Source organism: Hemicordylus capensis, chromosome 5 (genome assembly GCF_027244095.1).
Source record: "Hemicordylus capensis ecotype Gifberg chromosome 5, rHemCap1.1.pri, whole genome shotgun sequence".
Classification (NCBI taxonomy): Eukaryota; Metazoa; Chordata; class Lepidosauria; order Squamata; family Cordylidae; genus Hemicordylus; species Hemicordylus capensis.
The window spans coordinates 134584841-134836245 of NC_069661.1; the positions used below are offsets into that span (position 1 = coordinate 134584841).

At 42.6% G+C, this 251405-nt stretch overlaps 4 protein-coding genes and 1 long non-coding RNA gene across 22 annotated transcripts; 1 reads left to right on the forward strand and 4 right to left on the reverse strand.

Moving 5' to 3' along the window:
* Nucleotides 1–588: 588 nt before the first annotated feature.
* PARVG (parvin gamma) lies at nt 589–43291 on the reverse strand. Of its 8 annotated transcripts, none has more exons than XM_053256815.1 (15): nt 43207–43291; nt 42772–42811; nt 40462–40570; nt 30178–30271; nt 29673–29737; nt 25511–25613; nt 21601–21741; nt 19441–19556; nt 17878–17933; nt 15131–15153; nt 9926–9987; nt 9768–9836; nt 8745–8846; nt 8203–8275; nt 589–4819 (listed from the first exon to the last, which is right to left on the reverse strand). In XM_053256815.1, the coding sequence occupies exons 4-15, from the start codon at nt 30251–30253 to the stop codon at nt 4740–4742; spliced, it is 966 nt and encodes a 321-aa protein (XP_053112790.1). In that variant the 5' UTR covers nt 30254–30271; nt 40462–40570; nt 42772–42811; nt 43207–43291; the 3' UTR covers nt 589–4739. The 8 variants fall into 8 exon arrangements, with proteins under 8 accessions (XP_053112790.1, XP_053112786.1, XP_053112787.1 ...); XM_053256811.1 differs by having other exon boundaries at nt 42772–42814; nt 43207–43246; XM_053256812.1 differs by having other exon boundaries at nt 42772–42832; nt 43207–43240.
* A 4707-nt stretch (nt 43292–47998) lies between these two features.
* PARVB (parvin beta) lies at nt 47999–138264 on the reverse strand. 4 transcript variants are annotated; one of them, XM_053257704.1, is made up of 13 exons: nt 137955–138263; nt 118110–118199; nt 105877–105947; nt 98039–98141; nt 97572–97712; nt 91387–91502; nt 87084–87142; nt 84131–84150; nt 83297–83358; nt 71555–71623; nt 70753–70854; nt 66523–66595; nt 47999–49175 (listed from the first exon to the last, which is right to left on the reverse strand). In XM_053257704.1, exons 1-13 carry the CDS (start codon nt 138067–138069, stop codon nt 49099–49101), a joined length of 1098 nt encoding a protein of 365 aa, XP_053113679.1. In that variant the 5' UTR covers nt 138070–138263; the 3' UTR covers nt 47999–49098. The 4 variants fall into 4 exon arrangements, with proteins under 4 accessions (XP_053113679.1, XP_053113682.1, XP_053113681.1 ...); XM_053257707.1 differs by lacking the exon at nt 137955–138263 and adding an exon at nt 137385–137531; XM_053257706.1 differs by lacking the exon at nt 137955–138263 and adding an exon at nt 124983–125108.
* A 14256-nt stretch (nt 138265–152520) lies between these two features.
* Nucleotides 152521–187241, reverse strand: SAMM50 (SAMM50 sorting and assembly machinery component). Of its 6 annotated transcripts, none has more exons than XM_053252891.1 (15): nt 187106–187241; nt 185309–185419; nt 184455–184556; nt 183354–183441; nt 182096–182202; nt 176427–176557; nt 174955–175042; nt 174072–174200; nt 170123–170194; nt 169730–169816; nt 167208–167278; nt 166644–166711; nt 154928–155074; nt 154576–154717; nt 152521–152684 (listed from the first exon to the last, which is right to left on the reverse strand). In XM_053252891.1, exons 2-15 carry the CDS (start codon nt 185399–185401, stop codon nt 152639–152641), a joined length of 1371 nt encoding a protein of 456 aa, XP_053108866.1. In that variant the 5' UTR covers nt 185402–185419; nt 187106–187241; the 3' UTR covers nt 152521–152638. The 6 variants fall into 6 exon arrangements, with proteins under 6 accessions (XP_053108866.1, XP_053108867.1, XP_053108865.1 ...); XM_053252892.1 differs by lacking the exon at nt 187106–187241 and adding an exon at nt 186974–187070; XM_053252890.1 differs by lacking the exon at nt 187106–187241 and adding an exon at nt 186822–186955.
* A 4-nt stretch (nt 187242–187245) lies between these two features.
* On the forward strand, nt 187246–199372 carry LOC128326294 (uncharacterized). The gene is made up of 4 exons (XR_008307937.1): nt 187246–187552; nt 189409–189477; nt 191866–191973; nt 199120–199372. It is a non-coding gene; the product is annotated as an uncharacterized LOC128326294 (long non-coding RNA).
* Nucleotides 195495–237843, reverse strand: LOC128326292 (1-acylglycerol-3-phosphate O-acyltransferase Pnpla3-like). 3 transcript variants are annotated; one of them, XM_053252887.1, is made up of 9 exons: nt 237430–237843; nt 215848–216080; nt 212726–212791; nt 207720–207929; nt 205083–205143; nt 203377–203592; nt 200405–200537; nt 199145–199261; nt 195495–197522 (listed from the first exon to the last, which is right to left on the reverse strand). In XM_053252887.1, the coding sequence occupies exons 1-9, from the start codon at nt 237614–237616 to the stop codon at nt 197234–197236; spliced, it is 1512 nt and encodes a 503-aa protein (XP_053108862.1). In that variant the 5' UTR covers nt 237617–237843; the 3' UTR covers nt 195495–197233. The 3 variants fall into 3 exon arrangements, with proteins under 3 accessions (XP_053108862.1, XP_053108863.1, XP_053108864.1); XM_053252888.1 differs by lacking the exon at nt 212726–212791; XM_053252889.1 differs by lacking the exons at nt 207720–207929; nt 212726–212791.
* Nucleotides 237844–251405: the final 13562 nt, after the last annotated feature.

Genomic DNA, 251405 nt, shown 5'->3' on the forward strand with positions numbered 1-251405 from the left:
TTTCAAAATCTCTTTCCCCACTAAAAATCAACTGTCATACAGAAAAACAAGTTTGAACCTTTGACCCTGCCAGCCTTCTCCATGCACAGGGATTTGCAATCACAGAAAGAATGCTATTTACAATAATGAAGTTTTGGGAATATAATAATAATTCATTCAAAATACAAGGGCTATTTACAAAAAGATGTTTGGGGAAATTAACAGCAATACAGGGTCTTAGAGGTCTAGGCCTCATTTCTCCACAGATGCCAACCTAGCTGAATATAGAGACGACAGAAAGTCAGAGAATCACAATGTATGCTTCTATGGAAGAGGAGCACTCTCATGGTTAAGCAAGAAACTATCGATTGTAGTTTCATCTTCAGCCGAAGCTGAGTATATATCTGTGGCATTAGCTTTTCAAGAGGTTATTCGGTTTCATAAACTTCTAGAAGATTTTGGAGTATTTGCATTGAAGTGGACTATAATGTATTTATAGTTGTATTATTCTGTCACAAAGTGAGAAGGTTTCACAGAAAAGTAAACATATTGATGTGAAATGCCATTTTGTAACAGAATTACAAGAGAAAATATTATTGATATAAAATATTCATCATCATCCACTTTATTACAGCCAACAGCCAAATAGAATAAAACTACTACAGAATAATACAATCAGGTTACAGAATAAAAGCAGATAATAATACGATACAACAAAAAGGAAGCAAATACTAATGCAGTAAACCTTCACCAAATTTCTGCTACTCAAACCCTGCATCACTCCTTTCGACCCTCCTCTGCCGTAGTTTGCCTGCTATAAAGCAGAACTTTGCAACTCTCAAGGAAATAGAATCGTTCAAATCTGCCAATAAAAAAATCTACTTTCACTTGCTCTGAAGCTGACCCAAACTGACGTAATACAGGGGTAATTAACTCTTCTCTGAGATCCCTATAGAAACTACATTACAACAATATATGCTCGGTAGATTCCACTTCTCCTGCCAAACATGGACATAATCTCTGGTTATAGGGAACCTTATGAAATCGCCCTTCCATCACTGCCGACTGCAACACATTCAGCCTAGCCGCTGTTAAGGCCCTACGATGCTCCACATAATTTATCTTTCGTAAGTATCGTGCCAAACATTGTCTATTTATTTGGGTTCCCATCCGTACGCCATACCCCACTTTACTAATATCGCTCTGTCTGGCTATGTCACTTATACGCTGGTTTATAGTGTCTCTGGCCTTGGCAAACCCTAACTCCCTTATTGCCGGAAGTGAAAACCCCAACCAGCTTAATTTCCTGTCAATTGCACTTTCCCATCTGGTCTTATAATCATCCAGCAGAACCAGTGGGGCGAGACGAGCTGGAAAAAAAACCAATTTAAGCCAATAGCCAAAAATGGCTTTCCAGATTCTGGCTTCGACAGGAAGTCATCCCACTTCTAATCTAAGACAAGCATTGGGAGCCAAACGAGCTACCCGCAACATAACCCTAAGGAATTTAGATTGAACCGCTTCTACCTTCCGTATATCCGCATAAGGGCCCAACTGTGCCCCAACCAGCAACAGGGCAAGGGCCTTAGCTCTGAACAATTCAAAAACCACCTGTACTGATTGTGCTCGTTTCCTAAGATGTAAGGAATAGAGTGCCAAAGCTACTTTTTGGGCGTTTTGCGTTATATAATCCCTATGGGCATTATTGGTCTTATTTGCCTGAAGGACTGTACTTAAATTGCATAACCTGTTCTAATTTGTGGCCAGATATAAAATATTGTGCTTCAAAAGAAATGTTTGCATACATATTGACAAAACCATTAACCAGAGAACAATTTCAAAATCTGCAGATGGCAATTGGGCTCATAAATAAAAGGAACAACGAGAAGGGGAATGTTGGGATTTCTGTGACATTGTCCTTGCCTCTGATGTATGTATATCTCTGAGGTTGAGTATGTATATCTGTGGGGCTTGGGGTAGAGTTTAGAATGTTTGTGAATCATCAGTTCTGTAGACTGATTGGTCAGTTTGTATTTCTTACTGGACGCTTGAGACTATTATTTTTCTGTTGGGATGATCTTTCACTCTGAGTAGAACTGCTGTTTATAATTTGGTAATAGTTAAGTAATAAACCTTAGTAACATTGTTCAATAGCCTTCATAAGTTTCAGTTTCAGCTTTGTTACACTCCACTACAGAGGGGGAGGGGAAGGTGATGGCCACCTGATGGCCATGACATTTCAGAGCAAATTGGGCCAGTTTGAGGGCCTGTGAGCAACGCCACCTCCTCTCTCCTCCTGAATGGGAGCTTGCCAGTGCCCTCTGAAGTCATCAGATAGCCCCATCTAAATGACAACTAATGTGATATCAACTCACTATGTGCTGGGATTGTGCTAGTGAGTTAGGGTCATTGATGGACCTATTACAGAAAAGAAAAAGAAACCACAATGGCATAACATCCAAAACACACTAAGTGTTCTAAAGAGAGAAAAAATTGCCTCACAGCAATAGCTGTTTTCAACCAAAAAATCATAACGGTTCAATAATAAATATAATTATGTTCAATCTGAGCAATATATTTTTTGTAATAGCTTTACATAATTACCATCCTGGAAGACAAAACCATAATCAATGCTGCCATCTAAAGCAGCTCTTTTTAACTGTCTGATTAAACTCCCAAAATACAACAAATCCTCAGCTCAGTATGCCAGCAATCAAAGAGGCTTGGAATGCCTGGATTTCCCATTCAAATTCTGATTAAAGGTCAAATGCATCATGAAGCAAAGGAAATCAGTTTGGTTTAAATCAAGACACTTTAAAAGAGCACTTTAAAAATATATTTATCACAAATCATTTTAGCAAATACAATAAAATTCATACTTCAAATCAAATCCTTTCTTATGGCCACAGGCCAATATAATTATACCAAGAAATATTCTACAGTGTACACTCACAAATTACAAGCACACACAGTTAGCTGGTGGTGAACTTTACACACGGCAACATAAAAATTTGCAACATTGTGAGTGACACCGTGGTAGCTGTCTGAAAAGAGCCAGGAAATATAGAATTGATCAGAGTGACTTGGGAAACTACACCAAAGTGGATTGTGGTAAAACAAGCAGATTGTGATAAAACAAGCAATAAAGCTAAGATTGTGATAAATCTAAGATTGTGGTAAAACAAGTAATGCAGAAGGCCCTCTTTATTTGTGTGGGTTCCGTTCCCACCTATATGTGCAGATAACGAAATCATAAATAAAGAGACCTTAACTCTATGGGGATTGGTGCGGGGGGGGTGGGGGTGGGTAGTTTCCTAAGCACACTGAAGTGTGCTGAAAATCACAATAAAAAACGGGGGGAGGGGTGTAGAAATAAGCATAGTACCTTGTTCTCTAGTTCTTCAGCTCTCCAACAATGCCCCCAAAACTTCCAAATACTCCAGTTTTTATTCTTTTTTTAGGGTGTTTCCCCTTCCCCCCAGAAAAGAGCAATAAAATGGCTCAGCACTACAAAATGGTGGCAGGAAATTATGTCAGAAGTCATTTCCGGCCACTCAAGAACCACGAATAGGCAAAAATTGTTGAGATGTATGTGTATATACATTGTATTTGTTCTTCCCTCTGATGCATTGTATGTATATCTGAGTATAGGCTTGGGGTAGTTAGCAATGTTCGTGTCAATCATCAGTTCTGTAGACTGATTCGTCAGTTTGTATTTCTTACTGGACGCTTGAGGCTGTTATTTTCCTGTTAAGAATATCATTCACTCAGAGTAAGACTGTTTTTTATGATTTGGTAAGTTATAAACCTTAGTAACTTTGTTCAATAAACAACAAGCCTAAGTTTCCACTCCACTACAAAAATAGTCCTATTTTCACCCCACGAATAATGAAACTGGGTCCCTATGACCCAACCGCAGATATGCGAAACTGCAGGTGCCGGGACCATAGGTGATGAGGGCCACCTGTATAATAAAACATGTTCAAGGATTTCAACTACCCCTGTGCCATACAGGCAGGGAATCTCACAATCCCCAGAATGAAAAAAGCTGTGTCCTTTGATTCTTTGTATTGTTGAAAGCCATCAGTTAATGAGTAAACATTTCTGTATCATGTATGACTAATTTTATATCAATGAATATCAAAGGGCTGGAAAAAATTCTGATTAAAAAACCTGTATTGATAGGAAAGCTTATGGCTATGTGATTGGACATCAACTGGGAATCCTCTAGGTATGCAGCAGTCCTGCACTCTATAGAAAGGACAGTCAAAATGTTACATTACAAAACTGGCATTCAATCAAATCATATGTTGCATAGTCAGGAATGTGACATTTACTGGCTAATTTAAAGAGATCCAAAGAGAAATAGCAGGATACTCTTTTATTAAAGGTAAAGTGTGCCATTGAGTCAGTGTGGACTCCTGGTGACCACATTATTACTTGCCACTAAATGTCAAGCCCTAAGAGCCTTCAGTAAATGTGCAAATGTCAGCTTTATTTCCATCATCTAATGGTTAAAGAGATTTACCATCCCACAGCGTAATGCTAAAAACAAATCTCATGATACAAATATCTCCGAGATTTCCCATCAAGCCTTAACATCTTAAAATATACTCGTAAACATCAATGTTGACCAAGTTTCAGTTTCTGACATTTACTGTAAGATAGCCACATACAGTGCAAATGTATATGAAAAGAAGCATACAAAGTTTGACACTGAGAATTAGTCTATTCACTAGCAAGCAATTGATTTCTATTCTTCATGTGTCTTTGGTTTTGTACCTACAATAGAGGCAGTACAAGATGAGTAATGTGGCCTTCATATCTTGGTTCACAATATCTGCAAAGACACAAACAAAATGGGTGTCATACAGTCTTCCATTTCTTGAGGAATCGCTAGCTTAACAAATGTAAATGGGAAATTTAAGTGAGAGCAGTAACACTCAAGAGTGCCAGTAAGGTGCTACAGGGCACATGAAGGCAAAACACATCAAGAAGCCCTGTAGTTAAGCACAGAGGCACTGTACATAAGGAAGGGAAATGCCTGTCAAACTGAAAGTGATGGCTGGAAATGCAATCAGGAGGGCTCGGGCAATCGGGCCATGCCCACTTTGCATGTGATGTCATGCGGCTACCAGCAGGAGGGACATGGGCCGCTCTTCCACTGGCTACGTCACTGGGTACACTTCAGGCAGACTGAGGAGGAGATATCTGCCTAACAAACTTCATTGGAGGGGTTTAATCTGGGTACATGGAGGAAAATCAAGGATACAATATACAAACATATTTTATTAATATAGATATTATAATCCATAAAGCCAAACTACCAATATAAATTCCAATAATATAATTCATGAATGCAATAATTGACTTTAATAAAATCTCTTCATAATTTCAACATGTGGCCACATTTTCTAGTTAACTTGTAGATCCTTTATTTTAAAAAACTTGCAGGATATCAGGAAAGTTATTTTCATCAAATGCTGTTTGACTCAAAGGTCTTCATCACAGGCTTTCTTTTGCCAGCTTTTCCTTAATACAAAAGATTGAAAGAAGAATCAGTTTTTCCCCTCCTGAGAACCAATAGAAATTCTCTTCTTATCTGGGAGCTTTTTGCTGCCACTCCTCAAGTGGAAGCTACAACTGCTGAGAGATAAATGGGCTACCAGTCCTTGTGTCAAAACACATTTGGCAAAAATCAATGTTTTGGCATATCCTGCAAGTTTTTTTAAAACAAAGGATTCACAAGTTAAGTGTGGACACATGTGAAGAGTGTGGAAACTATGAAGAGATTTTTAATAAAGTCAGTTATTATATATAATGAATTGTATTAATGGAATTTGTATTGATGGTTAGTTTGGATAATTATTGAATATATATTTGTTGATTTTTATAGATTTATGGATCAGCTATACTAATTAATATATTACATATTTTCATGTTGTATCCTTGATCTTCCTTAGTGTATACAGTTTTTGTCTATATAATGTCTATACATCATGGGAGTTTAATCTGAATCCAATTGGGAAGGGAGACAAAGAGCTGCGATCTGAAAAATGGGAAAATAGAAACCATTATGGGTCTACAGAGAACAGCTTAGAAGCAAAAAGGACTTGTATAGGAAACTGATGGAGGGGCATATAATCAAGGAAGAGCAGAACTGCTTAATGCCTATTGTGCTTCTCCCAAAAGGTGAATGCGGCCGAGCGAGGCAAAAGATCTATAAACCCCAACAGCCAGAGAAGCCAAGAAGTACCAGGGCTCTGTCCCTGCACATCCCCCCTCCACTTTACCCCTGGCTGTAGATGGAGCGTAGCTTGATTAAGCAAAGCATTTGGCAATATATCAACTGTGTTGTTAATGTGAGCTAGAGGATGCTATGGTTATTCACAGCTGGTTGAACAACTGGCCTAAATGAACACTCATTAATACCTCCACATCATTTTGGAGGGAGGGAGCTATTGAGTGGAGGGAGATATTGAGTGGCCATAGGGCCCTATGCTGTCCAATATTTTCATAAATGACTTGGAGGTGGCAATAAAGGGGATGTTTATCAGATCTGGAGACGATATGAAACCAGTGAAGTTAGCTAACTTCTTAGAAGACAGAATCAAGATTCTATCCAATCTGGACAGACTTGAACCAATAAGATGAAGATCAAAAGAGACAGTCGAGAAACCAACAGGTAAGATGGAAAAAGTGGCCCTCAACACTGCTGCTCTTAGCTAGTAAGTATATGTGAAAATAATCCAGGTGCCTTATTGAACAAATTGAACATGAACCAACAGCATGATGCAGATGCTAAAAAAGCTAATGCAATCTTAGGCTGCATCAACAAAAGCACAATCGAAGGAGGCCCTTGAATATTATGGGGGTTATGTTACACAATACCACTGCAAATGCAAAAAAATACGATAATTGAAACTTTGTGCCTATGAGGATGATGTGGTTATTTTCCTTGGTCAGATAAAATACCAAAAAATTAAATAAATCCGGAAATAAGAGAAGAGTACAGTACTGTACCTTGGCCACTCCAGCTCCTCCTGTAATGCTCCCACAAAATGCCTCAAAAAGACATTCTAACATGCCTCCACACTGCCTCCAGAACTCTCTCCAAGCCAGAAATGCAACTGGAAGTGTGAAATGTGCACAGGAACTTCAAATGGCTGAAACTCAGCCCCATGATAATTGAAACTGCAAATAGCTGAAACTGAAAATGTGGAGCCTGTAAAATTTGAGGGCCCCTGTACTGTGTCCAGTTCTGGTCCCCACATTTTAAGGTGGGCAGCAGGGGTCTGGAAACCAAATCCTATGAGAAACAGGTGAAGAACTTGAGTGTGTTTAACCTGGAGAAGAGAAGACTAATGGGAGAGATGATAGCTGTTGATGGGCTGTCCCATAAAGCTGCCATATAGGAGGAATGGACTTGTTCTTTGTTGCTCTTGAGGTTCTAGTTGACTAGAGCCAATGGGTTAAAATTCCAAGGAAGCAGATTTTATTTATTTATTTATTAAATTTATACCCCGTCCAAACTTGCGTCTCTGGGCTGGACATTCTTAACTGTAAGAGCTGTTCAACAGTGGAACAGTCTGCCTCATGCACTGGTGGGCTCTCCATTGCTGGAGGTTTTCAAACAGAGGCCGAACAGGCATCTGTCAGGAATGCTGTAGAAGTTTCTTGCCCTGAATGGTGAGTTGGGTTAGAAGTCCTCCAAAGCATATTCCAGCTCTAAAGTTTTAGGATTCTAAAGCCCTGTATATTGATAGTTCTTGCAAAACTGTGGTGAAATTGTCTGGATATACAATTGTCTGGAGACCCGCCCCCAGGGTCGTTCCAAATCCCCAACTGTGAATTATTTCACTTTATTTTAAAGCAGCAACAACAAAGTAAGTCTCTAGAGTTTTTATTTATTCTAAAAGAAAATGTTCAGCTAGGATTGTATCAAAATGCCTAGGAAGATGCCTAGGAAGACTCAGTAGGATGTAAAACTGCTCTCTGCCATACATTGTCCTTGTCAAAGGAGCTTGGATGACTGGTGAGCACTATGCATTTAGTTTGTACTGAAATCAAATCAATGCTACTTGATAATTTTAATATTAGACCTAATGCATTTCAGTGTTTTCTGGTTTGCACTGACTTTTGAAAGCTTCCTATTGCTCCCTAAGCTTGCTTGCCCAGCACAAACTATCGTCTGTGAAATATCCATCTCCTATAATGACTGACCTTCAGGGTTGATGGGAGTGTTTAGAAGGCCTCCATCCAGGAGCAAGTCTACAGCAAGGTTAACATTGTGCACCTGTGAAAGGTCAACAAATAAAAGGGAATCTCAAACGCATTAACATACAATAGATTACTGCACTAAAAGAACTCAGGTTATGCAATTCTGTTTTATTTTCTGAGCAGCCATATGTAGACCATAGTTATTTATTTGATTGTAACCAGACTGAAACAAGTACATACATGCTCAGCTCCAGAGGACAGCAACGACATAAATACACTAGGGTCCCAAGACTAGCAAAAGGTTCCATGCCCCAAAAGGACCATTACTCTTATTTTACCCAAGGGGGTTGGAGGCAGTGGGAGAGAATTCTTCCACGACTATTATTTCTATACCACTTTTTGATGAACAAGTACTCAAAGCAGCTTACACAGAAGGAGAAGGAGACGTTGGCTCCCTCTCCTCAAAAGGCTCAACAGTCTTAATTTATGAGTCCTACCTATTGCAGGCTAAAAGTCTCCCAAAGTCAAACTGTACAATAACCTACCATTTCTGAAGTAGAACTTGGATGCAAAAAGAAATCTCCCAGATTCAGGAAATAGCCCTCAAGCTGCCCAATTAGTAAGAGTAAAATGACTCCATCTGCAAACTAGAAAATAAAATATTATATACTTCTAATACAGCTTAATCCTAGTTTTAGTTCTGTTCTCCTCACATTTTCTAAGGCAGAAAGGATGTGCCCACTGGGCACAAAGTACTGGGTATGTCTAATATAACTTCTATCTGCACCTGCACAAAACAGAGTGATCCATAAACTGCTTGAAGTGTTACAATAATACAAGCCTTTCCTGTCCTCTCAGTTCTTGCAATACATCCTACAACCTTAGGCCTGTTTAATATATTGCCAGTGCCTCAGAGCAACTCGAACTCCTGTACTGTTGTTCAAAGTCGGTTGCCCCGGACTGGAATGGGGAGGAGATTTCTGGCAGGGGTGCTGATGGGGGCTTCCATTCTTAAAACATGAGCTAGGAGCCCTGGATCCTAAAATGTGAACTGGGACCCTGCCCTAAGGTCCATGCCAAACAGAGTCACTGCCCATCATCCCTAGCTGCTCGTGTACTGCCTTTGGCTGGGGATTATGGGAGCTGTAGTCTAAACTCTTTGGGAATTCCCGTTACAGGGAACACTGGTAATGGGGCCATATGAGTGAAGGTTTTCCTGCATAAAAAGCTCTCCACATTCTCATGTGGAAAGCTAGCATATGAGGGGATGCTATACTAAAGCCTGTCTTTCAGACATGCCTGACTTCTACAGATGTTTTTGTTTAACTTGGGGGTGGGAGTGGTGGAATTCAGATACATGATCTCCCTGCATCTGAAGTGGTACAGTCCAGGAAGAAATCATTTCTGCATTTCAAACTGGCCTATTATGTGGCCTTGATCAAGTCACTTCCTTAGCCTCCCATCTAGACAAATAGTGATCTCTGTCAGAAGGCTATCATGAGGACAAACAGCACAAAGTACTTTGCAAATTAAAAGTGGTACAGTCATCACTGGTAGCAGATGTTTACCTGAGAGTTAGCATCTTTCACAGTTATTCCTAATTTTCTGATATGCCTGTTGACAAATTTCAAAAACACCTAGAACAGATAGCAGCATGAAATTATTAATATGCTTCATGGTTTTATATCCCTTTTAAAAGTCTGTAAAAAAAACCCTAGATATTCACCTCTTTGACAGCATCCAGTTTCTCCGGAGCATGTTTCAATAATTCATCAAAGATTTCAGCTTCTGCAGTGAAGCAATAAATGTTAACTTGTATTATTTTCAATACGTGCCACTCAAGTATATTGAGATGACTTTCTCGGAAGGTGCATGTCATAATAATGAATACAACCCATCAGCAATTCTGTGTGGCAGAGATGCCGGTGGTGGGGCCGGGGGCAGTGTGCTTTTCACATCATTTCTCTCTATTTTTGTACGTACACTACATCCCTCTCTTTTCTTTGTTGTTTGCTACCTTTGCCTCTTTCTCCTCTCCTTCTGAAGTTCCTCTAGATTATATGCCTCATTTTGTTTATGTGATTCTGTACAGTGTCATAGCTGTTGATAGTGCTGTGCTGTCAACATTTCAAAACAACAGCAATAATAATTTGCTTTGCCCTGTGGTATTTGACATATTGATCTTTACACAGAGGTAGACTGTAATTGCTTCCAGGCTGAGTCTCTTTTCTCCCAGGTGAACAACTTCTAGTCACTTAGAACAGTGGTAACCTTTTTATCTGGAGGGAATATTTTTCAAGGCAACCTGCTTCTCTGCCAAGAAACCCTGCATGTCTGCCATGGAATGCCTGTTATGTTGCAGATCAAACAGAAGAGCATCATTTCTTGCAGGGCACTGGCCAGGCCAGAGCTATTCTGCTCAAATGGATAGGAAAGCAGTTATTTGTAATGTGTTCATTATATTTAATACAATGATACACCCAAAAGCCATAGGCAGCAGGTTGACTTCTTATAGGAGGGAGTGCCCGTTCTAAAATGGCACCTGCTGTGACATAAGCACACACCATTTAAAACAAAGCATGCTTTATTCTTCAGAACTATTGTTTAATGTGGCAAATCTTGCAGATTGACTGATTAATTGACTCATGATTAATCAATGAAAACTGAATTAACAAAAATCACAAAATGAAGGGACCCTAAAGCACAGCAACAAGGAATCCAATACAGAAAGAAAACAGCTGCATGGATTGGACTTCACTCCAAATGTGTTTGGACATTTTCAAGGGGGGGAAATCAATTTCTCTTACATGCACTTCTAAAATATAGGAAGAATTGTTCAAACACCCTTTGTAGTTGCAGCTAATTTAAGACAATTCTGCTTGAGTTGGCTGCAGCTGGAAGGTTTTTCTTTAAGGAATAAATATGGCAGTTTGTTTATACTGAAAAAAGACCACTTAGTTCACTTCCCAGAGCTTTCCCAGACAGCAGGTGGGTTTACTGAGAGGCTTTACTGCGAGTTTGAAGTTGCCCAAAAAAACCGACGCAAAAAGTGGATTTTTTTAAACCCTGGATATAAATCGGACTTTACTCTAAGGCACAATTAAAAAAACCAAATTGTGTGTGAAGTGCTCCCTGAGAGCTCGCTAGTGCTGAAATAGCTCTCTGTATCCACTGCCCCCAAACAGATTATCCAATGTAGTGTGCTACTAGTGGGGAAAAGGGTAGGCTATAGTACAAGGAGAATAATACAATAACCCTCAATAACCAATACAATTGTCCTAAAAAGCACCTCACTGTTATCTATCAACATACTGCAGATGAGGGCATTAATGTTTAGGATAATAGCTTGCCTAAAGTTCTGAATGTGGTGACTTTTATTTTATTCTTATTACTATTAGATAATTACTATTTTTATTGTTTGAGGTTTTTCCAGATGGGGATGTATACTGAGGGAGGAAGTGTGATACAAGAAAACCAGAGTCACTACGGGCTGTCTACAGACTGCTGCCTTCCCCATGTTCCCACCTCCATTTGCTACATTATTTTAATGGAGTATTTGTGCAATTTGTGGAGTATTTGCACAAGCCAGCAAACCAACTTCAGTTGTTCAACATTACAACTTCTACAACCAGGGGCGTAGCAAGGTTGGAGTGGGCCCAGAGACGAGATTTTAAAATGGGGCCCCCCCACTCAAAGTCCAGGGCCTCCGCACACCCCAGGCCCCCAAGGATTTAAGTCTGATATTCCAAAATAAGTATGCTGCCTGCAAATACATTTCACTGAATACACACACGCACACGTCACAATATATAGTGATATACATTGAGTACTATATATTTGTGCTACTTTTAATGCCTAGAACACACTAGAAAGATGAATGTTTAAAATGGCCCCCTCGCTGCAGATTAGCCAAGGAGACTTTCAACCATGCAGGGTGAGCCTATGTTTGTTTTCTCAGAATTCTGAACAAATTCAGTCAAGTTTGATTCCAGGAGGTTTTTCACAGGAGGCTTTTAAAGCCCTTTAAGACACATCTCCTCTGGAATAGAGGTGCTGCATTCACATGTTGGTGAGATTTACCCTGAAGTCCCTGCAAGTTATTGGGGAGCAGTTCACACACAAGAAAAATAAAATAAAATAAAAGCACAAGACATGCTTCACAGTTCTCACTCAGACCTTCTGGGTTGCAAAACAACTTGAACATAAGTGCATTTATAAATGAATGAATGAATAAATAAAATTAATAAAATACTGTTCCAGAAGTTTTTGCAATTTTCTGCCATGATACAAGCCACTTATAGGACTTTTTAGATAGTTTTTTTAAAGCCAACAAATTTTCCAAGCTGTTTAAAAATAAATATTCAGAGACTTCTCAGTCCCTCCCCCCCCCCATATCCAAGCCCTATGGCAAGCAGATCCCTATATATGGCGGGGGGGGGGCGGGAAAGGTAACCACAAAAAGCAGTTCACACTCTACCTGGCAGCAAGGGGTCTTCTGCTTCAGAGAACAGTGGTGGCCACTCTGGCTGCCTCCTCCTTCCTGGCTGGCTTGGGCCCTACTCGAGTTCAGGCTTCACAGAGGCCTACACGAGGCCTCCGTGGAAGCCCCGCCCACCCGCCGATCAGCTGAGAGGCGGCAGAAAAGGAGCTCTTTGCAGCTTGTCTGCTGCTCAATTGCCGGCCAGGAGACCAAGCAGGAGAGACGGCGAACAGGGCAAGTGGCTGAGGGGCCTTGGGGCTGGGCAGGGGGCAATGGGGAGTCATGTGAGGTGCCTCTGGGGTCCCCCCAAGGCAGTGGGGCCCCCAGACAACTGTCTCCCCCTGCCCTATCGTTGTTACGCGCCTGTCTACAACTATGTAACAACTCTGTGTTGCACAGTCCGTTTCTGTTTACCTAGGTGGCATAAAATGTCCTCTGAGTGAAGGTGGACTAAAGGTGGGCATAAAATGGCTGCCAGAGCCACATAATGGCGCAGTGGGGAAATGGCTTGACTACCAAGCCAGAGGTTGCCAGTTCGAATCCCTGCTGGCATGTTTCCCAGAAACACTTATATTGGGCAGCAGTGAGATAGGAAGATGTTGAAAGGCATCATCTCATACTGCGCGGGAGATGGCAATGATAAACCCCTCCTGTATTTTACCAAAAGACAACCACAGGGCTCTGTGGTCACCAGGAGTCGGCGGCACACTTTACCTTTACCTTTAAAATGGCTGCCAGGCAGTGCAGGTGCTAGACTAGCATGTAGAGCAGTGCAGCCCCAGCACATGCAGCCCTTTCCCAATGTCTCTAGTCACACTCAGTGCCAAAACTACCAAAGCAACCCCCACTTGCACCCCAAGAAAACAACCTAGAGATGTGATAGCTATGGAACTGGACAAGGTTTTATTGGTGCAAGAAATACATTAAAATATTTTAAAGTAAAGGGGAAAACAAGCTTAAAGCAACCTCCAATCCAACCCCAAAGTAGGGATGTGCATGGAACCAGTTCCCTTGTAGCCGATGGTGGGGTAGGGGTGGCTTTAAGGATGGGGGAGGGTGCACCTACCCCCACCCCACCCCCCACCTCCACTGTGCTTCCCCCTCTGGCGCTCTGTGTATAAATGGTTTGGCAGGGCAGCAGCATACCTCCTTGCCGCTCCATTGTTTTCCTGACTGGTGCGTGTGCCCACAACGTACGCATGTAAGCACAGCACTTCCCATAACTTCCGGTCAGGAAAATAACAGGGTAGCCGGAGGGGGGAAGCACAGTGGGGGTGGTGGTAAGTGCACCGTCCCCCATCCTTAAAGCCACACCTGCGCCCGCATTTGAACCAGTTAAAATGTGGAGGATCCAAACCTGTTTGGCATTCTAAGAATAGGACACCAAACAGGTTCGTGCACATCCCTGCCCCAAAGAACCAGCCACAGATGTTACGGCTAGTGGGTCTGCAAAAATGTTGACAAAAACTGTTCTCTTCTTTTATTTTCAATTTCTTGGAGTATTTGGGCACTTGTAACAGTGCATCTGACCACTGCATAGCATCTGCTGGAGTTTCTGTTGTGGCTGCACATTCTGGCAGCCTGAAGGAGACCAACAAAGCAAACAGCAAGGAGGACAAAAAACTACCCACAAAAAAGGCAAAGCACAATCAATCTCGCCCACCCTACCACAAACTGAGCTTTTCCAGCCATGTTATGCTTTTGCAGGCTAATGTGTACAAGGGTTAGTGTGTGCTAATACGCGCTCTCTCTCTCTCTCTCTCTTTATTTATACATTTATATTTTTAAAAATATGGGCCGGAGCAGAGCAGAATTCCAGTGAAGTACCTAGGCTACCAGAAGTGAACTGTGTGCTTCAGGTAAGAGAAGGGCAGAGATGTATTGCACAGATGAAGTGGGGTGTGTGCCATTGGTGGAGACTTCACTGCCCCACTTCAGCCCTCATGCTGCAGCTTGTACTCAATCTGTGGCACATAGAGCCAATTTTCCACACTGCTGTTTTCAGGACAGTTTAAAATTATCATTTTTTAGAAAGACAGTTAATTCAACACTGAAGGGCTAAAAGACATGAAAAGAGTTGGAAAGGGCCACCTGCCATCTGAACTCCACAGTCAAGCTGCTATAAATCACCTTCTGGAAAGTGTCTTAGTGTTAAAATCTCATCTATTCCAGTAGGTGGCCCTGCCCCTTATATATTAAGAAAAGTGTTATCTTTCAGACCAGGGAACTTTAAAATCACATTCATAAATGCTGCGCAGTACTAGCCCTCTTCTGTGAAGCAAAACTAATGTAGTTCTTTGCCTGCAAGAGTATTGGGGAAATGTTGTTATTAGCAAAGCAAGATCCAAAGCTCTTTGCAGAGAATCAGAACTGCTATCAAAGTCACAAAACTTTAGGAGGCAGAACAGAGTAGAGAAACACTGGAACAACCATCTTGGTTCTGTAACTTACTAGAAGCGTCTTCTGCAGCTTCCCTAAATATGCAACAAAAGGAATAATGTGTTAGGAAACAGAAAATTAAAACAACATATTTAGCCATACCCAGAAACTAGGCATTTGACCCCAGCCTTGACAACTTTCCGGAAGGGAAGTTCAGGACAATCCCATATGCCCAAAGACTCTGTCCCTCAGAAACCACATCTCATGTTCTATTGTATTGTGTGTTTTACAGGGTTGTTTGTTATCATTACATTTCTCTGCTTTTAACTAATTTTCCAGGCCATATGGATTCATTTTATACTAGTTTCTTGCTGTCCAACCAGAAAGATGAGATATCCCTAAATGTCTCCTAGTTTTGTTTGATTGCAAGTAAAATCAGGCAACAAATGCTATCTTCTGTAAAGCAGGCTGAGTAGTGAAAGGGGTATAAATTTTACTCTATAAAATTTTACTCTGTAAAACTTTGGGAATATGCATCAATGGCTAAGATTACTTCATAAATAAAGAACAAATCAGAGGATAAATTCATTACAACGTGGGAACCATTTATATATTATAATTTGGTTCATGGTTTAACACCACATCCAAAATTTGGATTTTTTTTTGTAAACTAGGCTATAAGTGTTATATCTTTTGATGTTTGTATTGATGCATAGATATGTTACTCAGCTGCCACTGGGTTAGAACAAATTGTTAGGAGGAGATATGATAGGGAACTGGAATCCAAGTTGATGTATTAGATTATAATGAGATGTCATATGTGTTTCTTTTATTTTCTTTCTGTGTTGGCTGTTCTTTAATATTTCTTTAAATAAATAAAATTTTAAAAATAGTAGAGGTATAGTTAAAATTCTATTATGCTTGAATAGTTGTTCTCTTTGTTTGACTTACAGTATATAGTATGCTGGTCTGTGACCGTATCAATAAAGATTGATTGATTGACTGCATATTCTGTATAAATTTAGAGAGATTTACAATAAATTTACACATACCAGGTGGCAAAGGGGAGAGATTACCAATTGTGTGTCTCTAATTTTTTTAAAAAAAAATCCAGTACTTTTAAGAACACTGGAGCACGTGCAGTCGTATTTCCAAGCACCACATAACATTTGCTGTGGCTGAACAGTATATTACAGCATATTTTGAGGGGTGCAGGGATCCTCATGGAGAACAAGTATATCAATGGCTGCAACCGGGTGGCTGCGACCGGGTGGCTATAGGCCACCTCCAGCCTCAGAGGCAAGATGTCTCTGAATACCAGTTGCAGGGGAGCAACCACAGGAGAGAGGGCATGCTCTCATCTCTTTCCTGTGGGCTCCCCAGAGGCATCTGGTGGGCCACTGTGTGAAACAGAAGGCCAGACTAGATAGGCCTTGGGCCTGATCCAGCAGGGCTGTTCTTATAGCAATGGATTTTTAACGTGAGCAACTATGCCTGCCTATCTATCTATCTAGCTAGCTAGCTAGCTAGCTATCCAAGGTATATATTAGTAATTGCACCTTTGTACAAGCTAACAAACCCACTTGGGTTGCTCTACATTCACCTTCTAGAGCTGCTACATCTCCACCTGGCATGCCCCTCACTTCCGCACCTCTACATAGCTCTGCAGTCCTCTCTCCTGTGCTGTGCAGTTCACTTCTGATCACGTAGTATCACCTTGCTGATGGCTTCCCTCGTGCATGCATTTCCCCCACTCTTTAATGTTTTTGTTCTGATAATGTTACACCATATATAAGCACATCTGTGTTTGTGCAACCCTGAAAGTCCCACTCCACTCATGCTCTACATTCCACCACGTTAGCTTCTTGGAATACACAGACTCCTCCTCCCTGCACTGTAAACTGCACTGGACATTTCTTTCCATGTCTTTCCCCTGGGGGTGCATGGAAATAGTTCCACAGAGAGGGAGTGTGATACACCTGCTTCTTAAGCACACTGGCAGGTGAAGGTGGACTTAAAATGTCCACCAGGTGAAGGTCAGAAATTCTGTGACAAAGAATTGCTGCCACATTGCCCTCCTAATACCAGAGAGAAAGCTGTAAAAGTGCAAGTACTAGAACACCATGTATAACAGCCCAGTGCCCCCAACACATGCAGTCCCTTTCTAATATCCCAAATTACACCCAAAGCAATCTCCCTCACTTCCAGGCCTCAAGAAAACAACCCACAGAAGATAGAATATTGAGCAATGGAAATGAGTTTTGCCAGCTTGTGCAAAGATGCATTCATGCAGATACTGCTGTGTGTGCGTTTCTGCGCACACACACGCACACACACGTGCACACACCCAGGAAAAAAACCCAGAACTAAAGAAACGTCCAATCCACTCCCCCAAAACCAGCCACATAAATTACAGCCAGTGGGTCTGCAAATACAAATAAGCACATATACAGTATACAATTATTCCACAAAAAGGGAGGGAAAACACCAACATCCTAGCTAGGTTACTGGAAGTGGACTGCACGACACAGGGAAGAGGATTGCAGAGGTGTTCTGAGGTGCAGAATTGAGACCATGCCAGGCACAGCCAACACTCCCAAAGTCAACCCCAGGCCACACCTCTGCAGCTCACACTTAATATAGTAGTATACTGAATATATACAGTCACATATACCATCCCAAAAACTACATTACTGGAATAACTTGTAACTTGGAAATACAAGAACTACTACATTCCACATTATCAAAAAATTCTGATATCAATCTTTGTACCAAATCTGCATGCAGTGTTTAAGTCAAAGTACATTCATTTTTTTTACCTGCTTTTGGTGATGTACTCAACTTCATTTTCTGTCTTTAATCCATGTAAGGTACACTATGAAATAGAAAGCAAGTTTTAGATGAATTTTTAAAAACAATTATCTCCTCTGAGGAGATAACTGCAACAACAAAGAATCTTAAATGGATAAGAGAACAAAGTAGCAATAATTTCTTATGCCAGAAGCCTTAGTGGTCTGGTCTGGAATTGCAATACCACTCAGCCCTCAGAACAGATTTACATGATTAGTTTCAAACACCACAGAGTTGCTAATCCTGTTTGCTGCCATCATGTGAAGCTTTCAAGGAAGAAACTGCAAGTGGAAAGAAGGGAGCTTAAGCCGTTCCCACCTGCCGCCTTCCCTCTGCAACTCCTTCCCCTGCTGCTTTCCCTCCAGTCATGAGGTCTGGGATTATAGGCAGGTCAAGAGGAAACACTGGCTGAAGGCAGAGCTGTGACATTCACACTCTCACCCATCCATTGCTTCTTCCCTGCAAATGCCTACCACCACTGCCACCACCACATCGCATTACAGCAGTAAACATGAGTCCATTGATACTGCCAATCATGTAGTACTACTAGCATCCTCTGAGATGTAGGTTTTCATAACAGAAAACCAAACAGGTCAAATTAAGCCAAATTTTGTTGAGCTTCCATGACCAATATCACGTATAAAAAAAATTGTGCCATGATAAAAGAAAACACATTAGGAAACACACTAGGAAAAAAGAAAACACATAAATCAATTTGGTCCTAAAAATAAAACTGCAAATTTTGTCGTCACATTCATTGAAAATATTCAGAGTATTTGACAAATACTGATATCCACTGATATTTTATTTTGATAAGTGATCAGTATTGGATATTTGACATCTAATATTTGATAATATTGGACAGTATTGTAAGCATGGGTTGTATTTTGTATTTGATGACTGGAGTACAATGGCATTAGTATTGACGGTATTTGATAAATGACATGAAATGGAATTGTGGCAGTGTTTCACAGCTTACATCTTACATGATTTCATATTTGGTGTGTGCCCAAATCAAAGCCATAAAGAGATTCCATCAAAACCAAAATTTTGAAGATTAAAATTTCACATTCAAGATTTGAATTTTAAATTTTGCATTCAAAATTTGAAGAGAAAAAAATTGAAATGTAAAATTTGGAATATTCATAATATTAATCTGAGCTCTAGAAAAGGTTTTGCAAGTCACTCTGCACCATGATCATTGACATATTGATTGACCGATATGGAAAGAAGTCTCATATTCCCACCCTTTTCAGCCCATTATGCAGGTGCTCCACTAGGCAGCGTGAGTGAGAGGAGACGGAGACAGCAATCTGCAGATCCCATGCTTTCCCCCTCACCTAGTAGTACTCTTAAAGATGTTCCGCAGCTCTTCATTGAGGTAACTGGGTTGGGTGAGAAGACAGGCTAGGCTTGGTTTCTTACCCTGCCCCCATCATCCTGAAAGGCATTTATCTAATTATGAGATAAGTAAAATAATACATATCTCTACACAACATTGGGCAGGAAGATGGTAAAAAAATAAAAATTACCTCAGTGATTACTACATCGACATGAACATTTGGAGGGACAGCAAGCTCTGGCTGAAAGTGTCCAATGATAGCCACTAGAAGATGCAATGTACTTAACAAGTCCTTCTTGAAGATGGCTAAACAAAAACACAAAACAAACTGAGTACAAATTGATTAATATTTAGAACTAATGTATTAATGCTAACAGATTTGGGTGTACTGATACTATTGCAAGTGGTGTAATGAATCCCTATAACCAGTGCTACTTTCAGGATTTGAGGGGCCCTTGGGCAAGGCACCCTCAGATTACTTTGAATAATGGGGGCATACAAACCAAGAATTTTCTCATGCTGTCTCTGACTTTCTTGGGAGCTCCATGCAAAGTGAGAATAGTAGTGCAGTTCAGGTACAAGTGTCCACCCTCACCACACCAATGTTCCCTCTAAGGCGTGCACACGTTCACACGCTCACAAATTTTTTGATGTCCACTCAGTTAATTTTAGATCCCACTCAGGTTGAATCAGGAAGGCCCCACTCTGAATGCACGTGCGCACACATGCTGCCTTGATACTGCCACCCAGAGCAAAATTCATTATGTGCACAGATGAAAAAACATTAGAGGGAATACTGCATCACACCCTCTGGGGTGTGACTATAACAGTAATGAATCTGACTATAACAGTAATGACTATAATGTAATGACCCCCCTGACTCGAACAGTAATGAATCAAAAGTCCATCCCACCATTTAGAAAGAATAATCTAGGGGGGAAACTTTACTTTGAACCCCCTTTGTGTTAATTAACACCTCTTTAGCTCTTTCCCTCTTCAAATAGCAGATATATCTATAGAGAGAGTACAGGAGCGCATGCCTGGATTTAGTGTACACTTCTTTTTAAAAATGGCAAGTTCTGGTCTTTTGCTATTGATGGTAGTCAAGAATTCTGCCCTTTCACACCAAAGATAGACATGGTGGATCTTCTATACTGATCTGGGACCTCCTATCCTACTGACAAACGCCATTCCAGATCATGAACAATGACCTGGATCTATACCAGGGACATAGCAAGGTCAGCAAGTCTCTGCTCAACAAACACACACTTCTTTTTAAAAAAGGGCACTATGATTTTTTTTTTAAAAACTTTTGGGTTTTTAAAAAAAATCTATGGCCACCGCTCCTGCTGTTGCTGCTGCTCATCTTTCTTCCCCTGCTGCCCCGATTATTCCTTACTCCCGCGACCTGCTTCCTGCCCCACCATCCTTGTCTGTGCTGCTCCTCATCCTGGCTGCTCATTAGCAAGCTCATGCAGTGTTGGGGTTTCCTTGGCTTTTCTCCTCTCTTGAATGAGGAGAGAAGCCACAGAACCCCTTACTGCTACATGGCCAGATGCAAAATGGAGGGTGCACATACACCGGGTTTAGGTGTTAGGGTGTGTGCATGCCTTTTATTTCTTAGCACAGAACTGAGGGGTTCTATGGCTTCTCTCCTTCTTTGAGTGAGGAGAGAAGTCATGGAATACCGCACCACTGCATGAACCGGCGGGGGAGAGAGTGGTGGGGCAGGAGAGAGCACCGGCGGGGGAAGAGTGGTGGGGCAGGGGCTGGCAGGAAGGCAGCATCTTCCCTGCCTCTTAAGGGAACACCCCCCACATTTGAACCAGCTCGGATGGCAGTCCACAGAACTAGTTCTGCACTCCAAAAAAGGAGCGCCAACCTGTTCTGTGCACATTCTTCCTACCCAGTGGCAGGGGGGAGGACCAGTGTCAGTGAGGAGCAGCAGGGAAAGAGGCAAACAGTGGGGGCAAGAGGCAGCAGGGCAGAAGGCAAGATGCAGTGGCAAGCCACCGCCACAACAAATCACTGGAGTGAGGAGGGAGAGAGGGCAAGGGGCAGATGGGGGCGTGGGGGCCTTGGTTAAATTGACACCTTTGGACACAGGTAGTTACATCCCTGATCCATACTTTGGCTTAAAGAAGAATCATCAGGTGCTCTATGCAAATAATGATCCACACATATATTAATTTGGGAAGGCTGGATAAGTAGCCTAAGCCAAGATTGAAAACTATTTATGTAAATACATACTGCATTTCTCCCAAACTAAGAAAAAGGGGTGTATTATTTTTTATTATTACCATTATCATCATCATTATTATTAGACATCTGCTTTTTGTTCTGTACATACCATCCACACTCCATTTCAATTTGCTTTCTTCTAGGTGTAAACACTCATTCAGAGTTTTCAGAATAATTGCAAGCTTAAGCCTTTGTTTTCTTTCTGTTAATGCAATATTCTCTACTTCCAGAGTGAGGGAACCAAGTTTCTCTGGGATGGAAAACAAAGGCAAGACAGATGATATAATATAATCCTAACCCAGTAATTCCTTGCAGGAGTGAGGACCAAATTGCCCAAATCTTATTTTCTTTTACATTTACTTATTTTCATTTACATTTACATGGGGCACACTCCACCCCCAACATCATTGTACATTGAAGTGCTGTGAGTTGCTTGAATTGAACATTGGATTGCTTAGAATCCTGGTGCACAACATGCACAAAGGGCAACCATATAGACATGTATGCACGTGTAAACACAAATGCACACACACAAGCATGTGTATATACAAATGTGCATATATGCAAACTCACATATGAACACAGGCAAACACACATGCACACATGTATGAAATGCAAACACATACATACACAAGCACATGCACACATAAATGTGCACTAGCAAACACAGATGCACACATGTACACATAGCCAAAAACATACACAAGTACACACATGCACAGAACCACTCTGCTGCTGCCTCATGTAGCTTTCAAAGGCTCTTCCTGCCACATCACCCCCATTATCACATCATTGCCACACCCTTGCATCTCCCCCTCCACTTTGCCACCTGCTCACATGCCCTTTCAAGGTGCCCTCGTCACTTAGCCACTATCTTGTGTGGCTTTACGTGGACCCCCACGTCGTCATCTCAATGGAGGGAAAACACAAATGCCCATAGAAGGAAAAGGATGGAGAAAGGAATTGGTATTTAACTACAGGAGTGGCAGAGTGTGCTCCTGCATTCCATAACAAGCAACAAAGTCTAGACCCAGGAAGGCGAAGGCTCTGCCCCTCCCAGCTTTGGCTTCAGAACTCTCAATGGCTAAAATTGCTGATCTGTGGCTTCACTTAATTTTACTTGGTTATTATGGGCTTAGGGGCTTACAACTCAGGAAGTACTAAACCTACAGAGGTGGTTCAAATACCTTCCCTCCTCAGACTCTTTTTTGCACAAAAAAGGGAATATAAGATACTGCTCAAAATGAAAAAGAGGAAAGCTGACGAAGCCACTGCACATATCAAAAATTCTTCATTATTTTGGCGCCTTGTGAAAAGTCAGCCTTATACTGTCCATCCCATCCTGCATATCATATTTCTCCTAAAATATGGGGAAATCATTTCCGTGTTTTGTTTACTGCAGTTGAGTCTGGAGATGATATTACGAAGTTGGATGTGGGCTTTTTACCTGAGTGGTCTGCAGGGGTCTGCAGTAGGGATGTGCAAAACGTTTCGGATAAAAAACGTTTTGTACCCAAAACAGCATGTTTTGGGTGTTTTGTAGACAACAAAACGTCCCTGTTTCGGCTACAAAACGTTTTGTTGTTTCAGACCTCCATTTTGTGGTGATCTCTGAGTCAGTCTCCATTTTGTGTTTGACATCTCTTTGAATTTCCCACCCTTCCAGCCTTCTGATCAGTGACCTAAATCATGGGCTGACCTGCTGACAATTCCCTCCTTGTTCCCCATTGGCTCTTTTGCTTCTTCCCATTCTTTACTGACCCCACATTGGCCAGGGGAAGGGTTGCTAACCTATGGGGTTCTGCTGTTTCTGTGGTGTTCTAAGTGTAGATTCTCTGGTAGCATATGAGAGTGGATTCTTGTTTTTCACTGAAAATCTCATATGCTACCAGAGAATCTACAATGAACACCTCAGAAACAACAAAACCCAGTACCCCACAGGCTTGTGGGTGTGGGGGTGGTTGGCACCCTATGTGCACTACACAACCCCTCGCTCTGGGCAACCCCAGTGCCCCCCAAGTGGAATTATGCGGCTGCTGAAACCTCCATTATTCCCCATGGGAGAAATCTTAAAGACACGTAAACTTCAACAAATCACAAAAGATCAGCCCTTTGCCCAATTCCTTTGAAATAATTCTGGAAGTCTCCTTGCCCCCATTGTTCACTACCACCCACCACACTCTACTCTGGGTCATCCCTTTCCCCTTGATTTGAAGTGATACATTTGCTGGAATCCCCATTATTCCCTATGGGAGAATTCTTAAAGATGTGTAAACTTAAAAAAAAATTCACACAAAAAATCAGCCCTTTGCCTAATTCCTTTGAAATTTGGGTGGTAGCTTCCACCCATTGGACACTAGCAGCACCACCCACTCTTTTTGCCCTGGGACCCTTTTTAAAAATCCAAATCGATTCGGATTCGGAAAATTTGGCTACAAAACAAAACAGGGCTGATTCGGATTCTGAAAATTTGGGTACAAAACAAAACGGGGATGTTTCGATTCGGATACAAATCGAAACAAGAAAATTCCAAAATGCAGACCCCTCATCTGCAGTGTCTGAAATAACAACTTTAGTGCATCAGTTTAAAGTTGGTGAAGCCCCAGGAATTGATTTGATTGTAATTGAACTGATTCTAGAATACCTTAATCGATGGGCCCCTGTACTTGCCTCACTTTTTTGGGCCATAGATGCTACTGCATCTGTTCCAAAAGATTGGGGTATAATGTTAATTATTCCACTTTATAAGAAGGGCAAATGAGATTTGCCTGTAAATTATTGCCCTATCAGTTTACTTAGTGTGGTTAGTAAAATGTATGCTAAACACCTTCATGAGAAATTACTGGACTGGATAGAAGAGGAAAATATACTAGCAGACAAACAGGCTGGTTTTAGGTTGGTCGTTCTAAGGTAGATCAAGCCCTGATATTCCAACACTTGGCTGAAAAATATATAACTAAGACAAACAAAGCTTTTTATGTGGCTTTTGTTGATTTTAGAAATGCTTTTGACTCAGTTTCTAAGAGGAAATCATGGCAAAAACTGATGCATTTTTTTCTGTGGCCTACTCTTGCCGATATACAAGATACGTGAGGATACTAGTTTGAAGGTCCGATGCAGTAGGCAAGGTCATCTAACAGAAGAAATCCCAGTCAAAAGAGGAGTAAGGCAAGGCTGTATTTTAACTCCTACTCTTTTAAATTTGTATATTAATTCCCTTGTTACTTACGTTAATAATCTCAATCATCATCCAGCTAAGTTAGCTGACAGACATGTATCAGTATTGCCAATTGGACTCAAAATGCCCTTTCTTCTTATTGCAAGGATCATGACTTAGAAATAAATTATAACAAAACCAAGGTACTGGTGTTCTCCAAAAGGAACAAAGTAAGAAATTGGAAGATAAATAATCATAAAATTGAACAATAAGTTTGCTTTAAATATCTAGGTATCATTTTTGAAGCATCAGGCAGCAGAAATGCTCATTTAAATTATGCGCTAAATTATGCATTTACACAGAGATCTACAAGGGCTATTTTCTCTTTCTTTCGTTCCCCTTGAGGTCATTTCCAGCCACCTAGGAACAGCAGATACATGGTTTCTAACCCTTTAAAAACTGTGCAGACCAAGGTCAGGTGTCAATTGCCTGACCACAAATATGTTGGACTACGGATGTCAGGACCCTGAGTAATGAGGTCCACCTCTAATCTTAATTCTGTATCCAAATGGCTTAAAGACCCACTAAAATGTTGAGATATAGCCTCTAATTATTTCTCTAAAGCGGACAGTTTGTTTTCTTGTACAAAGGAAGTATTTCATTCTTAAGTAGAAAACAAATTTTTAGGGGGAGGAAATAAAATATTCAAATATTACACTTATCTGAATGCTCCACATGTAGGTTGTGGGATGGAAATAGCACTGTATACCAATAGCTGAAGGTCACATTTAATTGTTGATATATTCTATAACAGAGATTTGAAAAGCACACACAAATAAATTTGAGTGGGGGAAAGGCTTACCTAAGAGATGGTGAAGTATTAATCCATCATATAAGTCTTGCTCAAGGCTTTTCACCACAATGTGTTCATGCTTCAAGGTTGTGTTGATCCATTCTATCAAGAACTGTGGGGAACATTGTGTTTATATTGTATGCTGATTTCAATGCAATGGATAAAAGTGGTGAATAAATTTAACTTAGGTAAATAAATAGTTTGACTAGAACAGTAGTTTGGGGGTTTTTTTTTTTCTTATTTAAAAATACTAGAAAACAATTTGAAGTGTGATTAATTAGTTCCAGGGGTGTAGCTATAATTGAGCGGATGGATTCAATGAACCCAGACCCCTGAGCTCCTGAGGGCCTCCCAGCTCCACCTCTTCCTATCTTCTTCATTATTTCCCTCACTCTGAGGGACAAAAGAGAGAGGGGTGGGCACAGGCCCCCTCTCCATGCCCCTGATTAGTTATAACAAGAATCCATCCTAACTTGGTTTTAAGTGCCAAGCTCCAAGCTCCTCAATTTCCTGATCATTGAGAAGTTCCAGGAATAGTGCTATCTGAGTGTTGCTTTCATTTTGAGGAAAGGTAGTATTAGAAGTTTATGGTGTTTTTGTCTTCTTATTCTCCTTTGTTCCCTTAGGGCAGAAAAAACTGTATTCTGTTAATGAACAGCATTTCAGTGCTGTTGTAAAAATTATTAATACAATCCTGGTAGAATACCTGGTTGAGTACTCTCACCTCTCCTGCTGTGTCATTTCTCTCTTAATTTATGATGTATGAGCCTTTAGTACATGCCGAATTATTTTAACGCTCTTTCCATTGTATGTCCCAGCATCAGCTATGGGGTGGGGGAGGGGGGCAAGATGGCAATGAGAAAGCACCTCTGTCCGTGAGCTCCTTCTCTAAGATGTGTTTCTTTTTCAGGGGGGGCTGGATTTTATTTATTTGTATGGTGCTAAATTTGTGGGGATTTAATATATATTATTGAACTCTGCTGACCTGCTACACTAATGATGGATTTTGACTGGATTTGAATTTAAATCAGATGATAATGAGGAGTAAAAAGAGATCTAAGAATTCTCCAGAGGGCCAGTCTGGGAACAAAAATAAACTTGCCAGGCTGCCCGATACTTGAGAAATACTTGATTGCAGCTTTGAATTAATGATTTGCCATCAGACTCTCCATCTTTGACTCCTGCTGATGATGTTATAGTCAAGTCAGTTCAGGGGGCTGAACCTGTCTCCTTCCCTCCACTCAGAAACACGCCCTCTGATAATGTGTCCAGGAAACCAAACATTTTACTGGGAAAGCATAAAGAAATGGAGATGTCTGCTACTCTTACAGACCATGTATCTGATTCCTTCATAAATTACACCTTGCTTATGCCAGAAATGGTAATTTGCATTTTTCAAAAATTATCCTCTATCTCTGGGAAGCTGGATGAATTAAACCCAAGCTGGAGGATGCTGCCAATAAACCCAGGGGTGTATCTAGGGTGGGGCAGGCAGGGCACGTGCCCCGGGCGCCACTTGATGGGGGGCACCATTTCTTAAAATAAAAAAATAAAATAAAAAATGGCCACCAGAAACAAAATGGCCACCATGGATGCTCAAATGGCCTCTGCGAGGCCCTAGGCCATGCCAGGCTTCGCAGAGGCCATTTGAGCATTGCGGTGGCTATATATATAAAAATAGCCACCACACGTGCTCAAATGCTCCCTGCGAGGCCCTAGGCCTTGCCAGGCCTCACAGAGGCCATCTGAGCATGCATTGCAGCCTCCAAAATGGCCACCATGTCGATCTTTTCAGGCCCGAATAGGCCCAAAAATCAGCCCGGGGTGGGCTGTGGCAGTGAATTCAGAGGCTAGCAGGGGGAGGGGGAATGGTGCGTTTGTCTTTGAATCAGTGTGAAATCCTTAGTATTAAGGCCCACTGGGAGTTTCAGAAAGAAAGTTAAAATGAGAGAAAGAGAGCAAGAAATACTAGACTATATTCCAAGCAGTGACACAGTTTACTCTGCATATCCTTTAATTATTTTCAGAGTATCTGGGAAAAGTCAAATTCTCCATTTATTTTAAAAACTTATGTAATAGTGATGCTACAATTCATAGTAGAGAATTAGACAGGCACTTCTGTTTAGTTTTCCAAGTACACCTCCACATAGTATTTGGGTATTTCATGAGCCCCAGCATACTGAAATTTGTCGTTTTCCAGCATATTTTGGTCTGGCTACGTCCACTGCGAAATAATATTTGAAATATTAAAAGATTAATGAGCTTGACTTGTATTTTTGAGCTGATGTTATGGTAAAATTATCTGAAAGATGGGTGTCAGATGTTTGGACAGGGGGCACAATTTCAGTGCTTGCCCTAGGCACTATTTTCCCTAGATACGGCTCTGGATAAACCTCTGAATCTCCGAAATACTACCTCTGAACATAGAGGTTCAATTTAAAGTAGCTAACAGCTTTTGATGCCCCATTAATTTAATTTTTAAAATTAGTCTCCACTTTAGTGGGCACTGGCCCACTTTATTTAGTTGTGGCTTATTTCTGACAAACAAACAACCTCCTGCTGAGCTCGTGTTAAATTTGCTATCCTGTGTTAACAAGCTAATATAGATAAGATGGTTTAACATACTCAAATGCTGTTCAATTACAGATGTAAGATTTTAATACCCATACATAAACAGAATGCTGACATAATTTAGTGCCTTTGCAAAAACCCACAAATAGGAACCCTTTGGTTTAAGATTATCATTATCATTATTATTATTATTATTATTATTATTATTATTATTATTATTATTACATTTATATCCCGCTCTTCCTCCAAGGAGCCCAGAGCGGTGTACTACATACTTGAGTTTCTCTTTCACAACAACCCTGTGAAGTAGGTTAGGCTGAGAGCGAAGTGACTGGCCCAGAGTCACCCAGCTAGTTTTATGGATGAATGGGGATTTGAACTCGGGTCTCCCCGGTCCTAGTCTAGCAGTCTAACCACTACACCATGCTGGCTCTAAGATGACAGTTAATGTGTTTACAATTTACTATTTTAGATGGCATTTGTGGGGAGCACTGTGCCTTGAAAAGATGCATCTGGCAGAAACTTTCTAGGGGATTGGGGAAGCTGCAACTGTTGAATTCCTGACAGGAAACATCCCTCCTCAGCTCTATGTTTACCTGAAAAACCAAAGCAAAGTGTAGGTGCATGGTGCCTCATTTCTAAAGCTCTGGGCCAGTCACTTCTCTCTCAGCCTAACCTACTTCACAGGGTTGTTGTGAGGAGAAACTTAGGTATGTAGTACACCGCTCTGGGCTCCTTGGAGGAAGAGTAGGATATAAAATGTAAAAAATAAATAAAATGAAAATAAATAAAAAATAAAGCCAGCATAATATGTGAGGCTCTACAAGGTCTTTATTTTATTTATTTATTGTTAGATTTATATACCGCGTTTCATTAAAAACAATCTCAAGGCGGTTTACAAAAGTTAAAACACATAATAAAAATGAGTTAAAAGTATTTTAGCTAAAATATAAAAACAATCTGATATTTACTGTTTATATGGCATGGAAATGATCACCTTTCACTTGCAATTTCTATGCTTTTTAGAGCATGTGAAAGTGTATGCACCTTAACTAACATCTTAAATAATAAGGTTTTTAAATATTTGAATATATTTGATATATTCCCAGTGCCACACTGTAACTGAAGAGGTTCAGCTGGCTATTGCAAAGAAAAACTTAAGCTTTCTTCAGCTTTGTGGCTCCTGGTCATGTGCATTTCTTTCTCTGTCCATCTTTTCCTGCTACCTCATTCAAACTCCTCCCTTTCCTCCTCATTCTGCTGGACCACTGTGATATTAGGGGAGCTCAGCAAATCAGTGCCACAGTTGCATCGCCATCAGTTTAAAAATCTCATACAATATGGATACTTTTTGTGCTCCCAGGCAAAAAAAAAAAGGGGGGGGGAGCAGTTGGTAGAGTAGGATATAAATTCAAATTGAAGTCTACTATGTACATCAAGAAAACCCCAAAGTTGGAATAATTTTTCAATTGTGTCAAACAAAAATTGTTCTCATAAATTTGTTGACTGTCAACAAAGGCACTTGGGATTTGACTTTTGAGGTTGTGGTTGTTACAGAACAACTGGAATCTCACTTAAATCAGAGGAGAAAGTACATTACCTTTTGCAGAGCTTCCAGTTTGGGATCATTTAGAGAACTTGCTTTTATGCATTTCCGCTTTTCTCCTAAAAGAGAGGTAGACAAGCACCCATTACAATTATGCAGCAAAGTTAGTGTAGGCACTGATAACTACCATTTACTCAACATATGGCTAATCCCTGCAGAATTCTTTTACAAGAAGGCAGATATTTATGATAACAGGCAGATCTTTATGAAATTATCTTCCCAGGGGGAATTCAAATTAATGTAACTTGTGAAGGCAGGCACTAAAGTAAATTTTAAAAACTAGTAACCCCTCTCCCCCCCTCCAAACAAATTATCAACTGTGTGGTGTGTAAACCTACTTTAAAGAACCATCAGTCATTGAATTAAGGTGTCAGTGAAAAATGGAAGGGATCAAAACTGATTCAAAATTATAGTATTCAGCAAAAGAATCTGTTTTGTGGCAAAGAAGTTTTGGATGTTTGGCTGCAGTTACAGCAGAGAAAAACTCTTAACTACATACCTGGAACAATATCCTCCTCTTGTAACTGATTAAGTGCAACCACCTCTGTAAAAGCATTGAGGAGGTCTGGCTCCATGGACTTAGTTTATGTCTCCTAGAAAACAGAAAGCTTTGTTAGATACAAGCAATTGTGGCAGGAGCAGCATGCGAGTAACCATCCAGACATGTAACTGAAGGACTTTAATGGAATAAGATTCCAGACCTCAGAGTCTCTCTCTGTTTTTAACAGTTACCTTCAGTAAAATTGGAGCCTATTTGGAATAGCCCTTGAGAGGTTTATTCCCCACGAAACTGTAAGGGATTTCGCGGGGAGAGCGGGCTTGACCCGCTCTCCCCGCAGACGATCAGGCAGCTCACCCTGGGTGGCTGGATCAGCCACCCACATGATTACCGGCTCCGTCACAGAGCTGGTTGGGGCAGCAGGGATTGGGGGCCTCCCAGCCTCCGGAAGTCCCAGAATGCCCCACGCAAGTGTGCAGGGCATTCTGGGGAGTCTCCCGATGCCAGGGAGCTTCTTGTCCGTCCGTCCCCCATCAGAGGTCTCCTCCTGAGTCGCTGCAGCAACTCCTGAGTCACGTCATGGTAACACATGATCAGGGAAATGTGTGCTCTGTGTGTGCTCTGCTAACATTGTTTGTGCTCTGCTAACCTTGTGTGTGGGGGCAATTATGTGGGCTTGCTGCCGGGAGCCACAGGGCTCCCATTGTAGCACACGACCCACAGAAACCAGGCTGGGCTCCCTTAGCCTAGTTACTGCAAGTCGTGAGATGAGAATAGTCTCCTTGACTGCTGAGGAACTCAAACTGCACTGAGGAAGGAGTAAAAATGATGGAAAATGTTCACACCAGTCTCGCAAACACAGGCAGAGATTCTTAACTAGAATCTGGACATAATTAAGTTCATCAGAAAGATTAAGAGGAGGAGTGTTATGTATTGCACCAGAGACTGGGGAACTGTGATCAGAGGCGTAACTATAGGGGGGGCAGGGGGGGCACGTGCCCCGGGCGCTATCTTTTCTGGTCACGTGGGGGGCGCCGCCATGACCAAATTTTTTCTAATTTTTTCTAATTTTTTGTTAATACAAATGTTTCCTGCTCAGTGCAGCAGCGCTGCAGCAGTCAAGGGAGCACATCGGTGCCCCCTTCCCCATGAGCGGTCCCTTCCACGCCGCCTGCCCCCCCATTGCTTTGCTGGCGCCTGGCGGCCAATCAGTGGCCTGGCTTGGCGGCGGCAGCGGGCGCTTGTGAGGAAAAACCTAAGTATAATGTAGTATGTTGGGGGGCTGGTGGGGGGGCACAGTGGGGGGGCACCATTTCAGTGCTTGCCCCGAGCGCCGTTTTCCCTAGTTACGCCTCTGACTGTGATATCCAGATGGCTTCAGGGACTATACTAAATTCTGCCTTGGAGGCGAGGCACACATCTATCTTCTTAGTCAGTCTATCCCTAAGATAGCCTAATCTACATATGATTACATTTTGCTCTTTTTTTTCAAAGAGATAAAGCATAAAATGAATAAATTAAACTCTTGTCTTTTACCTTAAGATAATCTGCTGGGCTCTATATTTGTGTTTTATCAATATTTTGTTGGACAGATTCAATGTAATCTTGAGCATAACTACTCTTGCTACATAAGACAGAATACTCCCAAGATAAAAGATCTTGATCTGACAGATTTCTTTTGCTTTTCTGAGTGGTTTGATGCTAATAATTTCTTGATCAGCAGAGGGGTTTTTTGATGGTGTAAGAAAGTACTCTTTAGATCAATAGTCCTTGATTGTTCAGTTTCTTTCTACAGTCCAAAAGTAAGGAAGAGACAATAGATTTGGCAAATGAAATAAGGCTTTTAGCTGGGGAAATGCTATAAAATGTCCCACTAAATTATGATCAACAGCAGTTGGAGATAAGTCCAAAAATGAAAGAGATGACGAACTACAGAAGATCTAGAAGTCCAGTGCCAGGATCTCCGGCAAATAATGATAGACAGATTGACAAACATTATTACAGTCAATAGATCAGCAGGGGAAAAAATACAAAGCATAAACAGTAGATCAACTTAATCAACTGGATACTGATAGCAGCTGCCAGGCATTTTGCAGCTTTCTCAAAGATGGAAAAATCCCAGTCTCATAATAACAAGTTTAAATAAAACTCATCTGGTCTACCCACATAACTCATCAGTCCAATTAGTGTTTGGGACAAGTTATAATAGATGTAATAAAAATAGAACGTACCGTATATCACAATAGAAAGAACAATACAAAACAATATGTGTCAATTGCTGAATTGCAGGGACAAGTGCACTAATTGTAAGGAATATTCTGAAATCTACACTCTGAGTGCAGTAGTATGCTACTGAACATTATAGTGCATCAGAATGAACGCTCTCTGGTGGTTCAAGCCTGTGAGATATCTAGCAGGAGTAAACCTATGGACAGAACTCTCAAAAGTATCATGCATTAAGACCAAGTTCAGGTCTTTTTGCAGCTTGGTGTCCATAAAAGCTGCTTAATAATCATCTTGGCTTTCCAAGGTATTGAGAGGAAAACCAATGGATAGTTTTTCCTGCAGTGACCATCTCCAGCAAGTTTTAAATGTTAATGGAGGAAAACCAGCCAGTGGGGGGTGGGGCGGGGAGAGATCAGTTTGAGCCAAAGACTATAGATATATAGCCAAACGTGAGCCTCAGCTGAGATTAAACCAGATTCTAAATGTAATGCTGCATAAGAGATACAACACAACACTGAAAAAATTGCCCTCAGAAATTTAGACTGAACCATCTCCAGGCAATGTTAATTGTGATAAGACACAAAGTTGTGCTCCAAGCAGCAACTGAGATATGGCTTTTGCTTTAAAAAAACACACCAAAAAAAACCCTTGATGGCTGCTGGAATATAATGTCCTCCATTAATACAGAAGAATCCAAGTATAGCAGTTGTATTCCTTTGTATATTTCCAATAGCATATTTACTCCTTGCCCTGCTGGGTCCCAAGGCATGGAAAACCACCGCTCTCTATATTATTAATTCTCCAAGACAGGCCATGCATGGGGACGTGGCAAAAAGGAGGTGATTGACTGACAGAGTTGGGGGAGGCGATTGGCTGACAGCGAGCAAGAGTTCGGAAGGCAGCAGCCGGAGACGAGTGTGAAAGCCAGGGAGTTTAATGGCTGGGGTCGTGAAGCAGGGAGTTGGGGGCTGGGGACGGAGTTTGTGGAGGGCTGCAACATAAAGCACCAGGGAATTGGGCAGGAGGTGGGTGGCAGTTCACTGCCTCAAAACATGCCAAGGAGCTTGAGGCCAGAATGTCACACCTGCTGTCAGGAGGGAGTTTGCCAGCTGGGGTCGGCTCAGTTGGAGCGGAGGGAGTTTGCGTTGGGCCACATCAGCAAGTACCAGCGAGTTCAGCCCTGGCTACCTCAGAATGCATTGCTATCGCCCGCCCGCCACACCTGCCAGCAGGGAAATGGAGACTTAAGGACACTTCGACAATGACAGGTAGACACAGGCGAGGGAGAGAGGGGTGGGGTGGGGGGGAGAGCGCGAGCGGAATGGGGGGAGAGCGCGAGTGGGGGTGGGGGGAGAGCACGAGCAGGGGTGGGGGGAGAGCACGAGCGGGGGGAGAGCGCGAGCGCGAGTGCAAGTGGGGGTGGGGGGAGAGCATGAGCGCGAGGTGGGGGGAGAGCGAGTGAGAGAGTGGTGTGGGGGGGGGAGAGCGAGCGAGAGAGTGGTGTGGGGGGGAAAGCGAGCGAGAGAGTGGTGTGCGGAGGGGAGAGCGAGCGAGCGAGTGGTGTGTGTGGGGAGCGAGCGAGCGAGTGGTGTGTGTGGGGAGCAAGCGAGCGAGTGGTGTGGGGGGAGCGAGCGAGCGAGCGGTGTGGGGGGAGCGAGCGAGCGAGCGAGTGGTGTGGGGGGGAGCGAGCGAGCGAGTGGTGTGGGGGGGAGCGAGAGAGAGAGTGGTGTGTGGGGGGAGCGAGCGAGAGAGTTGTGGGGGGGAGCGAGCGAGAGAGTTGTGGGGGGGAGAGAGTTGTGTGGAGAGGGAGAGAGTTGTGTGGGTAGAGAGAGAGAGAGTTGTGGCGGGGGGGATGCCACAGGCTCATTGCACGACCATCTATGCAGGGTCAGCTAGTATATTTATAAATCATTACTTGCTCTATAATGTCCCCATCTATCTGCCATATATGTCTAATTGGTTCGTTTCATGGCGACTCAGAGGCGGGCCTTCTCTATAGCTGCTCCTGGGCTGTGGAATGCACTCCCAGCAGAAATCCGCAATCTTAACTCTTTGTTGACCTTCAAGAGAGCCCTTAAAACCTATCTGTTTGGCCTGGCCTTCCAGGGTTTTTAATTAGTTTTAATTGTTTTAATGCTTTAATCTGGTTTTCAGGGTTTTAATTGTTCTGATTGTTTAATTGTTTTTTAAGATGTTTTAACTGTTAATTGGTGTTTATATTTATATTTCTGTTTTAATTGTTGTTGGTTGTAATGGTTTGTGTTTTAATTGTAAACCGTCCTGGGCCATTTTGGAAGGGCAGTATAAAAATTGAATGAATAAATAAATAAATAAATAAATGGTCTCTTTGAAAAAGCTAATATTTTACTCTTTTGATAATTAATACTCTGTAATAATGTTCATTATTAGAGTAGGAAGCAAGCACATATAATATTCTCCTCAATCCAATTAGTGTTTGGGACAAGTACAGCACCATCCTCTCTAATAAAACGCTTGGTGTCAGTCTGTGGACGGACACCAAGCGTGCGTTCGTGCCTCGCCTGTTCTGGGCATGCGCAGAGCGCATGCCCAGAACAGAGCCAGGGAGGCACAAACACCAGGACCCGGCGACCATCTTGGGCGGCCAGAAACGGCCGCCCTGAAGAAGCCGGGACTGCAGAGGAGGGGGAGACTGGCCGAGGTGGCGGCAGAGCCGCCGCCTCGGCCATTAGCGGCGGCAAAACCCAAACGAGCACCAGAACCTGCCAAGCAGCTTGGGCGGCCAGAAACGGCTGCTCCAAAGAAAACTACAATGCGGGGGAGGGGGAGACTGGCTGAGACGGTGGCAGAGCCGCCGCCTCGGCCATTAGCGGTGGCCGGAGAAGACGCGGCCGCCAGAGACAACCAGAGGTGGCCGCCCCGAAACGGCAACGGGACCGTCAGAGACGGCAGCGGTGGGTCCAGGCCCGCCGCCGACAAGGTGCATAAGAGTAACAGGGGAAGGGCGGGGAGAAACCCCAAAGTGAAGTGGGCGGCAGTGAAGCAAAGCAGGGGAGCAAGCCAAGCCAAGCCTGAAATATGTGGAGGGGAAGACCGGCGGGGGCGGGTGGGCAAGTGGCAGGGAGCGGCTTGCACCCCCCTGCCCTGCGATCTGTTGACCAGCCAGGCCTGAGAAGAGAGGGAGGGAGGAGGGCGTGGGAGCCGGAGAGGAGGGAAGGGGCGTGCTTAGGGCGAGGGGGCGGGGACTAGCCGGAGAGAGGCAGAGGGCCGCTGCTGGTGCAAGATGCCGCCGCTCAGCGCCACCAGCAGCACCCGCCGTGCCCAGTTACATAAACGAGTTATGGACAATGAGAGACTACCCCAACCGGGAAAAAAGCAGGAGATTTTCGTGGCTGATGAGCCTGGCACTGAGACTGGGGGTGGGGTGGGGTGGGGTGCAGAAACCCTCTCTCCAAGCTGCCCTCCCAAGTTTCAGGTTCCAACCTGCTAGTAAGCTGAGTTTTGGACAATGAGAGACAACCCCAACTGATCCCCTGAGCTTCTCCTGGGAAGAAAGAGTTCCGTTCCTGCCAGCCAGAACCAGCCTCGACCAAAGGCACCCAGCTTTCTCGGAAAGCAAAATCGGGAAGGTATTGGTTAAAGGAATCTAGCACCTTGCGGCTTCCATGGCCCAGGGTCTGAGGGAGGAAGGAGTAGACAGAGAGAGGGAGAAAGAGAAGGAAGGGAGGGAGGAAAGAGAGAGAGAGAGAAGGGAGGGAGGGAGACAGGACAAAAGAAAGAAGGAAAGAAGGAAGGAGAGAAAAGAGAGAGGAGGGAGGGAGAAGGACAAAAGAAAGAAGGATGGAGGGAGGGAGGGACGGAAAGAAGGAAAGAGAGAAGGAAGGAAGGAAGGAGAAAGAAAAAGGAGAAAGGAGGGAGGGAGAAGAACAAAAGAAAAACGGAAGGGAGGGAGGAACAACCAGCCCCAAAGAGCGAGCCCATTAAAGGAAGGAAAGAGGGAAAGAGAAAGAAAAAAGAAAGAAGGGAGGGAGAAGAGGGGGAAGGAAGGAAAGGAGGGAGAGGGAGAGAGAAGGAAGGCAGGAAAGAGGAAGAGAGGGAGGGAGAAGGAAAGAAAGAAAGAAAGAAAGAAAGAAAGAAAGAAAGAAAGAAAGAAAGAAAGAAAGAAAGAAAGGCTACTAGCATCCATTATTTTAACGGGCTTAAAAATACTAGTCAGTATATAATAGTACAAACAAGGGTTTGCTAGCTAGCTTGGAGGATGGAAGTCTGGAAAGATAATCAACCACTGATTGATTGCTCTACTCCCTTCAAAGTGAGTACTGGACCTGAGAATTGTCCAAAGGAAGGTGTGATCATAAAGTTTATGCATGAGAAGTATACAAGTCAAAGCCTGACCTGCTCTAAAGCCTGCTCAAAAATAATAAGCCTGCTTATCAGCTAATAGTGGTTGCTTATTAGCTATGTTTCAAAACAAGGTCTCTCCAGGACAGTCAAGCTCTAGGATAGGGCTGAACAACCACAGCTCTCCATCTATTGTTGTACTATAACTTTTGTGGCTGGGGATGATGGGAGTTGTAGTCCAACAACAGAAGGAGGGCCAAAGTTGTGCAGTTCTGCTCTAGTAGCTAAGGGGATATGGGATTTCTGAAAACTGGGCTGCTTGTTTAAAATAATTTCTTCATGGGTAGACTTGACTTTGGAGTCCTTCAGTTTCTTAATAATCTTATTAATTAATCTTATTCAGTTTCCTTATTAATTATTAAGAAACTGAAGGACCTTACTTCAGTTTCTTAATAATCTCTCATCCAATTGTGAATATATTGATAATTGTTTAAGCTATTAAGAGGCATGGTTCTTCAAAGTCTTATCCTCTATGCCTAGATAATTTGAAGGTGAAATTTGTGATCTATTCTAAATCATCAGAAGCCCCTTGATCCACATTTTCTAAGGAATCCTTTGAATTAGAGTTAAGAACTGCATACTGATTAGTAACAGGAATAGGAAAAAAACCCTGCAATAATTGTTTTATTTATTTATTTATTATTTATTCGATTTCTATACTGTCCTTCCAAAAATGGCTCAGGGTGGTTTACACAAAGAAATAACAAATAAATAAGATGAACCTATGTCCCCAAAGGGCTCACAATCTAAAAGAAACAGAAGATAGACACCAGCAACAGTCACTGGAGGTACTGTGCTGGGGGTGGAGAGGGCCAGTTACTCCCCCCCCCGCTAAATAAAGAGAATCACCACATTAAAAGGTGCCTCTTTACCAAGTTAGCAGGGGTTTTACAAGAAAAATAAGAAGCAACTTTGGATTGTTTAAACTTTGGACCTCAGGACCACTTTTACCCTTTGTCTTACCTATCTTGGTTAAAATGACACCACCCCCACCCCCACCAAATGCATACTGTACTGTATATTTTAAAAAAACATTTTAAAATAAAAATACTGAGCTACAACTAAAAATACAGAAATTAGGCAATGTTTTCCTATTAAAATATTCTTAGTAACAAAAAAGTAACTTTTTGTGACCATACAACAAAGTATTATTAAGTGGAAGGGAAGGAGGACAGCAGCAACAACCAGCTCATGTAAGAGTAAAAGCTCCTCTTCTTGGCCCCCACCTTAAGAAGCCCCACAATCAGGGCTGGTGTCAGACTATTTTGCGCCCTTTTGCAAGGCTAAGTACTTGCACGCCCCCCCCAAAAAATTTCAACTTTGATTTTCAAAAACAGATGTTTTGTAGAAAAAATGAAAAGCACAAAACTTGAAACTGCTAAATTTATTTTAAATTGCAAGAACAGGTAATACAGGTGAAACTCGAAAAATTAGAATATCGTGCAAAAGTTCATTAATTTCAGTAATGCAAATTAAAAGGTGAAACAGATATATGAGATAGACGCATTACATGCAAAGCCGAGATAAGTCAAGCCTTAATTTGTTATAATTGTGATGATCATGGCGTACAGTTCATGAGAACCCCAAATCCACAATCCCAGAAAATTAGAATATTGTGAAAAGGTTCAACAGTCTAGGCTCCAGGTGTCCCACTCCAATCAGCTAATCAATCCACCTGCAAAGGGTTCCTGAGCCTTTAAATGGTCTCTTAGTCTGGTTCATTAGGAATCACAATCATGGGAAAGACTGCTGACTTGACAGTTGTGCAGAAAACCATCATTGACACCCTCCATAAGGAGGGAAAGCCTCAAAAGGTAATTGCAAAAGAAGTTGGATGTTCCCAAAGTGCTGTATCAAAGCACATTAATAGAAAGTTATGTGGAAGGGGAAAGTGTGGAAGAAAAAGGTGCACAAGCAGCAGGGATGACCGCAGCCTGGAGAGGATTGTCAGGAAAAGGCCATTCAAAAGTGTTGGGGACTTTCACAAGGAGTGGACTGAGGCTGGAGTTAGTGCATCAAGAGCCACCACACACAGACGGATCCTGGACATGGGCTTCAAATGTCGTATTCCTCTTGTCAAGCCACTCCTGAACAACAAACAACGTCAGAAGTGTCTTACCTGGGCTCAAGAAAAAAAGAACTGGTCTGTTGCTCAGTGGTCCAAAGTCCTCTTTTCTGATGAGAGCAACTTTTGCATCTCATTTGGAAACCAAGGACCCAGAGTCTGGAGGAAGAATGGAGAGGCACACAATGCAAGATGCTTGAAGTCCAGTGTGAAGTTTCCACAGTCTGTCAACACATTTTGGGGAGCCATGTCATCTGCTGGTGTTGGTCGACTGTGCTTCATTAAGTCCAGGGTCAACGCAGCCGTCTATCAGGAGATTTTGGAGCACTTCATGCTTCCTTCCGCAGACGAGCTGTATGGGGATGCTGACTTCATTTTCCAGCAGGACTTGGCACCTGCCCACACTGCCAAAAGTACCAAAACCTGGTTCAATGACCATGGGATTACTGTGCTTGATTGGCCAGCAAACTCGCCTGACCTGAACCCCATAGAGAATCTATGGGGCATTGCCAAGAGAAGGATGAGAGACATGAGACCAAACAATGCAGAAGAGCTGAAGGCCGCTATTGAAGCATCCTGGTCTTCCATAACACCTCAGCAGTGCCACAGGCTGATAGCATCCATGCCACGCCGCATTGAGGCAGTAATTGCTGCAAAAGGTGCCCAAACCAAGTACTGAATACATATGCATGCTTATACTTTTCAGAGGTTTGATATTGTTCTATTTGCAATCCTTGTTTTATTGGTTTCATGTAATATTCTAATTTTCTGGGATTGTGGATTTGGGGTTCTCATGAGCTGTACGCCATGATCATCACAATTATAACAAATTAAGGCTTGACTTATCTCGCTTTGCATGTAATGTGTCTATCTCATATATCAGTTTCACCTTTTAATTTGCATTACTGAAATTAATGAACTTTTGCACGATATTCTAATTTTTCGAGTTTCACCTGTACATCAATTTTTGATTATCTTTCTTAAATACAAAAGAAAATATTTTGGAACACAAATCATTTTGATTGATTTGATAGACTCTGCGCCCCTCTGAGGTCTGTGCCCTAGGCGGCTGCCTAGTTGGCTTAATGGTAGCACCAGCCCTGCCCGCAAGCCTTCTTAGAGCTGTAGGAGAGAAGTAGGTAGCTTCACGGACATGGCCTTCTTTCTACTGAGATTCTTAACAAAGCCCTAGAGGAAATGTATTTCATTATGATGGCCACAAACCCAGACAGGAACTCAAAAGATGACTTGACAATAGGAACATAATTGAGAGGAATAGGCAATTAACCATCTGGATTAAAGACTAAAATGTCTGTGGAAACACAAGATAAATATGGCAGTTGGATGGGAAAACAAAGAATCTATTTTTATTACAATATACTTATTAGTTCTAACCCAAATGTTAATTTCCTCTTAATCATAACCTTTTCATTTTAATATTTGCAGGCAGTTTGTAAAAAAATATTTCCAGTTCTAAGAAGATATTCTCAGGAAAAAGAGCTGATGTATTGGATTTGCTCCCAGTCTAGAACTTTCTGCACACCATAATGCACACCTTGCACCCATCCCTTACACATACACACTATCTCATTCTTGCAAATGCACAATGTTACCTCCTTTATGGAAATCAAGGATCAGCCTTGTGAGGTTTGTAAAGAATCTAGGGCTGTTCTTACAGCTGCAGCTCCAAGCAATGATGACCACAGATGAATAAGAGGATTCCTAGCACAATGATAGGACAACAGTTATTCCCCTGGCAATATCATGAGATACCTGCCTTGGATACCATATAGCACCAAAGCAGCAGCAGATTGGCTCACTGCAGCATTTTCTCTTGGTCATTTTGTCCTGAGCTGGGATAACCAGATACCACCTACCTCTGCAGCCAGACACTTGCCTGCATTTCTCCCTCTGCCCTGGTGTGGACTAATGATGACACTTCCCGGCGACACACTCCAAGCAGTGACATCGTTAGCCCTCATCAATGCTGGCAAAGCTGATGAGGGCAGAGGGTGGGTGGGTGACTTCTCCAGCCCTGGCCACCTATGCGCTGGTTCTTTGCTGGCACAGATGAGGGAGGGGGACAGGCTGCTGCGGGGACAGGCAATGGTGGGTCCCAGCTCCACTGGGCAGCCCATGTTCACCAAACACGGCCGGCCCATGGTAGTTCTGTCCTGGGTGTGCACCAGTAAAGATTGTTCAGTAAATGTTCCCTTCTTTTCATGGAGGGCTGACTTTGGAAAGTGAAGGGCTTGAAAGCTGTTACTTCCTTTTGTAGAATTTTATGGTCAAACTACACAAGTCATTGGAGATCCATGGCTAGATACTGTGCTATTTCTACAGATGCTGTGGAGGGCTTCAGATTTCTTCAGATTAGTGGTGCAGGTTAGCCCTTTCTTGTCTGCCTTCCCCAGCGGTGCAAACAGGAACTTTGGGGAGGGACAATTTAAATCAAGAAAATGTTGGAGAAAAAGAGTTTTTAAAAGATCCTCTTCCAATTCCGCTACTCCAATAACTCCCTGCTACTGTTTTTAAATAAACATAGAAAAATCTGATGGTTCTATCACATCTAGTGTAATTTGGTACTTCTTGGGTGTGATCAAGAAATTAACAGATGTCTGTCCTCTAATGGCCTCCTGCTATTTAGAGAGTTTTTCTAGCATCATTTGTTTAAAATTCATGCTACTGTACCAAAACAATGGGCTGTACATTGGACAAAATGCTTGAGCATTTATTAAAACTCCATCAAAGGCATAACTTGCTTTTTTTTAACAGAATGGTAAGGTCTAATCTGAACACAGGAAACTCACTTGCAATGTTTCCACTGTAATGGAATATTGCTGTATATGCCCTTGCTTCCTACTATAACAAACATTTGAGTATTAATTATCAAAAGAGTAAAATATTCGGTTTTTCAAAGATGCCAATTAGACATATATGGCAGATAGATGAGAACACTATATAGAGTGTTCTTAGTGGTGGGAAGTTAGTTACGTGGCAACCTTTTACAATTTTGTTTTATTTTGCTTTTTAAGGTGAAAGAATACTGGAAATTTACAGTGCTCTTCGTAAGAATCTGATTATTTTGCCATGTAAAGACTGAGCAGGTGTCAAGCAAGTATAGAGGCAAGTCATATACAAAACAACATCAATCTTGCACCCCAGAAACCTAAAGAGCTGCTTCTGCCAGGCAGAAATTTCTCAACAATCTTCTACAGTCAGAGCTCACTTTCCCCCCTGCCCACATTCTAAACTTTACAAACCTTTTTTTTTTTTTTTTTGCTCTTAGCAGACGGTGTGGCTTCAGGTGGCTTCTTCAAAAGTGGTTTTTAGATCAATGTCAGCCTTATCAGATGGGCCATTAAAGAAACAAGGAAGAGAAGCAGTGAAGTGTGGTGGGCAGTGACTGGGGAGATCTGGGATTAAATCTCCATTCAGGCTTTAATATCACTGGATGACCTTGGGCTGCTCATTATCTCACAGCCTAGACTACCTCACGGGGGTGTGGGGGTGTGGTGTTGTGAGAATAAAATGGAGAAAAGCAATGATCACCATTCAGAGTTCCTTGAAGAAAAACTGGATTACAGACAGATAAATTAAAAATTTAAAAATAAGCAAAGGACACAACAACTAGCAGGCCATGCAAAAACCTAGAAAAAGAAAGTTGCCTCTTTGCCTGATATAAAACTATAGCATAGCTTGCATAATGTTAGCTACTTTGCAAGAACAAAGAATCAGGTTGATCTAAGAGTTTTCAGAATATTACACTCTGGGCTGCACTTTTATTGCTGAACTCAGAGAACTGATAAGCCTTATGGTAAGGGCATGGTTTTTACCAGTGTCAGATTGTATGGGTGTAAGGCATTTTCTGCATGATAATTTATTGTCTATAAACTCCAGAAATATAAATGTAAAGCGCTTACCTTTGCATACATCCAGAAGAAATATGGACTACTTGATTTCCTGCTGGGAAAAGAAAGGGTTCTGAAATTGTAACAAACAGAAAAATGCTCAGTGGACATTTTAGAAAAATAAATATACTGCCTGGTTCCTTACACTGGTGCTCAATCATATCAATTGCTTCCAAATAAAGATGCCTGAAAAAAGCAAAACAGCAGAGAAAAACATTGTTGATTCATGCAGCCAGCTGAAAACAACTTCCTGATTTTGTTCTGTGTTTTTCAAATTAAGCTTGCAAATCTGCAGCAGCATTCAGAGACAAGGAGGGTGCATGGCCACTGTTCTTTCCTAAATTAGTGGAGGACATGCAAGAGATTTTTTTTTTAAGTAATCATCAACCCTTACACCTCGCAAAACAAATCCATAGAACATAAGTCTATGTTTGATCCACTTTTTACCAGTGTTGCCTTGTCTTCAAATTGTCGTCTTCTGGTTACATTTACAGAAGGTATAAGAAAGGAAGTGGATGCTTGTACTTCCTTTATGTTACGTTTTCAAAAACAAAGCCAGTATTTTTTTTTAACCCTATTGAAACAACTCAGGCATTAGAGCAGGGGCTTCTGGGAGCATCTTTAATTTCTTTTCTTTTCTTTGCCAGATCCTTGGGAACTACCAACACGAAACTGTGCTTTGGCAAGGTGGTGTCAGTCGCAAAATATCAGCTTGTGGTGGTGGTGCGGGGGTGGATTATATCTACAAGTACAGGGGTTTGAAGACCTGATCAAAAACACTGAGAATTTTCACCAGCAATGAAAAGGTCATGTTCAGGAATTACGGCTCGAGAACAATGAAGTCAAAAGAGAGGCCAGCCACAAAATCTGAGGCAATTTTTAAAAATAAATAAATAAGTAAATAAATCATTTTGGCAGTTTTAAAAAGTTGCACCAGCATTCTTAATCAGAACCCATTTTAGTGACAGGGAAGACTGATGCTCAGAGAGATATAACATGTTCAGTCATGTAATTAGGCATAAGATCGAAGATGAGGAATCACACAGACTGATCTATGTATTTGTGCTCAAGTAACTAAGACTGCAGCCTTAAAAGTTAAATAAAAACAAAACAGTTACTGTGAGGGCTATTAGAACTACACATCACAATAAAGTTGTTTTGCTGAAAATCTTTAGAATCTTTTTTTTAAAAAAAGAGAGAGATCAACAGAATGGCTGTAAACAGTTTTTTTCTCTATATTGTAGGTGGGTCAGACTACTGAGCTTACAAAACAACAACAAAACCACAGGTAGATGAGGGACAAAAGGGATGAAATCTGCAGCACTATCTTTTGCTGGGAAGCTGCACAGTTTCCTGCCCACACTCTTGAAATTAAAGAATGCCTCTGATCATGTATGGAGTACCCTTCCCTGCAACTGTAGGGAAGTTGCCTTCCCCAAACATTTAAAAATAAGGAGCTGCCTCCATACCCTTCTAAGAATAAAAAACCAACCCTGTTTATTTTACTCTATTTTGTTTAAAATTCCACTCGTTTTCGAAGACTTAATAAAAAAAGTTTTTTCACAACCACCCTGTCACCCCCCTCCTTTTGACAAAGAACTGGAATTAAGGGAACGGGGTTTCTTCCTTGAGCATATATGCTCTCAGTCCAATTTTTGGTTTCCTGTCACTGAGCTAAGTGCCCAGGTATACCACTACACAGAAAAACCTATTCCCATTTTTCTGTCTAACCCCCTCTGTTTCTTTCCAGTTTTCTAGCCCTGAGATTGGAAGGAATGAAAGTTGAACAGGAGCTAGTTGCAGGGAAGTACTGTCCTGTGAATACAAGTAGGCAAACAGCTTTGAATCTGAACGGGATGATTCAAAGGTTTGGATTCAGCTCGACCCCAGACCGAATACCCCTGGTTCAGCGCAAACCCAGACCAGACACCGCCCCCCGCCCCACCCCAGTCCAGATGTTTGTTGAACATCTTTGGGGAAAATATTTTCCCTTTTAAAAAAACTTACTCCATCCAGTGTGCTTTTCCAAGGTGGCAGGGGGGAGTCCATGGAAGTTCCCCTTCCCCCTGCCAGCCTTCCTTTTTGTAAAAATTACCCGGTTCAGATGTCTTTGGCCCTATTCTCCAGCGTGGTGGCCATTTTGGAGGCTGCTGAGTCTGTGCAGTGGCCAGTGCATGGCTGGATCACGACCCATGCCACACAGAGTCTCACTGTGCAGCACAGCAGCCTCTAAAATGGCCACCGTACTGGGTAATAGGCCCAGAAAGGGGCCCCAAGCAGATGATTTTTACCATAAGGAAGGCCAGCGGGCGGGGAGGGGGAACCTCCCCAGACACCCCCACACACACCTTGGAGAAGCCCCCCAGAGGAGGATAAGGGTAAAAAAGAGCTCCCCCCCAAAAAAAGTTCAATGAACCCTCCCCAAACCAAATCAAAGCGGGGGGGGCGGTTCAAAGAGGGCCAAAACCAAACTGGCCTGGTGTGGTTCGGGTCCAGTTCAAACTCAGTGGACCACAGCAATGTTTTGGAAGTGCTGAATGGTTCAGACTGAAGCAAAGCAAGACTGCTCCAGAGGGTCTAAATCAAATCATTGAGGTGGCCCCCACAATGTTTTACACAGCCATAGTTTTTGCAGATATGCTCAGAGGTTGAAAGCAATTGTAAGCCAAGTAGGTTAATAAGCAAAATTGGCAGCCACCTATTTTGCCTCCATCTTCTCCCAAAAGGGAGAAGTTGTATGCAACTTCATAAAAGCAGTGTGAATGATGAGAAGTCAGAACTGCTGTTCAGGATTAACATCTGCCCATCATATGTGAGTAGAAGTCTTCAGAGCAGAAGGGTACTATTCTTCTAGGGTACTAAAAGAACCTGCCGATGTTTCCTCAGAACCTCTGTCTATCTTCACCCATTTCCCAGAGACGTTCTGGGAAATGGGTGAGATAGGTTCAAACATCTTGGGGATGTTCTACCTCTGGATTCAGCGGCACTTTTTGGACCAGACTTCTGGGACAAAGTCCGGTCCTCAGCACCAGGAGGGAGACCTCCAAATATCCTGGGGGGCCCTCCCTGCAGCCCCCCATCTCTTTTTCTGTGCCATCGTGAATGCAGTGAGGCCAGGGGGCTGGGGGCTGAGAGCCTGAGCCGAGTGGGCCTCTGCGGTGGTGGCTAAGCCAATGGTCCCAGCCTGGGCCACCGCCGGAGGAGGCCTGAGCATGCATGCTACTTCTGCACACCTGTGCAATGTGAGTTGCAAGCATCGCAAGCCCATGATGTCGAATGAAGAAAATAGTTTGTATGGCAACATCAAATTTGCATGTTCTCAGATGAGTTGGAATCTTCGTGAGGAGAAAAGGGAAGGGGGAGCAAATATACTCTCCTGTTGTTGTCTTTGGCCCTGGAAACAGCTGTGGAGGACCTCTGGCAGGAGTGACTGGTGAAATATTCCCCCCTCCCAGAGAAGGAGACATGTCTTGAAAATGAAGGGCAACCATTATATTTCAATAGTTTAACTCATGGCTGCACACGTTCAGTCCTTCTGCAGTTGTTAAACTACAATTCCCATCATCCTTATTGACATTGTGACTGGACAGCCAAAGTTGTATAGTCCTGGTTTAACTCATGTCTTTGCGATAAGCAGGGGAACAGGCTCAATCACATAGGCTTCAGCTCTTCAGCTGTGCCTGCTTCTGTTTCCTTCATTTTACCTCGTAAGCCTCATTGCTTGTGTTCTGAGTGTTTACCACCCTCCAACCTTGTTCTTCCTAAGAAGGATGTTCCTTTGAAGGACCAGAGGGCTGCAGACTTTTAATAATTACATGACAGGCAGACATTCAGTAGATGCAACTTTGCCAAAGCGCACCTGTTGATATTCTGCCTGTTGATAGGTGCAGTTCCCATCTCCAAATGCTCGAGGAAACAATAGATGGAGTGTCTGCCTGTCATTCACATTGGTGCTTTTAAGAATGGACCTTTAGGCCCAAGCCAGACCCCCCAGGTTATTCCTTCATGTGTTGGGGTCTCGGGCAGTGCTTCCAGGAATCTCCTCTCCCTTCCCCCACAGTGTCCTGGTGTGTAGGAGAAGCTGGAGCACTGGATCTTTAGGCAAGCACTAGGGCAGAGCACGCTTAGCTAATTTCTGCTCCTTTAGCCTGAGCTCATCATGCAGCCAGCTTATTCTGAGAGTGGAAGTGCTGCGGCGGGGGTGGGGGAGACGACTGGGAGAGAAGGCTTGGTGGAAGAAGTGGAGAATGGCTAAGCATGCTGGGTTTTAGCAGCTCTTGAAAGTACAGCCCAGTGTACCAGCTCCTCCACTCCCACAGGAGTGTTGGTGTGTGTTGGTGTGGAAGAGAGAGAACCTCACATACTTCCAAGAATTCTCAAGCCTCAGATGTGGAGATTTTTTCTCTATCCCTTTCTTTCTGCTTCTCCTTTTCTGCCCCCTTTCTCTCCCTCCCTCCCGTTTTCTTTTCTCTCACACACCTTTCTTTCGCCTTTCCATCCCTCCCCTCTTTCCATCCTTCTTTCCTTTTTCCATGTGTGAAAGCTAGGCAGGGAAGTTGCCCTAGAATAATTTAGGTGCTCTACAAATAACATCGCTGCTGCTGCTTAAAAAAAAAAAATTCTGTATACCCCATAGGCCCCATGAGGTTGAGATACTGTACCACTGTGTAGCATTCTTGTATTTTGAAAAACCTCATTAAATCCCACAATGCCTTGAAATTGAAAAACCTCATTAAACCCCACAATGCCTTGTCAGTGGTTTTCAAATGTTCTACTTTCAAGGAATACATTATTTGTTTAAGAATGTGGAATCCACTTTTCAATTTCGATACATTCTCAAAGCACTGAAAGTGTTCAGAATAACCCCTGAACACTGTAAAATATTCTGAAGCATATTTTTAGGATGCACACAAAGCACTCAGGGGACAGGACAGACCTTTTGGGTCTCACTGTCATCCTGAGATCAATGCCTAGAAAATCTCTCAGTATGTGATTCTGTACTGGAGGGGAAGGTTGTAGCTGTGGACAAGCTGTCTTTCAGGAAATCTTCCCCCTTGCCCATTTCCAATCTTCTCATTGATAAGATTCACTACTGAAAGAATATTACAGTTCTCCAGGGCACAATTTGAAAACCCATGTTCTATGGACATTGCCCATTGTGTCAATATGACCATCAGGCAGAACCAAAGCACAGCAACAACTCCAAGCATTCAAATCTCCCTTCAAGAAAGAGAGAAGGTAAAGAAAATCTGCTTTATTTAAATTAGGCGCAATTCCATCATAGACTCACAGTGCATTGAATGGAAGTAATACTGAGTGGTTTGAGGGTAACACAAAAAGGCAGACAATGCCTTCAAAGAGTATATAGAAGACCTTCAGGTCACAGTCTCAAAACAACATATGCAGTGAAATAGATAATGCATAAATTAAGCTGTACAGTGGCTTAATGAATAGGGATGGGCTACATATTTCTAATAAAGGATAAATAATGAACACCAGAAATAGAGGGAGCACACTCATCCATCTAAAGTCTTGTTGGAGAGGACTTTCTTCTCCTAAGAGGCTCTTTATCACTTCCTGTTTCACAGTTACACATATTTTTAAAAATCCACAACTCATCTCATCTCAGTTTTATCCCATCCCTAAGTGTTGAGACTGAATCATATCCACAAGCCTAAAAAAATATTAATACTACTAAACATTCATATAGCATTTTAGAGTATTTAAAGCACTTTATGTATATTATCTCAGCCTTACAACAATCCCATAAGGTGGTCCAGAAGTAGTATTATCTCCATATTGCTGATAGCTGAGAGGGGAGTGGCTTGCCCATGTCTTCTGAGTGAGTTCATGGCAGAAGTGAGATCTGAAGACATACTCCTAAGCAAGCAAATTATTTGGATAAAATGCACAGCTTCATCAACCATATTAAAAGTTCTCATAATCAGAACATGTCATAACTGCAATATATACTAATGAATGAGGCATTTTTGATGGATGTAGCACATAGGAAACAATATTCTTGTAGAGTAGGCCTGCTCAACTTTGGCCCTCCTGAGATGTTGGCCTACAATTCCCATAATCCCTGGCTATCAGACACTATGGCTGGGATTATGGGAGTTGTAGTCCAAAAACCGTGGGGGGGAGTTGGGGAGGCCAATTGTAGAGCAAACAAGTACAATGTGGATATTTCAAGAAATGAATTACATTTTTAAAATGCTCACACTAGGTTCAAAGCATAGGAGAGTTACATGGAGATAATGGCACAGGAGAAAGAAATAAAAAGGTTATTCCACCAAAAGAATGTTGTGAAAATTAGTATCTCAGGAGATCTCCGAATTATTCAATGTTCTTGTATTTTGTGAACAAGTTGTATAAAACTCTTAGGGTAGATTTCAGATCTAAGTTGACAACATCTGTGGAAGAAAAAAAGAGGGACATGTTAAGTTTGTTCTAATGGTGCCTTTTTAAGAATGGGAAAAACAGTCTTTGTTAAGTTTTCTTTAAGGGTAAACCAGGTAGTTCTAAGTAGAACTGATTGAACCTACTTTGCTTCTTTAAACATATGATATCTCATGTTTGTTTTCAAGATAGTAGACTGCTATTAAAAATATCCTTAGAAGCTCTCCCCATGTTAAAACATAAGAACAGCCCTGCTGGATCAGGCCCAAGGACTATTTAATCCAGCATCCTGTTGCCCAGTGGCCCACCAGTTGCCTCTGAGAAGCTCACAGGCAAGAGGTGAGGGCACACCCTCTCTCTTGTGTTGCTCCCCTGTAACTGGTATTTAGACTGGAGGTGGCCTAAAGCTATCAGACTAGTAGCCATTGATAGATCTGTCCCCCATACATTTGTCTAAGCCCCCTTTAAAGCCATAACTACATCCTATGGCAGAGAATTCCATAGATCAGGGTTTCTTAACCTTGGGCCCCCAGATGTTGATGGACTATAACTCCCATCATCCCCAGCCATGTCCATCGTGGCTGGGAATGATGGGAGTTGTAGTCCATCAACATCTGGGGGCCCAAGGTTAAGAAACCCTGCCATAGATGAATTATGCACTGTGTAAAAAGTACTTCCTTTTGTTGCTCCTAAGTTTCCTGGACATCAGTTTCATGGGATGACCCTCGGTTCTATAGCTGTGAGAGAGGGAGAAAAATTTATCTCTGTCCACTCTCTCTACTCCATGCATACTTTTATAAACCTCTACCATGTCTCTCCATAGTCACCTCTTTTGCAAACTAAAAAGCCTCAGATGCTGTAGTCTTGCCTCATAACTATGTGCTCCAGGCCTCTGATCATCTTCTGCACCTTTTCCACTTTCACAATGTCCTTCTTAAGATACAGTGGCCAAAATGTACATAGTACTTCAAATGTGGCTGCATCATAGATTTGTATGAGGGCATTATATTATTAGCACTTTTATTTTCAATCCCCTTCCTAATGATCCTTAGCATGGAATTTGCCTTTTTCACAGCTGCTATGCACTGAGTTGACACTTTTCAAATGAACTGCCCACCACGACCCCAAGATTTCTCTCCTGGTCTATCACTGATTACTCAGATCCCATCAGTGTATGTGTGAAGTTGGAGGTTTTTCTCCCAATATGCATCACTTTGCACTTGTTTACACTGAACCACATATACCATTTTGTTGTCCACTCACCCAGTTTGGAGAGATCCTTTGGAGCTGCTCACCATCTGTTTTGGATTTCACTACCCTAAACAGTTTAGTGTCATCTGCAAATTTGGTCACTTCACTGGTTATCTGAACTTCTAGAACATTTATGAATGTTAAAGAGCACTGGTCCCAGTACAGATCCCTTGGGGACCCCACTTCTTACTTCCCTTCATTACGAAAACTGTCAGTTTATTCCTACCCTCTGTTTTCTGTCCTTCAGTCAGTTACCAATCTACATATGAACCTCTCCCCTTATCCCATGACTGCTAAATTTACTCAAAAGCCTTTGATGGGGAACTTTGTCAAAAGCTTTATGTAAGCTTTACTGCAAGCCACCTAATGGCACAGTGGGGAAATAACTTGCCTAGAGAGGAAGAGGTTGCCGGTTCAAATCCCCGCTGGTATGCTTCCCAGACTATGGAAAACACCTATATTGGGCAGCAGTGATATAGGAAGATGCTGAAAGACATCATCTCATACTGCACAGGAGATGGCAATGGTAAACCCCTCCTGTATTCTACCAAAGAAAACCACATGGCTTTGCAGTTGCAAGGAATCAACATTGACTCAACAGTACAACTTTACTTTAAGCTTTTCAGCAGGTTTTGTTTGTATCGCATTGTAAGCATGTGAGTTCTAAAGGGATGTTGCTTATACTTTGATAGCAATCAAAATAAACTCATCAAAATCCCCTCGGATTCTCTCCTGTGTACTGTAAATTTGGTTTGTTATCTGTCTGTAAACACAAAGGTTATCACAGTAACTGAAGTGCTGATTTTGTAAGCCTTCTTCCCTTTGAAACTAGGCTAAAAATTGTACCAGTACTTTGATTACCTTCTCATTCAGAGAAGTCTGAACCAGGGCTTCTCATTAAAACATGCATTCATTAAAACAATTCACTTGGGAAAGAAAAATTAGTTATCTTCTAACCCTGAACTGAAATTTCTCAGATTAGTAAATTGCCTTTCAAAAAATGCATTATGAGTTCTGAATACCTAACCTTAGAAAAAACAATTTGAGAAAATAATCCAAGTTTAGAACATTTTGATCACATTTTCCCAGTGCTTACCTCCTAAGCAAAGTATTAATTAAGGAACCAAACTGAAAACATAGTGATAATGAGAGAACTTGAATCTAACGTACGTAGATTCTCTCTCTCTCCAACTTCTAGAATCTTCCTGAATCTAGGGGTATGCACAAACGGTTCAAAATGAACCGGTTTGCCATGAACCGGGTCAGTTCATCCAGCTCAGTTAAGAACTGGACCGCCCCGAAGGAAAGACAACCAGTCTGCTATCGAACCCAGTTCAATGCAAACTGGTTCAAAGGTTTGAGTGGCTATGGTGGCTGCCATTTTGTCTGCTTGTTTACTTGCTGTTTTCCCTGGCTGATTGCCTTTCTGCCACTGCCTTCTGATTGGCTTACAAACTTTCCTCTGATTGGCTTGTTATTCCAAATCAAGTTTTGTCAGTTTTGTCCATATTAATGGTGCAGAAACATGGGTAAATTAAATACTACATGGTATAATGACATCCCTACTGGCTGACGTTCTCACTAACAATGTGGGTTCAAAGCATCCCTGCAGAGTTTAGTACTCCACAGTCCTGCCACACTGGCAGGGGGCAATATTTGTTGATCTCTCCTTCCCCTGGAAGTGCTTTTTAACATCTGAAAATATGTTTCTGACAGTTGCCGAACTCTCAGGGACATATTTATGGATGTTAAACAGAACTTCCATAAGAAAGAAGAGATAAGTGGAAGTTGCTCCCGTGCTTGTGCAATGGTACATTGGATTACTAAATGGCATGGAGCTGTTTTACATGTAGCGTCTCCACACCATTAGTAAGGACGTTGGCCACAGCAAGTACATCTAAGAGCTGTCTTTATATCATGCATTTATGCACTAAGCATAGGTTCCCAGCAAGGGATCTGCCACATGGTACAGAACTTCACATACTGCAAATTAAAGCTTTCATTTAAAAACTTTTTTTTTTTTAGTTTTCATGGCCGTGGAGAAAGGTTTATGACCTTTGTCTACATCTTGCTAGAAGTGTAGTGCCTAGAACTGAATACAGTTCTCCATATGAGGTCTGGCTAGTGTAGAATAAAGCAGAACCATTACTTGTCATTACTTGAAAACTATGGTTCTATTAATGCAGCCTAAAATTGCATTAGCATTTTTTGCAGCTGCATCACACTGCTGACTCATGTTAAAGTTCTGATCAACCGCAATCCCAAAATTCTTTTCACACATACTACTGCCAAGCCATATGTCTCCCATGCTAAAATTGTACATTTGACTTTTGTTGCCTAAATGTAGAACATTTCATGCCTCTTTTGAATTTCGTTTGTTTTAGCTCAATTTTCTATTCTACCAAGGTTATTTGGAATTGTATTTCTGTCTTCTGAGGTGTTAGCTATCCCTCCAGTTTTGTGAGCTACAGACCGATGAGCATGTTAAGGAGTACTGGGTCTAGGACAGCACATACAGCACACCACTCAAAACATCTCCAGTTTGATGAAGAGCCATTGCTGTGTATAATTTTCCAACCAGTTGTAAATTCAGCTGCTAGTATTATTAGCTAACTCATATTTGACCAGTTTGCTAACCAAAATTTAACAGGAACGTTGTCGAATGCTTTCTGGAAATCAAGATACATTACATCATCATCATGTAATACTATGGGGGGAAATCGCCTTTGCTGCTCTGCAAGGGCTCTTCCATTTCACTACTATGCCATTTGGCCTTCATGGGGCCGCTGCCACTTTCCAGAAGCTAGCTGATGTCATCATAGACCACTGTTGGGAATATGCGATCATATATTTAGATGAAATTGTGGTGTTTAGTACATCCTGGGAAGACCATTTTGTACATTTGCAGACAGTGTTTCAGGCATTAGGCAATGTCAGTTTCACTGCCAATCCCAAGAAGACCAAATTAGAGGCATAAGAGCTAAAATACCTTGGTTAATTCAGGGGTGTATAAAACCACAACTGGATAAACTGGATGCCCTATGACAAATAAGGACCCCAGAAACCAAGTGACAGCTACAGAGCTATCTGGGATTAGCTGGCTACTACCAGAAATTCATTCCCCATTTTGCGTCCTTGGTTGCCCCTTTGACAGATCTTTTACAAAAGACAGCCCCACCTCAGCTGATATGGGGTCCTGCTCAAATGCAATTCAGGAAGGGAAGCCATGTTAGTTTAACCATGAAGAGTAAATTATCTCTGTCTTGGACAGAGAGCAGCAAACAAAGTAATATTTTCAGATTGGAAAAAGGGGGAGCCCCACCCACTTGAGGATTGAGCAGACGCTTTCTTTTTTTTAAAGCTCTGTTTATTTTCAGCGTTTTTCTGGATTCAAGCACCTTATTTTATTGTTTTTATTGCCTGTTGGGCATATATAGCTCTTAAATCATTCCTGCTTTGAATTAGTTTCTTAGCAGGGTTCTATTTTGACCTTCACGATGGGTAAAAAGAAGAGGGGGAGAGCCCCTCCTTCACCTTTATCACCATCAATGGAAACAGAGCGTTGTTTTAAACAAAAGAGAATGGGTGCATTTTTAATCTCTCCTAAGATGCAAGCTTCTGTCTCTCTTCAGAATAGATTCACACCGCTCGAATGAGAACCTGGGGATTCAGCCCCCCTGGATGGGCAGGACGTGGGGGAACAAAATTTGAATGAACTAAATGGAGAATACCCCCTGTGCTCCAATACTTTTAACTGTAAGAGTCACTATGTTGACAAACAGAATGCTTTATTGTCACAGTTCTGTACGCTGACAGCTAGCACCCTAAGATTTATGATTCAAGCAATTAAAAGGTTAGAAAATAAGACTGATGACTATCTAAGGAGTTGATACTTCAAAGGCGGCTAGAGCTTTACAACTCTCCTACAAGTCAACTCGAAGAGGGAATAAACCCCCAAAGCAGGGAAAGAGTGAGTAATTGCGAGGTACCTCCGTCGTGTAGTAACAAAGCCAACTATAGGCTTTTGCCTAATTGTATTTGTTTAATTATTGCCCAGCTGCCTTGTAACTTACATAAATGGACAAACAAATCGAGAATATTACACTCCTTAAAGTTGCTTACAGATTCCTTTATAGAATACCATGAATTACTGAGGTATGAACTGCTGCCTGAGATAAAAGGCAAACAGAGATTGCTGCTTATCTTCAGGATCTCCCAAGTCCTGAGTCTGCTGAGCAGGAGGGAAATGCATTTGGCTAGGTTTGACATTACTTCTCAAAGATGTTTTGTAAATGATACTATAGACTCGATGGTAGAGAGGCCTCTGAGAAAGCCGGGCTCCTCTCCCCCTTATAGTCGTCCTACGCATGGCCGGCCCTATCAGAGACTGAACAAAGCTAGATTTCAAACCAGAGCTTATAGCCGTGATGCTTTATTTTCTACCCTTGCACCAAATAACCCTATACAGACTAAGGTAAGACATGAGGCAGAGCTTTCAGGTCAAGAAAATCCAATGGGTGATCCGGATAGTACTGCCATGTAGGTTCAGACCTCACAGAACAACAATCTTTTAACCACAGCTGATAAACTTATGGCCTTGGCAGAAGATTTAGCCAAGATGGAGGGACAGGGTAGACAGTCTCAAAGATCTAGAGCTCATTCTAATCTAGGAGGAGGAGGAGAGGACTTAATTCTATTGGATGGAATACAAGATTCAAATACGCATTCAGTTGCAGTGGAGTTGGAATCAAAGGCACAAATTGGGAGAATCTGTGAGAGCACAGACAATATTTCTGGCGACCGATGGGCTGGACTCACATCTGATCCACACTTTGATGCAGTATTCTCAATACTGGATACAACCCTGGATGGGCCCCAGAAGGGTGATTCAGGATCGGGTTTTGTTCCATCAACTGGATTGGATAATGGCTGTATTTATAGGCAGGATCTGGCCATTTCTTCGGTTCAGGTTCCAGAGAGCGAAGATCTTCCAGTCAATGTGACTCTCATCTCTCCCTTTAAATCAATCGGAACCCTAAATGAAGCGGGTAGCAAGACAGCAGTTCAACAGGGAGATCTCGCCCCGTGTGCACTACAGCTTCATCGAGGGAAGACCACATCTGAGGATATTGTCCAGCCTACTTATCCTCCAGGCGTAGCCAGTCCAGAGGCAATTCCCCCGGGTCTGACTAAAGTAGATGATGACCTCAGGAACGACTGCGTTGAAGGATCTGAAGTATTGGAGAGGAACCCAGTAGAAAGTCAAATGGACAGTTCAACTAATTGACTGGATTATCCTAAGCAGAGCGCCCTTAGGGTTGGTTCTTGGAATGTCACGGGGCTTAAGTTGAAATTGGGCGACCCATTATTTATTAGATATATTACTGATTTGGATATTTTTGTGTGTCAGGAAACTTGGTTAACAGAAGAGGTGACCATGGAAGGATTCCACACCTATATGGTTAAAGCAACCCCAGGGAGGGACCCAAAGGGGAGGGGAAGACCAGCTGGTAGCCTGGCCATTTTTGTATCTATGTCACTGAGGGCTCAAGCGAGTGTTTTAGCTTCGATAGATAATATGGGCATGGCGGTGTCTCTACAAATGGAGAATTTAGCTCTCATATTAGTAAATATTTCTATTCCACCGAGACTTCAGAAGGCTTATATAAAATGGGTATGGACACGCTTGGAAGTATATCTTAGACAGTTGCAAACTGAATTCCCGCAGGCCTCTCTAGTGGTGGTAGGGGATTTTAACGCTCGTATGGGTCCCGATGACAAAGCTTTATTTAGTAAATTTGGCCTGTACCCCCCTCAGCAGAATCCACCTGAGTCTCTCCTGGTTTGTAAATTTAAGGACCAAGTGAGTTCCTTTGCGGGCCTGAGACTGGCCCAGTCCATGTATGGTTTAAATTTGTACATCCTTAATGGAGCAATTGCTCAGGATTATCCTGCAGAATACACCTATTGGTCAGGCTCTAGAACGATTGATTATGTAATATGCTCATTTGACCTTTTGAATTTGGTCGAGAATTTTAGCATAGTCTCTAGACTGCTCGGTGATCATCTCCCTTTAGAGCTGAATCTTTGGATTCCTGCGGGGATCCAGAGATTTGAATTAACGGCGTTTAATGTAGATTTGCTGGAAATTATGCTGAACAGAGTAAGGTGGTCTCCTGCCCAGCAAGATAAGATGTCTTTACTCTTAAATTCAAAGCCTGCATCTGCCCTCAGGGAAAGGATTCTGAGTGGGGAGGAAGCAGATAGTGTTGATGTTTATCAGAGACTCATGGAACTTTTACGCCTGGTCCTATGTGTTCAACAGAACTCACAACAGAACCCACAGCAGAAAGTAAGGCTTGTCCGTGGTAAAGCATGGTTTGATGAAGAGTGTAGGAGGATGAAAAATGCCTTAATAAATGAATACAATAAGTATCGTGCATCATCTGACATAGTTCCATGTAGTTCCCTGTTATCTCTAAAGAAAGATTATAAGACACTCATTAAGAAGAAAAAACTTGAAGCGGACAGGGAAGACTGGCAGCGATTGATTTCTGCTGCCAAATCCAAAAACCACTCTTGCTTTTGGCGTTTAATAGCCAGCTATATGAATGAGGGTATACCTAGAGTTGATCCTCAAATCCCTGCTGCAGTATGGGAAGAGCATTTCACTGTAAAACAGGAATGCTGAACCGTCTAGGGCAACACTTATAGATCCGGAAGATCTGCCAGCATGGCCACCGGTATCATGCTCAGAAATAGCTTCATTGGTCAAACAAATGAAAGTAGGTAAGGCCCCTGGAGTTGATTATATTTCAGCAGAAAATATTAGAGGAAATATGGAATGGTGGGTTCCTGTCCTGGCGGCCCTGTTTTCTTATATCGATCGCACAGCCCAGATTCCTAAGGATTTGTGGGTAGCGACTGTTATTCCAATTTATTAAAAAGGACTAAAGAACCACGCGGGAAATTTCTGACCTATTAGCCTCATAAGTGTTATAGGCAAGTTATATGCCAGACACTTACTTGTCCGTCTTGAGGAATGGATGGAAGTGAATCAAATCCTGGTTGAGGAACAGAATGGTTTCAGAGCAGGTAGGTCAACTACGGATTCTGTAATCGTCCTACAGCATTTGGCGGAAAAGTACGTGAGGACTTCCAAGGAGGCCCTATTTACTGCATTTATAGATCTAAAGTACGCATTCGACCTATCTCTAGAGATAAGTTGTGGGAAAAGCTTGCCCTGTCTTCTATAGATAGGAGACTTCTTTGCCTCCTGTTTAAGTTACATGAGGATACGTCACTTAAGGTGAGATTAAATCACAAGGGCCAAGTAACTAGTTTGATCCCCACGAGGAGAGGAGTGAGGCAAGGGTGCATTTTGGCGCCCACGCTCTTTAACTATTATATTAACAGCGTAGTCCCTTATATGAGGAAGCTGGACTTCCATCCCCCGAAGCTCGCAGGTAAACATGTAAATATTCTTTTATATGTGGATGATGCCACTTTGGTTTCAAGGACAGATTGGCCTTAAGAGAGCTTTCCGGGCATTAGTAGAATACTGTGAGAAAAAACTAAAATCATGGTATTTTCAAACAGACATAAAATCTTTTCCTGGACTCTTAATGGCCACAAATTAGAACAGGTTATGCAATTTAAATATCTTGGTACAGTTCTTCAGGCAAATAAGACCAATAACGCCCATAGGGATTATATAATGCAAAATGCCCAAAAAGTAGCTTCGACACTCTATTCCTTACATCTTAGGAAATGAGCACAATCAGTACAGGTGGTTTTTGAACTGTTTAGGGCTAAGGCCCTTGCCCTGTTGCTGGTTGGGGCACAGTTGGGCCCTTATGCGGACATACAGAAGGTAGAAGTGGTTCAACTAAATTCCTTAGGGGTATGTTGAAGGTAGCTCGTTTGGCTCCCAATGCTTGTCTTAGATTAGAAGTGGGATGACTTCCTGTCGAAGCCAGAATCTGGAAAGCCATTTTTGGCTATTGGCTTAAATTGGTTTTTTCCCCAGCTGATCTCGCCCCACTGGTTCTGCTGGATGATTATAAGACCAGATGGAAAAGTGCAATTGACAGGAAATTAAGCTGGTTGGGGTGTTCACTTCCAGTAATAAGGGAGTTAGGGTTTACCAAGGCCAGAGATATTATAAACCAGCGTATAAGTGACATAGCCAGACAGAGCGATATTAGTAAAGTGGGGTATGGCGTACGGATGGGAACCCAAATAAATAGACAATGTTTGGCACGATACTTACGAAAGATAACTTATGTGGAGCATCGTAAGGCCTTAACAGTGGCTAGGCTGAATGTGTTGCAGTCGGCAGTGATGGAAGGGCGATTATATAAGGTTCCCTATAACCAGAGATTATGTCCACGTTTGGCAGAAGTGGAATCTATCAAGCATATACACTGAGGGAAATAAGTATTTCATCCCCTGCTGATTTTGTCCGTTTGCCCTCTGACACAGAAATGACCAGGCTATAATTGGAATGGTAGGTTTATTGTAGCTGTGAGAGACAGAATAACAACAAACAAACCCTCAAAAGCCCAGTGCCCAAAAGTCAGTGATGGATTTGCATTGTAGTGAGGGAAATAAGTATTCGATCCCCTATCAACCAGCAAGATTTCAGGCTCCCAGGTGTCTTTTCACTATATGCAGGTAACGAGCTGAGATGAGGAACACCCTCTGTAAGGGAGTGCTCCTAATCCCAGCTTGTTACAGTACCTGTATAAAAGACACCTGTCCATAGAAGCAAGCAATCACTCAGCTTCCAAACTCACCACCATGCCCAAGACCAAAGTGCTGTCGAAGGATGTCAGGGACAAGGTTGTAGACCTGCACAAGGCTGGACTGGGCTACAAGACTATCGCCAAGCCGCTTGGTGAGAAGGTGACTACAGTTGGCACGATAACTCGCAAATGGAAGAAACACAAAATAACTGTCAATCTCCCTCAGTCTGGGGCTCCATGCAAGATCTCACCTCGTGGAGTTGCAATGATCATGAGAACGGTGACAAAGCAGCCCAGAACTACACAGGGGGAACTTGTCAATGATCTCAGGGCAGCTGGAACCATAGTCACCAAGAAAACAATTGGTAACACACTACGCCGTGAAGGACTGAAATCTTGCAGTGCCTGCAAGGTCCCCCTGCTCAAGGCAGCACATGTACAGGCCTGTCTGCAGTTTGCCAATGCACATCTGAATGATCCAGAGGAGAACTGGGCGAAAGTGTTGTGCTCAGATGAGACCAAAATCGAGCTCTTTGGCATCAACTCAACTCGCCGTGTTTGGAGGAGGAGGAATGCTGCCTATGAGCCCAAGAACACCATCCCCACCGTCAAACATGGAGGTGGACACATTATGCTTTGGGGGTGTTTTTCTGCTAAGGGGACAGGACACCTTCACCGCATCGAAGGGACGATGGACGGGACCATGTACCGTCAGATCTTGGGTGAGCACCTCCTTCCCTCAGCCAGGGCATTGAGAATGGGTCGTGGATGGGTATTCCAGCATGACAATGACCCAAAACACACAGCCAAGGCAACAAAGGAGTGGCTCAAGAAGAAGCACATGAAGGTCCTGGAGTGGCCCAGCCAGTCTCCAGACCTTAATCCCACAGAAAATCTGTGGAGGGAACTGAAGGTTCGGGTTGCCAAACATCAGCCTCGAAACCTTTCTGACTTGGAGAGGATCTGCAAAGAGGAGTGGGACAACATCCCTCCTGGGTTGTGTGCAAACCTGGTGGCCAACTACAAGAAACGTCTGACCTCTGTGATTGCCAACAAGGGTTTTGCCACCAAGTACTAAGACATCTTTTGTGAAGGGATCGAATACTTATTTCCCTCACTACAATGCAAATCCATCGCTGACTTTTGGGCACTGGGGTTTGTTTGTTGTTGTTCTGTCTCTCACAGCTACAATAAACCTACCATTCCAATTATAGCCTGGTCATTTCTGTGTCAGAGGGCCATAGGCATAACTATAGGGGGGGCAGGGGGGGGCACGTGCCCCGGGCGCCACTTAGCAGGGAGCACCAAAAAGTGCCCCCGCCGATTTGCCGGAAATTTTTATTATTATTTTTCTTTGATTTTTTATTTTATTTTTGCAGAGTAGTCCCCCTCCCCCAGTCCCGGCGCCCCCCCCCCCAATGGCATTGCTCATTCAGCACTGGGCGCCGCGGCGTCTTCGTAGTCCAAGTCTCTGACTCTCACTCCCTGGTGCGCCCCGCCACCAGTTGCGCATGTGTCGAGAGGAGGACACGCACCAGAGCAAACTTCCTGAACAACTCCCTCTTCTAAACAACTTCCTGAACGCCCAAACCAGTTCCCCTTTTTGCTCATGCAAGTCCTTCCTCCCCTATAATCTAACCACGTTTTAACTGAAAAGGTTCAGGGAGGGGGAGATGGGGGGATGTGGAACCTTGGGTTCCACATCCCCCCCATCTCTCCCTTCCTGGACTTTTTCACTATGTAATGCAAGCTAATTTAATTATGTCATCATCAAAATGGATTAGCTGTTTCAGCCCATCAGGAAAGTCTAAACCTCCACCGATTTAATTAACCAGACTGAAAATCAGATGAACAGAGAATGTTTTAATGAAAGGTGGTATATAAATTTAACAATAAGTAAAACTATCATTAGGAGCAATTAGCGATTACTTAACATTGGTGCTGCCACGCAATTTGTAAATAAAACTTGAAGCCCTTTGAAAATAAGCTGGAATTAATTGTAGGTTGGGCAGGGGGTGAAAGTATATACTTCTAAACATTTATTGTTAAATTTATATACCACCTTTCATTAAAAACAACCCCAAAGTGGTTTGGTTTTAGTCATGGATTTTAATTTTAATTGCTCTTTTTGTCAATGTGATGAAGATTAGTTAAATCTGAGTGGTCTTAGGCAACCAATGTTGCCTCTGAAATGCCATTTCATTTTTTATTGTCATAAATACTCTCCAACCAATTTAAATAGCAAAGGTGTATATTATCGCTTTTTTCAATTGCAGGGGGAATCTCAAAAAAGCAGGATTTGCAACTAAGGCAGTGCATATCTTCTCTAAAATGGCCCTTTTATAGTTTTTCTAACTTTGAAATCGTAACATAAAACAAAGCATAAATGCATAAATGCTTCCCCCTCCATTTGAAACCTTTTCTGGTGTAAATAGTGCGCGGTTTTGGAAAAGGGGAGTCTTTCTTTAACAGCGGGAGAATAAGGAGTCTTTAGCACTATCACCCTAGTCCCTCGAATTACTTTGGAGTCCTTGGTTTTCGTTTTGTTAAAATGCAGTCACTCACAAGGGAAAGTCAGGAACAGAACCAGGGCGTGAGGGAGGGGCATCATAATCATAATAATCATCATTGCATCATAATTCTGATGTTTGAGATACAAGCCAACTTCACAGGGTTGTTGTGAGGAAAAACCTAAGTATAATGTAGTATGTATCATCATTGCATCATAATTCTGATGTTTGAGATACAAGCCAACTTCACAGGGTTGTCGTGAGGAAAAACCTAAGTATGTAGTGCATTTTGAAATTTTCTGTAATTTTTGTAATTTTTTAAATTTTTAAAATAAAAGTTTTCTTAAACATGTGTGTCAGTCAGATGTACGTTGGGGGGGCGGGGGGGACACGGCGGGGGGGGGGGGCGCAATTTCAGTGCTTGCCCCGGGCGCCGTTTTCCCTAGTTACGCCTCTGCAGAGGGCAAACGGACAAAATCAGCAGGGGATCAAATACTTATTTCCCTCACTGTATTGTTGAAATGTAGTTTATATAGGGATCTCAGAGAAGAGTTAATTACCCCTGTATTACGTCAGTTCGGGTCAGCTTCAGAGCAAGTGAAAGTAGATTTTTTATTGGCGGATTTGAACGATTCTAATTCCTTGAGAGTTGCAAAGTTCTGCTTTATAGCATGCAAACTATGGCAGAGGAGGGTCGAAAGGAGTGATATAGGGTTTGAGTAGCAGAAATTTGGTGAAGGTGTACTGTATTAGTATTTGCTTTGTTTTCCTTTTATTGTATTATTATCTGCTTTTACTCTGTAACCTGATTGTATTATTGTATTATTTTGTAGTTGTTTTATTTTATCTGGCCATTGGCCGTAATAAAGTGGATGGATGGATGGAATGCAATTCAAGGCCCTGAAAACTGCTTTATGTTCCTTCCTTGTTCTTTGCTCTCCTGACTTCGGTCGTCCCTTCATCCTGCACACTGATGCCTTGGCAACTGGTCTGGGTGCCATCTTGTCCCAGGAATGGAACTGCAAGGAACACCCCATGTTCTTCCTCAGTCACAAACTACAGACCGAGTGCAACTACTCCACTGTTGAATGGGAAGCCCTCACAGAGCAGTGGGCTGTGCTTACACTGCAAAACTACCTTTACAATAATTGTAATGACAAATTCATGCTGACTTCTTCTGAACACTTGTCATGGAATCACCCCAACTGCACCAAGGGACGGGCCACCAGAGAATGGATCATGACGGGGGATGTCTGGCAGTGCTGCAGACCTATCTCAGCAGTGACACCTTAGCACCTGTGCCGCAAAACACCCCATGCCAGCCCTCGGAGTGAATGGGCAAGATGCTCCCTGTCCTCTTGCAGGCCTTGGAACGGCCTGAGAGCATCTCACATGATCATGGCACAGTCCCACGAAATCTTACATCATTCTCGCGAGATCTCGAGGTGAGACTTCAGTCAGACCCAAGATCTCGCGAGATGTGCCAAGACTGCCAGAGACTATTTAAAGCTGGCTGATGATGACTGGCCAGCATAAGGGGGAAGGCAAGAGACACTGCAGGGTAGGGCTCAAGGAGTAGCAGAGCCCAATAGGAACCCCCTCCCTTTAAGGCTAAAGAGAGAAGCTCCCCATAAAGTGAGTCCTGTGAAGTAACAGGCCAGCTTGAGGAGAGAACCAGGGGCGTGGCTTGTCCTTGACAGCAACCAGTGAGGAGGGAAAAGGGACAGCCTCTAGGTGTCGATGGCCCACCGCTTACAATACTGTATTGTTGTCAATATGCTTACAGATTGATTGGTTTATAGTTTGCTTTGCTATCCTGGAATCCAAGGATACCAATTCAGACTGATCAATTTCCAGTTTCCTGGATCTTCCTTTTGTTCTTTTGGAAGACTGGGACAACATTATCCTGCCTCAAATCCTGTGATACTTCACTTGTTAGGAACACAGGAGCATAAGCAGCTGCCATATACCTAGTTAGACTATTGGTCCACCTAGCACAGTATTGTCTACCCAGACTGGCAGCGGCTTCACTTGGAACTCCAAAAGCAGAGCATGAAGGCAAAAGCCCTCCCTGTTTGTCTCCGATACCTGGCATTTGGAGATGAACTGCTTCTGTACATTTAGTTACCATGATCAAGAACATGAGAAGAGTCTTGCTAAACTAAATCCTACCATATCCTACTGTAACTATTCCAATCACATGTAGTTAGGCTTAAACTCATATTTCCCCCCATTTATCTCTGCTTACTCCTGCCTCTGTTTCCCTCTCCTTCCTCTCTTAAATTGCTATGAAAAGTGATGGTGCTAAATAATTGTTCAATAGACCAAAAAAATTCCTCTTTCGGATATACATATCGACTTATCTTTCGGTTCAACCTGTTATGTAAAGGTTGACATGCACTCCTGCCCCAAAATGCCAGGAAACTGTGTGTGCCACAGCCTTAACAGACACGTTCTTAGACAATATAGACACCATGCAGTATCTTATACTGTGGTTGGTTACAGATTCACTACTACCTTGGAACTAGATGGCTAGCAGTGAAATAATGGTGGATCTCAGTCCCAGAATAGTCTCTTCACTGCATTAGAGATTTTGTCTATTGAATTTTATAACTTTTTGCAAAGGCTGAGTATAACAATCTCTGATAAGTCAAAGTAAAACTTGAAATGCAAACTGAGAAACTCACAGGAGGAAAGAAGAATAAATAGCATGATCAATAAAGAATACTCATGCCACACCATTTAAAAGGATAAAGATATATCAAGAACTGTTAGCTACATGAGATAAATGGAATCTCCATGTTAAGAGGCAGTATTACCTCTCAATACTGCATGCTGGGCACATACAATTTTAGATTGTGAGCCCTTTGGGGACAGGGATCCATCGTATTTATTTATTATTTCTCTATGTAAACTGCCCTGAGCCATTTTTTGGAAGGGCGGTATAGAAATCGAATGAATGAATGAATGAATACAATGGAAAGAATGTTAAAACATGAAACACTCCAAATGAATGGTCATTGTAAATTAACTGAGGAGTGACACAGGGACCCTAAGAACACCCTATGTATAATGAATTGTATAATTGTTTTTACTACAACCCTACTAATCCTGATCCTGTGTGTATCTGATCCAAATTAAAGTCAACAGACTTATTTCTCAGTAACTTCTTCCAAACTCTCCTGAAAAGGAACTGAAAACGGGCCCAGTTCTACCCTGGGGTCCTTGGTCCCAATTTTATACACACTTACTGGGAAGTAAGCTCCAGTGAAATCAATGAGTTTTTTCTCTGTAAATTTTCTTTCCCTTGCTGAGGGGAATGAAAATAAATCCCATCTAGGATTTCTGCTGGTTCTTTGTGTGCTTACTCTGAAGTAAGCCTCAATGAAATCAATAGACTTTTTTCTCAGTAACTTATTCCAAGCTTTGCTGAGGGGGTTTGGCCTCCCCTTTGGTGGGAGTGAGAGAAAAGAAATGCCCTGGCCTTGGGTCTGCTGTGCTTCACAAATGTAACAGGAGAAAAGGAGCAAAGCACCACAAAAATGGTTGCTAGCAAGAATGTGGAGACACCAATCCTTAGGGAAAGAGGGCAGAGGGAGAAAACAGAAGCCTATAAAAGGAAAGGAAGGGGGAAGGCAACAGCGCTTTAACTATTCAAGTACCAGGGTGCTCATATACTCTTATCAGGCAACCACATTTAGAACCTGGAAGTCACTCTCCAGAAGTTGCCAGGACCTAATGCTCCCAACAATGGCTTCAAAGAGTAGATGCTATTGATCATTTGCAATGGTGTTGTTATGCCTCTCATAGGAAAAAATGGAACATACAAACTAAAAACATCAAGGACCATATCTAGCCAGCAACATGTGTTTCCACACTCTCTGGAATCAATATAATAAATCTTGTAAGTAAAAATGGCCCCAGAGCTGAGAAAGCTGTTCCCAAAAATGATTGTGTTTGAAAGAAAACTGACAATAAATGGTTAAATCCATTTTTAAAAATGAGATGTACTTCAAGGGATCAAGTACAGCTTTTATTCAGCCACTTTTCATCTGAAATGTCATATGGATAATCTTCAAATAAAACTGCCCTAACATGAGAAATTCCAAGCTAATTTGACTAATATAAGATGAAGCTAATATAAGATGAAGCTAATCCTCCCTTGCATTCTGCTAATATTGGTAGAATATGAACTGTGTCACATACTCTCAACAATGGAGTACCAACAGGCACTATATAATAGTTGTAATTTTCACAGAATTCCTTCAGTAAATAATCTCTCTCACTCTCTCATAAAGCGCTATTGTGCTTTATGTAGTACATTTATAGTAGTACATTACTATATGTTGGTAATGTACTACTAATTTATTTCAGACATAATGCCAGAATGTACAAGAGAGAAGAAAAATGGAAGCACGCCAGAGTCCCCCATGGCTTCTGGCCACTTGCTTTGGACCTCCATGTTCTTAGCATTTGTCTAGAGAGGGCAGCGCCAAATGCAGAGAGGGTTCCTCCATGTCATATGGAACCCACATTCAGCATTGCTCTCTGCAAACAACTGCCAAATGCTGGGGTGCTCCAGGAGTGTGGTCAGAAGATGTTGGCATGGAGCAGGCCCACTCCTCTTCTCTCTCTCAGCAGTCAATAAATGCAGGGAAAGGAACACGGCCATGGAATTCAGCCTGAATGTACATATTATGCTTCTTGCATGTGAAGGGGCATAACAGACACAGAAAAGCAAACAGTTACAGCTACAGCTGTCAGTTGGGGTTGCCAATTATTTAGGAACACTGTTTCTCACATACAGTTGAACATATCTTTGTTTAATTAGAATTCAAGACTGTATAAACTACCTTCTGGTCGAGCCTTTGGTTTCTTCAGTCCTCCATCCTGCATTAGTTCAAAAGCAAAGGAAATATTGTGAACCTGCAAAACAAACCAATAAAAAAGCACCTAGTTAAATTCTTTAAATGTTAACAGAAGATTTTATGTCCTCATTTTTCCTTATATTACTTATTTATGTTTACTTGGATGCATTCTTTGCAGAAATCTTAAAGTAATCTGCATAGTGAATGTATCATCTTATTTCAAGAATGATTGCATTGCTTAAAACTTTTAGAATCGGGTCAACTGTTAGCTATTATGACATATGGAAACTGCCTGCTTGGATAACCATTGTAGACTGTCAGTGTCCACCAGAAACTCATGAATCTCAGCCACAGTGACAACACAGAGATAGTTGAACAGTGACTCTTACCTAATATGGAGGCCTCCTAAAGTGGAGTCTCCATATTGATGGGCAGTATATCTCAGATGTAGAAAGTTCAAAAGCAGTTTGCAAGCACCTTGTATGCCCTTGCAAGTTCCCCTGCCGCCTTGTCACTGCCTCATGTTCCATTTGCTACCTCACCCCACCATGCATCCCTGGCAAGCTCCCTTGTCACTTTGCTGCTGCTGCTGCTTCAGTGGAGAGAGAAAAGAAAAGCCCGCCAAGGAAAAGGAGGGGCAAGACGACATTTGTTTAAGCATAGAAGTGCCAGAGTACTCCTAGACTTTCCTTATCAAGCAGCTATGTTCAGAACCAACTTTGCCCCTCCCAACTCTGGCTTCAGAACCTGCATTGGTCAAAACCGATAATAAGGGCCATGAGTTTATTTTACTCTGTTATTATGGGGATGTCAGTGGCTAATAACTCATGAAATACTGGATCAATTTCTTTTCAAAATAAAGGATGTTGTTCAGCATATACTTGAATTTTTATATCAGCCATTTTTCAATGTATCTGCAGTGAATTTGAAGGGGTGGTGTCTCTTGATGTCTTCGTGTGGTCAGGCAGATATGATTGATTTTGATTTTATGACCAATAGAATGTTCAGGGCTGATAACGGGGTGTGTGGCCAAGATGGCAACAAGTAACAGCACAAATCATGAGTTCCTGCCTTAAAATTGGGCTTCTCCTCACTGGAATTGAAATTCACAAGTAGCTCCTAACCACAGAAGAGCTTTCACCTTAGTTCGCTGCAGTGCCCGCCCTTCAGCTATGTTAGATGCAACAGAGAAGAAGATCCCCTTCCTGGAACGTCTGTGCCCCTGTGATACTTGGCAAGTTGAAATCACTGAGCATGTCCTCCTACACTGCCTATTCAATAGAGACAGCTGCAGTATGTTCTCCCACTACTTCCAAAGTTGCCAGGCCACACAAGTCAGTTCTTCATCTCCCTACTACTCTCTAACCTCAACCCTTTTATAGCATACATTGCCAACATTGTTGTTGGAATGTTGTTGTATGTGCAACTGCATACAAAATTTGCCAGGATCTGACCGCAAGCAAAAACTAATCAGGCCCAACACAGCTCACACCTGCACTCTCGCCCCTGCTACCGTTTTCATTTTATCATATTTTAATCGAATCTTAATTCTAATCGTAACTATTCTATAGCTTCTCATAGATTTTAGTTTTATTTTCACAGTCTCTAACTTCTTACCCTCTGTGGATTTACTTTATAATATTTTAATTAATTACATAACAGTACATAGATTTTAGTTCAACAATAAGATTTTAGCTTTAACTTTACAGTTACTGTTTCTACAGGCATAGGCTGTTTTTAACACCACTGTTGTGTTTTATCTTGTGCAGAATGTTGAAACAACTCATCTTAACTATACTGGCACTATTGTATAACAAATATTTATTTTCAATACAGAGCTTCAAGACATTAAGTGCTTCACATTACACATTCAGTAAAAATTATAGCATCATAATGTATTCAGTAGTGCACAGTGCGCTCAGGTCAAGGAGAGGTTTCACTCCAGTACTGGGAACACCTTTGCATGTGTCACTGTGATGAAAATGTGATGCTTTCCCCGATACTGAAAAGAATGGATCACTCCCTTTATGTGGGTGCACTGGAGCCCCGTACACCTTTGCCTCATCCAGGCAAGGGCTAAACTCTCAAGGAAGCAGGCTTCTACATACACATCTCTAGCTAAATGGAGCACTGCATGTGTAAACAGCTGCTGTACATGGTTCCCCAGCCATGCCCATAAGCAAGGGCTGCACACATCCTACCAACTTGACTGTTTTTTAAAGGAAGGGTGTTAAATTCTGCCATCTCCTGCCTAATGGATTGGAAGGGACTGGACTGGTATCGCATCAACATAGCTGATGGATTATTATAAAGCTACTGGTTATACTACTGGGATTTATTAGCTGCTTGAGTGGTTAACTTTATGGGCAAGCTTTTCAGCAGGGCTGGGCATCACATCACTTGGAAGCAACTGGTAGATTGTCGGGTGACACAATCTAGAGACACAAACAGCTTGTTCTGCTGGCTGTATTCAGCAAATAAATTGACTCAGAGCCACCTGCCGTTCTATGTTAAAATAGCTCTCTCTCTCTCTTTTTTTTTTTTTTGGTTGCACCACATGAGACGCAAGCTTTATGTAGGCAACAGCCTCACTCTCAAATCCTGCTTGACATGAGATCACTTCTTCCACCCCCATCAGCCATACACACATACACTCCAACTCAGTCACCAGGTGGGAAGGATCTGTGCCGTTGTGTTTGCAAGGGGCAGCATTTTTGTACCCCACTTTTTTTTTTTTAGGAGAGCAAATAGCCAAGTCAGATTAGAGAGGTTTCATATACTATGTTAGGAAATTTGATAACAAATATTTTCTCTACGCAAATGCTGAAATAGTAAGAGAATCTCCTTTTAAGAAATAAGTATAACATCATGAATTATTCCTTCAAATGATTAAAATGTTAAGATTAATTTTATGACTAATTATAAATTCCCTCTAAAACAATTAAAAAACTGCATAATAAATCTTGTTTCAAAACTGTACTAGGGGTACTGGAGGATTAAAATTAAATGATGAGAAGACATTTACTTAAAACAAAACAAAACAATTCTTAGCCTTTGTTTTCATTCTTTTAACAGAATTTAGCATCCACAACCATTGATCATGGATCATGGTCATCCACCATGAATAAAAGCAATGTAAAAGAAGATGCTCCAACCAAGGGCAGAGGCCCCGGAAACAGGCTTTCACCAGTGGCCCTTCCCCTCACTGGTGCATGTTTGTGTGTGCGAGCACACGCATGCACCAGCCACACCCCCTGCACTGATGTCAGATGCAGGGGGAGTGGCCAGCTCCTGGAAGAGGGGACACGCAGCCTCTCTTCCGCTCCTTCCCAGCCACTGAATGAAGGGTCAGCTCCCTCTGAGAGAGGGAGAGAAAGGAAGCACCCATTCAGCCCTTCCTTTGCCGGCTGGAAAGGAACAGGAAGCTGTTAAGGAGCAAGTGAGGAGCTGGCTTTGTTTGTCAGCTGGGTATGAAAGGAGGACAAGGTGTGCCCTGGGGGAGGGGCAAGGCAATGCCATGGTGCCCCCCCTGGCCACAGCAGCCCAGAGATTTTTGTCCCCCCTTGTCCAGTGGGGGCTATACCACTGGCTCCTACCACTTCAAATAAAAAATGCAATATATTTCCTGTGTGGACAAAAAATGATGTTAATTGTTTTTACAAAAAAATTCTTTTGTACACAATTCTTCATTGGGGGCAGTCTGCAAAAGAATTTCTCTAAAACCCATTGGTTTAATAGAACAGTGGCACCATGAGAAAATCTGTTCTCCTTTTTGTTCTTGCTCTTTGTTTGAGTGCCCTCATTGTTTGTGGAGGGATTGATATGGAAAGCAGGGAATAGTGGGAATAGAGATTATAATGTTTGTAGCTATATTTCTTTTAAAAATAACAAAACAGTCTTAGATGTAAATGTTTGTACAAGTTGCCAGTTTATGAATTATTATGTCTCCTTAAGCCACCATTTTGTGACTGGCTCCACCTCCCTAAGTTGATCTTTCATTCTGCTAGCTTTCAAAGCTCTGGTTAGCTTTTTAAAAGAAGCTCCTGAAAGCCTAAAGCCTATCCTTCCATTTTACAGTACATTTTCACTTAATTATGAAATGTTAACAGCACAACTTATTTTCAGTCACTGAGAAAGCTTTTTGGCTTCAAAGACAAGAAACAGGAAATGATGAACAGTGCTCATAGAACTTCGCTTACTGGGATTTCTACCCACCTTCTGATCAAAACTTTCTGGTGTTAAATAGAAATTGTGGAGTGGAACAAAATAGTCTTCAAGGAGGCCCATGAGCAATACCAGGTATACACCATCTGCAAACTTAAGAGAAATATCAGTGATACTCCTGGTGAGACCACAAGAGGAGTCAAATAAAGTTTGTAAACAGCAAGTTGAAAGAACAAATAGCTCACAGAGCATCTTAGCTCTGTTCACAATACTCATCATGTTTTGAGACATTTAACCATTTTCCAATTCAGGATGAAGATGGGGGCAGGGGAAACAAAGTGTGATGTAGTAAAACAGAAAAATGTATTCTGGAGTGCATCAAGTGCTTGCTTGATCAATTATCATTTCTTTGTTTATATACCACCCTTCATACACCACTTTACACATGCATAGGAGCTCATAGAATCCTATTCGCTAGTATAGGGATGCAGAACTCAAATGTTCATGGGGGGCAAAAACAACCTTGACTGGAACTAAATAGGCCACACTGTGAAATCCTGTTTGCATGACTGAACACTGCCAACCTTGTGTGGGTAGTTCAGGGGGCCATCCTGATTGGAAATGATTGATGGTGGCAGCACGAACTCAAGGTGAGCAACTGCAGGGTGTAAAGGCTTTAACAAATAGGGTTTTGCATCCCTGGTTCTCTACAAGCCCCTTCCCTTCACTCCATTCAGTTGAATGAATTAGGACTGCATCAGGAGATTTTTCTTTTTTTAATGAAAAACTGTTACAGATGTCTACGGTGTGAGTCTGTACTTTATATTGCAACTTGACCCTGAAAATCCCTTACCTGTGTTTCTAATTCTGTCACTTCCAAATTTAGCTTGTTAAGGTGCTTGTTTACAAAAGTGATCAGAGACTGGAAAGAAAAAGACACAATGATCAAAGATATAAGCAAGCAAGAGCCAACCTTCATTTTGTTTGTTGTGAAGACCTGTCATCCCATTTTTGGCCTCAGGGGGTTGGGGAGGGGGTTTAAGACAGACGGTTCCTCCTCTCACTGTCCATCTGTGCTTTTTATTGGCCTTGTCTCAGCCCCTGCATCTCTTAGCAAGCCCCACCCTTCAATCCCGTTGGCCACCCCCCCTTTCCCCCAGTTGTGCCACTCCTCAGTAACCCGTTGTCCCGGATCCTCTCCCCGTGACCCTCTGCCTCCCTGGTGATCCATGGGGCTTCCTGTGTCCTGCCCCCAGGGCGAGGCAGGCTCAGTGGTGGCTCAGTGGTCCAGCCCGTGCTTGCCCAGCCTGTGCTGCCACCAGACTCAGTAGGCTCCTGGCCCATCAGGCACAGACCATGCCCATCCTGGCAAGGCAGGAGCAGTCCCACTTGGCAGTGGGGCCGGGTCTCCCTCTTGCCCGGGTGGCAGAGCCACGTTCTTCATTGGGGCCCACGGAGATTGTTAAGCGGGTCCCCAACAATGTTTTTTAAACATTCTAAGAGAAAAATATTATGTCTGCCATCCAAAACCAGTAACATTCAAACACTGATTTATTAAAATACTTTTATAATATTTGGAATTTGGTGGAAGTTGCATTGATGTAGTCGAGGGGGGGACAGGGAGATTCACCAGCAGGAAATTCACTTCTGCTCCCAGGATGGGCCCAAGTTCTCTCTGGCATCCTCCTCATCCCTGCTGCTGCTTTGTTTCTGCAGAGGAGGCTGATTTGTGCTGCAACCAGCATGCTAAAAGTCTTCCTTTCCTTAGTTGGTGGTGTCCCCTCCTCCCTATCCTGCAGAACTAAGAGCCTATTGGCTCTGCTTCTGCAGCTCCGGCTATGTGATCTCTCCCACTCAGAACTTGAACAGAGGGAGGGAGCAATCTGGGCTGCTCCGTAAAAATAAGAACATCATCACTTTTTTTCTGTTGGGGGGTGTGTGATTTCTCTCTTTATGTGCAATTTCTGGGAGCGGGGGTGTCCTTCCCCTGCCCTATGCAGATAGTTTCTGTGTGCCTTTCTCTGAAAGATATATTTTTGTTCCTCCCTCATTTGGAAGCCTTATTTGGAAACTGTTGTGGGTGGGGTTTTAAAACTTGAAAAGTTTTTAAACAGTCCTCACTTTAGTCCCACGGTCCTCTTTTTAAATAGAGATCTCCTACAAGATTATTGGATAAATGCCCCTGAAGAAAGCTTATAGCTGAAACCCATTGGGCATATTATTCCTACACCAATAAAGATTTCACACAGTTCCCAGCAACCTAAGACTTGGTCTTTTCTACTGCTTTTTCATTGGGTGCGTCCTTCCTTTTCTTTCCTTTTTGTAGTTTTCAATTGTGCTAGAGCAAAAAAACTGATTTTGTGTGTTTCTTTCTGATTTTGAGAAGCCATGTGGTGACTGATTTTGGGGGTGGGTGCTAAATTGTGTGCTGGCTTTAATTTCGTCTGTGTTTTTTCCTTCTGTCTTTGTCTTGTTTAAAATATATTTATATACTGCTTTTCAATATATAAAATATATTTATATACTGCTTTTCAACAACACCAACAAAGTTATATAGCAGCAAAACATTTAAGAATATGGTTCACTGCCCCTGGAATAGCTCACAATGGGGGTGGAGGTGGAGAACCCTAGACTGAGGATTTTGATAGTAGCTTGTATAAGGAGTTGATAAAGGCATGTTTGTTTGTTTTAAATGGCCATGGTGATATGTATAACTTGTACCAGATATGCTAGATGCTGTTATATCTTGTGTAAACTCTGTGGTAGACTTTATCCCACAGGCTAGAGTTCAAGATCCCTATTTTCAAGATTGCATTCAGGTAGATCCCTACCTGGATGGGAAAATAGGGACATGCTGGCAGATATGGACTGACAGTATATATTCCTGTGCATCTTTGCTCAGAAATATGTTCCATTATATTCCATGAAGCTTACTCCCAGGCAAATGTGGGTAAGATTCTTGATGGACCATTTTTATGCTAAGAACAATGATGGGAAAAGCTTAGACCAAGTTATTGTTGCTTGGGCATTGTTTTGGCACAGCATATTTCCCTTCCACTTCTCTGCTCATCTTTGGTAGTCAGAAGAAAGGGCAGGATCTAAATATAGCATTTTCAAAGTTATAAACACTTCTGCAGTAAATCATTAAAAATCAACCAGTAGACTGATTTACTTCAAACTGAACACAGAATATTTTTCTCATGTATGAAATATTTGTAATAGTAGTACCAATTCTGTATTTAATAGATTTTGTGATTCAATAGAACCAGCCTGTGGGGAAGGAGAGCTGGGCTTTGTTAGCAAGCATGAATGGTCTCATTAGCTAGGCAAGGTCTGTTTTGGCTTGCATATGTATGGTAGACTACATGTGAACACTGTAAGATTATTCCCATTAAGGAATATCTTAAAGGCCTTAACTTAGTGGAAGAGCAGCTGCATGCTTGTATGCAGGAAGTCCCAGATTCCCTCCCTGAGAGACTCTTGCCTGTAACCTTGAAAAAGCCACTGCCAGTCAGTGTAGACAATACTGAGCTAGCTGAACCAAGGGCCTGACTCGGTATAAGACAGATTCCTATGTTCCTCTGACTGAGGCAGGCAAATTAATTGGGTGTGGGGGCACACTGCTTCTTGCTTCTGTATCTCTGAGGTAGGGCAAATTAATATGGGGAATGTGGTGAGCAGGCAGCTATGGCATGCAATGGGCAATAAAGACCCCCAAGCAAGTCCTGCTTGCTAACTATATAACTTGCAATGTAACAACTCTGGAGTGGCTTGGCAGAAAGGTTTGAAATTGCACACAAAAACTGGATTCTCTGGTGTTACTGCATTTTCTACCACGAGTAACAAAATTTGATAGCTGGACCAATCTCCAAATTCAATTCACAATGCTACCAAAATGTGCTTCCACCATATGAACTGTGAAAACTTTCTGCCCAGCCATTCTGGAATTGTATCATGGGATGAAAAAAGGGGGGAGTACCAACGTAATATAAAAACAGCACTGCTGGATCTAGACTAGCATTCTATTTCCCACAGTGACCCACCACCAGATGGCTCTGGGAAGCACACAAGCAGGGGATAAAGGCAGGCCTTCTCTCCTGCTGTTGCTCTCCTGCAACTCGGGAGGTAGCCTCTGAACCTGGAGGTAGCCTATAGCCATCAGACCAGTAACCATGGATAGACCTGTCCAGCATGAATTTGTCTAAGCCCCTTTTAAAGCCATCCAAGCTGGTGGCCATCACCACATTCTGTGGCAAAGCTTTCCATTATTAATTACGCTCTGTGTCACTTCCAGTTGGACTGCTAACGAGGCTGCATGCTTCCCGATAGGGGAGACCGAGGAGTTATTTTGGGGGTTTTTGAGTCTTCACAGCCCCCCCTCACCACCCTGGATTAAAGGGTTAGATCAAGATTGACCATTGTATCCCCCAGAGCCTGCTCCTTATCTCAAGGCTGCGCTGGAAAGAACAGCTTTGATTTAAGTCGAGCGGTGGGGGCTGGGATTCATCAAGCTGCATTCCTTCATCGGAAATCCAGTGGACAGAAGCCGTTCTGGTGTCCAATCTCTTTCGGTTTGGATTATAATTAATGGTTGAAGTTCAAGAAGCTCACCTCTCAGCGTGATTAGTGATAAATTGCTGGAATTCTACCTGCTTTTGCTGCAAAGATTGGACAGATCACAAGCCGATGCTGTGAAGTTGTCGTAAGTCTGCCAACTATAAATTAAGGATGGGTATTCAATCTGTGTACTAAATGCTGGAATTTAAAAATTGAACTGACGGCTAAAAGTTCTAAAACTTAAAAAAGCAAAGCAGTCGGAATTATTATTTTTTTCCAGTACCTTCTGAGAGAGTTTAACTAAACGAATAAGTGATTTGCTGTTTGCTGTTGAATATGTCTATCATGAAGTGCACCAATTAGAGCAAGAAGGCAGATTATTTAAAAAATTTAACTGGTGGTGATAAGATTTAAAGGTTGCGGTCTGGAGCTGAGTTTATTTGGAAAATAATTGCAGGCCTCTACTTTCTTGGACAACAAGGAGGCTGAATCTTGCTGTAAGAGCTGTGTTGCTAGAGGAGTTGTAAATAATGCAAAAGGCAAAGCAGCAGAACCAAACACAGAACCAAACACAAACTAGGAGACTTTCTGTTCCAAACCCAGGCCTGGGTGAAGGGAAAATGTCTTCAGAGTTAAATGAGACACTAGTTGCTATGAAACAGTTACTAGAAGCTCATACTGGCACCCTCCAACAAGTAAGTCAGGATATACAAACACTTAATAAGAGAACATCAAATATTGAGGAGATAGTGAAAAAATTGGCAGAAGACAATAAAGAATTTAAAACAAGGGTGGAAAGCCTGGAGCAAGATGTGGGATTACTAAGAGATGACAGGGAAAAATTATTAGATCAGATGGGTTTGTTGGAACTGAGGCAAAAAGAGCGTTTCCTGAGGTTTAGAGGAATCCCAGAAAAAACTGGTCAAGATATCAAAAAAGTGCTTAGGGAGGAACTCGCACTACTTTTGGGAATTTCAAGTGAAGACATGGAACAACAGATAGATGCAGTTTTCCGTGTGAATTCTGAATATGCCACAAGAAACAAATTATTTAGGGATTGCATGGTTCAATTCAACTCCAAATCAATTACAGAGCAGATACTGCAAGCACATTTTGTCAAAGCCCTTACCACTGAAGCTCAACAGATAAATGTTCTGAAAGAAATACCATCCAGGATTTTAAGGAAATGTAAGGATTACAAATTTTTAACAGATGCTTTAAACGCCAATGGAATACGTTTTAGATGGGAAATACCTGAAGGGGTCTTCTTTTTTATTTACAAGGGGAAGAGGAATAGATTCACAGAGCTCCTCAAAGTGCAAGAATTTTGGCGGAAATACAATAAAACTTTAACTTCTGAGCACCCAGTGCCTTCAACACATAATTCTAACTAGCCAAGATGGATTATAAAATAGCTTCATGGAACGTGAATGGGTTAAATAGCAAAACCAAAAGGCTAAAAGTTTTTCATTTTCTTAAAAAACAAAGCTCGGACATTGTATGCTGACAACAGACACATATTAGAAAACAAAATAGAAAATATTTGGTTAATAAGGCCTTGGGACAAGAATTCGTTTCCTCTGACAAGAAAAAAAAAAGAGAGGGGTAGTGTTTTATGTGAAACAACAATTTGAACCTAAGTTGATTTTTAAAGATGATGAAGGTAGGGTGCTAGCTTTGGAAATCTTAGTTTCCGGAATCAAAACGGTGATAATTGGAATCTATGCACCCAACGAAAAAAAAAGTAGAATTTTATAAATATTTAGAACAGAAGATGGCTGAGGTATTGAATGCTAATTTAGTTTTACTGGGAGATTTTAATGGGGTTGTTTCTACATCCTTGGATAGAAAATCTGATACGTCTGCAAGGCAGACTACCTAAAGTTTTTTTTAATTTAGTAGAACATATGGATCTCTACGACTTGTGGAGAATCAAAAACTCAAATGCAAAGGAGTATACTTATTTCTCTGAAAGATACAAATCTCATTCAAGGATCGATATGGTCTGGACATCTAAATCTATTACACCGTGTATGAAAACAATGGATATCTTGCCCAGAACCTTTTCAGATCATAACGCAATTTGCTTTACATGGAAGAAGAAGGGAACGGTTTCCTTTCGCTGGAGACTGAATGAATACTTGCTGAAAAAAGCGGAAGTTGTGGAGAAAGCCAAAAGGAAGTTAAAGGACTATTTTGAACTGAATTTAAACCAAGGAATGGACAATAAGATAGTTCGGGATGCAGAAAAAGCGGTTATGAGAGGTTTTTTTATACAACAAAATGTATACTTGAAAAAACAAAGGGGATTGAAAAAAGAGGGATTATTGATGGAGATTTCTAAAAAAGAAAGAGAACTTCAATGGGCTAAGGACAAAAAGAAGATTACTCAAGTCATTAAAGTGCTTCAGCAGCAGCTCTCTATGTTACTATTAAATGAAGTTGAACGGAACTTAAAATATGCGAAGCAAAAGTCATTTGAATTTGCAAACAAACCAGGCAAGTTGCTGGCTTGGAAAATTAGTAGTGAGAAAAAGAATAAGTACATATCCAAGATATCAACAAAAAATGGGCTTTCCTATGATGAAAGGGAAATAAAAGGGGAATTTTTTAGATACTATTCCAAACTATATAAAGGAAATAAAGTAGAAGATATAAAAATCGACAAATTTCTTAAGACACAAAATATTCCAAAACTTTCTAAGGACCCTATAAAAATTATGAATGCACCGATATCAATAATGGAAATAACAGAAGTAATAAATCAAAGCAAAGCTAATAAGGCGCCAGGGCCCGATGGGCTACCAGCTTCGTACTACAAATCTTTTAAAGATCAAATATTACAGCCTTTGCAATGGATGATGAATGATATTTTGCAAAGAGGAATTATGCCGGAGGCTTGGAAGTATGCTAATATTGCAGTAATTCCAAAACCGGATCAAGATTTAACGCAAGTCAAGAACTACAGGCCAATCTCACTCTTAAATAATGATTATAAAGTTTTTGCTGCCATTTTGGCAAGGAGAATGAAGGTTGTATTAAGACTTTTTATTCACGAAGATCAAGCAGGTTTTTTGCCAAAACGGCAATTAAGAGATAATGTGAGAACAGTTCTGAATGTATTGGAGTATTATGAAAAACACAATGATAAACAGATAGCTATGATCTTTCTGGATGCAGAGAAAGCATTTGACAATGTCTCCTGGCAGTTTATGTGGAGGCTATTGGATGTAATGGGAGCTGGTAACAATTTTATTAGGGCTATCAAGACAATATATTTGGAGCAATATGCTAAAATTATTATAAATGGGGAATTATCAGATAATTGTAAAATACAAAAAGGAACTAGACAAGGCTGTCCACTTTCCCCATTACTTTTTATATTAGTACTGGAAGTGCTTTGCAGAAATATTAGAGAAGATGATCAAATACAAGGCCCGGAAGTAGGGAAACAAGAGTATAAACTTAGAGCCTTTGCGGATGATGTGGTGTTTTTTCTAGAAAATCCATTAGAGAAGATTGGATTTTGGCCAATTGGCCGGGTTTTATATAAATAAGACTAAAACCAAGGTGTTGACAAAAAATATGGACCAGAAATCTAATGATAGATTTTTTGAAATACGTGAACTGAAAGTGGAGAAGAAAATTAAATATTTGGGCATCTGGCTGACAAACAAAAACTCTTTGTTGTTTTCAAATAATTATATCAAAATATGGAATACAGTAAAAACTGACTTGCAAAGATGGACTAGAATGAACTTATCTTTAATGGGAAGAATTTCAGTTGTGAAGATGAATGTTTTACCTAAAATGCTGTTTCTTTTTCAGACTATTCCTATAATTAACACCTTAACTTGTTTCAAGCAATGGCAAAAGGACATAACCTAATTTGTTTGGCAAGGGAAAAGACCAAGAATTAAATTTAAAAATTTAACAGATGCTAAAGAAAGAGGTGGTCTTACCCTGCCAGATTTAAGGTTGTATTTTGATGCTGTTTGTTTGATGTGGTTAAAAGAATGGATAACACTAAGAAATCCCAGAATATTTGATCTGGAAGGATTCGATAGAAGGTTTGGATGGCATACATATCTGTGGTATGATAAAAGCAAAGTGCATAAAGATTTTCTTAATCACTATGTAAGAAGGAGTCTAATGAGAGTGCGGGTAAAATATAAAAAATGGTTGGAATCTAAAACTCCATTATGGCTGTCCCCGATTGAAGCTTTAGCACGTAAAGAGGTAAATATGCAATCGCAATGGGGTACCTACAGGGATTTGTTATGTTTCCAAGAACAGGGCTGTAAATTAAAAAACCTAATTGAAGTACAAAATTTGGTTAGTAACTGGTTTCAGTACCATCAGTTAAATGAAATCTATAAGAAGGATCTTAAAGTTGGATTTGAGGATCAAATGTCGAGATTTGAGAAGGAGCTGTGTGAAAATGATGAAAAATTAGTTTCTAAGATGTATAAGCTGTTGTTTTTGGAGGAGACAAGAGATGAAGTGGTTAAAACGACTATGATAAAATGGGTTCAAGATGTGGGTCATAATATAGATATGGCAGCTTGGGAAAAATTATGGAAAATGGATTTAAAGTTCACTGCATGTTATACTTTAAAAGAAAATTATTACAAGATGAAGTACAGGTGGTATTTGACACCCCAGAAATTAGCATTAATGTATAAAAATGTTCCAAACAAATGTTGGAAATGTGGACATTGTGAAGGAACTTTTTTTCATATGTGGTGGTCTTGCGGGAAGGCAAAGGCCTTTTGGGATATGATATATAATGAGTTGAAGAAAATTTTTTAAATGACATTTCCTAAGAGGCCAAAATCCTTCCTGCTGGGAATAATACAAGGAGAGTTTTCCAGAAGAAACTTAACATTTTTTGTGTATGCAACCACAGCGGCCAGAATAGTATATGCGCCGAAATGGAAGGACAATGAAATGCCCTCAAAAGAAGATTGGTTGATAAAAATTTTGGAATATGCTGAGATGGCAAAACTTACAGTATTGATAAGGGATGAAAACTTGGAATGTTTTAAAGAAGACTGGAAACCATTCTTACTATATTTAAAGAACTATTTTTCTAATATTGACTTTTCAGCAGGGTTTGAAATTTAGTAATAATAGCAGGTTGGGTAGAGTAAAATCGAGTTTGCAATGTGTAGGATATATGTTTTGAATTACTATAGCAAAGGTTGACTTGTATAGTTAATGAATCGTGCTGATTCGTACGCGGGAAGTCAATATTTACTTAATTAGATGTAATGGGATTGTTAAGATATTGTAAAAACCAATAAAAAATTAAAATAAATAAATAAATAAATAAATAACGCTCTGTGTGAAAAAGTACTTCCTTTTGTCAGTCCTAAATTTCCCGGCAGTCCACTTCATGGGATGACCCCTGGTTCTACTGTTGTGAGAAAAGGAGAAAATTTTCTCTCTATCCACTCTCTCTACACTATGCATCATTTTACAGACCTCTATCATATCTTTCCTTAATCTTTGAAGAAAGGGGGGAAATTTGGGCAGGTTAATTTTTAGAAGGTGGTTTTTTGTTTTTGTTTTAACAGCCTGCATGTTTGAGCACAAAACAATAAAACTGCATTTAAAATATTTTTTTTAATTGTAAATACCCTGTGAACTGCTCAGGGACCTTTTTGTATGGGGCAGTATATAAATGTACTAACTAACTAACTAACTAACTAAAATGCAGATAAAAATGCAAATACAGTGGTATTGGGACGTGGCCATTTGGGGTGTGTGATCATGGGTGGGGGGACTGTCATGGAGAGCGCCTGCACTTCTGAATTTGTGATTACACCACTGGGAACTTGAGAGTCAGTTCATAAAAAACTGTTTTCATCGATGCAAGCAGCTCTTGGAGCCAAACTAGAGTTTGAGAGCATCCTGTGTTTGTTAAACACATGCCTGTCTCATTCATCTTGCCCTTGCCTTACCTTGCCATACTCTACTGCACTGAAGCAGTTTTTACCCAGTACTGTACTGGAAGTGAGTTGGGTAGGAAAAACCTGTATTATGAAGCTGAACATGGGAAGATAAGGTGGGGAGGAGTAGGTTTCACTGCCCCTTCCCATGTCCCTGCTGGTATAAAAAAGTAGACCTCACCCCATGGGACAAGCATGTGTTTTACAAACACATTAATCTCAAACATCTAATTTGGCCCTAAGTATTCAAATTATTTTGTATGGGGGAAACATAATGCTTTGGAGTCTTCTAAAACTTCTGACATACAACCAAACTGGACCTTTCAGGAGGCTTGTTAAACCGTGTTGAAAGCCAATCATGTTGCGAACTAATCAGTCAGTCACTGTGGGAAGGAGGCATTGAAGTCATCAGGACCTTAACAACCAAACTGAGGCAAAACCTTCTCAGAGGCTTGCCCTGGCAGAATGGCACAGCATATTAAAGCTCTATCCCCATTGCTCCTGGGCAACTGCAATGGCAGCACTGCCTTTTCTTCCTTCTTGCCCCCCTCTCCAGGTCCTTTGCCATCCCCCCGCCCCACCTCCTCTTTGGCCCCAATCTGGTGACAATGAGGAGAAGCAGTGGTGCTGCTGCACTTTGCCTGCTTGCTTTCTCCCTCTGGGCTCAACAAGTTGGCAGTGGCTCCTGCTCCTGCTTGTCAATACTCCAACCACCATCTCATTGGACCCAGGCAGAGAGACTGAGAGGGTGAGCAAGTAAGTGAATGAACAGCAGATGCTGCTGCCACCGCTGCCGCCGGATTCAGCCTACCCAAGAAGAGGAAGTGGGCAGAGAGAGGGGGAGCTGCAACAACTGCCAGTCTCCTCCCCAGAGAAAAAAGAATAAGTCCCAACCAGTCTCTCAGGTTCAGCTGCTACCATATGTTTGAGCATATCTGAAGGGGAACCACTGTGGGTTATCTCACACAGGCCCCACAAACATATAAAGCCTGCCCTGAACACATCATAAATGTCATTACCACACACCACAGATGCTAGAACTAGACATGGGGGTCACTGTTTTGGGGTGACCAAAACATAGCCACATGTTTTTGCAATGTCTAGTTCTACTAGATGGGAGGAGAACTGATCTTGTAGTAGCAAGCAAGAGTTGTCCCCTTTGCTAAGTAGGATCTGCCCTGGTTTGCAGTTGAATGGGAGACCACTTGTGAGCACTGTAAGATGGGAAGAGCATCTACATGCTTGCATGCAGGAGGTCCCAGGTTCCCTCCCTGGCATCTCCAAGATAGGGCTGAGAGAGATTCCTGCCTGCAACCTTGGAGAAGCCGCTGCCAGTCTGTGAAAACAATAATGAGCTAGATGGACCAATGGTCTAACTTTATAGAAGACCAGTTCCTATGTTTCTATGCTCTTACAGGTTCCTTACCCTGTAAGTGGTACCAGTTTCCACTACAACATGTAATAGCCTGCAGGTTTAAACTGGCATCCTGCATTCTTAATACTGTCTGATGCCATTCGAAATTTTATATTCCACATACATTGTTTTACATCAAAGCAGCAGAAATAACAATCTCCCCCCCACCCCTGCTCATATTATAAGGGCTGATTCAGACAGATGGCCCTTTACTTAAGCACCTCATGAGAGTGCAAGGCACTGCTGAGCTTGCGTGGGGCTGCTGTCAATACCTCCATGTGGGTGGTCTGTACATAAATGCTTCCAATATAGACACATGGTGCCTCCATGAGATTTTTAGCTCTGTTGGGAACTGCAACATGTCCGAACCTGCCTTAAGGTTTCAAAGTGTTTGCTTTAAAATTAATATCTAACACAGGGCTTCAAGAAGTACAGATTTTAAATGTCAACTGAGAGAAAATAAATCAAATCACACCTTTCTGCTAAGCTCTCCTTTTATTCTCCTACATAAATTTCTTCAGAAAACCCATTTTCAGCAACATGGAGAAATACAATATTCCTGACTCAGAACAGGAGGACCAAACCAGGGAAAAGCAAGGTCCTTAATCTGAAGAGAATTCAAAATAACGCCCCCCCCCCACTGGCCCATTAAAAACAAACAATATTTTACCTTTTTTACTACACTGAGTTTATCTGGTGCATGGTCAAAGAGTGTGTCAAAAGCATCTCGTTCTGGTTTAAGAGGAAAAAAAGAAAGGAGTGTTTTTTGGTGTTGTTTTTTAAAAAGGCAATGCTTCCAGTGAGAGTTCATGTAATATGCATGGTGACGATATTTATTCATCTAAGGAAACCACGCAATGAACTCAATCATAGTGTATCATTCAAACACTGACAGCCTTATCACTATGAGAACCCAAGTGGTTATCTCAAGTAGTGCTTTGATCTGGAGAAGAAACTGAAGGGATTTTTCAGCTCAGTTTTCCTCCTCAGAAACAGCCAACAGTAAATGGCCAAAATTCAAGGGAACACAGAAAATGCTGATCAAACTGCAAGAAAAGCTGATGCAATAGAGAGGCAGGAAAGGAGAAGGTAGCACACATACAGAGGTGCACCTAGGTAATTTTGGAGCCTAGATCTAAAGGTCTTTTGGAGCCCCCCGCCCCCCGCAAATTAAGCATAATAATGCTCCACCAAGTGACTACCCAGGACAGACTAAATATGATTTGGGAGGCCCAGGGGTTGTGGAGTCCAGGGGTAAGAGCACCTCGGCACATATAGGATCACAGTAATGGTAGAATGGTCCCAAACACAAGAGCCAGGACTCACTGAGAAGATGTGGGCTACAAGTACCATCAGAGAGCAGTTAGTAGGTGAAATATCAAAGATACCCAACCAAGATCCAGTCACATGAGATTTATGAAGACAGAGCAGTCTTTTCTTTCTTTTTTTGCATCTTGCAACCAGATCACAATTGGTTTTGTACACATTACAATATTTTACTTACCAAATCTTCCCATCATCATCCTGTAAACAGAGTTTTAAGAAAATGTTCAGTTAATTCAAGAATAATGCATTTCTAAGAGCACACAATTTAATAAGGAAATCCTGGTCATGATCAGATGGTTGTGTGAACAACTTCTATATCTTTCTCTCACTTCTGTCAAATGCAGAAATCACTTTATAGGGTTTTTTTTTAAAAAAATTATTACGATCAAAGATCAGCACACAGATCAAATCCAGATACAAGAGTTTCAAAAACTGAACATCTATAACAGTGCATGCATATATATAAACATACACATTAAATATACAATTAAGAACTATTACATAAAATATAAAAGGAATAAGATAACAAAATAAAAAACAAAATGAATTAAGAGCCTGAATTAACCATCTCCGACACACCGTATGCGGGTCTTAATCGCAGCTGTACAGAATTTGGCCACCAGATGCGAGACATCAGTATATGTATCAGAAAGAAATAAGTTTATATGAAACTCATCAGAATTATTTGGATATCTAAAAACAAGAGGGGCAATAAGTCTAAGATGCAGATCACGATAAAATGAGCAATACAAAAGCACATGACCTACTGTTTCAACATCGCCATTCCCACATGAACACAATCTCTCCAAAAAAGGAACCCTCCTAAATCTACCGTCTAATACCACCAGGCTAATAATCTCTAATAATCCATCTGGACTGGCATCAGGGCTCTTCTGTGGGTTGGATATGTCAGATTATACAGAAAGTTAGCTGGTTTTTGCAAGGGCTTAACTGCTTCAAACCACCTGTAGCTTGATGTCCAACCTAAATCTATCTGGTGTCCCATATCGATAATATGCTGCTTAAGGATCACTCTGGCATTATCATAGCCCAGGGGGAGAAGAAATTCTATTGACAGTCCATATACTTTTAATTTTTCAGTGATTAAGAGGGTCCAATCAGAGGGGTGTTCATCCTTCAAGATTAAGGGAGCTAAACCAGAAGGGGAAAAGTCAATTTCAGCCAGAAGTTGAAAATATAAATCCAGGCAGAGGGCTCCAAGTTTAACAAACCAGCTTCCAATCACAGCTTGACATTTGACACCCAACAGGGGGTTGAAAAAATAGCCCTGAGAAATTTGGACTGGATCCTTTCAAGTGGACAAAAGTAACGATATATACAAATCTGTGAGTCATAAAGAAGTTGCGAGATTACCTAAGTTTGAAATACCTTAATGGCAACTGGAACAGACTTTATAGTTACTTTAGGAGATTTAACCCCTTAAATACCTGTTAGCTCTCTGTTTAAGTTATGTTATTGCCCTTTTTAATGCCTAGAATTTAAGGAATTGTTTTTAAGTTTGTTTTCTTAATAAAACTGATCATTTATTCTTTATATGTCAAATAAAACTACTTGATTTATAAAAATTAGCAATGTGTCTCCCTTCTGACGCACAAGAAACTGCGAGTCAAAAAGTCCCTCCATGTGTAGGAAAACACACATGCTACCAACTGCTTTGCAGTCGAGGCAAGCCCAGCCTTTTGCGACATCCCCTGCACCTGAAATCACTCCAGCAGCAGCTGCACATCACCAGTGTGCCTTGCCATTTGGGGTGCAGGGAAGACGGGAAGCTGAAAGCACGCTTTCTTCCTTGCGGCTTACTGAGTGGAGGAAGGAGAGCTAATGCTGGTGCCTCAGCTGAGCCAGCCAGCTTGCTGTTTTGGCCAGGGAGGGAGAGGCCGAGTAGGGGTCTGCACGGAACCAGTTTTGGCGGTTCAGTTCACATTCAAACTGAACAACTGCTCCACAAAGTGGTTCAGTCAACTGGCAGGCAGTCTGGTCCGTTTGGTCGAACTGGGCCAAACCCTAACCAGTGAGGATTCGCCTTTACAAGCAATGGGGAATCCTGCCTCTAAAAGAGTTCTAAGGGTGGCGGTGGAGGGGCGGCGGCGAGAGGGCACCTTACTGGTTTCAGTGGAGGTTGCTCCTCTAAACCCCACCAGAGCTCTCCTCCCATCCCAGCAATACAAGCCACTGCTGAGGGGAAGTGCCGGTGGGGTTTACAGGAGCCACCACTGGTAAGGTGCCCCCTCACTGCCCCCGCCCCGCCCCCCCCCCCCGGACTGCAACATCAGTCCACTTTTACAAATGAATCTAATGTTTCTGTAAAACATGAAAAACACTAATGGAAAGGTTAGTTTTACTGGGTAATCTATTACTGTTGCTGCTTTGGGGGGTTGTAGTGAGCCTGCATGTGGCAAGAGGGGAAGGTGAGTGTATCACAGTAATCTGTTTTATGTGAATGCTATGAAATGTTGCCTGCCTTTGCTTGGGGGAAGATACCTAATAAGGAAGAAGTCTTATCTTATTCCTCAGGTGCATGCATCTTTGGGAGAAAGCTCCAATTCCATTTAAAAAAGGGAGAGGGGATGAGCAGCTAAGCTCATAGTCCTTCATCAGTGTCCCCTTCCACAGAAACATCAGTCAATCAATCTTTATTATGGTCAAAGACCAGCATAAAGAAACATCAAGAAAAACCCCAATGCATATCAAGCGTTCCTGTTTTATGCATCTTTCTTTTACTCTTCTTCAACTCACTTTTGCCTCTGCAAGTCACTTGAAATATTATAACAGGAAGAGCAGAAAGGACAATCAACTTGCTTTTCCTCTTACCTTAGTACTTATGGGTTTTTTGTTGATTATGAGTATAATCAACCCATGCTCATGTGGACAGGACCAAAAGTGCCCCCCTGTCTGAAGAACCCCCATCCCCCCCAAAGCCCTAATCCAGCCCTGGCTACTGATGTATATAATAATTGCAGGGTCTACAAGGTACAGATTCTCTTTAGCTGATAAGGATGAAAATCAATGCTAGGCAATTACTTCACATGCATGCACACAGATCTGAAATTAATGCTGTGGATCTAACATTGTGTACACAATGGTGAGAGGAGGATGAGATCTATGCTTACTCTGTGGTGGTGGTCAGCTCCTCTGTGATATGGGCTGTCTGGAGTAGTCCTTCCCGTTTCTGGAAGAGAGCAATGCAAGTCAGACAGCAGAAGGGAAATTAAGCTTACTAGGATGTCAAAGAGAAACACACAGTACAGAACTCTAATATAGTATTAAAATCAATCTCTGTTGAATGGAAGGCTTGGGCTTGCTTCAGAGAAGTAACTAAAAAACAGTGGTGCATCAGCTGGTAACCTCCAGGCTTGACTATTGCAATGTGTTCTATGTGGGGCTGCCTTTGTACATAGTTCAGCAACTTCAGTTAGTTCAAAATGGGGCAGCCAGACTGGTCTCTGGGGCAACCCGAAGAGACCATATTATGCCTGTTTTGAAACAGTTGCACTGGCTGCCGATATGTTTCCAGGCAAGTTACAAAGTGCTGGTTATTACCTTTAACTGGCCCTATTCACCCACAGCACAGTACCTCCAGTGACTGTTGTTGGTGTCTATCTTATGTTTCTTTTAGATTGTGAGCCCTTTGGGGACAAGGATCCATCTTATTTATTTATTATTTCTCTGTGTAAACCGCTCTGAGCCATTTTTGGAAGGGCAGTATAGAAATTGGATAAATAAATAAATAAATGAGCCCTGAACGGCTTAGGTCAGTGTTCTCTTAGAGAGCGCCTTCATCTGCATGATCCCCACTGCACATTAAGGTCATCTGAGGAGGTCCATCTTCAGTTACCACCAGCATCTCTGGTGGCAAGCCAGAGCCGGGCCTTCTCTGTAGCTGCTCCTGGGCTGTGGAAAGCACTCCCAACAGAAATCCATAATTTGAATTCATTATTGGCTTTCAGGAGAACCCCTAAAACCTATCTGGTTGTCCTGGCCTTCCATAGTTTTTTAAATGGTTGTAAATGTTTGGCCTGGTCCTCCAGGGTTTTTAATGGTTTTAAATGTTTTAATTGTTAATTGGTTTTATGTTGTTTTTATAGGTTTTGTTTTTAACAATTGATTTTAATTGTTTTTATTTTAATGTAAATCACCCTGAGCCATTTTTGAGCCAATAACTCACCCTGAGCCATTTTTGAGCCAATAACTCACCCTGAGCCAATAAATAAATGGCATTCCTATGCAGACTTAGACACACCTAAGTCAACTGGCTTCAATATATGTAGGTGCATCTAGCTCTGCCTATGATCAAGCTGTAAAATAATCACTTCCAGATAACTAGACAATACTTTTTGTAAACAAGAAGAATGTCGATTTCAAATTATCTCCCTGCTGCTTTTTGTATTATTTTTTAGGTCATCAATGTACCAACACAGAAATTGTATGGGCAGGCAGACTAGCTGAAGTTGTTGTGGACTGCTACTTTTTGCAGCCTTGGCTGTGCCACCTAGAAGTAGCCAGATCCTGTAATTTCATTTCATATCATTCCTTGGCTGTGTTTTCACTTTCAGCCATTTTATACATTCTGCAAAATTAATTGGGAAAACATCCTGGACTGTACTACTTCAGATTGTGATACAGTGATAGCAGTAGAATATTATCACTCAGAAAGCAGAGGGTTAACCAATACCTTTGTATGTAACTAGGTCCTGGAGGGAAGGGGGAAAGTTGCCTAGCAACCAGGGATATGTTAATTTTTGCATTCAAGTTTTCTGTCTCTTCTCTTCAGGGCTTTTAAAAAATGTGCAACTGGACACACACACACTTCTAAAAATACATTTATGCAATTCAAAAATTCAAGTCATGCAAATGTTGTGTTATGTTAGATGGTATAAAAGGTCACTGGTAACAATGAGAAAAGTACAGAGAATACAATGAATAGTCCAGCCTCCTCTAAGGCTGGAAAAGTACAATGAAAAGTACAATAAGTAGTCCAGCCTCCTCTAGAATCCAGACTCGGATTAAGTGTACTCATTTCTCCTCCTGCCTACCCAGTCTTAATCAATGAATATAACACTCTTCGCAATAGTGCTGTGAAATTTCCAGTGCTGAGAATTTTCTCCCATTCTACATAAGCTTCTAAATGTCATGGAATGTGATTCTAGGCAATAAAGAATATGTGCACAGACCAGGAAAATTCACAGGTGTGCACGTGCATACCATCTTGCAGTTCTGCATTTTCCTTTTAAAAAGCACAGCCTCTTTCTCCCTTTCCCAGATATATGCACATCAGCTCTCATCTAGAATCTACTAAATTTTTTTCTTATTTTATGCAAGTTTAAAATAAAATCTGCCTGCATTTTCACTCATGACTCTGAATTCTTCAAAGCCAGCTCTGCTAACACAGGCTGCAAGTGTGTGTGTGTGTGTGTGTGAGAGGATTACATACTGGAATGATCTCTCACACAGAATAGTCCCTGCAAACCAGGATATCAAAGGCAAATGTTTAGCCTATCCCAGTTCCCGACATACTTTTCCACCAGGGAGTTGTTTTTTCCATACAGCAGTATTCAAATGACCAACCCCCGCTGCAGCCTGAAGTGGGGCAACCTAGGACAAACTTTATCACTTTGTTGTGTATAAACAAGTTCTAAGTGGCCTTAAGCAAGCCACTATTATTTCAGCTCCCCTGTCTGCCATATGGGGATATTAAAACTGATGTAACTTACAAGGTTGTTGCAAGACTACCCTTCTTACTTCTTTTCACTATCAGAATATGTATTACCTTCACTTGGCCACAACACATTATCCAACAAATGCACCAAAAACATTACCTCATCACCCATTATTTTGCTTCTTGAGCAAATAATTAAAACAGGTTGTGGTGGGACAAAATCCTTCCTTTTCAACTAAACTTGGCGCCACCTAGTGGCACTTAAATATCTTTTAAAAGGACACTGACAGATGCACTGCTTGCATTCTGTTTGTCAACTGTGTGTCCTGCTAGGAGTAAAATTGTCCCCCTAAAACAAATGAAGAAAAAAAGCAGGGAGAGATCTTCAAAAATACAAAGGTTGGACACACAAAACCACATAACTGGAATGCACAAGCATGTTCATCTGCCAAAAAGCAAAACGATTCCAGCCCACTCCTAAGTGACCCCAATTTCAAATCTTCGGCAAAGGCAGAGAAATGTATTGATCTTTCTTATGCTGTGTATGTTTTATAGATGCTAAAAACTGTACTGCACCCTTGGGAACTCTTACAAGTTTACTCCATCAGCCAGGGGCATAGGGAGCTCAGCGGCCTGCCAGTGACCCCCCCCCCGCTTTCTTGTAGATTGCATGCATGCTAGTGCACATGCATCCAAACTACACCCCCTGTGCAACATCAAACACAAGGGAGTGGCCAGTATCGGGGATGGGGCCACTCAGCCCCACTGTGGAGTCTCCTCAGTCAGCAGTTCATTGAATTGCTGGTAGGGAGTTCCTTTCTCTGCCCCATGGGGAGACAGAGATAGGAGCTCCCTGCCAGCCATTTGACAAGAGAGTGACAGTTAGAAGCTGGGCATGAGGCAGGCACAGTGGCACAGTGCTTCATCAGTTGTGATGAGCACTCAGGTTTTAATAGCTGGTAGAGGTGGTGGTGGGAGGAGGAGAGGAGAAGAGAAATCAAATAGGGTAGATAACCTTTTATGGTGCTCAGCAATAATCAATTGTATTATGTGAAAAACATTTAGGTTTAAAATAATATAGATCTTTTATGTGCACTTTTTGATAAGAATACTGAATTTTGTCTCTATTTCATTTGCTAGTTTTATATTATTAATTTTATATGATCTATTCTGTGTGCTTTAAATGAAAAATACAGAAAATAGTTCTAAACAGCTGCTGTTCTAAAAGCAGCTGTTTATAGCTGTTGATAAATATATCCTTTCATGAATTTATCTATTGTAATACTTTTTAAACACTAAAAATCTACTACTACAAATATTTATAAACCGCTTTTCTACAAAGGTTCTCAAAGCGGTTTACACAGAAAAACAAATAAGATGGTTCCCTGTCCCAAAAGGGCTCACATTCTAATAGCTAGTGGTCATCACTATATTTTAAGAACATAAGATCAGCCCTGCTGGATCAGGCCCAAGGCCTATCTAGTCCAGCATCCTGTTTCACACAGTGGCCCACCACCATTTTGTGAAAGAATATTCCATATGGTCCACTGGATATTGCCCATATCCAAAATTGCCCATTGTATGAAGTATGTAAGCTTTGAAGAGCCTCAGCAACTCTAGAAAACAGAACTGAAAGCGACAATCATATTGCTGCAGTTTTACAGACTGTGTGTGTGAGCTTTATATTGTAATCAACCTTCAAGATACGCTGGGATAATATGTAAATAAAACAAATAAGAGTTGCCATGCTTGCTTACTCTTACAACCACCACTTGCACAGAAACGTGTTCAGGAAGTCTGATAGGAGCCCGGAAATGCATGGCCAATGCTACGAGCAGATGGAGGATGGACACCAGGTTCTTCCCATGGATTGCTTGATATGAGGGGAGGAAAGGATACAATTTTTAATTAAACAACTCATGGAGTCACAGAATTTTAGTTGTCAGCCCTCTGTTCTTCTAGTCAGTCCTTTGCTCAGTGTAGTACACTACAACATCTTGGATAGAAGTTTGAAAACCTCCAGCAAAGGGGAGCCCACCACTGCATACAAGGCAGACTCTTCACTGCCAAAGCGCTCTTACTTTTTGGAAACACTTTCTAATGTCTAGCCAAAATCGGCTTCCTTGTCATTTCAGCCCATTGGTTCTAGTCCTGCCCTCAGGAGCAACAGAAAACACGTCCACTCCTTCTTCTACACAACAGCCCTTCATATATTTGAAGACAGGCATCACATTTGAAGAGCCAGCGTGGTGTAGTGGTTAGAGTGCTGGACTAGGACTGGGGAGACCCGAGTTCAAATCCCCATTCAGCCATGAGACTAGCTGGGTGACTCTGGGCCAGTCACTTCTCTCTCAGACTAATCTACTTCACAGGGTTGTTGTGAGGAGAAACTTAAGTATGTAGTACACTGCTCTGGGCTCCTTGGAGCAAGAGCAGGATATAAATGTAATCATCATCATCATCATCATCATCCCTTAGTCTTCTCTTGTACAGGCTACACATACCTGTTTTATAGCTGCTTTTCTCACAAACACAAATGTAGATTTATCTAAGAGTTTATTCGGAAACAACTCCATTTTATCCATCTCCTTCCCTTCCATTCTCCTTTCTGACTCCACACGCCACACTCTCTACACTACAGGATCCCCACAGAGACACACTTCTAAATACAAAACATAAACTGTGACTTTTATGTATAGACACACCATTCCACTCCCCAACTGCTCTGCTAGAAAAGCCATCTGGCCCATTTACAGCTTGTGCTAGCATCATCAGGGATGCTGGAGTACCGGGAGGTCAGTGGACTGAACTGGGAATGGGAGAAAAGTCTCATGGGAGTGGGTGGGACAATGGCTTGGCTTTCAAAAGAGTAAATGGGCCAGATGGCTTTTCTATACATGACGGCTATGGGACCATTAGGGGGGAAAGTAAGCAAAAACAAAACTGCAATCCTGAGCACATTTTCTTAAAAGTCCAATTGAATTCAGTGGGACTAATGTATGTGCATACATTAGATCTGCACATGACCCACTAAGCCATGCACAACTCACCAGCCACCTGTGGCAGCTCATGAAAGAATCAGTGCACTTCCTACTTTTGCTGCCTTCAAGGTACTTCAAAATCAATTTGGGAAGGGACCTGACAGGCACCTGCAGACCACAGTGAATGCCTGGTGAGTGGCATTCGGTTGATGAGTTATAAGTTGTGCAGGCCTGATGCACTGTAGAATAAATTCTGCATTGTAGAAATGGTTTAGGGTTGTTAGGATTATTTTGCTTTTGTACTAAATTACAGGGGCTTGAAAGTGCCCCTTTAGTTAAGGCAAGTAGCAAAAAAAAAAAAAAAAAAAAGCCCTGCCATTATAAGCCTCAAAATTCAATTGATTATAAATATGACAACTGTTGAAGTAATAACTTGAAACTTGGTTTGATGAAGTCTACCTGATGAAGTCTACAAATGTGCCCAGTTACAAGAATTTCTGATAAAAATGGCCACATCTACAGCAAGCTACAAAGAAAAAAGCTACACATAAATGCACACAAACACCATGCAACACACGAACAAATATACAAACACACAAATACAACACAAATGTATGCATGGAACACAAAGACGCACACTCAACACAAACTTAAAGCAAAACATACAAACACAAGTACAACACACAAATACATGTAACAGATTCAACTCAGATGATTGCCACACAAACAGCCACAGAGAGAAATATATGCCACACACACCACCACACAAACAGATACACTGTGCACACAGACACACAGATGTATGTCACACATACAGTGCCACTCAGACACATGTCACAGAAACAAATTCACACAACACAAACACATGGACATGCAAACACATGCACATTCATAAGCACAACACAAAAAATTCATACAAACACTCACAGAGGTACAAAAACATGCACACAAGAAAACAAGCACGCATGTAACATACACATATGGACCCACACAGAAACATAAAAACACAGACATGCAACACAAGCACACACACACAAACAAATGGAACAAGCACACACGGAGAGGGAAACAAAACAAGCACACACGGAGAGGGAAACAAAAGCACTTCCACACAAAAAGTACAGGTACACAGAAACACAAACATAAATTTCCACAAACCACAGAAATTTCACAAACCACAGAAACTCAATGGTCCAAAAACCAGAGTTAAGACTATCTCAGTCTGGCTCAAGTGCCACAAAGCCAGAAAATCAGAACCTAAGGCTGATGCTTTAACCAACGTGCACACATCAGATTAATAATGATGTTGTGCCACAAATTGTGCTCTCTTACAACTTGCCCTCCATGCACCCACACTTTTCCTTGGTCTTTGAGGACCAAATCAAGATGGGGAGGATGGAGTGCCTGGCACCAGCAAAGATACCCAACATTGTCCTGGTCTTGTACGGCCTTATGAAACATCTATACTGCTAGAGGAATAATCCTGTGACTCATGATTGTTTGTTGTTTACATCTTTCGCTTACAGGACGGGTTCAACAATTGGGAGGGGGCCCTCTTCTAGCACCCTTGATCATCATTCTGAATCAACAGAAAGGAGGTTTCATGGTGCACTCCAGTAAAGGCTTGATGGCAGCTCCATCCCAAGCTTTTCTCAAGCTCAGGGAGAAAGGTTACCAGTTGTTCCTCTATTACTGGCTTGCCCTTCCTCTGTTGGGGATTATGGACTTAGAAGATAGTCCCATAGACTATAAAAGTCACTAATGTCTTCTATAGTATCTGGTCTATTCCTGTTCTGTTTTTAATGCCTCAGCTGGCTCACAGAGCACCAGATGAAGGAGAAGGACACTGTTCTAGCAGGTGAAGAGGGTCACATAGTACCCTAGGCAGGGAGGCTTACCCTGGCACTCCAGGGGCTGAGTTCATTGCCCAGCCCTAGGAGATGCAAGCTGAATGATGTGAGAGTTCACGTTTCCTGCTCTGGATCTGGGAATGTGACACAATGGTTTTCCCTGTAGCAATACAGTACGGCAGGGGTTTTCAAACTTGGGTTGCCAGATCTTGTCGGTCTTCCAGAACTATCATCCCCGGTCAATGGCTACAGATGATGGGAGTTCTAGACCCACTACTTTTGGCAACCTAAGTTTGAAAAGCCCTGCAGTGAAGCTCAAATACTTCATAAGGCAGTACAGAACCAGGACAATGTGAGGCATCTTTTCTGGTGCTAGGCTCTCCATCCTCCCCATGTTGATTTGGGCCTCAAAGACAAAGGAAAAGTGTGAGTGCATGGAGGGCAAGTTGTAAGCAAGCACAGTTTGTGACACTGCATAACATCCTTACTGATCACATGGCACATCTGTTAATGCATCACTTACATTCCAGTTTCCTGCCTTTGTGGAGCTTGAGCCAGATTGAGACAGTCTTAACTCTGGTCTTAAACCAGCAGGTGCTTTGACCACTGAATATTAAATACTGAATTATCTGCAAGGAATACCTCATCCACCTAGCCCACACCACTGTGTTTCCAGGAGGAACCTGCCGGGTAGTTCTGGAAATCCTACAGTACAGTTGTTCCCTGTTTGTCCCTAGCATGTATTATTCAAACCTATACACAGCTTCTGAAGATTGGGGTTACACTAGCCATCATGGCTAATAGTTAGGACTGTGATTCAATTAGAGGATGAATGAAATCACAGAACTATCAAATTGATTCGTTGAGAACAACCAGCTTGGCTGGCTGTCTCGACGAATCATCCTCATCGACTGGGGTGATTCAAACGCCATTTTGAGGCTTGTTTTGCTGTGGGGGGGGAATCTCAAAATGCCACTTTTTCCTGGGGAGGACTGGTCTACCAATTGGGATTGGCTATAAGCCAATCCCAATTTGAATTAGTGCATCAGCCCGTCTCAGAGGACTGATCTACAGACCAGTCCTCTGAGGCGGGCAGACGAGCTAAGTCCAGAGAGAGGGGCTGATCTATTCGCCAACCCCAATTGGTAGACCAGCTCTCCCAGGAGGAAAGTGCCAGTTTGAGGCCTGTTTTTAAAGCAAAATGGGCCTCAAAATGGCACTTGAATCACCTGAATCGATGAGTGTGATTTGCTTTGACCATGAATCAGGCCCTCTATTTTGAGGGTGATTCAACTGGAGGTCGAGTCTGTGAATTGCCCCGATTCTACCTGAATCAATTCAACCTCTAATCGAATTGCACACCCATACTAATAGCTATGACAGTTCACTTCATGGTTAACCAAGTATTTCCCCCATTATAACCAGGCAAACTGATATTTGGTTTTGCTGCTGGAAGTTGAAGAGCCATGACCTCCAACCATGGCATGCACCTGAGGTCACCACTCCAAGAATTAGCATCCCTTCCAGTATTTCCATATTTAACGCTTTCAAGAGACTGTGACAAGTACAAAGAAGAACCCACTGAGCATTACCTATTCTTTGAGTTTATGCTGGGGCAATGCAATCTAGAGCCTCTTTTATAAAGGTATGGAGAACACTCACAAAGAATACTGGGAAAGAGAGAAGGGCAGAGCTATATGCAGATACAAATACAAGGAATTATTGTTGAAAACTGTTGATCTAAGATATCATAGCATTATCATCACTAGACCACTGGCTAATAAATTTTTGCAAGACTTGGCCTAAGTACAGAGCTGTATGCATTCTGTAATTCCATGCAAATTTGTGTATTTTATTTATTTATTTTGCATCTGTCCATACCACCCAATATATGTATCTCTGGGTGGTTTACATGAAATGAAATGCAGGAAAGACACAGAATATGGTAGTAGGCACGGAATCTCAGTGTTTCTTTGTTTAAAAAACAGCTTCTAGCCCTAACAGATGCAAAGATATGCTGAAAACTCAAATGCCAGAGCAATAGTCAAAATTTCTGATGGTCAATGAATGTTTCTTGTCTCTCCACATGATCACTAGAAGTGGCATACATTGCACAGTAAAAGCACATTTGCATAATTCATTCAAGTTGCTTTTGGTGAAGATTTGGGGTCACCCCAGTGCTAGGGATGTGTATGATTACATCACAGGGAGCAATTCCCTTAAGAAGCAGGTAAGCAGATCCTTATCTGCTCCGCTGCTGCTCCTCCACTTTTCTGGGTGTGGCGCTCACTCTACCAAAGGCCACGCACGGCTGCAGCACTCTTCACTGCAGCCTGCACACTGTGTTGGCACTCACAGGGCTACCGCACATGTGCAGTGGCCATGTGTGTGGTCAGCAACACCATGCTGACCATGCACATGGACACCTCGTATGTGCGATGGCCATGTGTGAGTTGACACTGCACACAGTCTGGAGGGAACAGCGCCACAGCTGCGCACGGCCTTTGGCAGAGCAAGCACAGCACCTGGAAAGTGGTGGGGCGGCAGCAGAGCAGGTAAGGACCTGCTTACCTGCTTCTTAAGGAAACTGCTTCCTGCCCCACCGACGGCTACCTGAGCCCATTCAGGCACATCCGTACTCAGTGCAAAATATTGATTTAAATCAGAGGTTCCCAACCTACAGTATTCCAGATGTTACTGAAGTACAACTCCCATCATCCCCAGCTACAATTTATTATGGCTGAGGATGGTGAGAGTTGTACTTCAGCAACATCTGGAGTACTGCAGGTTGGGAGTCCCTGTTCTAAAGAACCAAGTCTTGTCTTTCCAATACTAAAAGAAAGTTTTTTTAGCAAATGCAAGTGACAGGTGGGGGGGGGGAGGGAGATCTTAACTTCCAATCATATGAACACATGAAGCTCCCTTATACATTAATACATTATCCCTTATACATTACAGACCATCAGTCCCTCTACCACAGGTAGAGGGAATGACAAAGGTATTTTCCAGCTCTGCTATGTAAGATCCTCTTACTCAAGGATTGCAAGGATTGAATCAGGGACTTTCTGCATGCAACACATGTGCTCTACCCAACTCAGGCCAACTTCTTACAGTCAACATTCCACTTTATAGTCCAGCCATGAGGTCGGAGTAAATCATGAACAGCTTCTAGAACGGTCTGCAGTTTTTGTTTCTGGCCAATTTCAGACTGTGTCACTTCAGCCACATTCAGTTTACGGCCAGCTAGTTTCTCTAGGTTAAAAAGAAAGACAAGCAAAATCAAGATTTGTCAGAGAAGGCAAAATGGATTGAAAACAAGGACCCCTTGCTGTCAATTCCTCACTTTGTCAGTTAACTCTGTCAGTTAACAACACCACAGTCTTGTTGGCTTGACTAGATCTATACTGCTGTAAGCAGTTGTTCATTTTATTTATTTACTGAATACGTATCATACCCTCCCTCCAAGGATTTCAGGATTATCCCAGAGGTATCACATAGACAGAAAGGTGGTGCTGAGTGGGTACTGGAATTCAGTTTCTCCAGTCCAGGCCCAATACTCTCTCTAAGCAACAACTCACCCAACAGCTTCTGTAGCACCTGCCCATCATAGACATCCTCCTCAAGTTGCTTGACAATTATTCTTTCTTCAACCAGGACATCATTTATCCAGTCAATTAAAACCTGGAAAAATGAAAAAAGGCGACAAAAATTACAAGTATTGTGGTACTGTTGTTACTAGGATTTTCCATAACACACCAAAAGAGCTGCCTGCATTTTTGTCTGCTTTAGAGAATGTCAGTTTTAGCTACCCAGGAGGAGAAATCCTAAAACTGAACTTCTACTACCTAGCTATAGGACCCTGTCTAACAGTGAAACAACATTCTGTATCCTCCAACCACAAGGTTGACTTCTATAGACTCTAGCATTCAATCTAGAATTTATGTTTGGCTTTCCTAGTAGGATTGCTAATTTTTTCCTTACTTTGGCTTTCTGCCTTACAATGGGCCTGTGTGATCTGATTAGTGCTAAAGACAGATCCAAATAACTCCTATACGTTTGTTTTCATACAGTAAGCATGTCTCCTCTTACTTTTTTTTTTTTTACTGTCCTCCAAAGGTCCTGAGTACCCTGTCAATGAGAGTCCTGAGAACCCTGTTTGTTTATTTATATTTTTATACCACCCTTCATCTTAAGACCCCAGGGTGGTTAACAAGATTAAAACAATTTAAAAAATCCAATTATAAATAGGCTAAAAATAGAACCAACACAGCTACAATTTAAAAAGAGTGCAGGGGGCAACTCAATAGCCAAAAGCCTGAATAAAAAGGGCAGTCTTCAAGATGGTGCATGTATTCTCCCCTGGGTGACACCCAGCTTTAGGATAGCAGATCTTTAGGGTTCCTACCATACAGTATTCTGAATGAAGCAAAATCTGTCAAGGCCTGTAGGGTCTTCCTAATGGAGAACAATAGAGGATCTATAAAGAGACCCAAACAAGAGCCAGCGTGGTGTAGTGGTTAGAGTGCTGGACTAGGGCCGGGGAGACCCGAGTTCAAATCCCCAGTCAGCCATGATACTAGCTGGGTGACTCTGGGCCAGTCACTTCTCTCTCAGCCTAATCTACTTCACAGGGTTGTTGTAAGGAGAAACATAAGTATGTAGTAAACCGCTCTGGGCTCCTTGGAGGAAGAGCGGGATATAAAAAGGAATTTTTTTTTTTAAAGTTGGATACTCCTTTACCACCACCTGGAGTATGGTCCTAAATGACTGATTAACTGTTTTAACAGACTGTTCATTTGTGGGTGATGGAAGCCAATTTCTGCTGAATCTCTAAACGGTCACATAGTTATTTCATTAGACTGGACACAAATAGACTATTCTAGTCTGATAGTATCTCCTTAGGGAGTCCCACATGAGTATACTTTCACAACCCAGATGTTTGAATGTTTTGTAGGAGTACTGCTTTTCATGATAAGCTTTTTATTAGATTTATATATTGACTGGGGATTTCCAATGATAATAACAATCTGTATTCTAGATTGGTTTTAAACCAGATAATATTTGTCAGTTGTGAGGCCGCAGAGTATGCTTTGAGGTTGGGAATGCTCACACCAACATTAGTCTTGGTCTATACGGCAGAGCCGTTGGTTTTTTATTTCCACGGATGCAAGAAAAGATAAACTTTTGCCATCTTTGCATTGTGGATGGTGAAAGAACAGCTGGGAGGACCTGAAAGACAGGAGTTGGGGGCGGGTGTGTGTGTCCAATTCTGATAGTCCCTATTTGTTCTAACCAGGAGCATTGCAACTTATGCCATGTGCTAATTTTACATTTTATGAATTTGATAACTGCGGGGAGGTAGTACATTTTATTTAATGAAGGGTTGTTTTTGTTGTTTTAGATCCTGACTCTGAGACAGTCAGACTTTAGATGGTTTTTGAATGCCGGATAATGTCACTAGAGAGCCCCTAGCTTAATTAATTTATTTATATGCCACCCTTCGTCCTAAGATCCCAAGATGGTTAACAGACAAATCAACAAGAACATAAAAACAGAACAAATAAAGCTAAATGTTTTAAGAGAGCAAAGAACAGCTAATTGGCCAAAAGCCTGAATACTAAGGGCAGTCTTCCCTCCTAAAGGCTGGGAGAGCCACGTAGTTCTCAGCTGAGAGCAAGTTCCACAGACTGGGGGCAACACTGAGAAGGCCCTTTCCTGCATGCTCAACAAACAGGTGTCAGCATGCAGAGCAGAGCCCTCCCAGCTGATCTAGTCAGGTGGGTAGATTCAGCTGGGAGCAGGTTGTCACTAAGGTAACCGGGGCCCAAGCTGTTTAGGACTTTAAAAGTGTGAAACTGTGAACAGTCACTCTGGTAACCATATTAAATCAATCTGGCAAGCAATCCGGGAGGAGAGCTGGTCACCCATTTAAATCAATCCGGGAGCAGAGCTGGTCTTGTGGTAGCAAGCATGACTTGTCCCCTTAGCTAAGCAGGATCTCCCCTTGTTACAGATGAATGGGAGGCGTGAAATGTGAGCACTGCAAGATATTCCCCTCAGGGTACGGAGCTGCTGTGGGAAGAGCATAAGAAGGTCCCATGTTTCCTCCCTAGCATCTCCAAGATAGGGCTGAGAGAGATTCCTGCCTGCACCCTTGAAGAAGCCAATGCCAGTCTGTGAAGACAATACTGAGCTAGATAGACCAATGGTTGTTTTCAAATAATTTTCAAGGGCAGCCCCACATAGAACGCATTGCAATAATCCAAATGTGACATGACTAAAGCATGGGTGACAGAGACCAGATCAGCCCTCCCAAAGAAGGGCTGCAACTGGCACATCAACTGAAGTTGGGCAAATGCGCTTCTGGCCACCACTGCCACCTGATGTACTAGGAGCAGCACTGGGTCCAGGAGAACCCCAAGCTCTTTTAGGGGCAATTCCTACTATTCATCATCAAATGGCGAAGAGCATGCAGTCAGCTGATGACATAGCTGTCATCCTTTCTGACCCATTGTGGGAAAATCCTATATTCAATCTGAGGTTGAATACAGGGAAGAGGTTGACTGAGGTTGACTGGAAGAATCTGAGGTTGACTTCAGGGAAGCAACAGGTCTTTCCATCAACTATAATAAATCCGAGTTACTTGGATTTATTTTAGTTGATGTGGGAGTTCTCTCCAATTGCTTTGACTATAGGTTCTTCTGCTAAAACAAATAATAAGGGGGAGAGCAGACAATCCTGCTTAGTTCTTTTGTTAATAGGAGATATGTATGAGTCCCAGGAATTACAAGTCCAGATTATGGCTAAGGATTTACTATATAATTGACAGATGATGTTTGTAAAGGGCTCACCCATTTGAAATTTCTCTCCCAGTCTAATTATGTGAGGACATTGTAGCTGATGAAAAGACTTGAAGGCATCTAAAGTGAGGCTTATTAGAGGATTTTTTGAGTGATTGCTCAAAAAGACAATTTAGAATTCTTCTGATAGTATCAGATATTTGTCTTCCTTAATCAAACCAGATTGATCAGATTCAATATATTTGGCAATAATGTTGCTAGGCAGGCTGTGCAATTTTTTTGATCTAGATTTAGGATGACGATAGGCCTGAACAATTCAACTAGTTCTCTATCTTTATTTGGTTTCAGTAACATTTCAAGTCAGCATGAAACCAGGAATCAGGAATTTGGTTAGCCTGTAGAGAGATTGTAAATGAGGGACACTATATATATATATATATATATATATATATATATATATATATATATATATATATATGATATTCCGTCCAGTCTGAGGACTTGCTTCAGGACTTTAATTACTTGCTTTATTTCATCACTAGAAAATTGTTAGTTTGGCAAAGATCTGTGGGGTTCTGAGAGGAGAAGCGTCTAGGTATTCATCTTATATACTTTTGGTCTGATTTGCCAGGAGGATAAAGTTTCACATAGAACCAGATGAAAATATGATTGATCTCTTTTGACAGCTGAGGTCTTGGTGTGTGAGTCTGCCCTAAGAAAACTGTGTTCCAGGAAATCCTTTTTCAATTATTTTGCTAATAATTTGGAACCCTTATTACTGTGGCTCATAGAATTTTTGCTGAAAGTAGATTAGCTGCATAGCTATTTTTGTTGTAGCTGCGTAGCTATTTTGCTACTTTCTAACGCTTCTATGACTTAGTTTTTGAATTTTCTGCAGGTTTTATTAGAGCCAGAAGATTTGTGCAGCTGTTTTAGCTGTGCAATCTCTTTTTGAAGGGATTCCATGAGAGCCAGACACTTTTTGTTTATTTATTATTTTTAGAGAGAAAATTGTTTGTTTATTTGTTTATTTGTTTATTTATTATTTTTCTCATTCATTTACCTCTGAGAAAGGCTTTCATGGCATCCCATGCAACAGCTGGTGAAACTTGTGGAGAGGAATTGAAATCAAAATACAGGTGGACCTTGTTATCCACAGTCCCAGCACCTGCAGTTTCATGGATCTGCGGTCAGGCCATATGCACCTGGACTCATTATTCACAGATACAAAAAGGGTTAAAATTCACCTAAATACAAAAAGGGTTAAAATTCCCAGGCAGCTCTTTCCAACAACAACAACATAAAATTCCCTGCTATTTTCCACAGAAAATCAGCACATTTGTGGGGTGGGGGCATTGCTGGACAGATGGAGACCTGCAGAGCATGGCAAGTAAGATCTTCTTCGGAGGCCCTCCTCCAGGTACCTCTGCCAAATGAGGTGAGGTGGGTGGCTACCAGGGAGGGGGCCTTTTTGGTGCTTGCACACCGTTTATAGAATAGCCTCCCAAGAGAGGTTTGCCTGGTTTCATCACTTTGTTCTTTTAGAAACCAGGTAAAGACCTTTTTGTTTACTCAGGCCTTTTAAATTCACGTTTTTAAATTCAGGTTTTCAGATTTGATCTTATTTTTAACTAATTTTAAAATGAGTCTTTAAGTTGCCTTGTATTGTATTTTTAATTTTATTTTCACCTTTTTGGTCTGTTATGATTTAATGTGCTATGTGTTTTTATTGTATGTTTTAATCCTCTGTTGTGAGCCGCCCAGAGAACAATTTGTGGGGCGGCTAACAAATAAAGTTTATTATAATTAATCATAATTATATTATATTATAGGTATGATATGTTATTTCTCCAATTTCTGCCTTTTTATAGGGGTTTTTCCCCTTTTTGCCCTCCAAGAGCCTAACCCCCTAACTGCCATTGACTTAAGGTCTCATTATCCACAGTTTGATTATTTGTGGAAATTGGCGGGAACAGACCCCACACAGATAATGAGGTCCACCTGTACTGGGAGAAGGACTGTTAAAGATTTTCTGATTATTTCCTGCCTGTCAAATATTATTGGATTCACGGAGCCCTGTGGTTGTCTTTGGTAGAATACAGGAGGGGTTTACCACTGCCATCTCCCACGCAGTATTAGAGGATGCCTTTCAGCATCTTCCTATATTGCTGCTACCTGATATAGGTGTTTCCCATAGTCTGGGAAACATACCATCAGAGATTAGAACCAGCAACCTCTTGCTCTCTATGCAAGTTATTTCCCCGCTAAGCCATTAGGTGGTAGCAATTCTCAGGGCAGACTTTGGGAGAGAAAATAGACGGTCCTGAGTAGAAGCTGGATTTCTAGAGAAAGGGAGTTTATCAAGTGTTTGAGACAGAAAGATCCGAGTGGAAGGAGAAGAGGATGGCAGTTTTCTGCTATCAACAGGCCGTAGGGCCAGTACTTGGACCTTTTCAGGCCACTGAGGCCTGAAACTACAGACAAGCCTAGGATCTGCTTCATTATCCATTCGTGGAATACAAACCTTTATGAAACTCCTTCTTTGAAATTAGTTTGCTTTAATCTTCGTGAAAAACACCCTTATGAGGGAAATAAAGGTCAGTATTATGTGCATGTGTGTGAGGGAGTATTAATACATGTGAATAATTTGTGTCAACAGATTTATAAATATTATTGTTTAACAGTATACAATTTCTTTTCACTGCCGCAGAATTCATTTCTGTATTGGTCTCTGGATTGTGGACTCTGTAAGTGTGACAGAACTTACCATATGCTCAGAGGCACACATTACCGAACTGTTCTTAAACATTGCTGTAACACTAATCCTCAGCTTTTCTGTTGCCACCAGTCTACACAGGCAGTGCATTGGAGCATGGAGGACCTAGTCAAACTGTGTTTCCATGATTCTGATTTTGTAGACCAGTACAATAACCAATGTCTCAGACTGGAAATCAGGTCTCATCACCTCATGGCATGTACATCATGGTCATCGACTTTCCTTGTTTTTGGTGCTCAGTTGAAGCTGCCACACCCATTACTATCCTGTTAACCAAACGATGTCTGCCTTTAATGGAATAAAGGTATAGGCAGATAGGACACGTGTTCTGTCTCTATCAAGTTTAGGAATAACTACTATCAGGCATATTTCTAAGTTTCTGGAATTATTCCTTCTTATAAAATTATGTTAAATAAATGAGACAACTAACTGAATATGGGCAGACAGAATCAGAATCAACAGAGATCCTAGGCAAGAAGATGGGCTCTCTTTTCCCTTCCTGACCCCATCCCCCAGCAAAGCATAGAAGAATTTACTGGGGGTGGGGAACACCGTTAATTTCACAGGGGTTTACTTCTGAGTAAAGGTGTGCAGGATTGGGAGCAAGAATCCCAAGCTCGAACTTGAGGCCCTTTTTCTCTTCTCCATCCTCTCTCACCCTGTAGTAAAGCGTGGGAAAAGTTATTGAGAAGTAAGTACATTGATTTTAAGTTGGCCTTAATGCTGACCAAACAAACAGGAGAGAATACTGGCAAGAATGTGTGTGGGGGTCTCTTTTCCTTTCCCTTTCAATCACCCTCCTGGCATGTAGTTTTATTTCCGAGTAAACAGGCATAGGACTGGGACCGTCAAAGGCCTCAGGCTAGAACATGGGCTCCCCTGCCCCCCCCCCCCCCGCCCTCATTTCTTCCATCTCACTTTTGGCAACACATGGAAGCAGTTACTGAAAAATAAGCCTATAGATTTTAGTGGGCCTTACTTCTGAGTATGTATGGGAAAGTAGGGTTGAGTGCAAGGGGGCCTCAGAGCAGTAGAGGACAGATAGTAGCACCAACATTCCACATAAGTCACACAAACATGTCTTAACAGCAGAAACTATTTATTTCTGTATAGGCCTTTCCTTCTGGAGTCTTCTAGAACAGGCAGCTAAGATAGGAAAGTTCAAGAAAAGGAGACATAATGACAAATCCTTAATGAAGGGTCAGGAGGTTGCTATTCAGATGGAGCAACTAAATAAAAGACTCTGTCATAGCTATCTTGCAACTGCCTTGATCACATTTTAGGATGAGGTTGCTCAGTCTTCCAGAACATGCCTATCTATCTATCTATCTATCTGTCTGTCTATCTATGTATATACACACACACACACACTTTTATATCCCGCTCTTCCTCCAAGGAGCCCAGAGTGGTATACTACATACTTAAGTTTCTCCTCACAACAACCCTATGAAGTAGGTTAGGCTGAGAGAGAAGTGATGGCCCAGATACACCCAGCAAGTATCATGGCTGAATGGGGATTTGAACTCGGGTCTCCGCAGTCCTAATCCAGCACTCTAACCACTATACCACGCTGGCTCTTTTGTCCTAAAACCCTCCATTTACTCTAAATTAAGAATGCAAAAAAAGTGGGGTACAATCTCAGCTCCCAGGCTTTTAAAAAATAGATTCTTGGTTGCAAGACTTTGCTTAGACCTAAAATGGATGCCTTCCATCAGGCACTGTCTTTGTTCCCAGTCTGGTTCAGGGTGCTGCTAAGTTACAATATAGAAGAGAGGCTCTCTTGTAACAAAAGGGATATATATCCTTGCACCGAAGGAAGACAAAATTATATATTTCCTACCTTGATGAGTTCTTTAAATTTGGCATCCTCTTTTGAACTGGGATCTATCATGGTGCGTTCTTCATTCTCCTCTGCCAGTTTAGAAGACAAATTCTTAGTTAGAGCCATCAATACACAAACATGCGGTCAGCCACTTTAAAAAAGAAAATCCGCTGCAAAAACCAGTTTTGCCATTCATAAATGGCAGAACTCTGTCATTGCACATAGTTAGAAACAATGTCAAGTGATCAGAAAGAATGAGGCATGTCTGAGGACATACTAAATGAAGGATTTACACAGTGCTAATTTCCTCAAAGTAAGACCAGTCATATCTTTTTCATCATATGGCTCATAGCTTTGGTTGTATGCAGGGCTGATTTTAAGTGTCCTGCAAAAACCACAACTGTGGGGTACAAACTGTTCTCTTTATCAGAAGTCATTAGTAGGAAGGCACTGAAGAAAACACAAGAATGATAAACCAAATGAATGGGGGAAATGGAGGCAGTGGAGAATCTCTGGGAGGATGTGGGGGATCCCTCCTCCTTCTCCTCCAATAGTTAGCTTGCTTTGTCCTGCAAATTTGGAATACACTGTGATGTAGTTTGGAGTTCGGAAAAACACAGAGAAAAAACAACACACACTCCAAACAAGGATCACTGAATTTGTGAGTAAAGAAAAAAGAGAGAGGAAAGAAGAGGGGGAAAGAGTACGGAGGAGGTGAAGTGGAGAAGCCTTTTCTTAACTTTTTCATGGAACAATCCTACAGTAGTTGTTTAATTTCTGGGTTCCTTGCCCCACTTTACCTTTCTCAGCTTTTGTCTGGTATGGGGAGGGGGTGGGTTTAGAGTTAGGGGAGTTGTTCAGAAGTCCTGGTGTTTATTATTTGCTTAAAAGGGGTTTATGTTCAACGTTTACGTGTGATTGAATGACTGTACATGTTCATATTAAAAGTGAAGCAGAGAACAGGTCCTCTCAGAGTGCAGACAGGAAATGAACTACATGCTCTGAACAGAAGGTTTAAATAACTATGTGCAGATACACACACACACACATGCATTATACTCAGATTTTAAGAGAATCCCATTCCCCGTCTAGACTCTTTCCCCTCGCCATCCAGATTCTTTCCTCATTTTTCTTGGCTATTTAGATCTGTTCAGGATATTATCATTTGCTCTGCTCACCCCATCGTCCCTTTTTAAGTTGAGGTGCAAGTGGGCTAACTTGTGGACCATTTAACCGATTTGAAACAAATTTGGTACAGTTGTAGTGAGTGACACACAGGGACACCTCAATGGTGTAGTTTATAATGATTTCATCCACTCCCATTCAAGATGGTGGAGGCATGAATATCTGAGGTGCAAGTGAGCTAACTTGTGAACTGCTTAACGAATTTGGACCAAATTTAGTCCAGTTGTAGGGGTAGTGAAAGGAAAGTAGGCAGATTAGTTCTTGTTATATGGTGTAATAGTCTGAGTGTTGGACTATGACTGGTGAGACTCAACTTCTAATCTCTGTTCAGCCATGAAACCCACTTGGTGATTCTGGGCCACTCACGTATCTCTCAGCCTAACCTACCTTACAGGGCTGTTGTGAGAATAAACATAACAATGTGCATTGCTCTAGGCTTTTTGGAAGAAGAACAGAATATAAATGTGTTGGTTTTTTAAAAAATCCTTTCAGCAGTATAGATTCATGTTCTTTAAGTTTTCAGATGCATTGCATTTATGCAGTTTTGCTATTGCTGCATTGGACAGATTTTTTTAGTTCATTGGACATCTCACGTCTGTGAACCTTGATGTTTTTAATACAATTCAAGGGATTTCTGTATTAAACAGCTGTGCCCAAGTCTTACGGCTTCCTTCTGAAAGTAACACCTGTATCTCTTATTTCCATTAAGCAGGACTGCCCAATGAATGTTTTGGCTTTTTTAACCCAGAGTACACAAGGCTGCTCGGGGGTTCATCTCAAGAACTATGTTTCTGTAACAAGGGGGGGGGGCTCTGCTCGAATGGACCCAAAGCATGGTTATAAATTCTCCCAAAAATATTGTCAACTACACAGGTTTAAAATCCAAATAAAAATATGCTTTATTGAGTACAAAATGATGCTTGAGTAATTATTAAATCACATGAACATGCAGGACATTCCCACACATAACACATTGGCTGTTCATTTCGAGGCACTAACGGAGTAGATTCTTGAATATGTTGTAGATGAAGGGATTCCTTAATATTATGTGATTGATTAGGTAATGAAAAACTAAGCAATTGATTAGACAAGAATAACGAATGATACATAAGGATGAACTAAGCCACTAACTCCCACTGAGGATGAGCAAGGAAAGCTCTGAAGGATACGTTAATAGAAAATGGAAGGGGTAACAAAGGCCAAAGAACAATCAGTGTCAGAGGAAAGATCAGGGAAGAAGTGGAAAGATGGGGGGAAAGATCAAAGAGGAAAGCCCTGAGAAGAGAAAGAGAGAATGAATATCCATAGCTAAGGGGCAGGTCTGGGTTAGTTCAGGAAAGGAGAGTCAGATAAGGCACTAGAAATAAGGCAACAGAAATAGCTACATAATAAAAGGTTGGAGAAAAACCGGCTTCTTTGAAAAGTTAGGTTGTGGCTCAGTATTCCAGCTGCAGAGCTGCTCTAAGGGATGAAGGAGAAGTATTGCATTCTAGGAGGTCAAATCTGTGGAGGTGGTTGTCCCTGTGTCACCAGGGGCACCAGCAAGAGGATGGATGACTAGAGCGGAATCTCAGAGGTTTGAACTATGAGTGAATGAATACTGTATTAAGATCTTTGATGCAACAACACAACACAGAACATAGTATGAGTAGTCCAAATACATAATATCAGAACATTGATATTATTCTGAGAACTACTGGAACTCATTGTAGATGCGTTCTGGTGACTGGAGTCGCTTAAACCAGGAAAGACACCAGACTGGAACCCTTCCCAGGGAAATTTGCTGGAATTTACCTATGACTGGGCAGTAAAAGCCCAAAGCGCCTTACTGCCCTTCTTGAGCTGACCTTTGGGTTGAGGGTTCCCACAGAGACTCTCTTCCTCTTCTGGGAAGGAGTTGGATGCCCTCCCCATGAAAAAGGAACATCGCTTTCCCATTACTCTTGTAAAAGATAGATTAAAAACCTTCTAGCCTGGTTGGTTGTAACTTTACACACACACAAACACGAATGCTTAGGATGGAAAAGAAACAGCATGTAAACTACTCCCAAGGGCTGAGGGGGCAGGGGGATGCACTCTATGGGTTCAGCAAGAAACCTTGCAACAGAGGTCTGGCAGAATGGATCCTTGGAACTGAACAAGGCAGCTCTAGTCTGGATTTTTGGGGTTTATATAGTTATACTAAAATATTGAAAAGGAGACCATCTTGGTTTTCCGTGTTAATGTTTTCCCATTGATGCTTCCAATCAAAAGGCAATGGCTGCACTTATTGAAACAAAGAGTGTGCTCAGAAGTGATAGACAGGAGTCATATGGGGAAAACCAGAATCTCCCAAGGGGGGTTCTAGAGAATTGGGGTTCCCTGGGGTGTTCACATGGATCCAAAGATAATGGAGCCATTAGGCAGACATACAGGAATGCATGGTATGATATAAACGTGATCTGTACAAATTGAAGCAATGGCGACTGAATCTGGGGAAACTCTCAGGACTGCTGAAAATAATCATGCTATTAGTAGTTTAGCAAGTCGGCGAGCCTTTGTTGGGCACTCAAATGAATGAAGTGCATTTATGATGCCTTTTCCCCCTCTTCTGGGGCTCTCTGAGTTATCCCTAGCTCCAGTGCTAACCACTATTCCTTCCTGGACTATTTCCTCCCAGACCCATGCCTGGCACCTTCTTAAGGATATCAAAGAGGATATCAACATCATCACATAGAATACAGAGCACAGGTAATATAGAAGGTTTTGCTAGGTATAATTTGAGATTCAATATCAGGAAGTATAGTTTGTTTGAGATACATGACAGGAGATAATTTCTATAAGATTTGTAGTTGTAGCATTCTTTTGGAGTCTCCTATTTTCTATGATGTTCAAGGTGGTTGTTTTTAATTAATCAGGGATATGTGTGGACCTAAATTTGGCATTTCTGTTGACTCCGGTTAAAAGAATCTCAGGGAGCAAGGCTGGAAAAGGCCTCTTTGGGCCCGAGATCTTAAAGGGCTACTGCCAGTCTGAATTGACAGTCCCGGGCTTAATGGATTGATGGTCAGACTCTGTTTATTCATATCTCCACTTCTTCAAGCAGATTTTGCGAAAGTGCCCCCACCCCCAATGTTCATCTACTGGCTTGGCTTTTACCCTATTTTTAACTGTCACCTTATGTTTTATTGTTTAATGATTTGAACATTACAGTTTCATTTTGCACCATATTATATATATATATATATATATATTTTTTTTAAAAAAGTTGTTTAAACAGTTTGTAGATTAATAAAATAAACAGGTATCCAGATATTTCTCCTACCACTCCACTGCTATGACATCATTTCTGCAGGTTCATTACCACTTATGCCTATTATACAGGTGAGCACTTTCTACTCCGTGAAGGAAGCCACAAAGGGTTTTTTTTTGTCACATTAGTCCAGAGCTATTAGGGCAAAAGCTAAGGCCCACTTCTCTCTGAAAATCAAACACTGATTGTACACAGAAGCCCCCAAATCTGATTTTTGCATTAGGCCACAGAATTTCTAGAACCAGTCCTGGTTGTTTGAAGATGAAATGACCCTCCTAGCTTTAAGATTAGACCAGTCACTTTAGGTTCATTTTTAGCAAATAGAAAAAAATTCCACCAGATTTGAAAATTGTCCTCAGACATGGAGAACAGTTATAAGTAACATAGCAAAAGTCTCAAGTATTTAGAGTTGAGTTCTTGCTGCCATCTTGGAAAAGATGGCAGCCAAAAATCATTTTTTCATATATCTTGCAAACCCTCTGAGGGGAAAAGGTTTACTATGAAAATTCATATTAAAGTTGTCAAAATCTCTATAAACATGTAGAATTCAGTGTAGAATTCAATTAGCAGTTTTGCCATAAAATGAAGGTTTTTGTAGAATGGTACTTCATGATGATTCAGTCATCCCCGTCCCTCTGCCCTGCTGCCTGCAGCTCACTTATACACATTTCCCCTGTCAAACTGAACATAAATAAAATAGAATAGCATGAAGTTTACTGACAGTCAAAAAGCAGGAGGCTTCTCCCCTTCTTTGCTAAGTGATTCTGGGAACACATGGGGAAGAAATCCAGGTAGCACCATGTAATTATTTCTACACCACTGAAGAGTACTGTTGCATTTTTATGTGGTATTCCATTAGGTCTAATCCAGAAGTTGTAATTTAGAAAATTCTTTCCCCCCCCCCCCAGCTTGGCTTGTGCTGGGAGTATCAAATTTATAACTTTGATCAAAGGTATCTGTTCAAAATGCTCATTACCATCTGAATTTGAGGTTACCAGCAATGATGGACTTTACTTCTATATTTGAAGATGCAAGTATACTTCATTGTGGTTAATATCATCTTCACCTGCTTCAGACAAATTTGGTGGGTTTGCATTAAGGCAGAAATCTCCATGGCATTGGCCACAAAGAATGGAGCATGTCATCTTTTTGACAGCCACATCTTGGTCCACATTCATACAATTACATGTAATAAATTGCAGAAGTGTATCTGGAGCTGGTGGTTCAAGCAGTAAAACGGGAGCAATGCAGCTGGTAGATAGTTTCAGTCGTAAAGTTCAGGGTTTTGTTTGTTTTATGGGGTGCCACATCACTGCTGTAATTGTTGATACACTCAGAATGTGTGCTGGTGGAATGCTGCTTCATAGGCAGCAATGCAGCAAACTAAAGTTATTTCTTGTGGCAAACCCTGTAGAGCAGTTGTATCGATAAGTGTTAATAGACGTTTACTTTTTCAGTGCACCATATGAAACTAGAAGGAAACACCTTTCTGCCAAAGAAACAGCATCTTTTGAGGCATAGCAATCATTGATCACTGCTGTGGGGTCAAAAATACTGTACAATTCTGTTGCATAATTATCTGCTATGCATTATCTGTTTCATGTATGACAATTTGAGTGAAAAGAGAAAGAGGGAAAAGGGCAAGTTCTTACTGTAAATAGTTATGTACATCTCCCCCCATCCCACCATACATATTCCTTTTTTTTTTTTAAGCAGCAATTGATCAACTGTGTCATGGACTCCTATGCCAGTTGTAACTGTGGAAAGACACAGTTAATGTTTTAGTTTTTTCAAAGTTTTCACCTTTTTTAAAAAAAACTTTACCTGTTCTGAATGCATCTTAGCAGTTTATCTCTTCATTGCTGACAACTCAGTTTTAATTTGAACCTAATAATTGTTTTTAATCTGACTTTTAAAAAAAGTAATTTTATTACTTGTATCTGTGTCTATCTTATTGTTGTAAGCTTCCCTGAGCAGTATTGCACTGGAGGGAAGGGGTATATTTCAAATAAATAGATAGATAGATAGATATTGACATGAACTCATTCAAAATTGGGAAATGAGAACCACTGAACAAGTTTCTGAACATCTGCATCATTTTTGGCTATGCACGATTCCCTCAAATCAACATACGGTTCTAAAGTTTACACCAAAGAAATAAGCCAAGAGTACTAAAAGTACACCAAACATTTGATATAACCAAAGTTTAAACCACAGAAACCTTCTGCATTGTCACATACATTATGAGCTGCAGGCTTTCCCAGAATCCACCTACTCAACATGCTTTCTGTCATTCTTCTTCCACAAGTAAGATATCCGGAAATTTTCCTAGGACACATCAGTGTTAGCTCTATGGTCATGCCAGACCAAATTCCTATCCAAAACTATCCGTCTTTCCAACAGTGAAATATCCATCATTGACAACGCTTCTGTACTCTTTCTTCTTCATCTTTGTTCCAATGTTTAACATGTCTTGCAAGTACAGTTGGCATGCTTTTGCATATAGGAAGCGGCCATTGGTGTGAAAATATGCAAGTATTTCTTGCACACAATGAATATAGAAATATTTATTGCACACAATGATATTTAGATGCCATGATGTGTCTATACCTACAAAGATTAGAATTGTTCAGACAGTAGCTTTTCCCATGACACTCTATTGATGCGAAAGCTGGAATTTGAAGAAGCAAGATAGAAAAAGTATTGATGCTTTTGAACTTTGGTGCTGGAGAAGACTTTTGAGGATACCGTGGACAGCCAGGAAAACAAACAAATGGATCATAGAACAAATCAATCCCGAATTTTCAATCGAAGCACAAATGACCAGGCTCAAACTATCATACTCCGGACACATTATGTGAAAATCCAGCTCCCTTGAAAAATCCACAGTGCTGGGAAATGTTGAAGGAAAGAAGAAGACAACTAGCAGCAGCAAGGTGGATGGACTCGGTTATGACAGCAATGAATGCACCACTGAGAGACCTTAAAGGCCAAGTTGAAGACAGATCATCCTGGAGAGAATCTATGTGGTCACTAAGAGTCGACATTGACTTAATGGCACTTAATTAATCCATCAAGGAAGAATTGAATTCACAGTTTTGCAGTAGCACTTCCCACCCACCCCGCTGCAATTTTGCTATTGCTCCTTGAATTTTTCTGCAACCCTCCTCAGTGCATGATCATTGTTTACCAATTCAGAAAGGCTGGGATGAAATGCTCCACCAGTTGTGGCCAATACAATGGATACTGCTGTCTTAATACAAACCCACAAGATTTGTCTGAAGTAAGTGAAGAATAGATTGGCCGAAATGACAAATCTCCACATCTTCAAATGAAGAAGTAAAATTCAACACTGGCTGTGTTTTCCAACATTCTGATTTAAATAGAAGTGATGAGCATTTTGAACTAACAGATGTCATTGATCAAAGTTATGAATCTGATATTCCCAGCACAAGCCAAGCTGTGAAGAAAATAAGATTTTCCCAAATTACAATTTGTGGATTAGGCTTAATGGGGATACCATATTTTAAAAAAAATACACCAGTACTCTACCTCATAGGGGGCCTACAAATGACTACATGGGAGGTACATTTCACTACCTGGATCTACTTTCTTCCCTATGCACTCCCAGAATCACTTAGCAAAGAAGGAGGAGGGTAGTCCCTCCTTGTGACTGACAGTAAATTTCAAGCTCTTTAATTTTATTTCTGTTCAGTACATAAGTGAGCTACAGACAAAAAGCTGAGGCAGTGGCATCGCTGTTACTTAGTAAATCCCACTGTGCTCAATGGAACTTACTTCTGTGTAAGGGTGCATAGGACTGTAACTTAAGACTGCTTCAAGTCAATGAAAGCACATCACTTTTACTTTGGCAGGCCTTCTCCAAAGTTTTGGGCTGCTTTTGTTGTGTGGTAGTTTTACTGGTTTTTACCTCCCTCTATTTTTATAGCTGTTGTGTTTGTTGTATTTTATTTCATTTCAACATCCTCGATTCAGTTGAAAACAGGAAGGATTTACATTTTAAAACTAATAAATGCCAACCTACATTCTGTTTTACAGATGGGAATGGAATGCATATGTATATCACAAGTCACATGTAGTTCCCAATCCAGTAAGAACATTTGCATACACAAGTCTGCTTCCACACAGTTTGCCTTTGCTAGAATACGTGTCCCAGAGAGGCCATAAATACTCATCTTTCTTTCCTTTAGAAAAAAAAGCCCAAAAGCATTTTTGTTTGGTAAGCTTGTTGGGGGATCTGTGGTTTACTCTTGTGTTCAAGAATCAATTTGTAGATTCATATTTTAGTTCGATATGTTATATGTACATTTTAAAGGATTAAAAAAAATCTCTTACAGTACATTTATTGGGGGGAAACATGCAAATAGATACAAAAGAAATGTACAGAAATTACGTGAAAACAGTTACATGTACTTTTTTAAAGGACTGTCAACCAATTCAAGAATTTTTAATTGATAAGTCATCTGCCTTTTAACCAGTCAGCCAATTCATTAACTTTCTGCTGCTGTCACCCCATTCCTTTCTCCTAGCTGACAGGCTGGCCTCATCTTCCAGGCATTCAGATTCTTAGTATTGCAGGCTGGCAGCGAGGCAGTGCGGATGGAACAGCCTCCCCTTGTTGTTCATGCACCAACAGCTCTCTTCCAGCCCCTCAAGTAGCATAAGAACATAAGAACAGCCCTGCTGGATCAGGCCCAAGGCCCATCTAGTCCAGCATCCTGTTACGCACAATGCCCCACCAGACGCTGCTGGAAGCCACAGGCAGGAGTTCAGGGCATGCCCCCTCTCTCCTGCTGTTACTCCCCTGCAACTGGTACTCAGAGGCATCTTGCCTTTGAGGTTGGAGGTGGCCCACAGCCCTCCAATGATTGACCTCTAACCGTTGATTGCCCTCTCCTCCATGAAGTTATCCAAACCGTTCTTAAAGCCAACCAGGTTGTTGGCTGTCACCACATCTTGTGGCAGAAAATTCCACAAGTGGATTATGCGTTGTGTGAAAAAGTCCTTCCATTTGTTGGTCCTAGATTTCCCGGCAATCAATTTCATGGGATGACCCCTGGTTCTAGTGTTATGGGAGAAGGAGAAGAATTTCTCTCTATCCATTTTCTCCACACCATGCATAATTTTATAGACCTCTATCATGTCTCCCCGCAGTCATTTTTTTCCCCTAAACTAAAAAGCCACAGGTGTTGTAGTCTTGCCACATAAGAAGTGTGCCCTAGGCCCCTGATCATCTTGGTTGCCCTCTTCTGCATATTTTCCAGTTCTACGATGTCCTTTTTTTAGATGTGGTGACCAGAATTGTACACAATACTACAAGTGTGGTCACACCATAGTTTTGTATAAGGGCATTATAATGTTAGCCGTTTTATTTTCAATCCCCTTCCTAATGATCCCCATGGAATTGGCCTTTTTCACAGCTGCCACACATTGAGTTGACACTTTCAACGAGCTGTCCACCACGACCCCAAAATCCCTCTCCTGGTCAGTCACTGACAGCTCGGATCCCATCAGCGTATACTTGAAGCTGGGGTTCTTCGTCCCAATGTGCATCACTTTACACTTGCCAACATTGAACCGCATTTACCACTTTGTCACCCACTCCCTCAGTTTGGAGAAATCCTTTTGGAGCGCCTCACAATCTGTTTTGGATTTTACTATCCAAAAGAGTTTGGTATCATCTGCAAATTTGGCCACCTTGCTGCTTACCCCTACTTCTAGATCATTGATGAATAAATTAAAAAGCACCGGCCCCAGTACAGATCCTTGGGGGACCCCAATTCTTACTTCCCTCCATTGTGAAAACTCTCCATTCATACCTACCCTCTGTTTCCTGTCTTTCAACCAGTAAGCAATCCACACATGTTATTGTCCCCTTATCCCATGACCGCTAAGTTTCCTCAGGAGTCTTTGATGAGGAACTCTGTCGAAAGCTTTTTGGAAGTCCAGGTATACTATGTCAACGGGATCACCTTGATCCACACACTTGTTGACACTCTCAAAGAACTCCAAAAGGTTGGTTAGGCAAGATTTACCTTTGCGGAAGCCATGCTGGTTCAGTCCCAGCAGTGCCTGTTCTTCTATGTGCTTTACAATTTTTTACAATTTTAAGGAGTTAAAAATGACTTTTGCTTTATTTTTGCCTAATGCCTACCTGCTCCCCTACCCACCTTGGTTCCTGTAATCTTTAGAGAGAGCGATCTCACCTCTCATGTGTGTGGCTCAGAGACTCTGGAGTTGCAGCTCCCCACAAGCTGACTGCTTGGTTGAGCTATTTGAAGGGGAACTTAACTGAAGGGGTGAACTAAGCCAGGCTCCCGCTCTGTGGAGACAGGGGGATCCTCCAAAGGTTGGTTCAGATGCAAACAAATTCTGTCTGGAAGGAGAGAGTGGTGGCAGCGACTACTGGACACTGCATTGGAGCAGGGTGGGTGAGTTGGATTGCCCAAACTCCAATGGGTTTCCTTAAAACAAGTTTGTTGTTGGAGAGGAGAGTGCAAAGAAGAGCAGCAGCAGCAACAACAGAGGTTGCTTATGCTAGCACAGCAGCAGCAACAGAGGTTGTTGCTGATTGGAAGCGCCACCCATACTGCCTGAGGCTGACCTTCAAGAGCAAGCAGTCACTGTGGCTATTGGCCTAGCAGGGGGAAGATGGGTGATGCCAGTAAGGGAGCCATTCAGGAGGGGGTGGCATCAATGTCAGAGGGCAGGGCCAGAAAGGCAGGGCAGGTGGCGACAGGAAACAAGCCAGCAGGGGGTAGATTTGGTCCAGAGGCCTCTAACTGCTGATCCCTACTCTTAAAAAATAGAGTTAATGTGACCTAACAGGAAAATTGTCACAGAGCACATGCACTCAGGCCTGAGTGCACACTATGCAAAACCAAACAATGTAGAAAAGTTTGTATTTGTGGATATTCCAGTTTTATATTATTCTTGCACTGAAACAGCAGCCCTAGAATAAACTTCAGGTCCGCTGGAAAAAAATCCCACTAAAACCATCATACAGGAGAACCTCGATATCCACAGGGGTTCTGTTCCGGGCTGCAGCCGTGGACATATGGAAGCTGCGAATATCGTGTAATTGATCCTATGGCGTCGTGGGGGTTAGGTTCCCCGTCAGCCAAAAATGACAGAAAATCGGCTGGATTTCATAGTGGGGGAGCTTCTTACCTTGCTCTGCTACTCCCCCCTCCCCAAGTCATGCTGTGCCCCCAAATTTGCCAAAAATCTCCCCCCCCCTTTTTTTTTTTACAAAGACAGGAGCCATTTTGTGGCTCCATCAAGGAAAATGGTAGCCAGAAATGACCTCCATGGTTATTTCCGGTCACATCTGACCCACGGATACGTGAGGTCAGCATGGTTTTTTCCCCCTTCTTCTTCACACATATGCCGTGGTTGGGTGCGTTTTCCCCAACCGCAGATACACTAATCCACAGATGTGGAATCCGTGGAAAATGAGGTCCACCTGTTTCTTCCACAAAATCTGATGAATACAGACCTTTAAGCTGCTGTTTTGATTTTTTTAAACCATAGATGCAATAAACCAATTCCTAGTATAAGTAATTTCCTTTCAGGTCTGACCACAGTAAGCTACTAGAACAAGAAGTATCTGAAACCTCTACACTATCTTTACTTTCACTGGCACTCTATTGGATCAGTATATGTTAAAATCTGATCCCCAAGATCTCACCTCATAGTAATAGAACATTTTTCATTAGGTAACATTTTACCATAGGTAACATTCATACTGTACCTAATAAGGTATCTTCTGGATGCAGATCTGTGGTGGTGGGAGACATTGGTGCATTGATTGCATTTTTACCCTCTTCCTGCAGATCAGTCACTGAAACAGAGAAATCCAAAATGCTTTAATGAATGCACAGTTTGTCAGTATGTTTCAAATTTAGCCAGTGTTGAGCTGAATGGTCTCCAAGTTTCACTTTTCAGTTTGAAAATAGTGATTATAGTTAACCCTCCCTTCACAAATTCCTACTCCTGCCTTTCTAGTAGCTGCCCACTACTGTTTGCAGCTATGCTTCACCCACCCCCACCTGTTTTGTAGCTGCTTTGTTTAGAGATCTAAATTTTCTGGAAATTTTGCAGCCATGGAAAAACACAGAGGTTCCCCCTCACACCCTCCATTAGCCACCCCCCAGAAAAAACAACTCAGAAATTTGGGGGTGGGGAGTTGAATGCAATATATACAATACTAATTTTTGTATTATATTTAAACTTAGTTTACTTCTTTAAAGATACAAAATGAACTATGCACAGCTTAGAACACAAGACTTTCCATTTTAAAAAATAAAACTAAAGTATTTATAATTTAAATGTCAGAAGCATACTAAACAATAATTACATATATGTAGTGCTAGAGATTGAGCTGCTAGCCGCTGCAGCCCAAGGTATCTGAACATGTCCAATTTTTGCCAGTTGAAAATTATGGAGGTGGAGTTGAACATATGTAAGATGACAACCATCAACACTCTAGTAAATAAAAAGTAATGTTTATTATTTGAAATTAGAAAGTCTTTCTGAAGTCCATATTATCTACATAAGAAACAGAAGACATTCATTATTTCTTGAGTTCTCTCTCTCTCTATACTAACAGTAATTTAATTAAAAGTAAAAAGTATTTGGTTTGAAGGGATAGTTATTCACACTTGAATCGACTTGAATCTGGGTTCAGTTCAATTCAAATTTATTTGGCCTAATTTTTAAGGGCTAGGAGGCACGAAAGAGGATTGGGTGGTAGGGCCCCATGGGTGGCAACTACCACCCAACCCCCAAAGGAACTAGGGAAAGGGGTGGATTTTTAGGAATACTTATGTGTTGTGGTTTCTCAGTTGTGAAATAACTTCTTCATAGAGATTCACTGCGAAGAAGTTATTTCAATGGCAAGTTTATTTATTTTTTTACATTTATATCCCGCTCTTCCTCCAAGGAGCCCAGAGTGGTGTACTACATACTTGAGTTTCTCTTTCACAACAACCCTGTGATGTAGGTTAGGCTGAGAGAGAAGTGACTGGCCCAGAGTCACCCAGCTAGTTTTATGGATGAATGGGGATTTGAACTCGGGTCTCCCCGGTCCTAGTCCAGCACTCTAACAAGAATCTGGTCAGTGTCCCCAAGGTTGATTCCATTCAAGGTTAAATCACTCACACATTCACACAACCCTACACCAGTCTATGTAGGTAATGGCTTGATGCATGGAGGACCTAGCCAAATTGTGTTTCCATGGTTATGATTGTAAGCCAGTACAATATTTCAGAGTCATATCTTGGGTCTCACACCCCCACAGCATGGACATCATGGGCTATCAAATTTCATCGCTTTTTAAAATCTCAGTGTTAATTGAATTTCCTTGCTTTTTAGAAACAGAGGGTTCCATTTACACCACAAATGGGTGCATTTGTGTTCAGAATATACAATGTATGTGCATTCAGTACAAGGAAAGTGAAAATACTGCTTTTGCATTGCCAGACATAATAAAGAGGCAGACAAAAACAAGCGTTTAAAACAAGCCACAACTTTGACAGTCACCAAAGAAAGCTGTGGCTTGTTTTAAAAAGAGCATCGGTATACTAAATATTGTTCTGAGCTTCACTTTATAACAAGTGTGATATGTAGTTGTTGTTTTCCCCTCATTGTATGGAGGCTGTCCATTCACTGCATTGTATAGTGGCTGTGTTATAGTTGTGTGTGGATTTTTCAATATAACTATGATAATACTATACAGATGATAGGCAAATATTAGGTTTCAACCCGCACCGCAATGACAGCGTGAGCAGTTGCTTGTGTGCACTCAGGTTATTTAAAAAACAAACTACAACTTATCCCTAACAATCCTATATTAGATAGGATAAGAATTGTAATTATCTAATATTTTCCTTTATATAATATTTACATAAAATATCTTCATATGACGATCACGGAAGAACCCACAATCACCTCTTCAGATGAACACCATAAGAGGGGCAGCAAGAGGGGGTGAGTGATGCACCATAAGGTGGGACTTCTGAACCTGCTTTTGTCGCTGAAAGCATTATAGCGTGCTTTTTAAAAAAGAGTCTGAATAGGGCTATTATGTCATGAAGTTCCGACATTATATACTGGAAAAGGGATGCAAATCCAGGTTGCCATATTCAGTGACAACCCTGTGCTTCATGGTTAGTTCTGTCTGTTATGACCCATAACATATCCTCTATATCAGAACTAAAAAAACCCAAGAACTAAAGAAGCTTGTGTTCATTTCAAACATTCCTACCAGAAATTCTCTGGTATAGGCATACTGAACTCTTAGTAAACTGCCAACTCAGGGAATTATCTATCCAAAGGGTGCATTGTTAGAAATGATAAGTGTTTGGCTGGTCTTCCCCTAAGGAAGACATCCTGTTGTTCCATTAACATATACCTCATGTTGATCCTTCCTGGATGGCTTACAATATGGTACATCCCTAGACTGAGTTATGCCTGTCACATTTGTTATTGAAACTGCTTTCTTTATTTCACTTAGTTTGCAACAGGATAAATAAGCCGACAACCATTGTTTGGGGCTACTATCTCCTGAACTACCAATGCCCCTTCCTCCCTTCCCAAACGAGAAAGGAGCCTCAAGGATTATAGGTGCTGTTTGCAGAGTTTGATTACCTCCTTAAATGTTTGCAGAGTAAACAGACACAGTTCCTTCCTGATAAGATTTATTGGGTGGTTTTTCCTCGAAATGAAGATGTGCTTTTTCATGAGAACCCGGTGTTTGTAGTTTAGCTATTAACACGTATGGAGATTCACCATGGATGTTGCACTGAACCAAAGACTTGATGTTCAGATCAAAGGATCGAATGAGTATAAAGACAAAGTGGCAGTAGGCATGAATTCAGCAAATCACTTGCTCAACCCTCTGACTCTGTTAAGCTATCCATCTAAACAGAAGTCCCACTAGACGTGGCTTGTTAGCGACCCCTCTGTGTAGCAAGTAATTGGAACAAGTTGTGATCTGTATTCAGCTCCAGAAAAAGATCTCTGAGACATAATATTGACTTGCCTGGCTGCTACCTCACTGTTCACAAGTTACATACCCGAGCAACACTGTCATGTCAGCACTTGCTGACATACACCTAGTATAGGTAATATGCTTTCTGTAGCCTCTCCAAACTCCTTGATCTCCATCCAGCTGCCCTCTCCCTCCTTCTCTCCTGAAAACTCAGCCTGCCTGAGCTGCCACCCACCTTGCCTCCTCCTCCCTCCCTAAGCTCCCTCCGTGTCTCTGTCTCTTTCCTTCCCCTCCTTAGATTGTTTAGAACAATATTGGTTGCTAACTGTAACTCTGGTTTTTAACATGCATTCAATACATAAGATAACTATCATGCATATACTGGGATGCTTTTAGAATATGACTTGCCTTATGTTATTATTATTATTATTCCAATAAAGCTTTTAAATTGCATAAAGTTGTGGTATTGGTATTATGTCACCTTTCCACCAGTTTTGATCTGTGATTCCCGTACCAAGAACAGGTAGCCATGGGGTGGCAGGTGCATCCAAGCTCTTTTTAACTTGGGGGCACAACATGACTGAAGTAAATTCAAGCACATAAGATTGTACATGGTACAGTCCTCCACAAAACTGTACACCACACAATACACGAGGAGGATGACATCACTCATTTCAAAGTCCATACTGAATGGAAAGGACAGAAGAGAAAACATTAGCAGAGCTCTAACAGCAATGTGTGCTTCACAAGGCATTCTTTGGTACCTTAATACAGAAAGAAGGTGAACAAACACATTCAAATAGGAACACAAAAAGGTTTTGTTTTAATTGGACAATGTAACAAGGCACAGCTTTATGTACAAACAGACTTCCTATCCCATCTTCTGGAAGCTAGAGAGGGGAGTGAAAGAAGGTGCCTGCTTTACACATGTTGCTAAATCAGCAGGTAGTGCACAACATAACTGACAAATGCTGAGCCACCTGATAAATATAATTCTTAAAACAGACTTGCAGTATTTGTAACGGATGGCTAAATGAAGTCCTAGGAAATTAATTCCTCCTGCCAATGCTAAAATGTGTGCATATTATGCCAGGTATGAAGAATATTTGGAACCCAAGAATGAGGCACAGGCCACATACACAATCCTGTGCTCTTAATGGAGCTTTTAATCAGGCCACAAAATGGCTTGCCAGATGGGGTTCCTGATCAAAGCAGAGCTCCCTTTCTAGAGAACATATTTTTGCTGAAGCAACAGAAGCAAAATTGCCAACTAACCATTACTTTACTGGTCTGTCCAGTAAATCTGAATCCCAGCAGGTAACCAGTATCAGGTGTTGAACAACTGGCAAACTCTTTCTGCTGCTGCCCCAAAGGACCAGGTTATGAAACTAACAAGGGAGGAGGCTCTCTTCTGTGCCTTTTGTCAGCTAGGTTTCCAGGCAGGAGGGGGCTTGGCTAGCAGCTGCATCATTGAGAAGAAGCATGCTGTGAAGGCCACAGGAATTCATGGAGAAAAACTGGAAGTTCAGTGACAATAGGGTTCTGCTATAATTTTGTCCTTTTCAGTGGTTGGACAGAATGGCCCCTAAGAAGCAGTCAAAGGACAAGAAATGTCTGAGAACATCTGAGTGTCCATCACAAAGAGTCAAAATGACTTGTTAAAAGGAAATGAGACAACAGAGAACTGGAAAGCCACAAGCAAAGATATTCTTGTCAGAAAAGCCCCCAAGCTTCTGGTGAAACCTGGGCAAGTTTCCAGTGGCTCTATCATCAGAAATACAGAAAGATACAGAGAAATTCCCCATTATGTTCTCCAGAACATGCTGGGTGGTTCTATTGGGCACAGTTCAGGAAGGGTCTCCAACTGCCCTTTTTACATTCTTCTCTCAATTCATACTACCTGTTTCAAGCAGCAAGTCCTTTTGCTAATGTTTTAAAGTTTTATCGGTGACTATTTTAATTGGTTTTATATGATCTTAGGTTGTAATTGTTGTTGGATTTTAATTGTTAGCCACCCAGAGATTTTATATGGGGCAGTATAGAAATACAACAAACAAACTTCAAAGATGACCTAATAAAGATGGTTTTGTTATTGATCCCACTGGGGCCCATCAGATCCCATTCCTGACCTATCAGATTCCTCCCCCATCCAGGTCATTTTCCTTCTCCATGGTCATCTAGTAACCCTAGTTCCCAGCTAGAATACATCTCACCTACTTTGCACTAAGCAAAATTTCAATGAACAAAAAGTACAAGAAAAATATGTATTTATAAGCGAAGAACAGTGAAGACAATCAAGGTGGAAGTTGCCAACTTCTTTACCAAGCCCTGCTCCTATGCTTTAACAGTCAGATTGATCTGTCAACATTAGCAGGCAATGATGCTCACCTCCATATCATGAAAAGCTTCATCAGCTCAGTTCAGCAGATCAAGCTGTTGTTAAAGACATAGGAACAACCCAGGCAGTGTTCTCTCTAATATTTTTTCATCTGGGTGTGGAATGAGTTTTGTTCTGGGCAGCAGTATCAATGCAGTGTGTTTGCACATGCATTCAGAGTGGGGCCTTCCCGATTCAACCTGAGCGGGATCTAAAACTAACTGAGCAGACATCAACAAATGTGTGAGCGCAGGCACGTGCACACGCCTTGGAGGGAACAGTAAACCCTGGTTGGATTTCTGTGGTCATTTGCAATGCTAGACACATACTAAAAGTAACTACTGCAACAAAAGTGAGTGTCAAACTTTGGCTGTGTATTTAAATAAAACAAAAAAGCAAAGTTCTGCACCCTGATAACCCAAATTTTGTATCTATAAAAGCTGAATTCTACCATCTGAATCAATTTGAGAGCCAGGAAAATGTGCCTGCTTTTGCTCGCTTTGCATTCTTATTCATTCTACCTCAGTCATGCAGACTGTTTGTACGGGGTCAAAATCCTGCAGCATGACACCGATATCCTTCCCACGGGAAATCATATGCCATCACCCCTCTATGTTCACCAATTCTGCTAGACACTGTCCACAGATTTTCAAGCCTATGTTCATACCTAAAAGAACTAGGACAAAGTATCTCAGGAATCTTAATGCTGCACCAGTTCTAGTCCATGTGGTTTCTCTGCATTTTCATGGAATTCACGCAACTTCCTATGTCCATAGACTTGCCATCAGCCAACGAACAAAAGCACCAGCTACCAACTGTTGCACCAGTACATCCCCATAAACATGACAAGAAGCCAAAATTACAACTCAGTTTGATACAATCCTTTCCTCCAACATTTGTTTTCAATTTAAAGGAAGTTGTTGTAGTAGGTGATCTCAACTCCAACACCACACATTTGCCATCAATAAAACAGATAATGCTCCTGATTTCCTAAACACCACACCATGTACTCCAGCACTGATGTGGAACTAAAAATAAATCATGCACAGCCACACTCCCCATACGGCCATTCAACAAAGAGCCAAGTGGGGAGGCCTGGTCTTTAAAAAATCCCAACCGACCAGACTGTGAGCCTATGTTCTATTTCTGAGCTAATCCTAGAGCTGGCAAGCAGAGCATCCAAGGCATGCAGGTAGCTCTCAAGGGGTGGGGTGGGGGAACCTCCAGGCTCTCACAGGTAAGAAGTACTTTCCTACCTTCTGTTTTCTTGCGTTTCTTACAAAGCAGGCCTGCCATTCGGACTCCCTGAAATGTAAGGCAGACCCAGTGTTGGCAGCCCGAAAGGAGGCAGATGGACAAGGAACTGACCTGCAAGCCTGGGTTAATTTGGTCACAGTGACATGGGAGTAGATGGTTGGGTAGCAACAGTTACAAGGGGTGGAAAGCAAGCATATGGCAGAGTGAAACTCAAGAAGAATAGACACTTAAGCACTGCAGTTAAGTTAGTGTCACTCTCTGAACAGAGACAATTACTGGCCCTGAGATTTTACACATAAAAGTGATAAACTATTTTTAGTTTCTAAATCTTAAAATTCAGTTTCAGCCCATAGGATCCAACCAAAAAGCAAAATCAAAATATACAACATTCTCTTGGGCAAACAACAACAATTTTCATTTTACAGTAGACTCAAACTCTCTGTTCAAAATAAAGCTGATGGTACTTTATGATTCAGTGCAGCTGCTTTCTAGCAAATGAGCTTGTCTTTAATGGCAATCAGTAGTCTGGCACTCAAAATGAAGCCAGATTATCACTATTTAATTTTAGCTCCACTTATTTCTCATTCAAGGTCTGAGTCTGGACACTCAAAATGAAGCCAGATGATTGCTCTTTAATTTTAGCTGCAGTTATTTCAGACCCAAGGTCTAAACCTCGAATTAGAAAATAGCAGCTGTCATGATGTTGACTAGAATGGCTAATTATGGGACAGTGGAAGAAGTTATGTCTTCTTCCACCTAAATCAAGTCAAGATGTGTGACTGACCTATTAAGTGCAGTTCTCCATTTCACAGCTGATCTGTGTTATGTGTAAACACCAGGTTTTTAAAAGGATCTAAAAATAGTTGTCAATAAAACACTGAATCATAGTACTAAACTTTCTTGCCAAGCCAAAAACAACAAAAAGCAATCTCACAAATAATGAAATTTAGTAGCCTTCTTTTTTAAAAAACAAAACAAAAAACAAAAAACCTTTCCTGCCTGCAAGTACCTAGCAGGTACTTTTGGCCATGAAATAAAACAAGAACCAATTTACAAAAATTGATTGGAAGCACTTTTCCCTCTAAGGTGTGCACACGTGCATGTGCTCACAATTTTTTTGTATGTCCGCTCAGTTAATTTTAGATCCCACTCGGGTTGAATCAGGAAGGCCCCACTCTGAATGCATGTGTGCACACACTGCCTTGATACTGCCACCTAGAACAAAACTCATTCTGCACACAGATGAAAAAAATTAGAGAGAACACTGGTTGGAACTAATTTTTATTGTAAGCTTGCAATAAAGCCAATCATCTGGCTTTACCCTTGCTTCAGTTTTCTCCATTTGTAGAATGGGAATAATCACCACATCTATACAAGAGAGGCAGGAACTGATGTTTAGCTAAATGGGTAACATCATATTGCCTTTATTGCCCTTATTTGCACCTTACTAGCTATCATTGCATCACTGATTACTAGTTTTCACAGCACTCTGAAATACTTGCATAAATGGAACAGAACTCCTCTCCAGAACAGCTATGCCTCTCCTCTCTCTCTTCCCTCAAATACCTCCTCAAAACCATTTTTTCCACAAAGCCTTCAGCCTTTTCCATAATCCCTAACTGCAATGAAATCCCAGTACATGTACACTTTCTCATATCCATACTTTTGTTACCCATGCCTCTTTCATTCCTTCTTTCCTCCCTTAGGGTAGAGATATGTCTCTTTGATATGTAACTCTAAAGTGTCGTGTATACTGAAGGCATGATATAAATAATCAAAATAATGGTCAGACATGCATGTCCATTATTTGATTACTACAGCAAAAAGTGTTTTTCGTATGTGTGAATGAGCCATCACAGATCAAAACTCTATAAACAGATTTCAAATCAGTTTGCCCATCATTAGTTTCCCTATTAAAGGCAGAAATACAAGAGGGAACTGTTTTATAGTTAGATACGGGCAAACTCCACGACCACCCCAGTCTAATGTACAATTCATCCAGTTTTATTCAGGTTATTGTGAATTAGGTTATCCTGAGCCAGGCCCAAGTGGTTGTTTTTGGAACATACCAAGCAACCCCAGCCCTCTATTACAAAACAAAAACAAAAACCCTGGAACTGGGACAGTTCCTTGCTGTTAAAGGTAAAGTGTGCCATCAAGTCTTTTTCGACTCCTGGCACCCACAGAGCCCTGTGGTTTTCTTTGGTAGAATACAGGAGGGGTTTACCATTGCCTCCTCCCGCACAGTATGAGATGGTGCCTTTCAGCACCTTCCTGCATCGCTGCTGCCAGATATAGTACCAGCGGGGATTCAAACTGGCAACCTTCTGCTTGTTAGTCAAGCATTTCTTAACTTAAGGTGGTCAGATTGCTGTTAAAGTGTCAAAGCTGGGGACTGCTATAATTAAAAACACAATTCAGCCACAACAAAATACCCAGAATCAAGTCAGCAAATCAAGAGCAGAACAATGGAATAGTTCCCATCCCACCTGGATAATTCCACAATTCCCAACCAAAAGTCTTGAGCTACGCATGACATGACAACAGTTTAAATGTCTTCACAAACACAAAAAAGGGGAGGGGCAATAATCCAGCACAAGATAAGACCACAAAACTCACTGCTAAGCAGATGGTCAGCAAGGGCAGAGAGAAAGTACAAAAGTAGTCCACTACTGCTTGGGCTTTCAAGAGTCCAACAGCAAGATATTACTTGCCAGATCTTGGGTACAACAGTTCTTAAGTATTCTAGGCACATAAAGCTTTTGTCTTGCCCAAATGACTCTGCAGGAAGAGTGGGTAAGAGCTGATTAAAAAAAGCCCTAAAAATATACACCACACATACACATTCTCCCCATTTCTCTTATTCATGTGTGTTATCTGAATGAATCCAACACGCCACCTAAGGCAACACACAAACCACAACACACAAACCAATCAATTAGGCCTGGCAAGCTAGTAAATAGCCTCAGCTGGCTAGCCAGTTTTACTACTTGCATTGCCAAACAAGGCTCCAAAGGAAGAAGGCCTCACCGTACAGTGTGGCCTACTATTTCCCCCCAGGGCATCATTTACTAGGTGAGGCCAGTTTGCAAGGCTTTTTTCCTGGACATTTGACGTATCAGAGTATTTTAATGTCAGTTAACAAAATTTGACTCCACACCCCCCCCCCCATGTATCAAAAACCAGCTAGCAGAACAAGACAGGAAGGTCACCTCGCAAGAGCCCAGTGCCTCCAGCAGCACTGCCATACTTACTTTGCACAAGGTACCCAGAATAACAAGATCAAATTTTCTGCTTGTATGACCCGCACCTTCCACACTAAGGGCGCCTTTACTTCTCAAACAGATCAAAAGATAGTGCATGCCAGGATTGTAGGGAAATATGGAATTTGCTACTTTCAGTTTCCCATAATGTAGGAATAGAAACAGGACTTGGATAGGAGAAATCACGTGTTCCCTTTTAATATCTTTATAAACAAAAAAAGGTTTTAAATTTGAGTCCTGCAAATAATTCAGCTCATTCCCAAAAATTTAATAGTGGCAAATGTTCAATTGCTCTAGGTGAGTGCATCCAAATTTAATCCCAGTGCCCCTTAATTCTAAACCCTGGATTAGAGCAAAAAGATATTCTAATAGGCTTCTACCTCAGCATAGGCTAAATTCTATTTCTTCATGATAAAAAGAGTGATCCTACTTCAAAGGTAACCTTTCTTAACCAAGTCTCAAGCTTCATAGGTCATAGGGACAAATTTCATCAACTTTCACCCAATCTTAATGGCAGACAAAGCTTTTATTTAAATATGGTTTTATTTGTTTCCAAGATCACCAAGGAGAATTTAGATGAATTTAGATTCATTTCCAGTATAATACCCTAGTCTCTCCCTACCTACAGTCCTCTCTGAATCAAAGGGAAGTCACTGGGGGTTTGGCAATGTTCCTTAAAATGGAACATATAGAATGAACATTTGGATCTCACAGAGATCGAAATCGACTTGACAGCACACTTTACCTTTATATCAGCTAGAGACAGGCAGAGGTAGGGCTTGTGAAAAGCCAAACTGGGAAGCTTATGTGAGTGCTCATGTTAGTTTAAAAAAAATGTTTTATTGGTTTTTCAATAATACGGAGCATAGACTGGAAGTACTATCTGCAGCATAGGAAATGGTGTTAACACAGTCCCACCCTATGACAAAACAAACCACACACCACCACTGCCACAATGAAGTCCAAATACCATAGTTCATCAATGGTTGAATGTACAAAGATTGATAAAGATACTATAAACCATAAACTAACGTAGAGGGCAGTTTAAGAGGAGAAAATAGTTTTTCGTTTGTCTGAGGCATTTGTGGGATCTTTGTCCTGAGACACATAATTCCAATAAGGCTCCCCTCTGGAATAACACAGTTCACCAGTGTTTACTTTATCATTTTTTATATGTGTTGATATTTTGTCCTGTAACATCGAATGCCAGATCTTAGAAAACCAGATCTTAGAATGCCAGATATAGATGGGATTGTGTCTTTTCTTGTCCCAACAGTGACAAATAGAGAGCCTAGCAGCAGTGACAAGCAGGGAGAAGCGTTCTTTCTGTCTCCCACACAATAACTCTGGCGGAGGGAGATCCATTAAGAAATTGATAGGTAGCACAGGAAAGCAAATCTGAAGGATGGCAGAGATTTGAAAACGGACCTGTGGCCAGAATTTTTGTATGATGGGACAGGACCACCACACATGCAAGAAGAAACCTTTACAGCCACAGTTCTTCCAGTATGCACTGGGGGAAATTGCTGTCAGTCTGGCTGGAGTCATATGCCATCTTGTAAGGAGCTTAAGAGCAAGATCTTTGATGTTCAGGGAGGAGGAAAAGAGGGAATATGATGACCAAACCTGCCCACTTTGACTGATAAAATAAAATTATATCCCATTTAGAGACTGCTAGGGTTTCATAGATTTGTGACAGAGATTCAGCAGAGGGTCCGTTTTTATCCAGGATTATTTTTTCATAGAAAGTAAGCAAACACCTGAGCAGGGATAATCTACCTTTAGAATTAATGTAATTAGAAAGTTGCAAGTATTCAAACCAAGGAAGGCGAGGACAGCACTTCAAATCCATCAGTTGTTGTCTGGATAGCAGTTTACCTTTAGAAATAAAGCTAGTAAAGTTCATGAGACAAATTGTTTTTCCAGACAGTAAATGAACTTGGATGAACGTGAACCAGGTTCAAACTGAGACCATTTGGAGTTGAAAGTGGTGTGGAAGAGGGAGAGTTTCTTCAACTGTGTGAGGAGGAGTCCTTTTTTTGAAATTAAACCAATGCTGAGGGGTCTAAGTCATGTAATAAGCTGGTAACATGTTAGCTGAGTGGCTTTATAATATAGTGTGGTGTCTGGAGCCCAGAGTCGTCCTCTTTTGATAGACTGGTGTAATCGGACATTTTGTATTCTGGACTTCTTGTTGCTCCATCAAAAATTACTAATAACTGATTGTTGGTTCTTTAGCTGAGGGGCTGGAATATGTGATGGGATAGCTTTGCACAGGAAGATAATTTGGGGGGAAGTAGTCGTTTTTATAAGCATCATTTTTGAAGCCATGCTAAACTGAGTGTTTTCCAGCTTAGATAATCTAAAAGAGTGGCCAGGTTTGTGAGATGCTTCAGCTAGTGCTGGGTTCCCAGCCTGGTCAAACAACTTTACCAAGCCAACATTTTCTATGGCTAATCCCATGTGTGGCAGCTCTCGCAAGAGTTCGGGAGCAGCTGCCGGGAGTTGCAAGAGCTGCGAGGAGGGAGGGAGACAGAGGAGGAGGAGGAGGAGGCGCCGCCTTTGCGAGCTGCTGAGGACAGCCAAGCAGGCGGCGAAAACGGGGCCACTGGCCTCCTCCTGAGGAGGATGAGAGCTGCCAGCAGAAAGGGCAGTGCGGGAGACTGGCTGAAGGGATGGGGGGAGAACTGGCTGAGCCCTGAAATGTAGGGGGAGGAAGGGAGAACTAGGGGCCTAGATGCTCTGTGCCTGGATCAGCTAGTACTTCTTATTTTATTAGTATCTTAGAAGCATTAATCTACAGATACACTCAAATCATAATATTTCTCTAGAATTTTTTAGGAAACTGCTCTGATCCTGGTCTTTAAACTAAAAACTGTTCCCACCTTTGGGGACTTTACACAAGACAAAACCCTACAAAAGGAAAAGACTTCCCTTCATAATGTGTTTGATTGCTCTGTTCCCAGGAAGAAGATTCTTGAGAAAATTGGTGGTGCAACTTGCCAAATCACTGCTCCAGAAAATTTCCCAGTGAAGGGACCGTTTCTGCTCTTACACCCTTTCTTAAACTGAAATCACTGGGTTGCAAAGCCCCAAACTGGGAGCCTGGGTCAAAAGATCCACCCCTGCTAACTGAGCAAAGAAGCACCTTTTAAAAGTGGCAATTCTTTTATATTTAGCAAGGGGAGAGTAACTAGCCCTAACCTTAGCACAGCATTCCTCCAGTGGTTGTTGCTGGTATCTACTTTATGTTTTTGTTTCATTTTTTAAGATTGTGAGCCCTTTGGGGACAGGGACCATCTTATTTATGTATTTAGTTTTCTATGAGAACTTTGGTTGAAGAGTGGTATATAAATATTCATAGTAGTAGGATCCATAATCACTAGGCCAAAATACTAGTTTTGAGCACAGTTCGTGTGGGACAGCTGGTGTACTGCCCTGGTCATTCTCACCACTCAGGATCTCTCTCAGTCCTTGGTAAACTCTCTGCATTGGACTTACCTAAGATTCAGGGAGTCAGGGACCAAAGACTCCCTGAGCAGAAAACTTTGAGAGAACTCCTGAGTGTAACACCCAGATGCCTTATTGAATGATCAGCTTTTTATTTGACAGACAGAATGGGAGATGGAGAAAATTTTCAATTTGACAAAGGCTCCATCATATTGCATTGCTGTCCCTGGTCCACTTCACCAAAAAAAAAAAAAAAAAGTGACAGGAATGGCTAAGATCCTATCCCTAGCGAAGAATATTACGGCTCCATTAACATCATATGCATCACACTGTACAGTAGAAGTACATCTGTAGTGGATGAAGATGTAGATTTTTTTTCATTTACAGCAGATAGGTCTTCCACATTTAACACAAGAACAAAAATAACCTTGCTACATCCTTTTCTCTACAGGAAATGGTAACTACTATTAAATCTACAAAGACAGGCAAAGCTCCAGGCTGCTGATCATGGAAGCACCAGCCGTCACAGTTATGGCATTTATCTATGCAGACAAACGCTGCTGTAACAGTGAGCGTTAGGCTGAGGGGTGAAGGATGCGCTGGGGAAGACAGCCAACGTGCACTGGGTGCTTCTAAGCACATTCAGTGCTTTTGGATATAACGTCCAAATAGGGCTGGTGTCTCTATCTAGGAAAGGAGGTTTCATGGGTAACGTGACAAGCACTTCCCATTTCCTCCTGTCTTCACCAAGGGGGGGCCCCTGAGGCTGTATCACAGGCATCAGCAGTGTAGCGTGCAGTTTGCCCTGGGATCATTTTAACTTCACGTCGTTAGGACTGAACCTGAGACTATCTGCATACAAAACATATGCTCCAACCCTGAACTGTGGCCACTGCTCAGTGTAGTGACCCAGTGCTAATGGGAAGCTCTGCCCATGTTCAGAAGCACTATTAACTATTATATTACATCACATGCTCTCTTCTTTCAAATCCCTCCTCAAAATATACTTCCTCCATGAAGCATTTGGTTTAGTCCCTTAAACCCTCATCCCTAAACAGCAACCATCCTAAATCATTCAGCAGTGCTTGCTCATATTCACTCCTTGCTACCCTTGCCTTTCTCCATTCCTCTCCTCTCTCAGTATGTTACCTCTTTCCCCCCTCTCCCTTAACTTTGTGAGGCTGGGCACAAGTCCAGTGCTCTGTTAAAGCCTTTTACTATTAAATGAAACAGAAAAACACAAGGTCACTTGCTAATGCAATCCATTTAGTTCCTAGCTAATTAAAACAACGACAAATTTGGATAGAAAAATGTCTGTAACCAAAATGCTGCAGCCATCTGGCAAGACAGCAGCCAGGCTCAGCAGAACCCACACTTGGCACTCACTACCCACAGGAACAAATACTCAGAAAATAGGATTCAACACTGCTGACTGTGTATACTTGGTTAAGAAGAATTTTGGCAAACATTTTAGATTCAAGAGGCACCTTCAGACTATCAATACAGCACATTGGTTGTCCAATTCCTGTATGGAAAAATATGCATAAGATCCAATTAGACCTGCTCCACACAAATGTTTTACTTACCAAACAAAACCTCCCGACTGTCCTCAAGAACACATTTACACAGACATGTGAATTATCTGCCTTGGGTCGCTTTATAAGCAAAAGACCATGAAAATTAAAAACACAGGCAAACATAGACAATAGGGACAGGAAATGGAAGGGAATGAGTTCAGTAATTTCCAAACTGTTCAGGGAACACAGATCATAAGTAGTAGTAGTAGTAGTAGTAATTAATAGTCTCCTGCAATGTCAAAATATCCAAGGGGCTCCTTGATGTGTTTACATTATTCTGTGCTCTGGCCTTGCTTCCTTCCAATCCACCTCTTTGGGAGCAGGAATAGGGAGGCAATTCATTTCCATCATTTCATTAAATGTAGCCTGACCATTTAATAACTTCCAGTGAAAAGATGTGACAGACTTACCCTCTGCCTCAGAGATATTTGCCCACTGTATTTTTGTATGAGTCACTATTCTGGAGTTGCCTCCTTTCAATCTGGATTCATGTCCAGATTTTTTCTCTCTCTCTCTCACTCATACACACAGCAAGTGGGTTCCTATGAAGGGAGATAATTCTTACCCTAATAGCTCCTTCCGAGCTGATGGAAGGAGGATGGGTGGAGCTGTGTAAGTGGGGTGCATGCGTGCATGAGCACACATGCTGCCACTGGGGAAGGGTGCCACCGGGAGAGCGGAGGCCACCCGTGTAGTGAACACAGGCCCACTCTCCCCGCTCGCTATGCCCCGAATGCTGGATATCCTAACTAGCATTGTGTGCATACAGCAGTGCAAATTCCAGACTACTGTTGCATTGTGGCTTGAGTGAGCAAAAGGGCAATTTTTGCCAATCTTCTCTTCTGAAGCCCACTGTGCATCAACAAAATAGGTCCCTGAGAGTTGTGTGGAAAAGTCAATCTCTAAACCTTTTTGCTTGCAAAGGAAAACAACATGCAACAAGTGCTCTACTTTATTACTCAGAAAGAAGAAAGTCTACTTTTAGTGTTCAGGCCACTGAGTGCAAAGGTAGTAAGAATGACAAAGCACTTGGGAATTGTCGCTTGAATTTTAATAAAACTGCATTTTAGTGAAAATTAACTTTCTTTAAGCATATTAAACTACTTGAATTTAAGTTTTTACCATTTTGCATTCTCTCATAGCCTAGGTAAAGGTAAAGTGTGCCATCGAGTCGGTGTTGGCTCCTGGAGCCCACAGAGCCCTGTGGTTTTCTTTGGTAGAATACAGGAGAGGTTTACCATTGCCTCCTCCTGCGTAGTAGGAGATGATGCCTTTCATTCAGCTCCTTCCTATATTACTGCTGCCCGATATAGTCTGGGAAACACACCAGCCGGGATTCAAACCGGCAACCTCTGGCTTGGTAATCAAGCCATTTCCCCACAGCCAGCCTATTACCACAAAATTTGTAGCTATGAACATAGCTATCAGTCACTATGTTGCAGCTAAACAGTTCCATGCAGCTGCTGTTATCATATAGTCAACTCTTTTACGTGCAATAAGTTACCATGTGGATTCTGTAGTTTTTGCCACACAACTGCAAGTGGACCAGAACAAAAACAAGAATGGTCTGTGGTGATATTACACAGTAAAAGCTTGTGGTCAAGTCTGTAGGGTTCATCGGTTACATGGACCATGTAGAGACAGCCACCACTCAGAGAGACTCCGTGTGCAGTCACCAGTCCACAGCTGATGCACAACATACTTTTACAGTGACTATGGAGCACCGCCATCAAACTTTCTATCCTCGGGATACTTTTTCCACATTTGGCATCTGCCAAGGAACTCCTGAGCAGAAGTCATGGAAGCCATTGTGAAGAATGTTCTACATGCACACTTGGCTCATGCAGGGCACTAATCAGACCCATGGGGTTTCACCACTGCCCTGCACAATTTGAGAAGATCTCTAGAACACATCCATGCAGTGTTCCCTGTAACAAGGATTCCCAGATGTTGTTGACTACAATTCCCAGAATCTTCAGCCAAAGGCCAATGCAGCTGGGAATTCTGGGAGCTGTAGTCAACAACATCTGGAAATCCCTGTTACAGGAAACACTGAACCCAGGTTGGGTTCAGGCGGAAACCTTTGGTTTCACTGATCAAACGACAAAACCCAGGGAACTACAGTTAAAGGGAAAAATGGACCTGCGGTTTCCCTCCCCAAACTCCATTTGTCACCTTCAGTTATCTTTAGGTTTCATAGCCCCAACCTCCAGTTTGCCTGTGGCAGTAGTACATTTGAATGCAACACCGCTGTTAGCCTTCTCCCAAGCTGGAGTTGAGGGAGAAAGCTCCTCCGTCACTCCAGCTGCTATTGGCTTCACAGGCTGTCCTTCAGAAAAGAAGGCAGCCCACACAGCCAGCTTCCCCACCTCTCTGCAATGTCCAAATGTGGATGGGAGAGCGGGGAGAGGGGGATGCAGAACCGCAGATCCATTGGACACATGGTTTTGTATTACGTCTGAACTGGGCCCCAATATGATACTAGCTGGGTATACTAGCCATGATACTAGCTGGGTGACTCTGGGCCAGTCACTTCTCTCTCAGCCTAACCTACTTCACAGAGTTGTTGTGAGGAGAAACCTAAGTATGTAGTACACCACTCTGGACTCCTTGGAGGAAGAGTGGGATATAAAATGTAAATTAATAATAATAATAATAATAATAATAATATTCCCTTGCAGCTGCATATTGCAAGGCAAGTTTAGTTGTAGTACACAAGCTTTTTCCAGGGAAGATCATCTTCCTTGACTGGTTTTTATCATTGCGGACCCCCTGATAAGGAGGACCTAGGGTGCCCCAGAATGCAGTCTGAGAAGCAGTCCTCAAGGACAGTGGTCTTCAAGTTTCCTACCTCAGAGAACTTCTTTTCACATCATCTGGTCTGAGGAGATATCTTAGGTAGGATGCCTTAAGCAGCCTCACAGAACTTGTTCTCATATACCACTCTTCAACCAAAGTTCTCAAAGTAGTTTACATAGAAAAATAAAGTAATACATAAATAAGATGGTCTCCTGTCCCCAAAGGGCTCACAGTCTAAAAGGAAACATAAGCCAGATACCAGCAACAGGCAATGAAGGGATGCTGGGCTGAGGCTGGATAGGGCCAGTTGCTCTCCCCATGCTAAATATAAGAGAATCACCACTTTGAAAGGCATCTCTTTGCTCAGTTAATAGGGGAATAGGAATGGGATGAACAAGTCACAAATACTATTAAGGTCTGCAGCTGTGAAGCAACATTCAGCTTCTACACTTCAATGTCCAGGCATGTTCGCAGCATAAGAGGGGCCTATGCATGTGCCCTCGTCTGCAAATCAGATACTGGGAGAACCCACATTTCTAGTAGAATGACAGACAGAGAGAAGAACCATGTATTTTTCTTTCTGTCATATTTGAAAATGGTATAAGTTGCCTCCCCATTTCTGTTAATAAAATGGCTAAATAGCCCCTCTCCACTTTGCTGTCCACAAGCTATCTTTTAGGCAGTGGGTTGCCAGGTTCCTTTTCCCAAGGAAGCTCCTGTGCTATTAGCTGCATAACAACTAGAAAACCAGCAGATAAATTTTCCCATTACTAAATCCCCACACACCAGAAAAAGCTTCAACTACCCATACTTCAATGCAGCTGTTAAAGACACAGGGACCCTTTAACACTGCATGCAGAGGTGGGGGAGGAGATAAGGTTGACCATAACCACTTCTCTCCATTAGTTTAATGACCAGCTAACAACCATAGCAGCTCCAAGCTTCTCCTAACATCGTGAGAAAAGCTTTTCTTTCTACTGGTTTTGAAGCTGTGAAAGGCACAAGAACCCTACCAGAATCATCATACTCACCACCCCGGCCTCCCCCATCCCTCCCTCTGTTTTCTCTGCCACTGCCAACCTTAGATGGACATATCGGAGGATAAAAGACCTGTCTCTTCCACCCCACCCATGTTACTCTGTCAAGCATTATGCACAAATATTATTTATTCAAGTTACCTAATCTATCATTAGAATCTCCCTGGAAAGAGGAAGGTAGTATTCCCTGTATTACACATTTTTTGCAGCAGCAGATGGGGGTCAGGTTACAGCTGAGACCAGCCCTTAATTAATTTGAACTGGGGACTTCTCACCTCCACTTCTATGTTTGTTATCAGCTCTATTCAGGCAGAGTCAGTCATTTCACAGAAATCAGCCCTGAGCCCAGCACTGCAAGTCAAGCAAGAGGAACTAGAGGAGACAGAACAGAACTGATGTGAAACTCTGCAACACCCTTCCCGTTCCCTTGTGCTGCCCTAAACTTCCGATAACTCTCTCCTTTAAACTTGTGAGGGAAGTCTCCAAGCAACTGGAAACAACAAGGTTTAGGAAGAAGACAATCCAAGGATGAAGACAAACGTTTTTAAGTGTGGTAGAAACAAATTACATTTTCAGGGAATGCGTGTTCAATCCCTTCCACCCCATTTAAAGCGGTACTTCTGTCTTCAGCCTAGTTGTTCCAATGATCGCCCCACTGGTGTGTGTGTGTGTGTGTGTGTGTGTGTGTGTGTGTGTGTGTGTGTGTGTGTGTTCGTGAAAAGGCGCGGCCGAGGCTTTTGCGAACTCCCATCTAACCTCTCTCGCTCTCCCACCTCCGCTTTTCTAGTCCCCCCATTCCAATTCCAAGAAGGCACAGCAGGACCGCAGGCATAGCACACACTCACCTTCTTTAGCTTTCTTCTTCCTAGCCAGCGTGCCGCCTAGCTTGCCCAGGAAAGACTCGTCCTTTTTCATTCTGTGAGGCCGCAGGGTGGGCGACCGCATGGGAGAGGAGGACATCGGTGCACTGGGGGAAGGGTAGGCGTCGTCGCAGAAAAGCCACAGGCGAGGATTTCCTTTGCAACTGGGAAGCGTCCTTGGGCAATGGCTACATGTAGCAGGCGCAGAGAGGGTTAAAAGGACTAGCCAGCAGCACCCGCCCCGTTAAACTTTCTAACAGATACGCCGGCGTGGGGGTGGAGGGGGGGTCACCGGAGGGAGGGCTGCAGTCCAGGGAAGGAGGTGGGATGGGTGGGATCTGCTGAGACAGCAGCTTCCCTCCCATCCTCCCCCACAGCGCCCTGCTATGGCGTGGAAGTCTAAGGTCCGGAGCGGCTTGCCGACTTTGTCTTCTTGCATTGCAAGAGAGAAAAGGGGGATTTGTCTCAGGCCAACGGAAAGGACAGATCTCCTCCTCCGTTATAGTGAAGTTGGGATCCCAGAATGGCTAAAATTGCCAACTTTTGCTTCCAGTCACCATGGGCTGAGGATGAGGTGATTTTGCCTTGATGAGAAACACACACACGGAAACGAAAAGGAACTGCCTCTGAGCATGTGCTTCCCATGGGAAGGCCACCAGCTTCTGTTTCTTAAAACTAAAAAAAGAAAGAAAGAAAGAAAGAAAGAACCTAGGCTTATGATTCTGCTGGGCCTGCAGGAGTGCAGCTAGGTAATTGTGGATCCTGACCCAAATGGGCGGGGGGGGGGGCTTGCAAAATAAGCATCCTCTTCTTAGGCACACACCATGGTTTCATATAGTGCTCAGCACACAAAACACACTGTGGAACGTATTAGTGCATCTCAGGGGCGTAGCATCTCTTGGACAAGGCAAATGTCCCTGGACCCGGACTGGTCAGGGGCCCCCACTGGTGCCTGCTGCTACCCTGTTGCTCGCTGCTGCCCATCACAACCCTGCCACTCATACTGCCCATAATCTTCACCACCAAGGGGAGCATGCCACCCCCCGTGGCAGTGGTGCTGGGCGGCCTTTCCCCCCTCACTCTTGGCCAGCCCGTGGCTTCTCTCGAGGCTGTGCACCTGCACACGGATAGTGTCACATGTCGTGACAGCACGACACACCACACTATCCATAATTGGAGTGTGCAGGCGCACAGGCCTGAGAAGCCACACGCCAGCCGGGAGTGGTGGGGGAGAAGCCCGCCACTGCCATGGGCGGGTGGCCTGCAACCCCCAGTGGTGAAGATTATGGTCAGTATGAGCAGCGGGGCTGTGGAAGGCAGCGGTGAGGTTAGTAACCCCCCAAAAAAATTCAAGGGGGAGGCCTTGCAAATGGAGTGGGCATGGGGAACTTTGTCCCTGGGCTGCCAGGCAGCTTGCTATGTGCCTGGTGCTCCTGTAAAAACAACAACAACAAAAACCACTCTATGTTTTCACACGGTGTTCTTGAGCACAATCACAATAAGCCCCCGCCCACACACACACACATTTCCCCTTCACCCTCTCTGGTTTTCCCATACATTCCCTCCCCCTCCTCCCCACTCTCTCTCCTTTGTGAGTGGGGACACCCTTTGCTAACCAAGATCTGCCATGGTTTGCATTCGGATGGGTGACTATATGTGAGTGCTGTCAAATATTCCCCAATGTGGCCATAGCTCAATGGAAGAGCATCTGCTTGTATGCAGAAGGTCCTAGGTTCAATCCCTGGCAGCATCTCCAAGCAGGGCTGTGAAAGACTCCTGCCTGAAAATCCTAGAGCTTTTCCACATGGAGCTTTTTTTGCACATGAAGGCTTGGCATGCATTCATATGGGGGCGGAATTCAGCCCAAATTTAGTGCTGAGACCGCAAGGTGCTGTTCATATAGTGAGCAGAATTATACAGGTTGCAGCTTTACAAATGGAGCTTAATTTGGAGTATCTGTGTCCAAAAATAGTTGCACTTTCTAAAATGTTTTCCTGGGATACTCCACCATTCTGTGGAGTATGATTCTGATGTGTAGAGACACCCCATGAATAAATTGGATCAAAATGAGATGGAGATGTGGCTTTGCTAAGCATCTGCTGACATGATAGCACTCAGGGCAGACATGTTTCCTGCATCCTGGAGTCAACCTCCATACATTTATTATTTATTACATTTATATCCTGCTCTTCCTCCGAGGAGCTCAGAGTACATGCTTATTTTTATCCTCACAACAAGCCTGTGAGGTAGGTTAGGCTGGCCCAGAGTCACCCAGTGAGTTTCATGGTTGAATGGAGATTTGAACTCAGGTCTTCCTGGTCCTAGTCCAACACATTCATTTCTAAGCAGTCTGATTGTACAGTGGCTCCTGTATGCCCCATGCAAAATATCTGCATGTTTAATTAATTATTTATTAATTATAATAATAATAATTATTATTTTACATTTTATATCCCGCTGTTCCTCCAAGGAGCCCGGAGCGGTGTGCTACGTACTTAAGTTTCTCCTCACAACAACCCTGTAAAGTAGGTTAGGCTGAGAGAGAAGTGACTGGCCCAGAGTCACCCAGTAAGTATCATGGCTGAATGGGCATTTGAACTCGGGTCTCCCTGGTCCTAGTCGAGCACTCTAACCACTACACCGTGCTGGTTTTTAATAATTGCAGTGCAGTTATATATATACATCCACAGGGTTTTACATACACATATTGTTTCTTGTCTTCCATACGATTGTACATAAGTAAACCCAACAACCAAAATATCAACCAATATAACCAGTTTTAGATACCTTCCAGATAGTTTTAATGCAACAAATCCACACTTTGTTGCTCGTTTCTGCCTAAGTTTAAAAGATCCTATTTCAAGAAAGTGATTCTGTTTCAAAGGAGATGATACTTATTTTTAAGTTCAAGGCAGCTTATAACCAAATTTAGAACTGTAAAATACATTAAAAACATTAGAAATGATATCAAAGCAAAGCCAGAACCATGGTGTTAGAGAAAGCAGAAAAGGCCTGACAATCAGAAATGCCTGTCTAAACAGCCAGGTCTTGGCAAGGTGGCAGAACCTTGGGAGGGAGGGTACTAGCTGAACTCACACAGAAAAGAGTCCCCTTCTCCTGTGCAGCCATCAAGTGAGCTTTGGATAGGTTCGTGTGGGAGCACTTAAGCTGATTAGGGCTTATAAACACCAGCCAGGCAGTTATAGGACAAGAGGAACTGTCTTCTACCGAGCCATTGGTCCATTTAGCTCAGTAGAGCCTACATAGACTAGCAGTGGCTTCTTCAAGGTCTCCCATTCAAATGCAAACCAGAGTGGACCCTGCTTAGCAAAGGGAACAATTCATGCTTGCTGCCACAGCTCTCCTCCTGAGGTCACTGAGGCTGCCTTCCTGAAGGGCGCACCAAGCTGAGTGTAGTTAGCTTGCCTATTGTTTAATGTAGGATTTTGTAACCTTGGCCCCCCAGATGTTGTTGGACTACAACTCCCAGAATCTCCAGACATGGCCTGGGTATTGTAGTCCAACAACATCTGGGGGCTCAAGGTTAAGAAACCCTGGTTAAGAAACCCTGGGAGAAAACGTAAAGGCTGGCATACAGACTAGGAATATAGGCAGCTGCCATATAGATTCAGAGCATTGGTCCTTCTAGCTCAGTATTGTCTACACAGGCTGGGAGCAGCTTCGCCAAGGTTGCAGGCAAGAGTCTCTCTCAGCCCTATCTTGGAGATGCCAGGGAGAGACTAACACTGCGCCAATATCTTCTGTTGTGCAAGGAGTGATGTTCAACAATCTACTCTCTGCCTGGGCCTCCTGAAACTATGTCCCCGAGGGTTCCCAAGCTCCCAAGGGCAGGGGTACTCTCTGTATCACCTAGCTCCAGGTCTGCTTCTTCCACTAGAGAGGATCCTTCCTCACCTTTCCATGCTGAGCTGTTGAGCTGCAAGACCGATGGCGCTGAAGCTTCAGCCATGCTTGCCACAGGTCCCTTTTTCTGAGTCCTGGTTAGAACAAACAGGGTTGCCCACATTCTGTTATCTGAATATAGATCCCTACTAGGGTTAGGAACTGTAACTGGGACCCATATTCCCAGGCAACGATGGCTGGACAGGGCAGCTCCTGGTGACTGTGAGGGTGGGGGAAAGATATATTTTTAAAAGGGCAAACGTTGTTGCCATTCGCAGCCGGCATCCTTGATCCTCTGGGAAGTGGCAGTGGCCAACCCTGCACATGTGCAGCAGCCATTTGTAAACTTCCCTTCCCTTCCCTAGGGCTGAGAGAAAGCTTTTGCTGTGCTGATCACTCAACTGGCTGCCACACATGCATGGAGGCCAGGTGAGCAGTGGGGGTAGGACAGCCTCCTTGTGGGATGCTGGGTTGGCTGCTTCCTACAGGATCGAGGATACCAAGTCCCAGTGGCTGTCAAGTTCGCCCTTAAAAAAAAAAAAGTATCTCCCCACACCCTCATTGCCCTCTGGGGCTGCCCTCACTGGCCGCCATTGTTGTTCCCTAACCTTAACTGGGACCTGCATTCAAGCAAAGATGTTGGCAACCCTACATTCCCACTAGTAGGTTGAAACCTTAAAAAACTTTGAACCACTGTTCAAAACTTCACCAAACCCACTAAAAGGTACTCTTTCTAGACAAGCATCAGTCATTTTAACCAAAATGTGAAAGAAACCTGAAAAAAGTTTGGACAGGAGATCAATGTGTCCATTTCCAGCACTTTTTAACTCGCTGTGGCAATTTTTATCCATTCTTCTTGAAATCAGGCACATGTTTAGACTTCATCCAATAGATCTCACATTCCAAGTTTTAAGATATTAGCTCAACAGTTGTCATATTTATAAGCAATAAACCTTTGAGGCTTACGGCAGAGCCTTTTTTTGCTGCTCATCTTGACTGAGCCCCTTTAATAATACTCCTTATGGTATTATGTAATATAATATTATTATTACATAAACTATAGTTTTCACCCTTCATTTGCCATGGGGAACAATGCACTGATAAGGTCTCTCTATCTTTGGAGCATGAAGGTTGCAACCCAGGGCTGCCCCAGCCCTTGTCTTCTGCCTTCAGAGGGGTGGGGTAGTCCAGTCCACAGATGTGCTATAATAGCAGCCTTTGGTCTATAGAGAGGTGTATTATCAGAATTCCTCCACTGGGAATTGTAGCTTTGTGAGGGCTCCATGTTTTGAAGATTCCCCAGCCACCTGTCAAATCTCAAAGTTTATTTAAAACAAATAAATATTTATTTATTCCAATTTATATATCACCTTATTGTACAATAGTTATAATACCTCACAGCAGTGGACAAAGCAATGTGTTAGCCTAACAGCCAATCCACCCAAGATAATCTGTAGAGGTGTTTCCCCAGTATAGTGAATTGTGCTCCAAGATGCATCCGAATAGGAGGGTGGAACTGATTAGAGCATGGATTGTTGAGGTAAGAGGATACGCAGATGGTTGAGGAAGAGTTCGCTTTTAACATCTGAGAGAGTCAGTTGGGCTGGGGCAAAGGCTCTTAGGTTAGGAAATGGGTTGACACTTGAAACTGTATCTGTGTGAAAAAATAAAAACCAAAGATACAAGAAGCTTGTACATGGACAAGTACCTCTTGATATTGAATGTCTGATTGCCATTCTTTTAAGAATAACTTTTAAAATTTGATCTGTTCTCGGCTGGTGTAGGAGGTCACCCAAGCTTGGGATTACATCCCCCCCACATGCTCCAAAAGGCAGGAAGTAGTCATACTTGAAGATCCTTAACCCAGTGCATGTGGGCGGATCTCCTCAGTTCTACTTCCTGCCTTTGCTCCAGAAGGCTCGCATTACAGCTCGCTGGCTTTGGCCTAGTTAACTAGGCCTCTTCTTTTCTTCTGCTTATATTCCTATTGTTTTTGACTATTTCCAATCTATTCTTCACCTGGTATTCTACTACTATTAGTTCTCTCTAGTTACTAAAGAAAAATAATAATAATAATAATTTTAAATTTAAAAAAAAAAATTCATATCTGTTCTTCTACTGTCCTTTCTGTTATTCGTTACCTCTCCTCACCTCTTGCCGACCTTTTGGCCGATGTCCGCTAAAAAGACCTTCGGACTCCTGGCTATTAGGGAGAGATCCGCCCATCAGCGCCTGTTCCCGCCAAAAACTCGGGACTGCGCAAATCCTGTAAGGAAAATGGCAGATGTATCAGATGACCTTGCTGGCGCCTGTAGGCCACAGCGGTCCTCTCTGTTGCCAGATACCGGTGAGGAGACTGGGCGCAATTCATGCCACCAGCAATCCACCGAAGCAGGACGCAGGTGGTGGCACCAGAATCGGAGGCTTCCCTACAAGGAGGCCCCGTTGGTGGCCAGATACCGGTGAGGAGACTGGGCGCAATCCATGCCACCAGCAATCCACCGAAGCAGGACGAAGGTGGCGGCACCAGAATCGGAGGCTTCCTGACAAGGAGGCCCCGTTGGTGGCCAGATACCGGTGAGGAGACTGGGCGCAATTCATGCCACCAGCAATCCACCGTAGCAGGACACAAGTGGTGGCACCAGAATCGGAGGCTTCCCTACAAGGAGGCCCCGTTGGTGAGAGAGCTTTCGCCCGGCAGCGCAAGCAAGGTAAGCCTGTGATGTTTGGCCTCGCCCCCCCCCCCAACTCCTTTCCCTAGCAGTTGGGCGTGCAGGAGGAGGACTGCCTCAGCGAGTATTGGGGCCACGCTGAAAGGAACGTCAGCAGGAGTGGCCGCCCCAGAGCCTGTCGGAATCAGACGGGGAAGACGTGCAGGATGATGAGGCAGGCGGTGCTGAGCCCGTGGATGGGGCGTCGGAGCACCCAGAAGGCCATGAACAGCTCCCCCCGGTAAGATCGGGACTTGCTCGGGGGGGAGGAGGTGAGTGCAGATGCCCCCTATGTGGCCCCTCCCTCAGGGCCTACTCCTACAGGGAATGTGGGGGTTCCCCCTGATGCTGCCACTGCAAAGGGCTGGATTCAGGAGGCCGTTCAGGTCTCACTGGCAGCGGCGCTTAAAGCGCGGAAGCCTGCAAGGCATTGCAAGGCAGGCTGTGATGAATGTGTCGCCCTCAGACTCTCAGGAGGAGATGTTGCCCGCTAAACAGCCCAGGGTGGCTATACGCCAGGACTCTGTGCCCTTGCGTAGAGGGAGGTCTTCAGATGAGTCTGGAGAGGACTCCCCAGATCTATTGTGACCCAGGGTCAGTGGGTCAGAGACATTGCTGGGCAACCCAGACAAGGGGCCCTCCTCCTCGGAAGATGGGGAGATGATTGAGGACTCTGCTGCAAACTTACACAGTCAGAGGCTCTCTCTTATGGTGGATTTTCAGCCACTAATTAACCAGGCTATTGCTGCGCTTGATCTGTAGCCAGTTACAGAGGAACAGATCTCTCCTGTGTCCAAGGGCTCCTTGGTGCTGCCTAAGGCTAAGGTACCGCAGATTAAATCAGTGATACCTGAGGGCTTTACTAAGACCATCAAGGAGGAATGGGCAGCTATTGCGACTCCCAAAGCGTATGTTGACATTGGCTAGCAAATTGTACAACTTTGAGGAGGAGACTCTGGACTTGCTGAAGGTGCCACTTACGGTTGCTCACTTCGGGGCCCTACTTAGTAGCACAGTGGTACCCAAGGATGGGGACTCCTCTTCTAAGGAGTCAGAAAACAGAAAAGCAGAATCTGCACTGCGCAGGGCCCACGAGGCTTGAGCAGTGGCCATCAGAGCTGACACCACTGTGTCCTTGGTGTCTAGAGCATCAGTCTTGTGGGTTGGCGAGTTACCCAATGACCCTCCCACTAATCAGTCTAAGATGTGGCATAAGCTACTTCGTCTGCAGAGGGCGGCTGCCTTTTCAGCGGATGCTACTCTGGACAGTGTTCAGTTCTCGGCACGTGCGGTCAGTGCAGGTGTCCTGGCAAGACGCAACATATGGCTAAAATTTTGGAAGTTGATAATACGTCTAGGGCTAAATTAGCTGCTGTTCCCTATGCTGGGGGGAAAGCTAATTGGGAATGAGGCCCTGAAAGAGGTCCTCATTGAAACTAAGGATAACCGCAGGGCTCTGCCATCAGCTCCTAGGAAGAAGGACAAGAGTTTTAATCATAGACCGATGCAAACCTTCAGGGCGTTTAGACCTCAGTTTGTCAGAGGGAGCCTTTTAGGCCTTTTTGATCGCAGTGGAACAGATCCAGAGGCCAAGGCAGGCAAGGGTGCACTCAGCAGAACCATCAGTCTCTCGGAAACCAGCAGCGGGGCCCCAAAGCAGCAGTTCTGACTCCCACTCAGGCAAAGTGGGGGTCTGCCATTTGGACTGTTTTGGAAAGAATCCATCGACAGGTGGGTTCTTTCCATTAGCCTACACGGGTACGAAGTGGAGCTGGCCAGCCCCCCAGGAAACAGATTCCTCCTTACCCCTAGATCTGGGAAACCGGAAAAGCACAAGGGGTTGTCCATGGCCATTCAGTATCTGGTGGCTATAGGGGCCATAGAGGAGGTCCCACCTCTTCAGAGAGGCAAGGGCATCTATTCTGTGATTTTACAGTGCCAAAAAAGGACGGATCGGCCAGGGCAGTTCTCAACCTACGCCCAGTCAACCGTTTTGTGATAAAAAGGAGGTTCAGGATGGAAACCCTTTGTACCATCTCAGAGGCATTGCAGATGGGGGACTACATGACTTCAATAGATCTCCAGGAGGCGTATTTACACATCCCCATTCATCCACGCAGTCGACATATACTCCACTTCTGCTACATGGGGAGGCATTATCAGTACAGAGCCCTTCCTTTTGGTCTCTCATCAGCCACCCAAGTTTTTATGAAGGTTCTAGTCTGCTAGTGGCCACTTTATGCACTGAGGGGGTCCACCTGTATTGTTACCTCGACAACTTGCTCAAGAAGGGGCAGTTCAGTCGGCTCTGTCCAGAACAATGTCTGTGTTACGTGCGCATGGGTTTCTGATAAATGTGGGCAAGAGTCACCTGATGCCCACACAGAGCCTTCGTCATTTGGGCATGGTAATGGACACCTCAGTAGGCAAACTGTTTCTGCCACAGGATCGGATGGAGGTCTTAACGTCACTGGCTCGTGTGATTGCTTCGAGACTGTGGGCCAGCCTTCTCAATCTAGCAAGTTTGTTGGGTCTCATGGTGGCGGCTATGGACTCGGTGCCTTGGGCGAGGTTTTCATCTACGCCAGTTACAGTGGGGTTTCCTCCTTTACCAGCACAGGATTGCCCTCAAACGTGACAAGAACATTCCTCTCTAGGTGTCTCTTCGCGAGTCGATTCGTTGGACGGCCCGGGGAACCTAGACAAGGGCAAGCTGTTCATAGAACCCGAGAGAGTGATGGTCACGACGGACACCAGTCTATCGGGCTGGGGGGCTCACTGTTGGAACAGTTCTGCCCAGGGGCTTTGGTCGGTGGAAGAGTTGCTCCATAGCATAAACTGGCTCGAGCTGTGGGCTGTCTTTCTGGCCCTAAGAGCCTTCACGCCCTTGGTGAAGGGAAGGAATATCTTAATGTGTACAGAACAACTTAATATCCATTCTGGACCATCATGTAAACAGAATTTCCAATGTTCGGGCAGATTGGCTAAGACGGCAGGAGATCCAGCCGGCAGAATGGGGCCTGCACCCTCAAGCTGGGATGTCCCCAGATAGACTTGTTTGCATATCCTCAGAATGCCAAGATTCAGAGGTTTTACTCACGTTGCCCGATGTTGGGGGCAGAAGAGACGGATACGCTATCGGTGCCATGGCGTCCGTGTCTGCTGAATGCATTTCCTCCAGTGCCGCTGCTCTCCCGTTGCCTCAGGAAGCTGCGGGGTTTCCGGGCATCCCTGATATTGATTGCGTCTTTTTGGCCCAGAGGGCCTTGGTTTTCTGAGATCGTCGACTTGACCGTAGGTCATCCACTCAGTTTGCCAGACCATCCAGTTCTGCTGTGTCAAGGTCCGATTTACCATCCTTGCATCTAGAAAGTGTTCAGCCAACAAGATTTACCAATCGACTTGGCGTAGTTTTCTGCGCTGGACAGCAAAGCTCTCCCTGCAGCTGGACAAGTGCAGGTCGAGGGGATTACTAGGTTTTTCTTCAGGATGGCCTTGCGCTTGGTCTGAAACCCAACACGCTTAAACACCAGGCGGCGTGCTTGATCCAGATGTTGTTTCCTCATCAGCGTTTGTTCAGGCGTGGCACCCTCTTCTACGCAAGTTCTTGAGGGGGGCAGCTTTGTTGTCTCCTCTGGTCTGCCATCGTTTTCCGTCATGGGATTTGCATATTGTGTTGTGGGGTCTGCAGTTTCCGCCATTTGAACCACTTTGATCTGTATCATTGCAGATGCTGTCCTGGAAGGTGGCCTTTTTAGTAGCTGTAACATCAGCCAGGAGGGTTTCTGAATCGCAGGCTCTGTCAGTTGAGAGTAATTTGTGTAATTTCTCTAAGGACTCTGTGAGACTTATCCCGGATCCTTCGTTTATCCCTAAGGTAAAGTCTCAGTTTAATCGTGAGGCGGTCATTTAATTACCTTCTTTTTGTCCGGATGCTCGTCACCCTGCAGAGAAGGAGTGCAACCGGACGCAGGCTTTTCGTAAGTCAGATGCTCTTTTTGTGGCCTTTAAGGCTTCTAAGATGGGATGCAAGGTCTCTTCAGCCATTATTGCTCGATGGGTTCATTCATGCATTACGATGTTGTATGAAGAACTTTCGGTGCCTGGTCAGATTACGGCGCACTCAACTACATCGGCAGCCACTTCCACTGTGTTATCTTCACCGGTGTCCCATGAAGAGATTTGCAAGGCGGCTACTTGGTCGTTGCCTTTTACATTTTCAAGGCATTACAAGTTGGATGAACATGAAGCTGCCAGAGCAGCATTTGGTCGGAGGGTCCTGCAACAGGTCCTTCCGGGTCAGTAGCTCCAGCTTGGGTATTTTCCCTCCCGTGGTTGGTGCTGTGGTATGTCCCAAGCTTGGGTGACCTCCTACACCAGCCGAGAAAGGTACATTGGTACTCACCGTGAAGGTGTCTTCTGGCTGGTGTAGAAGAGGTCACCCAAGGCCCGCCCAGGTTGTGTTAGGCTGGAGCTGATGATCTGGTTGTAGGGGGACAGTTTTTCTGTCTTTCTCCGCATTATTGTTTGTATATTGTTGTATATTCTCTGTTGTGTTCTGTGGTTTTCATTCCGTAGCTTGAGCTGTTTTAAGCACTGAGGAGATCCGCCCACATGCACTGGGTTAAGGATCTTCAAGTACGACTACTTCCTGCCTTTTGGAGCATGTGGGGGGGATGTAATCCCAAGCTTGGGTGACCTCTTCTACACCAGCCAGAAGACACCTTCACGGTGAGTACCAATGTACCTTTCTCTCTGAGACCAATGCATTTAAAGTTTGAACACATACCCCAAAGTGAAATAACTAGCACAGTATGCCTATGACACCAGCATGTTCAAGCCAGAAGCTAAGAAAATATTCCATGCCCCTTCCTATCCACCTCCAGCACAACACCCACCCACCCCCATGGCTGTTGCTGGTGTCTATCTTATGTTTCTTTAGATTGTGAGGGACAGGGAGCCATTTTATTTATATCTATGTAAACCGTTTTGGGAACTTTTGTTGAAAAGCAGTATATAAATATTTATCGTATTCATATTCCTCTGCCACAGCTGAAAAACAGATGCACAAATGAAGGAGGAAAACGTACCTTACAACTGTAAAGAGATGAAAAAACCAAGACGTAGGTATCTTAAATGAGTTTTAGATGTGCAGGCCCAGCTGAGCCAGCATAGTGTAGTGGCTAGAGTGTTGGACTAGGACCGGGAAGACCCGAGTTCAAAAACCAGGAAACTCACTGGGTGACTCTGGGCCAGTCATGTATCTCTCCGCCTAACCTACCTCACAGGGTTGTTGTGAGGATAAAAATAAGCATGTACATTGCTCTGAGCTCCTCAGAGGAAGAGTGGGATATAAATCTAAAAAATGAAAAATTGAATGATTTACATCTGGGGGTGCTGAAGGAACTTGCAGGTGCAATCTCAGATCCATTCTCTGTAATCTTTGAAAACTCCTAGAGAATGGGCGAGATGTATGTGTCTTTGTGTTGTGTGTGCATTCATGTTTCTGTATGTCTGTGTGCATTGTTTAAGATGGTACGTTCGTGTACATATGCTTGTGCTCTGTGTGCATACATGTTCATGTGTTTATGTTGCATGTACTTGTGTAGTATATTTATGTGCACATTTTTTGTTGTGTGCATGTGCTTGCATGCGTTTGCATGGGCTTGTGTATGTGCACGTTTTTGTAATAGTTTTGTATCTGGTTAGATTAGATTTTAACTATGCTGCAGGATCATAGCCTCATTGCTTAGGCCTTATACCCTGAGGTTGTAGATTTCATAACTCTACAGTGTTATAGATTGCTATTGCTTTTATGTTATTATATCATATACCCTTTTGTCTTGTTTTATGCTGGTCTAGGACCATAATAAAGATGACTGATTGATACGTGTGTGTGTGTGTGTATGCAAGTATCCATGTGTACCTAGTGTACGTGTATTTTTTGCATGTACATTCGTTTGTGTTGCGTTCATGTGTGCTGTGTAAATGTGTGTTTTGTTTGCATGTGTGTGTTTATGTGCCTTTTCAAATCCATTGCATGCTCCCCTCAAACTGCCACTCACAGTGCTCTATTCACCTGGTTTTCCCCACGTGTCCATGTTTCTCCTCCCTACCCACCCCTTGGATTCCCTGAGAATTCACATTCCATACTGAATGCAATAGGCATTGTACTTGTAATAGAATTCACTGGCTGGCTCTCCATGCAGATGTACTGGCAATCTGGCTTCATCCTTAAACAGGCCATGTTCTGTATAACTCAGCCAGTACTTAGTAGCCATAGGCTTTAATGGGGTAGGAAAATCTTTACTTCACCATCCAAGAAAGGATTGCCTTTCTAGACAAACCTGAACAGATTACATCAGTCATTTTCATCAAAATTTGAAAGAAATGTGACATGTCTGTCATATAATATGACAAAAAAGGGTAAATGTACAAATTTTCAGCACTTTTAATTTGCTGTACCTTTGTCAATTTTTATCCAACCACTTTGAAGTTAGGCACTCGTAGATTGTGTACCATGAGTCGAAATCAACTTGACGGCACGCCTTTTCTTAGATAATGCACATCAAGTTTCAAGTTATTAATTCAATGGATTCAATATTGACAAGGAATACGATTTTGAGGCTTATTGCAGTATCTTTTTTGTTACTCGTCTTAACTAAAAGGGGCACCCTATGCCAGTTACATTTAAAGTGTTGGAAAAAACTTCAGAAGTGGAGCAGCTAAATTTTATCTCCTCTTTCCTACTGTTCTTGAAATAGCACCTGATGCTAATCTTGGGGAACTGTGCTATTTGAATAATTCAAGCAGTATGCCACTATTTCTCCTCTCAAGTAAGTTTACTTAAAGGAAAGGTTGCAACATGCGGACTGAAGGATTCAATTAGCACACCACTGTGCTATTCTATAGTAAATTTACTTGGGAGAAGCAAATCTTTTGAATCCCAATGGCATTTGCTCACTTCCTTCTCAAATATTGTAACACAAACCAGTAGATCTGGGATATGAATATGAAGAATATTTATATACCACTTTTCAACAAAAGTTGCCAAAGTACATCTTACATAGAAATGTAAGATACATAGGGGTACACAGAAGTAATTTTTTTAAAAAAATGAATCCCAGTCTCCAAAGGGCACACGATCTTAAAAAAAACCCCATAAGATAGACACCAGCAACAGCCACTGGAGGGATGCTCCGTAGAGATGAGCACGGAAGAGGTGGGGGGCGGTTTGATGGCGAGGGTGGGATAACTTTAAGGGCGGGGGAGGGAGCACTTACCCCTCCCTCTGCTCCCCCCCCCCCACCAGTGCTGGCTGGAAAATTGGTCCGGCGGGGCAGTAGCATACCTCCCTGCTGCCCCATCCGCTCTTCGGACTGGAAGTAGGTGGACGTAGCTTCTGCGCATGCGCACATGAGGCACATGCGTGTTGATGTGCGCATGCACGTGAGCTACTTCTGTCTACTTCTGGTCCGAAGAGCAGATGGGGCGGCAGGGAGGTAAGCTGCCATCCTGCCGGACTGATTTTCAAGCCAGCATCCTCTCCCCTCTTAAAGTGCACCATCCCCCACCCTTAAAGTTATCCCACCCCTGCCATCAAACTCACTGAACCGGCTAGTGTTCGAACCTGTTCAGAGGTTCGTAAAAGGGCCTCTGAAGAGGTTCATGCACATCCCTAATGTTGTGCTGGGGATGGATAGGGCCAGTTGTTCTCCCCCTGCTACATAAAGAGAATCACCACTTTTATAAGGTTCTTTTTTGCTGTTAGCAGGAGACAACACTGGGCAGATAACACCGCCTATAGCTGTACCTAGCCTAAATTCTCTTCATGTCTCCTGAGTCAAGGAGCCAAGCAGGATAACAAGAGTCTTTTTCCAACCTAAATAACTAGGATCCCCCTGTCCTATCAATCAAGGATGCAACACACCATTAGGCACAATTTTTTCCTCCAATTTTCTTTATTGGACTTAATCGTTCATACATAATTATATCAGTACAAATTTCAGGGTCACCACTATGCCATACTTTAATTCAAATACAGACTCTGTGACATTACAGAAATCTTATTCCTGCTCCAAACTGAACTCCATCACATATCCTGGAAAAACAAAGGATATTACTAGTGAGATACATAACATTTATGTGGTTTTAATTTAAAAAACACAAGTGTTGTTGCCCAAACACATTTAAGCACAAAACTTTGTTTAGCTGTTGCATTTCTGTGTCTCCTATAACTATTTGAATACTACAGACTAAATTCTCTTCTCCATTAAGTGGAAACTTGGTAAGAGCCTACCAAAATATGCTGATGAAACCTTGTTCTATTTTTCATTTTTAGCTAAATCACATCAGAAGTTATGCTTGGAATCAGGTTAAAATAAGAACAGAGTATATTCTAGGGGAAGTGGGATGGGCTATCCTGGATGCAATCACATACCTCCTGAAAAGAACAGGCTTGAAGCCTGGGAGAGCTCCAGGATTCCCAAGAGGCAACTGCAGCCAGGAACACTTTTTAAGTCTGTTATACTGAATGCAACCATTCCTAGAGAATATGGACCTTGATTTTAATGTCTTCACTCCCTCATGCACCAATGATTCCAGTGTGCTCTATGTGAGAGTGCACCTGAAGACCATTTGGAACCTACAGCTGATACAATAAAAAACCCGTATCTGTGGACCCACCATTTGCAGTTTCGTATATCTGCGGACGGGTGATTGACACCCGACCCTGGCATGCACAAATGAAATCCAGCCAAAAAGAAGGGGTTAATTCCATGTATCTAGAGGTCAGAGGCAACCGGAAATTACTGCAGAGGTTATTTCTAGCCGCCATTTTGTGAATTGGAGCCATTTTTTGACTCATTTACTAGAAAAAACGATGTGAAAACAAGGGGGAAAACTAAAAATGGGACTATTTACTGGGAGGGGGGGCACTGCTGGATTGCCGGAGGCCCACTGAGCATGTTAGGGCACTTTATTTTGCCCTTTAAAGCCTATCCGTTGGTGTTTTTTTAAACCAACTTTCAGGATTCCGAGAGATCCCGCCCTCCCCCCCCCCGATCCCATTGCCCCAATTATTTATTTATTTATTTATTAGATTTATATACTGCCCTTCCAAAATGGCTCAGGGCGGTTCACAATAACCCCGTATTCATGAGTAGTGGAGAACAGAACACCCGTGAATACTGAGGTTGTCTTGTTCAACCCCCTTTTTTAAAGCTGCGCAAGGCATAGAAAGCATACCACATCAATTTTTATGGATAGGGCTGTAGCTCAGTGGTAGAGTATCTGCTTTGCATACAGAAAGTCCCAGGTTCAATCCCTGGCAGCTCCAAGTAGGGCTGGGAAAGATCCCTGCCTGCAATGCTGGAGAGCCACTGCCAATCCGTGTAGACAATACTGAGCTAGATGGACCAAGAGTATGACTTGGTATAAGGCATGTTCCTAGGTTTGCCCTACTCCACCAGCTATCATTTTGCTTTTGAGCATGATTCAAAGTGCTGTTTATAACCACATACAAAGCCCAGAATTGCTTGTGCCAAGCATCTCTTAGGGATCACATTTGCCCATCTGAATATCTGCAACCTGTAAGACTGGTAGATAAAGCCCTGTTCCAGATCTTACTTTTGCAACAACAACAAAAGATCATTCAGGGAAAAGGCTTCTTCTGTGGTGGAATCACAGGGTATTAGGCAACATCTCTGTACAGTTTTACATGACAGGGAAAAACCATCAAGATTTGTTAGCCCTTTAGAAAGAAATCAATTTCTAGCTTTGTAGCTCTATGGACCCTGAACAACGTAAAAAGGAGACCAGTTCTTTTGCTTTCTTATGGGATGGGAAGAAAGCATATAGTGAATTTCATTGTATTTTTAAATCGTGAACAGTCTTGACCACTATTGTAAATCATCTTGACTCTTAGTTAATAGGTTTTAAGTAAAAATGCAATACAGAATTTAAATAAATCATAAAACACAGACTAAACATACCTGTCCCCACTTTGTACACCCATAGGTATACAGTAGTTGAGTTCTAATCGTGCGATGTTTCCAAGCCTGAGAACTATTCCAGCACCATAAGACCATCGGATATATTCTGCTAGTTTACGAAGATGAGCCTTAGGTCCTTCACCTGAGAAGGGAAAGGAAGTCATTTTCACAACCATTATCCCAAGCTTTCTTCCAAGTATAGGGAGTTGAAGTATTTAAAACACACCGAACTCCAAATACAAAATTCAATCCTAGGTGCAAAACACACCTGACTTCCAGTAGAACCCAGTCTTTTGCAGATCTAAATGACTTTTTAAAAGGCTGTTGGGCCTTTTATGTATTTGCATCTTACCATAGTTAAGGTTACACAGGTTGCCTGCATTGAGAAAGAAGTGTGTTCGAAAGAGATCTCCAAATCCTCCACGACCTGGCCGAAAAGGGAGAGGTGTGTACAAGTGCAGACCTCCTGCCCAGTAGGCTTCACCACCCAGGTAATCACCTAGAACAGTAAATCAAAATAAAGTGTTCTCCATGTTAGAAATCCAAAAGGACACTTTTCAAAATTAGATAATTTAACAGTACCAATCTACAGTTTCTAACTCTGATCTTAGTGTGAAGATCTTACTGTACAGACACCTAAAACCACTGTGCTTACCATGCAAATATTTCAATCTATGCACAGAATGAGTTTTGTTCTGGGCGGCAGTATCAAGGCAGTGTGTGCGCACCTGCATTCAGAATGAGGCCTTTCTGATTCAACCTGAGCAGGAGCTAAAATTAACTGAGCAGACATCAAAAAAACTTGTGTGCATGCACACATGTGTGCACACAAAGGGAATACTGGGTTAAACCAGCTATACAATATTAGGTACCAATGCTTGAACTATCCATACAATGAAATGTAGAAACTAAAACCAAAATTAATTATTGTGGATAGGTACCAAAGGTTGAATTGTCTGTACCATGACAGAATTGCCTGTACTGTGAGAGTTAGGTACCAAGGCTCTCAACTGTGACATCTAGAAAACAAGAAATAAGTTAGGTACTGTGGCTAGGTACCAAAGGCTGTATTGTCCATACCATGAATGTTCATTATCAAGGCAGCAGGACAAATATAGCATCAGATACAGTGGTCCCTCGACTTACGAACTACTCGACATCCGAATTTTTCAACTTACGAACGAAAAAAGTGGCCGCACGCTTACGAATTTTTCGACATCCGAACGGAAAACTGTTGGCGGTTTTAGATGAGGTTTCCTCGACTTACGAATTTTAGATGCGGTTTCCTCGACTTACGAATTTTTGTGAACGATCTCAGTGAGGATCAGGCTGCAGCCCAGGAAGCTGTGGAGCACTTTGATAATGTGGTCGTTGCCCCATGGCGAGCAATGCTCCGCAAGAGACAGAGGCAGCAGACCATGGACCAGTTTGTGGTGAAGCAGGCAAGGCAGGAGGAAGAACCTTGCTGTTCTTCCCAGTTGTCACCCTCTGCCTCCTCTTCCCAGAAATGATTTTTTTGGTTTGAAAATTAAAAAGTTCATTGCTGTTTGCAGTTTACATTTCCTGTTTTTCCTGTTCCCAGGTTGAGGTGTGTGGTGTAAAGAAATGTAACCTGAGGGTGAGGCATGTTCCTTCGAAGAGTGCCTGCCTTAGAATTGCACACAAGTGTCCTTAACATGTTCCCAAGTTGAGATGTGTGGTGTAAAGAAAGAGGCATGCTCCTTCGAAGAGTGCCTGCCTTAGAATTGCACACAAGTGTCCTTAACATGTTCCAAAGCTGAGGTGTGTACAGTAATGCTTTAAAATGTTGGCTGAGGCATGTTCATTGTGCCTGCCTGTCTTTGAAAAGCACTGCAGTGACCTGCATCAGGTCAAAAAACTGTGTTGAGTAAGGTTTAGAAATGTTGGCTGAGGCTGAGGCATGTTGAATGTGCCTGCCTGCCTTTAAAGTGCCCTGAAGTGACCTGCATCAGGTCCCCAAAAAATGATAAAGTGCTGTTGTAAATGTTTATTGTTGAAAAGTAATGTTGCTGTGCAGTTTGCATGCCTTTAAAGTGCACTTGATAAAGAGTTTTGCACAAAAAACTGGGTGTCTGGGTCTTTTTCCTAGGCTCCGGAACGAATTAATCCGTTTCCAATGCATTCCTATGGGAAACCGCTTTTCGACTTACGAACTTTTCGACCTACGAATGTGCATTCGGAACGGATTAAGTTCATAAGTCGAGGGACCACTGTAGCTAGATTTTATGGGGTTTCAACTTCCCACATGATTAGTACTTGTCAGTGTAGTGCAAGCAAAAACAGGTTGGGTCTCAGTTGGAGCTCAAGGCTAGGGGAGATGCAACTATTAACTCTCGATGCCAAGGAAAGCAGAAATTGCACCTCAGGCAGGTCAGAAGGCCAGTTCTGTGCCTTCTGCTTGATCCCCAGTGCCAGAATCCCATTCACCTTTGGATGATAAGACTGATGCCCTGGTCTCAGTTACATGCATGCTGCATGAGTCTGAATGCCAGAATCCCTCTCAAGATTGAGAGGAGAGCTAGTCTTGTGGTAGCAAGCATGGCTTGTCCCCTAAGGTAAGCAGGGTCCACCCTGGATGCATATGAATGGGAGACTTGATGTGTGAGCACTGTAAGATCCCTCAGGGATGGAGCCGCTCTGGGAAGAGCAGAAGGTTCCAAGTTCCCTCCCTGGCTTCTCCAAGACAGGGCTGGGAGAGATTCCTGCCTGCAACCTTGGAGAAGCCGCTACAGGCAGTGTAGACAATACTGAGCAAGATGGACCTATGGTCTGACTCAATATATGGCAGCTTCCTAAGTTCCTATTGTTGCTAGAAAGCCTAATTTTGGGGAGCACAGAGTGCACCCCTCTACACAGCTGGAACTGTGCGCACACAATCTCCATTTGGGATACTTCAGTTCATGGGAGCGTTAACTTTTCACTTGCCCATATTGGCAAAAGCTCACAGCTGGTAGCTTGGCTAGAGCAGAGATGGGAGAAAGTACCCCAAGGTCAGAATAGCTAAGACTGCAAAGGATCATCCCCAACCTCTCTTGATCTCTCAAGAGAAGGCAGACAGCCAGCAAGATAGCTGGCTAGCACTTTCTGCCACAACTCAGATAAGAAGCAGTATTTCCCAACGCACCATTAACAGCCCTATTAGCAAAGGACCAGAGCGGAGGCAGTTCATTAAAATCTAAAAACATATATCTTTGTACCTGGAGCAGCGACACTGTTTCCAATTAAGCCTTAAGTCCACCAGCTATTCATAGCTACACACACACCTCCACAAGCTATTCTTGCCTTTTGTTTGGCAAGTTATACCCAAGACTGATCAGCTCATGCAACTGTGAATTTCTTTGTTTTACCCGAGCGATTTTCTTCTCCGTCAGGGAGGGAGCATGACTTAAGCATTGCCTCCAAGCATGGTTCTGAAATATAAATACTCCTGACCATGCCACATGGCCTTGGAATCTGCATGGAAGTCTACCTGGACCTTCATCATATTGGTTCTTAAGCGTGCGAGTGGTAGCTCTATGCTACTTGCCCTTCCTTCTTCCCGCTTTTCTGCCTTTATCCCTGCGAGATCTGCCCATGTACCCATCTACAAGTGCACCGAATGCAGCAATAGACCAAGGAGAGGTAAAGCCGATCTTCTGCCTCTTTGAGTCTCCTTGCCCCGTTTCTCTTCTCTCTGTTCCGGACTCCAAGCCCTTTCTACAGCAAGCCTTAAGTTGATTTACCTACCATTTGGACCTTAAGCTAAATTCCTCTCAGTAAGAGTCTTGTTAAGACTGTCAGTTAAGATTTTATTGCCTTGCTGTATTAACTTTTGCCTTCCTGTATCCCCCAATAATCCTAAATAAATTTGCTGCATTGCATCTCTGCCTCCTCATCATTTCCAAAATGCAACACTTGCTCAAATTGATATTGTAACAGAACTGCTCACCCAAGCCAAGCTAATTCCCCACTCTAAGCCAAAAGCACAGTTAGAATGCCTAGCCAGTGTTCCAGAGGAGTTCTAGAAACAGGATGGAGTCTGTATAGGCAGCTTTGAATCAGAAGACATATGCCCATGCCTTGGCCAAAGTCAAGGCACTTTGAGACTGTGAGATGGAAGCTGGCTCATCACTGTTGTCCAGTGTTGGAGCTGGCAGAATTTGCCGATTCCCAGAATTCAAGGCAACTGAGGGTTCCATGTAGGCACTGAGCCCCAAAGAGCTATGATAGAGGATGCCATATTTTAAACAGGAATTAGGCAGATGCACTGGGATTCTTGGCCAAGTTACAGAGAGGCCAGAAGTGCTTTCTCTGAGAACAACATCCTTAATTAAGAGGAATGATTACACGGTGTCTAGAGTGTGCTTTTCTCAGTAGGAATTTACTCTTTATGCTTTTACTGCTTAGAAGAAAAGAAAAGAAGGAAATATATCTGCCAAAAGTCCACGGCTGCAGACAGAGCAGCAGCAGCAGCAAGGGGTGGGCAGAATGTGAGGAAAAAATAAGAACAAAAATTAAAATTAATGCCTAAAGAATATAAAGGTAATAAAAACAAGAAATTAAAAAATGGATAAAGAGGCAAAAATCCTCATTTAGCTGGGTGAGAAAAACACCAAGAGAAAGCCTCTTCATGAGGCAGCTGTTGCAGTGGTCAAAGAAGAATTGAAGGAGAGTGGGCAAGGCTGGGCAAAGCTTTGGAAGGTCCGAATGAGATTCTGCTCAGGCTGTACCATGTTGCGGGCAGGGTTCCTGCCCAAACTGATCTGAGACAAAGCTTTGGAAGATTCTGAATGAGATACAGCTCAAGAGAAGAACCACAGGTATGACTGCACAGAGAAGAAGAGTGCAGTCAGGCATTCTTCCCAACACACTATTTTTCTGTGTAGCAAGCGGAAGCTTTTTCTTTCATTTGTACTGGGATTTGGAAGGGAAAGGAATATTCAAATAAGCAACCCTCCATCCAAAATAGTAAAATCCAGGACAACCTTTAGTGATTCAATACTACCTCGGTTGATGGGCATCTGCCACTTTGCCCCTGCCTTAATAGTCTTTTATTACTGAATATCAATGCAAACCTTCCAGTACTCTCCCCCCGCCCCCCCCATATAATTCTCTAAGGCACACCTGTGGATAATCTCATGTGTGGCAGCTCTCGCGAGAGTTTGTGAGTAGAAGCACCAAGATTGGGCAGTAGAGATTCCATATGCAGATGGGAGGAGGAGCCTGTGAGAGCAGAAGCACCATGGTGATTGGGCAGTGGGGATTCCGTATGCAGATAGGGAAGAGGAGCCTGTGGCTCAGTGGTGAACGGGCAGTGGGGATTCCCTATGCAGATAGGGAGGAGGAGCCTGTGACAGCTAAGGATAGTTCGAATGCAACTGTTACTGGCCAGAAGATGTTCTTGATTGTAGAGGAGAGGAATCTCTCTGTCTGTCTGTCTCTCTCTCTATAAAGGATAGTGGGCAGGAGTCTGTGAACAGAGGGGTTGTGGGGGAGGAAAGAGCCCCTTCAGGAGAAGGAGCCTGGCGTTGTGTGAATTAGATGAGAAAACAAGATGAATAAGATCTGTTAACTCAGGAAAGGCGGGGGAGGAGAGGAAGGGAGGGGAAGAAAGACAGAGGGGAAGACCAAGTGGAGAAGAGAGAAAAAGAAGAGAGGGAAAGAGAGAAAGAAAGAAGGGCGAGGGACATGCCTGGGCCCTCAGCAGCCTGAGGGGAATGAGCAGCCATGGCAGTGGCGGCAGCGAGAAAGGCAAACAGCAAGAGTGGGGCTCGAGTGAGGAGGTCTCTGGGGATAGGGGGCTGCAGCTTGGCCAACAGGCGCCAGCAACGCTGCAGCTGCAACCAAGAGGGCTGAAGGGGATGGAGGAGAGACCATGAGGGATGAGGGGGATGGAAGCAGGAGGAGGAGGAGGCATGCGACTCAGGTGAGAGTAGAGAGATCTCTGAGGTGAGGGGGGCTGTGGCAGGGGGTGAGGGGAGCAATCAAGTACTAGCGTGCAGATGCTCTGTTAAGCTAGTTTCTTTTTAAATGTATAAGGTCCCCCCCCCAATTTAAAAGTACAAACACATTTCTAGTCTTAAGACAGTCAAATTCATCCAGGTTCCTCCCACCTACTTAATAGAAACACAACATGATACATTTCCAGATTAATTCAGCGGCAGCTCCAGGTAGGGCTGGGAAAGTCTGAAACCCTATAGCTCGGTATTGCCAATTAGTCTATGTAGACAATGCGGAGCTATATGGACCAATGACAGCTACAGTATAAGCCAGCTATATATGCTCAGCCATATAAAGTGAAGATCAGACTGGAGGTGAGACTACATTGGGCACAGTTTCAATGCCATTAACCTGGGCAACCAGTGCATAATAAAAGTGACACAATTAACTCCTACAGAAGATTAACAACTTGCTCAAACAAACATTTTAACTTGTTTCTTATTTTAACATTTTAAAAAATCAACCTTCAACTACAGGAAAGTATGCAGCTCCGAGGTAATACATCAAGTGCCAACTTAAAACTCCACTTTTAAAAAACTAATCAAACAGAGAAACAACATGATCAAACCAGAAAACAAGAGAAAATGGAGCTTGCCTAGAAATTTAGTATGACTTTTCATTAGGGCTGCACCATTTAGCTTAGGGGTGGCCAATCTGAGGCTGAACAACTATTGCTGGCCTACAACTACTATTATCCCCCAATGCAATTTATTGCCATGGGAGGATGAGGTGCTAATGAGGTAATTCTTCGTAGCATGGAAAGTTGAAGTATATGGCAAGGAGACAGAGCTGCATCTCCTTCCCACACATTTCTTCAGCTTCTCCCAGCCAGCTTGCAGCCGATTTGCTAGCTTTCCAGCCTCCCAGTTAGTGAACAGGCCGCAAGCCAGTCACTAGAGCCTGAGAAAACACACAGGAAGGGGGCAGATTGACAGTGCCTGGAGGGGGGCTAATCCATCTCCTTCCCATATGTTTCCTTGGCCTCTCCTGATGGCCACATGAGGGGCTCACCATGGCTGAGCTTGTTTTGCCACCCCCGGAAATTAGCAGTATCTGACTGATTGGTTTTGCTGAACCTATACTGAGTCTTGCTTAATGGTTTATGTGGATTAGGCAATATTTTATTAAATGTGTCACCTTTTATTAAATTCTATTTCTAATTCTGTTTGTAAGCTACCTCACGGACAATCTGGTCAAAAGGTAAGATTGAATTCTTTTAAATAAATATATGTACATGCTTCTGTTATATTTAATAATCCAAAAATCTTTGCTTTCAATTTTCATTCATGCTCTATTGTGAAAAACACAGAAATTGCAAGTTAAGGTGCCTATCTTAACTTCCACATCATATAAGCTGAAAAGATGTTGTAGTCTTATATTATGCTACTTGAGAAATTAGGTTCCATGCACTCACAATTTCACACGAGTAGACCTTACCTTAACATAAAAGTGTACTCGCTACCTGCAAGTAGACCCAGGACCTTGCTCCTGAGAAAACTTTGCATCCTTGGTTGAGTGCAGACCTTCCATCCTACTCACCATTAGGTCTTGCATCCTTATTCACAGGTAACATTGAGGTTCTACTCATGAGTAAGGCTGATAATTTACTTCTGAGTACGGATACACCCTTCTCATTGAAGCCCCATCCTCACTCATGGGTAGACCACAACCTTACTCAAAAGGAAACATTGCATCCATTTTAAAGAATAGACCTACTCACAAGTAAGGGTGAGGAATAATCACCCTTGTGGGGCTACTCAGGAAGCAAAAAGGTACCGACTATTTGCAAGTAATTTTTAGAGACAAAACATAAGGCTGATGGTCTACTCACAATCAGGATGTGATGACTACTTGTAGTTACCTACAAGTAGTAGTAGATGTGTTGTCTAATTGCAAATAAGATTGAGGGGCTAACCACGGGTAAGTCTAGCTCTACGTAAGAGTAAGGTTTTGGGTTTACTAGCAAGTAAAAATGGATGATCTACTTATAAATAAAGCTAATGATCTATGTGCAAGCAAAGAAGCAAAGTTCTCATGAGTAAAGGCATGGGTCCTACTCACAAGAATGAGTTCTATTTGTGTGAAGGTTTCAAGTCCTGTTACAGTACGTAGCATTTGGGTAAACAACTGTGCTTTGTAGAGATGCATCAGACAGAAAACCATTAGGTGTTGGGCAGGTCTTGTGGCTGGATTGGGGACCTCCTGAATTTCTGGCTGGACATTTACTATACAGGTGGCATTTTGTGTTGGCACTGTGTCTTGTAGAAGAGAGGCATCAGTCAGAAATTAATCAGGGACATCTGTTGAATTTGTGCCTGGAAAGATCAGGGCAAAGCATGGGTACATGAACCCTAATTTCTAAAACCAGCCTAATATACAAGACGATACAAAGTCTTTACAGCTTATATGGTGCGGACGTTAAGATGGGCACTTTAACTTGCAAATTCCATGCTTTTTTCAGCACAAGTGAAAATTGCCATGTTTTGTTAAATGGAAAATCTGATTGGCACAGTGGGAAAGGGAATGTTAACAGTGACCTCCTACATCCATTTGTCACCTCACTCCACCTTGTGTGTTTTGCAAGGCCCTTTTGCCACCTCACTTCGGCCTAGTGGAGGGAGACAATAAAAGCACATAAAAGGAGGATGGGGGAGGGAACATTTAATTCTAGAGACATCAGAATGTGCGTAGACTCTCCTTATCAATCAGCTACATTCAGAACTAGGAAGTCATTCTCCAGGACTTGCTCCTCCTCCATTCACCTCTGGCTTCAGAACCTTAAGAAGGGGAAAGTGACGCTAAACACCCTTAGTTAAGCTTAGCTTGTTATTACCGGAGTGAATATTTTCAAAGCAATACCCCATTTGTCCAAATTTCACCCAGGTGTATCATATTTATTTCACATTTAGGTAAAAATGACTACTGTACTTTGTCACATTTGTCTAGGAAGGAGGTGGTCTTTTAGTGGTTTCATGAAGTTCTGAGCAGTGGTTCAACAGTTATGGCTAGCAAGGGCTGGAGATGTTATACAAAACATAACCAGATTGACAATGAAACCAGAACACTGACACATTTGGCAGTACTCTGACATTGGTAGGGGGAGACTAGTGGATTCTACTGCAAGTGTAATGCCTGTTCCTTTAGTGATGGAAGGTGACCACTCAGGGAAAGGGGAACATGGAATGGACAGGTTCAGAAAGCCAGGTGGGTAGTTAGTGGCACTGTGCAGGGAGAAGCAGAAGCAATTTGGTGGTGTATGGGATGAATTTGAAAATTCACGCACACAGAAAAACACAAACATTCACGCATGAGCATAAACACACAACCATAAAGACACATGCATGCACACAAATTCATACCAACACAGAAAGTAGTTAGCAGTGTACATGTGTACAAGTAAAAAAATATAGAATATATTAACTCGAGTCCCTCTCTGGGGCTTACTTCTTAGTAAGTCTGCACAGGATTACAGCATTCCCGCATCCTTTCTTGTCTGCCAGGCAGAGAATGACTCCCTTTCACCCTCAAAATTACCTCACAGCTGACAGTGTCCCGCTGCCCCATGGTCAGAATGCCTACAGGATAATTTCCCTTGACTTCCCCGATTCCCAGTTTGCTAACTTCTCTCTCCTAGGTCTTGCAATTGAATGGGAGAGGAGTCTATGTTTTTACAGTGGAAAAACTCAATAGGTCAGTGATCTACAATGTTTTTGAAGTGGGGGCTAGTCTCCCCCCGCCCCCCCAAAAAACAACCCTCCAGTGAGAGTGCCATTTCCTACATTCACACAGTGCTGTGCTTTTCCCAGCACGGTGATGGCGGACCTTAAGAGTAACAGAGTACTGTCAAGCCCCTGCACCATATTCAAAGGCACACACAGAAAAGTGGGAAATGTAGTCCTTCCCAGAACCTTCCCCACATAATTCTATGGGGAAAGTGCTGGGAAGGAATATACTTTCCAGCATTGTGTGTACCTTGCAAAGCACTGTTGCATATGCTGTAGTATATTACAATGATTATTGTAAGACTTTACCACAATGTAGAATATACTACAACTGTTTCAGGAATATCTTCTTTATATATATTTCACTAAGGCATACCAGTGGCTAACCCCATGCGTGGCAGCTCTTGCTAGAGTTTGTGAGCAGAAGCACCTGATTGGGCAGTGGGGATTCCATATGCAAATAGGGAGGAGGAGCCTGTGAGAGCAGAAGCACCATGGTGATTGGGCAGTGGGAATTCCATATGCCTATAGGGAGGAGGAGCCTGTGATGGTGAAGGTCAGTAGGAATGCAACTGTTAGTTGGCAGGGGTCTACAAAGAAAGGGGTTGTGAGGGAGGAAAGAGCCCCTTCAGAAGAAAGAGGCTGCCACTGTGTGAATTAGAAGAGGAAACAAGATGAACAAGACCTGTTAAGTCAGGGGGAGAGAGAAAGAGAGAGTGAGAAGGGAAGAGCGAGTGAGCGGAGGAGAGAAAAAGAGAGAAAAAGAAAGGGAAAGAGGAAGAGAGAAAGAAGGAAGGAAGGGGCGAGGGATGGGCCCGGGCCTCTCAGTGGCCTGAGAGGAACAAGCAGCCATGGCAGTGGCAGTGAGGAATGGCCTGGTCAGCTGCTGCTGCTCCTGCAGGGAGGAGCAGGAACGGGGTGAGGGTGGAGAGATCTTTGGGGTTAGGAGGCTGTGGCTTGGTCAGTCGACACCAGCAATACTGCAGCCATGACCAAGAGGGGTGAGGAGGATGGAAGCAACAGGATGGGGAAGGAGGAGGAACAGGAACACAGCTCAGGAGAGAGAAGAGATATCTCTGTGGTGAGGGGGCTAAGGCGGGGGGGGTGAGGGGAGCAATCAAGTACTAGCGAGCAGATGCTCTGCACAAGTTAAGCTAGTATAAAATATAATGCAGTCCCACTGTCTTTTTAGAATCAGCATTAAATGTTACATTGGGGGAGGGTAACTCTGTAATCATAGATTTCCTTTTCACAAATTATGAAAATTTGATGAGCAAAAAACCTTCTGGTTTAAAACCAGGGTTAAGGCTATTTCATTCTGGCTCAAGTTACACAAAGCTGGGAAACTGGAACCTAAGGCTAGTACCTTAACAGACATACCACATGATCAGTAATGATGTTGTGCAATGTCACAAATTTTGCTCACTTAGAAATGTGCCTTCCATGCACCCACACCTTTTCTTGGTCTTTGAGGCCCAAATCAAGATTTGGCAGAAGGAGTACACCAGCAAAGATGTCCCATATTATCCATGTGAGTGCACAGAGGGCAAGTTTTAAGTGAGCACAATGTGTAACATTACACAACATCATTACTGATCACATGACATGTTAAGGCGCCTTAGGTTCCAATACCCTGGCTTTGTGGAGGTTGAACCAGAATGAGTTAGCTTTAACTCTGTTCTTAAGTCAGCTAGTTTTTTGATAATCAAATAATAATGTTACTTCTCTTCCTTAATGAACTATTTGTGTCATTAAATCAGACACCACCTTTTAAAAAGTGAAAATCACTTTTCATGACAGTTGCACTCACATGGCAATTCCAAGAACTGTAATTTTAAACATCTGAGTGATAAATTATATTTAGCTATAATAAAATATTAAGTTTAAACTGGTAACATTAATTCAAAAAGTAAATGAATAATTCTCCATGGCTTAGACTCACCTCTCAAAATGGGAAGTGGCTTAGACTTTTGTTTTTAAAACAACACTCCTCATGATACATAGTAATTTGCTTGTCAGCACTGACTGGAAGTGGCACTGCAGGGTTTCAGGCAAGGGTCTTTCTCAGACCTACCTGGAGGTGCTAGGAATTCAATCAGGTGCTTTCTGCATGCAAAGCATATGCTCTACCACTGAGGTATGCATACTAAATTAACTCTTTGAAGCATAGCCTATTCTTTAAACAAGTTCAGAGTAGCTTACATAGAGTTCCCAGGAAGCCTCCCATCCAGGCTGTGGTCAGGTAGAAATCTGTTAACGTTAACAATCTATCATCATCTAGAGTCCTTGGACCATTCTCTTGTAACACTCTTATAGCATGTAACTGGACCAAAAAAAGTCTTATACCTTCACTCTGAGGTCCAATGCTGTACATACTGAATCCACGCACACTTGTTGGTCCACCAAGATAAAATCTAAGAGAAAAGAAGTCATTGACTACATATAGCAAAAGATCCCAACTAAGCTGAACCATCAAATTAATATTAATGGCAGCACAGCTCAATGCCTGAACAAATAAGAATATATAAATTGCAACAATGTCAGTACTGAGCATCATTTTACCCCCTACCCAAAAAACCGATTAAACTCCAAATATATATATCAGTGCAAATTCATCTAGAATATATACATGCACTAGCACAGACTATTGATTTTGAGCCCCAACACAGGGAAAGAAGGAGAGAGGCAGGCTATAGGCCATACCTGACAAGCAGTAAGTCTACATTTTCAATGACACATGTTATTATTAATAGCATTATTAATTTTAAAAATGCTGTTAGCTGCTCTGAGCATATGGGAAAGAATGGGATAGAAATCTAAATAAAATTGTATGCAAGGGATATGCGAACTAGGCTAGAACAAGACTAACCCAAAATGCATACTCAAGGCAAAACAAACTGAATTACTTGCCTATCAGCAATACTGGATGGTTTTTCTCCAATAGGAACCAACATTCCACCCCAGAGAGAAGCTGACAAAACCTTTAAAGAAACATTCTTTTTCTTAATACATACAGATTACTATTCAGAATCCATAAAACATACACTTTACCAAAAACAAGGGTTACTGGCAGCATTACATACACTATTTCCTGAAGAACTGGGGTTTTGTTTTGGTCACTGCTGTCCTCTTCTCCTTCCAGAGTTTACAGTACAAGAGTTCCTGCTTTCAATGAATTTATAACAATGGGTGGGTTCAGATGACCCATCTCAAGTAAGTTGGAGAGAACCAGTTCCCCAGCAAGCGCACATTCCCAGCGTAAGCTGCAAGTTGTGTACATTTCATGTTGTCTGGACCCACCAATGTTGAGCTCCCTCCACCACCTGACATCTGTAATCAGACTTCAAAACTTGGTTACAAATGTCAGGTTGATGGAGGAAACCCAACACTGGCAACCCAGGACTGGTGGGTTCAGACAACATGAAATGCATAAACCCTCTGGCTCATGCTGGAAGCATGTGCTTGTTGGGAACTTCTTTGTCAAGGAAAGGCTTCTCTTTAGGCCAGAATCTCTATTTTGTTTGGTCAATTTAAAAACTCCATTGTATGCAAGCAGCTTGCTTCACATAGGCTCGGTTTGTAAGTCACATAACCCTTTTCCTGTTTTTCCTCCTTTGGTGGACCATTTGGTGAAAATCACTGTCATCCTGAGAGACTTAATGCAGATGAGAAGGATATTTCCCACCTTTGTGTTTCTACTGCTATAAACCTGCTTAATAGCTCTAGTCTAATGGCTCCCAAACTGGGGTCCTCCAAAAGTTCCTGAACTACAACGCACATCTTCCCCAGCTACAATTTTCTGTGGTGGGGATGATGGGAGTTGTAGTTTAGCAACATCTGGAGAACCCCAGGCTGTGAACCACTGCTCTATTCATTCCCATTGAAGTACCCAGACTCAACACAATGACATAATTCTGTTAGGAAAATTCCGAGCTAATTTATCCATTACCTATGTTTCTTTGGAGTGTGATACAACTGGAGAAAGCTTTTTCTCTTTGATGTGCTCTTACTTAAAAGTAAGAGAGAAAATTGGAATAGGGAGCTTTTTCTGGGAGAGTTTAAAGGGTTCCAGTGTACCTGAGACCCAGCAGAGTTCTTTTGCCTGACATGGGACAAATGTTACAAACACGTTTTGAGGCTTGAGATTGATTTTACTGTAATAAACAAAACCTTTTACCTTTTTTCAATCATCCTGGATTGTACTTGGGTCTTTTTCCCCCCTTCTTCTTCTTCTTTTTTTTTTTTTAAAAACAACAACCACCTTTGCCCTACCTGCATCTGCTTTGGCCATTCTGCTACACAAAGGCTCTGGGATTTTTCGGAGTTTACCTTAAGCTTCAGGGAATTACTCATGTTAGCATGCCGCAACATTCTCTTGAGTGTTTTGAGGGGGTTCAGGGTAAACACCCTGAGGCTTCCAACCTGCCTTTGAAAGATTGGTGGCAGCAACAAAAACCCTTTGGGAACAAATATGGGATACAAACAGTGTTCCCTCTAAGGTGTATGCATGTGTGCATGCTCACGTTTTTAAATGTCTGCTCAATTTTAGATCCCACTCAGGTTGAATCAGGAACGTCCAATTCTGAATGCACGTGTTGAAACTGCCATCCAGAACAAAACTCATTGCACACACATATGAAAAAAATTAGAGAGAACACTGGATAGAAAGCCTTGAAAACCAAGGCCTTGCATGCCCGGACCTCTGTCACACTCTGGTTCCTGTCAACTTACTTTTGGTGGGTTGTGTGAATCTGCCCAGTGAAATAAGAATGGTATCTAAAGACTCTTCTAGTTTGACCCCAGCCCCTTGGCCACTTCTGTATCCTAGATCATGATAAAATTGGCATGATAAAAACCTGGAGAATCCTGCATTACACTTTTAAAAATCAACAGAACCCAAGTACACAGATCTTTCTCTAGATTGCACCAAAATTATAGTTTGCATCCAAAGAGTTGCTGAAACTCACTCAAGAGGCTAAGGGATGCCCAATGGCATGCCTGCCTTTCCCCCGGCCATATCACAATCTGCTTATGAAAATTTCCTTCATTTTAAAAACAGTTTGCCATATAAGATAAGGGGCTACTGTTTGGGGGGGGGGGGAGTCAGAAATCCCCATGGGTTCAGCTAGTTTCATGCTTCTTTCAAACTGGGGTCAAGAAACATTGATAGATCTTGAGGGAAAACAATCACACTTGTATTTCCACTCTCTGGCTAATATTTCTAGAGTAAATACTTTACTGATGTCACATTAAGCTTTTGAATGCTACAATGAAAACAATGTGTAACTCAAAGTTTAAAAAAACAAATCAAGATTTTATTGAACAAATAAGGGAAGACAATATTTTACAAGATACATTTTGTAAGCTTTTGAGATATGCAAGCCATTTACTTTGTACTCGTTAGCATCTACTGAAAGTATACAAGTACTTACTGAATCCCACAGAAGTTGCCTATTCAACTGAAGTTCAAAGTCCTCCTTTAGAAAAGACACATCTCCACCTGTATAGCCAGCCAGCTCCTAAAAATATCCAACACACACACAGAACGTAACAAAAATTTGAGATAACCTCCAATCTTACAAGACAGACACGTATTTTATAAGCCCTTCTCACATTTCATCCCTAGATTCTGATAAAAATGAAACTAAATATTGATTTGAAAATTATTTGGGCAGCAGCTCAATTGTGCAAGGCTCTGAAGTGTCTACACCCCACTTCCCCGGGATTTCAACAGATACTGCCATACTTTGTGCATCTGCATACCCCCAACTCCGTCCCCCCAACTTTGGCATACCCCCAACTCCGTCTTGTTATTTCAACAATACCTGATTTATTTTCAGCAAGGCACCGTGTCGGGGCAAGATGGAAGAGTTTCGAGAATCAATTACCATGGCATGCTATTAAAAGGGGGGGAAATCATATGAGCTTTTATAAGCTAGTAACAAACAACTGACATTCTTTTAAAAACTTACATACAGACTTACTCAGATCTCAGTGTGGCTTCCAGTATTATTGATCACAATTTGCTTAGGAAACTAATCTACTGAACTCTTTGAAATGTCAATATACTTTCTGACTTTAACAAACTATATAATGATAATTTATGCAATATTCTAGACTCATCTTTCAGTCTGAATTTTACTAAGCTTGTATATAATAAAATATAATCACTGGACATTCCAATGCATAATTGCTATTCTGTGTTAAAGGCAGCCAGCATGAACTCCCTTTTCTCGCTTCACAACACTCATTAAAGCCATGATTTGCCTCTGTGCTTGAGAATGTGATCAGAATGATGTGGCATCCTAGTGCCCCAGAAAGAAACAAGACTGAGCACAAAGGGTTAGGAATAGCCATAACAAAGGACATGAGCCACTTTGGATTGATGAGGGAATTAATGCCAGTTTGGCTTTCCTGCTCTAGGGATCACAGTGGATAAAAATGGATGGTGTTTTAAAAAAACCAAAAACCAAAAACCAACAATTTGGATTTTTAGAACAATGGAAATAAAATACTAAATTTCAAATTCTCATTTTAAAAAATATCATGGTTAAAATGAAATCTCAGTCTCCTAAAAATGAAATAATGGCTCTCTGCTGAGTTATTCTCTATTGAGTTTCTACAAAAAATGAGTATTCATTTCAATTTTACCTCATGGAAGTGGCTCTCGTTTACTTGGCACTGGCCCGTAACAACCAACTCTTCCTTTTGGAAATTTCTGGTTTTTAGTTTCTATTTCTAAGCAGATTAAATTCACATGCAAAGACATAGGCTAGATATTTATTTATTATTTATTTATTACACTAATATCCTGCTCTTCCCCCTAGGTGCCCAGAGCAGTGTTCATGGTTATGTTTATCCTCACAACAACCCTGTGAGCTTGGTTAGGCTGAGAGATATGTGACTGGCCCAGATTCACCCAGTGAGTTTCATGGCTGAATGGAGATTTGAACTCAGGTCTTCCTAGTCCGAGTCCAACACAGTAGGACTGTTGTGTGGAGCTAGACCAAGGCAGAGGAGTTTGTTAAGACAGAGTCTCAATATAGGTAAGGAAGCAGAGTAGAAAAAAGAGCAGAAATCAAAATACATTAATTACTGTACTTCCTCCACAACCCTCCCCCCCTTTGCCACAGAAGAACTGTCATGGCTTCTGGGCGTAAAAAAGAAATCTGGAAATAGTTTGAATAAATTCCTTGCCTGGGAAAAAAGCAAGGCCTGTCAAGTGCAAGCAGCGAGACATACGAGTTGCAGATTCAAGGGAGACAGCACACGCCAATGCCAGGTAAGAGACTCAGCATAGAGGTGTTTACCAATGCCAGAAGTATCTGGGCCAAGATGAGTGAGCTGGAGTGCTTGGTTGCTAATGAAAGCATAGAAATAGTGGGCATAACAGAAACCTAACAGAATGTTTGTTTTTTTAAATCTTTTTAGTCAGATTTGTTTTATATTTTAGCTTAATATTTTAATTGTGTCATTTTTACAGTCTTGTTTTTAATTTTTGTGTAAGCCACCTTGGGATTGTTTTAATGAAAGGCAGTATATAAATTTAACAATAAAAATAAATAAAATAAGATAAATAAAAAACCCTGGTGGAATGGTGAGAACCAGTGGGACACTGTTATTCCTGGATACAAACTCTACAGAAACGATAGGGAGTGGCAGATTGGGGGTGTATATAGCAGCACTGTATATTAAAGAAGGGAAAGAATCCAACAAGCTGGAATCCAACAAGCTGGAAAACCTAAGGGGTCTGGAGTCCTCCACAGAATCATTATGAGTGACAATATGAGGTCTGAAAGAAATATGTTACTAGGGATGTGCTATCACCCTCTGGATCAAAACGCTGAGAGCGACCAGGAGTTGGAGAAGCAAATCAGAGAGGTGTCAAAGAGTGACAGAGCTGTAACAATGGGTGACTTTAACTACTCTCACACAGAGGGGCAAATTCACATCTGGGTATTGAAAGAGAGAAAAAATTTATAGACATGCTTAGAACAGTTGGTTGCTGAACCAATCAGAGAGAAGGCAACCTTGGACTTAATCCTGAGTGGTGCCCAAGACCTGGTGCAAGATGTCAGAGTTGTAGAACCAATGGGAAATAGTGATAGAGTGATCCAATTCAGCTTATATGCGAGTGGAGCACTGTCAAGGAAGTCCAACACAGATGCGTTGGACTTCAGAAGAGGAAACTTCTCAAAAATGATGGTACTGGTAAAAAGGAAGCTGAAAGGGCAAGTCAGGAGGGTCAAATCACTCCAGAAAGCATGGAACTTATCCAAAGCCACAACAATAGAAGCTAGTTGGAATGTATAACAAGAAGGAGGAAAGGAAACACCAAGTTCAGGAGGGCACCAGCATGGTAACAAGTAGAGTCAGCAAAGCTATAAAAGAGAAGAAGACTTCTTTCAGAAAATGGAAGTCCTGCCTAAATGAAAAGAATAGGTAGGATCATAAACTCTGGCAAAAGAAATGCAAGGAAACAATAAGGGATGCAAAAAGAGAGTTTGAGGAGCATAAAGCTAGAAGTGACAAGGGGAATAACAAAAACTTCTTTAAATATATTAGAAGCAGAAAACCTGCCAGGGAGAAGGTTGGACCCTTAGATGATAAAGGTGTGAAAGGGATTATTAAGGGGGATAAGGAGATTGCAGACAAGCTGAATGAGTTCTTTGCATCTGTCTTCACGCAGGAGGATACTGACCATATACCCTCTCAGGATCTGAACTTCTTAGGCTTGGAAACTGAAGAACTGGGCCAATTTGAGGTGACAAGAGAGGATGCTCTGAACTGTCTTGAAAAACAAAAAAATTAACAAATTGCCAGGGCCAGGTGGCATCCACTCAAGAGTTCTGAAGAAATCCAAATGTGAAATTGCTGATCTTCTAGCAAAAACATGTAATTTGTCCTTACAATTAGGCTCTGTACCAGAGGACTGGAAAGTAGCTAATGCAACTTGGAATTTAAAAAAAAGATCCAAGGGCGATCTGGGAAACTACAAGATAGTTAGCTTAACTTCTGTGCCAGGGAAATTGATGGAAAGCACACCTAAGGACAAAATTGTTATTGTAAAACAATTGTTATTGTAAAACAAGCCTTGCTGAAGGAGAACCAGCATGGCTTCTGCAAGGGCAAGTCTTGCCTCACTAATCTTTTGGAGTTCTTTGAGAGTGTCAACAGGCATGTGGATAAAGGTGATCCAGTTGATATAGTATAAATGGACTTCTAAAAAGCTTTTGCCAGACTGCTGGACTAGAAAGGCCTTAGGCCTGATCCAGCAGGGCTGTTCTTATGTTCTTAAAATCAGTCACAGTATAGCAGAGGAACAATGTCATTTTAATTATGAAAAGAAATAAACAACTATAACTAAATATATAAAAACAATAGTTGAAACTAATTCTCCAAATGGCAGCAAATAAAGTGTCTGGATATTAAAATGTATTCAAATATAAAAATGCACCTGTACTATTGTACTAATCAACTTCTCTAGAGAATCAGCAATGTAGGTTAAAATATCCAGATGTTAAAGTGCAACTAAATCAAAGTGCTCAAATGCTATACAATGAAAACCAATGATAATTAATATTACCCTGTATATTATAGTGCAATTATGCGAATGTACCAAGACAATATTTTCTTTGTTGAATTCTGGACAAGGACGGACAACAGCTGTCATAACAAACCATTATTTCAGCATTAACTATATAACTTTGTTTGGCACAGTTCAGCAGTATTTATGTTACTTCAAAATTCATATTCAAAATGATAAAAGCTTACAGATACAGAAGACTTGAGGGAGTGTCCACTTTCTTCTCGAACAGAAAATGATGCAGTTCTTGCAAGACAGCCAAGCTCTCTCCAGACACCTTCCCATTTTAGAGTGTGGTTGGTCTTCCATATAGGAAACTGTAACACACACAAAGCTATTTTTAACTGTGCATGAAAAAGGTATTACATATTTTCACCATTTTCCATGCAGACATGTGTGAGGAGGAGACTGAAAGACTGGGTTTTACTATCACAGCAGCCGCTCTAGCAGACCCAGTTCCGGCTGAACTCTTAACTGTAGCTACTGCTACTGAGGAATTTTTGGTGTTTTTAAGCAGAGGCCTACAAGGCACCAAATCCCCCCACAGGGCTGGAAACAAGTCAGGCACTGGCTGGATCTGGTTACAAGGAAGGTACTGGTCTCTAGGTTGGGCTATTGGGTTCCCAGGAAGGAGGACTGGACTGCTATGCCCCTGGGCAGGAAATGAAGCAATGAGCTGGCTTAGCTTTACAAGGGGCAGGCACTGGCTAGTTCAGTAAGCAACTCCAGCAATGAGATGTTGGGCTACCAAAGTGAATGTGAAAGTCACTGATTCCTGTAGGTAGTTGCCTTTTTCCTGCTCTTTGTTGTTATACCGCAAGTGGCTATATCTGCTTCAGTTAAAAATGCTGCCACCATCCTGGTGCTCCTGCTGCTGCACAGCATTTGTTGCAAATGTAGCAGTGGTAGGTTTGGTCCTATGAGCCCCAAACAAAGATCTCTTCCTGCTTTGAGGTTTTTTGCAAATTGCAAGGGTGGTTGCCAGATGAAGAACTGCAGGCAGCATGGGCAACCAGTTCTGTAAAACCCTGTCTCCAGCCAAAACAGTAGACGTGGTGATATTTTACCTACATTGATTTCCGTTGATATTCCTCTGTCAGTTTCACGAAGAGAACTCCAAGGGAATTGTCCAGTTACTTTATACAGATTGAGAGAAAAGCTAGGAACAAATACAACATTGCGATTTAAGGTCAGGATATTATTGAAAAGAATTTGGAATACAAAGACATGCTTAAAAGACCAAATCTTATAAAAGAAACATTTAAAAGGCTTCAATTTTCACCATGGCAGCTAAACAAGCATCCTGCCAATATACCTGGCAAACAAGGCAACAGCCTCATTTGGCATTATAAAATCCTTGCAACTTAGGAGTACAAGGTTACATTGAAGACCCTAGCTCCTGGACCTTTAAATTAACCCTAAAATGTGGTGTTAAAAGGCCAACAATCCTGCTTCATCTCTAATGCCCAGCCTACAAATACTCTTTACTTGTTGAAAATGTGCCAATAATGCAATGGACAAGTCCACTGCAATGGCAGCAACAATTACTTCTCCTCTAGTGGCAGGGTAGGAATCAGGTCCTTGAACCAGCACAAGGTCATCAGCTAATACTGGAAACCCTTAAGTCAAGTCAGATGAGCATAGGATCAGCCAACAAGAGAACTGCTTGCAATACAACTATTAAAAACCTTTTATGAGCAGCAAGTGGATCACAAGAAAGGTAAAACAATTCTAGCATAACAGTAATTATTAATTTGTTTTATTTACCATCAATGTCAAAAGTGAAATGCAGATAGTTATACAAAGATACTGATTCAACTTAACATTCAATGGCAGCTTTGCCAACATTTTTACATTAACTAAGTTTCTGAATAGAACTATACTCTGTCCAGTTTGTCATTGCCAGGTTTCTTTGTGTAACTTGCACCATAAAATTTTTCTTTCCCATTATGAAATAAGGCTGTTTCCAAGAGACAAAATAAATAAATATGTCTATACACATATGGTATAGGTGAGGGCCTGTACAGTCTAGTGGTTAAACATCTGATTAGGATTGGAGGCACGCAGATTTGGAGGGGATCCCAACCATAGTTCTGAGCTTTTTTCATCTGTGTGTGGAATGAGTTTTGTTCTGGGTGGCACTATCAAGGCAGTGCGTGCACACATGCATTCAGAGTGGGAACTTCTTGATTCAACCTGAGCGGGATCTAAAATTAACTGAGCGGACATCAAAAAATGTGTGAGCGTGCACACACCTTAGAGGGAACACTGATCCCAACCATTCAACTCACTGGGTGACCCTGGGTCAGTCTCTCTCTCTCAGCCTAATCTACAGGGTTGTTGTGAGGATAAAATGGGTGGAGGTAAAGACACCAAATACATGTGAGCTTGTTGAAGAAAGGGCAAATGTAATAAACTAAAAAATGAACTGTATTTCATTATCCAACCAACACATTTACTAAGGAATCTCACTACATGTAATGAAAGGAGACAAGTAAGTGTGCATGGCATTCCAGCCTTAGTATATTCTGAATATATCCTACTTTCGTTCAAAGTGTCCAGGCTGTGGCTTGAAGAAAGCGAGGCCATATGAAGTTTCCTTTGTTCCATAGGAGAACTGAAATGTCACCTTCTCAGCTCGTCCCAAGATATTAGGAAGTTTGAGCCCAAGTACCTGTAAGATACCAGAATAAGGATAGAGCAATGTACAAATTTACCAGAACATCTGCACACTTATAATATAGTACCATATAATTTATCTTTGTGGAACACAACTCTCATTTTAGTTACCAAAAAAAAAAAAAAAGACAACTCTTTTAATTTTCACCATCAGCATTTTTATGTGTTTAATTGTGAACAAGGAAACTAGGGAACCCATTGTAGGGAATTCAATGGGTACGAATTGAGGTTCTTAGTACGAATATGTTTGTTTCCCCAAATGGTTGGGGAAGATTATCCGTTCTTTATTCCACTGCCTCATCTGGGAGAACAGCACCACTCTCTCTTTGAAATTCTCTCTCCAGCAAAGCACATCTGTGGGTTAAACTAGACAACCAGCAGCAAACGCAGATCTGGGAACCTGTCCCTCCAGTTTTCAGCAGGAACAACAGATTTTTGAGTTTGCATGCATGTGTTAAACCACAGGAGAGAAGTAGCAAGTGGGGTGCATCTCACTCTTCTTGTCTGCCACTTTTCTCTGCAGCTCTCTCCCCACCAGCTGCTTTACATAGCTGGGATTCATGCTTGCTGCTTCAAATTGGGGGGAAATGGTTGAGGAAGAGGAAACTGGATGGAAGACACCAGAAGAGGGAAAGGTTTTGCACCCTGATTTCTCCCCCTTAATACTTTTTTTGTAATTTTTGAGTATTTAAAGATGTTCCAAAATTCCAAAAAGCTTTTGACAAAGCCCCCCCATCAAAGGGTCCTGAATAATCTCAGCAGTCATGGGATAAGAACAGGTCCTTCTCGGATCGGCAACTGGTTAAAAACAGGAAGCAGAGAATAGAGCCACTTCTCTTTTCCTAAGTCACTACAAAATTATTAATGAAAAGGGACAGGCTCTTCTCAGAATGTAAGAGCTGGCTGGCAGCTAGGATCCTCTAAAGTTTGCATTCGTTGAAATTTGATGCTCTATTTAAGTATCTTGTAGTCTGGAGCTTCCATCCAATGCCCCAAGAGGTTGCTAACTACCTCTTTTTCTTGAATGCTTCTGTACTAAATAAACAATCTCTTTGAAGAAACCTGGTCTTGACTCCATTACTCTCTTTGGAGCACTCTTATTCTGACATGCCTTTAACCACAACCACCTTTCCTACTACCTTACAGGTTTACATCTAATTTGAGGTAATTCCCCAACCAGATCCCAAAGCACAGACACAGGGCATGATAGCAACCACATGCCTGAGCACACATGGTATCAGCTGACAATCTCATTGAAAGAGGAGTTACCCTGAGATTGGGCATTCTTCCCTGCACTTCCCATCTATCAGTTTGTCTCCAACTGTGGCATTTCTGCTGTACTAGAAGAACTGGAATGTAGTTGTGCTGCTAATGGGTGAGGTCCAGACACTGACTATTGCATTCTCACCCTGCTCAATAGAGAGAATAACGACTTTATGTGCAAACTTACAAGTGGTGCGAAAATTGGTAGTTGCTGAACGTCTGAGGACGTGCTTGCACCAGAGTAAGACCCACCCTTCCAGCCCCCGCCCTCTCTCCTGAGTTAAAAACCCCACTCAGAGAGGCTTGTAAAAGAAAATGGTTAGGGAAGAGGCTTGTAAAAGAAAAGAACAAAAAGAAAAACAGTTTTCAAATGCTACAGACTGCTTTCGTCTGAGGCTTTCACAGCTTTTAGTTACAGGTACAAAATACTCAGTAAGTTACAAGAATACTTCAAAAAGCACCCCGAATGATGTTGGGGTAGCACAAGTTAAAAATCATAGTTATCAAGTTGCAAGGAACAGGCATGTAGGAAAATACAATAGCACCTTTAAAAGCTTACAGAGTCTTTTTGCAATGCCCTGGCTGGATGGGCGGAGGCTAGGGTTTCTTAATTTAGTTACATAACAGGTAAACAATCATACAACAGTTTCAGGGATACAAAGCACACACCAAAGAAACAGAAAGTCTAATGCAAAATTTGACTAAATAAACTTTCCCTAGACTAAACTTCCTCCAGCTCCTCCTGCTGACAGGCATGAAGCTGGCAACCACAGCCAATCGGACACAGAGCAGTGGAGCTGTGCTGAGCTTTCTCTACTTTGCAGCGCTGGTTCCCACAGCAGTTGCAAAGGGGGCTTACAGACTTTTGTTGTAGCTGTTGTCTCCCAAGGAGAGTTGTTCTGCTTTGGCTTGTGGGTGAGCCAATTGTTTAACCCGCCAATCGCAGGTGAGCCAATCATTTGAGAGAGGCTTATGATAATGCCGACATGGGTCCCATCTTTTTTCCTCCCTTCCTTTCAAGGTGCCACGTGGGTGGGTGGGGCAGGGTAGCCACCCCTTTGCCTCAGAGCCAGCGCACGTCTCCCCTCAGTCAACAGAGGGGAGAGAAGCACGTCCACTTGCCACCTGAGGGTGAGGGAAGTCAGGGTAGCCACCCCTTCCCCTCAGAGCCATTGCATGAAGAAGCAGCACACAAGGCAGAAGGAGGTTGAGAGAAGGCGATGAAACTAGACAAGGTTGTCCGCTTTCCCCATTACTTTTTATATTAGTTCTGGAAGTGCTTTGTAGAAACATTAGAGAAGATGACCAAATACAAGGACTGAAAGTAGGGAAACAGGAGTACAAACTCAGAGCTTTTGCGGATGATGTGGTGTTTTTTCCAGAAAATCCATTAGGAAAGGTTAGAAGGCTCTTGGAAAAAATAGAACAATTTGGCCAATTGGCCGGGTTTTATATTAATAAGAGTAAAACGAAGGTGTTGACAAAAAATATGGACCAGAAATCAAATAAAAGACTTTATGAGATAAGTGAATTGAAATTGGAAAAGAAAGTCAAATATTTGGGCGTCTGATTGACAAATAAAAACTCTTCATTGTTTTTCAAATAATTATATTAAAATATGGAATACAGTAAGAATTGATTTGCAAAGATGGACTAGAATGAACTTCTTTAATGGGAAGAATTTCAGTTGTGAAGAAGAATGTCTTGCCTAAAATGCTATTTCTTTTTCAGACCATTCCTATAATTAGTATGCTAACCTCTTTCAAGCAATGGCAAAAAGATATAACTAAATTTGTTTGGCAAGGGAAAAGACCAAGAATTAAATTAAAAAATTTAACATATTTAACAAAAAAACCATATTTAACAAAAAAAACATAACAAATGCTAAAGAAAGAGGTGGCCTTACCCTGCCTGATTTAAGGCTGTATTTTGATGCTGTCTGTTTAACATGGTTAAAGAAATAGATAACATTAAGAAATCCCAGAATACTTGATTTGGAAGGATTCAATAGAAAGTTTGGCTGGCACTCATATTTGTGGTATGATAAATGCAAAGTGCATAAAGACTTTCTTAAACACTATGTAAGAAGGAGTCTGAAGGGAGTATGGGCAAAATATAAAAAATGGTTGGAGTGTGAAACTCCACTATGGGTATCCCCAATTGAGGCTCTGGCACGTAAAGAGACAAATATGCAATCTGAATGGGGTACTTATAGGGATTTGTTATGTTTTCAAGAGAAGGGCTGTAAATTAAAAAAATTAAATGAAGTACAAAATTTGGTTAGTAATTGGTTTCAGTCGTATCATCAGCTAAATTAAATTTATAAAAAGGATCTTAAGGTTGGGTTTGTGGATCAAATGAGATTTGAGAAGGAGCTGTGTGAAAATGATGAAAAATTAGTTTCTAAGATGTATAAGTTGTTGCTTTTGGAGGAGACAAGAGCTGAAGTGGTTAAAATGACTATGATAAAATGGGCTCAAGATGTGGGTCATAATATAGATATGGCTGCTTGGGAAAAATTATGGAAAACTGATTTAAAGTTTACTGCATGTTATACTTTAAAAGAAAATTATTATAAGATGATGTATAGGTGGTATCTGACACCGAAAAAATTAGCTTAAATGTATAAAAATGTTTCAAACCAATGTTGGAAATGTGGACAATGTGAAGGAACTTTTTTCCATATGTAGTGGTCATGAGGGAAGGCAAAGGCTTTTCGGGATATGATATACAATGAGTTGAAGAAAACTTTTAAAATGACATTTCTTAAGAGGCCAGAATCCTTCCTGTTGGGAATAACTGAAAGAGTGTTCTCCAGAAGAAATTTAACATTTTTTATGTATACAACCACGGCGCCTAGGATAGTATACGTGCAGAAATGGAAAGACACTAACATGCCCTCAAAAGAAGACTGGTTGATAAAATTTTTGGAATATGCTAAGATGGCAAAGCTTACAGAACTTATAAGAGACAAAAATTTGGAATGTTTTAAAGAAGATTGGGAACCATTTTTGCTTTACTTAAAGAACTATTTTTCTAATATGGACTTTTCAGTAGGGTTTGAAATATAGTAATAACAGTAGGTTAGGTTGGGTAAAATTGAGTAGTAGTGTGGAGTATGTATGTTTTGAATTATTATAGCAATGGTTTATATGTATAGTTATCAAAAACTGCACAGATAGGCAAGCAGGAAGTCAATATTTACTTATGTGTAGAAATGAATGTAATTTGAATGTAAAGCTATTGTAAAAGCCAATAAAAATTTAAAATGCAAAAAGAGAGAAGGCGATGAGACAGAAGGGCTCTCCTTGGTGCATTGGTTGCAGCTGTGGTGGGGGAAGTTTTCATTGGTTTTGGCTGTGTTATGGCTGTGGCGGTTGCGGGGCTTGCCACGTACCACCTAAGGCTTTTATATAGATAGATAGATTGAAAAATGTATATAGTATTATTGCAGTACCATGGTGGTATCAGACTTTATCACTAGTTAATAGAAAATAGTGGTTGACTCCCAAGACCAACCAGAATGTGTGGGCCCCTGATTTTAAGCTTGCTTTAAAGCATAACACAACATTATTTATAATCTCAGCACATATGGCTAGAATTCTTAGCAGTGCTGATACAACAGTAATATCACAAGCCATTTATACTACCTCTTCCTCCCCACTGGAACCCTGCCCCGCACGCCACCCCAGAAGGCGTTCTTGGGGATACGAGTACCATTGGCAATAGCATGGGAAGAGGTGCTGTAGATATTCCCATATTCTTCTACGAGCAGAGCTCTACGCATTGAAGGTGTCACCACCCAGTTTCCAATGATTCCCCAATCTCTTCCAATGATTCCCCGCACCACATACCACTGTTGGAGAGTCTCATAAACTCTCAATAATGGCTTTTCAGGGGACTCAAGGCCTTGCGCCACTGTGAATTTGGGTGGATCCAACCTTACCACACTCTGAATAGAGCTCCTTCTATTAATGGAAGGGGTCCTGCTATGACTGGAAACTTTGTTGGGAGGAGCTTTGTTCATGGAGCAGTATGTTAGGATCCAACCCAATGTAAATATCCAAAACATGAGAGATTCTAAAGGCAAGCAAGGGAATTGCAGTTACTTCTCATTGATTTTAATGGAATTTCATTACAAGTTAATGCATTTGGGACTGGAGAGTAAGGGTTATTTTGGCAAAATGATTAAAGCTCACTTAATATGAACAGCTGGCATTTATCATATTACCACAACTGAAATTGCAACAAGTAGTTAAGCAGGTCATACCATGCTCCCTTCGTTATTGCCAACCATAGTGTTGTAACTTCCAGTTAATCTTCTCAGTTCTGTTACTTCAAATGTTACATCTAAACCATTTGGAAGAGCATCATCTCCTAAATACATACATATACTAGTGAAGAACACAGTATTCACTTAAAAAAAAATTCTACAGTATAAAATTTCTAGTGGTTAAACAACAATATTCCCTAAACAGTTTTCCCCCTCCCACCCCTACCCCCCAAAACACACTGCACCTGAATTAAGTGCTCATAAATGAGTGTACCATTCAGAAATACCCTTTCACATTAGACACTGAACACAGAAATACACTTTCACTGAAGACAGACACTGATTCATCTCAAACACGTGAGTCCTTGTATTATAGACTGATTTGTACAAACTATGCAATCTACCAGTGAAAGTGGAAATTTAAGCCCTGACACCACAGATTAGGAAAGGAGCAGAGGAGAGACAATAATGTGCCCTACCATGCCTCTTCCCATCCTCTTAGATTTTTGCCTTCCAATACTGAAGGCACTCTTCTTCCCTCAGAGCTCCAATAGATTTCTAAGGGAAGTTTTTAAGATGGTAATCAGCAAGACTTGAGCTGCCTCTTATCCAGTACCGAGATCACTTATCTGGGGTGAGGGACAGACTCTATTTACTTTCTTCCATGAAAGTTAGTGGCTTCTTGTCATCTCTGTGAGTGAAACCAGAGGGGGTGCAGTCAGTGATTTAGCTGAGGTAGGGATACCCTGCACCTAGCCTCTGACATTGGAGTCAGCAGTGCCTCAGTGTCACAGGACCTCCAATGACTGTTGCTGGTGTCTGTCTTATGTTTCCTTTTAGATTGTGAGCCCTTTGGGGACAGGGGTCCATCCTATTTATTTGTGGTTTCTCCGCCCTGAACCATTTTTGGAAGGGCAGTATAGAAATCGAATGAATGAATGAATGAACGAACATCAATAACATTTCTTATTATGTTTTCTTCATAGAAATCAGCAAAACATGTTCACTTCTATGAGAAAAAGTAAATACAGCCTGTCACAGTGGTGGATACCCCCTATTTAAAAATCTTCATAATGAAAAAAGTTGCCATTTGCTTTCTGCTCAACTATTCTATACTAGCACACAGAACAATCTATTGGGAAGGACATGGATATAGAACAATCTGTCCAATCACAGAGTATTTTGAAAAACAAGACATATTCAGCAACTGCAAATCTAAATGAAATCACAAGGAAAAACAAGTATTACTGATTACCTTGACATGTATCAATTAGAACTTCCACCTGTCTAAAAATTCCAAGACGGAGGAGCTTTTCACGAGCTTCATGAGACTTCCTCATGACCTTCAAAATATATAATGAATGTCTTAAGATTACAAATGACAAAAAAAGTTCAAGCTTCTTTGGACAATCTCTTTCATCCAAACCTTCAGCACACTGACATACCACTGGCTGAAACTCCCCTCCATGAGCAGAAAGAGAGTTTCACTCATGCAAGGGGTCCTTCCACATGTGGAATTGCTGCTGCTCCAAAGGTCTGGATGCTACCCATTATATACTGAATTTTCCAAACATTTTATTAACAGCACATGGTTTTATCAATAGAATCTCTCCGAATGTCATTCCTTTCTCAGAGGTTATTCTTCTTAATCTGACCTGAGAGTTATACAGGGACACTAGTTATCATGACTACGCGTAAGTAAAATTAATGAGACAAGTTAGTAATGGCAGACTTAAGACCCATTGATTTCAATTGGATTTAATAATATCTAACTTAGTCTAGATGTGCTGGCAATTCACCAATCTAGTCCCATGTTCAGATGTAAAAATCTCTGGAAATTCTGAAGGCGTGGGAGAAAACAACGGTACATTTGCATTAGTTACTTTATCATAAAAACTATTAAAGGATTAAGAACGTTTTGTCTAATTATATAAAAGCACATAAAATGAATGCAGTTTTGATTGAAGTCATCACTGCAAATACTGGGCATCAAAGAGCAGTAACAGTCTCGTTCACATGTTAGACCAGTTTAGCAATCAAATCCAACATGAACAAGTAACCATGTTCAGTTTAGCTATGATACGAACCAAAATGTATGGGGCTTATGTCTATAAACAGCTTAATACCATAATCCTAAACACATACACTTGAATATCTGCTGATATCTGCTAAATAACCTAAATTTCTGCTAAACACCTGTGATGGCACAGGATCATGTTTTGCACTATTGTTCTGGTACAGGATCTGGGTAATCCCATCCCTAGATTTCTATATTAAATGGAAATGCTAGCACATTTTAATGCTGTAATATTTTCAAGTGTTTCTGAAAGCATGCTTACTTTATTTTCCTACTTACATCAATAAGGTTTTTAGCTTTGAAAACATCACAGATTTCATACATGATAATGTCATCTTTAGTCCTTCCAAGTCCATCAAAGTGCACATGTTGAACCACAACCTAAAGATAAAAATGACTATTATCAAAATACTAAATCTGGGAGATTTAACACATGTAACCACAAACAAAATTTCTACTAGACTGTACATTCAATTCCTGTTCTGTCAGGAATTCATTCCCCTTTCCAGATGTCCTGCCCACCAGTCATCCCATTTTGAGTGTCCAGAGTTGGAGTTGCTTGTGGGACAGAAGCGGGATTCCATCAGTCTGGGTAGGTAGGTATCCCACTGCTCAAGGACCCCTCTGAAAGGAATGGGAACCTTTCAGAATGATTCTCACAAGCTTATAGATCTGGATGAATTCCTGATGACTCTGAGGGATTTTCCTACCAAGGCCGCTACCAACAACTTGGTCACTCTCTGGAATGGGAAGATGACCAGTTGATATGGTTGCTCCAAGATGCTTTCTTCTAACTCCAGGCCACAACTTGGTTTTGCCAAAGAGCCCAAGGCAATGAAGTATGCCAGTAGACACCTGGAGTACAAATGGCAAAAAGGTTATAGTGAACACAATCGAGCTCAGACTAGGGCCCATTGTAGAACCTACTCTATGGCAGCGAAAAAGTATTATTTTTCTGCTACTATTGCATCCACACAGTGTCGGCTACTGAAGCTTTTCCAGAGAACCTGCGGGAGTTTAAATGTAGGTCCTGATAACCAACTGATGGACCTCTCAAAATTCAAACAATGATTTGAAAGCAATGTTTCATATAAATAAAGGTATTTAAATTAGAAAATTTCAGAGATTCTCACATCTTTATTTTCCAGAATTTCCTGTTTAGCTTCTGGTTCAACTTCTACTAGTTCAGCTTCTTCTCCTATGGCACCAAAATCAGGTCCACTCATTGGAAGAGGCTCCAGACTCTGAATAAAATACAGATTCACCAATTATATTGACTGAATAAGTCATGTCAAAACGCTTCTTGAGTATTTTCATCCTCAAACATCTGCCTTTATTTGTAGCCATTCTGACTACCTTATTATGAAAGAACAGTTTTAAAATGATGTGCAGCATTTGAAGCCAGTGTTCCCTCTAAGGTGTGCACAGGTGCACACGCTCACAAGTTTTTTCATGTCCACTCAGTTAATTTTAGATCCCACTCAGGTTGAATCAGGAAGGCCCCACTTCTTGACGCACATCTCCAAATGCATGTGTGCACACACTGCCTTGATACTGCCACCCAGAACAAAACTCATTCCACACAGAGATGAAAAAAAATTAGAGGAACCACTGTTAGAAGCCACGCTAGTATAACTAAGGTATGCATGGTTTCCCACGCATTTTCCACTGACAACACCAGTGTTCTTCACTGCAAGACCCAGGAGCTGGTAGTGGCTTCCATCAACCCTGTGGCTCCCTAACTGATTGTTCAGGCCTTCATTATTAGGCCTTTGCAAGGCTTTGGCCAAAACCAAATATGCCACACTGCCCCTCCTGGCAAAGTACAGAGGTACAGAGGTGACTGTTTGCACCACAGTGCTGAACTTTTCTTAGTGTTGGTGGTGGGGAGCCCATAAAGCAATGGAGTCTTGTCAAGCCCCATTAAGCAGCCTCCTCAAACCCCAATATCATCTTGAAAGATGTACATGGAGCTCTATGGCTAGGGCTCAACAGGGCTCCATTTCTCTTAAAAGTCCCCCAGCACTGGGAAAAGCACAGCAATGCACAGAGCTCCATACAGTGGGAAATGACTTTTGCATTTAAGGGTGTGGTGGGTTTATATAATAGTATAAGAGGTTCTGACTTTTTTTTTTTTTTTTTTTAGTGAAGATCACTGGTCCACAGTATGGTATAGCCCATCAGCTTAGGTAGCACTAGGTTTTTTTCAGCATGCTTCTTTATTTACAATGTACTGTGATGTTACAAATGGCTGGGAAACGGATCATTTTGTTTAAAACGGACTGCTTGCAGAGACGAAAGTTTGGGCGGTATGTAAATGTGATGAATAAATAAATAAATAAATGAAATATGCTCAAGGCCACTATTCTTACATCTTTTTAAAAAGGCTTTCTCCGGTTAGGAGTAGCTCTGCACATGCCCAAAAGCACTGGCACCCAAGGTTATTTTTAAGGCGGCAGACTCAAAACACAGAAAGAGCAGACTGAGTCTGTATTTCCCGAGGAAGAAAACTGACAGTGACTGGGAAAAATTCAGCGGAGAGGCTCATTTGACCCTTCCTCCTTCCCCTAAAACCCAAGGTCGCAGCTCCCACCTCCATCTCCCCACGCCTCAGACCAGCCAAGCTAATGGCGGCCGAGTCCTTACCCGAGCGTGCACCGTCCCCATAGCCCCACAGGACTGCAAAACGAGATGGAAGAGCGGAAAGAGGCTGAGTCGCTGCTCACTGGCCCCGATGCACGCGCACAAGAAGTGCCTCAGACCCAGGAGCGACACCCGGCAGCCATGACAAGACCAACCTTTCCACTCCCGGCCCGGGCATCTCCGATTGGTCGGACGAGGGTGGGGGCTCACAACCAAGCTCGGAAGGAAAAAGCGCCTCCGCAGGCAAGACGGATACACAAGAGATAGAAAAGACTTCGGCGACTCACAGTTCTCGGGAAATATTGAGGTGGCGATAGATATAAAGCACGGCTACCCTGTTCTCAGTCATTCTCATCTCAATCCCTTATATCTGTTGAACTGGAAGTTAGAGTCGGAAACCTTGGTATGTAGGCAAGAGGTGCCCTTAATGCCGCCAGATAATTTGACTCTAGACTTTTTCTATTTCTATGAGGAAGACAGAGCGGCGAGCGCAACGCCTCTCTTCCTTGTGATTGGACGGCAATGTGCAGAGACTCGCGATAATCTCTAGGATTAAGTAGCAGTGGGGTTTTCAAATTTCAACTTCCATTTAGACCAAAGAAAAGAAAATACCAGAGAGCTGATCTGTAGTACTATTATAGATATTTCGTGGTTGAAACTAAAGAAGTCTTTCCAAATGTCTATCCGGGCGGAAGTGAGAATTGCCAATAGACAATCAAGGATTTGGTGTAGCTGTAAGTAAGCAGCAGTGAACTCTTTCCCCGGCCCCCCAAAACAAAAACAAAAAACACACACATTAAAAATAAAAAATAAAAAAAAATCCCGGCATCAGTACAGAGAGGAGACTCTGCTTTTTCTATCTCGCGTCTTTTTTCGTGTGAAATATTTGACTTTGTTCACATCCATACAAAATCATAGTGGTTTTCCTGTATACTGTCGATCTGGTCCAATTATGTATTCAGATACTAATGATCAAGGTTCATGGCTGGTTTTTTGTGCTGGCTTGGCGTGGTCTTCAAAATCGACACTTTTTACAGCAAGTTCAGATATACTCTCATAAAAAGCATATTGGGAACTGTAGTTTTGGAAGGGGTGCTGAAAATTCTCTGGGAACCTATCCATTTCTAGTGTCTCGTTTTGGTAGTGCTTTCTTTCATACCAGCAGTGGCAGCACTAGGAAAAAGATGGGGCGGGGGGTAATGAAGGAGCAACGTGCATTTGTGGGGGGGGGGGCGAACTGTGTCTACGTTAGATTCCGAAACGGGAATGGGCGGCGAACTTGCCCACCTCTGCCAGGACTTTGTTTTATAGACCTGGATTTATTAGACTGAGCTGGTTGGGGGCCTGAGCGGGATATTGACCTTTACTGCAATGTGAGGTGTTCGGTATTGGGGACCAGGAGTTAAAACTAGTCTCAGTCCCACCAATAATTTGCAGGATTAACAGTGAACAAGATTGCAGGCCTGTCATAAACTGGTCTCTCAGTCTCAACCTGCTCTCGAACCTGGAATAAGGATCTAGTAACACTGGACTACATCTGTCGCAAATCTTTAGTTCAGGACAGTACCCCATTGAGATTGTGTGTGCATGTGCGCTAACTTAAATGTTATAGTTATGAGACAGGTTACTGCAGTCACTGGCTTCCACTCAGGCTATTGTTCATGAGTGCACCCTCTGAAATAAACTTTTTGAAGTTACTCCTATTTGAAGTAAATGTGTCCCATTAATTTCAATAAGAATGCATATGAACAATGTGGGGAGATAGGAGGACTTTGAATACCCCTTGGGAGCCCTTCAAATACCACTAGGGGTACTAGTACCCACTTTTGGGAACCTCTTCTCTAGTAAGAGCATACCCAAATTAAATCTCTAAATTTCTCTGTCCTTTGAACTAAAATATTTCATTGACTTGTTAAAAAATGCAAATGGATGGGACGAATCTAAGACTGCGCATCATGGCTTGCATGCTGTGCAGCAAGCTGTGCACCCAAGCAGGATGCAGGCTTACTGCTTGTGTGCGACTTACCAGTCTGTTGCCCCTACTAGCACATGTGGGGGATGCTGTGTGAATGACATAGTGTGTCAGAGTAGCAGCACATGATTCCCATTGGGAATGCAGAGTCAGGCACAGCTGCTCTGATACACTGTGTTGTTCGCACGGAGGCTTTCCATTTCTGCTCTAGCAGAGGTGATGAACTGATGAGTCCCGCACAAGCAGTGAGCCTGTATCCTGCTAAGGTGTGTGACTCACTACACAATATGTCAACCGCTATTTTGAAGACAATTTACAATAAGGAACTCATTGAACCTTTTCCAAATGTTAGTATAGCTTTCTGCCTTTATCTAACTCTGCCCATTTCAAATTGTGAAGCAGAAAGAGCTTTCACCAAACTATCCCTGATTAAAAATAAATTAGTTTAAAAGCCTGTTGAGACCAGGTCTAAGGCTCCACAAAGCTAGGAAATTGGAACCTAAAGCTGATGCCTTAAAAGACATACCACATGATCAGTAGTGATGCTGTGCAGTATCACCAATTGTGCTCGCTTACAATTTGCCCTTCATGCATCCATATTTTTTCCTTGGTCTTTAGGCCCAAATAAAATTGAGGAGGATGGAGTACCTGGCACCAGTTTCCATGTGGGTGCATCAAAGACAAGTGGTAAGCGAGCACAATTTGTGACACTGCACAATATATATTTCTAAAACAGTTGTTGGATATTCTGCATTATAGTAGAGACTAGTGTGGTGTAGTGGTTAGAGTGTTGGACTAAAACTGGAAAGACCCAACTGCAGATCTCTAATCAGCCATGAAACTCACTGGATGACTCTGGGTCAGTCACTTCTAATTTACCACACGATTGTTGTGAGGATAAACATAACCATGTACACTGCTCTGGGTTCCTTGGAGGAAAAGTAGGATATAAAGATAAAAATAAAATATACTACAGTATGTAAAACAAGATACAACAGTATCTTGGAAGGTGCACACGGAACGCTGGGAAGTGTTAGCCATAGATCTCTGTTGGGAAAGTGCTGGGGAGGACTACACTTCCCAGCACTCTGTGGCTGCCTTTCCCGATGGTGCTGTGACTTGATATGGCTTTGTTGATCTTACAACCCCTCTTTCCCTTATTCCTTGGAAAAGTACCACACTACATGTAGGTGGGAAATCGCTCTCACATTTAAGATTTTTTTTGCCAAACTGACCCCCACTAGAAAATAGTGAAGATCACTGACCTATGGAATTTTCCCACTGTGAAAACATGGGCCACCCCCCTGCCCTGCCCTGCCCTGCTCTGCCCTGCCCCGCCTCAAGGTGATAGGAGAGAGAAATTAGCCAGTTGGGAACTATGGGATAAGTTGAGCTGTCAGCATTCTGACAAAGGAGAATGGACAGCAGGACACTATCAACTGAGAGGAGTATGAAGTAATTCTGAAAAGGTGTGAAAGTGTCACTCTGCCTAACAGATAAGAGAAGATGTGGGGGGGAAGAAAAAGAAGCTGCAGTCCTGGGCAGGTTACTCAGAAGTAAGCCCCCCCCACTGTTCCAGCTACCCACCTGGCTTTCCCCAAATGTCCATTCCATGTCTTCCCTCAGAGTTCATATTCCATAACTAATGGAATAGGCATTGCATTTGCAGTAGAATCCACTACCTGCTCCCTCACCTGCCAATATCAGTGTACTTGCAAATGTGTCAGCATTCTGGCTTCATTGTCAAACCAGCCCCCCCCCCCCCCACTATAACTTTGCCAGCACTTGCTAGCCATAGAGAGACTGTTCTCACGTGCAATGGGAACCAGGCTAGGGGAATCCAGCCCGGTTCGTGCTGCATGGTTCCCGGCGGCGGCACAGCAGCAACCCCGGAGCCCGCTGCTTAACCCAGGTTTTGGGCACAGGAGCACCCAAAAAGTGGGTTAACTGCTTGTGTGTCACAGCTCCATGCTGCAGTGACTCACAACTAACCCCCCCCCAACCAAGGGGCTACAACAAGCCTCCCAGTGTCAGGGTGGGGGGACTCCGCAGAATGCCCCACACACTAGCACAGGTCATTCTGAAACTTCCAGGAGTCAGTAGGCCCCAAGCCACGCTGCCCCAAGCTGGTCAAGCCTGCTCTCCCCACAAACCCCATTCAGGCTCTGCACACTGCTTGTGTGGAGAGCCTTATAGGCTTTAGTGGGGCAGGAAAAACTTAACAAAATTTGAACCACTGTTCCAAACTTCAGCAAACCAGCAAAGGATTGCCTTTCTAGACAAGCATTAACAGATTACACCAGTCAATGTCATCAAAATTTAAAAGATGTGAGATGTCTGGATAAGATTTGGGCAAAAAAGGGGCAAAGTGTCAATTTTCAGCATATTTTGTTGTAGCTGCAGCAACTTTTATCAGATCACTTTGAAATTAGGCATATTTATAGACCTCATCAAGTAGATCAAGCATGCCAAGTTTCAAATTATTATCTCAACAGTTGTGATATTTATAAGCAGTAGAATTTTGATTTTTATAATGTCCGAACTTAGCCTACTTTCCTCAAGGCAAGTAAGCTTATGAGATCACTGTGTGTGTGTCCGTGTCCCTATCAACTTTGCAATGCCTGGACCAATATGAACCAAATTGGGTACAATTGTAGGGACACCTCAAAGGTGTAGTTTGTGATAATGTCATCCACCCCATTCAATATGGTGGATGTGTGAACTTGAGGCGTAAGTAACTTACGGACTGCTTAACCGATTTGTACCAAATTTGGTGCTGCTGTAGTGAGTGACACAAAGGGACACCTCAATTGTGTAGTTTGTGATTATGTTACCCACCCTGATTCAAGATGGTGGATGTGTGAACATTTGAGGCAGAAGTAGACTAACATGTGAACTGCCTAACCAATTTGGAGCCAATTTAGTCCAGCTGTAGGGACAGTGAAAGGAAAGTAGGCAGATTAGTTCTTACCAGAACTACTTGTTTTGCTATTGACCTTAACTAAAGTGGCATGCTCCTTTAATTATGGTCAATATTGCAGTCACGACTTTCGTTATTATCTTTTCTCTGTACAGAATGAGATCATCACTTTCCTGTTCTTCTCTGGGGCACTGCAGTTTATTCTGCTGGGCTTTCTCTGACTCCTTCTTTGCTGCCAACTAACTAGCCCCAAAATTATTAAGGTGAGAAACTACATGGCAGGGGTGGGGTATTCATCCAACTTTGCTATGATGGAGGAGGTTGCAGCGATGATTTAGGTGGGATACTAGGGCAGAGGAATAGTGAGTCTCTAGAGACTCTTGTCTGTAGTGATCCTGGGAGTGGGGTTTTTGGAGTGAGGCAGGGAGCAGAAAGCAAGCAAGAGACAGCATCTGTACAAGGGAGAGTTTGTTTAGTTACACCGAAAGACTGTGTTTCCTGTGTTGCTCCAAGCTCCCAAAGGAGAAATGGCCTGAGCTGGGAGGGCCAAGAAGATGAAGGTAGGAGCAGAGCAGAAGGGGGTTGATGTATGCTAAATAAAAGTGCCTTTTATTCTTGGTGGTGGGGATACCCTAATCTTATGTTACTTCAATTATGTTACTACTATCAGGCAAATCTGAGGCATCACTTAAATTAAGGTAGAGACAGAAGCACCCCTACCACCCTGCCAAGAAAGATTCCATCTGCCTTGGAATCTCTGCTTTTTAATCCTGGTTGAATGGAGAGAGGGCATTCTGCAGCTGTTAATGCAAGAAACACACTCTCAAGTTAATGGTGGTGGAAAGAAAAAGGCACTCTGCACATGTGTTGGCACCACTGTTAGATACTGTATTCTTAGGCTCTGCCAGACAGCAGATTCTGGGGCAGTTCTTTTCCTTATGTCACTTCACTTGTGGCTCAAAAGAGATATCAGACAGTATTTAATAAGATACTAGCTTAACTCGTGCAGAGCATCTGCGTGCTAGTACTTGATTGCTCCCCTCACCCCCTGCCACAGCCCCCCTCACCTCAGAGATCTCTCCACCCTCACTTGAGCTGCACTCCTGCTCCTCCCTCTCCATCTGGTTGCTTCCATCCCCCTCACTCCCCTTGGTCACTCCTCCATCCCTTTACTCCATTCCTCTCACCCCTCTTGGCTGTGGCTGCAGCGTTGCTGGTGCCTACTGGCCAAGCTGCTGCCCCCTATCCCCAGAGACCTCCCCACCCTTACCTGAGCCCCACTCCTCTCCACAGGAGCAGCAGCAGTTGACCGGCCCTTCCTCGCTGCTGCCATTGCAATGGCTGCTCATTCCCCTCAGGCCGCTGACAGGCCCCATCCCTTATCTGCCTGCCTCCCTCCGCCAATGGCCTTGGCAGCCCCAAACAACAGCAGCAGTAGTTGACTGGGCACTTCCTTGCTGCCAATAGGCACCGCCATGGCCGCTCATTCCCCTCAGGCCACTGACAGGCTTGGGCCTGTCCCTTGCCCTTCCTTCTTCTCCTTCCCCCCCTCCTCCACTCACTGTTCCCCTGTCTTTCTTCCCCTCTCTTCTTTCTTTCAGACTTTCTTTCTTTCTCTCCCCCTTCCTGAGTTAACAGATTTTGTTCCCTCATCTATTTCACACAATGACAACCTCCTTCTCCTGAAGGGGCTCTTCCCTCCCCCCACAACCCCTCTTTTCACAGACCCCTGCCATCCATCTTCCTCCCTGTCTGCATATGGAATCCCCACTGCCCAATCACCACGGTGCCACAGGCTCCTTCTCTTTGTCTGCATATAGAATCTCCTCTGCCCAATCACCATGGTGCTTCTGCTCGCAAACTCTCACGAAAGCTGCCACACACGAGATTAGCCACGGGTACGCCTTAGAAAATTAGATAGATAGATAGATAGATAGAGTATAAACATAATTTTTTAAAAAAGATATCCTGCAGCCCTCTTTAGCAACTGTGTTGGTTGGCATCGCTCATAGTATGAATGAGAGAAGATTCTGGTGCTACATCTGCTACAATAAAGCAATGCAGAACAAATTATAAGTGATGTATAGTTCCACTGTGCAGAAACACTAGTGCTCCTGGAAAGGTATTCATACATGTCCCAAAGGACAGAAAGTTTCTGCACAATGGAACTATACACCACTTAATTCATATTCAAATGTAATTCAGATTTTGGTTATACTGCCTATTAAATCTAGTACAGGTTATTTGATGACTACACCTAGAAAGGTGAAATTCTGGAGAAGCACTGTGCCTTATAGAGATGCATCAGAAAGAAATTCATCATGGGTATCTCTAGGAAGCGACTGGAGAAGGTGCACTTGTTGAATTTCTACATGGATGCATCCCATCTCAGCCCAATATCCAGCTGAAAGATCAAGGCAAAGCATGGCTGCATGGAGCCTCATTTGTAAAGCCAGCATAATATAGGAGACTCTACAGCTTATATGGCACAGAAGTTAAGATGGGCACCTTAGATTGGAATTTTCGTGCTTTTTAGAGCAAAAGTGAAAATGTGAAACCATCTTAAACCAAAGGTTTTTGGATGTTTGATATGAATAGGAGTGGACTGCAAATTTGCTGTTGTGTGCCGTTTTCAAAAGGCAAGACTACACTTGTGTCCTAAATGTATCAATTTCATTATTAAACGTCTAAGAAAAAGTGGTTCTGTTCAATTTAAGAACACAGAATTAGATAGCAGAATCCTACAGATACCTGAAGAAAACAAAATAGCAAGTGGATAAAGAAATACACTAACTAAATAAAAGTTCATGTGTTAATAGGAAAAAGTGAGTATTGGTGTCTGGAGCCACAGTATTTACAATGTATTGGTTCATTATCTTTACACAGAGGACACAACATTTGTGGCAATAGCTTTTTCTTTTTAAAGCAGTGACATGATGGCTGTTGGCAGTAAAATGGCAACAGCAAAACATTTGCAAGTTACACCATAAATAGAAAGTTTGCAATCATGATAATTTCTCATTATTTTCATGGTTCCATATATAACATTTGTAGGGATGTGCACTAAATTAACTTGAATCGATTCGAATTCTCCCAAAATAGAGTCAAATTCAGTCAAATCGGGCTGAATTCTATTAGACTTTGGGTGAATTTAAATTGATTCAAGCAAATTTCATGCACATCCCAAAAATGCACTGATCTTAAATCTTAAAGGTATGAAGCTCTCCTATCGCTGTTCTGGAGGGTTCAGGGCAGGTAGTAATTATAAAGCAACACTTGGTATTTAAAGAAGCATTGACAATTGAGCACAATCCACCCCACCCCCATCCAATACTTCAAACATGGATTTGTACATCAGTAAGATATGTAAACCCCCAATATTTCTGAAACACACTCCCTGGACTGCCATTTGTGAAAAATATTTAAAATAGGGCTACACAATTTTGGCCAGGTGGTGTTGGACCACAACTCCCATCATCCCTAACTGTTGGCTACTGTGGCTATGAATAATGGGAGTTGTAGTCGTGCAACAGCTGGAGGGCCAATCTAAAAACATTGATCTAAAACATTGTAAAACTTAATTCTACAGGAAATATGTTTTAAGTTTAAGGATTTCTATATGAAACTGAGAAAAGCATCCATTATGCCACTAAGTCATGAGTAACTTAGCCCGTCATTCTTTTGCTTCTTTAAAAACATTAGTTGTAACAGTATTTTAATATTTCATTTTAGAAATATAATCAGGTTTCAAAGGGCAAGTATGACCACAGACATCACACACAAAAATGAGTCAAAGACTGTAATTTGTGAATGAAATAGCACCATCAAGGTTATAAATACATCAGCTGTAGCAATATTAAACAACACTTTGGTGAATACTTTTAACAATATTTTAAGCAGTTCCATTCTTTTCTAAAAATATAGCACACACTTCTTGCTATGAGAAGAGACTAATCTGATTCCCCACTCCTGTAAAGAGTTTGAAGTCTGCCAACCTATAACAAAATAGGTCTTGGCTCTGAAAATAATTTGATTATTAAAATTATGCCAGCTGTAATTTTACCAGTGCTGCTGTGGGGAGTGTTTAACTGCCAATAGGACTGGTTTGACAGAACAATTTTCAAACTGTTCTATAGCCATTTCTGAAAGATTAAATCCTGCACTTCACTTTAGGTATGCTGGCCTTGGGCTGAAATAAACCAATACATACATACATACACTTCACTTTAGGTGATAAGGAGTGTCCATGCTTCATTTTCACTATCAGTATGATGTCTAGCACTTGGGAAAGAGTATTCATCTCACCACCCCAAAGTGTATTGCTAAAATTGAAGCCATCTGAAAAATAGTTTAGTCATGATATAACATAGATAACTTGCAAATAACTTAAGGCCTCAGCCTATAAAACTGAAACACATATTGGCACAATTTACCAGTGAAAACTGGGCTAAAAATGGGTTGTATTTAATAAGACTAAAGACAGAATAATAAAAGATTCCTTGAGGGTGGGGGGAATTACACACAGCTCATATATCAGATTTTTCTCTTTTCTCTTCATGCTCCCAGTGCTGCTTAGTTAAAAGAATTACTAGAAATGAACCAGCGGGGTGGAGCTACTGGTACCCCTTTGTAATACCCTTTTTACTGGTACCACAAATTGCAAGTCACATTAATTCTCCACTATTTACTACACATAGGGGAATTATTCTATACATGTCTTGATGACATTTGCAGTAGAGTTCATGTTCTGATCTATATTGGCTTCTCAAGGAGAAAAAGACCGGCAACTAGCTTCCTCCTATAAAATAGCTTAAGTATAGTTTTGTTTAATGGGACTGAATTTTGTTTAATGGGACTGAATTTAGCTCTTAAAGATATCTATCAGCAAATCTGAACTAGATCTGTGACATTCCTCCTTTAAACCCCCCCCCACCCACCCCCAAATGCATTAAAAACAAAACAAACATTTGAGATGATCATCTTGAAAAAGTAGGAAGCCTTACAATAGTGAGTGTAACTGAGATGACAACACTTCCCACTGGTATAATACATTTAGATATGGCAAGTAAGAGGCTCTCCTGACCCCAGCCAAAAAAAAATTCCTATATGCCACATCCCTTTTTAAATTACAAATTGTTTGATTTTATTCAAGTACTATCATCATTAAAAAAGATAAACAGGAAAAGACACCGTATTTTAAATAATTTTAAAAGCTACAATTTTGCTCCAGTATAAAACAACCCAAGCAAGTGAGAGAAAAGGATTTTGATAACTTTTCCTGGTGGAAATCTTGTTTGAGTAAACATCATTGCACTGGGGCCCTTTAACCCTTAATCCATGATTAGGAAGTTTCACCATAACATCTTATTTGCCATTGTCCTTTATTCATCTTTCAACCAAAGATTCCCCAAAGGCAATTTGTTGTCTATTGTAAACAAAAAGTCTTCTGAAAGACTGGTTGGCAGATGTTAGATGAAGTCATGCCCTTCAAGATTTCAATTTCTCTGTCAGATACAGCAGTTCTCAAGCCAGGTCTTCACAGGCAGTCTGGAAACTCTTCTCAGAGGAGGAGTCAAAGTCTACCTCTACCCCGGACTCTTCAGAGTTGATGAAAAAAGGGGAAGAGTCAAAGCTTTCATTTATACCAATTGCAACTTCCTTCCTAGCTAAGTCTTCACAGTATGGAAGATCCCAAAGCCATTCTTCAAGGTGTGTTGTAGAATGAGATATTGCGGGAGGGCAATAGGAAGAGTGAAGACTGGTGTTCGGTGGTGCAGACTGGCTTTTTCTAAGCGATTCACAACTTTCTTTGCTGTAATGAAAAAAAATCTTTAGAAATTTCTGAGTTTAGGTCATTTTTAAAATCCCCTCAAGACCTCTAGCTTTTAAAAAAGAACTATGGCAGCTCATGAGATTCATTCAAAGAAGCAAAACTGCAGGTAATAGCCATGGTGTTCCAATTAATTAGCTGGTCTTGTGGTAGCAAGCATGAATTGTCCCCTTTGCTAAGCAGGGTCTACCCTGGTTGCATTTGAATGGGAGAGTACATGTGTGAGCATTGTAAGATATTATCCATCCACTTAGGGGATGGGGCCCCTCTGGGAAGAGCATCTGCATGCTTGTTTGCAGAAGGTTCCAAGTTCCCTCTCTGGCATCTCCAAGATAGGGCTGAGGTTACTCCTGCCTGCAACTTTGGAAAAGCTACTGCCAGTCTGGGTAGGCAATACTGAGCTAAATGGACCAATGGTCTGACTTGGTATAAGGCAGGTTCCTATGTTTATTTATTTGATTTATATACTGCCCCTCCAAAAATGGCTCAGGGTGGTTACTATGTTGACTCGAAACCAGCCCCTGTCCACCATTCCTAGAAGTTTTTAGGGAGAACAGATGTGCATCAAACAATACTCAAGCCCTAAAGCCAAAATTGCAAAAGGCAGATTAATGAAAAATGGACAAGAAAGAGGAGATGGAAGAAGTAGAAGAAAATTTAATAGAAGGAGAACTGAATTATCAGAAGCAGGTGAAAAGTTAGAGTGGTTTAAAAAAAACCCAACAACCTTGAGATGCAAATTTATTCAGAGAATAAGAAAATGAGACTGGGTGACATACCATATAAAAATAATATAGATGTTACCAGAAGATATGAATGCATAGCCCATTAATAAACATCAAAGATCCAATATTCCTGTTTGTAGGGAAATGGTTTCCTATCCCAAAGGGGTTCATAAACTAAACTAAACACACACAAAGGAGAGACCAGCAACAGCCACTAGAAAGACACTATGTCGCATAGAATAGGGGCAGTTTCTCTCCCTCTGCTGAATATAAGAAAGCATTAAAATGTGCCTCTTTGTGTAGTTAATGGAGGTATATTATAAATCCTGAGCAACTCTTTCTGCTAGGCATGTATGGATACATACAGTGATCAGGGCATGTATGTCCTGCCACATTTCTTTCCCCCCCAAAAGGAAATGCATTGTGTGCTGGGAGGATATTTTACTTCAATAATGCTAGACAAAGCAGAAACACACAGCCAGGTATGCAGTGAAGAGAGCATGAAGAACCTCAAAATATTTCTCATGTTTTGCAGAGTTTACACACACACACACACACACACACACACACACACACACCCCTACCTGTAGTGGACTATTAATAGTTTTTAAAAAGGAGAAGATTTAGTGGATGACACTCAGGCCTGGGGTAGACGTGCTCAGTCTCTTAATCAGTTGGTTTCAAAGTCTGGCTATGGTCAATGTGCAGACATAACATGGCTAACTACAAAGAGGGAGAGGGAATTTGTATTTGTACTGGGGAGGGGGAAGAGAAGGGGGGAGTACATACACCCATAGCACATTCTCAGTCTGCAAACCATAACTGAGCAGTCAATAATGCTGTATTTTCACCAGGAAAACAAAGATACACAACATATACCTGGGAATACTGAGAAGCCTTTTCCTTGCTTTGGAATATACTGCATTCATAATCTGAAAGAGCTGTCCCTGCATCCATCGCACATCATCAGGGATATCGGGAAACCAGTCTACTAATCTACAGTGATGAAATAAAATGAACATTTCAAAAGAAACCCAGATTTGAGAACATGTCATTTAGGGGTAAGGAAGGAAATAAATTGTTCTACAAAAGCTACTTGACATCAGTTTGGATTCTTTCTCCCTTCAGTCATGTCCAGTTAGCTGTCGTGTTTAATTTGGTCTTTTTCTATAGCAGGCTTTGGAAATATTAGAAAAAAACAATCATTTGCTTTATAGGTGGCCCTTGTTACCTGTGGTTTCACATATCTGCGGTCATGGAGACCTGACCTCGTTATACGTGGTTTGAAAAATACTGGAAATTCGCCCATCTGCAGTTGTTGGGTGGCCAGAAACGACTTCCAGGGTCATTTCTGGCCATCATTTTGCTAAACCACAATTTTGTGGCTCTTTAAAGATAATAAATCCTCCTCCTCCTCCTGCTGTGATTTTTCATGGAAATTTGGTGAGATTTGGGGGCATTGCTGTACAGCTGGAGACCTGCAGAGCATAGTATGGCACTTTATGTCTTGAATTTCTGCATTTTAAAGCCATTTTTTAAAAGCCTCCAGGAACCTAACCTCCCAATTCCTATTGCCTCAAGATTTCATTATCTGTGGTTGCAGCTGGGAACAGAACCCCTGCGGGTAACAAGGGCCACCTATATTTTAAAGGCTAAGACCAATTACACATGCTTCCTGGAGCCAGCTTCAGAACTTAAGATGCATACCAACACTGCTATTCAGTATAGGATTTTTAAGGTTTTCAAGTTTCAACACACATGTACAAATGTTCATGAAAGTGAAAACAAAAGTAGATATATCTGTGTTTCTCGGTTAATCTAAGTATAATATACTGGTTGAGGAAATGTGCTATGAGCCACAAAATTCCAGTTTACTCAGTTCTCAGCAGCAAACTCACAATGTGGCCTTAAGCAAGCATTCCCTCTCAGCAATCTATTCCCACCACTTCCATCTTCAAAATGGGGAAAATACTGTCTTACCTAATAGGACTTGGGTTTTTACAAGGAAAGTGGTATACAGATGAAGAATTTTTTTTAAAGTTATAAGGATTACTGAGATGTTATATAAAACATTTAGGAAATGTAATATATATACACACTAGTTCAGAAAGGCAGGTCTTCCAAGCTGACAAGACTCACCTTAAGGCCACAAAATATGCTGATTCAACTGGCAGAGTATATGGCAACATCATATAGGACATCAGTCGCATTGGTAGAAATTTAGAAAGCTGGGCACAGAGTCCACATTTCTCTTTACAAGCCTCCTGCAATGCTATTATTTATACAGTTATTAATCCCAACTGAACATGAACATAATGGCTTCAAGCATATTGCAAGAATATCTGTTTCTTCCCTCCTTATTTTGCCTAACATCCAGCCTGATGAAGAGTTCTAGAGAAAAGCTTGTTTTGTGATATTTTAGTTGGTTCTAATAAAGGTATTACCCGACTTAGGATTTTTTTCAAAGTAGGTATTATCATAACTTTGGACCAACAAGCGACTATATTGTTGTAGGTTTATAAAATGTTTATCTCCTTTTTATCTGGAAAAGGGCTGGAAAAGACTCCTGCCTGAAACTCTGCAGAGCTATTACCAGTCATTGTAGAGCTAGATGGTTCCTATGTTCCAGATGCTTTTCCCTTTGCTATGATGAGCCTGTACAATGGTTGTTTTCCTAGATCTGCCTTGATGTGACTCCTGAGGATGACGACAAACTGCTTTGGACTGTATGTCCTACAACCTGTTTGTTCTCTTGGCCCTTGGCCAACTTGGCTTATTTCATCTGGTAACTATATTATCAGAGAGGGTCTGGTGAATATTATAAATGCTTATCTGAGGGAGGGCAGGATGCCTCCTTGTCTTAAGGAGGCTTTTATTAGACCTTATTTGAAGAAATCTGCATTGGATTCCTTAGTGTTGGCCAATTACAGACCTATTTACAATCTTCTATGGTTGGGCAAGGTGACTGAGTGGGTGGTTGCCTTTCAGCTCCAGGCAGTTTTGGATGATACAGATTATCTACACCCATTTCCAACTGGCTTTTGAGTAGGCAGGTTGAGACTGTTTTAATCGGCTTAATGGATGATCTCCAATTGGCTGTTGACAGAGGGAATGCAACTCTATTGTTCCTTTTGGATCTCTTGACAGCTTTCGATACCATTGACCATGGTATCCTTCTGGATCACATGAGGGAGGTGAGATTGGGTGGCACTGTTTTACAGTGGTTCCATTCCTACCCCTCTGGCAGATTCCAAATGGTGTCGCTTGGAGATTGCTGTTCTGCAAAGCAAGAGCTAAAGAATGGAGTTCTACAAGGATCCATACTGTCTCCAATGCTCTTTAATATCTACATGAAACCAATGGGAGAGATCAGTAGGAGGTTTGGTGCAGGGTGTTACCAAAATGCTGATAACAACCAGATATATTTCTCCATATCAAACTCATCAGGAAATGGCATAACTTCCCTAAATGACTGCCTGGAGGTGGTAATGGGCTGGATGAGGGATAACAAACTGAAGTTGAATCCAAATTAGATGGACGTCTTGACTGCGGAGGGTTGGGACCTAAGAGATGGTTTAGATCTGCCTGTTCTGGATGGGGTTACACTCCCCCTGAAATATCAGGTAAGTAGTGCTCCTGGACCCAAAACTCTCTCTGGTTTCTTAGGTTGCGGCCGTGGCCAGGAACACTTTTTATCAGTTTTGGTTGATATGTTAGCTATGCCCATTTCTGGAGGTAAATGACCTTGAAACAGTTGTGCATATGCTGGTAACCTCCAGGCTTGACTACTGTAATGCACTCTACATGGGGCTGGCTTTGTGCATTATCCAGAAGCTACAACTGGTGCAGAATGCGGCTGCCAGAATGGTCTCTGGGACAACCCAAAGGGACCATATAACATGGATTTTAAAAGAAATGCATTGGCTGCCAATATGTTTCTGAGTGAAATACAAAGTGCTGATATTAGCTTTAAAGCTCTTAATGGCTTGGGTCCAGGGTACTTAATCATGGCCTTCTTTATCATGAATCCTATTAAGATAATCAAGGGAGGTCCTATTATGGTTGCCACCGGTTCATTTGGTGGCGACTCGGGATCAGGCCTCCTCTGTGGCTGCCCCAGGACTTTGGAATGCACTCTCTGTCAAAATAAGAGCATCTCCATCTCCAATTGCTTTTAAGAAGATCCTCAAGAAACACCTGCTTTCTAATGCTTTTTACTTTTTAAAACTGTTTGTTTTTATCCCATGAAGTTAACTTTTTATTCTGTGAAATTGCTTTACTTGTTTTTACTTTGTTTTATGTGTTTTAAATTGTGTATACCACCTAGAGAAACACATATCAGGTGGTATATAAATATGATAAATAACTAAATAAATGTGTTGACAGTCTTTTCATCCAATTTCCTATGCATATCCTCCCCTCGCCTACCTCCAAATCCAAGAAAGCTGCTTTCTTGTTACACGAAGGGGCAGAAGTTTATCATAGTTAGTTCTACCCCAGGAGAGGAGAGCTCTCAAAGTGAGTTTATATGCAGGGACTTAAGGGAAGAAGGCCCCTTTTCCTTCACCTACAGCCACCTTTGTGACAAGAAATACTTGCAGCCATGTTCTTTAAAAGAGGACTTCAAACTTGAAGCTATTTTTCCAACAACTAAGATGCAAAGCCACTTGGACTGATTAGCACCTTCTAGTCAGATAGCAATATTATTTTTATGCTTTCGTCTTGAACTCTTTCTATTCTATATTTTCCTTTGAGTTGCCTTTAAACTCAATTCTTTCATAAACATTTTACTTTTTTTAAACACCACAATCACTGTGCTTGAAGACTAGTTTCACATTTTAAAAATCCTATTCATACCTGCAAGACTTTGTTACCATATATTGAATTCACCTGAACCAAAGGGGGTTCCTGTTTAACTGTTTTGAGATCTCCCTTCAAGTTCTTGGGAGGTCCACTGATAATTTTTTAATGGTCCTGATCCCTTGAATAATCACATAGTGTTAGCTGTTGAAGTACAGGGAAAGCAGTTTTGGAATGGCTAAAACTCCCTCGTTACACTGATCTCCATGTAGGCTGCATTTTCACAACCAGAAGTCACTTTAGATCTATACCTTTACGAAGTCTAGGAGGCAGATTCTCAAAAATAGTTTCATCCAATGGCCAAGGAGCTAACTTCAATTGGTCGATAAACATTTCTTCCTCTAGCATATCCTTTTTGTCTTGATTTGCTGCACCTGTTTTGTTATTGTAATCTGCAGTCTGTGCATGTTCCTGGTGGTCATCCTTTTTTAAGGGCAAGTCAACAGAAACTGAATCATGCAGTATACCTGGGGGGTGGGGAGGAGTGGAAAACAGTTTCAGATATTATGGTATTTCTTATTCGCTAGGTGAACCTTTCAAACACAAGCCCCAAGGGTGTGAAATTTGTGCAGGAAGTGGGCAACACAGCAGATCCTTAGATCATGACACTCTAGTCTTAAACATTAAGTCCTACCCTAAGAATGTTATATCTCATTTGAAGTTGGTTAACACAAAGTCAGAGACAACCAGAAACTATCACTATTATCCTAGGAGTTCCTTAAAACTAGCCAAGCTTCAACTTGCAAATTCCGATTTCCTCCTCCTAGTCTTGGTTTGAGCAAGCCATAGTTTGCTGTGTTGTCCAATCAAGTAAACAATGGCTTGCATAATTTGAAGTGGGTTTCTAATTCTGGTTTGGAGCCAAACTATGGTTTCTAAACACCACTTGCCTAAGAGTACCTAAGAGCATCTGAATATCTTTGTTCACATATCTCCCCTAGCACCTGAAAAGGTTACAGAAAAGTAGTAAATTGAAAGAAAGAATATAGTTATAGAAAAAATGGTGTTTGAACACCATTGCAAAAAAAAAAATTGCAAAAAAAGAAGGTGTTTGAACACCATTGCAAATAATAGTGTTCTCAAAACAGGAATGAAAGGAGAGAATCTGATTGTGCAAAAGGAGCAGGGCTTGTATGAGCTGAAAGTCCATTTAAGACAGTTAAACATGTGAACACCTCAGTTTCAAATGCAAAAGCTGCTTACATCTGAACCAAGACAGTGACTTACATACTGCACAGCTCTCTGCCAATCCAAGAGTTGGGTGTCTGAACTGGTTCCATCTGATCCTAAGCCTTATCTGTGCTGTTACCAAAATTTGCAGAATCTCCGTGGCAACTAAGCACTGAAGTGATGCATCTCTCATTATTCCCAATGGGAGAGGTGTTGCTTCAGCACTGACACAATTGTTAGCCACCACTGAAGCTCTGCGAGACCAGTTACAGTGGATGCAGCTTAGAATTGACAGAACCAGTGTAGATGCACTGCTCTTCGATTGGCGGAGTGATGCGCAATTTGTAAACCAGCACCTCAAGTGACCTTCTGCAGCACTTTTCAAATCAAGCTCAGTAAACAAACATCATTGTGGCAGTGTCAATGGCTGCTCCTGTTCTAGTACTGTGATTGGGTCTTTTTGTAAAAGTTGGGGTACCTAAACACCAACTGATATGGGCAACAGTGTTCCCTCTAAGATGTGCATGCACTCACACATTTTTTGATGTCTGCTCAGTTAATTTTAGATCTCATTCAGGTTGAATTGGGAAGGCCCCACCCTGAATGCATGTGCGTGCACACTGCCTTGATACTGCCACCCAGAACAAATCTAATTCCGCACACAGGTGAAAAAAAATTAGAGAACACACTGGTGGGCAAGGCACTGGATTTCAGAATCAAACCATAAAGTTGCCTGAGAATGTTTGCCATTCGCATTACATATTTGAAATTACAGACAATGACTTACCATTCTCTTTCAAAAACCTAAGAGCATCTGAATATCCTTGTTCACACATCTCCCCTAGCACCTGAAAAGGTTACAGAAAAGTAGTAAATGGAAAGAAAGAACATAGTTATAGAAAAAATATTCATGCCACTTGAACTAAATAGTTGTAAGATAAAATTCTATTATTATATAAAAGAATATATTAAATAATATTCTATTATTTGGGTCATTAAAACTCAAATTTTTTGAACTGATGAATGATTATCAACTTGCAGCAATAACAGATCTTACAATGTTCACAAAAATGTTCAATATCAAACCAATTGTTAGAATATTAATCTACCAATACTGCTCTAGTGCACAATAAAGTATTAAATGGCTTCATGTTTGTCTCCATATTTGTGACAATTCTTAGGTGAGCAATATGGGAAAGCAAACATAAGGGAAAATAATGTGTGCTAGACCCTCTCTTGGTCGTTCCCCAAAACACCACACAGTTAACTATGCAATTCTCCCAAGGAAGTGGTTTTTCCAGAAATTGGTTCTCCCAGAGGATAACTGGTGATAGAGTTGAGGCATTAGACCACCTAGTATTGCATATTTTCAGAGTCCTAGATAAACAAACAAAAAGAAAACAGAACATTTAAAGCCCTTATAACTGGGGGATTTTTTAAAAATGTAGAAAAATTCATCTCACAAAAAGGAAAAAAAGAACAAAATATTTAAAGCTTTTAAATACCAGAATGTTAATTTACTTGCATTCACTTTTTAACACAACCAATCCAGTATATTAAATATCAAGTCACTTGAAAGTACTTCCCTTCAGTATGAAGCTTTATCTCCAATTTACTGTAGCTATGCTAGTCACTAATCAATATTGCTACATTCAGCACAGCACTCCATGTCCACATGTGGATAGTTGCCAAAAGCATATTATACCAACGCGCCAACATTTCCACCAGTTATCTATTGACTTTCAGACCACAATTCACCTCCTGTCTGGATTATTGCAATGGATTGCATGTGGGACTACCTTTGAAGATAGTTCAGTTGGTGCGGAACAACTGCTCACTGGGACTGGCTGGTTTGAACATCAACTGCACTGCTTACCAGTTTGTTTCCAGGCCCAATTCAAAGTGTTGGTGCAGACCTTGAAAGCCCTAAATGGCTTAGGACCAGTCTGCCTGAAGAAGTGCCTTCTCCAAGACATTCCTGCTCATTCTTTAAGATTTTCCAGAGGCTATCCTCTGAGGGCCACTGACCACAGTGGTTCGACAGGTAGTAATGTGCATGAACAGGTTTGGTGCTCCCTTTCTGGAGCGCCGAACCTGTTCAAACACCAGCATTCAAGCCAGCGGGGGGGGGAGGGGTTCATGCGGGAGGGTGGGGTTTCATGCTGTTCTGGCTTGGAACATCAAGAATGTTCCTCCTCCCTGCCATCCCCCCCCCCAACCACAGTGCTCATTTTAGAAACAGCTGTGCAGGGCTGCAGCGTTCCTTCCTGCAGCCCCAATTGGCTTTGGCAAGCACATGTGTAGGAAGGAAGTTGCACGCATGTGTGCAGGAGGAAACGCTGCAGCCCTGCACAACCATTTCTAAAATGAGCGCTGGCAGGGGGAAAGCAGTGGGCAAGGGGCGAGCAGGTAAGGAGCACCTTACCTGTTTTTTAAAGCCACCTTTAAAGCAATATTATCATGGCCATCATAATGTGTTCATTATGTGCTCATAATTAGGTGTTCATAATGTGCTCTAATAGGTGGTATTTGAGAGCAGAGACTAAGCCAATACAAGGTTGGAACATTAGCATTTTCTACTTTTGCAGTTTTAATCAAATTATCTGTTTGTATATATGAATGCATCCATGTGTGCATCTGTCCATTATGCTGTTGGGTTTTTAAAAACTTGTTATACCACTCCCAGACTTGAGACAGGATAAACTTTACATTTACGTATATATGTTCAAATAAATCATGTTCATCTTGCTTATGTCATCATATGAATACAGTATGATGGCATGCCAACTTTAGTATAACTTTCAAGTTAGTGCCAGTTTGCAGCTGAGCATAGGATGGTTATAAAGCATATACCCAGAAATTAACTCTAGCATACATGCTTGTGCAAAGTCACAGACATCACTGAAACAGCTCACCAAAAAATCTTAAATAAGCAACAAAACAATCATGTATTTTGTTATGCAATAAAATTAAAAACTTTAGTGGTAAGGTAAAAACCATACAGGACAGAGAAGGAATTCCAAACACAATAAAATGGTTCAGGAATCATTTTACCATGGATTTAAAATAATTCTGCAGCAATTAAACTATGGGGCATTTGCACATACATCTGCCTGAAAGCTAACTGCATCAAAATCAACCCCATCCTCCTCCTCCCCAAATGTTATGTGCAGAGAGTTACCACCCTTTATATTGCACCCAGTTGTTCTGAATTGCTCCCAGTTAATATACTACAGGTGCTTCTGGGATACTTTTAAAACAGCATTAGATAATAATGACCTAACTAAATAGCAATTTAGAACTATTACTTTGGGATGGATATACAGTATGTTGACCATTTACTGGTAGAAGCCTGTGCATACATGCCAAAACACACCTAGAGAACTAGCTTGTGTAAGAAACAGTAAGAGTGCACATACAATACCTTGGGTTCTGGAGGGAAAAGTGCTTGAGTTAAACGATACATGTTCCCTAAGCTAAATTGAATGCTGGTATTGGTCAGGTTCATTTCATGGAAGTTTGCAGAGTTGCCCTTGGGACAAATGTCACACTCCCCAGAGAAAGGGGAAACTGTGATAGTGTTTTTTGAATTGTGCTGAGGTAGGTTGTCACTTATTCCACCATCCACGTAGCGCTTTAAAGCAGGAAAAAAGACAAAACAGTATTATTTGCTCAAGCAAAATTTGGTTGAATTTCTCCATAGCATCAAAGAAAAGAAGCCTAGATAGGTAGAAATTATTATATATACAGAAGTTTGCAAGAATCAGATTTACCCAATAGTGGGGAAAGCCATTTGATTTAAAATAGTGTTTAAAACCAAGTTCATTTGACAATGACAATAGAAAGCTGAGAGAGAGAGATTGATTATGGCCTGATATATTGTTTAGCTAAGAAAACTGTAGAGACTGAAAGTGTGCTACCATTGTATGTTGTCTTGTTATAATTAAAATACAGTGGTCCCTCGACTTACGAACTACTCGACATAAGTATTTTTCGAGTTACAAATGGCAGTTTTAGATCCGGTTTTAGATGCGGTTTTTTCGACTTACAAATTTTTAGATGGGGTTTCCTCGACTTACGAATTTTACATGCGGTTTCCTTGACTTGCCTGCCTGTTTACTGCCTGTTTATTCTTGAAAAGAAATGTTCCTGTGCAGTTTGCAAGCCTTACTGGGGGTCTGGGTCTTTTTTCTAGGCTCCGGAACGCATTAATCCGTTCCCAATGCATTCCTATGGGAAACCGCTTTTCGACTTACAAACTTTTCGACTTACAAATGTGCATTTGGAACGGATTAATTTCGTAAGTAGAGGGACCACTGTAGATGAAATATTGTATATGAAATAGAGATATATCATCCATATATCTAGCACTATGCCGATCACTCTCATAGATGAATATTAGCTTCATGTCTTTTAACTTAATTTGGAATTATCTAGAGTTTTGTTACTCCAGACTGCTTGATTATACCCATGCACACACCACTCTGTAGTAATATTTTAAGTGGAGACTTGTGCTAGCACAAATGCAAAAGCAACCCAAATAATTAAATAGAAACAGAAATATTTTAAGGGGAGCAATAAGCCTGTGAGGCAAGTCTCATGATCAGTGAGACTCGCCTCTAGGGGGTTTGCGGGGAGAGTGGGCCCGCTCTCCCCACAGATGAGCAAGCAGAAAGCCCTGCACAGCTGGATTGGCCACCCACACAACTGCCAGCTCCATTACAAAGCCGGCGGGGGCTGCGGGGATTGGGGGCCGCGCAGCCCCTAGAAGTTCCAAGATGCCCCGCACCAGTGCACGGGGTATCCTGGAGAGACCCCCAAGCCCGGGAGGTCTCCTTGTGTGTTGCCGCAGCGCGGAGGCGTGCTGCAGCAACACATGACCAAAAAATCCGGGTGAGTGGAGCAAAAAGTCTTGGGGCAGCTCTGGTGAAAAGATTTAGATCTAGGGAATCTTCAACCCTCTTTAGAGTTTTACAAATCTCACATCCCCTCCCTCCTTAAAAACAGGATTCTAATGTTCACCTACACTTTTCTAAGCTGGGGCAAAGAAACTTATGGAATGCCTTTTGTGTCTTCCTCTACCACACAATATCCTTGGTACAGTGCAGTATTTAGTTCCACTTCTCAGTCAAAACTGAGTGAAAGCCAGCTCAGAAAGCCAACATCAAATATGCCTTGTGTTTGTTACCCAACTTAAATCCTTTTAGAGAACATATTGTCTAGTCATAAGGGCAGCGCAATCAGGATTTACCCAAACTATGGATTCAGTCCAATATGCAACTCTGCATCTCATACAGGATTTCAGACTGCTTCAGATATCTGGATGAGTTGACTTGTGAAACGCTTTTGTATCAGCAGATCATAGGCTCTATTCTTGGTGGCTCTGATTTTGAGGTTAAAAGGGGCAAATTAAACTTTGGCGGGAAATGAGAATTAAGACTAGTTTTCATCCTCTAAGTGTGCACATACATGCTCTGTATAATGTTTCCTCCTTTATCACTAAAATAGGAAGGTAAAAATCACACTAGCAAAGAGGTTTGTTAAAACAAACATCTATATATTTCTTTTCAGCCAAGGTGCAGGCAGCCTTTAATAGGATTCCCCAGGTTCTAAGTATGGCCTTGAAATACACTGCTTAAGCAAGGGCCTTAAAACAATTAAGAGGATAACAATTAGCATTTCATCTTTAAGAACGCTTCTCCTTGTAGTATGCAAGAGAATTCTCAAAATGAAAGAAAGTGTGACAATATGATTTTACATACTTTGTTTTTGTAGTACAAATTCTATGTGCACATGTGCTTACTTTGGAGGAATGTAAGCATACTTTGGAGAAATGCAACAATATAAAATATATATACACAGATATGCAAAACCCACAGAATATGCATATGAACAGATAGTGTTTACTTCCAAGGACTGGTTCACAGGGTCCTAAATTTCTAACAAAAATTTCTAACACAAATTTCTAACAAAAATTTCTAACACAACATGATAAGGCAGTAGGTAATCCTTTCATCCCACACCATACATACAAAACAATGTGAAAAGGCCCCACATGACTACATTTTGTGGTCAAAGATACTACAGGTCGAGTATCCCTCATCCGGACTGCTTGGGACCAGCAGTGTTCCGGACTGCTGACTTTTCCAGATTTTGGAGTCTTCTATATACAGCACAGGGTACAGGTGAGAACGCGCAAGAGTTCCAGCAGCGAGAAATAATGGTGGCAGCGAGGAGGTGGACGGCTTAAGAGGCAAGCGGAGGAGGTGGGAGGTGCCGGTGGTGGGGTGGGGGTGGGCGGCAGCGGGATGGTCTGGCCTGGCCCTGAGGAAGGTGGCTTGACTGAATTTTTAAAGTGAGCTGAGGCATTTTTGGGTTTTTTGTTGTTACGCCGTGGTGTCTGGATTTTGAAACATTCTGGATTTCGGGTGTCCGGATAAGGGATACTCGACCTGTATTGTCATAGTCCTTCCATGTTTCCCCCCACAGTAAAGAGATCACAAGGATTAGGCCTCAGAGTGCACAAATGTGTATGTGTAGGTCCTGCCGCATACCGTATGTTGTAGATGCTGGGGGGAGTGGGGAAGAGGAATGCCTGCTGTCCCACCACATATCACACAGATTGGGACTGTGTGAAATGGCCAACATGGTTTGTGTTTTTAAAGTAAAATATTATGTTACTAGCTGAACCAGCGCACAGCATTTGCGCCACTAGCCTCTCCTCACCACTCCCCCCTCCCTTCCACCCTAGACTGCTCCCCATCATTTTCGCCCGCTGGCCACCTCCTCCACTGCTCTCCCCTCTCCCAGCCCCCATGCCTGCCACAACAGCCCCAGTTGCTGTGCCAGCCTCCACCCAGCCATTTTTGGGAGCCCGCTGCTGCCGCCCGTCCAACCAGGCTCCTCTCGGAGGTGCAGCTCAGCCTCCTGCCGCCTCCTCTCCTCTCACCACCCTCACTAGCTGCCCCCAGCCACTGGAGAAGCACCCCCTCGTCCTCGGGCTCCCCCTCCAGGCTCCTCCAACCCCCAACTGTTTCCCTCAGTCCCGAATTCTCGCAGCGTGTCACGAGAGTTCCGCCGCCAAATCCTGGGCACGCATGCTGGCTAAGAGAATTAAATATATAGATTTCATGACAAAATTCAGTCCCTTAAAGGCTGCCCTGGGGCCAATTTGATGCCATGTGCAATAAGGACACAAACAACTCATATTAGCCATTATAATGAGAACAGGTGGTGAAGTTCACACCAGGTAAGTCTTCAGTAAGTTGGACCATCTATCACATCTCTATCCCATTTACTGGACACAGATGGCACAAAATAGGCCCTAGGATATCCCCTCACATATGTGCTTCTGACAGCGTTTCCACATGGCCCCATTTTAATCACTGTACAACACCAACATACAACTTTTCAGTGATAATAGCACAACCCACTGCTTACACATAACGGATGGGATGGAATAGGTTACCTCCCTGGACAGTTTTTTTGTAATGGAATAAGATGTGTTTTGCTTTACAAGAGTTCTGCATTGAATGCACACCTTGCAAAAAACTAAATATAGATCCTTGCAATGGCATCAGTATTGAGGGAAGGGGGAGTAGCACTAATTATCACCAACAGAAACTAAATATCCAGTTGGTGCCATGCGACAAACATGAGAGCAATGAAGAATCTATATTGACAAATGGTACTTTTTTCTGTTACAAAATATTACAGTTTTTGAGTGCACAGAAGATGCTCCATCTCATAAGAACTGGGGTCCATTGAGGGAAAAGATGCAGGCTATGCTCAAAAGAATGGGAAACAAATGTATATTTACTATGAAGAATAGCCAACCTTGCAGAAGGGCCCCAAACAAATTTTGATCAAGCAGACGGAACCTTTACCCCCTGCAAACAGTGCCACTATATCTCTAGGAAAAAGGACTATGTTAGTTATAAGCAGTGGTGGAGAACCCACACTAAGCATTTGAGAAGTACCTCCCTCATTTTACTTTACTTCCCCCCTTCCAAGTGTCTTTCCTCCCCATCAAAAAAAATTGAGGAGTTGCTTCTTAAGTTTATGTTATCTGCACCCTTGATTATAAGAACCAAGAAATTCTAGTATAAATGAACCATTCTAGAGCAATTTATGAAATAGAAATAAGAATGTTCAAAATATTCTATAGACAGCTTTCCCTTTCAATGTCCTCAATGTCCTTTCGCCAAAGATTGATGTTGCTAGCATATGAAAGAGCAGCGTCTCCAAATTACTCCAGAATTTTGTGTGAAGAGCAGCCTCAAGCTAGTTTTTAGTACATAAGACTGAACAGTCTTCATTTTCTTTGTGTTTCTAAATTGTATTTTTGTTATTGTTTTATTGGTTCTATTTTTGAAAACCACTTTGGATAGTTTGCAGAAAATTAGGATATAAATACATTGATTTACTTACCACCCCTCTAAATGAAGGTGGAATGAGGCCACAATATATGGGAACAAATGAGCTACAAAGCAAAGCCTACACAAAAGAAAGTAGGATTAGTTGCACAACTCATTTCCAGTAGCAAGAAACCTTCATATAGCAGTGCTCTAACTCAGAGTTAGAAATTTTCAAAATTATATAGTAGTGCTCTACATACAATTACACAGATTTTCAAAATCATATAGCAGTGCTCTAACTCAGTTAGAGTTAGAACTTTTCAAAATTTCTACCTAGTTTAAGGAACCTTTTCTACTTCCAACTTGCCAGCTGAAGAATCTGTTGATCTGCCATAGAATCTCTGTACATTGCAAAGGATTGTAGGGCACTTTCTAGGGTGCACCATTCATTCACGCTAGGCCTACTCTATTCTACCGAACCATCATGCCACTGTGAACCGAGACTGTACCCGAGAATGCATCCAACACTCCCTGTGGCTACACAGTGAAGGGAAAGATTGATAATGAGGAGGGGGAAGCTGTCTTTCAGAGAAGCCTGACTGATTTTCTTATTGAGGAATCCTCAGCAGAAATATAGATGAGAAAACCTCTGCTCTAACTGAAGGTGTTCTGGCAATCCCAAAGATATTTACCGGACAATAGTCAAAAGAAAGAAATTTCAGGTTTCTTGCTTTCCCCCTCACACACCTGGCCTTTTAAAATAAAGTACAGTACAATACAGTGGCTGACATCCAGACTAATACTGTGTTAGTGCAATAATAATAATAATAATAACAACAACAATAATAATAAAAGGCCACAGCCTTTCAATTTCAATTTGTAGATCTTTGTAGAAATAGAAAAAATCACAAAATACAAAGATCTACAAATTGAAATGGAAAGGCTGTGGCAGAAAAAGACCCAAATAATCCCAGTGGTAATTGGTGCTCTGGGTACAGTTCCAAAAGACCTTGAAGAGCACCTTAACACCATAGGGGTCACAGAAATCACCATCAGCCAATTACAAAAAGCAGCTTTACTGGGAATAGCCTATATTCTGCGATGATATCTATAACAATTGACAATAAAATTCAGCCATCCCAGGTCCTTGGGAAGGACTCGATGTCTGGATAAAACAAACCAGTCAATAACACCTGTCTGACTGTAAACAAGATAATAATAATAATAATAATTCGATTTCTATACCGCCCTTCCAAAAATGGCTCAGGGCGGTTTACACAGAGAAAGAATAAATAAATAAGATGGCTCCCTGTCCCCAAAGGGCTCACATTCTAAAAAGAAACACAAGATAGACACCAGCAACAGTCACTGGAGGTCCTGTGCTGGGGGTGCATAGGGCCAGTTACTCTCCCCCTGCTAAATAAAGAGAATCACCACGGTAAAAGGTGCCCCTTTGTCCGGTTAGCAGGGGAATAAACTAATAAATATAAATTAATAAGCAAATAAACAAATTTGCACACACACAAGATCACAAAGCTGTGGATGCTCAAAGTTTCTTCTCGTGTGCTCAGTCTGCTTGTGCAAGCATTGCGTTTGTGTGACAGGGATAGGAGTATGTGGGTGTTTACAACCTTAAGCCCAAGAGCTGCTCATGGCTGGCTCCATCAGTGCCATGTTCGGTTTGTCTGTGTGGCAACTAGTGACTTCATTAATCTTAGCATTAAGTTTCTTAACCTTTGCATCATTTCTTGCAATATACATGGACTGAGGAAGAGGTTTCACAGCAGGAGCATGCCAAAGCAACACTCGCCAGCACAACAGTCTGGAATAAAAGTCTGGAATGAAAGCAGAACTAAGTAGCCCAACATGTTTGCACAAGCCGAACTTTAGTCTGGAGGTCAGTCAATGTCCCTTCAAAAAGAAAATTAACTATTACTACTTGCGAGAAAACCCCAAACTATAAATAAATCATTGAAGAAAATGCAGATAATTACAGTGAAGGAAAAATTAGCAGAAGATCTTCAATACTGTGAAGAGCCATTTTGACTGCCTTACTGTTGGACTCATCTCTCTTTAGATGCTTAAAATGTACAAGGTACAAATCCATTCTTGATAATAGGAGTTGTTCCCTGTCAGAATAGATCAGCGACTCCTTATAGCTGGCTTACTCTTCCTCTTCGCTTTTAAATCATTTGCCTGAAAACCTAATTGCACGTATGCTATTAGATAAATGTTTCAAGGGACATACAAAGCAGTCATCTTGCTTGGTCTTGAGGCAATATTATGTCCATTTCTATTCGAATTTCCCCTTCAAACAAGAGCTAAATCAGATTACATCCATAATACAAATACTAAATTAAAACATCACACTAAATTAACAAAATATCAGTAACTAGAAACTATAGAGACAGTGACTGATGCCTGATTAGATTACTCAACAGAAATCATACTGAAATTGTCGTCCTTTAGAGTAATGCCTGATAGCACTGCTGCCTAACTTAGTCTGGATGACAGCTGGTGGTTTTTAAAAACCGAATCAATGGGGTACTCAATGGGATACTCTTTCTGCATTTGAAATGCTACAAAAGCCTTTAAAACCTATCTACCAAAGATGACAGTGGGATGTTTGTGCACACCTTGAACAGTGATGCCTCTCATAGGTTACCTTCAACATGGGGGTGGGTGGGGGTGATATCTCTCTCTCCAGAAGTAAATCCATGAACGTTTATCTGAACACATTTTGTACCAGCTTCCAGCAGTCAGGTAGGTGTGCTCAGGAGGAGTCTTCCCCCCCCTCCGCCACAGAGAAAGTCTTGCTCCATTCTGTCTCTGCAGCCAGGCACTTGTCCTGGAGCAGGACGTCTTCATTTGATCATAGCATATGAAGTGAGGGGATGCAGTTACCACATACATCATTTGAATATACTCTCAGGAGCACATGGGCTTTACTTTATCTGCAGTACAAAGCCTCAACAAATATACTGCACAAAGCAGGCACTCACATCAGAGCAACTAGAAACTGTAACCAAATGAAGATAATTTTGTAAAGCAAAAATAAGAATACAATTATCTTTAAAACTCAGAATAAGTTTGAGATGAATTTTTAGCCACTGAGTGAATTTGTGTGCCATTACTGAAGTGAAGTATTCTGAATATTATGCTAAACATGTTAAAAAGGTTTGTAGCAAAACATACCTGCACAACTTCATCTTTGGAATTAAAGTGGGATACTAACACATTTTTGCCATCAGACACTCTGGTAAGTGAAATGCAAAGTTTCCCTGATATCAACTGATGAGTGTTTTCTGGAAGATTTTTGTAGAGGCCATCCCTTATTATCTTCATCACATTGAAGGAAGGGTGAAGAGGGCCAAGATTTCTCTTCCTTGCTTCTTTGGCTAGCCCCAGAACGTCTGCACAAGCTTCCGCTGAAAGACATATATATCACACATGTGAAATGGGGCATTAACTTTAAGTATTTTTTTAAAAACAAAACCTTTTTCTATAATGAGCTCAAGTTTAAAACACACACACGCACACACACACTCTCATGCCAACTATTTGCTAAGATAACAGCACTTATGAATTATTGTGGGGCAACAGTGAAGCAATATTGCATTCCAAAACGTCTTAAGAAACAAGAACAGTTTCTTATTAATTCTGATCTTATACAGTCATGGGTACTCCTGGGAGTCACACTCATGCCTCCAAACATAGGCAAGCTTCTTAGCAACATGCAGTCCTGTCCCTGAAGAGGTCATGCACAGAAAGAAGCTATTCTCATGAGCAGCAAAAACCAGGATAGGGACGCCCAGCCCGGTTTTCGCTGCACGTGAGATTCCCAGCAGCCCACTGCAAGTGCACCCAAAAACAAGGCTAAGTGATCGTGTGTCTGCCGCGGCTGCTTGCAGCCATGGCGCACACACTCGGGGAGGGGGGCTCCCAGTAATGCACCATGCACTCATGTGGTGCATTATTGGGGCTCGGGGGGTGGGTACCACACAGCGGCGCTTCCCTGCACCCAACCCCCGGAGCACCTAAGCAAGGCCGCAGGGAAGCCACCACTCATCTGGGCAGGCAATCCACCTGCCCGAGGAAGGGTAAGCGATTGTCTGCTGGGAGCGCGGGTCAAACCTGTTCTCCCCGCAGACCTCCTTTCAGTGCTTCACACTGCACGTGTGAAGCGCCTCAAAGTCTTCTATGTTCACAACCAGCTTCAGTAACTGTGTCACCTTACTAGTTTTTAAAAAGACAACTCCTTTTGAGAATCCGATAAGCAGTAATAACAAAGAAGATGGTTATTCAACTTCGTTTAATGCCTAAATATATTCCTAATAAAAATGAATTCATTCAGAAAATGTGGACCATTATCAGACACAAAAGGTTTGAAACAACTGATACAACCATGAGCCTGATTTTACATTCAAATAGTTTTCTATCCTTACAAAAAAATCTCTCCTATATATTCTTCACTAGCAAACATCTCAGGTCCGTCAAGGAATTTCTAAGAAATAGTTTTAGCTCTAAAGAGCTATCTTTAAAATGGTTTCCATTTGTGTTTTTCACATAGTTGAAAGGAACAGACAACCCTCATGAGAGAATGGCCAAACCCGGAGACCAAGTTCCTACCCCTTATCTGCTCTTCAAGGGATCTGAGATCAAATTATGCAGGTCTCTGTCTAGCTCAAATGACTGCCAGACTTAACCAACTAATTATAAATGGCTCATTTGTGAGTTATTATCCAGGGGAATTTACATATCTATCTGGTTCCAAAACAAGCACCATCGATTATATTGCCATTACTGGGAACTTCTCCCTTTTTTTGAGAACTTTAAGGTCCTTCCCTACTTAGATAGCAATCATTTCCTGCTCTCTCTCTCTCCAATTGGCGCCCTTTGTTGAACAGCTATGCCTGGAGACCCGCTACACTCCCAACATTCTATCTGAGGGCCAAGGCAGGTGTCGTGCCAAATGGACACTTCAGTTTGATCAAAAAATAAAGGAACTTCTTGCAGTGAAATGCTTCCAAAGCTACCAGCAAGATCTTATGACAATGGCTCCCTCTCTCGCCCCTCTGGATACCTATGATGACCTAGTGCAAGAGCTCCAAAAACATTTAATCAGGAAGGTTGACTCCCCTCTCTAAGCCGCTTGGGCACCCATCCAAACCCTGGTTTTACAAGGACTGTGTAGAAACCAGGAAAGCCCTTTCCTCTACCTATCACATCTACAGATCTAGTACAGGAGCAGACACCATGAAGGTCCTTCCACACCTCTTACATCTCAAGAGACAATACAAACAACTAGTGGCACTCAAGAAGAAAGAGGCCATCAGGGCCACTTGGTCACATCTCATCCAGGCAGCCAAAACAAAGGACTCTACCTTCTGGCGCATCAAAGCCAACTCTTCATACAATGGCTTGGCCCAGATAGACTTTCACATCCCTCCAGTGCTCTGGGAATCACACTTTCAGAACCTATATGAGGATGCCACTGAGGATCTGGACCCCCCACTACTGGATATAGAAGACCGGCCCAGCTGGCCACCAGTTACGGCAGCAGAAGTTGAGTCTCTTGTCTCCCAGTCTAAAGCGGGGAAGGCCCCCAGGGAAGACCTCATCCCTATGGATCGTATAAAAAGTAATCTGAAGTGGTGGGCCCCAGTTCTGGCTTCACTATTTACCTGCATTGACTCCCATGGCTGGATTCCCAAGAACTGGGGGTTGGCTATCATCATCCCCATATTTTAAAAGGGAAGAAGGAATGACCCTGCCAACTATAGGCCAATCAGCTTGCTCAACACCAGCGGCAAGATATATGCCAGAAACCTACATTGGAAACCTCAAGGACTGGTTAGAACAAGAAAATCTCCTGGCAGATGAGCAAGCAGGTTTTAGGGAAGGCATATCCATAATTGATCAATGCCTGGTGCTCATCAAAAAGTATTCCTACAACAATTCTGACTATCTTTACCCTGCCTTCATAGATCCTGAGGCCGCTTTTGACTCCATATCCCAAGTTAAGCTATGGGAGAATCTGGAATCTTCCTCAATTGATTGATGCCTGCTCTACCTAATTTTGCACGTTTCACACAGATATGACACTCAGGGTGAGGTGTAGCCCCCAACAACACCTTACAAACCATATCCCAAGCCAAAAGGGAGTCAAACAGGGATGTAACCTGGCCCACTTCTTTTCAACTTTTATATCAATGCCATGGTGAGCCATCTTAGCAACTCGAACTTCCAACCTCCAAGTTGGCCGAAAGAAGCATTTCTACCCTACTATATGCTGACAATGCTCCTGAGAACCTCTATAAGCTTCTGAAGGGCACTGGCAACACTAGCTCAGTTCTGCAAGAGTGAAGAACTCTTAACAAAAAACTAAGGTCATGGTCTTCACCAGAAGACCCAAGATCCGCAGCTGGAATATTGACAGCCACAGAATTGAGCAGGTCGCTTCCTTCACACACCTGGGGTGGTCCTTCATGCCTTTGGCACAAGAAAGGCCCATGGTGATCATGTCACCCTCACTGCATAGTGAAGCTCCACTGCTATTCTGAGGTTCTTATGGACTAGAGGTGGCCACTACTTACCAGCAGCACTTAAACTATTTGAGGCCAAGCTGCTGGTTCAACTAGTCTATGGTGCCCTCCCAGTACCCCTCTCCAATCCTGTCTCACTAAAACGTATCCAGTCTAAGAGCAGCCCCACAAGTGCCTTGCTGTGTCTCCAATGCTACTCTACACCTGGAATCTGGTATAATTAAAGTTGAGGCCAGGGTGTGGATGATCGTTCTCAACTACTGGCTCAAACTAGCTCACAGTCCTTGGGGCTTGGCATCTCTGACCTTACAGGACCATTCCCAATCCTCCTGGAAATGGGCAGTCCGGAATAAAGTGGAGCTACTGGGCTTCTCCCTGCCCCTCCTACTTGCTATGGGCTGTGACAAGGCAAAAATGGCCATCAAACAGAGGATTTTGGACACTGAGTACCAGGCTGACCTCGGCGGGGCACCAGGCTTCCTGTCCTCAGAAAGACTTAGACTCACCATTTCCCCTGCTGTGTACTTGACACAGCTGGAAATCCCAAGCTACAGAAGGGCTTTCTCCCTTGCCAGCTATCATGCCATTCCCTCCGCAGTGCTGGAAGGCAAATACAGAAAGCTACTGAGCATGAAAAAACTTTGTCCCTGTGACACTGGGGAGGTAGAAACCACAGAGCATGTACTCCTCTCTTGCCCCTTTTATAAGGACAGTTGTGACAAGCTTATACTTCCACTGCTCCTCAAGCACCTTGGCCGCCTTAGTCAAGCTTACACCAGGATGCTGCTTTCAGATGAAGATAAGGCCTTCAAGTATAACACTGCCAAGTTCTGTGCGGCAGCGTACAAGAGCCGCTGGGCCCTGACTGCCAGTCCATAACCATGTAATAGTCTTGTACTGATTTTAGCCACTGTCTATTTTACTTGCCTGCTTCGCTCTCAGCTAGTTATACTGCCCTACATATTTTAGTCACCCCTTCCTATAGTTTAAATATCTTACATTTTATCCTCTCATAGACAGATGCATATAACAAAGCTGAGCTGTGGTAGTAGCTTTACAGTCCTTCTCACAACAGAGTAGCATTTTATAGTACTTATAGTTTATAACCACTAGTAAATATTAGTAATGTTATAGTAATCATTTTATAGTAATGTTAGTGTAGTAATGTTAATGTAATTTAGTTTTATTGCTTCATAATCTGTCCTATCCTAATGTATGTACTCCTCATAATTACTGCCTCACGCTTTCTTATGCTGCTCTTGGACCGTAATAAAGATGATTGAATCAAGACCTGGCCTCTGCTCTGCATGTGCACTGCCCAGCAGGTAAATCAGATGGCTCTTTTTCCATACCACCTATAGCAGGGCTGTCCCAGCTTTCTGGTCTATCATGTGTTCCTCAAAGGCTGAAAAGGAATATCTTTTGGTATGTTACTGCAATATATTTTGTTGACTCAGCACAGCAGTTATCAGTTTTGCCAATGACACAGTAATTTAGATCCAGTGTCAAACCATGGTTTGGTGTTACATTAACAAGCCTGCAGGAACCTTGGGCTTGTGTGCTCCCTCCTCCCCTTGCATTCAGCAATTCCCTGTCATCCAATCCTGGTTTGAGTTTGCCTCAATGTCCAAGTAGTCTAACTGTAGTTTGTGTGATTCAGGAGAAATATGCCTGCCGTGCAGAGGTCCACAGGACTGCAGAAACCATAGGCTTGGCCATGTGAACATGGAGGCAAAATAGTTTTCCTAAAATCAGGACCAGGCAACAAGGAACCACCATCTTAAGGTAGGGATAAAAGGACAATCCACACCCCTGCCAAGAAAGATTCCATCTGCTTTGGAATCCCTGCTCTTAATTCTGGGTGTGTTGCAGGACATTCTGCAGTTAACAGTAAGGCATGGAACACAATTCTGCAGCTAATGGTGGAAGAAAGAAAAAGGCCAAGAATAACCACCAACGGTGCCAACATGTGTGCAGAGTCCTTTTTTCTTTCTTCCGCCATTAACTGCAGAATATGTAAACACTGCCTTGCCAGGTTGCTGTCTGTAACTTGCCTTCTGCTCTCCACACACACCAACTTCAACCCCACCCCCAGGATCACTAGAGACGGTGGTAGAGAAAGAGTTCCTCAGCCCCCCTCCAGTATCCCCCCAAACCGGAGTTGCCACCCCGCACCCACACACACAGCAAAAGCCTGCAGTATCAGAGACAGTTCCTCACTCTCCCTGCCCCACATGCTGTCTTGTTGCTTGCGTACTGCTCCCCCCACTCCAACCCCGCCCCCAGGATCACTACAGATGGTGGCAAGGAGTTCCTCAGTCCCCTCCAGTATCCCTCTCAAATCAGAGCTGCCACTGCCTCATACACCAAAGGCTTGCAGTGTCAGAGAAACAGAGGGTTCCTCAGTTCCTTCGCTCCAGTAGTATCTCATCCAACTCAGAGCTGCAACCTCCTACTACCTGTTTCCCCGAAAGTAAGACCTACCCCGAAAGTAAGACCTAGCAGTAATTTCTGATGTACGGCTAATAGCCCTAGTGCATTTTTTGGGGCTAAAATTAATATAAGACACTGTCTTATTTTCGGGGAAACACGGTAGTTGGTAGCAAAGTTGGATGACCCGCCCCGCCCCCACCGCTATGCAGTTTGCTGCTCATCTTAATAATTTTAGGGCCTGTTGGTTGACAGCAAAGAAGGCAGAGAAAACCCAGCAGAATAAGCTGCAGTATCTCTGGCCAGAGCAGAACAAGAAAGTGCATCATTGCATCGGCCAATAAGGCTGCGTTTTCAGTCTCTTTCTAGGATTGCAGTTTTCCGCTAACTTTAAAGTATTTTTAAAGGAAAATAACAGAGCGCTTTGCCCTCCCCCCAACCATATGTATTGTATAAGTAACAGTTGATAACACAATGAATTCTGAAATTTAGGAAAATATCCCATTTTATTCATCAACACGATATTCTATACATGTTGCAACCATAGTTCAATTGAGAGCAAATGTTGCTATTTCTTAAGCGTTAAGATGCTTAAAAATTCCGTCATGCACCAATAACTGATATAAACTTGCTCTAAAGCCCTGAAAGAACGACTGAAAAAGAGCTGTCAAGTGGGTGTTTGTGCATGATGCGTTCCAGTGAATGGTTGGCTGTCACGCAGAGAGGGATGAGGAGCAGGTGAGCAAGGCAGTCAGCGAGGGCACGGCATGTGCAGGGAGGGGCACAAGAAATGACAATTTTAACCATTACGTGTTATACTTTTAATATTAGAACATTCCTCCCTCTGTGGCATATATTTTCTGATGTTTTTACGTTGCAGGCATTAAAATGAACTCCCAAAGCCTTTCAGTGGACAATATTGCATAGATAATTGACGATTTGCAATATGCAATATTGCATAGATAATTGAAGATTTGCAGTGTGGGCCAGGGGTTACCCGAACCTTTACAAAAGTAAAGTAATTACAAGAGGATGGACATAGCTACAGTGTGAAATAGGGCTCAAACCCTCCTTTCCACTGGGCTCAAACCCTCCTTTCCACTGGCAGTTTCACACAACTGCCCCAAAGTAGTAAGATGGGAACTGGAGCTTACCAGGAACATGCACTCCCAGCAGGCATGTTATCTGAACCCACCGACCTCTGATTCTCACATGCTAGTTCTAGACTTCCACCTGAGATTCTCTGCCCAACTCCAAATGTCAATGACATGTTGGGCAGGCAGTCTCAGGCAGGAAGTTGGGAACTGATGTAGGAGCCAGTTTTTAAGAGGTAAAATGATGTACTGCATGCTTTCATTGGCAGCATAATTTTCAAACTCTTCCTAGAGAGCACAAATGCCTTGTGTTATGCCATGCATTTGCACATGGTCTGCAGGAGTGTGTGTCTCCATATGTTGCAGTGTGTGGTTGTGATGCAGATTTGCACATGGTGTGCAGAGGTGCACATTTGTGTGTAGTGTGTGAGAGAGTGTGAGATAGAGAAGGGTGGATCTAAGCACTTGAGTGTGTTTTCATGCTGCAGCATGTGTTGTATTGCCGTGTTTGCATGGGGCATGCTACTGTTTGCTGAGGAGTACACGTGTGATATACTGGGAGTGTGTCACATGTTGCACCATCTGTTTACATGTGATGCTAGTTCATGCTGTAGCACAGGACATGTACTGCAGTACAAGTTTGTGCATTGTGGTGCATGTTTCTATGTGACGTGCTGCAGTATGTGTTTGCTTTTGACATGATGTGGTCCACATTTGCCTGTGACAAGTACCTGTGCCTGTTGCAAATCTATGTATACTTCCTGCAGCACACATTTGTGTGCCACATTCGTATTTGTGTGCATGGTGGTGGTAATGAGATTGCTTGGGGGGGCGGTGAAAGACCAAGGAAAAGTGTAGATGCATGGAGACTATATTATAAATGAACACAATGTGTGAAAGACCCCCATTCTTTTTGGTGCATGAGTGAATTTTGAAGTACCTTAACTCTTCTCTTAAAAAAAAACACAACTTCTTTTCAAACCAAGATTTATGCAAAGGAGTGACTGGAAATATATTGTAGTAACAATGCTGTTTCTACACACTGTTTAACATTTACATGAAGCCCCTGGAAGAGGTCATCCGTAGGTGTGGGCTGTGGTGCCATCAATATGCTGATGACACCCAGCAATACCCATCTTTTAAGTCAGCAGACACCAGGGACGCAGTGGATGCTTTGAACTGGGGCTTGGAGGCTGTTCTGGACTGGATGGGGGCAAACAAGCTGAAACTCAATACAGATAAGACAGAAGTGCTTTGGGTTGGTAGAACTGATCATTCAAGTAATGAGGTAAGTCTGTCTTGGAAGGGGTCACGTTCCCTCTGAAAGACAAAGTCCGCAGCTTCTGTCCCCAACACTGTCCTTGGAGGTGCAGGTGGCGGCCGTGTGCAGAAACGCCTTTTACCAACTACAGCTGGTATGCCAGCTGTGACCCTACTTGGAGAAGTCGGGCCTGACCTCAGTCACTCATGTGTTGGTAACATCCAGACTGGACTACTGCAATGTACTCTACGTGGGGCTGCCCTTGAAGACTGTTCGGAAGCTTCAGCTGGTTCAGAATGCTGCCGCAAGGATGCTCGTGGATGCAAGTCACTTCACAAGTATTAGACCCATCCTGCATCAGCTTCATTAGCTACTGGTCTGCTTCCGGGCTAGATTCAAGGTATTTACCTTTAAAGCCCTACACGGCTTGGGGTGGGGGTACCTGACGGACCACATTTGCCCATATGAATCTGCCAGGGCCCTCCATTCATCATCTCAGGCCCTGCTCATGACTCCGCCACTACTAGAGATCCAGTTGGCGGGGACTAGAGACAGGGCCTTTTCAGTTGTGGCCCCTTGGCTGTGGAACACCCTCCCTGAAGAGCTTTGCCATGCTCCCTCCCTCAGTGTTTTTTAAAAACATCTTAAAATGCACCTTTTAAAGGAGGCTTTTTAATGCTACTTTTTTTTGTATATGATATCTGGTAGGTTCTTTAGCTTTTTATAATTTAAACATAATAATGATTGTGGTTTTTTAATCGGACAACATTTTTTGTTTTGTTTTTGTTTAATTTAGTTAATTTTATTACTTTTATTGTATCTTGTGTCTATCTTATTGTTGCAAGCTGCCCCGAGCAGGAGTACACTGGAGGGGCAGGGTATAAATATTTTAAATAAATAAACAAAAAATAATGTTATATTGGAATAGATAACCAATGGCTTTCCAAATTTGCCATAATTAAACAAATATATATTCCTTGATTGATGATGGTCAGACTTGTGTGACTATTCTGAAATGAACTGATTCTCTGAAATGAATTATTTTCTTTTAGATTAGCTTGTTGGTATTACTGACAACTGAAGGCACTAACATAATGTTCTCTCTCTTTCCAAGTACTGCCCAAGAAATGGAATAGGTTAATAACCTGTAGTAACCTTCTCCACAGGGGGAGATAACTAATCGTACCACATGTCAGCTGAGTCTCAGCTTATTTTCCTCATCCAATCACAAGGCTGCAAATGGACTAGCACCACCAGTTTATTAGGGCTATTGTATTTTTCATCCCTGTCACAACTTTTGCCCTCTGTTTAAGTTCCAGAGAAGACATTAGTCATCTTTCTGAAAGAAATCTGTCCTACTAATAACAGGCCAGAAATAGTTGCTCAACTATTTAAAGACCAAACTGAATGCTAGATTAACTGGGGGCGGGGGGGAGGAATAGGAGTCTCTTTCTCTCTCTTACAGTTGCAATAGTTGCCTGCTAATGAAGAAATTGCTAATAGTTTATATACCACTAGAGCAAGCAAAATACATACTTTTTGGGGAAAATACACAACCTTGCATCTATATTTGAACAAAACAGGTAAAAGGGTTGAACTAGATGTTTCTGTTCAATTTACAATCTTTGATCAGATAAACAGATTTCAGTTCAGACCCAGATGAAAAGAACCTTAAGAGTAAATATTGGTACCGATATATAAGACTACATATGTCGAAGCTATTACATAAGAGTAAAATAAGATATGAAACAACCTAAAAACCAAATTAACCATTTGTAACACACTAGATTATTTATGGGAGACTTGTGAATAGCCTTCCAGGGTTTTTGTCTGTTTTGCTTTAAAACTAGAATGCACTGATCAGGGGTTGTGAATATCCAGAATAGCATGATGGACAATTTTTTTTTTTTAAAAAAGATCAAAATTGACTATTCTTCCTCACCTGTTGGGGAGGAGAGCACAATTCTGATTGGGGGAAAAACAGCAATTGGGAACAGGTTTCCGTGCTGCTGTTCCAATTAAATTCACAACCTTCTGCTGTTTCATCTCAGTGTATTTAAAATAAAATTGCAGAGAGACCATTCAGACGTCTCAGTTATATTAATGGTTTTACAGTATTTGCTCTCCATGAAAGGCCATAGAGCTTTCCTTCAAAAGTTGCAGACACATCAATTTGTTTGCAATATACAGTTTGCAACAGTAAAAATTCAAATCTGTATTCTTTGTGCTACTCAGTTTTCCTCATGATGAGAGGTGTTGAAAAATCTAGCTAAATGTGGCAGAGCATTACAACAGTTATATCAGGGAGGTAAACAAAAATTTTAAGAGTGTAATAAAATTTGCATTTTAAAAGGTGCACTCACAACATTTTACTTTACAACTTATAACTTCAGAAGTTAATTTTTGAAGTTGTTATATCTCAAAGTGTGTTTACCAATATATGTATGTTTATATTTGACGGACACAAGGAAAAGATGTTCTTTCACTTGATTGGTATACCGATTAAAAAGTGAAGGCACCATTTTAACAGATAAGAGTTTAATCCTCTAAGATACTTAACTAAGATTTTCACACACCATTCAATATGCTACAAATCTCACACACAACTCCTTTTAAAAAAATGCTGTTGTGACATTTCCAGGATAGTAGAATCAGCTAGACAATTACCCAAGTGTCAGGACTTTTCCCCAACACCCAGCAGAGGAAGGCACTCATCCGACCGACCCCGTTGGCGAACAGATCAACAGCCGGGGATTGCCTGGACGTGCATGAAGCCACCGGCAACCATGCTGGGAGGCAGGTGAGGATGAGGAAAGCTGGGAAGACTGCTGCCCTTGACTGGGCCAGAATGGCCCAACAAGCTCTTGCCTGGCTGCAGCCAGGAGCTAGCAGTCCCTCTGCTCTGCAGAGACCCTGCTGGATTATTCAGAGAGAGGAAATGGAGTCCTATAAGAGGGCCCCTTTAAGGGTTAACAGGCAGCATACAGGAGGCTGGGAAAGGAAGGCAGGGAGGGGCTAAGGGGGGTGTTAGCTGACCCTGGGGACATATATAATGGGCTTGAAGCCAGTGATGAGAAGGCCATTGGAGAGGGAGGCCTGCCTGGGCTCCCAGGGAGGAGCAAGGCATTTCCTCTCCCTGACAGTGGGAAGAAGAACAGGGTGCTTAGAACCCCCTCCCTATCCTTCTGAGATTTTGAGATATAACAACTTCAAAAATTAAACCTATGAGAAAGAAATGGAGAAAGACAAAGAATACAAAAAAATCAATATGTGCTTTATTGACTACAGAAAAACCTTCGATTGCAACGACCTTATCAAGTTGTGGAATATTCCTTGGATAATGGGTGTCCCAGAACATCTCATTGTTCTCATGAGAAACCTATACACAGGACAGGAAGCCACAGTCCAGATAGAACATGGTGAAACAGACTGGTTCCATATCATCAAAGACGTGAGACAAGGCTGTATACATTCTCATTATTTATTCAACTTGCATGCTGAACTTATACTGGGAGAAGCTGGATTAGAAGATGAACTTGGTTTTAAAGTTGGAGGAAGAAACATCAATAACCTGTGCTATGCTGATGACACCACTCTGATAACTGAAAATGCAGATGATCTGCAAGCTCTAGTAATAAAAGTCAAGGAGCACAGTGAAAAAATGGGACTACAACTAAATGTCAAGAAGACTAAACTAATGACAACAGGTACATCAACCAGCCTCAGAATTGATAATGAATACACTGAAGTGGTGGATAGCTTCAGCCTTTTAGGATCAACCATCAATAGTAAAGGATCCAGCAGTCAAGAAAAACGCTGCAGACTAGCACTTGGTAGGGTTGCAATGAAGGCCTTGGAAAGGATATTTAGATGCCGTGACTATATCTACAAAGATTAGAATGGTTCAGACAATATTTTTTCCTGTGACACTCTATGGATGTGAAAGCGGGACTTTGAAGCAGCAAGACAGAAAAGGTATTGACGCTCTTGAACTTTGGTGCTGGAGAAGCCTTTTGAGGATACCATGGACAGCCGGGAAAACAAATGGATCATAACAGATCAATCCAGAATTTTCACTCAAGGCACAAATGACCATGCTCAAACTATCATACTTTGGACACATTATGCAAAGACCCAGCTCCCTTGAGAAGTCCATCATGCTGGGAAAAGTTGAAGTAAAGAGAAGAAAAGGACAACCAGCAGTAGGGTGGATCGACTAGATTACGACAGCAATGAATGCATCACTGAGAGACCTTAAAGGCCAAGTTGAAGACAGATCATCCTGGAGAGAATCTGTCTACGTGGCTGCTAAGAGTCGACACCAACTTGACGGCACTTAATCAATCAATCAGTCAAGACAGAGACCACTGGAGTGCTATATGCAGATGGACTGGTCCATAAGTTTTCAAGTTGAAACATCAACCCAGAACAACACATAAATCAGAAGATTATGTAACTTCTGTGATGTGATACGTTGAAATATTTTTACCATTTTATTTATTGTGTGCTACCATCAGTTAAGTAATCCAAAAGCCTTCCGTTTAAGATGAGAGTTAAAATGCTTTCAATTTTCACTCATGCTCTAAAAAGAATGGAAATTGCAAATTAATGTGTACACCTAAATTTCCGCATCATATAAAATGTGAAGACTGTGTGTGTACAGAGTATTATGGTGGTTTTAGAAATGAGGCTTCATGCACCCACACTTTGCCTTGGCATTTCAGCTGGCAATGGGCTGGGGAAGCCTGTATCTGGGTAGAAACCAAACAGATGCAGCTTTCCCAATCACCATCTCTGACTAAAAATGGAAGGATTGAAGAAGTATTGGAATTGCAGACAGATGGATGGGGCTCAGGGGCGTAACTATAATCGGGCAAGGGGAGACAGTCGTCTGGGGGCCCACTGCCTCGGGGGGCACCCCAGAGGCAAGTCACATGACTCCCCTGCCCACCCGGGCTTCATTTCATTATTTACTGTTTAATTGGTGGGGGTTCTTTTTGTGCCGCGTGGCCATGCCGCCATATCTGACCTTCCCTCCTCCTTCCTCCACACCCTTTCACTTCATTGCCGAAGGCGCCTCCTCCTCCTTCCCCTTCCCTTTCATTGGTTGGGTGCTGCACGTGAGTGGCATATGATCCCATCCTCAGTGCAGGAAGGCGGGAAGCCAGCGAGCAACACAGAGAAAAATTTCGAGGCTGCTCTCTTAGTCTTTGCACTTCGTTGTTTGTTCCTTCCCTGCCTTGCTGCTGCCGCAGCCTGCTAAACTACAAGGGAGACAGTGAGAGCGCGACGATATGACACAGACAACACAAAAGAACACATGGAGTCCTCCTCCTCCTCAGGTAGTTGGCATTCCCGCCGCCGCTGAGTAGGGGCTAGGCTACCGGTAGCCTTATATTATATTATAACAACAGGGGAGGGACCACCGAGACGAGGGCCAACTGCTAATTCCTCCTGTTGCTGTCCTAAGGCCAGTGTTTGTCCACTCCACCCCACTGCTGCCGCAGCCACCCATGGAAGCAACTCAACCCAGCCAGCGGCAAGCGCCATTTCTCCCCAAATGCCTGCAAATCTCCCCTGCAGTGCTGCTGCTACTGTCTTGAATGACTCGAGTGGGAATGGGTGGTGGGCACGGTGCGCCCAACGCACTTGCTGGTGTGTGCTGCTGCGTGTCTTGAACTACTCATTGAGAGAAGAATTGGGGCGGGGGAGGCAAGGGATCGGACAAAGCAGAAGGACAGAGCAGCGTGTGTGTGTTGGTGAGATTTGGCGCCAGAGTTTGTATGTTGATGAGGGTAGGGCGCAGTAAGTAAAACATTTACTTGTGGGCTGCTGATCGTCCTTCCCTTCTAAAGCAAAGGCTTCCCCACCCCCTCCTCTGCAGCACTTTGCAGTAGTCAAACTTTCCCATTGGGCGCCCGCGCAGCCTCCCCGCCCCAGCCAGCTGCTCACTGTGCTGGCGTGCTTGCTGCCAGCTGCCCACCCAAGCACAGCCACTGCCGCCCCACTCCACTGCACCCTTGGACTCCACTGAAGTACATGGTGGATTGTGAGTTAACACTGCACTCCTAACTTAAGCACAATTTCTGCAAGGGGCGAGGGAGGAAGCCTTGTCCCGTCACCAATCGGTGAGGGGTTTGCTTCCAAAGAATTCTGCTGAGCAATCGCAATTTTCAAAGTCCCAGCCCGATTCTCGAGTGCAGTTGGGAGAGCTGCAAAAGTACTTGTATTGGTCTCCAGTCTGAGAACAAGTGGTTATAAACTGCATGGTCTAAAGAGAGTTTGTATTTCCCTGTCTACTGGTAGATCCAGGCTTCCCATTTGCCCACTGTCACTTCCTGCCCTAACATGGTGTGTAACGTACCTGCTTTTGTTAGGGAAACTCAATAGACTTCCAAGAAGTGCGTCGAAGATTTTGCAGCCTTGCATGGAAATAAGCGCCATGGGGAAGTGTGACATTTATATACAAGTAAATCTGTCCAGAGACTCCTCGGAGAATAAACTCGCACTCTCAGTATGGGGAATTGTGAGTCAGACACCTTAGTCTAAGACTAAGAATTTTCTCCTTTGTTGCCAACTTCTGCCCTGTCCTGCCTCAGCCTGGCGCCACTGCTGAAGGGAGAACCAAGGAAAGGCAGGTTGTGGCCGGGGACCAAGGTAAGCAGCTACCCGGCGCAGAGGCAGCCGGCTTGTTGAGACATTCGCCCTTCTCCTTCAAAGCCACTCGCCCCTCTCCTTCACTCCCTGCAACTTGGTAGTGAAATTACAAATAGCTGGCTCCAGGAAAGAGGGGCTGCTCTTCTGCTGCAGACTTGCATTGAGATGACCAGAATAGTCCCCCCCACCCCCATTAATTAACTGGCGGAGGCGTCCTGCAAACAGAAGGGAGGAGGCTATTCCCTCAAGTGCTTTTTGTTACAGTACATGCGCTCCCTAATTTTTTTCTTCCCCAGCACCCTCCTCCTCCCACACAAAAATGCATTCTTAATGCAGAGATTGTCTTGATTTCAGCTTCTTTTATACTATTGTAGGAATGTTAATGTCTAATGCAGGGCAAAGAACACTATCATTATATCACTACTACTGTTGCTGTTATAATTATTATTTATTATTATCTTCAGGGTTTTTCAAGGACCTTCAAGTGAAGGAGATTGTGTTCCCCTTAGTGGACTTTCCACTAGGCTCCAGCTGGGAGCCCTGCAATTTTGCCTTTATTTTCTATTGAGTTGAGCTTGATATTTGTACTGTAGTCCCAAAATAAGTGTTACAAGAAGGGTCTTTGCTCAGAATGAGGGGGTGGGCTGCTTTATGCTAAAGGCTTAAATAGCAAGTGCAACTTTTGAGTTTGATGTAAATAGTGCCTCCAAACTCTCATCAAGGTTGGTGAAACAGTTTAATGTTGCAAAAATCTCAAAGCCATGTCGTTTGGTGATGAGAAGTCCCATATGGCTACTATTTGATATGGTGGGCTCATTGCTTAAGTAAGGTAGGCTAGAAGCTGCATTATATTTTGACACTGTGAGATGTCTTGGAAGTTGATGAAGGCAGTGCCAAAATGGGATTCACTTAATGGATATGTGATTACTATGACCAGTATTCTGATTAACTCCCCCAGGGATGCTGTTACATAAGCACTAGCTTCAGTGTGTTTCTAATCACAAAGGAGATTAACCCTTTCTAAACATACTGGGCATGGGCATGGTCATGATCCTACATCCCTGATTCTGTTGTATTAGTTAGTTCTGCTGTTATTTACACCTTGTAACTAGTTGGGATAGTTAGCAGAGACATTGGGCCAGGACAAGAAGGAAGGCAGTGAGGGGCCCATTTTAAAATCTTGTCTCTGGGCCCACTCCAACCTTGCTACGCCCCTGATGGGGCTGTAGCTCAGTGCTAAGAACATAAGAACAGCCCTGTTAGATCGGGCTCAAGGCCCATCTAGTCCAGCATCCTGTTTCACACAGTAGCCTACCAGATGCCACTGGGAGCCTACAGGCAAGAGTTGAGAGCATGCCCTGTCTCCTGCTGTTACTCCCCTGCAACTGTTACTCAGAGGCAGAGTAACAGAGACATTTCCTCCAGGAAGTTATCCAAACCCCTCTTAAAGCCATCCAAGCTGTTAGCTGTCACCACATCTTGTGGCAGAAAATTCCACAAGTTGATTACACATTGTGTGAAAAAGTACCTCCATTTGCTGGCCTTAATTTCCAGGCAATCAATTTCATGGGATGACCCCTGGTTCTAGTGTTATGGGAGAGGGAGAAGAATTTCTCTCTATCCACTTTCTCCACACCATGCATGATTTTATAGACACTCATCTATCATGTCTCCCCACAGTCATCTTATTTCTAAACTAAATAGCCTCAAGTGTTATATCCTTGCCTCATAAGGAAGGTGCTCTTGGCCCCTGATAATCTTGGTTGCCCTCTTCTGCACCTTTTCCAGTTCTACAAGACCAGAATTGTATGCAGTACTCCAGGTGTGGCCACACCATAGTTTTGTATAAGGGCATTATTATATTAGCAGTTTTATTTTCAATCCCCTTCCTAATGATCCCTAGCATGGAATTGGCCCTTTTCACAGCTGCTGCGCATTGAGTCGACACTTGCAACGAGCTGTCCACCATGACCCCAAGATCCCTCTTCTGGTCAGTCACTGACAGCTCAGATACCATCAACATATACTTGAAGTTGGGGTTTTTCGTCCCAATGTACATCACTTTACGTTTGTCAACACTGAACCGCATTTGCCATTTTGTCGCCCACTCACCCAATTTGGAGAGATCCATTTGGAGCTCCTCACATTCTGTTTTGGATTTCACTACCTGAAAAAGTTTGGTATCATCTGCAAATGTGGCCACCTCGCTGATTACCCCTACTTCTAGATCATTTATGAATAAATTAAAAAGCACCAGTCCCAGTACAGATCCCTGGGGGACCCCACTTCTTACTTCCCTCCATTGTGAAATCTGTCAATTTATTCCTATCCTCTGTTTCCTGACCTTCAACCAGTTACCGATCCACACTGGAACCTGTCCCCTTATACTATGACTGCTAAGTTTTTTCAAGAGCCTTTGATGGGGAACTTTGTCGAAAGCTTTTTGGAAGTCCAGGTATACAATGTCAACTGGCTCACCTTGATCCATACACTTGTTGACACTCTCAAAGAACTCCAAAGGTTTGTGAGGCAAGATTTACCTTTGCAGAAACCATGCTGGTTCTCTCCCAGCAGGGCCTGTTCTTCTATGCTTTGCAATTGCTTTACAATTTTATCCTTGAGGATGCTTTCCATCAATTTTCTTGGAACAGATGTTAAGCTAATCGGCCTGTAATTTCACGGATCGCCCCTGGATCCCTTTTTGAAAATTGGTGTTACATTTGCTACTTTCCAGTCCTCCGCTACAAAGCCTGATTGCAGGGATAAGTTATATTTTTGCAAGGAGATCAGCAAGGAGGTTGACATTTGAGTTCTTTGAGGACTCTTGGATGGATGCCAACTGACCTGGTGATTTGCTAGTTTTCAGTTTTTCCAGACACTTTAGAACATCAACTCTTGTCACTTCTATTTGACTCAGTTCTTTAGCCTCCATCCCCAAAAAGCCTGGTTCAGGAACAGGTATATGCTCAGTATCCTCTGCCATGAAGGCGGACGCAAAGAACTCATTCAGCTTCTCTGCAACCTCCATGGCCTCCTTAATAATTGCTTTCACTCCCTCATTGTCTAATGGTTCAACCACATCCCTGGCAGGTTTCCTGCATCTGATGTATTGAAATAAGTTTTTGTTATTCCCCTTGAAGCTTTTAGCTAAATGTTCCTTAAACTCTGTTTTTCCCTCCCTTATTGTCACCTTGCATTTCTTTTGACAGAGTTTGTGCTCCTTTATGTTCTCTTCAGTTGGACAGGCCTTCCAATTTTGGAAGGAAGTCTTCTTCCCTTTTATGGCTTCCTTTCTGTACCTGTTAGCCATGCTGGTATCCTCCTGGATTTAGCAGTACCTTTCCTGCTTTTGGTTATACAATCTAACTGGGCTTCTAGTATTGTGGTTTTGAGTAAACTCCATGCATTCTGGAGCAAAGTGACTCTCCTGATTTTCCCTTTCAGCTTTCTTTTCACCATACTCCTCATTTTGGAGAAGTTTCCTCTTCTGAAATTCAAAGTGCCTGTGTTAGATTCCCTTGGTTATTCTCTCCCTGCATGTATGCTAAATTTGATCACACTATGGTCACTGTTCCCTAAAGGGTCAGTGGCAATGACATCACACACCAGGTCCTGGGTGCCACTCAGGATTAAGTCCCCTTTCTGCTCCCTGAGCACTCATGCACCAGTCATGCACAGCACTTCGGAACCCGACAGCAACACCGGTCATGAGGGGAAGGCAGGAAAAATCTTGCCTTCCTCCCAGCCCTCCCTAACTCCAGGGATTTTGGTCATGTGAACGACCTGACTAGTAGTGGCTTCTACAAGATATCAGGCAGGAACCCTTCCCAGTCCTACCTGGAGATGCCAAGGATTGAGCCTGGGACTTTTTGCATTAAAAGCAGATGCTCTACCATTGAGCTACAGCCCCATTCAGCTGTCTGCAATTTTTTTGGCTGAGATATGAGGAACTCGTGGGCAATTCCAAGGGTAAGAGACTCAGGCATGTTATTACTTTTTCAATAACTGTAGCCATAACCAAATTTTTTAAGTTCAAGTTAATATACAAATACTGGCAAGTGAACATCTCCTACAATATGGCCATATTTTTACAAAACCTTAGATATTATAGATAATGTAGGAAACATGCAAAATACATTGCTAGTGGAATCAGAATTTTTGGACATTATCAAATTTCATATCAATATGATTTCTGATCCCATTATCGATGTATTTTGCATGTTTCAGACACTATATATAATATTTAAGGATTTTGTAGTATGACCTTATAGTAGGAGATGTTCTCTTGCCACTGGATATATACAATATTTACTTGAAAATTTGCTTATGGCTACAGCAATTGAAAGAGTGGTAACATGCCTAATTATCTGACCCTTGGAATTGTCCTGGTGTCAACATGGACAATTTTGCAGGACTGAAATTGCCTACTGAATCCAGTGCAGGTTCTTTGAGGACTGCAGCTGGATACTGTAAGAGCACAGATCTAGTGTAATGTACTGATGACATATTTACTTAGCAGGCCTTTTGTGGGATGCTGTGAATATATCAACAATTGGGTGCATTGCAATGCATCAGAAATCACAAATTTTGGGTTGGATGTTTATTGTATGAATGCATTTTGGGGCACTGTGCCTTGTTTTGAAAGGGAAATTAAAATCAATTATAAAGTATGTTAGCAGATGGTAAAAAACATAGCCAACAGTTGTTTTCTAGAGTTTAAGGCTTTGTTTTAAAACTGCTCCATCTCAGTCAATTTACATCAGAACTGCACCCGATTTGGTGGGGTGTTGTTGTTTGTCACCTAGTTGATGTCTGCAAGCATTCAGGCAGATTGGGGCAGGGAAAAATATTTCAGATTTAATGACCAATATAATATTCAGTTAGAATATTAAAACAATTCCTCATCTTAACTATATTGTCAGTACCATACTGGCAGTGTACTACAACTACCAGAGCACTGAGGTCAAAGTTCTACTGTGATGCAACACCTCTAATCACATATTTTTAGAGCTCTCCCCCTAATGATGCTGCCTTTTCTTATTCAACTAGAACGGGGGTTCCTAACCTGTGCTACTCAAAATGTTCCTGAACTACAACTCCTATCAGCCCCAGCTACAATTTATTGGGGCTGGGGATGATGGGAGTTGTAGTTCAGCAACATATGTTGTACCACAGGTTGGGAATCCCTGCACTAGAACACAATCAAATATGAATTATACATGCTGTCTAGTACTTTATTAAAGAACATATTTTTTAAAACCCTCTTTCAACAACATATACAGGAATTTAGCTCAAGATTATACCAATTCTTCCAAGAGCTGGATCACTTTTTTGCATTTACGTATTTACATATTTACCTAATATGTGGGGGGAAAGTTACTTCTCAATATTCCAACACAATGCTGTAAAAACAACGCATGTCCATAAAATGGATCACATCACAGACTAAGTTAGAACTTGTTACTACAGAGATGACAAAGTCTGAAAAAACCCTTAGCCTTAATCATATATGTTGCTAAACATTTGAGGTGAGGTGAATAATTTAATTTTATATTGTTTTATCTGTTTTATTAATTTTGTGAGCTGCTCCCAAACAGCAGTGCACTGGAGGGGTGGGGTCACTGTTCCCTCTAAGGCATGTGCACACTCACAAGTTTTTGAATGTCCTCTCAGATCATTTTAGATCCCGCTCAGGTTGGATGGGGAAGGCCCCATTCTGATGCAGGTGCACACACACTGCCTTGATACTGATGCCCAGAACAGAACTCATTCTGCACAGAGATGGAAAAAATCAGAAGGACCACTGGGTGGGGTATACATATTTTACATAAATAAAAAAGGCAAGAGGCTACAAACAAAAAGACCCTATCTCTAGTTCCCATCAATCAGATCTCCACCAGTGATGGGGTCATAAACAGGGCTCGAGATGCTGAAAGGAATGCCCTGGCAGACATGTATGGTCAGATGTGGTCTGACAGATACCCTAGTCCCAAGTTCATTACATTACAATACCCTTGTGGGAATGAATAACCTAATTCAGCAGTTAGTGTTGTGTGGCAAAGTACATCTTTACATGTTCTAAATTTGCTACTGCTCCCCGCAACCACATAAACCTTATTTTGAAAGTATGCGATTTTTCCATATTAAGCCCCCATTCCTCAAATTTTAGGAACTTTAATCCTATCCAACCCTTCTTTCAGAAGCAAGATAGTCAGGAGGCTGGGTCATGCTAGTGCCATTTTAGCACCTCAGATTTCCTAGGTTCTTTTGGATATGAGCAAACACAATTTCTCACATGAATTAGGGCTGCCACTTGGTTAAAAAGGTTGTGCAACCTGACCCTATACACGTTTGCTCAAAGTTCTTATGCACAGGATTGCAGCCTTAATTAATTGTACTGTATACATAAATTTGCACATCATCAACAACAGTTCTGAAACCACTGTATTGTTAGATGATGCATGCACATTTCACAACAAGCACATTCACAAGCACCATTTCAGAAGAGACATTCCTTTCATTTGTGAGATGCCTCTTAGAAGGCACCTGTCACCCAAAAATGTTTAAGAAATTAAATGTTTAAAAACAAAATCTGCTGCCTGATTAATAGGGGGCACCTTTTAAAGATGTTTAAATTTTTTAATTAATGGTCTAAACACTGAAACAGAATGTCTGTTCGTCACGCGGCTGTCTAAGGCACAAAGCCCCATAAGGGAACCAGGAAAAGAGATGGCAATCCCGACCCCTCCTCCCCCCATGCATGCTTCCTTCCGAGGCGACCGATACACACCAAGAGAACCGCCTGCAACGAGGACGGCGCCGGTGAGGGCTCCTGCGGAGGCGCCGTAGATCCGGCGGGCGTCGCGAATGAGGTGCGGGGCGCGTTCCTGGAGGCAGGTGGCTGCCCCGATGTGATAAACGCCCAAGAAGCCGCATCCCGCGAACGACACGCTCCAGCCGGCCTGGCGGTCCAGCATCCCGACTGCCTTCCGGCGGCCCGGCCGAAAAACACGGCGCAAGGGAAGTCCAGTTGGGCCGGGAGGCAGGTAAGCAGGCCGCCGCGAGGCAACTGAGCCAAGCTGACAAGCTTAAACTCCCCACAGAGAGCCAGGTTGATTCATACTGAGAAGAGGACCTCCGGCGAGAGTTGACAACACAACGACGTGTACGTGCTCTCCACTCCGCCTCCATCCTCTTACTGGGGATGTAATACCCGATGTCTCAGCCAATCGGAGGGACTATGCAAAACAGACCAGGTCAGGAGCCGTAGAGATAGAAAAAGAAGGAAGCTGGAGGCGAGCTGTGGTTTGGTGGGAGGAGCTTTTTGTCCTGCTTTGGCTTGTTAGGAATGTGGGCCATGGAAAATTTCCAGGGTTTGAGGTCAGTTCAGGCGGCCGCCTTGCAGTAACTCCCCCAGAAGATCGGGAAGATACCCTGTGTTAATTCTGGCTGTCAACGGAAACCAGGACCGTCCTTAGAGGGGTGTGGGGCTCAGGGCAACAATAGGACGAGGCAGGACCGGCGTGTCCATTAAGGCGAACTAGGCAGTTGCCTAGGGCGCCAAAATGGAGGGGGCGCCGCGCTGGCCAGCCTGCCGCCCCCCCACCCCAAGCGGTCAGCCTGCAGGCCCCTGCCTGGCGGGGGAGAGCGAGGGGCCAAGAAGGCAGGACAAGGCAGCAGCCCTTTGTCTGGCGGCGGGGCGAGGCGGGGGACCCAACCCGGGGCTGCCGCCACCCCCCTCCCAGGGCTCCCCCCACCGTGTGCGGCTGGGGCCAGGCAGGCAGCAGCAGCAGGCCCCGACCAGCCCCCGAGGCAGCAGCAGCAAGCAGGCAGCGCCGCCTCCTCCGGGGGCGGGGTGGGACTCAGCTCGCTCTCTCTGGCCGCGCCGTGCCTGCTGGACGGAGCAGTCCAGGCCTTGTGAGGACCGCCTTCGCCTCCCGCTCCAGAGGGAGCCCCCCGCGCGGAGGCTCCCACCGAAGGCCAGCCAGCGGGGGCACCTGCCGGGCAGTGGCCTGCTGCTGCTGGGAACCCCGCAACCACGGCCAGCCAGCCAGTCGCGCCTCTGGCGTGGCGGGGCTCCCCAGCCCGCCCCCGCGCCCTGCTTTGCCCAGCCTGCCAGTTGCGGCTGCAGGAGGAGGAGGAGGAGGGCAACCACCCTCACCCCGGAGCCCCGACCGGCCACTGGGCGCCCCGGAGCCGCCGTCAGCAGCGGGCCGGCTCTGCTGAGTGACTCTCAGCACGGGAAGCCCGCCGCGGCTGAGTCGAGGGCCTAGGTGGTGGCACCCGCCCAGCAGCAGCCTGGCAGTTGCCCGCTGAGGAGCTCGCAGGGCGCACGGCGACGCCGCCGGCACAAGCAGCAGGAGGGCGGAAAGCAGCGCCTGCTTGGTCGGCCGCGGAGGAGAGGCCTGCAAGGAGGAGGCTGAGGCCGCTGCTGCCGCCACCTGCAAGAAGGCTGCCCCCCCGCCCCGCACACTCAGCGGGCTGCCGCTGCTCCCTCTCTGGTGGGTGGGGGTAGGGTTAGGGTTGTGGGTGGCACAGAGACATCAGGCAAGAGGGCTGCAGAAACCAGCAGCCACAGCCCCGGGAGAGCTTGGCAGTGCCTGGTGGCCGGCAGTAGCCAAAGGGCCACCAGCTCCATGGCAAGACACCACCACCTCCCCCCAGCCCCCCTGGACCCAGCCAGCTGGCTCACTGCGGGGAGAGACTGCCCAGAAGGGTCCCCCCCCATCCCTACTGCCTCTCATCCCATTGGCTCCCCTGGCTGCCTAGCTCCTGCAAGTCTGCTCCATGGGCCCCACGTTAGGGAGGTGCATGGAACTGGCCTGGGGTAACTTTAAGGGCAGGGGAGGGTGCACTTCTCTCCCCTTCCCGCGCTCGATTTCCTAAAAGTCCGTTGGGCTGGCATCGTGCCGCCCTGTTGCCCCCTTTACCAGATGGAACTGGAGGTACTCAACATATCTGTGCGCGTTGGGTGCGTGTGCAACGCACACAGGCGTGTCGAGTACTTCCAGTTACATCCGGTAAAGGGGGCAACGCTGCTGCCCCAATGAGCGCTGGCGGGGGGGGGGATTTCAAATTCTGTGCTTTTCATTCTTCCTATAATACATCTGTGTTTGAAATATGATTGGCTGGGGGGGGCAGAAGGTGATCTCGCCTAGGGCGCAAAAAACCCTAGCACCGGCCCTGGGACGAGGAGGAGGGCGGGGTGACAGGCAATGTGTACCCTCCCAGCGCTGTCTGCTAGAGCGCAGGGCCCGGCGTTTGCCTGTTGGTTATTCTGGTGGTTTTAATTAAGGGGTGAGCATTATATTCTTTAGAACTATTGTGATATTTTGAAACAGCAGTCTTCAAAAGAATTAAAGATTAATATATGAGTTGCTGCACTTTGTAATGCATTTTGCTGCAATAACTTCTTGTAGTTCTGATTTCTTCCAGGTATCCTGAAGTAGTTGTTTCTAGGACAATTCTGGGATGAAAGGCAGGTGCCTCCCTCTATCGAGATAATCTGATTAATACAAATTGCAGTGTTCCATCATGTCACAAACAATTCCATCCATGTGGAAAGGCGTCAGAAATAACTATTGGTGGGAAACCTGTTAATTATTTGCATCCTACCTGCCCTACAAAGAACTTGAGTTGACTTACATAGGATGTTCCTATTTTATCCTCACAACAATCCTATGAGAGGGATTAGACTGAGAGATAGTTACTAGATGAAGGTTTTGTAGTTAGCTCCATAGCTGAACACATACGGTTTCTGGTCCAGGTCTATTCAGTTGATGACACTACTCTGTCTCTCTATACACAATAAGTCTGATCATTTTAGGTATTTTTAACAAATAGCAGAAAAAATTCTAAAAGTTTTGAAAACCAGTATAGATGCTGAAGACACTGTTGCAAATGACATACTAAAATTCCTGAACATTCTGAGCTGAGCTCTTGGGAAAATAATAGTTAAAATAGTTTTTGGCATATATCTCACGAACCTTTGCTCCAACAGGAAAATATTTAATATGGAAAACATGGAGCATCAAAATCTCTATAACAAGTTGTTCTAGTAAGAACCAATCAGCCTACTTTCCTTTCACTGTCTCTACAACTGGACTAAATTTGGTTCAAATCAAGGTTCACAAGTTATATCTCTTACACCTCAAATGTTCATGCATCCACCATCTTGCATCAGGGTGGGTGACATTATTACAAACTATACCATTGAGGCGTCCCTGTGTGTCACTCACTACAACTGTATCAAATTTGGTTCAAATGGGTTAGGCAGCCCTCAAGTTAGTGCACTTGCACCTCAAAGGTTCACACGTCCACCATCTTGGATCAAGGTGTATGACACCATCACAAACTACACCATTGGGACATCTCTATGTATCCATATAGTTCTTGCAAATTTGGTTCAAATCAGTTAGATTGTCCACAAGTTAGTGCACTTGCACCTCCAAAGTTTACAAGTCCGCCATCTTGAATTGGGTTGGATGACATTGTCACAGTCTATGCTGTTGAGGTGTCCCTATGTGTCCCTACAGTTGTAGCAAATTTGGTTCAAATTGGTTAAGCGGTTCACAAGTTAGCCCACTTGTGCCTCCAAAGTGTATGTGTCTGCCATCTTGGATTGGGGTGGATGGCATCATCACAAACTATGCCATTGAGGTGTCCCTTTATGTCACTCACTGCAACTGTATGCAATTTGGTTTAAATCGGTTAGGCAGTCCACAAATTAGCCTGCTTGTGCCTTGGATTTTCATGTGGCTGCCATATTGAATTGGAGTGGATGACATCATCACACACCATGCCATTTGGGCATCCCTATGTGTCCCTATAGCTGTAGCAAATTTTGTTCAAAGTGGTTAAGTGGTTAAGTTAGCCCACTGGTGCCTCAAAAGTTTACGTGTCTGCCATCTTGAATTGGGTTGTATGACATTGTCACAGTCTATGCTGTTGAGGTGTCCCTATGTTTCCCAACAGCTATAGCAAATTTGGTTCAAATCAGTTAAGAGCTTCACAAGTTAGCCCATTTACATCCATTCCTTGAAGAGAACAATCTCAATAGTGGTACATCAGCTGTGCATCAGTGGTGCATCAGCTAGTAATCTCCAGTCTTGACTATTGCAATGTGCTCTATGTGGGGCTGCCTTTGTATGTAGTTCAGAAACTTCAGTTAGTTCAAAATGTGGCAGCCAGACTGGGATAACCCAGAGAGGCCATTTTATGCCAGTTGTATTGGCTACCAATATGTTTCCGGGCAAAATACAGAGTGCTGGCTATCACCTTTAAAGCCCTAAATGGCTTAGGTCTGAGTTACCTTAGAGAGTGCCTTCTTCTGTATGATCCCCATTGAATGTTGAGGTCATCCAGTCTCAGAACTGGGCCTTCTCTGTAGCTGTTCCTAGCCTGTAGAATGCACTCCTGGCAGATATCTGTGGTTTGGGCTCGTTGTTGACCTTCAAGAGAGCCCTAAAGACTTACTTGTTTGGCCTGGCCTTCCAAGGTTTTTAAATTGTTCTTAAGTATTTTTAATTAGTTTTAAATGGCTCTGAACTGTTTTAAATTTGTTTTAGATTGTTTTAACCTTTGTTTTAAATGGTATTTGTTCTTGTATTTTACTTGTTGTGCACCGCCCAGAGCATTTGGATGGGGCAGTATAGAAATGTAATAAATAAATAATGGCTGAGTACGCAAACAAATTAATGAATTCAGTTTTCAGGATATACTTAATTTATGCACTATAACTATTAATATTTCTCAATATATGGCTGTTAAACCACTCAAACTAACCTTTAGTATTTTTAGGGAGGGGGCCATACCTCAGTGGTAGAGTACATGTTTCGCATGCAAAAGCTAAACCAAAAGCTTCTTCACCATGAGCCCTGTTGCCTGTTAAGATCTGGCGAAGTTCATCTGCAGTTGCTGCCAACTTGTCTGGCAGCTACTTGGGAACGGGCCTTCTCCATTGCAGCCCCTGGACTTTGGAATGCACTCCCTGTTGAAATAAGAGCCTCCCCATCTCTGACAATTTTTAAAAAGGCACTGAGGGCACATATATTCACCCAGGCTTTTAATTAGATTTATTATTTTAATATTTTTAATGTTGGGTTTTAAATGATTTTAATGTTTGTTTAAATTATTTTAATTGTAAACCATCCAGAGACGCAAGTTTTGGGTATTATAAAGATAAGGTAAAGTAAAGTGTGCTGTTGAGTTGATGTCGACTCCTGGCGACCACAGAGCCCTGTGGTTGTCTTTGGTAGAATAGGGGGGGGGGGTTACCATTGCCATCTCCTGCACAGTCTGAGATGATGCCTTTCAGCATCTTCCTATATCACTGCTGCCCGATATAGAAATATGTTAAAAATAAATAAATAAAAGAACCCAATTTCAATCCCTGCATTTCCAGGCAGGGCTAGGAAATTCCCTTGCCAGAAACCCTAGAGAGCAAGAGTACCCAGGGGTGTATCTAGGGTGGGGCAGGCAGGGCACGTGCCCCGGGCGCCACATGAAAGGGGGCACCATTTAATTTTTTTTTTTAAAAAAAATGGCTGCTGAAAACAAAATGGCCACAGCGCATGCTCAAATGGCCTCTGTGTGGCTGGGCCTCACAGAGGCCATTCGAGCATGCACGGTGGCCATTTTGTTTTCAACTGCCTTTTTTTAAAAAAATAATTTTTAAAAATGGCCACCGCACATGCTCAAATGGTCCCTGTGAGGCCCTAGAGGCCAGCGGCGGGGGGACCATCATAGACCCCCCCCATGGCCTTTAGGAAGCCCCTCAAATGGGCTACAGGTAATTTTTTTTAATTAATATAAGTCACTGTACACATATTCTTATATGTGACTTGTATGTGACCTTCAGACTTGTATTTTTCAGCTGATATTATGGTAAAGTTATCTGAAAGGTGAGTGTAAGATGTTTGGACAGGGGGCACAATTTCAGTGCCTGCCCTAGGCGCTATTTTCCCTAGATACGCCTCTGAGAGTACCACTCAGTATAAACAATACTCATCTAAATGGAGCAATGGTCTGACTCATGTAATCAGATTCTCATCAGATTAGAATTACTCCCACTCTGTTTCCCAGTATCCAAGCAACTTCTCCATGCTAGATGTTTACCTGCACACAAACAGGCAGAATCAATATCTTGATAAAAGGCATTGCAGCCCTGTCTGAAACATCAGGTCAAATCTCCACTGGCTTCAAATTTGCAGTCTTTGGGGATCTTGTGTAAGGGAACTCTTCTGCATAAAGGGGGTTGCCTGCCAAGAGTATATATTTATCTTAATGTTACTTGCTCTCTAATGCGAAACAAACCCTAATAGAATTATTTATTCCCGGAATCATCTGAACTGTTATAAGCACTGGCTCTTTTCCTCATTTCTGCATAGCTTTTATTGTCTAATAAAATCTACTATAAATATAATAAATATTTGTTACAAAAGGATCTTATTGTTACAAAAGGTTTGTTACAAAAGGATCTTATTGAAAAAGAAGAGAAATTTAAATTAAAAAGGTTTGCTTCAAAAAGATAACTTGTAATCATGAGTTAAATACCGTATATCTTCTCTGAGAATAAATAATTATGGCTTGAAAAACTCTCTCTCTCTCTCTCTCTCTCTCTCTCTCTCTCTCTCTCTCTCTCTCTCTCTCTCTCTAACTGAGGAGATATTTGAAAAAAATGCTTTTGCCCCCAAGGCTAACTCTGGCTTATGTACAAAAAACAATTATTTAGCTTTTCTTGGCATCTTAACAATCATTCTTATAAGGAAAAAGTACAATTCACTGCTGCCATTTCTAGTCTCACAAAAGATTGGCTCAGTCTTAGAACAGGTGATTAGTTCATTCCATCCCTTGCATCATGCAAATGTGTTGGGTCACCCTGCCAGTCTTGCCGCAGTCTGGGTGGGTGTGGTCAAAGGAATGGGCATCCCAACTCCCAGAGGGGTAAGGCTTACCCGTCCCAAGGGGTGAGAGGATGCAGAGAATAGGCCAAGCTCCGGCAGTAGCAGTGGGAGACAGACAACCTTGATCAGAGGCCAAGTTCTCACAAGGGTTCAAGATCTTGCCCAATGAGACTCCAACCTCTAACAAGATTTCAACCTCCAATCAGGGTTGTCTGTCTCCCGCTGCTACCACTGGACCTGGGCCTATTCCCTGCGGCCTCCCAGCCCTTGGGATGGGTAAGCCTTTCCCTTCTGGGACATGGGATGCCTGTTCCTTTGACCATGCTCACCTGGACCACGGTGGGACTGGTGTGGTGACTTAACAAAGTCCTTTTCTCAGCCAGCCCTAGGCTGGCTGTAAAACTAGCAAATCAGCTCATGATTACAGTCCTTGCATGTGTGTGAACTGAAGGAGCATGTATTATTTTTTAATAAAGGAGGAAACAAAGCTTCAATAACTATAACTTGGTAACCTGGTTGGATCTAGGTTGCAGCTCATAGATTTGCCACAATCATGCTTATGGTGCTGCTCAATCAGACGAACGATAACCATGATCTTCAGTGCAAGGGGGTGATTGACAGCAGGGCAGCAGGTCGTCCTCCCTGCTTTTGCCCACAGTGACCATGAGCACCTGGAGTGCTCATAATATCTGAAGAGGGATATAGTGTGGAAAGTGTTTCCTGAGGGTAAGAAATCCGAAAATCACTTGTATGATATTTGGCTAAGAGGCTGAGCTGCCTGTGACTTTGGAAGTGGTCTTAGGCTCCTATGAGCCTTAGTCCTGTGCTCCCTCCTACTATACAGGAATAGTTATATTGGCTTACCTTACAGAGCTGTTGTAAATATTGCTGTGATAATGTATGTCAAGAGCTCTGAATGCTTGTGATTGTTATAGAAATACTGCATATGATAAGGGTAAGCTGTCATTATAGAAATTGTCATGGCAACAGAGCATGTTTGAAATGAACTAAACCGTGGCTTGCCAGAAGAAAGACCTTTGTAAAATAAGAGAGATCTTACAGGATGTTGTAAGGTTGAAAAGCTTACACCATATCAACACTTCAATTTTGAAGGCCTCAAAAACATTTGCTTCTTAGTGCACAGACTACAACTTATGTAGAACATGGTGGTCAAAAGTTGGGGTGCTGCATGGATTTTTAAACAACAAAAAAGAAGTACCAAACAATAAAGGTGCCCAAGTGTTTAATATGGCATGATGTAGAAGATTGTTTTCTTAAAGCATTTCAAGCCAGAAATGCTTTTTTGCCAGATAGTATACTAAAATAACAATAAAAATTTATCTAGAATTAATTCATAATTAATAACCAAAATTAATATCAGTAATTCAAATAAACCCTAATCCTATATAATAAAACCCTAAGGTACCTGCGTCCGTGTCTCTTGTGGGTGTTCTGCGCATGCGTGGCGCATGCGTAAAGGCGTCTGGCGAGGAGGCGGCAGGGGAAGCCGGGCGAGGCGGCGGTGGGCCTGGCCGGAGCCGCGGTGGGCGGCGGGCCCCGCCGGAGCCGCGGTGGGTGCTGGGCCCGGCCGGAGCCGCAGGCGGCAGTGGGTGGGGGGCCCGGCCGGAGCCGCGGGCAACTCTTCTAGCGCCCATTAATGTAACGGGCCTAATGTCGACTAGTGTCTAATAATGTAATACATGTTTCAATGTTCTGAGATATCAAAAAGAGATATATTAAAGCAGGTGGTGTTTGCTTTTGTTTTTTAAATTAAGGAAATGGTTTGTTGCAAAACATGTGGGCTAATTTCTTGATGGGGTTTGATATTCAGGCGTAGAGTAAAGCACATATTTAAGAAGGAACAACTTTTTAAATGAAAACATGTTATGAAATAAATATCATCCTTCTCTTTAATATTACATTAGGGATCACACTTTAGTTTCTCACATGACCCCCTGAAGTTAGAAAAGTGACTCAAAGCTGTAAAAGCAGAGGCCTGTTCACATATTATGTTCAACACTCATTCAATGAGTGTCCAGTGTGCACAGGTACAGATCTGTACACAGGTACAGTCATTCACATGTTATGTTGAATGCATGTACAGAAGTACACTTCCTGTGCCATGAATTTGGAGGGCCTGTATCCAGGTTCATTTTTAAAATGAACGCAGGTACATTCATTCACACAAACACATTACGAGTGTACAATGTCTGAATTGGGCTCTGATTTTCTTATTTAAATGATGGTTAGGGCTTAAGCTAGCTTAAAAGCTACACACACTGGCCTACTCTTTATCCCAAATATGTGCGAATTAATTCTGGTCACTCACTGGTGAATGGAAAAGACTTGGCAGAAGTATTTTTTATTTCCATTGTTTCAGGGCTCAAAATTGGCATTGAAATGTGTTTCAAATCCTAGATCGATCTATCTATCTATCTATCTATCTATCTATCTATCTATCTATCTATCTATCTATCTATCATTTCTATACTGCCTGATATAGACATCGCTAGACAGTGTACAAAGTTAAAACATAGCGAATGTAAAACAATATAAAACAGTTAAAATTAGTAAAACAAGGGAAAAAAACAATCTCAAAGGATATTTAAAAAAAAAAACAACTTACAATTTCAGTTAAAAACGTGGGAAAACAGGTACATCTTCATGTTCTTCCTAAAAGTAAGCAGAGAAGGAGATGCTCTTATTTCAAGAAGGAGTACATTCCAGAGCCCTGGGGCAGCCACAGAGAAGGCCACGTCATGAGTCACCACCAAATGACCTGCGGCAACCATAACCAAACCTCTCCGAATGATCTTAACAGGCAACAGGATTCATGACAGAGAAAGCGCTCTCATAAGTACCCTGGACTCAAGCCATTAAGGGCTTTATTGGTAACTAGCTGGGCCGGGCACAGAGCATCTGTGCCTCTGCTGCCTGGCCGGCCTGCTTCCCCCCCCCCCCCTTGCCTGGCCTGCTTCTTCTCCCTTGTGTGGCTTCTGGCTGATGGGCCGGTCCACTGGCCAACCGGCTTCTTCTTGCCCCCCACCCCCCCTGGCACTTTTTGGCTGGTGGGCCATCCGTCCAGAAAGCCGTCCCTCCTCCTCCTCCCGCCCGCCAATTCCCGGTGACTGGGCTGGCCACCGCCATCTGCTCCCACCGGCCAGGCATCCCGCTGCCACCTGCTCCTCCCACCAGCCAGGCCGGCCCGCCACTGCCACCTGCTGCTCCCAGCGGCCAGGCCGGCCTGCCGCCGCCGCCTGCTGCTGCTGCTCCTGCCAGTTGGGCAGCCCGACGCTGCCTGCTCCCGGCAGCCAGGTCAGCCCACCGCCACCTGTCCAGCATCCCTATTTTCTCCCACGTCGCTAATCGGCAGCTGCTCGCGAACTCTCACGAGAACTGCCACGCATGGGATTAGCTACAGGTATGCCTAGGAGAAATAAATATATAGAAGATAACCAGAACTTTGTAACCAGAACTTTGTAACCAGAACACTTTCAACGAGCACAACTCCAAGATCTCTCTCCTGGTCACTGACAGCTCAGACTACATCAGTGTATTTGTGAAGTTTGGGGTTTGGGGCACAATATGCATCACTTTACACTTTACTTCACATTGAGCCATATTTGCCATTTTGTCATCCACTCACCCAGTTTGGAGATATCCTTTTGGAGCTCCTCAAATTCTGTTTTGGATTTCATTCCCCTAAATAGGTTAGTGTCATTTGCGCATCTGGCCACTTTGCTGCCTGCTCCAACTTCTAGATCATTTATGAATAAATTAAGAAGCACTGGACCCAATACAGATCACCCATTTCTTACTTCCCACCATTGTGAAAACTGACCATTTATTCTTACCCTCTGTTTCCTGTCCTTCAGCCAATTACCAATCCACAATTGAACCTCTCCTCTTATCTCATGACTTCTAAGTTTACTCAGGAGCTTTTAGCGTGATGAACATTGTCAAAAGCTTTTTGGAAGTTTAAGTAAGCTATGTCAACTGGATCATCTTTATTCACATGCCTGTTGAGACTTTCACATTACTCCAAAATGTTAGTAAGGCAAGACTTGCCCTTGCAGAAGCCATACTGGTTCTACTTCAGCAAGACCTGTTATTCTATTTGCTTAACAATTTTATATTTGAGAATGCTTTCCATCAATTTGCCTGGCACAGAAGTTAAGCTAACTGGCCAGTAGTTTCCCAGATCCCCCCAGATGTCTCTTTGAAAATTGGAGTAATAGCTACTTCCCAGTTCTCTGGTACAGAGCCTGACTGTAGGGACAAGTTAGTTTGTAATGTGTTTGGGTTTGACTAGAGATGGGGAGACAGGGGGCGCCTTTGTTGATTGTGGGGCAGCTATTCCGGTGGTGGTTGGGAATAGAAGAAGTAACATTGGCAGGTCAACAGGCCATTCCGGGGGAAGGAAAGTCAGAAATTGAATAACTATCTTCCCCTCTGGCTGTTCTGCCAGCTCTTTGATCTCGAGGAGCACTGCCAACAACCCACATAGCCTCACCTTGCTCCTTTGTAATGCCGGGTCGTTCCAGAATAAACCTGAACTCATCCATGATTTGATTGTTGATGAAGGGGCTGACCTGGTGTGCATCATGGAGACTTGGTTGGGGGAGGCTAGTGGCCCAGTCTGGTCCCAGCTTCTCCCTCCAGTGTATTCTGTAGAAGAGCAGGTGAGGGGACGTGGACTGGTTGTGGTCTATAAGGATAACATTTCCCTCACCAGGGTCCATGTGGGGTATCTGACCATATTGAATGTGTGTACTTAATTTTGGGGACCAGAGATAGAGTGGGACTTCTCTTGGTGTACCAAGTGCCCCGCTGCCCAACAGAATCCCTTACTGAGCTCACGGACTTGGTTGCGGAACTTGCATTGGAGTCTCCCAGACTTTTGGTGCTGGGGGACTTCAATGCTTACTTCGGGACCAACTTGTCTGGGGCAACTCAGGAGTTCATAGCAGCCATGACAACTATGGGCCTATCGCAGGTGATCTCTGGACCGATGCATGTTTCAGGTCACTCCCTTGATTTGATCTTTTACTCTGATCAGGGTGGTGATCTGTGGGTGGGGACTCCTATGATTTCCCCATTGTCATGGATGGACCATGGACCACCATCTGATTAAGGTTAGGCTTACAACCACTTTCCACCTCTGCAGGGGTGAGGGGCCTATTAGAATGGTCTGCCCAAAGAGGTTACTGGATCCAATAGGATTCCAAAAAGCCTTGGAGAGTTTCAGTGTTGGCTCTGCTGGTAATCCTGTTGATGCCCTGGTGGAGAACTGGAACAACATGCTCACCAGGGCAGTAGACACAATTACACCTAAGCATCCCCTCTGACCTGCTTTGAATTTGGCCCCTTGGTATATGGAAGGCAGAAGGGGACAGAAGCGGCAAGGTAAGCAACTGGAGCACAAGTGTGTTGGAAATTCTCTGTGGTGAGAGAATCCCTTTCTCATTATAGCAGAGTGCACAGAGGCACAACACAGCGGAATTTGCTTAGGCATGCGTGTATGCTGAGAGTAAAGTAACTTGGAGCCAATTCATAGTTTCAAATCAATATATAAGGCATTTATTAAGGAACTCCATTCTAGATAGGAAAGTGTGGAGTTAGGATCTCTAATCTATCTATCTAGCTGGATGCAGATGGATTCTGCATCTTCTCTGCACACATGGTGCAGGAAGAGGAGCTTGCCATGTTGCAAGGTAGAAGGGCAGGTAGGGAAGAGACTGAGGAAGGAAGTTAATCCCTAAGAGTACCAATCTACATTTCAAAGGGATAGTGTCAGAGCAGTGGAGAAGGGATGACCAATGTCTTGACCCTCTAGCCCTCTGACCTACTAGTCTGTCCTCCACTGTCTGAGACAAGAGACAGCGCAAAGTCCTTTAACTTCCAACAAGTGGAGAAAGACTCGACTCAAATCTGACAGATTACGACATAAACCACATTTAAAGATGTCTGCTCAGGCAATACATGTTGCAAAGAAGCAGCTCTTTTCTGCTCGTATTGCATCTGCGAGCTCACAGCGGAGTTGTTCAGGATTGTGAAGGGGCTACTACGTGCCCGTCCTTCCTTGAATCAGAATTTGGAGCCATCAGTTACCCGCTTTGATGATTTTAATGAGTTCTTTGCAGACAAAATGTCTCGTATTCAGGATGACTTAGATGAAGACTCCACAATTATTGTGGTGTCTGAATTGGAGGTGTCCAGCAACTCCTCTTATTTGGTTCAGCTGGATCGGTTTCAGTTTGTGACTCCTGAGGATGTGGACAAGCTGCTTGGAGCAATGAGGCCTACCACTTGTTCTCTTGACTCTTGTCCGAAGTGGCTTGTTCTGTCTAGCAGGGAGGCTGTTGTAGGGGGCCTGATAGAAATCATAAATGCTTCTCTGAAGGAGGGCAGGATGTCTCCTTGTCTTAAGGAGGCAATTATTAGACCTATTCTAAAGGAGGAAACTGGTTATCTAGACCCATTTCAAACTGACTTTCTGGCGGGCTATGGGGTGGAGACTGCCTTTGTCAGCCTGACGGATGATCTCCAATTGGGAATTGTCAGAGGAAGCGTGACTCTGTTGGTCCTTTTGGATCTCTCAGCTGCTTTTGATACTATCGACCATAGTATCCTTCTGGAATGTCTGAGAGAGTTGGGGGTGGGAGGCACTGTCTTACAGTGGTTCTGCTCCTACTTCTCGTACAGATTCTAGATAGTGTCGATTGGAGGCACTGTTTTGAGGTAGTTCATCTCAAGAAACGCACGCAGCTGGAGTATCAGCCAAAGCTGATAGAAAGCCCCTCTGACCACCATCTCAGCCTGGGACACCATGGAGAGGTGTGGATCCAGAAGCACTCCTAGA

Coding starts and splice junctions, on each gene's coding strand:
- LOC128326292 (XM_053252887.1), bottom strand. CDS start 237,616: ATGCTGGACCGCCAGGCCGGCTGGAGCGTGTCGTTCGCGGGATGCGGC. Junction 216,081..237,429: donor CGTTGCAGGCGGTTCTCTTG/GTGTGTATCGGT, acceptor TATGTCTTTCAG/CGGAAGCTTGTGCAGACGTT. Junction 205,144..207,719: donor TTTTCCCTCCAGAACCCAAG/GTATTGTATGTG, acceptor TAACCTTTTCAG/GTGCTAGGGGAGATGTGTGA.
- PARVB (XM_053257704.1), bottom strand. CDS start 138,069: ATGTCCTCCTCTCCCATGCGGTCGCCCACCCTGCGGCCTCACAGAATG. Junction 118,200..137,954: donor GAAGAAGAAAGCTAAAGAAG/GTGAGTGTGTGC, acceptor TCTCTGTTTCAG/TGACTGATCTGCAGGAAGAG. Junction 70,855..71,554: donor TGACAGAATTAGAAACACAG/GTAAGGGATTTT, acceptor ATTTCTCTTAAG/TTTGCAGATGGTGTATACCT.
- PARVG (XM_053256815.1), bottom strand. CDS start 30,253: ATGGAGCCAGACCTCCTCAATGCTTTTACAGAGGTGGTTGCACTTAAT. Junction 8,847..9,767: donor TGAAAGATGCTAACTCTCAG/GTAAACATCTGC, acceptor TTTATTTTCTAG/TTTGCAGATGGAGTCATTTT. Junction 8,276..8,744: donor CAAGTTCTACTTCAGAAATG/GTAGGTTATTGT, acceptor GACCTTTCACAG/GTGCACAATGTTAACCTTGC.
- SAMM50 (XM_053252890.1), bottom strand. CDS start 186,842: ATGGGGACGGTGCACGCTCGG. Junction 169,817..170,122: donor CCTTGCTGAAAATAAATCAG/GTATTGTTGAAA, acceptor GGATATTTTTAG/GAGCTGGCTGGCTATACAGG. Junction 154,718..154,927: donor CCTGTGTAACCTTAACTATG/GTAAGATGCAAA, acceptor TTCCCTTCTCAG/GTGAAGGACCTAAGGCTCAT.